This window comes from Oryzias latipes, chromosome 8 (genome assembly GCF_053564925.1).
Source record: "Oryzias latipes strain Hd-rR chromosome 8, Olatipes_Hd-rR_3.1".
NCBI classification, from domain to species: Eukaryota; Metazoa; Chordata; class Actinopteri; order Beloniformes; family Adrianichthyidae; genus Oryzias; species Oryzias latipes.
In genome coordinates, this window is record NC_136244.1 from 18,366,449 (window position 1) to 18,610,241 (window position 243,793).

The 243,793-nt window shown below is 39.7% G+C and overlaps 17 protein-coding genes, 3 long non-coding RNA genes and 1 other non-coding gene across 41 annotated transcripts; 10 read left to right on the forward strand and 11 right to left on the reverse strand.

The window, feature by feature from the left end:
* Positions 1-445: 445 nt before the first annotated feature.
* On the reverse strand, positions 446-2,058 carry LOC144994121 (uncharacterized). Its single transcript, XR_013657536.1, has 2 exons — positions 1,208-2,058; positions 446-696 (listed from the first exon to the last, which is right to left on the reverse strand). It is a non-coding gene; the product is annotated as an uncharacterized LOC144994121 (long non-coding RNA).
* A 25,697-nt stretch (positions 2,059-27,755) lies between these two features.
* gcgra (glucagon receptor a) lies at positions 27,756-64,455 on the reverse strand. 4 transcript variants are annotated; one of them, XM_023957502.2, is made up of 14 exons: positions 64,128-64,455; positions 40,102-40,249; positions 39,757-39,853; positions 37,866-37,982; positions 37,639-37,733; positions 37,431-37,525; positions 37,166-37,355; positions 36,415-36,574; positions 35,747-35,807; positions 35,363-35,432; positions 32,774-32,862; positions 32,542-32,686; positions 30,908-30,949; positions 27,756-30,821 (listed from the first exon to the last, which is right to left on the reverse strand). In XM_023957502.2, exons 2-14 carry the CDS (start codon positions 40,153-40,155, stop codon positions 30,468-30,470), a joined length of 1,569 nt encoding a protein of 522 aa, XP_023813270.1. In that variant the 5' UTR covers positions 40,156-40,249; positions 64,128-64,455; the 3' UTR covers positions 27,756-30,467. The 4 variants fall into 4 exon arrangements, with proteins under 4 accessions (XP_023813270.1, XP_023813272.1, XP_078807084.1 ...); XM_023957504.2 differs by having other exon boundaries at positions 37,875-37,982; positions 64,128-64,444; XM_078950958.1 differs by lacking the exon at positions 64,128-64,455 and adding an exon at positions 41,420-41,622 and having other exon boundaries at positions 37,875-37,982.
* Positions 64,456-75,603: 11,148 nt separating this feature from the next.
* On the forward strand, positions 75,604-77,321 carry LOC101167621 (G-protein coupled receptor 183-like). Its single transcript, XM_023957937.2, has one exon. The coding sequence runs from the start codon at positions 76,263-76,265 to the stop codon at positions 77,208-77,210; it is 948 nt and encodes a 315-aa protein (XP_023813705.1). The 5' UTR covers positions 75,604-76,262; the 3' UTR covers positions 77,211-77,321.
* Positions 77,322-77,475: 154 nt separating this feature from the next.
* Positions 77,476-80,582, reverse strand: LOC101167368 (zinc-binding protein A33). Its single transcript, XM_011478112.4, has 6 exons — positions 79,956-80,582; positions 79,723-79,818; positions 79,418-79,648; positions 79,308-79,330; positions 79,118-79,236; positions 77,476-79,039 (listed from the first exon to the last, which is right to left on the reverse strand). The coding sequence occupies exons 1-6, from the start codon at positions 80,337-80,339 to the stop codon at positions 78,501-78,503; spliced, it is 1,392 nt and encodes a 463-aa protein (XP_011476414.1). The 5' UTR covers positions 80,340-80,582; the 3' UTR covers positions 77,476-78,500.
* A 1,524-nt stretch (positions 80,583-82,106) lies between these two features.
* tubb4bl (tubulin, beta 4B class IVb-like) lies at positions 82,107-84,740 on the forward strand. The gene is made up of 4 exons (XM_004071385.3): positions 82,107-82,288; positions 83,022-83,130; positions 83,214-83,324; positions 83,408-84,740. Exons 1-4 carry the CDS (start codon positions 82,232-82,234, stop codon positions 84,463-84,465), a joined length of 1,335 nt encoding a protein of 444 aa, XP_004071433.1. The 5' UTR covers positions 82,107-82,231; the 3' UTR covers positions 84,466-84,740.
* Positions 84,741-85,366: 626 nt separating this feature from the next.
* On the reverse strand, positions 85,367-88,821 carry crb3a (crumbs homolog 3a; the record flags this gene model as incomplete). The annotated part of the gene is made up of 6 exons (XM_011478111.4): positions 85,367-86,245; positions 86,315-86,370; positions 87,804-87,975; positions 88,224-88,319; positions 88,464-88,549; positions 88,662-88,821. Coding segments are annotated over 6 exons (780 nt in total), but the record flags the coding sequence as incomplete, so codon positions are not given.
* A 1,355-nt stretch (positions 88,822-90,176) lies between these two features.
* On the forward strand, positions 90,177-94,382 carry asf1ba (anti-silencing function 1Ba histone chaperone). Its single transcript, XM_004071384.5, has 4 exons — positions 90,177-90,549; positions 91,455-91,570; positions 91,815-91,991; positions 93,637-94,382. Exons 1-4 carry the CDS (start codon positions 90,441-90,443, stop codon positions 93,826-93,828), a joined length of 594 nt encoding a protein of 197 aa, XP_004071432.1. The 5' UTR covers positions 90,177-90,440; the 3' UTR covers positions 93,829-94,382.
* A 270-nt stretch (positions 94,383-94,652) lies between these two features.
* On the forward strand, positions 94,653-111,370 carry prkacaa (protein kinase, cAMP-dependent, catalytic, alpha, genome duplicate a). Of its 3 annotated transcripts, none has more exons than XM_004071383.5 (10): positions 94,653-95,658; positions 105,066-105,127; positions 105,540-105,668; positions 105,991-106,089; positions 106,195-106,277; positions 106,347-106,473; positions 106,585-106,680; positions 106,808-106,930; positions 107,728-107,892; positions 108,450-111,370. In XM_004071383.5, the coding sequence occupies exons 1-10, from the start codon at positions 95,613-95,615 to the stop codon at positions 108,573-108,575; spliced, it is 1,056 nt and encodes a 351-aa protein (XP_004071431.1). In that variant the 5' UTR covers positions 94,653-95,612; the 3' UTR covers positions 108,576-111,370. The 3 variants fall into 3 exon arrangements, with proteins under 3 accessions (XP_004071431.1, XP_011476412.1, XP_011476411.1); XM_011478110.4 differs by lacking the exon at positions 94,653-95,658 and adding an exon at positions 97,897-98,404; XM_011478109.4 differs by lacking the exon at positions 94,653-95,658 and adding an exon at positions 101,745-102,164.
* A 4,798-nt stretch (positions 111,371-116,168) lies between these two features.
* Positions 116,169-128,420, forward strand: samd1a (sterile alpha motif domain containing 1a). 3 transcript variants are annotated; one of them, XM_004071630.5, is made up of 7 exons: positions 116,169-116,710; positions 122,126-122,474; positions 122,903-123,036; positions 123,146-123,206; positions 124,190-124,262; positions 124,648-124,762; positions 127,243-128,420. In XM_004071630.5, the coding sequence occupies exons 1-7, from the start codon at positions 116,348-116,350 to the stop codon at positions 127,387-127,389; spliced, it is 1,242 nt and encodes a 413-aa protein (XP_004071678.1). In that variant the 5' UTR covers positions 116,169-116,347; the 3' UTR covers positions 127,390-128,420. The 3 variants fall into 3 exon arrangements, with proteins under 3 accessions (XP_004071678.1, XP_011476410.1, XP_078807762.1); XM_011478108.4 differs by having other exon boundaries at positions 116,206-116,710; positions 122,906-123,036; XM_078951636.1 differs by lacking the exon at positions 116,169-116,710 and adding an exon at positions 116,753-116,987.
* On the reverse strand, positions 125,288-127,368 carry LOC144994303 (uncharacterized). The gene is made up of 2 exons (XR_013657771.1): positions 127,225-127,368; positions 125,288-127,131 (listed from the first exon to the last, which is right to left on the reverse strand). It is a non-coding gene; the product is annotated as an uncharacterized LOC144994303 (long non-coding RNA).
* Positions 128,417-133,062, reverse strand: tecra (trans-2,3-enoyl-CoA reductase a). The gene is made up of 11 exons (XM_004071382.5): positions 132,396-133,062; positions 131,829-131,880; positions 131,666-131,710; positions 131,483-131,586; positions 130,561-130,676; positions 130,344-130,449; positions 130,156-130,228; positions 130,033-130,076; positions 129,885-129,942; positions 129,712-129,800; positions 128,417-129,222 (listed from the first exon to the last, which is right to left on the reverse strand). Exons 1-11 carry the CDS (start codon positions 132,561-132,563, stop codon positions 129,049-129,051), a joined length of 1,029 nt encoding a protein of 342 aa, XP_004071430.1. The 5' UTR covers positions 132,564-133,062; the 3' UTR covers positions 128,417-129,048.
* Positions 133,063-135,140: 2,078 nt separating this feature from the next.
* LOC101163253 (dnaJ homolog subfamily B member 1-like) lies at positions 135,141-137,794 on the forward strand. The gene is made up of 3 exons (XM_004071381.4): positions 135,141-135,697; positions 136,188-136,753; positions 136,829-137,794. Exons 1-3 carry the CDS (start codon positions 135,487-135,489, stop codon positions 137,057-137,059), a joined length of 1,008 nt encoding a protein of 335 aa, XP_004071429.1. The 5' UTR covers positions 135,141-135,486; the 3' UTR covers positions 137,060-137,794.
* Positions 137,795-139,267: 1,473 nt separating this feature from the next.
* Positions 139,268-143,262, forward strand: gipc1 (GIPC PDZ domain containing family, member 1). Of its 5 annotated transcripts, none has more exons than XR_002873682.2 (8): positions 139,268-139,719; positions 140,461-140,961; positions 141,032-141,217; positions 141,294-141,474; positions 141,621-141,733; positions 141,817-141,898; positions 141,970-142,205; positions 142,288-143,262. XR_002873682.2 is itself a non-coding variant. In XM_023957500.2 (7 exons), exons 2-7 carry the CDS (start codon positions 140,662-140,664, stop codon positions 142,119-142,121), a joined length of 1,014 nt encoding a protein of 337 aa, XP_023813268.1. In that variant the 5' UTR covers positions 139,271-139,719; positions 140,461-140,661; the 3' UTR covers positions 142,122-143,262. The 5 variants fall into 5 exon arrangements, 2 of the variants coding, with proteins under 2 accessions (XP_023813268.1, XP_078807764.1); XR_013657769.1 differs by having other exon boundaries at positions 139,271-139,719; positions 142,279-143,262; XR_013657770.1 differs by having other exon boundaries at positions 139,717-139,965; positions 142,279-143,262.
* Positions 143,263-143,359: 97 nt separating this feature from the next.
* trim35-12 (tripartite motif containing 35-12) lies at positions 143,360-146,305 on the forward strand. Its single transcript, XM_004071629.4, has 6 exons — positions 143,360-144,368; positions 144,449-144,544; positions 144,793-145,023; positions 145,103-145,125; positions 145,201-145,319; positions 145,393-146,305. Exons 1-6 carry the CDS (start codon positions 143,838-143,840, stop codon positions 145,950-145,952), a joined length of 1,560 nt encoding a protein of 519 aa, XP_004071677.1. The 5' UTR covers positions 143,360-143,837; the 3' UTR covers positions 145,953-146,305.
* A 2,378-nt stretch (positions 146,306-148,683) lies between these two features.
* On the reverse strand, positions 148,684-193,275 carry kcnt2b (potassium sodium-activated channel subfamily T member 2b). Its single transcript, XM_011478102.4, has 30 exons — positions 192,832-193,275; positions 179,393-179,472; positions 178,129-178,231; positions 176,996-177,058; positions 176,164-176,212; positions 174,609-174,668; positions 173,919-173,993; positions 173,638-173,721; positions 172,498-172,592; positions 170,834-171,014; positions 167,563-167,727; positions 166,924-167,060; positions 166,639-166,702; positions 165,279-165,387; positions 157,689-157,797; positions 157,489-157,545; positions 155,436-155,585; positions 155,096-155,349; positions 154,535-154,859; positions 154,355-154,460; positions 154,107-154,279; positions 153,442-153,513; positions 153,181-153,315; positions 152,974-153,085; positions 152,481-152,582; positions 152,314-152,397; positions 152,095-152,223; positions 151,558-151,903; positions 151,310-151,394; positions 148,684-151,206 (listed from the first exon to the last, which is right to left on the reverse strand). The coding sequence occupies exons 1-30, from the start codon at positions 192,918-192,920 to the stop codon at positions 151,089-151,091; spliced, it is 3,711 nt and encodes a 1,236-aa protein (XP_011476404.1). The 5' UTR covers positions 192,921-193,275; the 3' UTR covers positions 148,684-151,088.
* Positions 193,276-194,583: 1,308 nt separating this feature from the next.
* qtrt1 (queuine tRNA-ribosyltransferase 1) lies at positions 194,584-198,339 on the reverse strand. The gene is made up of 9 exons (XM_004071627.5): positions 198,033-198,339; positions 197,888-197,956; positions 197,667-197,805; positions 197,393-197,587; positions 196,488-196,626; positions 196,322-196,397; positions 196,126-196,235; positions 195,713-195,797; positions 194,584-194,963 (listed from the first exon to the last, which is right to left on the reverse strand). The coding sequence occupies exons 1-9, from the start codon at positions 198,318-198,320 to the stop codon at positions 194,811-194,813; spliced, it is 1,254 nt and encodes a 417-aa protein (XP_004071675.1). The 5' UTR covers positions 198,321-198,339; the 3' UTR covers positions 194,584-194,810.
* Positions 198,340-198,454: 115 nt separating this feature from the next.
* Positions 198,455-227,091, forward strand: dnm2a (dynamin 2a). 10 transcript variants are annotated; one of them, XM_078951633.1, is made up of 21 exons: positions 198,455-199,009; positions 205,515-205,588; positions 205,812-205,961; positions 207,510-207,713; positions 207,997-208,095; positions 208,193-208,353; positions 208,441-208,583; positions 209,073-209,208; positions 209,323-209,390; positions 209,931-210,069; positions 211,867-211,953; positions 213,057-213,127; positions 215,311-215,362; positions 216,255-216,266; positions 218,637-218,747; positions 221,010-221,119; positions 221,267-221,378; positions 221,478-221,642; positions 222,718-222,941; positions 223,069-223,335; positions 226,429-227,091. In XM_078951633.1, exons 1-21 carry the CDS (start codon positions 198,849-198,851, stop codon positions 226,457-226,459), a joined length of 2,577 nt encoding a protein of 858 aa, XP_078807759.1. In that variant the 5' UTR covers positions 198,455-198,848; the 3' UTR covers positions 226,460-227,091. The 10 variants fall into 10 exon arrangements, with proteins under 10 accessions (XP_078807759.1, XP_078807757.1, XP_004071424.1 ...); XM_078951631.1 differs by lacking the exon at positions 216,255-216,266 and adding an exon at positions 216,449-216,481; XM_004071376.5 differs by lacking the exon at positions 226,429-227,091 and adding an exon at positions 223,650-225,849.
* On the reverse strand, positions 218,850-218,953 carry mir199a-2 (microRNA mir-199a-2). Its single transcript, NR_107119.1, has one exon. It is a non-coding gene; the product is annotated as a microRNA mir-199a-2 (primary transcript).
* Positions 227,052-229,049, reverse strand: tmed1a (transmembrane p24 trafficking protein 1a). Its single transcript, XM_004071374.5, has 4 exons — positions 228,629-229,049; positions 227,835-227,932; positions 227,570-227,756; positions 227,052-227,457 (listed from the first exon to the last, which is right to left on the reverse strand). The coding sequence occupies exons 1-4, from the start codon at positions 228,803-228,805 to the stop codon at positions 227,242-227,244; spliced, it is 678 nt and encodes a 225-aa protein (XP_004071422.1). The 5' UTR covers positions 228,806-229,049; the 3' UTR covers positions 227,052-227,241.
* A 5,599-nt stretch (positions 229,050-234,648) lies between these two features.
* On the forward strand, positions 234,649-237,009 carry tnfsf14a (TNF superfamily member 14a). Its single transcript, XM_011478097.4, has 4 exons — positions 234,649-234,955; positions 235,809-235,842; positions 236,047-236,118; positions 236,198-237,009. The coding sequence occupies exons 1-4, from the start codon at positions 234,755-234,757 to the stop codon at positions 236,605-236,607; spliced, it is 717 nt and encodes a 238-aa protein (XP_011476399.1). The 5' UTR covers positions 234,649-234,754; the 3' UTR covers positions 236,608-237,009.
* Positions 237,010-240,400: 3,391 nt separating this feature from the next.
* LOC144994304 (uncharacterized) lies at positions 240,401-243,578 on the reverse strand. The gene is made up of 4 exons (XR_013657772.1): positions 243,229-243,578; positions 242,606-242,665; positions 242,074-242,155; positions 240,401-241,971 (listed from the first exon to the last, which is right to left on the reverse strand). It is a non-coding gene; the product is annotated as an uncharacterized LOC144994304 (long non-coding RNA).
* Between the last annotated feature and the right edge of the window lie 215 nt (positions 243,579-243,793).

The window sequence follows — 243,793 nt, forward strand, 5'->3', positions numbered from 1 at the left end:
ACTATTCTCTATGTATTGTTTGGATTTATTAGTTTGACTATATATCAATGTGTACTTGATTTCTTGAGCATGTGGATGAGTTCACTGGACTCAAATGGCCTCCACAGTCACCAGATCTCAACCCAATGGAGCATCTTTGGGATGTTCCATTGGGTTGAGATTGGCATCATGGATGTGCAGCCGACAAATCTGCTAGAAACTGCGTGACACTATCATGTCAATATGGACAGAACTGTCTGAGGAATATTTCAGACACCTTGTTGAATCTATGTCACCGACGATTACGACAGTTTTGAAGGTAAAAGGGGTTCCGACCCGGTACTAGCAAGGTGTACCTAATAAAGTGGCTGGTTAGTGTAGATTTCTGAAAATAAAAGACAACCTGTCATGACCGGATCACGTGACAAACCCAGATGCTGTAACCCGGAAGGAGGAGGCAGGTAAGTGAAAGGGAAAGTAACTGGTTTTATTTTGTAGGAGCCAGCGGATCTTGAGGCGTGGAGCGTCGTGGGACTAGATGGAGCAGATCGTCAGCAGGATGGAGGATATGTAAGATGAAGGCAGCTCTGGATCTTAGCTTTGACGTGGCAGGAGTTCTTTGGTGGTGGCATGGCTGGATTTCTTGGGAGGCGTAGAGGAGTTCAGCTTCAGCTCGGGTGGTAGAAAGACTCGGGTGTCACTCGTGGAAGGCAAGACCTGAAGCACAGCAAAACAAGATGAGCAAGGAACAAGGCAAGGGGGCCAGACGTAGCTCAAAGCAGAGTTAAGCACCATCAGTGTTAACTAACTGGCGAAGAATGCTTGAGGTGAGTCTCCTTATGAAGCAGGTGAGGGGATGAGATGAGTGGACACAGCTGTGAGTCTGGAGCAGAGCTGGGAGGGGGAGGAGTCTGCCAGGCCACCATGACACAACCCTCCTATTGATTTCCCTGTTTCTAACTGTAGGTAACCAAAATACTTTCACGGTAGACATTTTTTTAAACGATTCAGCACTTTAATGATTATCACTCTCTCCATGATTCTTATCTTGAGCAACAGGATGAAGCCCATCTACTTGCTACTAATCATTCCACTCATTCCCCTACCACTGTTTTCATTGTCGTCTTTGGCATGCTCCTGTTGTTAACATGCACTGGGCACAGCCAGTCACCCTGACGACCACAGCACGACAGAAAGATTAATGGTGCTGTTGCAGCTACTCACTCACCTCTGCATTCCCCCAGAGCCAGTTTGCAAGCGTGGCGCTGAATGAAATGGGAGTGAACACATGCATAATCAGGTGGAGGCCTTTAGCTGACAGGGCAATCATGCTGTCAGGGATCATTCTGGCGCCACGGCACGCCCGGCACTCCAGCACACCAGTGAAAATTGCCCAGAGCAATCACAGCTTCAGTGTCTTTTTGAACATGGAAAGAAGGGGGTGGAGTCTTGGACAGGGATTCCAGTTTAAATGGTACTTTAAATGGACCATCCTGCATGGGGCTCCATCAAACAAGTTAAGTTAAAAAAATGTTCCTAGGAAAAACTTCATTTTATTTGGAGAAAACAAAATATCACAAAAACACTTTATTTCCTCAGAAAACAAACAAAAATGACCAAATGAGGACAGTCCCTTATCTGGTCTCTGTGAAAACAAGCTGTGTCCGAATTCTGTTCAGAGAAAACCAAAATGGAGAACTAAAATTTCCTAAAATAAAAAAAATTGCTTGAGATTTTGTGTGTTCTACACATGAAATGGACATGGTACAATAACTAAAACGTCAAGAAGCGGAAACAGATTAAATGTTCTTGATTCTGATCTGTTTCTGCCAAAATGAGCAAATCTAGCAACACCTGCTATGAGAAACTGGATGGTCCCTTATCTTGACTCCAAAATAACTTCAAACTCCAAAAACTTTCCTCTGAAATGCAGTATAATCAATTTCACCATTATCAATTGAAATACTTTTCTTCTTCTTTGTGTTTTACAGACAAAAATAAACGTATTGCTCATTTAAATACAACAATGTTGTTTTCCACAAGTATTAAGCTTTCAGGTTTACTTAAAGACTCGCTCCGATGAAAATAGTGTTTTTGGTGTTTTTGACATGTTCTTGTGACAGAAAACAAACATGTTTTATTTTATTTTTCAATTTTGGCTAAAAACAGCACAATCATAAATAAAAGACCTCTGGGAACGCTTTTAAAATAGATCAATAATGATCTGAGTGGAACTTTAAGATTCAATTTAATGAAGTCAGGTCCTGTTCAAATAAGGACATTCACAGAGACCTTTATTTTCATGACCAAAATGAAGGTTTACCATAACAATATTGCAGTATCTACTAGAATAGGTTATGTAATGTAATTAGACAGGAAAATATACATCTTTGCTCCATAAATAATACCAGTTGAAGTTAGTTGCACAGCACTTCACATCATTTTTGTTTCTTTACCTGAACTGGTTGCCTGATGGTTTAACCCAGTGAACTAAAGAAATCACATGCCCCCCCCCTGGGTCTTTAATCCCTCAAGCTTTGCTTACCAACAGCAGCTCGTGTCTTTTCCCTTTTTATAATCTCATTGAAAAACAAAAAACAAAGCTTCAGCTGTGGTTGTATAATACATAAGCAAGAAATGCATTCAAACAATGCCAAAAACATACGATCCCAATGACTGAGCCGACAACACGGACCAGTTCTGAATAAATCTGGAATTGGAATGCATCTAGGTGCACTGCAGGCCAGGTAACTTGATTAAGTTGATCTACAAGGTGACATTTGAAGAAACAATTGAAATGATCAGGGCTATTGCGATAGTGCATGAATTATGATTTTGTTTTTTTACATTACTCCATATGCTGTCTCTGGTGAGATACTGTCCTGGGAGATTGGCTACAATGCCTTGACCTTAATATAAGCCAGACGAGTTTAGAGATCGTCTCTGAAATGAAAATGAAGTCGCTGATGTTGAGTGGGCAGCTTAACATTTCAGAGAGATGCTGTAGGTGGTAAGTGACAGCGCGTCTTCCCCACATTATGCTGGATTTGGGGTCTTATCTAATCAAGTAATGTATTTTAAATTAAAACAACAAACATTTGGGTTTTACATGTTTGTAGTTGGAGAACTTGCTTTAAACTTAAAGCCCACTTTTTAGGAGCAAAGCAAAACAGTTTCAAATTGTATGAACAATTTTTGATGAGTTTTTTTTTAACAAGGTCATTGCCAGTTCATTTTGCTGTCACGTTTCTTTGTTATTTCCTCTCAAGGCAACAAAGGAGTTCAGTTCAGAATGTTTTTCTTTATTGTGGCTCCCAATTAGACAGAGCTCTGTTATCACAGTCTGATTCAAAGTGACAAAGAGCTGATCGTGCCTCTGAGGTTAACAGACACCAATGTGAATCATCTGCACCATGTTTGCTGTTTCTCCCCTTATTTACAGCTTTTGTGACACTACACCCACTTCATCTTAAACATTAATAAACACATTTAAGATGAGGAAAAAAAACAGAAAGTCTAATTTTCAGAATGTAATAAATATACCAAGCTTTATAAAAATATTAAAGGAGACTCATTACACGATGAAACAAGCAAATTTCCATCCCAATGGTATTATTGACCTATACAACATTTTTTACTTTGATCGTGCACTGCACATCTGAAAAGATATGACGCCTTCATTCAGATAAAGTTAAAAAGCAGGAGGTGGGAGCTGGGACAATCTCTGTCAAGATGAGGTTTTTTAATGTTTGTTTTTACTTCCAAAGGTACCAGATGCATCTCAGTCCTTGACGGTTCATAAATTTCCTGGATTAAAAGCCTTTCTGCACAAACAGAAGACAGATAGGGAATTTTTTAAAGTCTGAAGTTAGCTTCTGGATTTGGACTCTCAGCATTCAGAACATGAAATGAATGCATACTCCTTCAAAGTAAAGGTTTTTGTCATGGTTTGGATGTTATTGATGATAAGATACTTTTTTACTTCCTTTTTTCACCACCTTATCTCAATTTGATCTGTATCTTCGCCTTTTTCTTTTGTTGGCTTGTTTTCTCTTTGGGTTAGTTATAAAAGGGTTCTTGCTCAACTCCTGCTTTCAATGAATCACCTGTTGTTCATTAGCTTTCAGGCCCGAGAGTCTTTTAAAATGTTTTCGTTTGTTTTGTTTTCACCTGATCCTTGCTTGTTTCCTCCCGTTCATCAGTTCCCTGTTGCTTATCAGCTTGTTTATTCTGGATATCCTTCCTCTTGTTTGGTTTATTTATTTAGTTTATTCCTTCAGTTGCCTGTTTTCTGCTGTTTTTCTCTCTTTTCTGGTGTTTTCTTCCCTCCAAAACCCAAATACGTGATGTACATTTACATCAGAACCTAATAAAAAACTATATGTTCTTGGTAAATGTGAAAACCCCCCAAAACACAGAAGTCCTATTATCTTGCAGAATTCATTAAAGAAACAAATAGTGCTTTTGTTGTATTTTTCTAATGATGGAGGTCAAATAAAAAGAAACATTCATCTTCTAAACTCGCTTTGTCTCTTTGGGGGTCACGGGGCTGCCGGAGCCTATCCCGGCCACTTCTGGTCGAAGGCAGGGGACATCACGGACAGGTCGCCAGTCTGTCGCAGGACCACAAATCCCACACCCAAGCACACTCTCATTCACACCTAGGGACAATTTAGAGCAACCAATGCACCAATTTATGTTCGTGGACGATGGGAGGTAGCTGGAGACCCCAGAAAAAATCCACACAAGCACGGGGAGGACATGCAAACTCCACACATAAAGGTCCCCCATTGGTGTTCTGTTTCCGGTTCCCCAGCCGGGAATTGAACCGGGGGCCTTCCATATATAAAAAAAAACTTGATCTTAAAATTGCATTTCTGAGTATTTCTTTATTCAAATTGTTGTGAATCAGGAGCAGTCAAAAAATGCAGTTTGAGAAATTGCTTATTTGTGCTGGAGAAAATACACCACAAACTCCCAGGAATTTGTGATGAACTCCTGCCGCTCTGCAGAAACTATGTCCTCAGAAATAAAACAGTTTTTAAAACATTTTTTGGCTAAAAACAGCATGATCATAATTTAATGTACCACTAAGAATGCTTTTAAAATAGATCAAAAAATGATCAGAGTGGGACTTTATGTTTGGCACAAAAAATCTCCACACTTTTCAAAGCTGTTCTTGCAAAATATTTTTTTTCGAAAGATGGTTTCTCTTTCCTCCTGCATTTAGATCATCCACCCCACATTTTGTTACACAGACGTCCCTCTCGAGAAAAAGGTAAAAAGTTAATCTGCTCAGCCCTGCAGGGTTAAATTTGACATATTGCCTTTCTCTCTTTTTTTCAGTTTCTCCAGGCAGTGCCTTCAGGTGATGGAGGAAGCTGCCAGATGCCTTCTCCTTCAATGCTTGTGACCCAAAAATTACCAAAATGGCAGCTTTTATAAAGGTGGTTGGTTATAAACTGTATTTACCTGGGAGCCCAAAGCTGCTGCCTGGCTTTGTAACTTATTTTTTATAAGCTAGTGGAAATGCTACCTTTATATTTCTGAATTTTGGATTGGCTTTTCTTAAATCCTAATATCAAAAAAATATTTTTTGTTTTCATAAAAAGGCAGTCTGTTCTTGATTTGGCATTGAACCTATTGTTCTGTAACCCAAAGTAGTGAAGTCTGCAGGATCTGATTGATACTGGAAATTTCTACACCGTATTCTGAAGTTCCACCTTTTGTTGTTGGTTGATGTCTATAAATGTTTTTTTAAACAGTTTTGCATATGAAACACCCCTTATGTTTGCAAGAACATTCTTTAAGATCTTAAAACCATAAAATGATTCTTTTGGTTTTTCGAAAGCCTCTAAACTGATTCTGCTGGATAATTGGTGTGAATGGAATCGCTGTTGTATGAAGAAATTTTCTTGTTCAAGGATTTATGCAAATGTAAAAAGATACTTGAACAGCTCTGCACTCTTTTTTCACAACTGACAAGGACGCAGGGCTTCAGTCATAAAGATAGAATAATCTTTAGGGATTGTGCTAAGCCCCGGTGATGTGTGTGAGTATGTGTCGGGGGGTTGAGTACTCTCTTGATAGAGATTACGAGAAGAGAAAGAGTTCACTTTATGACCCTGTGGTACTCATTATCTCAGCTTTAAAACTTCTTATAACTCTTTTGGACGTCCTCATTCTGAATAGTTTTGACTTTTTGACCAGAAAAAAAAAAATAACATACTCACCTTTCTATTTTCTTTTTCTTTTATATTTTTATTTCTTATTTCTGGTCATTCTGGAGTTGCAGTCAGAGATACTTTATAATTATCACCGGCAGTTGTGGTTCATGATGGATTTCGACTATGTTTACGTTTGAAAAAAGTAAATGTTCCTTAGGGCTGAGCAGGAACACATTCAGGAATTCCCTTCTCTGAATTTTAACCAAAATCTAATTGCAAGTAATTTCATTATTGATGTTTTTGCTCCTGTAATTTCCTCATGTTCTATTACGCCCCTGTTATTTGTGTTTTTAAATTTCATGGGAGAGAGTTGGGTCGTCAACCACCTGCCTTCAACCTCCACCCAAACCAAATCGCACTAGCCTCTCAAGAGCAGTGATCTGGGGGAGATTATCACATTTTTGCAGTTGTTGGCTCATACGGGGGTTTTGCACTGCTTAACGTTTGACTTTTCTGCCATGGATGATCTTACGATGGGTATCAGCTCCGAATAGCTTGGCTCATAGGATCACTTGAGCTCCACATTGAGGTGCTGGTTCAGGGAGTCAGAAAGCAGAGCTCTCAATTCACCGGCCAATCTTTGTCACAATGCTCACATGTGGTCATGAGTTCTGGGTCATGACTTAAAGAAAGAGGTCCCAGAGACACCGAAATGAGTTTCTTCTGCTAGGTGGTTGGGTGATCCCTCAGAGATTGGTGAAGGAGTTCAGTCACCCAGAGGATGTGGAGCTGCTGCTGCTTGGACTGGTGCCTCTGTGACCGAGCCCCAGATAAATGGAAGAAAATTGATGGATAGATGGAATGACGTTGTTTATGAAAACAAAATATTTCAAAAGCCTAATAAGGCTGGTTAATCTCAGACCAAAAATCGGACAAAAATGTTTTTACTTTTTTTATTTTTACTTTTACTTTTTTCTTTTACAGTTGATGATAAAATAGTGTTCAGTTTGGATAAAGTGAGCTTGGTTGAACACCAACTGTCACCTTTTTTCCTAATTTTACAACAAATCTGGGTTATTGTGCAGTTCTTGTAACTAGCTGGAGTTACATGAATGATGTTTGTGCTTCTTTTTCAATAAATCAAATTGAACCTTGCTGGCACAAAATGATGTTATTAAAAAACCCAAACAACCTATTAGCAATCAAATGAAGCCCCCAAAACACAATTGTTTTTCATGCGATGTCTCTCTCTTTTTATTTTTAGGAAAGCATCAAAGATTTACTCACTTTCCTGTGTTTTTCTTCTACCAGGGAAGAACCAAAATCTACAATTAGAGGCTGTCAATGTTGGTCAGAAATATTTTCAAGAAGAATCATGTCATGTCTTTGTCAGCTTTGAGGGGCAAGGCACTTTTTTTCAACATTTTTCAAAGTTTATGCAAATGACTAAGATATTTCATATTTCATTTCATATTTTTGGGCATATTTGCAGATTTCAGTAGAGTGTGTGTAGAGAGAAGAATTGCCAGGGAGTTTAATTAGCTGGATTTTGTTTAAAATAATTAATGATGCTTGAGTTTTATATTCAGCTGAAATGATTTTGTTATTTGTACTATGAGCACCTAATGATGCAAATGATCTCGGACCCCCCCCCCCCCCCCCCCCCCCCCCCCCACAAAAAAAAGCACCACCACCACCACCACTATTACTACCTTCAGTGCTGCATTGGACAAAGTACGTAGGGAGCGAGGAGCGTCAGCTCATGTCAGAGTAACTTAATGTCACTATGTCTTTGTTTAGAAATATTTTGTTTTTTATGACAATATCCAATAAACTTGTGCTTAAAAAAGGTTTTTAAGTTTTAAAACTATTTTTGTTTCAGGAATTGAAAGGCAGGAATCACTTACTGCAGCTTCAAAATTATTTCTTCTTTATGTTTTGGCTGCTCTCTTTCGGGGTCACCAAAGCAAACCATATTCCTCCCTCACGCCTCATATTCTCCTTTTCTCCATCCATTAACCTCCTTTTTCGTTTTCCTCAAGGGCCTCTTTCCTGGGAGGTCCAACCTCAGCATCCTTTTGTCAACAGAATCAATTTCCCTCCTCTAAACATCTCCAAACTATCTCAATCTGCCCTCCCAACTATTTTTTTCCAAAGCATCTAGCATGACCTGTTTCTTTGATATGTTCCTGATCTTAGTCCATCTTCATTACTCCCAAGGAGAACCTCAACATCTTATGCTCTGCTACCTCCAGCTGAAACATTCCGCCACCAATTTAACCGTGCTTGCACAGGCCTCTTGTCATCTTTTTGCACAGATACTCTGTCTTGCTTAATTCCTCTCCTTTCTATAACCAATTCCACCTCTTTAGATGTTTCTCCACCTGCTCTCACTACTTACTAGCCTGCCACTTTATTAGGTGCATCATGCTAGTACCGGGTTCTTAGTTGACAGGAGTATCACCCGCTGTGGTTTTGGACCATTCTCTGTAAACCCTAGAGATTGTTGTGGGTGAAAATCCCAGTAGATCAGCAGTTTCTGAAATCTTTAGACCAGCCCGTCTGGCACCAACAACCATGCCATGTTCAAAGTCACTTCTTCCCCATTCTGATGCTCATAGTGAACTGCAGCAGATTGTCTTGACTATGTCTACATGCCTAAATGCACTGCTGCCATGTGATTGGCATTGTTTATTCAAACAAAATTTTTCAAAAGCCTAGTAAGGCTGGTTGATCTCATTAAGACCAAAAATCTGACATTAGTTATTTGAGGAAACGTAGAAATCAATCCTGAAATTCAGTGAAAACGGAAAGAAAAACAAAAATGTTTTTACTTTTGTTATTTTCACTTTTACTTTTTACTTTTACAGTTGATACTTAAATATTGTTCAGTTTGGATGAAGTGAGCTGGTTTGATTGTCACCTTTCTTCCTAATTTTACAACAAATCTGGGTTATTGTGGAGTTCTTGTAATTGGCTAAATAATGACTAAATAATTTGTGCTAATGAGCAGTTGGTTGGGAGTACCTTATAAAGTGATCAGTGAGTGTAGATCACAATGTCGTCTGCAAACGCTATGGTCCACAGAGATTCCTGTCTAACATCATTCATCAGTCGGTCCATCACCACAGAAAACAATAAGTGGTCTCTGGTGTAGTCCCACCTCTACCTTGAACTCTTCTGTCACACCTATAGCAACATTGTACAGTCTTCCAGCTCTTTTACATGTTCTGAGAAACTCCAATGTGCTTCTCTGCCACTGCAGACTTTCCTTTGCAAACCCCAGCTCCTCTCTGTACCTTGTCATAGATTTTCTACAAGACCTTTTCTGTTCTTCGGGGTCTATTCTTTTGCATGAGACCATGCTCACCAATGTTCATTTCTGACCTCAGTCTAGCTTCCATTATTTCTTCCCGTGACTTTATTGTGTATCTCATCTGCCTGATTCCTTTGTAGTATCCACAACTCTGCACATCTAAATTCTTCCTTGAAAATAGGCACCAAAATGCTTTTTTTTTTACCCCATTAATCAGGCATTCTCTTATTCCAAGATATTTTTAACAGCCCAGGCAGAAACTTTACTACCTGTCCAAAACACTCCTATATCTCAAAAGGTTTGTTGTCAGGATCAACTGCTTTTCAACTCCTTATACTCTTCCTTACTTCATTCTTAGTCACCTTTTTTTTTTCACATCAGGCACATTTCTTTTTAAGAAGCATAACCAATATTTTACCCCCAAATATCATCCAAAAATACATATTTACTTACTACTGAGTTTTTTCAAAAGCTATCACATAAATGATAAAAAAAAGGGAAAGGGGAGGCTGCTGCTACTGTATATAATTGTTCCCTGAGACCAGTAAGGCTTCATCTAAAGAAAAAATTCAATTATCAAGTCCTCAAAGTGACACTGAATTAAATCATGGAGAAATTCTATTACAGTTGCTTCAGCCAAGAAAAAGTTTTTTTTGGACTCAAGCCCATTAAAACATACTTAAGGTCATCGATGTGAAAAGAGCATCAGCTGATGTGATGAAGCTCAAGATAAGCTATTTTGAGGCCAGAAAATAAAGACGTGACATATTAGGTGGGTCAGTCCGTGTCTGTTTATTTGATATTTTGTCTGCACTGAATAAACTTTTTTCCTGTTATTAAAGAACTGTTAAAAATGTTAAAGTTTAATTTGGTAACTACTTATATTCTCTTTAAACCAGACTTTGGGTGGAAAGTGAGGGTGTAGCACAAAGACATTCTGTCTAAGACATCCAAATGAGGAGCAGCAGCACCACGAACCACCAAACAGACACAGAGGAGACATACGTTAGGTGGATTCAACCTCCTTTCTGCAAGAGACGTGCCTCCAGAATGAGCCAATCCCTTCAATTCCACCAGTTTGATCCAAATCACTACGGTAATCTGGGCAGGTGTTTCTCCCAAAATATGTACAACTGTGCTAGACACATTTGATGGTTTTAAAAGGGATTCTACAAATATTTTTTTTTTTTTTTTTTTATCTATGAAGCGCTTTAGCACAAAAAACTTTCAGGCAAGCTGAATCAGAGGCTTGGTGGCATTCATGACAGAAAATGTTTCACTCCCCCTTCTTACTGTCAGTGTTTGATCAGCTGCTGGACATTATCATGCTCTCCTTTTTCCACTTCACACATCTTGGACACCTAAACTAAATCTTCCTCGTCTGCAGTCTGGCATGAATGAGATTATTCAGCCAACACTGAATTATTATAACCTGCTTTTTAGAGATAACAATATGCTCTCTTTCTCTTCCCATAGCTGTAAGTCACCACCAAAATATCTCCTATGCCTTCCAGTCAACTGTCACCACAGGGCAGGTACAGAGTCAGCTGTCTTGTAAAGATCAGACTTTGAGGCAGCTGGGTCTGCCAGTTGAAGAATGATATGTAAGGAAGCGTACAGAATCTTGAGTGAAAAATAAACATTATGCATAAGTGAGCATGGAGAGACAATTTGAATCTAAACATGCATGTATACATACCAATTTTTGGGTTATTCATGTTGGGATATATTTGTGGGTTACTTTTGGAGCAATACTAATTTTTCGGATCATGGTGGTTCCATCCATCCATCCATCCATCCATCCATCCATCCATCCATCCATCCATCCATCCATCCATCCATCCATCCATCCATCCATCCATCCATCCATCCATCCATCCATCCATCCATCCATCCATCCATCCATACATACATACATACATCCATACATCCATACATACATACATCCATCCATACATCCATTTTTTAATCTGCTGTATCCCTTTAGGGGTCACAGGGTCAACGGAGCCTGCCCCGGCTGCTGTTGGGCAAAGGTTGGGTGGTACATCCTGGACAGGTCGCCAGTATGTCACAGGGTTATGGTGATTTCATTTTAAACCAATTTAGGTTACCTTTTGATATTTTTTACATTTAAAACCTTTGCAAACATTTTAATTATTATAGATTACTTTCAGCTGATGAACATCATAATGATATTAATTCTTCAATAATTTAATCTGCCATTCAGCACAACCATAAAGGAATGGATTATAATTATAATATTAAGGGAAACACATTGAAAACCTGCTTTTGATGCAAGTTTGTTACCCATTAGAATTCCACTAAAACATTTGATCATTGTTACTGATCATTTTATAGTCTTGACTGCATTTTTAACTTGATATTTTCCAAAGAAAAGAGTGGAAGTGAGTAAGACAGATGCTGGTGCAGCCCTAACAGGGTATTTTACATTTTTCTTACTATACCTTCACACAAAATACACAATGATTGAAGAAAAAACAACAGCATCAGATTTAGTAGCAAAACCCATCAGTGTGACAAAAACATTCAGTGACATGAAATCTGCTGTCTGTATTTCCGGATTTTCAACCAAACTGTTGTGTTCAGCAAGCTGATAAAGTGTCAGAAGAGTAATCAGAAAAAAATGTTTGTTAAAACAATAGATGAGCCTGATGCACAGATGCAGTCACCTTAGTGTTGAAACAAAGGCTTTCCTTTCATTTTTTTCTTAAATGATACAGAAAAAGGATAAAAAGATTTTTTTTTCTGATACTTGGCTCTTATTCCTTGTTTTAAAAAATGCATCCTGTCTACGCTTTTGTCACATTGGTGGAGTTTGTATCTATAGCTCTTAATCCATCGACTGGATGCAGGTGGTTTAATTAACATCTATCTCTGGCTGCCAATAACAAGCAGGGACTGATGGTGACAACTGCTGCTGGCTAGAGATTTATTTTAGTTACTTTGGAGGATTTAGCTGCTTGTTCTGAGAAAAAAACACTGGATTTTCATTCAAACCAGTTGGCTTGGGCATTTTTTTGAGAAATGCGAATTCCTTCAGTCACTGAAGTAGATTCATTTAACAAAAAAAAAAAAGATTTGGAATTGTATTTTAATACAAATGCATTAGCACATACTGCATATATCCGCAGTGATGCCCAAATATTTTTTATTATAAGGTAATTATCTTCAAACTCAGTGTTGGAAATGTTGGGATTTTTTTGTGATGTTGTATTTGTATAGTTAGTGTTTGTATTTTGTTTTTTTATTTTATATGTATTTGTGTTTTTTTACATCATGGGCAGGGGACTACAGGTGTAAAGGAGCTTTTGGCTAATTCATGCTTTTTAAACTATTGTTATTATTATTATTATTATTATTATTACTGCTTATTCTTAATAGGAATAAGGGTTGTGAAACTGCGGACTGTTGATTGAAACTTTTCAAACAATGTTTTTTTCCACAACATTGTCTACCAATCATCATAATAAAAATTTATATAATTTACATAAACAGCTTTTTTTAGTGTAAGGTGTAAATGGTTTAGTGAGGATTGATTTTGAAGTTCTCTTAATGGTTTACAAATGTTTTAATGGTCTTGGGCCTTCTTGTTTCACCAATCTGCTTTTAAGATATGAACCCTCGGGGACCCTGAGGTCCTCCGGCACTGGCCTCTTAGTGGTTCCTAAAATGAGGAACAAAATACATGGTGAGGCCTCGTTCCACCATTACAGTCCTCGCCTGTGGAACCGCCTGCCGGAGAGACTCAGGGCCACAGAGACTGTATAGAGACTGTTCTTTTAGAAGAGGCTCAAGACCCACCTTTTTAGTCTGGCTTTAACATGACTTTTGAAATTCCTCAAGCTTTTAGTCTTTTTTATTTTCCCAGTTCAATACATCTCTTACTTATATAAGGACTATTATTTTAATATGCTACCCTTTTTATTATTATCATTATATTCGTGACATCAATGTTACCTTCCCACCTGATTTCCTCGGCTCAACCATTGCCGTTGAGACTCTGACACTGGTTGTACTCGACAACAACCAGTTGCGCCCTCAGATCTTTATTGCCACCAACACCCTCGATGTCACCTTTTCCAAGCACTCAAAGACAAGACAGTTTTCTCAACCAACTTCACCTGGTTATGCTGATATTCGCAAGATCTTACGGTTGGAGTCTCATGAGTCCTATGAAACTCCTAACAGGTGAAAACGTCTTTGGGGAACGTTACACAAAATTTCAATAAAAAAGTTTTCTCTAAAATGATACATTTCTTGCCACAAATCTTTTCTTTGTGACTTTTTACTTTTTTATGAATTTGCAAGCACTGAAAGTAAAAAAAAATGCTCTCTGTTTGGTCAGGTTTAGAAGATTAAGAAACTACATTTGGTTATGGGTCAGTCAATTAGTTAAGGTATACAAATAAATATATAAATCAGACTGTCTTTTACTAAAATCTATGTCCCAGCAGGATGAGATGGAACATCAGGCCTATCCCACAGATGAAAGCCTGAAGACTTGGTGGACAAAAAGTTTATATAAACTTGGTTGTCATGAATTATTTATCCATACAGGTGTACAGATAGCAAGTTTTGCTTTTTCATGACTGATTTCCATTGTCAATTTTGCTGCAAGCAATAGGTCTCAAGGCACAAAACACAAATGTATTCAATTTTAAATTAGTGATTGATTATAGAAACAGAAAAAAATATGAATTCCAAAGTTTAAAAAAAAATGTACATGAAGCTCTCTTAATTTGAGAACATTTTCTTTAAAAGCAATGAAACAAAATCCAGCATTGGGGTTAGACAAGACAGACCATAACTGCTTCATCAGCTATGCATGATTATATTTCTTATCACATTATTAAGATACACAGAATGACAGAACAGACGGAGCACTTTAATAACCTCAGAGGATAGGACTTGCTGCTCAATCTTCATAAATTGTATTTTCCGTTTTAGGAAAAGAGTACAGGAGTTTTTTTATGTGTATCTTGGTTGGCTGTACTCCCACACACTGTTAGACAGCAAGGAGACCAAGTTGTCAACTCAAAAAGGCAGAAAGAGACGATTATTCCCCTTGGTGAGTGGTTGCACACAAGCACTCACAAAGGGGAATAACAATGACTGAGAATTTTTAGGAACTTTGGTCACTAATTGCTTGGACGTTCTTTCAATAAAAGCTGAGATAGTCGGTTAAAAAATCGCGGTCATAATAGAACAACATAAAAAGGAAATTGATGTGTTTGAAAAAACTACCAACCAAGTCTAAACCTCGGGGATGCAAAGAATTGCAAAAACATATATACTTTGGCAGAATGAAAGTGGTGAATGCCCACCCAGACATGCCTCTCAAGCCCACATCACATCGGCATCAATGCAGAAGCACCACAAGACGGCACTTTCATTCCAAGGATATAGACGAGCAGAGCTCTGACCAGGAATGACCTCTTTCACAAAAAGTTAATGGGATTGTTAGCATTCCAAGAGATTTTTCTTTTCTTTTTCCTCGGTGGTTTGCAAAGTAATGCATCACTAAAACAAAACGGTGTTTCATGTTCCAGAAATCACTGGGTTTGCAGATAGTCTGATGTTGTTCTGTGAAGAAATGTGCTAAATTATCGCCGGAGATGCTGCCTTGCCAAGTTCCTTGAGCATTACTTGTTGATGATGGAAGAATCGACCCCCCCATAGCCATTACAACAACTGGATGCCAATGTAAGAGCTCCTGCCAAATGAATAAATGAATGCACGTTCAGGATGGATGGGGCAGTCAACAACATTCTTATGTAAGCAGAAACTTGATGTTCCTTTCTTCTCTGGGTAACAACCGATAAAAAAAACAGCAACAGACAGCACAACTTCTGTTCTGTTAAAATTTTCTCTTTTGAGTTTTGTTGCACTTAAGGATGTTTTGCTTTTCAACCTCACATGAATTAAATATCACTTTAGTCTGGATGCAGGTCAAGAACAAACATTTCAGAGCTTGGATAAGTTGTTAGTGGAGAGTTGCAGCTGTTTGGGTTTTACATATTTCACTGACTTCTTCACTTAAAAGTGTGTTCACGTCCTCCATCAGCAGTTCTGCCGTCAAAGGGGTTACTATGAAAAAAAGGCTGTTTTCAGCTTTGTTTTGGACTTCTACTCTTTCGTAGAAACATGCTACGATTGAATTAGAAAACTGCATTACATGTAACGGATATTCAAGGGCAATACGAAATGCAAACACTTCTGTTTTTTTTCCCCAAACAGACCACACCAGTTGCAAATTCTACATCCAAGAAATACAGGACAAAACTTTAAAACCTTTATCTCGTTGTGGCCCATCCATCCTTCTCAAGGTTTAGAATTGATCTATTCTTTTAAGGTGGGGGCACAGCATAGATGGCTGATTCTCAACACTCCTAATCACACTGGCGCTCATCCTTAGGCCTTAGTCCCATGCACCCATAGGGTGCTGTGGGTTTTTGGACTCTCCAGGCTGGTAAAAAGGATGTCATTATTATGTCATCAGGATGCCTTAAAGGATGTCATCTTCATGCACGTGGTAAGTGTATGGTAAAGTGTTTGTAAGGATAATGTAAGTTGCACGCACTTGATATACGAGTGATGCTGTTGGACGGGGAACTGGTAAGATGCACCTACTGGCTCCTTATTGATGCGTGCAAATGTTACATGCATGGGGTGTGCAGGTAAGTGTCTGTCAGACACCAAAACAAACTATGTTCGGATTTTCTGAATTTCCACCAGTCAGTTGCACTCAAGGGGCACCCACAGGGTGCTCAAGGGCCACACAAGGGCCTTTCACAGCACTACCGTTCCCTTTACGCAGTGTGCAGGGTGTGGGAGGTTGATAAAATGTACCATGTGCCTGCGTCTCACCTACGTTACCTTTACCTACCCTTTTGTGTTCTATAAGTGTTCACTAAGACCTGTCGCCTGCAGCGCGCCCGTTGAAAAGACGTGTATGAACATTTTTACCTCACATGCTCAACGAGCAAGCTTCTGTCCATTTATTGCAGCCCATGTTCAGACATAAGGTGGTGACTGAGGTCTTAGTGTTCAACTTCTCCTACAGGGAATGCAGGTGGAATAGAAGCACATGTCCCATTCGAGCATATTGATATTATTCGTTTGATTAATGCTTACAGACACTCACTAGATTGTGGCCACAGAGAGGACAGTCTGTGGTCAGGAGACTTGGATTTGTGGCCTGTTTTGTAACAAGGCCTTTAATACTCAGTGGATTACACTAAAAATGAAATGAATGGTCCTGAGATGATTTGTTTTTCTATTTTCACAGAAGAGGATCTCACAACCTCCAAGCTGGATAAGCCATTTGAAGCTGCGCATAAGCCAAACGCAGTCCAGGAATGTACATTTTGTAAGAAGCAAATCAGATTTGTGCTACTGTTTAAAGTGGTGCAAAATTAACCAATTTTTCTTTCTGAAGCAAATAATTTCCCTGAAAATGATTTTCTCTCATAACTCTGTCTCTTTTGTTCCTTCCCATGCTGTTTCTAAAATACTTCCCTGTGGCTGGAAGAGCTGTGGATAAATCATGTGTGGCCCTAAACAAAGCAGATGACCTCTCTGTGGAGCATAACGGACTTTCTGTGACGGCAACACTCCTCTGCCAATTCAGAGCCACTGGCAGACAGTACATACACTGAGGATTAATAAGCAGATGTTTGTTCAAAGTAGAAAAAACTGCATCTTTCAGGCACAGTATGGAGCCTCTTGGACCTGATCCCCCATCTAAGGGATGCAGCAGGTAGATGTGACGTTGCTTTTGAAAGTGTCACCAAGTGCAACAAGACCAGATGGAAACAACATGCTAACCTCCTGCTTTTGCCATCGATTTAAGCATGAAACCCGGAGCAGGATGTTATATTTGGTTCCTCGGGCGAAGTATTGGGTAAGGAGGTCATTGTCTGGTCAGTGAGTTCCATTAGGAAGGTTGCACAAATGTCAAGCTGTCTGCTTTTAGTCACGAGGATTATTGATCTTGGAAGTCAGCAAAATCGGCTTGAACTAAAGTGTTGCTGATCAGATTGTGATTTTTATCTCATACTAACATGTCCTGCAGTGTCCACTTCAGAGCTATTAGTGAGGTGACCCCATTAACCTGTCTTTACTTTATATGCTTCTCATCAACATTTGGTTGAGCAGGGTCCTACAATCCACAGATTTTAAATAATTAATAGTGCTTAAAATCTGTGCACTTTAAAAAACTCCACAGATATTTAAGGTGGTAAATTTTCACTTACACGCTTCAAAGGCTGATGAACGTCATCCAAGTTTTACTTTTAAAAGATCCCTTCAAACATGCTGCAATGGTTCCTTCCAAAAGGTGTTTTTTTTCTTTTTTTCTGCAGCTTTGTTGTTTCACTGTGCCTCTGTGAGCAGCGAGCATCTGTTTTAAAGTGGTACCGTGTGTCTGCAGATACTCTGAGGAGTCTGAGAGGATTTATAGGTGTAATTTAGGTGTATCAGTGTTTGCATTGCATGACTTATATCTGCATTCCTTGTACAGTTTTGTTCCACTAGTCTCTATTCCAGGTTCATAATTTATTTTACATTAGTGTTTTCCAGCACTATACACATGCAAACACATTTTTAAAGTTATCAAAACAAATTTCAAACAGATCTTGTTTTTTTTATTTTCTCCTAATAATGACATTTGAAAACTCTCTTTAGTTATCTACATTTACATTTAGCATTTTTATTCTAAATATGAGTCAAGTAAAGGGGAATATTCAATTGATGTGCTTTTATGCCAGCTGAAGTCTTTTTTTGTCAAACCAAAGAGAAAAGGTAATCCAAAAATGATTTTTTTATTGTTATTTTGATTGATCTCTCATGGGATTAAGCTTTCTTTCACTCCTCTGTCCTTTGCAGATAATTTATTTCCCTTTTTTGGACCATTGACTATTTCAAACACTAATATGACAGATTTCTTCAAAAGCACATAAAAGCAGACACAACAGAGCAAGCCTAGCCTCAGTCATAAACAAAATGACGATCTTCTGTCTTTACTTTAGTTTGTTAGTATTTACTAAAGAAGGCAAAAGAAACAAAAAGACTTAAACAATGGGACAGAAAGTACCCTATAGAAACAAAAAGAATTTTAAATGACCATTTTTTGCACCTCCCTTTGCCTTTCTTCTCCTTTTCTGTCCTTCTTCTCATTCATGACTTTCTTTTATCTTTTTTGTGAGTTCCTTTGATTCTGCTTATTTCCTATGTAGTACAGAGTGATATTTTTGCCATTATTGTAAGAGCCAAACTCACTGTTTTGAGCATAAAACTTTTAAAAATGATTGTGCTCAATACTTGAATCACAAAAATGCACTTAAAAAATAAAAAAATATGAGCAATCAAAACAATTTTACTCTTGAAACAGAGAAATACGTGTTGTCAAAACCGTTTTAACTCGAGAGAAATTCTCTCTCCTCAGCGTTCAACACAGAGCAGGACAGTGTCACAATTGTGCCACAAAAGCCAGCCAATGACAGAGATGGATTTGAAGGTTGATGCACACCCCTGATCCAGTCTACAAGCTAATTTGAAGAAAATCTGATCAATTGATTTGATTGCAAATATTTTGATTAAAATTGTTTTTTTGCACATAATTTTGGGTCTCAAGGGAATTTTTCTGTTTTAAGTGCAAAATGAATACTTAATTTTACCAATTTTTTTTAATTTTTTTAATTTCTTCAGAGTTTTTCTGCTCGCTAACTTGCTGATGATGATAACAAATAAGTCCACTGCCACAAAGTTGTGAGCTTTGTACCTTTTTGGAAACCCACCCTAAAAATGAAAACCACCTAAAATAATTAGCCTCTTCCGAAGTTCTTAAAATGTACACATTTTCCTGCTTTTCTTTGTTAAGAAAAACAGTATAGAATACTGCTTACCTAAAAAAATCTTTTTAAAAATCGATTTTTTTGGCGCAAAGTTCAAAACAATGTTTCTTATTGTTAATTAAAATGTTAGACTGGAATCTGCTGTCTTGATTGTTATCATCATTCATGCGTCTTTATTTTCTTCAAAACCCTTTTTAATTGATGAGAATTGTACCACACAGATAAACTTGTCTGGTCCTGCTTTTCCTAAAGATCAGGGAAAATTATATTCCTGATTAAAAGCAGGTGTCAACAACTGCTTTTGACTGGGAATCATGCAGCATCTCATAAAACAAAAGGAACAATAAGGGAATAAACTGTGATCCAAATACAGGTAAAAGTGTAATTTAATCACAAAACTTTAAGGGATACTAAGGAGAAGGTCCTGCTATCGCCTACCCAAGACCCATTTCTCAACGGGAATGAGGATTTGTAAGCTCAAGGTTAATGTTGGTGCTCACAGACCATGCAATGTGGTTAGGCTGTAACAATTTATCATGGATGAACAGCAGCAATCCCTCGAGACGCAAGTGCCAACTTAGGAACAATCATGAAAGGTGGTTGTCAGTAAAGGGTATTCTACAGGTGATTCATGACTCAGCATTTCATTTGTAATTGTGTCCACAAAAAGTCATAATATGGAGAGTTTGCCTAAGTAATTCTCATTACATTGTTGTTGTTTTTTCTAGTTTGATTTTGTAAAGATTTGAACTTTAACTCTTCAGAATAAAATTTCTATCCATGTAGACAAACTGAGGTCAGACATGAGGGAAATAATTCACAAAGAGTGACTTTAAGGTTGAGAAAATAGAGTGAGAAGGTGCCTTTATTGCTGTTTCAGTGTCATTATGATTACAGCTCCCTGGTGTAACCCTAGGGAGGATAGGAATCATACAAGTCAGAGGAGATCAGATGAAATGCTTGAAAGCAGCTGCGTAAAGAGCTGCATGGCCTTAGGAGAGGCAGTTTAAGCCTTTCCAAGAAATGAGCAGTTGCCCAGCTGATTACTGCTGCTGTCACTCGCTAGTGAAAACATGAAAAACAGCAGCATCGGTTTGGCTTTCAGATCTCTTTGGGAGGTTTGCCACATGCCATAATTGCTAAACTCCTTCCAGAGAAGCTCTGTGATTCATACTAAATCATGTTACAATAAGTGCCCGAGGTTTTGCCTCAGAGAAATTCAATGAAAGTCAAGGTCGCATTTGTTCGCGAAAGGAACAGCGATCATTCTCTGGAATGAAAAGAGGTATTCAGTTTAAGTTTTAGTCAAATAAGTGACTTTTTTCACCCATCTATTGGGTCAACAGGATACACCTCAATGTAATTATACTGTCCATCTTCTAACCTTGTTTGGTCCTGTGTGCATTGCTGCAGCCAGGCAGTTTTCACCACGGACAGCTCGCCAGCCCATCGCAGGGCCACAAACAACTACAGTCACAAATTAAAAATCAAACTATGAGGCATGTTATTGGACTGTGGGAGAAAGCCCATGCACATGGGGAGAACATCCAAATGCCACCCATAAAGGACCCAGCTGGGATTTGAACCCACCACCAATTCCTGATGCAAGAGAACAGTGTTGACCATCACACAACTTTGTTTGGCCCAAATTAATACCACGTATTTGTTAATTTTTGTGCTTTTAGACAAAAGCAGAAGCTCAAGGCGAACCCCACCTGTCACCATAAAGCCTTGACATTATTCGTTCAATGGATTTTAGAAATTAGTTTTTAGAAAAATACGATTCTTGATTCTTTTGCTTTCCTTGAGTAGGAGTAAGGTTTGAAAAAAAAGATTCCACAAACAGAGTGACAGCATGCATTCAAGGTGTCATGACAAAAAACATGCTTTGGTAGTTCTGAAGAAATTCCTTGTTTGCTCCCTCACGACCAAACCTCCTCTAAGACTCAGGATGGACAAATGAAGAAACCTTGTTGCAGTTCAAGATGACTTCAGTCCAAGGTGCTCCTGTGGTGTCGGAAAGCTTTAACGGTTCAAATTTACAGCCTTTTATTTATTTTTATCAAAAGCAACTCTTCCTTGGTGAGTCAGTGTTTTCCTATACCTGTCTGCACTCATTTTTGCTGTTGTCTTTTCCCTGGTCAAAACATGCACTCAGGGTGTTTGTTGAATGCCAGCATTTCCATTCAGCTGCAAAGATCTCTCTTAATCTAAAAAAATTATTTCAGGGAGCTCCTCAGGCCGATACCAATAAACTCGCTGCTTCTGCAGCTTGTCAGTTTCTGTTTGCCTTCACCAAAACACGTATGCTGAAGATGCTGCAAGGCGTGCAGCAAATGCCAACAAAAATGCACTAAAATGGAATCAAATCCCCACATTATTATCTGCTAGGTCACCGTCTAATTAATTTAATCATATATTAATACCCACTTTTGTTGCTCTATCTCCTCCATCAAAGCAAACAATTCACCGAAGGTTTTGAAAACAGCAGTTATTCACACATAATCAATTATTAGATGCACTTGAGCGACTGTAACAGTCATGAACTGTCTGCAGATTTTCAGGACATGATAGAAGCAGATGAATTTATTTTTTTAAAAAGTGCAGGCTGAAAATAGTTCAAGGAACCAATTTAAGCTTGTACAAAATTGCCAATCTCTTGATGTTATTGGTTTTATAGGCTATTAGAACATCTTGTATGACTTATAGAAATTGCATGAATGTGCCCGGATGTCGCTTCAAGCTAATCTCCAGATAAAAGCTTGCCAAAGTGCGGAATAAAAGCAAATAAGTAATAAATGTTATTAACTAAATGATTCAGCTAAGGTGTATTTGTGAAATTGGACATCCTCAATCTTAATGTAATGAGTGTCAGAATAAAATCCTTTAACGCAAAAACGGAGTAAACATTGTGGAAAAATCTTGGCTGTTTGTTTATCTGTGTCATTGATTGACCACAGTTCAAATGTTGTGGGGCCAAGGTTTTTGTCATGCATGTGATTTCCGAGTTCACCGTAAACATATCCCGCTGAATTATTGATTTCAGCTGGATGTGTACTGTGGTTTTCTTTTTCTTTTACCTGTTTAAAGTGTAAATCCTTTCATGTTTTTGTTGCTTTTCTTTTTTTAGAAAAGGTCATATTTGCTTCATATTTTGATGTACTACTTGTAATATTAATTGATACAGATGTTTGCTAAACTTATGTATCTGTCTGCTGCTACAGATCAGTAGTCTTCAACCAGTGTGCCGTGGAAGATGGTCAGGTGTTCCATGGGAAATTGTTCATTTGTTTAATTGTTGATCTAAAAACCTTTATCATCACCAGGATATCAGCTTGGTGTTCATCCAAAAACGCCCTGATAAAACACTGAGTGTTAGGATATGAAAGATCATAGAATACTTTTTAAATTTGTTTTTTTGATTCATGAAATCTTTGACAAAACGTACATTCACTGAACGAACATTGAAGGTTCAACTTTGACCAATCAAAGACTGGGATTTAGTAGAGATGTATGAGTAGCATCCCTTTAATTCACACTAGCGCCAACCTTTTAAAAATTAATCATGAAGGACGATAATAATTGGGGTTTGTGCCTGGCTCAATTTATGACACCAAGCGTTTTTACATATCAGCTATGGCTGTGGTGCAGCGTTAGGGTGGTCGACCTCTGATCGGAATATTGCAGGTTCAGGTTTCGTATTTTACACCAAGCCTGTTTCAACTGTAAGTACATGCAAAAGTATCAGGTAGGGACAGTTTAGTGTGAAGACCTCATGCTAAAAGGTGATTACAGTCATTCCCAACCTTGCTGGGAACTAGGTAAAAAAGACATCGCCACGTTATTTGCTTTAGCATATTTGAAATAACACCTAACCAAACATTTGACAGAGCGCTGTGTGCTGCTCAAAACTGCTTCAGCATCAGTAAATATAACCAGCATCAGTCCATAAATAAGGTGTTTTTTGAAAACTAAAGTGTTCCTGATACTGTGAAAAATAAAAATAAAAATAAAAACTGCAGGTGTAGTAAGACCATGGTCTTCTGCTCACGCAGCTTTTGGAAGTGAATCTGGCTGCAAGTGACAAGGGCAGAAAGTTTATCATTTGCTCCAAAGTATCAAGCTGTTTCAACCTCCTTGCCCGGGCTTCTTTTTAGACCCAGACCAGTAACTTCCTGCCTTTTCCGTTGGTTTCTAAAAAGAAATCCAACAGATAAACATACATGCATTGCAATGAGGTATGTCAGTTTCCCATCCTTAACATTAAGTGAATAAGTGAACTTCCAGACGTGTAAAATGATCCTTTGAAAACCCAAGCGGAGCTGACATTCCCCTGCATCAGCATTTTCATGTTTCAATCCTTTTGGCTGTTTTGAGATCAGCTGCAGAGAGGCTGCTAACAGGTTCAGAAATCTCTTCTTTTAAATAGGAAACAAGCTTCGAAACATCAGACTTCCATCCAATGGATTCACCCACAGCCACGTCAGTCACTCTGCCTCAGAGCTTCCCTGTGAACCGCCATGCTGTGTGTCAGATGACATTCGTGCAGCTTTTTTCGTGTTTCATTGCGGCAATCTGATTGCACATTCAGTTGATTTAATTTGGTATGCCGGTGACCAGACTGGAAAGGGTGTTGACAGACTATCAGGCCTTTGGTGAGGAAGATCTCAGATGCGTCTGAGCGTGCATGTAACCGGAGAGAGTCTTCTTCATATTACATGGGGACATAGTGGCTTTTTCTAAATTTGGTTGCTGACCTGTCCTGACTCTGAGGACTCTTGGGACTCTGCTGTGTTTTAGCGACATGATAAGAGAGTATTTCAAAGGAAGCTAATGAGCTCAAGCAACCGTGCCAAAGAATATGATCCCTTTCCCCTTTCCTTTCTCTGTAGATGAGCGATGTTAATTTGTCTGGAATCATGCCAGACCCAGAACATTAGGAAAATTGATTTTCTTAAACTGGCTATTCTTTTTCATCAGTCACACACTTACAAGACAGGTCAGGACAGTTCAACCTTTTTGTCCGCTAAAATAGCTGTAATATAAAATTATTATAACTAAGAACTAACCAGTCCCCAAAAAAAGTGTTCTAGTTAAAACTACATAGCAAAAAAAATATGCCAGCCTAAAAATGTAAAAGGTTTCTGTTTTGGATGAACACAAAAAAGGTGATAACAATTGTTTTATCAGCTATTGTCTTACCTTTACCTATGAATTCTTTCAATCCTTCATCCATCCATCTTCAGAACCCACTGAGTCCCTTTCGGGGTCATGGGGCATCAAATAGATAATCTCCCCATCAAATTCTTTCTCAGCTGAACATCTGTGAAAAAACTCAAAGGTTTTTGTTACCTCTTCATATTGAAAACTTGACAACAGTATAAAGAAAATTGGCAGGCCTCCATTGTGCATAATGCTAGACTGGTCTCATCTTAAAAATACCAACAGGTCAAATCAAATTGCCACTTTCTTAGCACATGTTTTAAGTGTCTTAAAAAATTGATCTTGTTGATCTGAAGCAAAAAGTGGATTTTCAGTCTAATTGTTGTTTTATTTCTAAACCTGCAAAACTTTAAAAAAATTTATATTGTTACTGACCGAACTTTTTTTTAAGCATTCTTAAATTCATATCTGCAAACTAAAAACCATCATAGATATACTCAAATCATATATCATATATAAGTAAAACTGAATTGAATTGAATACACCGGAACAGAACTGTGAAAGAAAAAGCCTGCAGGAAGACCTGGGAAATTCGTACCACTTTGACAATTTTGAACCAAGCCTCTTCCAGCTGCGCGGCGGACATGCACTGGTTTACAGTAGAAAAAGGAAAAAGAAGAAGAAGAAGCCCTTCCCTGCGTGTCCTGTGTGAACACTGTAGCTAAAGGCATGTTTAAGAACCTGACCATTGTGAACATTACATGAGGCGCGAGTTCTTCTGTCCTCCATTTACAGGCAAAAGCAGCTCAAACATGTAATGCTTTTAAATGCACACTTATTTATTTATATTTTTGACATTCCCTCAAAAAAAGGAAACAAAATCTTTTAGTGAAGATTTCTCTAGTCTTGCTACAGGCAAGGTGTGTGTGTTCTTATTTTGGGCTGAGTGGGTGTGTAGGCGTCACACTCAGCAATTATTGATTTTTCACAAATTTAATATCATGAAAGCATGTGTCACTAATTAGTCCTAATGGCTATGATTGCTACTTGCATCTCTTTTATGTCATCTTAGTAACTGTGATGGGTTCTTTTTTCATTATGAGGCTGTTCCTTTTTAATATCAATAGATGCATTAAATCTCTGTTTTTGCAAACACGGCACCATAACAGAATGATGAATGTCAACAAGTCAGTTAAAAGGCAGAATTTTCTTAAAAAACAACCTCTTTATTCGTTTCCTTCTCTATACTTTGAAGAGCTGTTTTGATCAATTATCAAGGTATTTTAGACAACTGCATCTGAACTGTTTTTATCCCCTGTTGGATGTAAACATTCTGGACCAAAAACAAGAAGAAGAAAAAAAGATGGATCAAAACTTTTTTTTTTTCTTTCTTCAACGTAACCCCTGTATTACCTGTCAGTTTCTCATGTTTCTGCTCCGGGTTGTCTCAAGTTAAACTGCAAAATGAAGGTTTGGCTTGAAAAGCTTTCCTGTTGTAATTCTACTTTTTCACTTCCTATACAGTTCTTAAATCAAATTATATTGTGCCATGATTTTCTAACCCACTCTTTTACCAATGAAAACACCTAGAACACAGAAGTGCTTGGCACAAGACTCACAAAAGTGTAAATACCCAGCACAACCGCTGTTGGTTTCAGCTGTGATGGATTCATTTTTTCCAAAGACCCGTGTCTGTCGAATGGCGACCTGGGGAGATTGTTGAATATTAATTCACTACACCTTCCCCTCCAGCTGAGACGAAAATCCTGAAGATCCTGGGGAAGAGACAATTGCATGAGAACCACTCAACACCTGCCAGAGAACCAAGGCTGGAAAATAATTCACCTGCTTTATGGCCCAATCAGACATAATCTGTTTACCCACAAAGAAAACACAAGTGCTTTCTCCAAGCCTCAGAGAGGATGTATGCATCCATTGACCTTTCCCCTCAATTCATTTACTTCTTGTGTATATTGTGAGGAAGAAAAGAGGCTGTGTACAACACCTTTTCTACCCTTTATTTTTATTATGACTCGATTAAACACTGTCATTTACTGCGAGACAGAAAATCAATTAAACATATGAATTAGCAGTTCATTAAACCAATTGGATTTCTTTGTTTGTTTTCGACTGACACTAAGGTTCAAAAATAATTTCTTTTTATATCCCAGTGAGAAATAAGAGAGGCTGGAAAAACACAAACTGTCACTAAATAAATTTGAGATATTTCGGAGGAAGTTTTAAGAAAATTTTTTTAAAAAGCTGATTGAATTTTATTTTGCAGTGAGTTCAAAGGAAAAATCCACACTATGAGCCTTTTATTTTTTTAAATCACATATAAGTCGCTTTTAAGTATAAGTCTCACCCCTGGCCAAACTATGCAAAAACAGGACTTAAAGTTTAAAAATGTGGTAGTTACTCTTCTGTTTCATATTAAGCTTAAGATTTGTTTGTTTATTGAGTGCGCAGAAATCTTTCTTTAGGTAAAAAGAATTGACCCAAACGAGTTGTCTGGTAAGAAGAATCTGAAATCTGACACTGGTGAGTTGTTGTTTTTTTTGCTTTCTGCCGGAATGCATTTCTTTGCCAAACAAAAAGACCTAATTTTGGCTAAAATGCTGGCTTTCTGCTGATGACCCTCTGATGCAATCGGTGTTGATAATTTTACCGTGCCGTTTGAAGCAACACAGTCAGGCTGCTCTCTAATTACATGATTTTCTCATTTTCAGAGAAAATGTCCAGACCTCGTCTCCAGTTATGGCCTCGGACTTTTCCACCTTCACACATAATGGGCTCGCTAGAAAACAGGTCGGCCTGCATGCTGACCAACTTCATCAACAGAACAGACATTTGGAAAACCAAACAGAATGGGAAATGAAATATGAATTTAAAATAACAAGGACTGTAGTTTTTATTCTCCTTGGCTTTACATAGCTAAATGATGCAGAAGGTGCTTTAAGTCAGATCCATCAAAGTTCTGGGAGGGAAAGCAGCCTTTCAACTTCATTTCAGCACTTTTCAATAAAGAAAGATAGCTCCAAGAGAACAAAGAAGTTTTATAAATCACAATAGGATGAAGAATGCAGTAGTTTGGCATACTGAACAGCTCTAGCCCAAGATGAAATCAATACTGGGCATTCAGCCAGCAACCCAGCTCGATTACAACAGCAGTTAATGTCACTGTCCAGAGCATCCATCCTTTTGTTTTTAATTATACTTTTGTGTTATGTGTAAATGAAAAGCTCAAACAAGTAATTCCTTTACATACACTGAAATTTATTACTTTCTTTTTTGCACAAAGAAGACACAAGATATTTTACACCTGACGGCAGTCAACTTTCACCAACGATTTCTTTACACCAAAAAGCTGTACAAAAACCACCTTGAAGAGAATATCAAAAGGAAAATGTGCACCTTTCAATGAATACATTCTGACAGAACCAGTTTGGTCCAGAAAGGGGAGTAACCAAAGCAAATGGGTGTCACCAGATCCGCCACATGATGATACAGCTCATAAATGATTTCAAAACAAAGCTTAATTTGCCTCCACTCCACGTGCATTACACTTCTACTTTTTGGAGGTCTACCTGCAGTTACAAATAGATGTTGGTGGAAAACAGCTACTCTAATGCAGAAACTGGTTAAAGCACCGAGCTGTGATTCAACATGGCAAAAATGTCAATGTTTAATTTAGATTTGTTCTGTAGTTTGTCAGAAGCCAGATGCATAAAAACAGGTAAACCGATGAAACCGCAGCTACAACATTTACCACCAAAAAGTTGTATTTCTAAAGTTACATTGGGTACGTGCAAACCATAAAAGCAACTTCAATAAAACGTGGCTGAATATTAACTGAATATTTCCTTTGTCAACACTGCAGATGTGTTAGATTGCCACAGTTGTGTAGAATGCAGGACTGTTGCAGGACTGGAAGACCTTTCTACAGCAATTATGAGAGGACTTTTGGATCCTATGTGGTAATCAAACCACTGCAAGTACTAAAAAAAGGCAAAACAAGTTTCCTATCTGTATTTCTGTATCTCTAAGCAAGAATATTAAAAGCACAAACTATGTATATTTTAATGTTTTTTGTAATTATTCAAAGTCCAAAAATGTTGATGTGTGCTTCTTTTATCTTATTCTAAAAGTTTCGATCCTTTTGTGATTCCAGCACCAAGGCACCCAAGAAAAATGTACGTGTTTTATCTTTTTGATGCACAGATAGGTGTGTCATTTTCACTTTTTTTTTTTAATGCTTTTGTTCCTATGCATATTCTGTTCTGGCTCCGCAGAAGTTTTTATGAACAAACCTCGAAGAAATGATGAAGCAAACAAAAGGAGTGAGAGTCGCTCCTCAAACAGGTGCATCCAATTCAATAATGATTCCTATTTAGATTTTCAAATCAGAACCATGCACGGCATCAGATTCTGTGCAGTGTAAGTTACAAAACTAAACACACTTTTATGCATCTGGCCCCACAACTTTGAGAAATCCAATCCTTTTGATAAAATACATTTTTCCTTGTGCAGCCAGAAGCTCATGCATGGCCGGCGGTGCCACACAGCGTGTGCTGGATCAAACGTGATCTCTGATGGCCTCTGACCTCAAGGTCTTGAATAGAGTCAGCTCCACTGGTTTGTTTGACACCCTCGCTTTCTGACTCCTAATGCTAATCCATCCTATTGCAACACAAAGCTGGAATGCTTTAACCATATGCGTTCATACCCTGAACGTTTGTGCACCCGCATTCACCCACACAAACACGCTAACTAGCATGTATGAAATATATTTACTGCAATCAAATAGAATCATCTGTATAAACACACATATGTACACCATTTTATCAGTTATAAATTAACACTGTGCAAATAGCCATAAACACAAACTCAAGTTCAGTTGGTTCTGGAAAATCTTTTAGGGAATTCAAAGATTGATGAACACTTTGCAGGCAGCTCCTTTTTCAGTAAATGTACCACCATTTAGCACATTAAGTTTTGTTCTACTGCTAGGCTGCAGAGTTTTCTTCTATGTCTGCATCTTGTACGACATCTGCGGACCGACTGAGTTCAAGTGCTAGATTTTTAAACATTTGCTCTAAGAAGGGATGGTGATGTGATGACAGTCTATGGCACGCAACCTGGGCAAATGATTCACCCGGTTTGAAGATACAGCTCATTAAATCACCATTTTAACAGAAAACTGAGCTTAATTTCTGGTTGACTGACATGGTTGATTCACAGGCCATGTCAGCTGTGGATTTTTAACCTCAAAAATGCACTTTGTGTGCCTTGCATTTACAGCTTGGTTTGTAGTCAAAGCAGAAACTAAAGCAGTGATCATTTTAGCTTAATACAAACCATGAGGTGAGCAGCTGCCTGTTTCCTATTAATAATGACACGTTACTGTATGAGGCCAACACCTTCATTTAAGTCCGTATAGACAAGAAAACTATTTACAGAGACCAGAACGACATAAAAAAGCTTCCTTTCTGTTCATACAATCTTCTTTTGGTCATGTCTTTAAGTGTCAGTACCATAAAATAAAATAAAGGCATAAGCCAGAACCCTGTTTCTCTTGCTATTTGTTGCTTTATCGTTTGAATTTTTAATTCTTTTTTTTTTTTTTTTCATAATAGTTTCAATGGCTTATCTGGCTTAAATTGCTGTTGACTACTTGTTCAACAAGAAGCAGCTTTACATACTTTAACAGCAAGCATCAATCCATTGAGGAGACTCACGGCACATCGGGCATCTGGGCGCAGATGTCTGACGTTGTTGTCCTTTTACGGGGTTTGGGTGCTGCTCTGTATACCAGCGATGCTGACCGCTAAGGTCTGCTCTGTCGGGTGATTCAGTCAACACTGTTCTTTTCAGGACATCCTGGGCATTTAGCCAAAGCTGGACGAAAGCTCAAACGAAAGGAAAGCCATCCAAGCCTTTTATCAAGTTCTCCGTCCCTTTTGTCTTTTAAAGGAGGCTCTCCACATTCTCTCGATGGCTTTCGTTACACTGCGCCTTTTCTGTGAGGCTAATATCCTCCACCAGGGTGCAGTTGCTGATGGTTCCTTCACGCGTATGGGAGGCACACTTGGAGTTTACCACACCGTTTTGCAAGCCAGGCACCAGCATGCACCTTTCTTCAGGGTTGCAAACTGGAGCAGAGGATTTGGTGATGTCTGGCAGCTGAGGGAGCCGAGAGACGTGGTTCAGCAGGCTGCCAGACTTTGTATTGGGGGTATTGCTGTAGGTGTGCCGATATTCCTCCTCAATGTTCCTCCCCAACTTCCAACGCTTCCACTTCTTAAGGATCTCAGACTGGACCTTTTGAAAATTAAACCAGAAGTAAAAATGTCAACATGACAGGGAAATTCAGATGGGATAAATGCCTCGCAATCCAGGAGACTCACTTCTTTGTTGACAAAGCAGTATAAAATGGCCACTAGAAGACCCTGAGGAGACAAACAATACTGTATAAGTCCTTGTTAAAGCAGTACAACTAGACTTACATCTTTGATGTTTTTAGACAGAGATATCACTGATTCATCCTGTCTGACACCAACCCCAAACTTTATGTGAACTTAAAGGTTCCAGAACTAGAGTGTGAATTTGCGAGTTCACAGCAGATCAGTGTTAGCAGGTTTGAACATGACTCCAAACTCTGGTACAAACCACAAAAGCCAGCAAAACTCCATCTAAAAAACAACAGTTTCAACTTACTTGCAAGTGCTACCTGGTGCGATTTACTACAGTGAAAACTCAGAAAGACCACTCAGTCTAAAAAAACAAACAAACAGTTAGGCTACATTTGTGATTCAAGCAGTAAATTTATGTCCATCATATTTCTTTTGATGCCTGTCAAATTCACAGCTGGATACTTTTGAAAAAATGTGTTCTTAAACTTGATGCTCCATGTTTTTTTGCTTGCTCAAACACGTTTTAAAGGTACAGTTTTTTGAGGGGGATACATACCATAAATAACCTCGACAGATGAAATCCGTAAAGTGGGATTACAGATGTTTAAAGGCTGTAAAACCTCTTACTAGACCCTAGACGTTATGATCTTCACACTGATTGTTTAAACTGTCAGAGTTCAAACCTGCATAGAAAAATAAGAATGACAACCAAGATCTGCTCGCGATAGAAGAATTATGTAACTCTATCAAGATGCACATACAGCTGTCTCATTACAGGAGCGACGGCATGGAAGAGATTTATTGACAAGATCAACAGCTAATCAAGGATGCAGAACACAGTACACTGTTTAAAAAAAAAGCTAAACAAAATCTCTTAGAACAGCGAGACTGCAAAAGGTGGACCATGATGTAGCGAGTGTTGCTTGTGTCAAAATGACTCATTCTGCTTTGTGTTCTTATTTGCCCTTTGACACATGCAGGGAAAATACACCCCGTTCCAGAATTTCCGGGACACGTTTTCACTGCATGTGTCAAGAGAGGCGTACTAGGAGGCGAGGTCAACCGGAGGAGACACAAACCGGGCAGTGAAGAACTCTAGAGAAACAGACAAGGACTGGAAAGACACCTGCAGACACTTGAGGAATGGATGCATCAAAACTATTTAAAATTCTTGCTCATTCTTTTCTTCTTCTTAAGTCTTCATTCTCAACCTAAATAAACAAGTTATTTGTTGGCGTTCAAATGTATGATATCAGTGTAACACTGCAGCTCCAAGAGGGACTTCCCCACTTTAATTGTTGATTCTTTTACTTTCAGTCATTAATCCTCATATTCATAAACACAAAAAGGAAATCTTTAAATAGCCTGAATGGAACCATAACTGAGTTAAATCTATCTTTGGACTGAAACTTCAGCACTGCATTTGTAATCCACCTTGCCTCCCCATAATCATCATCTTCATCACCCTGTGGCACATCTGTCATGTGGTTCCCCAGAACATAAAGGTTCTTGTCATTTTGTCACAACATGACAGTCGTCCTGTCTGTATATTCTCTTCAGCTTACTTAGATAAGTCCTATTATGGTGAGAAACATGTTTTTTTTAAAATTATTTTCTTTTATTCTAACCTGAAAGGAGGAGAAGAAGAGGTCGGTGAAAAGCTTGGTGAGACGCAAGCTGATGGTGCCTTTAGTGGACTCGTCTGTGACAAAGATGAAGATCACCTGATGGATTCCCAGCAATGGAATCAGGGTCAAAGTTGACTTGGCCAACCTTTGAATTTCCAGGAAAACGTATAATGATTAAGAAACAACAAATAAAACACAAATGTCATAAACAAATTGAACCATTTAAACGCACCTGAATTTATAGTCCGTGTATCTCATTTGGTGTGCTCGAAGTTTGGACACAAGAATTTTGATTATGTGTATAAAGATTAGAAAGTTGATCTGGAAACACAAAAGATGGTGTTTTTAGGACTTAAAAAAAATTATGATCCACTGACATTGTGATTATGTTGGGAAGCACAATGAAACACCTGAAGTACAAAAGTATAAGTTTGTTCTGCCTCCCAAAACAAACTGCTGAATTTAACACAACAAAGTGCATACAAAAAATGTTCTTGACCCAATAGTCAGGAAAACATCTTTAATTTAATTTTGAACAATAGTCTTCAACCTTAACTGATTCTTTCGTGTTTGTATAATTTAAACCCAGGCTACTTAATGAATGTTTGGATTTAAAACAAATGTACTTTCCCATTGCAGATGTCTTTCAAAGTGTGGGTTCTTTGGTAATACATCAGAACAATATATACTCAAAGAGTCCAAAAAAGATATTTGGAAACAACTTTCTGGTGGTTAAATAAGGCTTTCAAAATGTACCAGGTCCGATTCATCTTTATGATTCATTAGGATTCACGACAGATGACGAAGGGCAGGCTATTTGAGCCGGGGGATCTGTAGACGATTACTGCTTCTGATATTTTTAGATGACCAGGAAGTAAAGAGAATTAAGTCAAGATAAGACTTGAACAAAACATTAAAGTGCAGGACTTGCAGCTGTTTGTTTTCTGGAGTAAATGGGATGAAACATAGTAATGAAAAACCTAAGACTCAGTAGAGGTTTGGCTCCATCACAGCTCAATGCTTGAACAGTGTTCGGCACTGAATGATGGCAGGAATCTGCTGGGAGAGGGGGCACGGATGTACACTTACAACCACATTTGGATACTAAAAGTCAATACCTTTTTAAGTTTTAAGCCTTTCCACTGTTTAATATAAGGATATTATTTAGTAATTATCAAAATAATGTTGCTAATGTTGTTATAAAGCCCTCAGAAATGATCACAAAATGTGGTTAAAAACTATAAAAATATTAGTATTATTTAATGAACACCAGTAAGTTGTTACATTATAATACATAAAAAAGCATAAAATCAACCTGAATGAACTACTGACAGAAATAAAAGAACAGAGTATGTGCAGAAAGCTATTAAGTGAAACCATAGTTTATCATGTCTTAGCATTAGCACGCATGGTTTCTAGTGACTCTGTATCGCTCGTTTTTTGACAAAAAAATCGGAATAAATTTGGGTTCAGATTCTCCCTCGTGGGTTAAGGTTTCTTGCACAACTCTTCGAAGCAATAAAGCGCAAAGAACCAAAGTTTGCTGCAGGATCAAGCAAGAAAGATGATAGAGAGATGATAATCAATTAAAAATTGAATTATTTGTCTTATCTTAATCCGATCAGACATATCCTTACTGTCTGAATACAAAACATGTGGCAAAACGTCTGAAAATCCAGTAAAATTCTGTAAATTCTCATAGTGGAAAATCCATTATCCAGCAGCAAGCAGAGCTTCTTGTTTAGATTACTTTATCTTTATTAATCCACAACATAAAGAAGCTTTTGTGTCTCCAAGATCTTAATGTTTTTTTTTAAATACCAAAAACTGAGACGTTTTGAGGAACCTTTAGGATCAAACTGCAGCCACTAAAAAATTTTGATAAGAGTACAGATAAGATATTTATTTTTTTATGGTGGAAGGAAGATATGAAAGTACAACAACATATTTTAATCAAGTAAATGGAGATGGCCTTTTAAGAAACAGCAGGCCTTCTTCTGATGAAATTTTCCCGCGTTGTAACCTTTTCTCTTTTAATTTCAAATTAAGACCTACTTTGTAGACAACTGTCCAGTTTGTGAACATTTGTGTTGAATTATTTATTCACTAAATGTTTAAAACTCTAAATCAGTTATATGTATGTGGAAAAGTTTTCCGTGACCAGAATTCAAATAGAACCTCACTCAAATGAAAAAAATTGAATACATGCAACAAGTACACGAGCTGCCCCTACTTGACGGTCCGTTTTGATAAAATGCTTGTAATTGCCATTTTGTTGCTGAATTTTTTGCATTTACATCACAGTTTTGTGAGATTCTGTGCAGCCCTGTGCATGGTGGGATCCAGATAAGGGAGGCAACATTAGAATAAGAACCAGGCCTCAAGTTTTGCAAACAACTTAAACACAGGAATTCCTGCGGGATACATGCCACTTAGCAGGACGATTAATGCATGGAAAAACGCCAGGAAGTCTGGCTTTACGTAGGGGCGGTGACAAATCGGAGTTATATAAATATTCTAAAATGACCTTTTGCAGACATGAACAGTATGTTGTAATCAAAATGCACGGTAATCATATTTATTTAACTCGAAAAACCTCCAGAGAAAAATACACTTCCCAAACATTGAATCTGAAGCAGCTTCAGCGCTTTACGCTTCATGAATAAATGAGTCATGTTGAATATTATAGAGTATAACTGGCAGAAAGTATCCTGTCTTTGAGCACAGGTTGCAACTTGCTTATGTGAAATTTCTAAATAAAATATATTTTTAGTGTTGAATTATTAAAAAAAAGGAAATTCGAACATGGAAAACAAATTACCACAACTGCAAGAAGTATCGGGGCTCGAATGATCCACCAGTAATTCATACTTATGTTTTGTTCCCAGCACCTAAAGAGAAAAAAAAGCATTCAAGGAAATATCCACAAGGGAACAGCAGAACCATTTCCTGTACTTTACACACACAAAAAAACTCCTCCCATGCATTTGGACACAATTTACACTGTTTTGTAACCTGTGCTGAAATAAAAGGATTTCCTCATCTTGGCCAAGCAGCCCTGAAAGGCTCCTTAAGATTTAAGAACATAACATCCCAGCAGTAGTAAAGTGTGACTTTAACTGAGTTGAAGTTCATGTCTTTTTTTAAATATACTTTTACTCTATGATTTGAAAAAAATGACCTTAGTGTCAGTTTATTTACTTACTCTTGATTTTCATTTAAATATTTCAAGATCACCCATGGAACCAGGAAAATTAATGGTGTCCCTGTGAAAAGGAAAAAAGTACATGTAATTATGATCACACCGTTGAGATTGTTTCTTTTGTTTATCTAAATCAAAATCTCAGCTGCATTTTCTTTAGTCATATTTTTCACTGCTAAGTCACTTTAAATAGTTGCATCTGTCAAGCTCTATAAAAGCCAACTCTTATAAAAATCGTGTTTTTGACATGTTCTAGTGGCATTTTTATGATAATGGGAGGACATATTTGAGAAAATTAAGCTTAAAATTGTATTTCTGAGTATTTCTTTATTCAAATTGTTGCGAATCAGGAGCAGATGAAAGAATGTAATTTGGAAAAGAGCTTCCTGCTTCGAACTCTCAGCAACAGGGTGAGGGAAAGGGGGGCGGTGTTGCTCCGTGCCAAATGTCCACTCCACAAGTCTGAGGCAAAATCTAAGAAACTACAGCTCCGCTCTGCAGAAACTATGTCCTAGAAAACAACACAGGTGTTTTGATTTAGGCTAAAAACTGCATAATCATACTAAAAAGACCACTGGGAACACTTTTACAATAGATCAAACATTCGGAGTGGGACTTTAATATAATAAAAGGTTTTTTACAACATTCACAGACGAAGCGAACCAGCTCACCCCAGCCGATGCAAAGGTAGATTTTAAAGTAGTTTCTCTCTGTAAACACAGTGATGACCAGAAGGTTGTGAAGATAGATGCCTTCCACCAGCAGCCAGTAGCTGTTGGCCATAATGCTGTACTGCATCATCACCACGGCGATTCGACAGCTGACAGATGTCTGTAAAAGGACCAGAGACTCGTTTTCTATAAATCCCACAAGCAGCAATGTTCATTTTTATTTTCTTTTTTTTATGCTGTCAGTCATACTTTTTGTAATATTAGCTACAACATCAACTTATTTGTGGCTTTGCCAAAGAGAAGCAAGGATAGGCTCCAAGGGATTAGCCATGGATGGAAGATGAATGGAGGCACTTTTCTGTATTTTTTTTTGTATCACATATAGGTTCCACATGTCCACATAGGCCTTGCAGACATGCTGAAGATAGACCGTTTTGTGCTTCACTGAACATCACACAGATTTTCTGTGAACCTTATGTCATTTCAGATCAAAAGAGCAGCTGTTATAGCCCAGACTGCGAGGTTTTACATAAATTCGCTTCAAAAAAACATGATACCTAGCTATGTAATTGAGCACAAGCTGCCAATTTGCTTCTGTAAATGAATACATTATATAAAAACATTAAAAAAAAGGATTAAAATTCATACGTTTTAACAACTTGGAGTTCATGGCATTTTTTTCTTTGTTATAAGTTTGAATGGTTCTGTGATGGTTATTCTAGCATAAAGTTGACTGCAGATCGGTACTGACCATATTGCTGACCAGCAGCTCCATGGGAGGCATAGAGGCACTGGGAAAGCCCTGGTCCTGGTCTCTGCTGAGGTCCTGCGCTGTGTGGTTGGCCTCCAACAGGGCGTCTTTTATGAGTATGGACAGGGCTCGGAGGATGAAGGAGGCAAAAAGGTTCATATGGATGTTATTCCTCATGCAGTGCAGTTTCCTAAAAAAAAAAAAAAATAAATTATCTAAAAACTCATTCTAAATTAGAGAAAATACTTTAAAAAAACAATTTTACCTGAAAAATATGAGAATACCAAGAGCCAACACTAAAGCCACCAGGGATAAGGAATAGCCTACAGTGTACATGATCCGAATGTGGCCATAGTACAGCTGCAAATCCAAATAAAAAATGTAAATATAATACATTTTGAGATCTTAACTTCTGCATTTAATACTTGTATAATGTCTTTTTTTATATGACAGAATCAACTTTTAGTTCTCACCGGGGTTGAATCAAGTGGGTCGCACTCGCTGGTGTTCTCCATGGTTACCCACTTACCATTGGCATCACATTCCTGATACACCATGCCATGCTGAACTGCACACACACACACATGCATACATGTATATTTTAATAGAAAGTGCGGCCAACATGGATCCCTGTGGTAAACCACATGGTGCTGGTTACACTTCTCCACTGTGACACCATGAAATGTGTTTTTAAACTCACTTCTATTACCTTTATGGTACCACGGCAAATACCACGGGCATGGCACGCTGACAGTAGTGTTGGGGAGTCCATCAGGCCAACAGACGTATTTGTCGAACATTCTATTGCACACGAGCTCTGAAGTTAAAAAAAAAAAAAAAAAAAAAGGGCAAACATAAATAGTAATACGATGTCTAAAAAATATTTATCTATGTAAAGTTCAGCACAGATTGAGACAGCGCTCAGGTGTATTAAGTGATGTCAACCATAACCTCCATCTTTTCCAGACTGCCCCCACTCTGACAGACCAACATGCGAGCACTGCAGGGCTGCAGAAGTGCAATTTTATCCATAGTGTGAGAAATGACTTTTTGGAAGTCAGACTGATACCGCTCCTGTCCGTGAAACCGTGAAAATAACTGTAATGTCTCTGAAGAGCAGAGAAAAACCATGGAGTCAAACACTTTGCTGATAGAGCAAACAGGAGCTGCTTTCCACTTAATGCATAAACAGAAACTCACTGTTGCACAGCAACTAAACTGCAAGCTACGGCTGCATGTGAAGTGTATGTGGGAAAGTTTAAGCCAGAAGACGGTTTCTGCACAAGATCGTAGTAAATAAAAGTCATCCTACAAATGCTAATGAGAGTTATACTTACAAAAAATGCAGTTTAAAATGTTATCTGATATGGTCCAGGAATCTTATCTTTTACTTTCATTAGTTTTTTTCTCATTAGATAAAAATAAAATGTAAAAAATATACCTTATAAGTGCGGTCAATCCTTTTTTTAAGGTATTTAAATAAAAAACATTTTATTTTCTTAAATATATTTTCTTTTTTACAGGTGCCTCACTGTTTACACCTGACAGCAGTTGGTCCTAAAGATGGGAATAAAGAAATCTCCCACCAAATGTTTTGTGTCCCAGCCCTTTAGTAGCCGTCACACCACATTGCCAGGTAGAGACACATAATGTGGTGAAGTGATGTGTCTCCACTGCAGAGAGTGATGAACTCCTCTTTCATTGTCTTGGATACACGGGTGATGGCTCCCGCCCCGGGATATCGTGGTAAATCCATGAAAAGGTCAGAGAGTTTGCACAATCATAGCAAACCATCTCAAGTTGGATTTTTTTTTCCTTTTTTGATAAGCTCAACAAAACTAAACAACATGACAGCTACAAAGAATAATAACAGAAAAGTTATCTGTTTGAAGACCGACTCAGATGAAATTGTGTTTTGAACATGTTCTTATGGAATTTTTCTGTTGATGGAGGACATACTTTAAAAATATTAAGCTCAAAATGGCAATTCTGAGTATTTTTTAATCAAGTCTTTGTGAATCAGGAGCAGACAAAGGAATGCCGTTGGAAAAATCTTGTGATGTAGAAGCTACAATTGGTGGGCCACAAGCTCCCGGCTGCGCTCCATTCTGAGTCATCCAATTGCAAAAAAATAGATCCATGTACGTCTTTGTTTTCCTCATCCGAGCTGGCATCTAAATCAAAACTGTGCTGCTGATTAGTTCCATTTTTGCTCGCCATTTTTGTTACACCAGTAATGTTAGATTGGGGATGTGAGAGGCTGTAAACTAGTAGGAGATTGTGAGAATAGATGGATGATGGGAAATGGGGCAGGCTCAACCCAAAACTCAGATATGAATTTCCAATGAACTACTTATGCTCTCCAGGAATTATGTCCTAGAAAATGACACAAGGATTCAGATATTGGCTAAAAAATGGCATACTAAAATAAAAGTAGTCATAATTAAAAGACCCCTGATAACGGTTAGAAAATAGCCCAAAATATGATCAGAACAGGAATTTAAAGTTACTCTCTGCACTACCAAGGTCAGAAATTAACCCATTGTATTGAAAATCATTTGAAATGTATAAAGAGATCCAGATTTAATCACCAGTGCTGGGTGGATCTTGACTGTTGTTCCGTTTGCACTCTTCCATATAGAGCCTCCAGCTTTCCTTAAGCTTATCCATGGTAGCAGCAGAAGACATCTAAAGAGGTGGTGACAGTTCAATCAAACGCCTGATTAAGAAGACATGCTAATCCAGGTTTATTTACAGTAAAACAGAAGCATAAAATATCTGAAATCCTATTCCTATTCATTGGAAGTTATGTATATTTTTGCAGCTAAAGAAATAACCGTTGCTTCTAAAGGCTTCAGATACTACTTTACGTGTGTACTTCAGCTACAAAACAACAAAAACAAAGGATATTTCTTGCATTAAGGTGCATGACCTACCTGGATGCTGCAGGACACTATGAGCACTTTCAAGAAGAGTAACGGCTCGGACATCCCTTGTTCCTGCTTTTGGTGCTGGAAAGGAACACTGCAGGTTGGGGAGGAGTTTTCACCTCATTAGGGGTCTTATCTACACTCGCCACACCGCCTGGATGACACAGAGACACAAAACCCGTCAACGGCAAACACATTAACTCAGTTAAGCTCAACCATTCAAAATGATATGACCACATGAGGAGAAGTGTGGTCACATCTCCATTGGAGTGAATATACATTCAAACTAATTTCATATTGTATCTACTACTTTGAAAAATGAAAATTTTAAGCAGTTTGAATACAAAACTATCCAGATGAAGGCTGTTAGAATAATCAAGTAAAAGGTCAAAAGCCTCCGGGAAAGACTGTTTCTTCCATCAGATAGACAGCTGCAACTCAGAGGACCCATGCTCACTCAGTGACTCACAGCCTGCTGCACTTTCATGTTAGAATTAACCCGTGTTTGTGTCAGAGTGTGCCAGAGGTCACTCACCTGTGCACTGATTGCCGCACATTCCTAACAGATTTGTTTGAAGCCGGAGAACCAAACGAAATCTGAAACGTTTCTGCAAAAAACACCTTGACAATGGAAACATTTTTGGCTGAAACGTTTCAAATTCCATTCTGTTCAAAGTCTGGCGGCAGTTAAGAGGACGGGGTCATGTTGATGTGTTTTGGTTACTCAGGGGGTGGACATTTACCCAAAGGATAAGACATTAAAGTGTCATAGCAGATGGACAGTGTGTGGTTTGTGTTTTTTTTTAAAAGGTCCGTCCAAAACGTTTTGTGAACTAAATGTGTCGATGAGAACCAGAGTTTGAAAAAACACAGCAGAAGTCTCAATTGAAATACTCGCCCAATTGATTACAAGGCTCTCCTGGAAGTCACATTTGATTATATCTAAACTAAAGAACCCTGCTTCCTAAATCACCACAGTAATAACCACTGGATGGAATTAGCATTATCAGCAGCAAAGACTGACTCATTACAGTGGGTGCCTGAAGGGTCAGTGCTGCTTTTCTCTGGAACGCCACAGGGTTAAAACCGGTTAAACCGAGATAACAGCTCTAAGTGTTGCACACGCAGTCAGACAAGTTGCAGATTTTCACAGCACCGTGAAAGAAGTTGAGGTTTTTGTGCAGAAACCCTTTTCAAGGTCATTAGAAATCAGTGTGCAGGCCCCTGAGACCCAACAAAACCTGTCAGTATCAGCCACAGGAGGGACATGAAAGCACAGCTGGAACAAACATCTGCAGTGGAAAAGTCCCCCGTTAGTTCTTACCACAGAGAAGAGTGAGGCATCACTGTTGAGCGAACATTTTTTCACCAAAGAAGCACTGACATTTCCATCTTTTCTACAGCTGTCACTCCATATGTGACAGTTTTTCGAAGGTGTCCCTTTCTCACTTTTTAACCTTTAAGGACTATTCCTCAAACGCCAGCGCGCCATGCACCTCATTTTGCAACGAAGCACTGAGGAGAAACAATGATTAACCGAACTTATCCCAGCAGGTGGGCTTACATGAGGGGGGGAGCACAGATAGGGTTTACAAAAGTGTGGGAGCTAAGCAGAAAGAAAAAATAAACTTTCCTGACAAGTCTTCTGACCTGATTTTTCATGTACCAATAATTCAAAAACAAACAACTTTTGCTTACAACAGAAACTGACATGCTGCAGTTCGGACTGAACGAATCAGGGCAAATACAAACTGCGTATCAGGATGTAAAATAAGAGACGACACGTGACATTTTAGACATTAGACTAGACTGTATTTGTTTAAGGAAAAGATCAGCCAGAATAATAGAAGCTGTACCTAATTTCCATTCTGTTTTGATAAGAATCATGCAGCAGACCTATTTGGCTAATCTCTAATCATCCGAATTTCAAGCAAAACGCTGTTGTGGAGCGCACAAATGTTTATTGAAATAATATCAGCAACAAAAGCAGCCGCTGCTACTTTGCAATCTGGAAAAATGTAAGATGTCTGTCAGTTTTGATTAAAGAATTGATGATTAAATCTCAAAATTTCAGAGATTGAGCAAAAAAAATGGGAAAACTATATTTCCAAGAAATGCTATGTTCTAGCCTCTATAAATCATTTTACATATCAGGTCACAACTGAAAAAGGCAAAAATTAAAATATCAAAACAAACATCTTCAATGTTTGTATAGAAATGTCTTTTTTTTTGTTCAGACCGGCAGTTGAGACAGAAAAGAGCTGAGTGGCTCCTACAAGTTGCGCAAATGTTACTGTGATGCTACATACATACAATAAAAAACTTGGTTTTTTTTTAACTTGCTTTAGGCATACAATGTTCACACTGGACTGTCACCACCACAGTTACCACAGATACTAGCGCATCACACCAACAGGAGGCTTGGTGAGAAATGTTGAAGTGGTGCAAATCTCGTGAAACTTTAAGAAGTGTTTGATAATGGACGTCTGAGCAAAACAAATACAGCAATAAATAGAGGAGTAAACTAAAATTTCAAGAAATCCATGGTGCCTGGAATTCTGCACTAAAGTCGGTAGTGACCCTGATTTTTAACAGAGTTCTGGAAAACAACTTGAGCTCAACTTATACAGCTACAGCAATAACAGCTCGCAAAAAGACAAGGACCGCGATAAACATTGTCTGCAAATATTACAGCACAGAGAACCTCAAAAAAATCTGTTAAAACCAAAGAGATGAAGAAAAAATGGGAGAAAAAATTATGGAAGAAAAAATACCAACCTTGGAGCAACCATGGACAATTTACAGAATATGGACCTTCTCATTTAACTTCAGTTTCTATAACTTGATTCAGCTGGGACACGAACAGTGACTTTGACTAAATAAAAACAAAAAAAATCTTTAAAAAAAAGCCAAAAACTAAAGTAAACATAGGCATGGAGTAGATTATATACACTAAAATTCTCAAGGTTTATTACTTTAACTTTCACTTATTAATGTTTACCAAAATGGCTGGGCCGGTCCACAGATACACACACAAATGCTCAAAAAAAATACCTATTAATTTCATTTTATTGGTATGTTATTATAGCAAAGGTAGGGTAGACCCCAGCAGGTAACCATTCCAGTACAGGGTCTCACACTGGAACAGACACACAAACACTTGTGAACCTTGTAAACAATTAACACATAAAACGTCTTTTTGGACTTTGGGATGAAACTGGGCAAGATTCCGCTATCAAACTAGGAACCTTTCATGCTGAAAAACGATATGCCTTAAAACAGCCCTATTGGCATTATAATATTTGAGATAAATGATAAAATCCTGTAAATAAAAACTCCAGCACAAATTATTTCAGTATGGAAAGTTGAGGAAAGTTTGCAGATTTACATTTTCTACATCATATTCATAGTTTTTTCTGCATTAATCATAGATCAAAGATCAGAAAATCTTCTTTTGCATTAAAGCATATGATAGGTTTTTCTTTAAAACAAGCATTTATTCATGTTTATTTTTCTTAAAGCATGTCTGCTCTGCAGGTCATTTATTAGGTGTTGTGAGTTATGGGTATGTTATGATTTTTAAAAATATATACTAATGGGGGTCCACTCCCATTCGTTTGGCTTAATGATGCTTCAGATTATTTGAGGCCTGTTGATGCAAGTGTTGTATTGCCTAACTGAGCCTTTCTTGCAGGAAATATCTTGTACTGCTACTGTTGCACATCTGACTTTAGGTGTAGCGACAGCTGAGAGTCGCACAGGCAGAGCCAAGGCTGACCTCTTGGTTTGTTCCTGTCTTTATTTTTTACCTAGGGATACGGCTTCCTAAAATAGATTCACCAAATCTTTCATTCCTGCTTTGCTCAGTTCAGATTAAAAGATATTTTATTTTACGTTTAAAGGATGCTCATTTTTTAGCATTTGTGTTAGAAATAAAAGTTAGAACAGAAGAGACTGACGCAAATGTCCAAAACAACACAAAAAACTGCTCATGCTCAAGTGCATGCAGGATGGCTCAGTACAATGGCCACTAGGAATTACTGTTGTTTGTTGAAGAGTACTTATGTTTCCTTTTATTAGGCTGTACAGGAAATAAAATTACAGAAGCGTTATGTGCATGGATGAATGCGGACAGAGAGGAAGGACAAAAACAACAAACAAAACCCACTGACAAAAACAATAGCAGCTCCGGAAAAGTCTGCGCAGGAGCAGCAATCTATCAACTTTCTGAAAGCGAGGCACAACCTGCAACATGACATATTTCCTGTCCTTTAGATCACAAGATTGTAATTTACCTTTATTTTAGGTAAAAGCATTTTACCAAAAGATGTTAAAAAATTGCCGCTCAAAAAAAAAAGGGAAAAAAATGGAGGCAGAGCGATCAAAAGGATGGCATGACTGTGCACTCAAAAAAATTAGATATTGCTTTTGAATCCCAGAAGCAAAATTAAATTGCTCCATTTTATATTGATCACAAAAAGCAACTAAAACACTAAATTACATCAAAAAACATTGGGGTGGAAAGACCATCTTTACTAAAAGCCAGTTTTCTTCATTAGTTTGTTTGAGTTCCTTGAGCTCTGAAGCTATATAAGGACATATAATTGATCCCAAAGCAGAGCATAAGCTCAGTTTGTTCCCCAGGTAAACATAAAGGTATTTTGAAAGCCTCCTCAATGTTAAGCTCCTCTCTAAAAATAGAAATGTGTTCTTCTTATCTCCTCAAAACAAGAAATCTCCTTTGTTTTTATTGGTTTATTCATGAACGTAATTTCCCACACAAATCCACAAAGTGGTTATCTGGTTTATGTTTTTATCTTATTCAGGAGCAATGTCCTGGATCAAAATTTTACATGCATCACAATGAAAATGTTTTTAGCTCTCAGGCTCTGGGAGCATCGGCTTATACCTGACTGCTGAAACAGGAGGCAGACGGGTCTCTGTGTATATATATACACCATACATTCTCTTTGCTTCCCATGCTACGACTAAATTAGACATGGCAAAGCATGCAAGTGCATGTCGGATATGCAGATTCAAAGATCCGATAAGCAGCTCTCTGATCCAGCATGATTTACAACTTGATAATAGCAATGGCGAAAGAATAATATTACACTCGGCTTCAGTAACTCAAGTCTTGTTTAGAACTTTTTTTTTTTGGCATGCTAATCCATCAATCTTTAATCTAAGAGAACTAAAGACAAATGAAACTTTTGCAACATCTATAAATGAGGGAATTAATCTATTCCAATAGAGATGTTTCCAGCACAGCACTAATGCAGGATCTAGCAACTTTATCAACCAATTAGAGTGATGAAACAATGAACAGCACTGCAGAGACAGAAATCAGCTACAATTACGAATCAGCTTTATTGGACCAGCAGCCACAGGTCACACTGTAATGGCTCTACAGTGTGCAGCTGCTGCCCATCGCCGTCTATCTTCTCTCAAGTGCAATGGTGTGCTTGATCAAACGGAGAATAAAATAATATTTTGCATTTTAGGTTCAAGAAGAGAAGCATTTTTGAACTCATCTACCAACCTGGGATGCAAATAGACCACAAAGAGATAAACAAAATTGTGAGAATTTTCTTATATATACTGTATCAAAGAGGCTGCTGAAGGGAGAACAGGATTTAAATGGGATTAACTGATCCCTACTGTGCCCACTAAAACTATTAAAAAAAACTATTAACTATTATTATTTTCCTGCTATAACTATAAGAAACCAGGAGCACTAAAAACAAAACAAAAAAAGAAACAGCAGTCCTGACATTAGCAGCTATGGGATGTGCTTGTCAAGTGTTTGTTGCTGACCCTGGTCTGGCGTGGGAGAGAGGTTCTGACTGTGACTCACGTTTGAGATAAGGATGCGAGCCCCTTTTGTGTCCCAGTTTACAACGTATTCCAACAAATGCTTTTTATCGTGAGGTCACATCTGGTGATTGTGGGCAGGAAACAATGAAAAACAATGATGGAACATTTTGAGATTTACCTGTGCTTTGTGAGCGTGAGTGTTCGGTGTGGATGAGCCTTTGCCCTGTTCTCTACGAGCATGTGTGGGAAGCGTTTAGGTGCTGGCTGGATGCTGCTTCACACAGCTCTTTCATCAAGTGAAGAAGATCTACAAACTACAGCTGCTGCAAGGCAACAACAACTGTGAGCTGAGCCTTTTATGTCCATGTGGGTTGTTTCTGTCATACTTTCGTTGTTACCAACTGGTTCTGAATCAAAATTTGTCAAAAAATATTTCTTAAGATTTGATAAGATCCATTTCCTACAACTGCTTTAATTGTTTGATCCAATGTTAATCAGGACAAACAGAATCTGGAAATAATTCTTAAAGGTATCTGAAAGATAAAAGCATTTCCTGTAGCGCACAAAAATGAAGTCTTTTTGGTATTTATATAAAATATTGAGTTGACTGCCTTTAAATGTGTGTTAAATAGAATTGCTGCTGACTGTTAAGAAGACAATTGACGGAAAAAGCTCATTTTCTAGTCCTGAAATGAGAGTGTCTCTTCTCTCGATTTGTATTAATTTCAGTTGTTCGCACATTTTCCACACCAGCTTAATCTTCTACAGGGTCACACGGGGGCTGGAGGCCATTTCAGCACATGGGAAGCAGGATACTAAAATATTGTTAATTCATTCATTTAAAAATGACAAAATAAACCTGTCATACCTGCATTTCTGTGGAAAATTGTATTTGATTGCTGATTTCATACAAATCTTTTTTCAAGTTTTGCTTACATACTAAAAATTTTATCAAAAATTGCTGTAGTTGCTAAAAAAAGTGTAACAAAGTATCAACCACTGTTCAAGATGCATATATTATATTCTAAATGTCTCAATTAGCTAAATAAACAATGGCAGGGTCAAAACTTGTAAGGATTGTGACTTTTTTTTTGTTTGATTTCAGATGTGTTTTCCTGTTTTTTTTTCTGTTCAGGTTCAAGTTGTCAATCAACTGGTCAGATCATCTGCTTCGTCACTTTTTTCACTTCTCCTTTGTTTCACACGTTGTTCACGATTATGTTTAGTTATTAAACAATAAAGGTCGTAAGAGCTGGTCACCAGGGTCGTACACCACTGGTTTCTGACAAAATTTGCTTCAATATTGTTGTTAATGTGAAGGCAACAGGCTAAAAAAGATGTTTAAAATAAAGACTAAATCACTTCTTTAATAAAATACTTTACTGTAATGTGCAGTAATCCTAATATTTAGGTTGCTGTGTTCGTGTATCAAAGTTATTTATGTCTACGTTGGGTGGTCTTGGTTCCCATATAACTGCTGACAGAAAAATAATTGGGTTTGAGTGTTTTTTCTCTCTCTACTTCTCATTTGCATCTCTTCAGGCTTACTATCTATTATGCTGTCCTTCCTTGAGCATTAATAAAAAGTGGCATAAAATACAGTACACAGACACTGCTAGAACAAAAAAAAGCCCTAAGAAAAATGACACAGCAGACTATACCTTGCAGCATGGTGCCTCACTACACGTTCCAAACCTTCAAACACATTTCAGAGTTGTCTCCCGAGAGTAAATGGGGCTTGCCACTGTAATAACTCACTCTATGGCATTTGCACTATCGGAATTCAGCCTTTCTTTTAAACAAGTGAGCATAGAGCAGCAATGCACAGCAGCATTTTCTTTAAAGTTGGTCGGAAAAGTCCAACTTTGGAAAGGAAAAGGTTCTTAACAAAAGGCATCATCTTTGTCATGACTAGAACTTTTCTTTATGCAAAGTTAACACTTTTTTATAGAGTCTAGATAATTTGCTGATGCCACTTTAGTTGAAATTAGAAGATAAATAGAGGTATTAAAGTCTTGTTCCAGTGCTGTAAGGCTTATTTTATTAGCCTTAGAGGAGCAGTACAGTAAGTAATTTCATTTGGGGGTTAGACTCTAGGGAAAGCTGTTTAATGAATGCTGTCTTTTGAAACAAGCCTGCATAACATGTTGGGCCTAAAAAGTAGGGTTTGAATTTGTGAAGCTAAACAAACTACGAAAATGGATAAAACATGGGAGGAAAGAGGAGTTTTCCAAGCACACTACAAGGATCCCTCTCTCCTAAAATCTTCTGAGGTGCTCTTGAAGTCATCGTGATGGCTGCATGTCTTCTTTTCATCGTGTTTTGCTTAATGTTTATGAGGTTCTTCCAAACAGGCTTGATGAATTGTGAAAGCATCAAGCTGAAGACCTGTCTCCTCTTCTCTGTGCACTCACTGCTCTGTTTTACATTCATCTCGTATGGATGCTGGTAGGCAGTGTTTATGGTTGGTAATCCTCCCAGTTCTGCAGCACTGCTTCAGCTCCGTACCATCAGTCTGGATTTCATCACACGCTTCGCCAAGAGCAGCTATGCCAGTAAAGGTGGCAGCACAGCAAAGCATTCTGGAGTTTGTGTGGAAATGACTTTAGCCTCATTTAGTCAGACTATTCAGCTCAAACAAGGTATAGAACATTCATTTGTGGGTTAAAGCCGCAAGCAGCATTGTATGGCCTCCAGGCGCTACCCGGCCACACTCTTGCCCTTGCCACCCCACCAATGCCCCCTTTCTACCTGATCACTGGCTGACCAGATGCTTCAGGCCGTTCTCTCTCCCCCTCTCCTCTGCCACCCAAGACTGATCATCAGATGACAAATTCATGAAAAAACACTTTTTTCTGTATGGCAGCTTGTCTGACGGCTTTATCTCCTTAACAACCATTTTATGATTCAATAAATGTCATTGTGTCTATAAGTACTCAAACATTTTATGTTTCGGTTGCCAGGGGTCGACAAACAAGTTGAAGTAATTTTTTAAGAAGTATCTACAAAAGTAAACTTTATAATTTCCTTGGCAACAGAGGTCTTTTGTTAACTATGTGTTCATATATGTTATATTGTTTTGTTCAGCTTAAGCCAGCCATTCATGTTTTACATTTTACGTAACGGTTTCAGCCTTATTTTCTGTCCCCATTTTTTGGGGGGTGTTTGTTCACTATGCCCAAAATTCATTTTCACCGGGTTTCCGTGCACATTTCGTTGAGTTTATTCCGACATTTTTGCTCAAAAGGCGCATTAAGAAAAAACAAATGAGAAAACAATACGCAGGACTGCTGCGGGACAGGGGATGCAGAGGGTTTTTTTTAGAGGACGTGACGAGTCGCATTGAAGCGAGTGGAGATTGAAAACAGAAAAACAAAACAGGATGAAGCAAGCAGCAAAAAAACAGACATTGCAGATAATGACTTCATATGTTTCTGGTGACCTTTCCTTTTTATCTCAATCTAGTTGTGGTTTTTACTTTTGTAAACATGCTAAACAGCTCCTGCAGCGCAGCAGGAGAAATGGAAATTACACTTCAGGGACTCTGCCAATTCCCCACAGAATATTTGAACAGTCTTTTACAAACCATGTTAACTAAATGGCTACAGTGATAACGTGGATAAGACTGGCATTGTTTATGCTACAAATGCCCCACAGACACTGAAGCAGCATTGAATTTATCCAGCTAACGAGAACTGTTTGTACACAAAGTGCTTTAGGCCGGGTTTTGGGAGACAAAAAACCTTAAATGATGTCCTCATCTTTGTAGTTCAAAAGTTGTTTAAGGAGACATCTGCAGTAAAAATGTTTGTGGAGTATCTTAAAGCACAGGATATTACTTGTATGCAGACCTAATAAAATCTAGTTTTTGGATTTGATTAAGCCTCCAAGTCTTTTAATTTTTTTCTGTTACCAAAATTAACTCTAATTCTGCGTACACACTGGGCATGTGATGCACATTCAAGAACACACTAAACGTTTTAGCAAATGGTGTTCACACAGGACCTAATACTAGCGTCTGTACTCACAGTTGAAAGAGGCTCGGTGCGAAATGTTTAAGCGGAGAAACCTCACACATCTCAGCGTTTTCTCTCACTGCTCCATTGCAATATTTGAAAGACTTGGTGTCATATAATGGCACAAACTGCACTGATTGATTTCTCCTTCGTGATCACTTTTCAAGGGGTTGGTAATTCTGTGAAATAAAAAAGGACACCACCCATGTGTCACTACCAAATCCGAGTCCCTGATTGGTCAAAGTTCAACTTTACCTTTTAACACGGCCACGTGTTTTTGTACGTCGTAGACCCTGAAGATGGATTTGAAAGTTATTAAAAGACTATTAAAAGGGGAAGCCCCAAACGCACATACATCCCATTTCCATAGGCTTTTCATTGGAAGTGGTGGCTTGATTGCGCTATGGCCTGTGTGAACGTAGCGTTACAGCTTGTAAAAATTTTAGCAGATTAGAAAAAAATTGGAGCTGCAGTGTGAAGATTGTTCAGCCAGATCTCTGCAAAAATCTACACATAAAAAAAAACCTTGCAGGAATGCTTGTACTGAACTAAATGGACAATGTTGCAAGGGAAACTTATTATTCATTACAGTTTCATTGTGCCTGGTAATAAAATTTAAAATAACAGTCTTTCTTCACTTTTCTTTTCCAGGAAACAACTGCAAGTTATTCTTTCACTCAGCAGAATTTTTCCAGCTGGATCTTCTTTTTTTCATATAACATGGCGTTCCAGTGTTTCCATAGACCTCAGAGTAACCTTATCCCTGATGGCAAAAGGAATAAATTATTGCAAGCTTGGAAACATTCCCTGTCACTGTCAAAAGCACAGAGCGAGATTCTTGACATTAAATTATTAATTATCTAAAAAATAAAAAAAGCGGTCCACCGTCGACAGCAATGAGGCAGGGTTTCTAGACGAGGTTTGCTCAAGTTATTTATCTAATTTTTTGCTCCCACAGCTCATTCTGTTCTTCATGACTCATTTGTGTCATCTCCCCACTTTTAGCCTCCATATCATCCTTAATCTAACACAACAGAATTCTTCGCTGCCAGTTGGCAGGAGAAGAGAAATAGTTTATCCGCTGCTCCATCATGTTAGGCATGCACATATCACGCTCTGCATATCTCTCACCTCTCACGCAGTAAAATGTGACACCGCCCCACGTAAATACACTTACATTTGATCCAAAACAAGTCTTTAAATATGCTTTTGCTTCAGGTCTTCTGTGAATCTCCCTGGAGAAGTTCGGATTTTCTGTCTGGCCAAGTTGTTGATTTGTTGCTCTCTGTCTCTGTTCGTGAAAAACTAAATAGAATAGAAAATTGCCTCCATTTCTGTGCAAAACGTGTGACACCGTGTGTGTTGAAGTTGCAGATGTTGGTGTTCTTGCTTTAGCTTCGGAGATACTTTCAGTATAAGTGAGTGTTGATGAAGAGGTGTGAGCTTGCTCCTCCCCATCAATCATGAATATGATAAAAGTTTGCAGATAGAAATGATTTAACAATAACAAAAACAACAAAATTAACTGACTGTGAATGTTTAATTTTTTTAATCATGGAAATTAACACACTTTTCAATTGTATTTTAATTTTTTGGAAAGGGTCAAGACTACTTTTTCTTACTAAACAGATGCAAAGTAAAGAAGATAGCAAAGTATCATGCTCCATCAAGCAGCAAAAGGAAAGCAGTTTGGTAGCAGCTGCAGTTATGTGGGTCAAAAGTGTTACTAATACAATAAATCCAGTCAATTTCCCCTCCAAGTTATCATGATGTGTATTTTCATCCTCCAGGCCAGATGACATTTCACTGTGGTTGTCATTAAAAATGAGCTGCATTCCAAGAATGTGTGAGTTTTTCCTCACAAGAGCTGAACCTGTGGGTCTGACCCATCGGGGAACCAGTTTTTACCCGGCAACAAAAAACAACCACCTGACCACTAATATTATCTTTCTCTTAGAATTCCATGAGACGCTGCAATGACTCCAAAACAAGCCAGAGTTTCACCTGTTTGGACGATGTCACTGCTGCATTCCTTAACCCTGAGAGCTGCAGATTGATGTTTGTGTATAGGTTACATTTGTTTTACTTTATTTTTCAAAACGTCCTAAAAAATCCACAAAGCTTAACTGCATAATTAGTTCATGAAAATATTTGCAAATAGACAATACAACATCACATTTCAGTCACCTTAAGCCACGTACACACCGGGCCTTTGACGTGCTAAACGCACACACTTGAACGCAGGGAGGGGCTTCTTTTTCTACTGTTTACAGGCATATGTCGCCCAGAACTTAGTGCAAATCTCACAATTTGAGCGCAAAAACAGAAACAGTTCAGTTCATTGTTAGCATCATTGCGATGACGGATTACCATCATGTCAGGAGAGTCACCATAGTTTATCATTTTCTAGAAAGCTAACGCAGACTCTGGGTCAGGCTCGTTACCGTGTCTGGGTTCACCAGATAAACCAAAGACATATGTCCCTACCAAACCCGACCTGGTTTGACTGGCAAAGCGCTTTCAATGGCCACATGTTTGGTACGTAGAGCCCAGAAACAGTCGTAAAAACTTGCATAGCTACATGAGAATATGAGAGTTTTGAAGGCGCAAGCTTTAAACCAATATTTCCGCTTGAACACACGTTGTCGAGGGCAATGTAAATGTAAGAGTTTAAAAAAACACCCAATCTCTCGCTCTCTTGAACCTTTAGATCAGGAAATCATGGTTGTAGTTGCTAAATATATGTAGATTAATGTGAACTACATATCTATGGTTAGGATTGTTTCAGTAGCTCTCTGTTCCCCCAGCACCTGACACAGACCTTTCTGGCCTGGCACGTATGTCGGCATGACTTGTAATTCATTGTCTCTCGTGTGTTACGAGGTAGGCAGTCGCGTTAAAGGCCTTGCCCCAGGGCCCTCACTGGGTTATGTTAATTGCTTGCCAATGATATGGTAATTGCCCCATTATCAATGATTGTTCATTTCCCCACTGGGAATCGAACTGTGGTTTGCTGCCTTACCAACTGAGCTACATACCAGTTTTGGTCTTCACCTGGAAATGCCTCAGACCTCTCAGTCCAGAGGAGCGCAGTGCTAGGAACAGCTAAGATACTGCGCAGGACCCTCAAACTCCCAGGCCTCTGGAAGAGGACCTGAGCTTGGAGGAGAAATTACCCGCGGAAGGGTGGGAGGGGTGTTTTTTTGTTTATATACATGTGTATTTCTAAATGTGTGATTAGTTTGTTGTATAACAATTTGATGATTTTCTTTTATTTTTTTAAGATTTTGTTATTGGTTATGCGTGAACAAAATCTTGTTATAATATGTTGCAAGAGCTGGACAACACAACTCATGACTAACTCAATTAAGGCAATATGTTCAAAATACTTACACAGATTGTTATTTTTATAAAACAACAGCAGACAGAACTGCAAACCTAAAATATCGGCTATTTCCATTAATTTTACAACCCTTTATTTGTATTTCTTCTTTTTGTTATGCCATACATTATGCATTATGCAAGTGTGCTTTCAAAACAACCAGCAGACTGTAACTGTACTCGTCCCCTGAAATACTCATGACTGCACAAGCGTTTTTGCACACACTTTAAAATAAATGAAATGTGGCTCTTATAGAATGTCAGCACTGCCAAAAATAACTTATTCTTACATATATCAAAATCTAAATTTCAGACAGATGTGACTTAATTCAACAATTGGACAAAACCCCATAAAAATGTAAAACTAATATTTATCTATCTTGTTTTACTTAAAGAAAGCCACCTTTTCATAGTGTGGGGACATAAATGCATGGATGGAAGTGTGTGTATGAGTGTGTGTGTCACTGAGCTGCTGCCCCGACTCGTACGCGAGCCTTCAGGGAGCATAAGCAGTCCTCTGTGAAGCCAGAACGTTAGCATGTTATGAATACTTGATGTGTTTAGTCTAACACAACTTGACTCGGAGAAGACAGGTGAGCAAAATTAATGGCAATACTTTAAAGAAGATGACGTGTGACGGGGGGGGGGGGGGGGGGGGGGGGGGAGTTGGAGAGGCACAAATGACGGCACTCGTGGCAGAAAGCAAATGCCGGAAAAAAACTAAAGTTTTAGGACTGTAGCTTCTTTTATCATATTTTTTTCTAATGTTTGTTTTTTATGTTGAATTATATAAATACCTAAGGGAAAAATATGCAACCTGCTCTCATGCAAACACAACAGAAAACATTAAGCATGTCACAATAAATCCCCCTTTATCTGCCAAAATAAATGCATAATAATTCCCAATATGGCTTCCAACTTATAGCAAATTATAAAAACAAGCAAAGTTGCTTTTTCGTCGAAGACCTGACCTGTTCTGTAATTTTAATAATTATTAAATCCAACCAACAAGTGACAGCCAGGTTTGTCCATTCCATATCTTTGGGTGTTCTAACATTCATCTGTATTATCATAAAAAAGCACCAAAGAGGACAAAATACACCTTCCAAAAATACCAAGTTACTCTCCAGCTCACTGAACTAATTATCACCAGAAGAATAACAGATGGAGGTCCAAAGTTGAGAGCCTTTCTGTAAAGTTTGCTGCTGAAATAAATTGTTGTCATCTGTCTTCATTTCTTACTTTTTCCTTTAAGGCTCATTTGTGTTACCTCCTTCCTTATTATCCCCTTCTACTTTATAACCCTGAATCAGAGGTAAGCTGAAGCTAAAGATTTATTTCGTTCCAGGGCTAAATCGAAAACAGAAGGTAGCACATAAGGATAAGGATCCCATTTTGGGCTGGAATGCGGTCAACATGTTTTTCTTTCATAAGTTTTATTGGTCATGATCACATACTATTTAACGGTCCCATTCCAATCATCTTTTGATCTATTTTAGAAAGAGGGTCAGTGGTCATCTAATTATTAATGTGTTCTTTTTTTAGCCAAAATTCAAAGAACCTGTGTTGTTTTCTAGGACATAGTTTCTGCAGATTGGCAGGAGTTCATCGGATATTCACCACTGAGTTGTGTGCAGGACTTTTGGCGAGAGGCAACTCTGTCCCAGTTCCCTTCCCTGTTGCTGAGAGCTCTTTGTTTACAGGCTTTTCTGATAACTTACAGCTCCTCTCACACCCCCAACCTAACATTAGCGGTGCAAAAAAAACTGGCGAGCACTATTGGAGCTATCCAGCGGTACAGTTCTGAGCCAGATGCCAGCTCAAACGAGGAAAACAAAGACGTACATGGATCTATTTGTCTGCTAGTGGATGCATCAGAATGGAGCAGGGAGCTTGTGGCCTATCCAGCGTAGTATCTACGTCACAAATTAGCTCTTTTTTCATCTGCTACATAATCCAAATGATTTGAATAAAAAAAATCTCAGAAATGCGAGCTTAATTTTCTTTGTGTATGACCTCCATCATCAGAAAAATGCCCCACAAACATGTTAAAAATACCAAAAACACAATTTTCATTGAGTGGGTTCTTAAAACAAAGGAAAACCGTTAGTGTGCTGGCAGTATGTGCCCTGTCTTTTATTTTTATAATCATATTACTGATCTGAGAGAAGCTTTACAAAATGGTTATGATTTAGTAAAAAACAGTTTTATGTTCAAATGTTTACAGATCTATGCATCTCCCCTCATATTTTATGCATAAATAGCTGTTTACAAAATGGACAGACTGTTATTCGATAGCAGGCCAGAACAATAGCTGAAAGGGAAAAAATTCTGATGCAGTAATGTATCATCCTGCTGTGCATCACACACCATTTGCATGACAAGGTCAAGAAAGTGTGCATTTCGAGCCTGGAGGGTAGTTCCAAAGCACAATATTCATACCTGCTTTTCCTTTCAATTTGAGTGGTTATGATTTCTTGTTTGTCATCAAAACATGACAGTTTATATTTTGTTATAATATAATCTTACTAATTCTTCAGTTTGGTAAAACGCAACACTGCAGATTTATTTCAGAGTCCACCTGCATTCTTAAGCTTTTTTGTTCATTTTCAAATGAATTGATAAATAGGAAGGCACACTAGATGATGTACATTTCATGTACTTTTACATAGACTGATATATACATGAAATCTACATATAAAGCTTAAGCGATTTTTACATTTTAAGCCAGAGCAGATATGTCCACATGGTATATTTATCTAAATAATCATTAAAATTTGAAGGAAAAAGTTTCTCAAAGGAAAATAAGAAGACACGAGGCTTTATGCTTGTGGCACACACTTTGTTTAGATACACTAGATGAAAAAAATATAACTTAAAATTAATATTTGTGGACACTTCCTGTGCTCTTGGTAAACCCTCAGCTGAGGTCAATGTCTTCTGCTGTGTACACAGTGAGTGGAGGCCTGTGTCCAACCTCCTCGGTCACTAACATATTGACATCTAGTCTCTTCTGACGCAGGAGGGCATGTTGTTTTTCAGCTCCTGCTGACAATTTCTGCAACCCCAGAGAATGGCTTCATTCATGTAAAGATAATATGGACACACACTCACACACACACAGAAGACGAGAAAAAAACAAACTCCTGGAAGATAGAATCTGCAACTCAAGCTTCTTATTTTGCAGCCAGTCTTCATTGCAAACCATGTACTCAAAACAACACAAACATCAGCACTGCAGCTGTTGTGAATGCGTCAATCAATCGAAGACATTTGGCTTCAATACTGCTCACAGCTTCAACAATGCGGTCTCAGATAAAGTTCTGATCAACAATGACAAAACAAGCAGAAGAACTGCAGCTCTGGAATGGACTGCTTCTGCAAAGGAGCTGGGCCAGCAAAACAAACCTGCAAGAAGAAGAGTTAATACATTTGTTGCTTAACTGTGGGATTATATGAGGAAAATGCTTGAAGATCTAATGAGTTCTTTGATTTTAATTGGCTATCGTCACAATTTTTTGTTGAAACTATTGCAAATATTTTCAAAATCTTGCTCGAGCAGAACAACTGTTATTCTAAATTGTAACAATTTGCACTCCATTTCTGAGACCCAAGCTTTACAAAAAAGGCTAATAGTAAAAGAACATGCAGCATGAGGGCAGAGAGTTTCTGGTGTACACAGATGTAGATTTCTTTATTTCTTTCCTGCGTTTTGTGTCTTGTCAGCTCTATGTCTCAGTGTTGCTTCACCATTTCTGCATCCTGCGCCTTTTTATGCTGTGTGTTTTAAATAATGTGTTTTTCACAGCAAGGATTCCCACATCATATTGCAGCCACCCCATACCTTCACAAGAACATATTTTTAAAAAAAATACGTTTAAACTCCCATTAAACAGCAAAGTTTAAACTTTCTGACTGTATACACAGTTTCTCATTTTTCACCTAACCCAAGAGATTCTTGAAAATAGGTTTTTTGGTTTTAGTCTTTTGGTTGTTTTTAGTTTTTGTTTTTTTTTTACTTTTTTATTCCAGGTCTGCTTTAAATCCTGATCCCACCAGATTACGTGGTTAACAAAACTAATTGCAGTTTGTTGATAACTTTTGTGTATTCAAGTCCATAATTTTTGTTATTTTTTTTATCACATTTTCCCCAAACATTTTGTTTCTTCTGGTCAACTCATGTTGAATGTTAATTCAGTTATTATTATTTAATTCAACTTATTCCATAAATCATTTAAGTTTCCTCCATTTTCCTTTCAGGTCTCTTACATTTGATTCTTCCAACACCACCTGTCATGATTGTTTTGACAATATTGTCACAAGTTAAAAAAAACTAGGACATAGTCTACGTTATTTTGAATTAATTCTATTTTAGATACTATGTTTGCACATTAAAAAGAATGAACATTATCAGATCTTAAAGACATACAATGTATCTTAGTGTGAAATTTTTATCTTCATGTCATTCTTCACAAATGCTGCTGTCGTGGAACTTGATTAAAAATGTGTATAACTCCTAAAAAAAGCCAAAATAAAAGTCTAAAAACGTGTGCAATGGCCATTAGGAGGTACAAGAGTTGTCATCGGTCAACAGCCTGAAGGGAAAGAATCACTCAGTTTGTCATGTGGGAGGCATGCAACCTCATGCCCAAGACAAAAGTGCGATTGCAACAGTTTCCAGCTGAGCAGCCACAGAGATAAAGTGATTGTTGCTTGTGCTCTGCCCTGTGGTAATAGGCTGTTTTTGGGAGCATAAAGGCTCCACACTTGACCTTAGACCCACTCAGATTGCAAAGAAACGGGGGTATTTTTAGAGCCTCACCAATGAAGATCTAAGCAAACAGAAAATGGCCTAATAGTTCTTCCCCCTCCTAGGTTGCCAAAGCAAACTGAAGACTTTTTGTCTTCTTTGACCTCTCAAAAATCTATTGCTCCGCCTTTTTTTAGTATTGAGTCTTCTTCACGGAAAACTGTTTTTTGTCCCAGACTGCAAGTTGCATGTGAATGTGTTAGTGTGCAATAGAAGTGTTGCAAAAAAACCTGCTAGCCAAAACTCAAAACTGTAACCTCACAGGTCTGCCCCACAGGGCCATCATGGTGACCCCTGAGGTGCCATTAGCACACGGTCCCTGGTCTATCAGCCCTGGAACGTGTAGGCCGGTCATTAGTGGGTAATCGTTTAAACCACAAAGAGCCTGATTTTGTGATTTATCCCAGAACAAACTGCATGCGTGATGCGTTTCAGTCATCACAGCCCAGTGACTTAACCCAGTCCTCAGATATTCCAGTTATGGCCTCCATACAATGAGGCCAGACATCACAGTCCATCTATAAGCTCTTATTGAATTTAATGGGCATGTTACTTTTCCACTGAATTGTATTTCCCAGAGACCCTAAGAAGTTTAAGTAATAACATATGTAAGACAGAACTGAAATGGTATGCTCTCTAAGGCAGTTGACGTCTCCCTTAGATAAACCTCTATACACTCTCGTCCTACTTATATAATCAAGGTTGTTGACAGTTTGATGAATGTAATTTCCAAACACTTCTTTTTTTGGATAAAATTGATCTCTTTGAGAAATCTCGCATAGAAAATGACGGCACATTATTTTTCACTTAGGTCTTAGATGTAGCCTGACTTTAAAGTCAACGCTTTGTTTGATCTTAAGGACCATTTAAAACAAATTAAAGAAGCCTGTAGGCTGCAAAGAGATAAAGCCCTGATGGCAAAAAGCACTGAAAATATGTCTTGTTCAACATTTCTCAGAGAACTCATGCAGGCATAAAGATTAATTTTTCTACTCTCAGGTAAAATCTTAAATAAATATTTGACAGCTGCCAGGAAATGTGAGTCTTTAAAATGTCGACAAAGGGGGGAAGAAATTTGTAGAGAATCTTTGCTTTTGTAAATTAACTCGTACTTACTGGTTTTTAGACAAACTCTGGTGAATATGGTGTATTTTTTGCTTTTAACATGTTCATGTATTTTTCTGGCATAAAAAAAATGAAAATTAAGCTTAAAATTGCATTTTTGAGTATTTATTTATTAAAATCGCTGGGAATCAGGAATGAAAATAACCCTCAAAATGTTATTTGAAAAATAGCTCATTTGTCACATAAAAAAATTATATTGGGTGGGCCACAAACACACCGCTCCACTGTACGCTAGTGGCTCTCAGAAATATAGAGGGGATGGGGGGCGGGGTTGCTCTGTGTCAACAATACCCACAACTCAAAGGCAAAATTTTTTAATGTTTTTTTATTTTTCCACTTTTTCCCCCGTAATCAGTTTTTAAAAACTGCATAATCAAAACTAAAAGACCAATGGGAACGCTTTTACAAAAGATCATGAGGATACCAGAGGGGAACTTTAAAAATACCTTTATTCTTGTTTTTTCCTGTAACTTTTTGCAACCAGTTGTTAAAAACTTGTAGGCATAACTTTCACATGTGAAACATTTCCATGTTTTTTGCAAAAGTTTCCGTCCAGGGTCTGACAGATTGTGGAATCGATTGCACAGTTGGGACATGAAGAATGCTTTCCTGCTGATCAGTCAGGACCAAGGGTTGGAGTGGAAGAGGGGTAAATAATCAGAATGTCCTAAGTCCCCTCATTCAAAAGATATGTCAAATGTGAAGAACACATTTTAAACACTAAAGTAAGTGACAACTACAGATGTTTTAAGAGCCGTACAAAAAGGAATTTGGTTCAGTTTGTGATTAAAGTATTGAAAATAAATAAAGGATTCTTCACTTGACCTCTCTCAGAAGTGTGAGCAGCAGACACCATAATCCCTCACCGTTCACTTATGGAACTGAGCTGAGTGAGCGAATGCAGAATGATTTACGTGTTTAAGGGTCTGGATCACATCCAAAAGGAATGTGGTGAATCTTTGTGAAGTGAAACTGAAATGCCAAGTCCCAACAGACCCAATGATGCAAGTAAATGCCATTAATAGGTTTCTTATGTTCTAATGTGTGTGAGCGCGGAAAAACGCATGACTACTACAATTCTGACAACAGCCAGTGAGCAAAACATCCAAATTTGGGAAAAATTAGGGAAAATTACTGTTTAACTTTTTTGTGTTGGAAACAAATGAAGTCCTCCTCATGTGTGGATGTCAATGCAAAAATATATATATGAGCGTGTCTGCCTGAGGCTGTGTCCTGACAGATTGATTATTCCTTCTTTCTCTCATCAAAAAACTGTCTTGATTTGTTCACCAGAGCAGAAAGATAAAACGTTGGCAGTCACCCAGCTCAGAGTAGTGGTGGAATGTGCTGCTCTGAATATCTGATCCTGGTTTTGGTTCTGAACATTGAATTCAGAGGAAACAGCTGCAGACAGTACCCAAACATCCATCAGCAGAAAATGGGCAGAGAGTGAAGTGATTTCTAGCCAAGTTAGCCGGTCTGAACAGAAACAGGAACAGAGCTCTGTCTACAAGAAAACAACTTGTTTCTCTGCTATTTGAACTCTTATCTGGATGTTGTTTAATTCCAAAAACAGATTACACTTTGTTCCCAAGATAAGGCCTAAAAATTAATAGGATTAAGTGAAAGAAAGCTCTGTCATTTTTCCGTTGGCTCCCGAGTTTGCTTTCATACATATAATAAACTCATCAATTTAACTGAAGGTATGGCGCTAAATAGCATTGTGGCTTGAAGAAATGTGGGATTCGATGTATAATTGATAAGCAGTGGCTGTTTCCTGCTTCTGACAGAAATAAATTGCTTCTAAATGCTCCTTTAGAATTGTGCAAACAATAAATTAGAACATGTAGGGGTTTGTGGTACTGAAGTCAAAGGTGTATAACTCAAGAAGTGTACAACTTTAAGCTGAACAGTTGTTTTCCTGTTTTTCTATGTGACAATGTTGAGTATTTTAAAGTCCAATCCACTTTTAATCTATTTTGTTGATGAAGAGGAAGCCTGCCTCACTTCCCATCATCCATCTGTTTACGCTCTCTCACACTGGCTTTCACAAATCCAACCTAACATTACCACTGCAACAAAATGGCGAGCAATATTGGAGCTATCCAGCCGTACAGTTTTGAGACAGATGCCACCTCAGACGAGGAAAATTAAGGCGTACATGGATCTATTAATCAACAAGTGAATGAAACAACACCCTTTTGAAAATATTTCAGACCAACACCAAACCAGGAAATGTCAGTCTTGTGGTTAAGAGATTTGTCCCTAATTTTGTCCTTTCCCATTTTCAACTTCCTAATGGAGATTTTTGTAAGGAAACACATTTGGTCCTTTGTGGAAATGAGTCATCTTGGAAAAGAGCTCAGTTTATACTTCTGCAATAATAAATAAGCTGATCTGCATTTATACAGCTGACTTTTTGCTGCTATTTACGCCTCCACTCAAGCCTTTGACTTTCAACTGAAGCTTGGTCAAAACCAATTGCGACTGGAAGGAGGTCAGTTCACCAAAAAAAAAAACACTGGGGGATTGTTACACAAGCTGTGCAGCCTCTGCATAATCCACAGAATGGTCTATTGTTGTAAATATTAAAAGAATAAGTGAAATACAATTTGTTTTTAACAAGTTACAAACTTCTTACAGGGTGTATTCATGTCAAAGGATGGAGCAAAAAGGACAAATGAAAAAACTTCAGATTAGTGATACCATGGTTACCCTCTGACTGACAGGGATGTGTTTGAAGAATCAATCTAATATTAGGAGATGACAAGAATTGCTGAATTCCCAGAATGTAGCATTAAAGCGGAGCCTTTAGAAATTGCGAAAATTCCCCGTGGGAAGGAGGCTATAAAAAGCTGAGTTCGTCTATGAGAATAGGAATGTGTGCGCACGCTTTGTTTGCGCGGTTGGGACGAGGTGTTATGAGCAGAGGGCCACACTGGAGCCAGGCAGAAGCCTCTAGACACAACCTTTTGACTTCTCAGTTACAGTCAAGAGTGACATCTCTTTGTTGAAGAGGTTATTATTGGCTGTAAGCTGTTCTTTCCAGAGGAACTGTCGGGTTCTGATTGGAGTTTAGCGTGTCTAGACCAGACTAGTGATGCTCTCCTCTCTTAGCAACTCATTGAAGATTTCCATGTCATCTTTGTGTTTTAATCTCACTAATTCCTGTTTATTTTCTATTCAGGTTCACAGGAGCACTAATTCCTGTCCCAGCTGTCATTACTAAGTGTCAAAGTGCTCCATTGACAGGCTGCTACTGAGCTGCTCACAGATAAAACACTAAAGATACTTCTAGAGTGCGTGAGATGGACTAAGCAGCCTATAGTGCATGTCCATTGGCCTGTGGGAGAAGGTCCTCACATGCACAAGGACAGAAAAGCCCCAACCGGGATTTAATCTTTTAACGAATATACACTCATCCACTGATTTATTTTACTATTCAAGCTCACGTCAATGCTGAACTTGTTTCCACGTCGTTTTTCTGTTTTCAAGGTTAGATTGTCTGCCACAAGTTTGCAGTGTGAGCCAACCAAATTCCATTTCACCGCTTTAAACTTTCCTTCCTTTCATCTCAGATTACAAAAATATGAAATCTTACTCTAGAAAACGTCAACTCTGAAGCAATAAGGTCTCCTGTTTGGAAAACAAATGTTCATAGTACTGGTCAAACCTGAATGTGCAGAGCCCGCTGTCAGGTTCAGTGCATCTTTTTTGCACCTTTCTTTTTCCAATAACAAACCTGACGGGTCTGAATTTTTCAGGGAAATCAGTCATGAATTACATTCTAGTCTAAAAGTGTAACAGTTGTTTGGTTAAATGTTTAGTAGTTGCATACTTTTCTAACATGTTTCCTTTTATGTGTTTAAACCTTTGTTTTTCAATTTGATCCAAAAAGAGTTTGATAAAGACAGTTCAACATTTGAACTTTTATTATTTTATGTCTTAAAGTAGAACACATGGCAGACAGGTACTTTTATTAATTTGCCTTAAAATGATCAAAATATGTTTGACAGGTATAACAAAAAGCTTGAAGAAATCAGTCACAATCTCCAACCTGATCAAAGAAAATCCCAGACAATTCCATAAATCCTCTAGATCAGATCACAGTTCATCCGCTGCATGTCTAAGTTGATCATTAAGTGTTTTTGATCAGAATGGAACCGTGCGGAGCTGATTCCACCAAATCCTGTAGAGCAGAGGCTCCGTTTGTGCATTTAATGTCTTACTAATGTGTTTTTGTAAGCATCAAATCACATGCACCACCCACCTTACAAATAAGCCCCAAACACATTATACAGCAAGACATCGCTCATTGATGGAGCTCACCTGTAAGGATGCAGCCGATTCATTAATCTGCAACATTTCCACTAATTTTCTGACTTGCCGGATGGTGTTAAAATGACTCAGCATCAGTGAAAGCCAATTAACTCCATGACTAATCACATTTGTATTATTGGGTGCAAACTACAATTAGAAAATCATTATTTGTGTGTTTTCTTTTCGTTGTGAATTTACTATAGCAAATTAAAGTTAACTGCAACCCAAAGTAGGCATGGAGTTCCTAAAACGTGAGTTAATTGGTCATATTCTTCATTTTTTACCCTCAGATGAAACAATAATAAGACATATTCCTGAGTAGATAAAATGATGGTTTAAAAATAAAACAATTTGAACTCTATTAAAATCCTTCACTGTGACACGTGCAAAACTCACACAACAACAGAAATGTCATAATAGAGCAAAAAAGCGCTAAATGCTACAGGAAATTTAAAAAAAAAACGGTGTTCAAAAATAGTTAAACCAAAACTTTGTGTTTTTATCATTAAAACGTTTAAGTATTTCCTGTGAGATTTGAAGGAAATAATAATAATAATATTTACCGTTGACAGTAGGGATTTTCGCAGTTCTCCAGAATTTGTCCGCAAGCGCTGCTCATCATCTGAGCAGATTATAAACCGCTTCCCTGTTCCAACTTTCATCAGAAATGACGGCTCCCTTCAGCAACTCGCCGACTAAGCTGTCAGCAAACAAAAACAACAGCTCCTGCTTTGAAATAAAACTCCATTCAAAGGGAATTAAAGTAAAAAATGTTTAAAAAAGGAAAACACTCCGTAGTGTGGTTGGATCTGGGCGCGCGTGTAGTTGGCATTTGTGGGCGCGAGCCGCTTTGCTCACGCTCCTTGTACCCGAGTGACGTAAAAGGACAGTGGAGGGGGGGTCAGGAGACGGAGCGTCCGTCCTCTGTGAATGGTTTCTGTGAGGATGCTCAAAGCTTTAATGACTTCTGAGTCGTCTCAAATCCGGACAGATTAAGTTCATTTCTGTTTTTGCTCGAGGCATTAGCAGATCCAGGTTCCTACCTGATATGCTGAGATAAACTAACTGAATAATTCAGGAGCGTTCATTGCAACATATTCTTTTGAAATGGCAAAGCGGTAAAATGATCAGCTGCAACAACAGCTGAAGACCAGGAGCTGCAAGCAAAGATGCTGTTCACAGTCGGAAGTTTGGTATAACTCCTGGACATGGCATTTAAAAAAAAATCATAATTAGTGGCCACAAATTAGTAGTTTAAGCGCTCAAATTCGAATTTTGTGGACAAAAATTAGCAATTTCTGCACACATTTTAACATTTTTTCCACACAAATTAAAATTTTGTGGGGACACATTAGCATTCTGTGAAGACACGTTGTTATTCTGTGTGCAAAAATTGTCATTTTGTGCACACATATTGGCATTATTTCACATGAATCAGCATTTTGTGCACACAAGTTATCATTTTGTGGACACAAATTAGTATTTTGTGGGCACAACCTAGCAATGTGTGGGCACAAATTAATATATTGTTCCCACAAATTGGTATTTTGTTTGCATATTTCAGTATTTTGTGCACAAATATTAGCTTTTTCTATCGCAAAATGGTATTTTGTGGGCACAACTTAACAATATGTGGGCACAAATTAATATATTGGGCACACAAATTAGTTTTCTGTGAAAAAGTTTTGTGGTCACAAACAACCCCAAATTAATGCTTTGTGGCCACAACATAATGGCAGGAATTGAAGATACTAAACTTTTTGTATTTATGTCTGCAAAATGTTCATTTGTGTGCACAAAATACTTTGACTCAAATAGTAAGTCAGGAGCACAAATGGTTAATTTGCGGGAACTGTTTATTTATGTATTTATTTATTTTAATGTCATGTCCATGGCTCTGTGTTTTGGAGATCACATTGAATCAAATCGGTCTCAAATCACAGAACACATAAAAACTGTCAAAATGCATCAAACATCTCTGTGACTGAGCATTTTTCCTCATATGGGAATCGGTCCAGACCTTGAAACCCAAAACAAAACAAAAGAAGATTTACTGTTCATAGAAATCGGATGGACACACTGAAACTAAACAAACATTAAAATATAATTTAGAACAAAAAAACTTTGTCTGTATAATAAGAATATGTTACTTTATCACTTAAAAAATGGAAAAAAATGAATTTGTTTATTTAGAAAGTTTGGGAACTGATCTTCCTGTTTTTGTAAAAATAAAATGGACTAAAAAATTTTAAAAGCACGGAATTATACAGAATTACTTATAATAAAATACTGGTTGGATTTATTATTTTTCCTTTATGAAAGTCTTAAAAGAGTACTTTCATTCATGAAAATTCTCTTTTTTGTTGTTATTTCAGAACAATATTTGACCTCTTCGAGCTCATTCAAATCTATGAATCATTTTTCTTCTGAATTTGGTTGATCTTCCAGAGTTTTCCAAACTAACATTTGTACGTGAGGCATTTCATTTACAGCACCGATCCACATGCAGGCTTCTTTTTCTTAGGGTGAAGAACGGAGTTCAAACGAAGCTGAAATTCCATGTGACGACCACTAAAATGCCAAGCTCTAATAAGAACTGCTTACTTCCAGGACATCCAAGCCAAGCTGGCACTGTGTTTATGTTTTCTGTAACCAAATCGATGAGATTGAGGACAGTTTTGTCGTGGAAAAAGATAAATATTTCCACAAAGGATCTGGGCTGGTATGAAGAATGTCAGTTCTGTAGAATCCAATTTGACAGAGCGAGGGATTTATCTTTCATTTAACCAGCTAATCAATCATCTCACCTTGTAGGCAGCTTGATTGCAGGCCTTTTCATGAACAATAAATGGATTCTGTTACAGTGAAAATGTGGTTGAAACTTAATGTTTCTTCTTGCCAAAACTCAAGAAAAGAAGTTCCCGAATAACTTTGCCCAGTCAAGGACTTTTTGTAAATAAGCATTGAAAGAAAAGTAGATTTAACCTTGCAGAACACATTTGGCTGTTTTTTGAATGAATCTTTCTTCACAGATGTCCTTGAATTCTCAGTTCCCTTTAAATACTGAGTCACCATTAATATTAAGAGTTACTTTAAAACTCTTGACTCATCATTTTCTCTTTGGTAAATATCCTTTCCTCGTTTAGTTTACTTTTACTGTACTGATAGAAGCCCTTAGTCGGGGACAGTGTCAGCAGGTCAAATAGCTCCACGTACACACGCTTTTATCAGACGCACACTTCAACAGCTGTTGTTGAAGATGCCGAGCTTTGAGCCGGGGAAGAACTGGTGAGCAATAGCTCCAGTGACTTTTGTCCTCTTGATGTGAAACACAAGATAGACGCGAACAACCCATGACTGTGTGATGGTGCAATCACTGCCTGCAGCGCCTTTGTGTTGTGTTACACAAAATACAAGAATCTGAACACACAAACCCTCATCATAACCCCCACCGTCATGCAGCATGGTCTCACCCCCCCATCCTCAGAGAGAGTTTATCTGACATCATCATCAGCAACAGCTTGGATCACTTACAGGATCTGTCCTGACTTGCATCAAAACCTCCAGTGAATGTAATCAGGCCGCTATCTTCCTAATATCCAGTTCCACCGACACGTTCCCTTCCATGCAAGAAGGGAACGCGGGATGTCTGTCTCAAAAATTTGAAAAAGCACGTTGGAAAAAGAAAGGCACACACTGCTGATGGAGTATTACCTAAATGTCAGAGAAATGTGTGCCTCTCATGAATTACTTACATTGTAGGGACCTTTTATTCTAATGGGACAAAAATCAAATCTCCAAAGTGAGCAGATTAAGGATGGAAACCTACTTTTAGACCTATAGTATACTTGTGTTTAAGATTTAAAAAAAAAGAAGGTAGAGTTGAGATTTTTGCAACTTCTTACAATTTAAGCTATTATAGTGAAGCTTTGTGAGTTTGTGTGTGTGTAGGTGTGTGTGTGTAGGGGTGTGTGTGTGATCAGTATTCAAACCATCCAACAGAGGGAGTCGTCGGAGTGAGCAAGCCACTTCACTTTGAAACAAGAATTACAAAAAATAAAGTAATTTCTTTGGTGTCTTCTTTCAAAACCTTTAGTTTTCTTCTGCCAATTTCCCTCATCCTTCTATCCCTCGGTTTGTTTCACAGCCTTCTCAGAATCGGATCCAAAGGATATGAAGTGAATTTTGTTTTGAAGGGAATAAAAAGGATTAAAGGCTCAATCCAAATAAATGTATGAACTTTGAGTTTTGTCCCAGTACTCCACTTTACAACACCCGTTCTAACTAAAATTGATTTCTCACTGTTGCAAAGATATTTGTACTCTGCAAATTAAAATGTGTCCTGTGGGACACTGCAGAATTGACAAATGTGTTCTGGAAAAACCTTGGAGGGGGCAATGGACTAGACTTTCAGTTTGCACATTTATTGAAAAAAAAAACATATGAAATAAAAATAATTTATTTTTTAAAACAAGTGTGCTGGAGTTACCGTTGTCCTTCCATAACCCTGATTGTGTAGAGTTAGATTTCACAGAATTTTATTTTGTACTGGCATGAGGTCAGCACACTATTATATGTAAAAAACCTTAGTTTTGAACCTGCTAAAACATTTTAAAGTCACGTCTTCTTTTCTTAATTATTAGTCAGAAGCATACATTTACATTCTCATCTGTTTTTTGATTCTTTGCTGCAAGGACAAGACCTCACTTTCCATTAGCATGGATGGCAGATTCAAAGGCCTTCTGGCTGCGCTTCTCAAGTTCATCAGATGATAAGCATTATAAAAACTCTGCTTGTAAAGACCCACGCTAATGATGTTTGTATTTTTGTTTTTCACATTACTCTTGTGGCATCTTTCTCATGACGGAGGACATATATAAAGAAAATTAAGCTTAAAATTGCAGCTGTCTTGTGTTTTTTTATTCAAATAGATAAAAAGGCAGTTGGAAAAAGTTTGTAGCAGTGACAGACGCTACAGTCGGCACACCAAAAGCTCCTTGCTCCACTCATTTCTGATGCATCCACTTGCAGACAAATAAATCCATGTCCGTCTTTGTTTTTCTCATTTGAGCTGGAATGTGGCTCAAAACTGTACAGTTGGATAGCTCCAATAGTGCTCGCCATTTTTTTTGCAAGCTAGCAGGAGAGAGTGTAAACAGAGGGACAATGGGAAGTGGGGGCGGGCTTATTCTGCAACAAAAGTCCAGCCGCTCTGCTGAAACTATGTCGTAGAAAATGACAGGTTCTTTGATTTAGCAAAAAAAAGGTATAATCAGTAGTTGAAAGACCACTGGGAATGCTTTTATAAAAGATCAAGAGGTGATTGGAGTGGGACTTCAAAGACAAAAAACTGTCTTTAACAAATTGTAGTTTAATTATTCAAATAAACTATATTCATTTCTTTATACTTCATCAAGAATTCTTTCATCCTGAGTCTTTACTTTGCAGTGTTTAAAGATTTCTCTTTCTTCCCCATTTCTTGTTTTTGTTTTACAAAGAAATGGGTTATTAAAGAAGCCACATATGGTTTCTTTGTACAATAAACAGTTATGTTTTTGTTTTCTTTGTAATTCAGATTTTATGTAACAAAAAATTATAGACTCTTTGATCATGGAACAGAAGGGAGACTTTGATGATAATTACTCAAGTCCGGAAAAAAAATAGTGGAGCAAGCCTGAAACAGAATATTCTACATTTCCAGACAAGGCATTTTAATATCAAACACTATAGTGGTTTCCATTTAAGCATTTCTGGGCTCCCCGGTGAGGCCCAGGGTGTTTTTCCGCCAAAGCTCCATCAGCAGCTCTGTCAGGGCTACGAGAGAGGAGCTGACGGATGCTCGGTTGTGATGCCAGCCTACCATGCTTTCACTGACAAGCATCAGACAAGAGTCTCTCTGATACCTTTTTATTAGAAATCACATCTGTCAATGTGTTCAGGTGGAAATGCTGCTCTTCAGAAACAAGGAGGGGCTTTAAACATGATGGAGACTCAAATCAACTTCATCTTTATCCACAACAACCTTCTAAATCACACTGAGCTGCACACAAACACAATGTGACAAGAGTTTCTGCATCCCTCTTCCTAGCAGCAGAAGGCATTTTGTGTTTGTACCGTGGCTCTACACACAAAAATGTAATCTTAAAAACATGAAGAGTCAATACGGTTCATTTCTTAGGGACCAAAACCCAGTAGGAGCCACAAAGGCTTATTTCACCCTTAAAAAAATAAGACACTAATTTTTATTTATGGTATTGGTATTATCTTGTTGAATATAACAAACAATTTATTTTGGCATAAAAAAATTTTAAAAGAGAAAAAAGTATTTTTTTTAAATAATGAATGGTTTGTAAAATTTCACAGTGGTTCACATGACTTCCTTTCAAAATAAAAGACACCCTGTGCCACATAGGATCATGTTTATCCAGCAAATGTCATGTAATGTCAGCAGTAATATTTTTTAAAAAAACTCAGTTTATGTAACCATTTTTGATGCATCTCAGCCAGAAATTCATAAATCTATCGATCTGAAACTAAATCCGAGCTAATTCAGTGACCCTTACAGTATTTTTTGTAATTGTTCAAAAATGGAAAATATAATCCCTTATAATCCCGGCTCATAATTCTGGTTGTGCTCTGTGATACACAGAGTCCAAAATTGAGTGAAAGTGTTTTGGTACGACTTTAGTCATCTACAAAGGATTCATGGATTATTGTAGAATAACAGCGACATTGTCAGGAACCTTATGGAGTAATTTGTACTGTCCTTCAACTTGGCTTTACTACTCATTTTTTTAGTTTACAGTTACTTTTTAAAATAAAAAAAACTTTCACTTTTCTTTAACCAGAGAGCCACAATGGAGGGGTAAAATAGCGGAATGTGGCTTCAGAGCCACAGGTTGCAGACCCCCATTTTAGATGCTCAAAGGTTTGTTGTTACTTGTCTTTTTCTCCTCCAGATAAACACAAGCTCACTCGTGGTAAGCCAGTGTAGTGTGTCCTTGCTTTCTGTCAAAATTTATTGTCACTGTTGTAGAGCAAAAGCTCGTTTGTCCTTCTTGAACAAACTCACACTTCTGATGAAAATCTGTTTCTTTGTTGATATCATAGATTTCCTTAAATGTAACACTTGCTGCCTCAGTATCTTCATGAGTCAGCCGTGCAGCTCAGAACTCGTCTTATCACAAAACTGTCAGCTGCAAATGTTGATGGGTTTCATGGACACAAAGTGTGTTCCTGTGTTTCAGTTTAATGCAACATCTCCACCAGTCTGGCTTTTCATGTTTAGTCTTATTGTGGATGGAAATAAGAAAGATTTTTAAATTATATATTACAAAATACTACTGAAACATTGCTCCAGGCTTGGAGCTCTGCATTCTATAGCTTCAACAGTGTCTGCAATTATTCTGAGAACAGCAGCAGGTGTTTGTTCCTGTGAACCCATGAGGCACAATATAGCCCCATAGCTCGCGTCGCAGGAGCTGGACCATGTCCCAGCATGTAAAAATAACTATGTGACCCATAGTGTTATCTCCCTATTCCCACAACTACTGATATTCTCCTTTACTCCCACTTAAACCTGAAGCCTGGCCAATTCTCGTGATCATTCAGCAGAGTTCAGATGAAGGGACAGTGCTGCAGGGGCGGTGTGGTAAGGAGCCCGCAAAGCAAATGCTATAACATATCTAAAATCAGCATAAGTCCAGCTGGTGCTTTTTCACATATTTCACTTTTTTCTGCAACTCTTTGTTAAGATTTTCATTTAATTAGAAAAGAATGCCTGCTGTTTTAAGGATAAGGGTTAATGTGGACTTCTAAATACAAATAGATGTGTTTTGCACTCATAAAGCCAGGTTAATTCCACATCACATTTAGAAAAAAAATCACATTAAGAAGTGGGGGGGCAGATGTTTTCAGAGATGTTGTCACCAGGAACCAAAAATAAGCCTGATATTTTATGATTTATCCTGTTTTTCCCCAAGTAACCTCAACCTTTTCTCCTTTAGGGCTGTAATTTTATAAAATGGTCAACTCTATTACCTGAAATTGAGTTGTAAGAAAACAAAAATAATATACTACATAAAAATATATTTTAGCTTGTAAGAGATTTCCGTTTGTGTTGTTGTGATTTCATGAAAAATTGAATGACGTGTAGAGACTGCTCCCAACACAAATCTGTCACGCTAAGCATTTGGTGTGGTCTGAGCATTTTCCAAAGCAATTTAATGCTTCTAGCTGCAAAATGCAAATCACTGTGGGTTTCATCACCTCGAACATTATTTTAAAAAAAGCTTTGTAACCATTTAAGAGAGAAAAATGGTTCATTTAGGCCTGCTGTTTTCGCGTCAATGAGCAAATGCTAAATGAAACTCTAAGCTTCGTGTTTACTCCCTTTGCCTGCAAACAACACCCCCCCTCAGCTGCCCTAATTAAAATGATTACTTTATTGCACACATACTAATTTACACTTAAAGTTACACCACACCATTGTAATCAGAGCAAAGTGACCCATTTTTCCCGGGAGAATCACCCCATTCCTGCACTTTCAAGTTGGTTTGAATGCTGCTCACATTCAAACCAGCATCCATGGCTATGAAGCTATGAACAGCATCTTTTTTCCATTCACAATGAAAAAGTCATGAATTAATTTCCCACTGTCCTTCATCTGTTTCTCATTTTTGCCTTCTCATATAAGCAGCATTTTTAATCATCGATGGTTTATCCAGATGATCTGAAAAGCTTCTGTCCTGTCTCTAATTCCAACAGTCTTTCTCCCGGTCATCAGTTCCACTTGTTCAGGAAAACAAGTCAGTAAACACACCAGAAAATGATTATCTGGGCTTTATTTTGGATAATTGATCTCCAATTTCCAGTTATTCCCTCTCATAATATGATTGGTCTCCACAGCACATGATTCCAGTAAACACATGACAACAAAAAGTAGTTCAAGATGGACAAGAAAGCAATACGTGTCATGTTTGCTAGGGGGATTTAATCCTGCAGTGTTACATAACTAAGAATCAAAATCAGAACAAGCGTTTTCCTTATGTGTGTCACGATAAAACAAATATTATAAAGCTCCTCCACTTTGCTTTCATGGAGCCAGAAGTGTTTTTTCTTTTCTCCTGCCAAGAATGGGGACTCATCTGTGCTGCTGAACTGTGGCTTTCTTTTCTGTGTACACTTTATTCAGGTATTGCCGACTGGCTCTTAAAACCATCATGTATTGCAGTAAATTGTATTTATTAACATAATTTGGGATAGTATATTTGTATTCCTTGTTTTTTTTTTTAACTTTGACATGAACTGCATGTCTTTAGGCTCATAAATGCAACTTTTGTATTTATTCCCCGCAGAGGAATGAATGCAAATGACTGATCCTCATTACTGCCACCCGCTGCCCCCTGCTATATTAATGAAACATTAGTAAACATATGCATAATTCAAAATGGGAGAGAAGCCCAACATAATGAGTTTTCAAAGTATGCAGACACAACATTATTAAATATATATATTCAACCTAAAGAAACCTATGACATTTTTCTGGAACATCACAATACAAACAGATGCCTCTGCAGAAATGATTTTTCCATAACTTTTCTTGGACTAATTTGTTAGTTTGTGCAATGACACAGTCAGCTTTGAAGACACTATTTCAGCACAGTTCCATTTTAGAGGGAATAATAGCTGTACCTGCATGTTGTTACTGTGTTTTCCTCCATGCCCTAGCAACATTAAAACTGTTACCAACTCCTGAAGGCTGTTGGGTAAATGTTTTCGTTTAAGGGAGGCAGACAGACATAAATATGTTCGCCACAAGGAACCTGGGGCATAAATGATTAGATAAAATGTATTTAAAACAGAGCAAAATGAAAATAATCTGACAAGACAGGATTATTATACATTGAACAACAGCTGCTACAAGGGAACACAAATAACTTGAAGGTCATTGTTCAGAAACATACTTTGTGAGCTTGTTAGTGTTCAATATCAAGCTTCACCTCTGAGTTTTATTTCTTGCAGTTCTTCATGCATACATGGTTTAAAGTCTTCTACTGCCCACCAAGCAAATGCAATCAAGAGCAAATCCCCCTCTTTATTCCTCTTTTTTCAGCCGCACTCTCTTTGTGCAGAAAGCTTCTTGGGTTTCGCCCTGTCCCTGCCCACAGGAACAGAACATTGCTTTCCTACGCACAGCCTCAAATGTAATTAAACAGTCATTAAAACAATCGCTTTACTGCTCAGTGACACTGAGAGGGTCACCACACCTGTTATGTGTTTCTTTTTCCTGTTTTTTATTTTATTTCACCTCCTGAACTGATGTTCTCAAACACTCCCAATGTGCACTTACAGGTATGTCTTTCTTGAGGCGCAAGAGTGACACAAAGTTGTGAGCTTAAGCTAAGTAATACTAGCAAAACGCCACTGTATGCTCTCATTGGTTCATTTTATTCCTTTGTGGCTACATTAAAAAAAAAAACATCAAAGAGCAAGATTCACATGCAGTAGTTCACATATATTCACATAATCTCTTTCATTTTATTGGTCTACTTAAAAACTATGCAATTTCAAATGTTTTCATAAGTTTTTTATGAAAGGTGCTAGTTTTGAATTTAAGGAGGGCTAAGGCACCCCTAAAAGTGGCCTAAAGTCATCCCAGCATCAAATCAACCAGAAGAGCTTTGTCTTCCATTTCTAACCCCTCCGTCTGCAGAGAAGCGGCTTGATATTACCTGAACTAAAGAAGCCATCATGCACTCACGTCGTCAAACTGTTCCTCCCTTTCTCATCTGCATCACTTCCTGGTCAACCACACTTTTCAGAACTTATAAATGAGTGCTCCTAATGAAACAGCCCAGCCGCTACATGCTTCTGGAGAACCAGCCCGGCTGGTGAGTATACAGCTTGAACTTTGTAAACCATATTGGCTTATGTATTGGTTTTTGTTTTCCCCCCATAACGTCTCATTTAAATATATACAAAATTGGCAGTGTGAAGACATTAAGCTGTCAGTTAAGACATTGCTTTTTGATGCAATTCAGTCATGTCTGAGTAATTCCTTTTAACAATTTCAATCTAAATGTTGCTAATTTAGCTGTTTTGACAAATTTTTGCAGAAAATAAAATAATGGAGTTTGTCAGTTTGTGTATCTTTCCCTTTTTGACTGAAAAAAAAGTTGAAACTTTAGGGGCACAACACAGTTTTAGCCCAAAAAAATTGGAGACTAACAAAATGAACATTGTTTAGATATCTTTTTTACACAAGCTCCAAAGACAGAAAGAAACACTGAATCAATTAGATCAAACAAAATAATAAAGACCAAGAATTTCCTCATGACGGTAAACAATTGTTCATCCTCATATCTTGTAACAGAAATCCAGTTAAAGGTAAGCAACGACGATCACAAAAAGCAGAAATGTTATAGATATTGAACCTAAAATTGCTGCTGAAAATGTGAAATGTTTCTTGCTTTAATATGCTTACATCAAATAAATGTAACATAAACTGGCTTTATTTCCTTAAAGCTTAAGGTAATATTGTTTTGCAGCACAATTAATTGTTGCCTAATAGAGTTATCATTTATATTTTGAACTAAATACATTATATACATTACATACAAATTATATTTTGACACAGACCTAATCAGATTTAGGATTGCAGGTGTGTTTAGCTCGATGTGTTATTTGTAAAGTTTCTCCTCTGCCTGGTTTGTTGATTACATTTCAAACTGCCCGAGGAAATGCACAACTGATTGAACCTGCGATCACGAGGGACTTCCGTCTTTTTGAAGAAGTTATCTTGTCTTCATCGGAGTGATTAATCCCACAGGAGTGTGGGGCTGGGTGAGGCAGAGACACCCTCTTAGGGACTGTCTTCACGGAGAGAAGCAGTCACAGCCCCCAACAGTAGTCCATCAAATTAGACAGTTCAGGCATACAAACATTCAGTCTTGATTCCCAAAAAGATCAGGCAAATTCTTTCCAAAAACAAGCCTTTATGGGGGGGGGGGGGGGGGGGGGGGGCTAGGAGCAAAGAATTAAGGCTCAGTGGACAAGTAATCTCTTCCTTGATGCCTGACGTTATCATTCCATCAATTCAGCTTTATACAATCCATGTCCTAGTTTATCATCAGTTTTTCTCAGAAGTATGATTACACGATGCAAATGGATTTTCAGGAGCTCCATGAATTAAGCAAGTTTCAACACAAACAAGCAATGGGCTTTGTGCAGGATGTCACCTTTTTTTGGGGAGCCACTGTCCCTTTTTATCCTGCTGTGAACGGGGTGGTGCTTTCGCCAGGAGTCCCTTAAGTGAGTTTGATGTCCCTGCTTTCACAGAGTCACGTTTCCCAGAGGAGAGTTCACACAGACACAATAACAAGATAACAGCCGGAGGAGAGGCCCTGATGGTGTTTGTAACATGTTTTTACTCTCTGGTAACTGCCTGTGCAGCCACTTTATTCCTACTGAGACCAAAACTTCATGCCAGATTAGACACTGAAGATCCAACAAACAACATGACACTCGATTTGCACAGCTGGACAATGTTCCCAAATATCAGGACGCTATTCCGTAAAGTTGTATGGTTTTGTGCTTGATGCATAAATGAAGAGTGTTTGTGATTGTTCATCTGTAAATGCAGGACAATGTGAAACAGTAATCTCTTTGGCTGCTCTTCTCTCATCAGACAGAGAAACATGGACATGCATGTCCCGCCACTCAACACAACCTCCACGCCAGCTCACAACGCCACGGATCACGGCAATGCCACGCATAAGTCCTTCAGCGTGTTCGATGGCTGTGAGATGCATGTAGAGGCCATTTTATTTGACCTTGCCGTACAGTCTGTCAATGTCATCGTGGGAATTCCTGCTAACTTGCTTGTTATTGCTGTTCTTATCCACAACCGCAAAGAACCCTCCACTTCTGACATATTTATAGGCTGCTTAGCGTTCATGGATTTATACTTTGGTACCATGACCCCCCTTGGCTTCTTGAATCTCTTTTTGTTGAACAGCAAAGCAGTGTGGGCATCTCGTAAGTTTTCCTATGGGGTCAAAGACACCAGCGGGCCCTTGTTTTTGTCGTGCATCTGCCTGGATCGCTTTGTGGCCGTGCTCTTCCCAATCCAGTTTGGCCAGCTGAAGCACATCAAGTACAGGCTCATCCTCACAATCCTGGTGTTCTGCCTAACCCTCGCCTACTCAACAGCAAAAATGATGGGAGGCTTCCCCAACTTTGAGAAGGTGTTCACAGGTGAGGTCCTTGCGACGTTTACTTGGATGGTGGCGTGTAACACAAGCATCCTTTGGGCCCTGAAGAAGTCCCGTGGGGCTGGAAAAGATGAAATGCACCCCATGAAGAAAAAAGCCTTTAAGATGGTGCTTTCCATCCTTTATATCATTGTGTTTAACTACTTGCCACTTGTTGCACTATTTCCTTTTGAAGACCATTATTTGCCTCATGTTTTTCGCTGCTATGTGCAGCCTGTGGGCTTCGCCTTCCTGAATATAAGCAGCACCATCCAGCCTCTTGTCTATTTGCTACGCCTTGAAAAGGTCCCATTCCTTCCAGATGCTTGCATCAAGAAGTTTTCCTCCCTGTCGAAAAGTAAAGTTGCCCCTGCTCAAAGCGCACCTGCCTAAACAGAAGAGAACTCTGATGATATTTGTAAAAATGAAGTGGAACATTTAATGTTCTGAAAGTAGGGGAATTTGGAAAAATACAAATAAAAAGCACTGTGACAAGTGGGTTAACTTATTTGTTTAATTTAAACCCATTTTAAGTTCTCTCGTGGAGAGCAGGATTTGTAACCACAGACAATTGTTTTGAGTTTGGCGCCACCTTGTGGAAAAATGGGAGAATACCTTCTTAGCCGTGAACAGATGTCAGCAAAAACACCATAAAAACTTACACTTCAAGTTTTTTATGTTTGGTTTGGTTCAACCTATACATTCACATTCATATAGTTGATATGAACACCTAATGTTGTGGAGGTTGTTTAAAACTATTTTATAAAGAAATGAAAACACAAACGCTCAACATAAGTTCAAAACAACTAAAATGTTTGACTAACTGCTACTCAAAGATACCAAAAACTAAATTAATAAAAAAATAATTATAAAAAAGTTAAAGATGAAAGGAATGGAAGAGCCACAATCTTACAGGAATATAGAATTATTTTTAGAAAATACAATTTAAACAATAAAAAAGATGAAGCAGAAAGACAAAAAGAGATGTTAAAGTATTTTATGAAAGACTGGAATTTTATCAAAAAAAAGCATCAGAGAAACATAAAATAATGCAAATTACGATAATAATTCAAAGAATCTAAATCAGGTCGGTACAACCCTTAACCCTAAAAGAACCATTTAGTTCAGTTTCTTCCTGACTAAAACCCTGCAAGAGCTGCAATATAGCACCTAACGGTTTAGAAAACTACACTTGATTTATGTTTGTGTGGCTATTCACTTAATCATTTTTCAATGTAGCTTTCAAATATTTACAATAACAGAATTATACCAATGTTACATCTTTCTATATGTGATAATAGTAGATTATTTAATTTCTGACAGCAGCAGAAAAAAGTTCCTTTCAAAATAAAATGCACTCTGCAGGTGCAGGGGCCGTGTGGTTCTCTTGAACCCTACGTCACAGAACCCTGATCTAAACATTTCTGACACAAAAACATCAAAATGGCTACATCTATTCAGACATCCAACTAAAATTGAAGACATAAGGGACATTTCACGATTCACTAAAACAGTTTACAAACCATATTTCACAAAAACACAGTTATTTTGAATTTCTGTCTGCTCCTGTATATGTCTTTATAGTGTTTATCTTCCATTTTGTTGTGCGGTGTTCCTAAATCAATATTTATTCTTTTACATTAATTGGTAACATCTGTTCTCGGATTTCTTACTCATTTCTACTTATTGCCGCAACACTGTCATAAGCAGTTTCTCTGGCATAATTTTTAATGGATGGCAACTTTGTGTATAAAAATATGGAAACAACGGCTCTGTGAATATTTCAGTAAAGTCATAAATGAGCGTGTCATCCGTAGAGTCATAAAAGCACACCCTCCCCTTGTTGTAGTCCAGCTGGACTTTGACCTGTGTTGGTATTTTCGAAAGTGTCAGTGAAGTAGGCGGGGAGGTCAGGGCCCTGAGCTCTCCATCCCGGAAACACAAAGTCCAGAGGCCGTTTTCAGGCCGAGCGGCCACCTCCGCGCTTCTCTGCACGGACAGTGCAGCCACACCCAGGAACCAGTCGGAATTGCTTCCTGTTTCCACCACCCAGTGGTGGCTTCCTGAGCCCAACGCGGTCATGCCCACCACCTCAGCGCTCATGTGGAAGCGCTCAGGGTTGTCAGGGCAACAGCTGGGCTCCTTTGAGTAACTGAGGGATGTGAGGTCCCCAGATATCCTGAGGCATGGGTGTGCTGTGATTGGGTCTAACACCACAGGAGCTTAAAAAAAAAACAGGTCAAAGGGCAAATTTCTTTCTACAATTTCTGACGTTTACTAAAAGTAAATAATGTACTCACTGTAGTCCACATGGTCCACTATGTTCTCCCAGACTCTGTATTTGAGATTGGATAGATGTTTGGCCACATCAATCAGTAACCCAGCTGTGTTTTGTGAATTCAACCAAATGTCTTTGCTTCTGTGATGACAGCAGATGTCTCATCAGTGAATGCATCATTCCCAGTGTAACACGTAAAAAAGGGACCCTACCTGTCCTGAGTGGCTACAAATGTCTGCAATAAAAAGAAAAGTGTAAAGTCAACGATGGACTTTAATTTGAAACAAACACAAAAAAAAACTTTGGCTTCATTAACACAAACCTTCAACAATACCATATCGTCCAGCACGAGCTGTTTCTGAATAGAAGAGATGTTCTCTGTGATTGAGAGCATCTCTGCTGACACTTCTTGCATCTGTTCCGTCACCACTGCGACCTTCTCCTCTTCCTCCTTTTTCACCGCCTCTAACCTCCAGGACTCTTCTTGGTAGAGAACTTGATGCAGCTCCTCAAACTGACTCTTGATCTCTTTTTGGGTTTCAAGAGTCTGACTCTGAAGGAAAGAGAAACAAAATGTCAGTTGGATTGCGTTGTAATAAATCCTTCAGCTGTCTTATAAGGTGTTACCTTAATGTAGGTCAGCGTTTCAGTGGATCTCCTGTGAATGTGATTGAGAATTTTCAGTTTCTCCTCCAAGTTTTGAAGGGAAGCAAGGAGTTCGTCCTGTGAGACAAGCAGGTGAAACACACATTTTGGATGTTTTAAATGCTTTAGGCTGACAGTTTTACCAGGGCTAACTCATAAAAATGCTGACACTTGTCACTTGAAATAGAGTTTGGGCAACCGTTTGTTTTTCCTACCTTGCAGTCCACCAGTGCTTCCTCAGTAGGCAAACAGTTGTGGTTTTTATGCTGCTTGGAGGATTGACACACAACACAGATAGGCTGTTTGTCAGCCAGACAGAAGAGTTTTAGCTTCTCTCCATGTAGATCACAGTTGTCGCCCCGCTCTGAGTTCTGCCTCTTGACCTGCTGAAGAGCCTCACAGACATTTCTTAGTGCCAGATTGGATGGGGGGTCGGCCTTGGGTCCTCTTTTCCTGCAAACTGGACACCCTCGCAACCTTGAGTCCCAGCAGCGCTTCAAACAGTTCCTGCAAAAGCTGTGGCTACACGGCAGCAGAATCGGGTCCTTGAAGATGTCACAGCACACCGGACACGTTAGATCCTCTTCTGGGAAAATCATGATCGTCAGCTTGAGCGTTTTTTGTCAAAGCAAATCCACTTCTGCTGGTCCTCACGTGTTGGCTTTGGTGTGGAGCAGTTACAGCATGACTTCAGCGCTCTTGACCGCACCAACTGCCCGTCTATTGTTCTTGACAAGAAGTAGCAAATGCTCATGGGTTTCCTGTACTTTTTGGGTGTAACATCAGTCCTGCTGCAGTGAGAAAAACACTGTGTCTGGTAAAGCTGGGAAGCAGGAAATAAAACTGGTTGGTACATGGCTACAAGTAAGGAATGCAATCTTTCAGGATGTGAAATGACATGCGAATGCCCAAGGCTACTGCCTGCTTAACATTTTCTGAGCACTTCTAAGATACTAAGTTACTCTTAAGTGGATCCATTTAGCTGAGTATAAAATTTCATTGACATGTATTGTTGTCCAACTCCCACACATTGTCTTTACAGGCTCAGCCTGTGTTGAGAACATAAGTGATCAGAAACTTTAGGCAAAGATAAATACTCATGCAAGCAATGAATTAAGAGTTGAATGTGTTGTAGTTTTTGTTTGACTGTAAAAAGAATTGATCTGATGAAATAAAAAGTCTAAGGCCCAGTTGTAAAATGTTCAAAAAAGAGCCCAAATGATTAAATTCATGTGCAACTTCCCATCACTTTCAGAGCAGGAAGTCAGTAGATGAGATGTACCCTTACAGTTCACAAAGAGGGCTTGCAAATTTAGATTAACATTTTACACTGGTTCCAACACAGCAAGAGGAGTCTGAAATGCAAATATGAAAATAACCAAAGACTATTTATAGCATAAAAGCAAAGCACATTGTTTGCATGTCACATTTATTTTATTTCTTGCAACAGACGGGCAACCTGTCCAGGGTGTATGGACACCACAATCCTGTGACCCCAAAAGATATTTAGTTTGTAAAATGAGTGGAAAGATGAATGGCAGGCCCATGTGACATTGAAGTGTATTTCTTTCGTATTTGATTTTGTTAACTTTGATGACACTGGCTATTGAAAATCTGTTTTAAATTTACCAGAACGCCTCCATGGATGCAGTTGGAGTAAAATATGTGGGTCATTCCAGAATTGGAGGACATTTGAGCATCAAAATTCATGAAAAGTAAAGCTTCCCTTTGCTCTAGCCATCCTGGTTAATGATGTCAAGTCCAGTTTATCATGTGATTCTCTGCTATAGGTTGTGTGCATGTTGTGGGACACAATAATAAGTATTTCAAATATTTTCTTTATTAAAATAAATGTTCCCGCAGTTACAAGAGACACAAATGAAACAAATAATACCAGAAATTTCATTTTTAGATTCCATTTTAACTGTTTTATTGGAGATTTAGACATGGGGAGTGGGGGCATTTTAGAGGTGGGCCTACTCCAGACTTATTTTGTACTTTGAAAACTATTTTCAATCTATTTTACCGATTAGTTTTTGTTTATTTTGGTCTCAGGAGCAGCAAATATACTGGGGATTTGCTTCTTTTTTTATTTTATTTTTTTATTCTGGAACGAACCGTGTCATATTTGCACCTGTACCGGTGCGTGATCGTGGGTGATTTACAGATTTGGGGTCACTCGGTCCGTGAGAAAATGAGCCTCTTTGATGAATGATGCAGCAGCTCGCATCCTATCAGCCATTTCCACGAGTAAGGGTCCCCCCCCCCTCCCCTTTTTTTTCTCTCCATTTTTTTCACCCCGCCGCTCTCCTCCGTTCTATGGTTGCCATGGCGATGACGTCACGTTGCACCACCATTTCAGGCCAGTAGAAGGTCTTAAAAAGCGATTCGCCGAATCCTCATCCGCCAGACTTCAGGAGCCATCTTCAGAGACTCTGCTGCCCAGATTCCCCATCTTCTTGTCGACAGCGTCCCCATCCATCGGTCCGAAATGCGTGAAATTGTGCACCTGCAGGCCGGCCAGTGCGGAAACCAGATCGGAGCCAAGGTAAGTTGACGAATATGCTTTTTTCCCGGCGCTACTGGTAAGATTCACGCAGACACGCCTCGGTCGGTGACCATGGAAGAGCCTCCGCCTAATCTATCCATCGGGAACTTTCTAGAAAGCAGCGCGATGCTTGCAGATGAAACAAGTCAAGAAATGCAAAAATGATTCTAGCTTTGATATTTTCTTTTGTATTTCGGTTTGCATTTTCACTCCAGCAGGTCATAAAAATTATGGCGATGCATTCATTTACTAATTAAAGAAAAAAACATTTAAAAGACATGCATTAAAAAAAGAAATACGGAAATTGCAAATGGTGAGAAAAAAAAACTTAAAATTCGATAATTGCCTTTTTTTTCCTGCTTTTGTGTAAAAGTAGAAGCAATTATCAAGCTTCGTTGTGAAAGGAGCCTCCCCTCCCCCTCATTTACTTTGACCGTATTTTTCTCCTTATCTGCCATTTAAAAATCCGTTTCTACTGAATATTTGCTTTCAACCCAATTAAAAAATAGAAGTTTAATTTGAGTATTTAAGGATTCCTTCAAAGCCTTTTCATAATCCACATCAGTCATTTGTCGGACTCCTCCTGAGGAAACTCCTTCTCTGGGAACATTTGACCTCCTTTCCACTAGAGGCTTCTCCCTAACCCCCCAAAATGATCTCTACAGATCTCTACATTTCTGTTCCATGAACGTTCGTGAGCTGAATGACCCTTTCTGTATCTTTTTTTTCTCAGTTCTGGGAGGTGATAAGCGATGAGCATGGTATTGATCCCACTGGTACCTACCATGGAGACAGCGATCTGCAGCTAGACAGGATCAGCGTCTACTACAATGAAGCCACAGGTACCCAGATCTGCTCCACACCCTCTTTTTAACTGACGTCTATATATTGTATTTAACCTGAAAGTCATTTGACGTGTCTTTAGGTGGAAAGTATGTGCCTCGTGCCATCCTGGTGGATTTGGAACCCGGCACAATGGATTCCGTCAGGTCTGGTCCTTTTGGCCAGATCTTCAGGCCTGACAACTTCGTCTTTGGTGAGCTTTATATTTTATGAAGGCTCCACCTGTCTTTGTTCAGAAAAAAAAAATTTTTGTTCTCAAATCTTTTTTTTTCCCAGGCCAGAGTGGAGCTGGGAACAACTGGGCTAAGGGCCACTACACTGAAGGGGCTGAGCTGGTGGACTCCGTCTTGGATGTCGTGAGGAAAGAGGCTGAGAGCTGCGATTGCCTGCAGGGCTTCCAGCTCACTCACTCTCTGGGCGGAGGCACCGGCTCTGGGATGGGCACCCTGCTCATCAGCAAGATCCGCGAAGAGTACCCGGACCGCATCATGAACACCTTCAGCGTGGTGCCTTCCCCCAAAGTGTCCGACACCGTGGTTGAGCCCTACAACGCCACGCTCTCCGTCCACCAGCTGGTTGAGAACACCGATGAGACATATTGCATCGATAACGAAGCACTCTATGACATCTGCTTCCGCACACTTAAACTTACCACCCCCACCTATGGAGACCTCAACCATTTGGTGTCCGCCACCATGAGCGGCGTGACCACCTGCCTGCGCTTCCCCGGCCAGCTCAACGCAGATCTGCGTAAGCTAGCTGTGAACATGGTGCCCTTCCCCCGTCTGCACTTCTTCATGCCAGGCTTTGCACCCCTCACCAGCAGGGGGAGCCAGCAGTATCGCTCCCTTTCTGTTCCAGAGCTCACCCAACAGATGTTTGATGCCAAGAACATGATGGCGGCGTGCGACCCACGCCATGGCCGGTACCTCACCGTGGCTGCAGTCTTCAGGGGACGCATGTCCATGAAGGAGGTGGACGAGCAGATGTTGAACGTCCAGAACAAGAACAGCAGCTACTTTGTAGAATGGATCCCGAACAACGTGAAGACCGCCGTCTGCGACATCCCGCCACGGGGCCTGAAAATGGCAGCCACCTTCATCGGCAACAGCACCGCCATCCAGGAGCTGTTCAAGCGGATCTCTGAGCAGTTCACCGCCATGTTCCGCCGTAAGGCCTTCCTCCATTGGTACACGGGCGAGGGGATGGACGAGATGGAGTTCACGGAAGCCGAGAGCAACATGAATGACCTCGTGTCAGAGTACCAGCAGTACCAGGATGCCACCGCTGAGGAGGGCGAGTTTGAGGAGGAGGGCGAGGAAGAAGTCGCATAAAGCCTGAAACGCAGCTAGCACACCCACATTTCATCCCCCCATCCATCCTAAATTGAACGTTTCACTGAACACCTACTTAGCTCACTGTTGTTACTTCTAGTGCTCTAGTGTTAGACATTAAAACTTGCTGTCATTGGTAAAGTTTTGTTGAAACTGTATGTTGTTACTGCACTGGATTGTTTATCCTGTCATTGCCTTTTCATCCACAGAAGCAAATGACTTTGACTGTGAAGCTCTGAAAGATGAGGAAGATTAAAATTATGTTTGAAAGCCTCCTTCATGCCTCTGACTTCCTGCTTTACTTTGTCACCTTTCCTTTTAGTGGACCATAAAGATGGACAGTTAGAATGTTATAAATTATTTAAAAAAAAAAAAAAACAGTTTTTAAGAACAGGACAAGCCAATTCTAGTTACTTAATATTTTAAGGAACAAAACAGTTTCTAACTAAAAATAAGTTTAAATCAAACGATGTATTTTGCACATCAAGCATTCATTCCAATAAATATTCCATTAACTAGGTTGGAGGATGTCTTATAAATTGCTAAAAAAAAAAAATTCTAAGATGTAATGTAATTTAAAGTTGGCCTAAAAAAGCAGTATAAAGGACTGCAATTATTACTAATTAGTGCAGCCAGAACAAGATTTTCTTTTTCTGATCCTGTATAACATTGCTTTTATTTTGAAGGGTGCATTTTTTTAAATCAAATTTGTTCCTTTTTCTACCTAATCATAAATGATTCTGGTACTTTTTTTAAACTACAAATTTAAACCTCATATTTGTTTCTTTATTGTTTTGTTGGAGAGGCAATTTATATTTCTGAAATCCTTTTAACTTTTTTTGATGATAAACGATAATACATGTGAAAAACAATAAACATGCTGAACCACAGTAAAACGTGCTTGAATATAACAAATATTTTAATGTAACGTTCCTGCAATGTGACTTAAAAAATACCTAAAGGTGAAAACATTTGATTGCATATTGCTTTGTGTAATTTCCGTGTGAAATTTCATTTTTATTACAGCAGGTCACTCCAAATCAGCACTACCTGTATTGATTGTGGGGTTTTTTTTTCTGGTGCATTAGTAAAGAAAGAAAAAAAAAACAATAATAATAACTGTGCATTTATGTCCTTTGTTAAATAAAAAAGACTGAAATTAAAGGGAAAAAATGAGGTAAATATTTCAAACAGATTTCTTCAGTAAAAATCTACATTTTTATCAGCTATAGTTTATGTGGTGAATTGTATTTTAATAAAAATCTACACTACTCCTCTTAGTGGTTTTAAAATACTGGAGCTCCTGTTTCCGCATAGCACAGATGACATTCAGGCCTTCTCCACAAAAGATCCATCCAGTACCAGGCAGGAACAATTCAGTGCTTGTTGAAATGGAGTGGCAGGAAAACGCATCATAGTTCGCTCCTTGTTTGTCCATCGACGCATTGTCAGTTTTTTACGCCTCACTGCATGGAGCGCTGGATGAAGTAGAATCATCAAATGATCAGAAGTCACCAGTCCAAGCAAACAAACTCAACCACAATGGCCGTTTGATGATTTAGCACAAAGCTTAAATGAGTCTTTCCTCTTTTGGTAACTTGAGAGCATCTGGTGCGGCCACACTGCAGGCACCGGACTGCTCCTCAGCACTGGGTCTGTACGTCCCCTCAGTCTGTCTCTTCTTTTTCACCACGAAGAATAACCAACCCAAAACACCCAGAACTATGGCCAGAACGCCCAGAGTGACTGTCGGGGCCACAATAGCTGCAATATTGGGTCCCTAAATGAAACAAATCAGACAGTTTTTATTGAATTCCATAAAACCATTATGACAAACTTTTTCACTTACCGCAGTGCTATTAGATCTATTTTCTTCTGCCCTTGGTTTGATTGTGGTTAAAGTCCCTAAAAAAGAAGAAACATCAAAGTATTTTTAGAAAATCACATTATTGGTGTGTTCCTTGTAGAGTAGGCCCACTCCGATCGTCTTTTTATCTATTTTAAAAGCATTGCACTGTTCTTATGGTTATGATTATGCCACATTTTCTTTGGAGTGGGAGTGTAGTTCACCAGAAATTTGCCTCAGACTATTGGGCGGGACTATTGGCACGGAGTAAGCCCGCCTCCGCATCCCATCCCATCATCCAACTGGTTACACTCTCCCCCGTTAGCTTACAGGCCCTTACACCCCCATCCTAACATAAGTGGTGTGACAAAAAGGGGGGGGGGGGGGTGCTGTAAGCTAGCAGGAGAGAGTATGAACAAAGGGATGATGGGAAGTCATGGAAGGCTTACTCCACACCAACAGTCGGATTTCTGATGAATTACTGCCGCTCTGCATAGTCTGTGTTCTAGAAAATGACTTTTTATTATCATTATTTACCCTAAAAACAGCATAATCATAGTTAAATGACCACTGGGAATGCTTTTATAATAGATCAAAAGATGATTGGAGTGGGACTTTAAATACTAATATTAATATAATCTGAAAAACAAGAAAAAGAATAGTACAGAAAGAACAGAGAAGCCCGATTCAGTCGACCACCTTGCTTCATGCAGACAGGTCCAGTAGAAGTGACTGACTAGAAACCTGCAAGCATCAACTCTTGAGTGTCTCCGTCTATAGCTTTCATTTTCCCTGTTGTGTCCATTAAGGACCCATTAAAGCTTATTTCTCTTTGGTCCATTCCTTATGGTCTGTTGTTGCACACACAGACCATAATGAGGGAAGCTAAATGTACTGTACAGCACAGAAGACTTTTTCCTCTGAGCATGGTTACTTTGTGGCCACTCCGGGGTACTCCTCCAGTCAAGCACTGGGTCCAGCTATTTGATCCTTGAGCAGCCATGTGATCATTGGGCTACACCAAGTTGCTTTGCTGTAACTTTTTAATCAGCAGAGCAAATAACAAAAACTCAGGAATGCTGAGTCAAAAAAAGCACTTTACTTCCAACAATAGGAGGGGAAAAAAATACACACTTTGTGTTTGGTATTTAAATAACGGGGCTAAATAGAGACTTCTGTTTTGAAAACTGACACTCACCCCTCACTTCCTCTGAGTCAATCATTCACTAAAGATTACACTTTCCAAGGACAAAGGTACAACTTGATAACACACACAGGGGGATTAAATGGGTCAAATATGGTCACTATAAAGGAAGAGTCTTTTATTCATAATACATTTATTAAAATGCTGGCAAGTCAGAGCAGGCTTCAGGCTGTTTATCCAGTGAATCTCTCCCAGTCCCAGAAAGATTTGGTGGCGTAATGTGTGCTCAGGTGTGGTCAGGAGGGAGGCTCATTTGTATGGGAGTGTTGGGATCGGCGGTGAACTCACCCCATACGCGGCTGATGCCAATACCGAGCAGCAAAACGCTCCCAAAAACGACTCCAGGTGGGGCCACCACATCCCGGGGGGCTGCCATGTCTGCGGGGGCATCAGCTCGGATCCATTTGAGGCCAACTTCCTCTGAGAGAGAGCGTGGATCGTCTCCACTAAGCACCTGCTGCTGGAACAACAGTACAGTGCGCAAAAATACGCGTTTACCATTCTGACAATGAATGATTCAGCCGCGCGTTGAATCACCATCAAATTTGCTGGGACCGCATGAAAATAATAACCTATTCACGGAAACGCGCATCATCCCTAAAAATAAAGCTCTGAATCAGCCGCAGTTCGGCCACACTGTCACTGTGTGACCTTCAGAAAAAGTGCTAAGAAAGAGTTGTCTTTTACGGGAAGACAATAAAAACAAACCAACTGTGGATTCAGCTGCTTCCAGGTGGTCGAAGCAAAGTGGGAAGCATCGATCGAGCAGGTGGATTCCTGTTGTGGGAAAAGCTTCCTCCCCACCTTTAAGCAAATTTTAAAAAGAAATAAATGGCCTACAATAACAAGAAATTGTAAAATCATTCATTTCGCGACGTTTTTAGAGGTGAAGTAGTTTTGGACTAATTTTTTCCTTAGATCACGTGGTTCAGTTTCGTGTTACATTACCTGCGCACAGTTATCTACCTGCAGACAGACCCTCCTTTGTACAAAGTCGAGGAAAAGAGTTGACTCAAGCGGAGCGCATTCCTCTCCTGTTTCCATTCAATGAAATCAAATCAAATTAACAGGAATCCAAACATCCTCTTAATATCCAAAAGTCTATAATTTTGATGTGATGTGATGGAAACTCCGTTTGGTTCTGACCTGCGGTCGCCTCCCGCGCGCAAGCTTCCTTTCTTCCTTCTTTCCACCTGCTCTGACCTGGCTGCCGCTTTTGCCCTGCGCGTTTACCTAGCAACCTGTCTGATGGTGGTGGCTCCACTAGAACAGCGCCCTCACCAGGTTTCACGTTCACGCAGGCATATCAACATTCCTAAGATATTTGGAGGATGAATTTTGAGGCCAGCTGGCCCACCGGACCCTAATCCTCACCTAATCTCCCCGTTTCAGACTGAGAAAGGCAGAGAAAATGTCAGAGCTAATCTGTCCTGTGTGGGACAGAGCACATTTAGGCTTTTGGAAGGAGCAGGATGCTTTAGCAGTTTTCAGTATACTTCACTGAATCCTAGGGGTAACAATAATGTATGGAACCGCCTAGTTTGAGAGACTTGCATGAAAATGAGCTGTGACTTTTGAAAATAAAAGCTAGAAAACCATTTATGAATGCTCAGACCTAAGTTATCTGTGTCTGTTGGGGGTGTGACGATTAATCAACTTAATCAATGAATCGATTTCTATTCCAACGATCCAATGAGGTCAATCTGCCCGAGGGAAGTTGTTAATCGAATCGACCTATGCCCATATGAAATCGTTTTAAAATGAAATAAATGGATTATAATCGATATTGGGAAATACCATTTGGATTGAGGCATGGTATATTTATTTTCAACATAAAAACAACAAAGTGCCATCACAACGGACAGCACACAGGGTGCCAGCAAAAATGGAAGAGCCATCATCAGTCCAATTAGTGGGAACCATCTAGTGTGGTACAGTGTTCTAATACTGCTCCTTTTGGATTATTTTGATGTGGAAAAACAACATGAACTTTATGAAACTAAAATGTGAATGGATTTGACATGAACTCTTGTTTAATTGCTTCTTTGTACAAATAAGTAATTTACACTTGATTATCTTACAAGAATAAGGAATCTGGAAAACTTTACCTGCACTGTTCAGTACCCAGGTATTTATCTCTGAGTCACACTGGTTGAGTTTTTGGCTAAACATCAATTTTAGGTCAGCAAATCAGATTGAATCAGATGATTTCAAATGTACCAATAACAAATATGAATTATATCAGCAACCAGAAATTATTAATCAAATTGTTAAAATAGACTTGAATTTAAGTTGTACAAATATGGACAACACTTTTATGAAGGAAAAATGAGAAAATATTTGATTCAGCATCAGAGATCAAAATAACATAAATTGGGTGTTAGAGACAGTCAACAAGAATAAATTGTATGAAAAAAGAGGGTTCCTTCAAAAATTAATGCTTAATTGTATTAAGTAAAAGCGTCACTATTAACTAAATTGTGAAAACACTTTTTTATCAATACATTTGAGGATATCAGAATAACTAATCTTTTTTATTTAAATTCGTCACATCCGTTTTTTTTAAAAACAATCCTAACCGGGCGCTTTTTGAAAACTCTGAGTTTTTGTCGCTAGAGGGCAGAAGAGATAAGTTGTGAAAATGCAACGCTTTGCGTTACTTGCAGCTTGCCGTAGTCGCAGTGAAAGCTGGGTAGAACAGTCAAGCGGCGGGAGAGCGGCAAAAAATAATCTGTAAATTGTATTTAACATTTACCGATTTACTTTAGAATGACAACGTGTCAAGCGTAAAACCAAGCGTCTGAAAAAAGTCTGCGTGGGTCAAAGCTATAGTTGTGAATTTGTTAACATTTGGTGTTCGGACTGGGAGCTCCTTGGGGACACTTGTGTCTTGATTGGATCACACCGTTTAGCGCCCTAGCAACAATGGCAAAGGTACAGGTGTTGAATGTGGCTGTTCTAGATAACCCCAGTCCCTTTGGAAACCCGTTTCAGTTTGAAATAACGTTTGAATGCATGGAAGACCTCCCCGAGGGTGAGTGACTTTTTTTTGTTGTTGCTTTTGTTTGTCGCTAGTGAGGCTAAACCCAAACTCTCGTTTTTATAAACTAGCCTAACGGCTAACAAAGTGGCATCGGTACGTTATAACTTCAGTTTTTAACTTCTTAAAAGCCAACTGAGAAAGGTGCTAGACAGCTAAAGAGGTTGTTTTTGGCGCTGCCCCAAGATAAAGTATCACCTAAATACGTAATATGTCATCGCACGCAGCTCGCAACGTAAATTAGACACAGGCCTAGTGACCCCCTGGTACACAGTAGAACATGCCCACTGGGCCGTTGTTACAAGTTTTAAAAGAAAATGTCTATTGTCAAATTTTCAAGTAAAAAAAACACTTTCATCTGAAAGTTGAGTTACTGTGGAGTTTTTTTTCAATAAACAAAGTGAAGAATTGCAATTATCACGTTTAAAAAGGCAATGCAAACTTCTGGATAGTGTTCATAGCAAATTTTTTCTTAACTTTTTCAATTGGACTTTAAATTATTTTATTTTTTAATCAGTGGATTTAGTTTTTTTTGTCTGTTTTGTTGTATTCGCACACTAGTTTCACCATCCTGCCTGTTTCCACTTCATTCAGCAGATTACCTGGATCAGGTGTGTTCAGTTAATCAGAATGAGGAGACACCTGAGTCAACTAATTAGCAGAAATAAAAACGGGCAGGGCCAGCCCTACTGTACCCTACACACATTTTCACGTTAATAAATACTAATGTTATTTGAATTTTTAACATTCGAATATATAAAACTTGTTTTAAACTCTAATGGTTACCTATTTTGAGACATTTCTGAAGCTAGCTATTATCTTAGATATGGCCTTAAGAAAAAATAAGGATTTCACTACAAGTATTGTGATTTTTTTTTTTTTAATTTGTTTATTTTTAGACCTGGAATGGAAAATTATATATGTTGGCTCAGCGGAGAGTGAAGAGTACGATCAAATCCTGGATTCGGTTCTGGTTGGTCCAGTCCCGGCTGGAAGACATATGTTTGTGTTTCAGGTGGGTTTTATTTTCAAAAAATCTCTAATGGTCATTTCATTTGTAATTAATTTTTTTTTTTTGGTTGGAAAAAGCATCAAATGTCAATACAACTTATTTAAAAAGATAATATTTTTTACGTGTCGTTTATGCATTTTTTTTTTATGTGTGTATAACTTTTTAGAGTCAATTATAAAAGTGTAGTACCACACGTTATATGCTAGGATTCAAGAGAAATTAAACAAAAATCCTTTTATTTTTGCAGGCTGATGCTCCGAACACGGCACTGATTCCTGAAAGTGATGCTGTTGGAGTAACAGTAGTGCTAATTACCTGCACCTATCGAGGCCAAGAGTTTATTCGCATTGGTTACTATGTGAACAATGAGTACACAGGTCCAGAGCTGCGTGAAAATCCACCCATCAAGCCAGACTATGCACAGGTAATTCCAATAATAGTATCTGATTTATTTTTTTATGTGAATTATGAGGCCTTTGTATACTTGAATACAACTGCATCTTGTCTCTCATTCATATACCTGGAAATTTGCCCATTCACGTATTTTAGAATAGATCAGTGTCAGATGTTGTCTCCCCATTAGTGATTGGATTTTTTTAGATTTTTTTTTATTAGCGCTGTATATTTCAAGTTGATCATTTCAAATAAATCCCCTAGCAGAAGTCTGCATATCATGAGCGGATTACAACATTTGATTGCCGTAAAGCACAGCAGAATATGGCAGCAGCTTGAGCTGGAGGCACACACAAACATCTCTGTCAAGTTTGCAAGATATTCACAGACTTGGACTTTGGAGGTCAAAAAGTCTTTTAATAAATGTTTGAAATTCACAGCAACTCTTGCTTTTTGTCTTAACGACCTACAAATGTAGAAAAAGTATTGGGTTTGTGTTTCTATTTATTGAGAACGTGCTCTCCCGCTGCTGACAGTCAGCAGTGAGACGGCTGCAAAATGCAGGGAAAAGGGATTTTTGGAGAAAATCACTTCAATTTGAAATAATTTTTAATGTAAACATGGATCATAATTAATAAATAAAAAGACTTTAAAGGAACTAATGCTACAGATTTCAAACTTTCTCACATTACTTTTACCTATCTTTTCTAGTTGATAACTACCGGTAGTTTTCTAGTTGATAGTTGAACTATTTTTACTTGACTGTTCAAGGTACTTCACAGAAGGGTTTTCTGAGTGTTAATTGGTAAAAAAAAGTAAATAAAATAAACACAGTGACCTACCTGGATCTGTTTATTACACTGTTTTTCTTCTTTTATAAAAGTATCACATCAGGACTCGTTATCAGGAGACACTCAAAATGAAATGACTCTGAATCTGATCAAGGCCAAACAATTCTGATGGGAATATCCCAAATGGTTACCATACCAGTTTATTTTCTTAAATCTTAACCTATCACTCAGGTTAGACCAGAAAGCTGCATATATTTACAGCACTTGTAAGCAAAACTTGTCTGAAATATTTGTGGTTTAAAAATGTCGGGGTTATTTTGTTTTTGACTTGCATCAGTTTTAACAAAAGAAGAATACGTTTTGGTCCCCCCCATATTCCATTTTAATGTGTTATCTGAACAGGTTTGATTGAAATAAAACACAAATCCACCATCTCCATCCTCTACAATGTCAGAAGGTTACATGATCCTCAAACTTTCTCTTCAATTCAGATTTTAATGCCATCAAACTTGGGATTTTAAACTGATGGTTTGGTTCCCAATTCCTACTTTATTTCCATTGTCAAGTTTGATGTTTCAAGCTGCCAAATCTGTCGTGGAGGTGGCACTTTCAATAGTAAGCCTCTGGGAACTTTGCCCTAATGACATACAGTTTAGATTGTAGGCGTCACATTTTTTAGGGGTCTGATACCCAAAGAAACTTTTCACACCGTCTGTAACGGATACATTAATGAGTAAAAACAGATACAGATATTTATGGGTAATAGTTTTTGTGGTTTTATATTTGATTGGTCTTTACATTTTACTTTTTTTTTCAGTCACAGAATGATTACTTTAGAAAATACTAATATAAATTCCATTGTTTTTTGTTATCTTCCCTATTTAGCTCCAGAGAAACATTCTAGCATCGAACCCACGTGTAACCAGGTTCCACATAAACTGGGAAGGCTGTACTGAGAAAATGGAAGATTCTGAAAATGTTGATCCTACGCCAAACTCCATGCTCCCTCCATCCTGTCTGCCAGGCAAAGTCCCTCCTTTGGGACACCTACCAGATAACTCCATGGATTGCTTATAAAGTTGCTGCCTCCTCAGAAGGTGGCCAATTCAAGCACAAGACCTTATGGTGGAATGCCCTTGGACATTTTTAGCATAGATGAAAGGATTTATTCCCAGCCTTTCCTCTTCCTGTACTTGTAAAAAAAACAAAAAACAAATAGCTCACCGGGGCTTTAGTTAAACTTATTTTCTGAGGACATGGTGAACATGATTGTGTATTAAAAGGTAGTTCTTGCCATGAGTTTGAAAGCAATATTAATGTGTGGAAATGAAACTGCATGATATTTCAACTGAACCAAAACAACGTCAGATGTTATTAATAGATTTTCTTGTTCTGTTAAAGAAGACGTGTAAATTTAAGAGGAATTTGGCACTGGTGTTGCAATACATTGCTGAACAAAAATATAATTTGTCACTATATTTGTTAAAATTGCACTTAATTGTGTTGATGTAAAATTATGGAGTTTCGGGTGGACTTTATGCTATTATCTTTTCCAAACAATTGCTCATGCCTTCCCCTGGTTGCAGTTTAATTTTTTAAATAAAGTTACAGCATTTTGTATCTATGAAAAATCCTCTTTTTGGGGGGGATGGGTTGCAACTAATTGATTTGTTTTCCATATCCAGCGGGTGGTAAGAAACTCAGTTTTTCCTTTTCATGGTTTTATTCACAAGAGCACCACCTGTGCAACAGAAATATCTGCGATCCTTTCATAATTTCACACCTTTCTAAAAATAGCTCGTGCTAACGTCACGTCCAATCACAGCAAAGTTCGTAAAGGGTTAAACAGCTAAACTAGATGAATGGATGAAAAAAAAGAACGATTTAAGGATTGTCGATTTGAATCTTCGCGACATTTCAGGCACCCTGTCAATATAAACAAGACTAGTTTTTTTTTGGGCGTATTGTCTACTGATAACTGAGAGGCGGTGTTGAAGCGTTTTAACGGACGAATCGCATCAATGTGATATTTGGTTGTGTTGACGTTTGTCCAATCAGATTAGAGAACGCGACATCTGTCACGTAGGTGGTCGTTGAAGTAGCCAATCATGTTTGAGCAAAGGTGGGATCAAGGGGATGGATGACTGGAGTTTCCCTTGCGGACTGAAGATTAATGGAAGGGGTCTGTTGATTAGGATACTCGCCTATTTGCCTGTCGTCCAAGGAAACAGTTGCATTTGACGACTGGCTTTGAAACGAATGGAGGTCTCTTGTTTTCGGTAACCGGCGGAGGGAAAACAAAGTTACGCTGATATCCATCTGGCTGTCCATTTCTCAGCTTGACAAGGCCTACCCACACAGAAATAGCACCTGGTTAGCTAAGGCCAGGATTCGACAGAAAAGACGCTAAAAGCTAATGTTAGCTTGTCACTTGGAAATACGGGGCCATCTTTTGTCGACTTGGATTTTTTGAGAGAAATGTATCATTTTTGAAAAGGACAGTCAAGTGACTTTGGAGTTTGCCTGCTCTTGTTTGGAGCTCGGGAGCTACAGTTATTTAAGGAATACCGCTTGCTATCAGTGCTAGCTAACGTGCCAACCTTGTTAACCCGAAACGCCCGATTTCGCTGCAGACTTGGACTTCAGTCGCTTGACCAGAGTGCTTTGCATATTTGGGACTTAGTGTGGTAAATAAATTAATACTCGTTTAAGAATAATGACAGCTGTTAGCTAGTAGCTGCTCGTTTGGCTGTAGTACTGTGTGTCAAGCGGCTGCGTTAGCACAGTGTAGCACAACTCAATCAACGACTTCAGAAGTAAACTCATTCCTAGTCCAGGGACATCACCGACGGCCTGCCACCATGGGCAACACGCCCACCGCAAAGAAGGGCAATGAAGTGGAGAGTGGTGAGTATCCTGCACCCGTATCATCATGCAGAGCAAGAATTAGTTTTGCAATATGCATAATCGTTCATAAGCTGTTATTTCCTGTTCCCAATTGTGGAAGCAAGTTTAGGCTCAACGGAACACGTCCTCAGTGTTCCAAGAGTGAATAAACTGCTTAAAGCATTTACATGTTCTAATCTGTTCTACAAAAACAAAAACAAAAGTAGCTAGAAACTAGAAATTGCACGTGAAGAATTTCATGGAAGCTACTCAAAAACTTGGGCTGAATTGTCAAACCGTCCGTCAGCCAGACCGTTGAACTTGAAGATGCTATTCTTTTCCTTTTGTGGGAAAGCTCGTGATTGAAAGCCTTAGGTTGTATTCAGAGATACCAGTGGAGATGACGATAGCTAGTCTTAGTTATACAACAGTCATAGGTTTTCTCGTGGTTTCTTTCTTGGAGATGTTCTCGACTTTAACAAGGTTATGAAAGGTTGCAATGTTGTTGGATGGTTGTGTGGAATTGTTTTCTTGTCTCCTTTTGTCAAATGACTTTATTACTAAAGGACAAAACTTTCTTTTTGTACATAGTGTTATTTAAGGTTTAGATGATATACAAATGAGTGTTTTTTGTTAGTTTTTTTTTTTTAAGTAATGATCTGAATCTTAGTGGAATTCAGCACTGAGCTTCACATTAAACGGAGATGAACTGGTTATTATCTTTGAAAGAGGCATCATATGACAGACCAGGGTGATCTTCTCCGGGCTAAAACTTCGAGTAGAAGTCTCTTGAGCAACATGTGATGAGCAACTTTCGGCACAAGGGCACATGCATGTACAAGGCTTTGAAGAAGCGTTTGCTTCCAAAAACCTGCCTGACTTTTTCATAAAAAGTAATTACCCTTTGGTCCGGGCATGTTTGGGAGAAACGACAGCGTTGAAGCCAGGGGCAAATCCAACTGAATCTTCCACATAGCTGTGCAGGAGTTTTAGAATTTGTATGAAGGAGTTTGGTAGAATTAGTTTACTGAAACACATAGTGAAGCGGCTCCTTGTTATCACTTTACCCCCACTATGCTCAACTTTTGCTCTGCTATTCTTGCTTTTTAGGAAGTGTTGTGAGATGCATGCCTTCCAGAGAGTTCACTTTTTCTTTGTACCCACACTATCTTTTGGGAAAAATAGGTTTTTGCAAATATGTGAGAAGTCCTTGTGTTTGATCTATTTTGCTCAAAGACTGTATTGTCCTGAAACCCCTCCGATGGATGTCTTATTAGTTCAATCATATTGTTGAATTATAAAAGCATCTTTAAGGTAGGTGAGGTCTAATGTCCTTGGATGATTTTAGTTTATTCTTTTATGACTGACTGAACAAATCCTCATTGTGGTCTTAAATATTGCTTAAAGGTCAGCCATTCCTGGAAAGAGTCAGAACTACTCAGTTTTCTCCCAAAGCCTCAGAAATCACTTTTTTTTTAAAAATATGACTGCGTGTCAATTACTTTCTCATGTCTTCTTGAATTTCTTTGGATTGTGGTATGATGTTTTGGTTTCTGCGTTATTTTGGCGCGCTTTCTAATCACACAAATTCTTTTATAGATTTCATGTCTCAACAGGTCTGACGGTTACTTGGTGGTAGAACTTGAACTTATCTCTCCTTTTCTGTTCCTCAAAGTCTTTTTTTTTTCTTTTTTGTGTCGCTAGCTTCAAAAAACACTGAATGACAGTGGTTTATGCCTTTATTTGTACCCTTTTTCCCCTCTCCTTTTTTGTGTGCAGAGTTTGAGCAGGTATCTGTGAAATGAACATCAGCTTCTTGTTACTGGTGGAGAGTAGGTGTGAAAGAATGGCCTCCAGTCTCTGAAGATGAACTCATTGGTGGCTTAAGAAATGAACATGGGGGGGGGATCAATTTTAAACAAGCTTTTTTGTATTACTTAAAAAGAATAATTTTATACATGTAACCTTTACAAAGTGGTAGCAGCACAAAAAGATGATAGTTTTTTTATTCAAACTAGTTTCTCCCAAGAAAACTGTGTACCATTGTATCATTAGGAAGTAGTACTTGGTTATTATACCTTCTGTATGTTTTGATCTAGATTTTTTTTTCTTTTTGAAAAGCTTCATGTGATTGAATGAAGGAAAAGGTCAAGCGCGGCAAGGCGTGTATAAAGAACAAATAATATGATTAAATGGTTGCATTGTGATGATTATTAATGATTACAGGCAGCTACTGTATCTGGGGCTTTTTTGTTTTTGTTTTTTGCATATGGCACATTGAGAAAGACAACACAGGCATTTTCTGTTTGTTAGTAAAATGTACATGGATGGACTGAACAATTTTCAGGAGACAAACTGTAGTGCTAGTGTGGCCCACAGGAAAAAGAAGGCTGTACAGAAAGTCTGAGCTGCAGCAGGAAGTGAAGGAGCGAGGAAGGTCCAGCCCAGGCTCTGCACAGTCAGCCATTTCCTTTGCTACTTCAACAAAGCATATTCAGCCAGTTGGGAGTTGAAGCTCAACAACAACAATTTTATATTTTAATTTTTTTTTGCATGTGTGCTTAAATTGGTTAAAATACTTGGATGTCGGGGAGTCCTGAAGTGTTCTAAGGAGTTTTTGCTGGCTTCTTTCAGCCTTGTAGGATGTCTGTTATTCACAAACTGGCTGGAAAGTTGTTTCACCGAACTGGACCCTGCCTTGGGGACTTAAGCAGTGGAGAGGGAAAACATTATCAACCGCAGGAGGAGCTAGTGGCTTTCAGCTTGAGTGAGTTTTCTCTCCAGTGTTGGAGACATTGGTATAGGTGAAGCTGTAGTGCATTTTGTTTATCACTTAGACTGACTAAGATGAATTTATTATTTCTTTCTTTGTTGGCATGGGTAAAATTGTCCTATTAAAGGCCAGGTATGCAGACGTATACAAGTAGATTAACTTCATGTGATATTTTATACTGTTGCACATTGTGCTAATTTTTAGAAAAAAAAAGCAAAGGAATGTCTCACTGCTGAAGTAAGTGACTCCCATCGGTTGACCTCACAGAAAAGCTCAGTATGTATTGTTATACATATTTATGTGGCCTTGTAATATGGTGCCATTTGATGAAAATGAAGATAAATGAAAAGGCAGACATGCCCAAGAAAGGAAGTCAAGATGAACTAAACTCTCTTAAACTGGTTTAGCCTTTTTGGCAAATCAGATTCAAAAACTTATAAAGTTTCAAAACTTGCACGCACCAAACCCTGCAGAAAAGCAAAAAGCAACCAACATTAACACACATTTCATGTTTTCATTTCATATACTATGCTCCTTTCCTTTTTTATCTTGCAAAAACTCACTAAAAGTCAGCAATAGGGTCAGGCATTTTGATCATTGCTGGTTTTGGACTCCTCCCATCATCCTATTCTTTTGTATCCAACACTGAATTGGTTTTTCTTTTCTTTTTTCCCCCATTTATACTGAGTTCTCCAAGGTAACTGAGCTTTGTGAATATGTGTTCTAACTCCGACCATAACATAGAACACTATCTGGTTTTTAATGTACTGCTACTTGCAATAATGGACTAAAATGACTGATGTTAACTTACTTAAAAAAATGGACCAAAAAGTGACTTTCTAAACAAGCGTAACATTTTTCTATGAATATCTGAGTGTTTCCTGTTCTCTGTCTGCTCTCAGCTGGTTTATTTAGTAACTAGTTTACTGCTGATAGTTAAACAAGCTTTTGTTACAAATTTGCTGAGATTATGAATGATCTGAGGTGTCTACCCATTCAGCCAAATCTGAGAAGCCTAAAAAACTTTATTTATACCTTGGGAAACAGAAGAAATCTTATGAAAGACGATTCACATTAAAAATTCTCTTCTATGCATTTTACCTTAAAGAATAGAGGAAAATAGAAGCAAACCATTATCACAATGTCAAAAGGGTTTAGTTATACTGCAGATCAAAAATCTGACAGTCTGCTGTTTTAAAGCATTTCTAGCCTTATAATTTAAAGAAAAAAATGTTAAAATTGGACATTTTTAAACAAATGTGTTTACATAAATTCTATTTTTCTAAAAAATGGTGCTCCAGTTGTCTCTAGATATTTTATTTTATTTACTGTGAGCAGTCACCAAACAGTTGACAGTTTGTCCTTTTTAATAATTGACCATATAAATTAAATGCCTAATGCTGACGTCTCCTCTGTTCATTATTTTTGCTATTTTATGTCTGTGATAGTTTTTAGAATCTGTTTTTTATCCTTCTGCTTATACAAAAAGTGTTTTAGTTTATTGTAGGTCTCCTTGGTTACTGTTTTTGGGGTTTGTTTGACATGTAAGAGAGTAAACAGATGTTGATTATGGACACATAGGAATAAATATCGATGCCACAATTATTGGTTTAAAACCAAACCGTATCTTACAGTTTAACCAAATCTTAGAGAAAGTTTATTGTTACATGTACACTGCATACCAGTAAGTTTACCTTGAAAGTGTCTAACACGTATTGGGCTTAATTTAAGAAAGATTTGTTTTATTACATTACACCAGGCTTACTGTGGGCCAAATGAAAGTTTTTTTCTCCTTTTTTTATTTGCGTGGCTGCAAATTCTAAAAACTATTTTACAGAATTTTATTTTTTTATTTTTTGTACCCATGACCCAGAAATTGAGGTATGAACCAAATTGAATAGAGACAGTGCCTAGGGATTGATCAGGATGATTTATTAGGTACGTTATGAAAGATTTTTCTTTAATTTTAAGTATTTTTTTAAATGCTTGTGCTTTTAGTATGTGCAGTATGAACACGGCGTGTAGAGCTGGTGAATGAGAGTGGAGAATTAAATAGAACCATTGCAAATGTGCGGACTTACCTTTGTTCCAATTCTTTAACGCATTCGTTTATTTGATACAAGACTTTTCTAGTTTGATGGATGTATTTCTCTTCCAGTCCCCTTAACTGGATAATCAAAAGGTTCATTTCACGTCCTGCTGATTACAACTAAGGGAATGCTTTCTTATCGATCTGACTCTCGGTCACAGTGGTTTTACGTAATGCCATTAAAAGGAGTAGCTAATCCCCACCTGCAGTAAAATCTTGCTCTCTACATTTAGAAATATAGCGGAAAAATCCTGCAGTCCAATCAGCATGGAGCTGATCGGTGTGTATGATAAGACTTCACTTTGGGGATAATTGGGGAAATGAATCTTCCTCATATCTAACCAGTGAAAGTAATGGATTCTAGGGAAGTAGCCCTGCAAAAGAAAAAAAAAAAAAAGTGTTTGAGAATGTAAAATGAATGTAAAGCTTGTCTGTGTCCTGCTGCTAAGCTTCAGCCTCGTAGATTATAAAACAGTTTTCCATTGGTGGATTTGCAAGTACATGTCCTCTGGCTGTATTCAAGTGCTGATGAAAATTGATTCTGCTTTTCAGATTTCCAAATAAATGTTTAAGTTGCATACGTTTCTGCGTTACTGGTTTTTTTATGTGTTTAATTGGTCTTTATTCGTTTCGGAACAAGGCCCAGTTTCGACGGAGACCTGATTTGCCGCGCTTTGTGATTTAATGTCGGTCAGCTCACCCTAATATAACCTCTCTGTTTTTCTGCGTCAGAGTAGGGCAGTGTGGCCTAGGGGAGGGAGAAAGGATTGATTTTTTTTTTTTTTTGATTTTTTTTTTTTTTTTCTATTTATATTTTTTAAATTTTTTTTAGATCAATTCTGCTCTGGCTCCACACAGACTGTAGTGCATTTGGGTGGGAAGGGGAAAAAGTTTCACTGTGGCTGTTCCTGTTTCGCTCGTGTCTCCAGAGTTTGCCGCTTTAATGTTTTTGAAAGCACCCAGATCATTTGTAGAAGTTTCTCCTCTAAGATCTGACATCTGATTGGTTCTGCTAATTACGGAACGTTGCATCTAGATCTGTGTGGTTCATCTCGGGGGTCTTCACTCAGGCCTAGTTTTCCATAGGACTTTGTCTCTGGGTTGGTTAAATATACCAACTGGTTTTTGCCCCTCCCCTGGCTGCGTATGCCCCTGTTTGGATCAATATATAGCCTGTGTGTGTGCGCATACGTTTCTGTGTGTGTGTTTGACATGAGAGGGAACGGCAGAGAGCACTTTTTGTTCAGAATAAATATTGATACAAACCAAGCGAGGGTCCAGTTGATCGGTGCGAGCTGTCCTGCACTCGGCGCTTTGGCTGCACGCTGGGGAAGGCTTCTGCTTTTTCTGCTGGGTTTCTAACAAAAGCCACAGTTACCAGGATAACTCCACACCTCCTGGCAGCCAAGACACTTGACTGCTTTTTGTAGATGTGTGTGCAGCACTGATTTATTCAAGGTGCTTCACAGAAGGATAGGTCATGAGTAAGTGGCTGTGAAGAGGAGGCAAAGGAAGAAGTACAGGGAGACCTTTCAAGGCTGATGTGTGACAGAAAGAGCTCCAGAAGGCATGCAGGGAAGAGGGAGTCATCCTCGCGCTCAAGTGAATCAGGGTCACGCTCAGCAGATGCAGCAACGCCAGAGATGCCCATAGTCCTCCCAGATGGTAAGGAATTGAAACTGAAAGGATTGTCTGTTGAAGTGACGGTCATTTGAGAATTCTAAAGCAGCAAGGATCTACGATTTTCCTTAACACAGCTGCATGTCTTTCTATTTTTGTCTCTCTGCTTGGAACTGGAAGTCTAGTAACTTCCACGGAAAAAGGATTTTTCCTTTGTGGCTACCCAGCTTTCATAGCTTTCTGTGGGAGCAGGAGTGCTGCGGCGATGTTTATGTGAACTTTGGTCTGTGCCGCTTTTGCTGGCTTTCTCCCATCCTATTGTTGGAGCTGCAAGTCTGCAGAGAGTTTGCAGGAAATTAGATCAGCTAAATAAGGATTAGGCTTATGTACAGTTTCTAGAGTGTGAGCTGCAGACCGACTGCATGAGACCTTCATGTTTGGTTTGTTTGTTCTGCCGGTGATAACATTACTTGAGTTTTCAAATTTAAACATCCAAGTGTCTGTGTCGTGTAAATATTTATACCATTGAACTGATAAATAATTCGCTGTGCACTTTAGCTATTGACATCTGAGGGGTTTTATCTAAACTCGGCTCTAGGCTGTGGGTTGGCATTGATTATTTGTGACAAACAAAATCCAAATTCATTAACTTATAAAGTCTTTGTGTTTTTTTTTTTTTTACAGCACATCACTTCATGATCATCAACTATCTGAACCTTTAACGAAGTAACTCAGTTGAAGAAATGTATATTAAACTTTATCAGTGTTCTGTCAAACTAACTAACAGACTAAACTGCTTTCTGTCAGCTCCACTGCACTGCATATTTGGTAAAGAGGTATGAGGAAGGGCTGGCAATCTGCATGTTCCCACAGCGATGTGATTAGCTTCTATAAAGATAAGGGGTCAAATGAACTTCTCCATTTGGCTGAATGTACTCACTTCTAAATAATCTGTCAGTTTGTCTATTGGCATTTATTGCAAATATTTTGTGTGTGTTTGGCACTTCCAGCAAAGTAATTTTTCCTGTTAATTACGTGTAAATTTTTTAATCACCCTAGGGCATTCATCTGTCTTTAACTTAAAGTCCCACTCCGATCATCTTTTGATCTTTTATAAAAGCGTTCTCAGTGGTCATTTAATTATGACTTTACCTTTTTTAGACAAAATAGGAAAAAAAACTGTCATTTTCTAGGACATGGTTTCTTCAGAGCAGCAAGAGTTCATTAGAAATTTGCATCTTGGTAGTGGGCGAGACCATTGGCTCAGTGTAAGCCTGCCTCTACTTCCCAACATCCATCTGTTTAACATGATCTCTCGCTAGCTTACAGCCCCTCACAACCCAACCCTAACATTGAACAAAAATGGCGAGCAATATTCTTGCTACCCAACCGTACATTCTCAGCAAGATTTCAGCTCAGATGAGGAAAATGGAGATGTATATGACCGAATCGACTACAAGTGGATGCATAAAGCAGAGCAGTGATGTAGTGGCTTGCCGTAGTACCTTCCACGTCACACCTACAAGTTTTTCTAACAGCATCGTTTTGTCTGCTCCTGAGATAGAACGATTTGAATAAGGAAATACTCAGAAACACAGTTTTAAGGCCCGTACACACCGGGACGAATATTCGCCAGGCGTTATTCGCCAGCGTTTTTCGCCACTTTTTTTGTGTTCACACCCAGGCGATTTTCGCTGACGATGAGCCGAGTGAACGTGCAATTTCATTCCCTGACATTAGATGGCGCTTAATTTAAACAGAAATACTCCTGTACACAAGGTGGCGCTGCGCAACTTTACGCTTCTCAAAGTCGCTTTTCACTCAGAAGAAGAGAGCAAGTATTTACACGCTTGTCAGAATCAAACAAAGAAAACATGAATATTTCAAGCACCAGTAGCTCCAACTGGTGCTTGGTTCGGGGATATTTTAGAATGTCCGTCATTATTTCTTCGCGGCAGTGTAGACGCTACTTGGCGTCTATCTTCTTCGCTGGTAAGTGTGCTCAGCAAGGCAGTTTTGTGTTTGAGCGCCCCCAAGTTGTGTTTTACTGTAACTTCAGAAGCTCCAGACACGTGTGCAAAAGCGCCGTTCTCATTGGTCGAATAAAAAAAAAAACGAACCCGAGGCGTTTTTTGTTTTTTTTGACGCTTTGATGCGTGGCGTTTTTTCGCGTCGGTGTGCACACTCACATTGGTGCCCTTTGTTTAGTCACGAGGCATTAAACGTCGCCGAAAATCGCCGGCGAAATTCGTCCCGGTGTGAACGGGCCTTTAAGCTTCATTTTTTGTTTCTATTTGCCACTGATCCATAGCAATTTTGAGCTTTTTTTTCTAAATATATGCCTTCATCATAATAAAAAATGCCACAACAACATGTCAAAAACACAATTTTCCCCGGAGTGGGTCTTTAGGCCTGTTTCCTATGTTGTGGTTAGTCAGAGGGCACAGACTGTTGGTTCTTTTAATGCTGATTTCCTGATTGAAAGTAAAGATATTTCAAAGTGGAACATCGACTGTCCCCAATTTCCGCTTCGGTATGATTTTGGGCCCAAACCTGTTTGACAGACATGTTGGGAATGTCTTTGCAAAGAGGCTCATTTTGGAATGGAGTTCTGTGTTGGATTTTCTAAAATGTCCAGGGACCTTCAAAGACATTCTTTGTGCCTTTTTAAGTTTTCTGACCACATCCTCACTGTTTTACTTGTGAACTTTAGTAGCCACTAATAGAATAGTGTTGCATTCGTTTTTCCAGCATTACTGTTTTTATGTAGTCTGATGTTACTTGAAAAAAATTTCTGATTGTTTTCATGCCGAAGTGAACCGATCTAAAGTCATCTGATTGCTGGACTTCCAATAGGTTTTTCCGTAACTCAAATTGCCGGGCACATTTATAAAGGGATTTCAATTTAAGCGGCCATTTTTACACACAATATGTTTCTGTTTGCAGTGAAGGAGTTTCTTGCCAAAGCCAAAGAAGATTTCCTGAAAAAATGGGAGAATCCAGCACAGGTGGGAGAGTGGCCTCTTCTGTTCACTGGGTTTTGTCATTCTCTTGATGTTTTTGTAGCACTTTCTAATTTAATTGTATTGATGTGGAAATGGTAGTTGTATTAAATGTTTTTTATGATCTTTTTTTCCCCTTCATTTTGGCATGTTCTTGCACTGTGACGCACAAAAATAGAGACCGTGCTTAAATGGAGTAAAAGAGGTTATCAGTAGCAGAGTGCCCTCTGCTGGTCAGTTGTAAAACTGAACATAAGTGCAGGGGAGCATCTCTAAAAAATACTTTATCAATGTATTAATGTTTTACCGAAATTAGGATAAAACATCAATTTATTGATGATAATTTTGGATAAAACCATTAAGATGAAGTGGCTACAGTGGGTCTACAAACATCTGACAAATACATTTGTTCCTACAGCAAACTGCAGCATTGGATCATTTTGAGCGTTTGAAGACTTTGGGCACCGGTTCTTTTGGCCGAGTCATGTTGGTGAAACACAAAGAAACGGGCCAGCATTTTGCTATGAAAATTCTTGACAAACAGAAGGTACAGTATTAACAATATATGCATTTTTTTCAATAAATGTGACTGTTTGGTGTGGAGGATTTACTACAACTTGTCACAGTTGAATGTTGTCTGAATAACACATAGTCTATTTGCATTGCAAGTTGGGGGATAAATATGGCAATAAACGTAAATCAAAATATCCTACAGCGTTTACAAGTTGTGGTTTAACTTATAAGGCCAATAAAAGGCTTAAATACCAGTTTGTCTTTTTAATTCGATTTCCTGTCGTCTTTTTTTTAACCTCTTGTTCTGAAACTTTGGTAACACGTTTTGATGAAGCGTGCCTGTTCTGTCCTCATAGGTAGTGAAGCTGAAGCAGATAGAACACACATTGAATGAGAAACGTATCCTGCAAGCAGTCAGCTTTCCTTTTCTGGTGCAGCTGGAACACTCTTTTAAGGTTTGTTTCTTTGTTTTTTTTTAATCCATCACAATACATTCATCTTGTTTTTTATGGATGTGATTATTAATGTGCCATAGTGCGGTCTGTCTTGTGCCCCTGCAGGATACCAGTAATCTGTATATGGTGATGGAGTATGTGCCTGGGGGAGAGATGTTTTCCCACCTGAGGAGGATCGGTAGATTCAGGTATTTGCCTTTGCTCATTGTTTTTCTGTAGCGCCAACTGGCTGTAAACGTTGATCTTGTGTGTTACAGTGAACCACACGCCCGCTTCTACGCTGCCCAGATTGTACTGACCTTTGAATACCTGCACTCACTGGACCTAATCTACAGAGATCTAAAGCCAGAGAACCTGCTCATTGACCAGCAGGGTTACATACAGGTAAAGATTACAGCACGCTTTATTTAGACACCATAAACGACTTCTTTGCAAATGTTTTATGGAGTGTGCCGTTAGTTTTCCCGAGCTAAAAAAAAAGTTTACATTCCTTAGGTCACAGATTTTGGATTTGCAAAAAGGGTGAAAGGCCGAACCTGGACACTCTGTGGCACTCCAGAGTACCTGGCGCCAGAGATCATCCTCAGTAAAGTAGGTGTTGAGCTCAAATCACGGGAAGCAGTCTGCTTTATAAATAACTTATAAAGTATACCCCCCCCCCCACACACACACACACACACACACATACACAGATTTTTATTATATTATTTTTTTCCAGGGCTACAATAAAGCAGTGGACTGGTGGGCTCTGGGAGTTCTGATATACGAGATGGCTGCTGGGTACCCTCCCTTCTTCGCAGACCAACCCATCCAGATTTATGAAAAGATTGTATCGGGGAAGGTGAGCCCCACAGAACGTTATTTCAAGGGTTCCTGTGGATGCACTCTGTAGGATCTTGAACATTATCAACAGTTCATATTTATGCAAAAAATAATTCAATTGCATTAGAGCTGTGGATCGTTACATATGTGGAGATCCGAATTGACCCACGAGTCAGGATCAGCGATAACTGTTTGATATAAAAAATAGGCATGAATGGTTGCTATATGCATGTAGTTGATGGATGAAAGTGAAAATATGTATTTTTAAAAATCTTGAAAGGAAAAAAAATAGGATATTTGTCTCTTTAAATAATCAAAAGTCAGCATTAAACGAAACATAAACATCTCTGTCGCTATGGACCAAGTAACAACAAATCCTGAAAATGTTCTCCGGTGGTTTTCCATCCTCTGCTGTCTCCAGTTCTAGTAGATGGATGACAAGAAGATGGTAAATGAAGACACCGCATTACCTATACAAATGTAACAGCATAAAAACTCAGATTGACACTTTTAATGAACATTTTCCAGACGTGATCCGATGCGGCTTCTCCCACATCAATCAGCTATGTAACGTAAATAAATAAAAAATGCTGTATAAATAGAAAATGTTGAAATGTTGCGAATGAATATTGAAACATATTCTTTTTCCCTTACTTCTGCACGCTAATTCAAGTATTGATGGTGCCTACATATCTGCACACTACAGGACACAATGCAGTAATATCTTCGGCTGCAGAACGGGGCTCTGCACTCCAAGCAGTGATCATATCAAAGGAAAACCAGCCACTCAGATCGATTTCAATGTTTTTTTTGTAGGTCCGCTTTCCCTCACACTTCAGCTCAGACCTGAAGGATCTCTTGAGAAATTTGCTGCAAGTGGACCTGACGAAGCGTTTTGGCAACCTCAGGAATGGAGTCAATGATATCAAGGGTCACAAATGGTTTGCCACTACTGATTGGATTGCCATCTACCAGAGGAAGGTGAGGCCAACACTTACAAGTAGTGATCTGTACAAATGGAGATCTCCTGCAAGGACACAGGAAAGGTGATTCTGGTCAAAACAAAGATGTAATGCTGCCGTTGTTGGCGTGTGGAGGTACATGGCTGCAGCTGTCAATGTACCTGTAAACATGTCAAGATAGAAACGTAGCTGCTAGAAAGGGAGTCATGTAAAGATGACTGAAGTGCACCCAGATGTGTTACTGAAACTGACAGAAATCTAAAGGAAAAGATCTCCTTGAACCACTTTCTCAGGTAAAATAGATTCAAGTGAATGCAGACACTTCAATTTGGCTTTTGACTGATGATCAAATTCACTCTGTGAAATGAAATGCCTATATTACCAGCTGGTTTTAAAATTTATGAGCTGGTTTCCAAAAAATAAATGATTCCACAGAATCATCGAAGAGGGTTTTGCTCCTTGAAATTTTAGCTTTGATTTCCAAATACACTCAACTTTTTTTTTTTTTATGCATTTGGTTTTTGGGAACTCGTTTCATGAACACCACAGAGAATTGTTACCGTCTGTATGTTCCAGGTGGAAGCTCCCTTTATTCCCAAGTGCAAAGGCCCCGGAGACACAAGCAACTTTGATGACTACGAGGAAGAGGAAATCCGAGTCTCCTTCTCAGAGAAGTGTGCAAAGGAGTTTGCAGAGTTCTAAATTCGAACCACGAGTAGCACACAGAGGGAGCGACCGCGATTTAGATACTATAGGGGATCTGACTTCATGAAGCACTAGGGTGGACTTAAAACGTGCTCTTTTGTGATGAGGAAAACAATGTAAAATTCCCCCCACTCCCAAATGAAAAGGTAGGCAAAGTGACAAAAGGTCCACAGCACCAGCAGTGTTGCCTTCTATGATTGTTTCTCAAAGGTTTCCTGTTCTTTTTTTTCTTTAACCCCTCTTGTGCTTCTGACAGGGGCTCAACAAACAGCCACATGTTGTGGCTGTTCAGCTAGAATTCTGACGACTTCATGACACATTTTTAGTTTCTGAAGGTTGAGTCCAGGTTTATTTCTGCAAAGGTACTTAATCTGTTCGGCGCATTTTTATTTTTATCTTTATTTTTGGCTGGGTTCACTCGACGAGCTTTTTCTGGTGATTGTGGAGTGCTTGCTGTATCCCGTCCGCCTAGTAACCCGTTCATCTCCACCCCAAATCTGTCCAAGCAATACCAAGTCCAACAGATGTGCCTATCACAATGCCAACTGGTTGGAAAAAGGTGTCAAACGCGTCGAGTTTTTGGCTGTCGTGGCATCGGCTCATGTGGCCGCTTGGTTGAGAACAGTCTGCCTTTGTCTGCTTATCAGGGTGCAGTCGTCGGGTGGCCGATGCCCTCTGCTGGCTGAGTCCCAAGCAGTGGCGACGAAAACGATTTATCATCTTTGTCTTGCTCCTCTGGGGACCTATGGGACGTTAACAGGCGGTCTGCATTGAAAAACTTTCTCTTAGCTGAATTTATTAGAGCATTTTAAAAATCCTGTTGGTGATCATTTTGTCCTTTTTTATGTCAATCTCTGTGCTTGTATGTTATTTAGTGGTCATGGGTGGGTTTATAAGCTGTGGTTTTGCAGCTGCTAACATAGTGGTCACACTCCGGACTTCTTTATTTAATTCATAGTACATTTATACATGTGTGTATATATATATATATACATGTGTGTGTATATATATATATATATATGTGTGTGTATATATATATATATATGTGTATATATATATATATATATATATAGAGGACATGAATTTTCCATCTTTTTCAAGATTCTCATAGCTGTGAAATTGACTTAATATTTCATAAACTGATAAACAAATTCTGCCAAATTTGCAGGCTGAAAACACTGCAGTTGTTTGTATGTGATTAAGATGGAGGGGGCTTTTAATACACGAAGCAGTAGCAAAACACGTGCATGTTATTTTTGTACTTTAATCACCATTGAGGACCGATGGCAGAGCATTGTGCCTGACCTGAGCTGAGGTACTTGAGGATGAGGCCAAAATCCTCAAGTGAACACGGAAGGAGGCCCAATTATGGTTGATCCAGATTTGTCCATTCTTCACCTTGTTGGGCAAAAAAACAAAAAAAATGAAATGGTTCTAGAAGTTTTCTGACCTTGACAGTGTTCTCCCTGTTTTTTAATTTTTGCTTATTTCAAGTGAAAGCAAATTCTGGGAGTTTGGGGGGGGGGGGTCCATTTTTTCTGCTTTTTGTGCAACATACTTTAAAAAAAAAAAAAAAAAAAAAAAAGTCTAAAATTGTGGTCTATTTCTCCAACTGATTTTCTGTGGGCACAAGACAATCGCAGACCAGGTCTTATTGCTGGTTTGCTGACAAAAACGTATTGGTCTGGTTTAAAGAATAAAAGCTTTCACCTTCCAACCTTCAAACGGCCCTAGGTGCTAGACTTTGTCCACCTCACTGAAAAGCTTTTGTGAATTGTTTGATGTGCATCGATCTTTTTGTCGGCGTCTCGTAACATTACATTTGAAGAATGTTTTTGACTCAAAGATTTCAGTTGGCTCCAGTAATTATTTTTTGGCAGTGTCTTAACGTAGTTCTGATCAAACACGAGATAGATTTTTGAATGTCTTGAAATGCAGATGTGTTTCCTTTGTGTTACAAATGTTTCTTTAGTGGGTTTGGTTTTCCTCGCATGTTAAAGCAGAGCAGTGGCTCCCGTTTGACCCGAGACCGCTTCCAGACGTTTGCAGATCCGACGGCGTCTCTGCTGTTTACCAACTTGAATCGATATGAGCTTCACACTGGAACGGTGCAGCGGATCACCAACCAACTCATGGTGTCTGAGATAATGAAGCACATGTCACACCTTTAGGGTATGGACTCTTTCATTCATGTGTGAGGATTCTTTCAAAGGTAACCTACTTTGCAAAAGAGCACATGTGACAACTTTTCACGTTTGTTCTCACATAAATCACTGGGTGGGTAGAAGGCAGCCCCGCTTGATCCACTGAAACATCCCGCCGCTCTCTGTTTCTCTGATTCACGTACAAACCCGACGTCGGTCTGATAAAAGTTTGTTTCCATCATCGTTTACAGTATGAACCGCTTTCTGCAACAGAGTTTGTCTCCTGTCTGCCTTCTACGGCATTTCCACACACTTTATTCAATCATAACACTTTTTACATCTCGAGATGTTTTGCGTTCATGTTTTCTATTTGTATTTTCAAAAAATAAAAATAAAAAATAGAAAAAGGCAAAAACAGAACATTAACCTTTTTTTTCCCCTCATGACCTGGGTACAGTGCTTGTGTAGTCTATTGTACCTTTTGGGAAACAATATTGTAAATCCTTGCCTTCAACAGTCTTAACTATCTTACCCACTGGAGAACTTGACAGATACCCTTAGAACACAATGATTATGTATAAAAAATATAAACAAAATAATATTTTGCAAAATGTATCATTCCAATAAAGTTTTACTTGTTAAGACTGACATGTCTGTGCTGTGTTTAGTCCGTTAGGTTGTTGCAGGCTAAATGCTGCTCATGGCTGGACGAGAGGGAGCGGCAGGTGCTGCTCTGTGGCGTTCTCGCCGTCCCGCCGACCATCCCTGTGAATGTTTCCAGTGGCTGGCTGCCTCATTTGAATATTGCAGTGCTGTGTTTATCCCGGCACAGCACAAGAGCAGGTCCAGCCAGACAGCGACACCCCCCCCTAAATGCACCCACATTCATGCACTGTGTACTCAACGGTACACCTGTACGCAAAATCCTGCATGTAGTTTTCATTTCAGATTAAAAACTTTAGCAAACTTTCTTGATTGAGTCAAACATTAAGAGAAGTAAACAGTCTTTTGTTTGGTTGACAGTATTTTTGTGTTTATTCATGATAATACTTTAACATTGGAAGCAAGTCTGTTATTTTATTGACGTCTAAGACAGAGAGAGCCTAAGGCTCATACTTCAGTTCATCAAAAAAAATTAATGTGATTTGTGGTTTAAAAAACTGGCAATAAAAACTTTTGAGAAAACAGTTGTATTTTAGAAAACTGTGAACTCTTATGAAGAAATATCAGCATTAATCATCACTGTACATAGTTTACAGATAATATTGATAACAAATGAGCCAAAAGACTTGATATGATGTGTGGATAGCAGGACATGCCAGACCCGTGTTGAATGTCTGTGCTTTCCTACAGTACTTTGGCGTTCCACTCTTGTTTTGAGCACAACTGTGTCCAGATGTTTAGGAGGATTTTTGTGGCCAATCAGAATTTGTCAAAAACTCGATCTTGTTAGCAAGAGGTTTGGTGCTTAGACCAAAATTGTGTTCACATTTCCAAACCCTTTAGCATCGTTCAGTCATTGCATTTGGACTTGAAGTCTTTTTTTTTTGTGTGAAACATTTAGCCATTTATACAAGTATCTTCTCAGTCTTGGTTGGATGAATGGTGAAATATTAAAAAAAAAAAAAATTATTCAACCTCAATACGTCACCTGCAGGAATCTTCATCGACATACCCTTACCTGACCCGTCTTCTTCTGCAAGGTCAATGACAAGTCTATGGAACAGGACAAATTCAAGGAATAACCAAAGTTTATAAACAATAGCTCAACTACTTTATTTTTGTCCTATAAGCCAGTGGAAAAAGTGAGACCAGACGTCTAATTGTTAAACAACATATTTTCAATGTTTAGGCAAAACAATTCCATTTGCAATGGTGATGGACATGCTGACAGATGAGGTTAGAAAGGAATCCCCATGGACTATGATGTTTGCAGACGATATTGTGATTTGTAGTGAGAGTAGAGAAGCTGGAGAGGTGGAGGTTTGAAGTATTTGGGGTCAACAGTCCAGAGTAATGGAGAGTGTGGAAAAGAAGTGAAGAAGCGAGTGCAGGCAGGTTGGAATAGGCGGTTTTGATGAGAAGACCAGCCATGTAGTTTGGCCTAGAGACAGTGGCACTGAGGAAAAGACGGGAAGCAGAGCTGGAGGTAGTAGAGATGAAGATGCTGAGGTTCTCTTTGGGAGTGACCAGGATGGATGGGATCAGGAATGAATACATCAGAGGGACAGCACATGTTAGAGGTTTTGGGGATAAAGTCAGAGAGGCCAGACTGACCTGGTTCTGACATGTCCAGAGGAGAGACGGGAAATATTTTGGTAGAAGGATGCTGAGACGAGACCTGCCAGGCAAGAGCTCTAGAGGAAGGAAGACCAAAGAGGAGGTTTATGGATGCAGAGAATGAAGACATTAAGGGTAGCTGATGTTAGAGGAGGAAGAAGACAGAGTTAGATGGAGGAAGCTGATTCGCTGCGGCAACCCCTGAATGGAGAAGACGTAAAGAAAAGAAGAGGCAGAACAATTTCATGCCGTCTGAGGTCCACACCAATTTTCTAACTTAAACAATGGAGGATTCATGGAGTCCAAACCATTCCTGTTTAACCCGGCCTTCCAACAGCCTGTCCTCTCTGCTGCTCTCTGGAAATCGCTTCCGCAAGATTGTCATTTCATTTTTGGGACATCCATACAAATTAATAAAAATAGAACAAAAGTACTAAAACTTATTCACAACTGTCCTTTACTCTTTTATTTATTTTTTTCTGATCCAGCCTCACACCACCTCTACACACAAACTCCACCTACTTTCCCATTTTGACCAAACTTTTTGAAAATATTTCAGTTTTTCATAGTGTTGAACAGTTTTTCAAATCCATCACCAAAAGGGGCTAGAAAAATATAAAATTCCCTAGATTTTTTAATTGTATAGGTGAAAATACAAAATCTGAGCTTATCTTTTGAAAATGGAAGATTATAAGGTTTACAGTTAAAACTGACTTGAGTTTTCTGACACACAAAACCATCAAATGTTGGTGTGTTATTTTTATTTTTTTTACAACTTTTTACACTTATCAAAAAGCACCACTTGTTCTTCATAAATGCTGATAATATTCCACCTTTTCAATAATGTTCCCACATTCATCAGTCAGTGCAACACCACAAAAGACTGTGCAGTCCCTGGGCATGGTAAAATCCTGCTGAGTGGAAATGTGATCCAAGGAATGCCGAATCTCCCCTTTCTATTTGGCTCTTGGTCAGACAGGTAAGTTTGGGTTTCATGGATCCTGGAGGAATGTAACCAAGACCTGACTACCCTCCACCCTGCGCCAGTGAAGTATGGTGGAGGAAGGACCTTGGTTTGGGACCGTCTCTCACAGTTTGGACATTTATTACTATTTATTCTATCAAAGAGCAGTTTTGATGCTGTTACAAAAGGCTGAATGTTGTGCTTTTAACTTGCATTTAAGATGGCCTTCATATCACACTGAAGTGTTTCCTGGGGCACAGAGTGATTAAACTCTGTGGAAAAATTTGCCTTCACACCCCCATCCCCTCCCCCTAACACATTTTGATTGAACCCAACATTCTTGATTAGTGTCTGACTTCAAATACGGGATAATTAGGACCAAATTCACCCAGATACGCTTCCAAGAGCTCTAAATCCCACCGAAGCTGCAAATTCAGTGGTGCTGGGTGGGGGTCTTCTAACTAAGGTCTTCAGAGTCTGCATTGATGATATAGTCAAACATCTGTGCTTTAGATTTTCATTTTTAAACAAGGAAGAATAGCTGCAGCTAACATCGTTTTGGAAAGCTGAACCTGCAATCCCACACAAATACCGGTTAAAAAAAAGGCCAAGACATACTTTGTGTAATTGCTGCACCTGACAGGTGTGAACCCTCCAAAGGGGAAGAATTCACAGTTAAGTTTCTACAAAACCACCACAAATTTGCTCCCGTGTTTTTTCTTTACCAAGAGACAGTGGCACTGAGGAAAAGACAGGAAGCAGAGCTGGAGGTAGTAGAGATGAAGATGCTGAGGTTCTCTTTGGGAATGACCAGGATGGATGGGATCAGGAATGAATATATTAGAGGGACAGCACATGTTAGAGGTTTTGGGGATAAAGTCAGAGAGGCCAGACTGACCTGGTTCCGACATGTCCAGAGGAGAGACAGGAAATATTTTGGTAGAAGGATGCTGAGACGAGACCTGCCAGGCAAGAGCTCTAGAGGAAGGAAGACCAAAGAGGAGGTTTATGGATGCAGAGAACAAAGTCATTAAGGGTAGCTGATGTTAGAGGAGAGGATGAAGAAGACACGGTTAGATGGAGGAAGCTGATTCGCTGTGTGAACCCTCCAAAGGGGAAGAATTCACAGTTAAGTCTCTACGAAAGCACCACAAATTTGCTCCTGTGTTTTTTTTTTTGTGGAGTGAGATCCAAATACCTAAAGGACAATAAATCAACTGTCTTAATTACTCAGCTCAATGTTTGGAAATCCTATAACATATTCATGAACTTTTTCTGATTTTTTTAAATCAAAAAAAACTTTTTTCTCAACTCTAGTTTGCATGTGTGCGACACTTTTGAGTTCTTGACTCTGTCCTTCAAATTAAGACTCTGTTTTGAAAGGGACTGTGCTGACCAAACGTTCCAGTCCTTTTTGGTTTTCAGTTTTGGTATAACCAAGACTTGAGTTTGTAGCTGCAGGATGAACCTCTGACCAGCTGGTGGAGTGTGTTGTATTTAATGCTGTGGTGTCAGTTTTAGTTCAGAAAGCCTCTGCTCCTGTATTTGTCCCTCTGTGCGGTCACCGGTTCTGAACCCAACTAAAACATAACAAAATTTTAAAGTTTTGAGCCAGATGCCAGCTTGGATTCGGAAAATGAAGACGAACATGGATCTATTTGTCTGCAAGTGGATGCATCAGAATGGAGCAGAGCAGGGAGCTTGTGACGTTCCTTTGCATCTTCTATGTCACACCTACAAGCTTTTTGCAGCAGCATTTTTGTGTCTGCCCCAGATTCACAACGATATGAATAGAAACACTCAAAAATGCAATTCAAAGGTTCATTTTCTTTATAACTTTCTTCCATAGTGAGAAAATGCCACGTGAACATGTTAAAAACACAAAAAACACAATTTTCATATGGCCGAAACAATGATTAAAAATGAACATAATGTGGCCTATTATTCAGTTTTGTCTTAAATCTGATGATGTTAGAATATTTTTTTCCCCATTTAGTGTGCTTTATTACATGGTTAAATGAGTTACTAAATTGTTCATTTAATAACTGAATAAAAAGCTAAATAAAATGGCTAAATATTAACACCTCTTATTTATTTTATATATTTTTTCTCCGTTTATGGCGCACATGGAACCGAGTGGCGCTTTCGTTCCAGTCCAGGACTGCAAATTCCACCTTAACAAATCTCCCGCGAACGAAACTTTTCGCAGAAACCCCGTCGGTCCACCTTAAGCGCACACGCAAACGCAGGAGGCGTACAGCGAGGTTTCCGCTTCTCTGGAGCTCGGACCGCGGCTCGCGAAAGCCTCCGTGTGTAACGTTCAAGCCTGACGCACCGAAGCACGAGAACGAGGCGAGCAGCGAACGCAGGAGGGGGAAAAAATGTCGGAACCCAAGTACCGCGAGTGGATTCTGGACACTATCGACTCGCTGCGGTCTCGAAAAGCCCGGCCGGACTTGGAAAGGATTTGCCGAATGGTCCGGAGGCGACACGGGTCTGAGCCTGACCGAACCTGTGCAGAACTAGAAAAACTAATTCAGGAACAAACCGTGCTGAAAGTTAACTACAAAGGCTCTATTTCCTATCGAAACGCCGCCAAGGTCCAGCGGAGGAGCAGAAAAAAGGACGATGCTTCGTTAACAACGGCTGCGAGGAGGAGCGCGGTGGAAGAAGCCAGTCATTCGGACTTGAGCAACGGGGACAGCGCTTTCGGTGCTGTGGACCAGGACGACGAGGATTTGGAGGTGTGTGGAGATTTCTGCGCGGGGGTCACGTTTGACGTGCTTTCGTGTTATTGTCATGTCACAGCGCAGCACATTCACAGGTGCAGGAAAACGTGCGCATTTGGCAAAAAAGAAAGAAAGAAAGAAAGAAAAAAAGGCGAGAGAAGGTGAAATGTTTTCATCTTGTTTGGACTCGGGGAGTGGTGAGGCGAGTGATTTGCAAGTGCACCCAAAACTGCCGCAGACGGGGAGCGGCGGTTGGACCTCGCTCGAGCGCTGCCGACGAGAAGAAAGGAAGGTGCGCGTGCGGTACAACTGTGCCTCATTTCACTCGTTTGTCGCAAAGCACGGGACAAAAACATTTCCAGCACTAAAGAGGCAAAGTTGCTTTGTTCTGCCCGGCCGCAACAAGCACAGTATCCATATTAGCGGCAGAAAGCGCTTTTCAATCCCCAAACTCGGCGTTTAGCAAAGCGGAGACGAAAAGAGTTAGCCCGGAAGTGGAGCGAATCTTCTTTCTCTTTCGGCTTTTCCCATCAGGGGTCGCCACAGCGAATCATCCTTTTCCACCTCACTCTATCATGAACATCTTCTACCCTAACGTTAGCCAACTTCATGTCCTCTGTTAAGACATCCATATATCTCCTCTTTGGCCGTCCTCTTGCCCTCCGGCCAGGCAGCTCCATCTCCAACATCCTTCTACCAATATATCCACTATCCCTCCTCTGAACATGTCCAAACCATCTCAGTCTGGCTTCTCTGACTTTGTCGCTAACACAGGCAACATGAGCCGTCCCTCTGATGTACTCGTTCCTTATCCTGTCTAACCTGGTCACTCCTAAGGAGAACCTCAACATCTTCATCTCTGCTACCTCCATCTCAGCCTCTTGTCTCTGTCTCACTGCTACCGTCTCTAACCCATAGAGCAGAGCTGGTCTCACCACTGTCTTGTACACCTTTCCTTTGAGTCTTGCTGGCACTCTTCTGTCACACAACACTCCTGACACTTTCCTCCAACCGCTCCAACCTGCCTGCACTCGCCTCTTCACCTCTTTTCCACACTCCCCATCACACTGAACTGTTGACCCCAAGTACTTAAACTCCTGCACCTTCTTCACCTCAGCCCCCTGTAACCTAACGCTTCTACCTTGATCCCTCTCGTTCAGACACATGTATTCTGTCTTACTACGACTGACCTTCATACCTCTTCTTTCCAGAGCAAACCTCCACCTCTCTAGCTGTTCCTCCACCTGCTCTCTACTCTCACTGCAAATTACAATGTCATCCGCAAACATCATTGTCCAGGGAGATTCCTGTCTTACCTCGTCTGTCAGCCTGTCCATCAGCATAGCAAACAAAAAAGGACTCAAAGCTGATCCTTGGTGTAGTCCCACCTCCACCTTGAACTCCTCTGTCTGACCTACAGCACATCTCACCACCGTCATACTTCTCTCATACATGTCCTGAACTACTCTGACATACTTCTCTGCCACTCCAGACGACCTCATACAGTACCACAGCTCCTCCCTTGGCACCCTGTCATACGCCTTCTCTAAATCTACGAACACACAATGCAGCTCCTTCTGACCTTCTCTGTACTTTTCCATCAACATTCTCAAAGCAAAAATGGCATCAGTGGTGCTCTTACGGGGCATGAAACCATACTGCTGCTCACAAATCTCCACCTTCTTCCTAAGCCTGGCTTCCACTACTCTTTCCCACAGCTTCATTGTGTGGCTCATCAACTTTATTCCTCTATAGTTGCTGCAGTTCTGCATGTCACCCTTGTTTTTAAAGATCGGAACCAGAACGCTTCTCCTCCATTCCTCAGGCATCTTCTCACTCTCTAAAATCCTATTGAACAACCTCGTTAGAAATTCCACTGCTGTCTCTCCTAGGCACTTCCATACCTCCACAGGTACGTCATCAGGACCAACGGCCTTTCCGCTCTTCATCCTTTTCAGAGCCTTCCTAACCTCATCCTTTCCAATCTCTGCTACTTCCTGCTCCACAACAACCACATCTTCCTCCCTTCTTTCCCTGTCATTTTCCTCGTTCATCAGCTCCTCAAAATACTCCTTCCATCTTTTCTGTACACTCTCTTGGGTTGTTAGCACCTTTCCATCTCTGTCCTTAATCACCCTTATCTGTTGCACGTCCTTCCCATCTCTGTCTCTCTGTCTGGCTAGCCTGTACAAGTCCTTTTCTCCTTCCTTTGTGTCTAACCTGTCATATAGCTCATCGTAAGCTTTCTGTTTGGCCTTTGCCACCTCTCTCTTCACTCTACGCTGCGCTTCCTTGTACTCCTGTCTACCTTCCTCAGTCCTTTCTACATCCCACTTCCTTTTAGCCAACCTCTTCCTCTGGACGCATTCCTGTACTTCCTCATTCCACCACCAAGTCTCTTTACCGTCTTTCCTCTTTCCAGATGACACACCTAGCACCTTCCTACCTGTTTCCCTGATAATCTCTGCTGTAGTTTCCCAGTCATCTGGAAGTTCATCCTGACCACCCAGGACCTGCCTCAACTTCTGCCTAAATTCCTCACAAGTTTCTTCATTCTGTAGCTTCCACCACTTGGTCTACTTTTCTGTTTTCCCTATCTTCTTCTTCCTGACCTCCAGAGTCATCTTACACACCACCATGCGGTGCTGTCTGGCTACACTCTCTCCTACCACCACTTTGCAGTCATTAACCTCTCTCAAATGACCTCGTCTACATAGGATGTAGTCCACCTGAGTACTCCTACCTCCACTTCTGTATGTCACTCTATGTTCCTCTCTCTTCTGGAAGTAAGTGTTGACTACAGCCATTTCCATCCTCTTCGCAAAGTCCACCACCATCTGTCCCTCCAGATTCCTTTCCTTCACACCAAACCTGCCCATCACCTCCTCATCACCTCTGTTGCCCTCACCAACATGCCCATTAAAGTCTGCTCCAATAACAACTCTCTCTCCTCTGGGAAAACTCTCTATGACCTCATCCAACTCACTCCAGAATCTCTCCTTCACTTCTAACTCACAGCCAACCTGTGGCGCATACCCACTGACTACATTCACCATCACCCCTTCAATTTCTAACTTTAGGCTCATCATCCTGTCTGAGACTCTTTTCACCTCTAGAACACTGTTTACAAACTCCCCCTTCAGAATCACTCCTACCCCGTTTCTCTTCCTATCAACACCATGATAGAAAAGTTTGTATCCTCCTCCAATACTACGTGCCTTGCTGCCCTTCCACCTTGTCTCCTGCACACACAGTACATCTACCTTCCTTCTCTCCATCATGTCTGCCAGCTCTCTGCCTTTCCCTGTCATTGTGCCAACGTTAAGAGTCCCTATTCTCAAACCTATGTTCCTGCCTTTTCCCTTCTCTCTCTGGCAACGGACCCTTCTGCCTCCCCTCTTTCTTCGACCAACAGTAGTCAAATTTCCACCGACACCCTGTAGGTTAACAGCATCGGTGGCGGTCGTTGTTAACCCGGGCCTCGACCGATCCGGTATGTCTAAAGTGTTGTGGATGATTCGCATGGTTATTTTGGCAATTTTTACGCCGGATGCCCTTCCTGACGCAACCCTCTCTATTTATCCGGGCTTGGGACCGGCACAGAAGTTACTGGCTTGCAACCCCTGTGGCTAGATTCCGGAAGTGGAGCGAATGGCCTTTCAAAATAAGGGCGTCCATAATGACTTAAAATAACACCGCCTTTTATTTTGCAAAGATGTGTCTGGAAATGCCTATTTTTTATCGCAGCTGACTTATCAACGTGGGAGTGGGTGAGGGGGAAAAAGTCTCGAACACCGCGGATGTAGGAGAATGGTGGGGGGACGATGGGACATTTTGGTTTTTCGTGGTGTTATCCCTGGAAAGCGAGTTCAGCTGCACGCGCGGTGTCGCCGAGTCACGTGAACACGCACATTTTTCAGCGACGCCTGGATTTCAACGCGCTGTGTAGATGTACTTCCAAATATGCCCTTGTCTGTCCCACAAACAACTGTCAACTGTACCGCAATCGCCCTCAAAGTGCCGATAGTCCCGGTTGGTTCTGTTAGTTTGGGTCCGAACCGTCAGTCTTTGGGGCGATGGGGGATTGTCGACGCAGTGCATAAAGTCGAACCTGTGGTTCCATTGTCGGACACCCCGCCAAAGCCGGTCACGTCCAACGCGTTCAGTGGCGTTGTTGCGTTTCTGCGTCCGGCACAGCACGTCCATCTCTGTTCGATGTCTCTTAAATGTTTGCGGCAGTGACATAAAACACACGCAACGCAAGAAATACACGAAAACCGGCGGCAGGGAACTAAAGATAAAAGCGATCGCAAAACTGTTCGCTCGGCGCTAGATGGCGGATGCGCCTGTCCGATTTGGGTTAAGCTGAGATCAAATTGAATTTGTGCTCCGCAAGGCGTGTGACGCTACCGAATGAACGCACTCGGTTACTTTACACAAAGACTTTGTTTGGATAACCTTGCGGGTTTACTGGTTTTACAAATCGACGTGTCCGATGATAGTCATTTTGCGGTCCTCATGATCTGGGGGGGTCGCTTTCACTGGGAACCGCTGATCCGTTACAGAGTCAAAAGTAGACGGAGCATCGCGGCGGCCGGGCGGGTTGCCGCGTTGCGCCTCTTGTCGACTTCCCGCACGGCTTTTGTCGGCTCTGCCGCGCCGCTGCTCGGCCCAGGGAAGCGCTCTGCTAAAGCGCCACAGACACAATGGCGAGCTCTTCGCCGCGAGTCGCAACTCTATGCGCACTTTGAAGGAAATTTGAGGGAGAGAAAGAAAGCAGAAACACCTCCCGTCGGCCCCCCTCATGTGCCTTTCAGTGTCAATAAATCAACTGATCAACAAGGCCGCTGAGAACGGGCACGCTGCGAGTGGATCGGCAGATTTATCGTGAGGCAAAACATGACAAATAAAGCCATGTCGGATCAGATGGCGCTGTGTTTTGTGACCGTGTCAGAGGGAAAGTTGTGCTTTCCCCGTCAGTCAATTCCACAGAAGCGGCGCTTTTGTCGGGCGCGGGGCGGGCTTTGGTGCGCTCTTCTTGTGCTCGGCTGCTGGGTCCTGAGCACGCAGCCGCACACAAGGTAATTTTTCACCCAGGGGCGCCGTCGACTGAACCTCCGCCCATGCTGAAAGGAACCAGTGCATTCGGTGAAACTAGTTACGTTCAACCAGGCGACGTTGCGTTCGCGTGAAACTGCGCGGAGGCGCGTTTGTGGCGTCTATTCCACCAGTTTCCCCCCCTTTCTTTCTGCTGCGTAAACACGCGGAAAGGCAACAATTCACCACCGCGGCGCTCAAATTGCGACATGTGTTTTCACCATGAGGTTAATGCTGCTCACTTATGACAGCATCTTGAAGGGTTTTTCCAGTTTGGCCCCTCAACAAACAAACAAATAAACAAACAAAACGTCATGCGCTTGTGTTCGACAGGCTGACACTTCCATGGCTATGGACACAGACAGTAATCCAGATGAGGAGGGGGCTGAGGAGAGCCAGGACGGCCAAGACAAATCCTCCCCCAGCCGCACTCCTGAGGAGCCCCCCATGCACCGCGCGCCCGTCCAGGCGGCCTCTGCCCCCTGCTCCCCCTCTGGCACCCGCCCCGGCCCCGGCCCGGCATGCAGTTCGGGTCAGGACTATGCCTCTCTCCAGAAAGCTAGTCAGAAGCCCAACTCCTTGCCCCCCTCCAGCCCCAGGGCCCTCCCTCACAATGACTGGGCTTATGATCCTGCAGCGTGCCCAGTGGAGCGCCAGCACCCAGGAATGCAGAGAGACAAAGGTATTCACACTGCTAAACACAGGATTACATGCACACTGTGTATTATGGATCTCTAATATTGTTTCATGAGCAAGTCTATACTTAGCTTTGCAGTGACTATGAGGAAGCATGGGGCTTTCAACCAACTACATGATTAATAGCTGGTTTTGACTTGACAGTGGAAGTGGAGTTAATGTATCCTAGATACAGAGCTGCAGGAGAAAATGATGCATTTACCAAACCTGTCCATGTTAGCAATGCTCTTGGTAATTGCTTCCTTTAAACTAGTTATATTGGTTTAATGAACAGCTCGCTTGTAGGAGCATCATTTTCATATTATTATACTAATGTTGTCCATGTAGAACCATAATTGGGCAGGACTGTAGAGCGAGCAGCCAGTAAGGATGATAATGTGTCATTTGCTGGTAAATGTTTGACTCTATTTGCAGCAGAAATAAAGCCAACCGTCCACACCGTAACTACCATCCCCTGTGATTTAAACAACGCAAAGAAAATCGACGGAGAGAAGTTAGACGGCAGCCTGTCGTCCGACCAGCTGGTACCAGACTCTGCAGCAAGACCGGTAACCGTCCTGCAAATCCCTTTTTGTACCTGCAGTTCCTTTGTTCTCTTCCTTCTGTAATGCATTCCCATGTTTGATTTGTTTCATTCTTCTTTTTTGCGGCCGGTAGGATGAGATTAGAACTGTCTCCGATGGAAGATCGCAAACAATATCTCCACCATCAGAGAACTGTAAGTATGTCTGAAGATTCATCCAGATCCCCATTGCAGGATCCTGTTCATTTAAAGGGTTGATCTAGAATTTGCTGCTAATTGGAGAAGCTTCTACATGGGTTAGCAGTGAAACATCTTTAAGACCCATTATGTCCAAGAAATCAACACAGGTTTTTAGATTTTGGCCCAAAACAACATAATCTTATTTAAAAAAACAACTAGTAATACTTTTACAATAGACCTAAAGATGATGGGAGTGGGACTTTAAAGTGGTTCCACTCTTTAATACTATCCTGTTTTTTACTTTACAAACTGGAGGCCCCCTCCCAAAACGGTTTAAAGCCTTTATTACTTTACTACTTTTGTAGTACTACTACTGCAGTTCAAAACTTACAACGTACAAACGATAAGCAACAATTATGGACACTAGGGCTGGATAAAAAAAAAATCAATTAATCAATTTAGATTGATCACTACTTAAAAGATTCATGGAATTATTTTCTTTTAAAATAATTCACTTTATATTTCAGGGAAAACCAATTTTCTGTTCATTTTTTGTCCTATAATTCTTTTTGTCAGTTTAAAACACTAGTTATGTGACAACTTGTCACCTTCATGAGGCAAAATACAATTTTTGATGGAAATTTAAAAAAATAGATATTTGACTGAATTGAGTCAAACTATAAATAATTTCAGGAACTTTAGTATCTTTATGGAATTGATTCAGGATTTGACAGTGCTGCTTTGCTCTAGCAGGAGTGGTCATTTAACAAATAAGCTACCTTTTTGAATAAAACTCTGAAACATCTGCCTCCTTAATACAGAAAACCACAAAAAAACATGATATTTTACATTTAAATACAACTCATCTATTCATCTTTTGAAGAAAACTCATTTTAGAATCTAGATAACATTTCAATCCTGAGAATCTGTCACATTAATAAGAAACAGAACGACCAGAACATCTTTTTTGGACTCAACCATCTTTGTTTCCCCCAAAGGCACATTTAAGAAGATAGACATATCCCTCAAACCAGCTGAAGAGGCTCTTCTAAACGGTACAGGCGAGGAAATGTAAGTATCCTGGAACAAACCTCCAGCTCCACATGTATTTTAGTCTGTCTCCAGTCTTCTGCAAACACCTGTTAGCTTTATTTTCAGAAAATGCTGCTGTAGTTTGTTTTGAATTAACTGCGTTACTTGATGAGAAAACTGTGAACTGTAATAATTGACGAAAGCTGGATTTTGAAACACAATTAAGTCCCAGCCAGCTTGTCCGTTCGGCTCTGAACGTGTTTGGCCACGCCTCTGTGCTTTGGCAGATGGTTTTCATCTTTGTTCATGAGACAATCACACAGGGCACGAGAGGACTAGGAAATACCACTCCGTGGCACATTTACCTCAGACGTCGAGCTGAGATTGCTGCTTCTGATCCCTGTTTTATTTGATCTTCCTCCAGCTCATTGAAAAAGGAGAAGATGAGCCAGAACTTGTTGCAGTGGACTGTGGCAGATGTGGCCAGTTACTTCTCGGCCGCAGGATTTCCAGAGCAGGCTGTGGCCTTTCGAACGCAGGTAAACACCTCCGCAAGGCTGTGAGACAAGACCTCCACAGATAATGCCTCACTAAGGGTTTTTTTAGCCAGTTTAAAGTTCTAGATGAAAGAAAATACACTTATTTATAAGATTTCACATAAAAAAACAAAAAACTTTAAATTCTTATCACATCGTAAAGTCTTGTCAGAAAATAATTTCAAAACAATTTCATAATTTTCACAGAAAAGAGCTGCTAGTCCAGTATAATCCTGTATTATGTATTTGTTTTTTCACCTCAGTAAAAGCAGATGTTTTAGCCGTTTAAAGCTCCAAGGCACTGAAGTGTGTGTTAACACAAAGTCAGCGAGAAGAGGCATCATCTGCCATCCGAAAAGAGGCAATAACGGTTGCTCATTGATTAGCCAAGAGTTTAAATGCCATTTAGAAACAATTTGAAGTCCATCAGTCTACACTGATGGCTGCCAAATTTCCCAGCAGCACAGGTCAGGCTAAAACTTGGATTATTTCCCTTTCAAGTTTAACAAAGAATAATTACACAAAGACTGGAAAAATGTTTTCGCTTTTATGGAAGGTTTTAGAAATGAAACACACTGAAGACATCTCTGGGACTCGTTTAACAGAGAAAGAGGAGATGTTTCACCTTAATGCAGAAAACAAACGCCTAATCAAAAATATCATATCAACTGTTAAGCCATGAAGCTGTGATGAACTGACACACAGTGGGAAAAATATGTAATTTGTCAGTCACTGATTCTGCAAGTTGTCCCACTTAAAAAGACGGGAGAGGTCTGTAATGTTGATCATAGATACATTTCAACTCTGAGAGACGGGGCCTCCAAATTCTCGAGAATGTGGGATGCTCGGTGGTGGAGTGGTTAGCGCTCTGGGCTCACAGGGAGAAGGCCCTCGACCGCATCCCAGCTGGGACCTTTCTAGCTGGAGTTAGCATGTTCTCCTCGTACATGTGTGGGTTATGTCCAGGCACTCCGGCTTCCTCCCACAGTCCAAAAACATGCTTCATTGGTTAACTGGTGACTTTAAATTGCTCCCAGGTGAGTGTGTGGCCCTGCCACAGACTGGCCACCTGTTCAGGGTGTACCCCGCCTTTACTCAACTGTGGCTGGATCTGCACCAGCAGCCCGGTGGCCCCAAAAGGATTCAACTGAAGATGAATACATGGATGGATGGAGACAGAATGTAAAATAGAATCACAATGTATAATTATTACTGATATATGGTATATGGTTCACGAAAAAAAAAAACATCCTATCTCCTCAATATTTTGTTATGTAATCCTGGTTGACAATGACAGGTCATTGCAGTCAACTGGACTTGGTTTATCATCTGTTTGAAAATATCTTCTCCAAGAGACTTTCTCAATTTTGACTCTCCTGCAGGTTTTCAGCACGTTTGCCTTGTAGCTGCTATTTTCTGGTCCATTCTTTCATGTAGATCTTCTCGAGAGCTGCCATATTTTGAGGTTGTTGTTTGAAAACATACATTTTCAAGTCTGGACACTGGTTAGGCAACTCCAGAACCCAAGGTTCTAATTACTTGTTCTCTGCACCATTATATATGTAACTTTTTTAAATCATACAAGGGGATTCTTTTTTAATATTCTATCTCTTTTAGTTGAAGTGTTTCTATGATGAACCTTACAGACCTCTCCTCCGTTTAAAAGGGGAAAGCTTGGAGATTCTTTGACTGTCAAATCGTTTTTTACCCCACAGGTTGTGGTAAATGGACATGTTGTATTCACATAGTTGACCATGAAGACCTCTGCAGGCCAAAGTGTTTAAGCATCAAATGGGAGATTATCTGTTTAAAAACAGCTTTTTTAGAGTGAATCGTGCAAGTCACTGATCCCAAACACATCCACAGCATAAGCTTAAAAACAGACTCCAATGAAAATTGTGTTTTTGGTGTTATTAACGTGTTTATGTGGCATTTTTCTGGTCATGGAGGACATTTTAAAAAAAAGTTTAAAATACCACTTCTGAGTTTTTCCTTTTTCAAATCGTGAATCAGATGAATAAATGCAGTTTGAAAAAGATCATATTTGTTACATAGAAAATACTGGCGAGGCCACAAGCTCCCTGCCCTTCTTTTTATTCTGATACATCCATCTTTGTTTTCCTTGTCTGACCTGACATCTGGCTTAAGACTGTACATCTGGATAACTCCAGTATTGTTCGCCATTTTTGTTGCACTGCTAGTGTTGTTTTGGGGGTGTGAGAGGCTGTAAGCTAGCTGAAGAGAGTGTAAACAAAGAGCTCTCATTATCGGGGGGGGGGGGGGGGGGGGGTGTCGGTCTACACCAGTGGTCCTGCCCACAACTCGGAGGCAAACTTCTGTTGAACTCCTGCCGCCCCGCAGAAACTATGTCCCTGAAAACAACACAGTTTTTTTTTCCTATTTAAAAGACCACTGGGAAAATGGTTCTAATGATGATTGGAGTAAAGTTACTTTACTTAAAGTACCCTTTGTCTCCTTAACAGGAAATCGATGGGAAGTCCCTCCTCCTAATGCAGCGCAGTGACGTGCTGACCGGCTTGTCCATCCGACTCGGCCCCGCCCTCAAAATCTATGAGCGGCATGTGAAGGTGTTGCAGAGGACCCACTTTCTGGAATGTGAGAACATCTAGAGATGATTGGTGGCGGCAGACAGTGCTGCGCTGACTCAAACTCTGATGCAGTCCCTTTTCCTGTCGGGATTCCACCACCCACATGCATTCATGTGTTGGAGCGGGTGTGGAGGGAGGGGGTGGGTGGGCAGGCTGCGGTGGAATTCACCTTCACTGTGAGAATGACCAGAAACTATAAGACAGTCATCCTACCTCTCATTGTGGTCTTTGCTTTTTCAAATGGTTGTTACGTTGACTTTTGTTCGCTGGAGAAGAAGCTGCTGCAGGTGAAGCATGGCGCAGCAGTGGCTTTCCTGCAATATCTAAACCATCCAATGCACCTAATGAAGCGATGAGCTGCAGGGCTGAGTTGTCTCGCATTGGGATGTTCTCCATGTGTTCACTTTCTAAAACTTTAAGTCATGCAAAAATGCAAAGCACATCAGTTGTGTGTTTAGCTTTTTTCTTTTTTTTTTTAGAAGTGGATTCAAATGTTTCCAAACTAAGTTAGGCTGTAAATGTGTAAAGAGTTTGATTCCTCACCTGTCATTCCTTCAGTAGCTGCTGCTGTGGATGCAGTCTTTGGTGGATAAAACCCGGATGAAACACCAAGACTTCACACACACACACACACACACACGCACCCCCGATGCTGTCTTAAGTCAAAGATTGTGGTCCAACATCATCACATTTTGGGAAATGATTCCAGAAACTTGTGACCTGAAAATATGCAGCTTGGTAAAATATGCTTTTATACACGAGCAAATTAACTTACGAAAAACCCCTTATTGTCCAAACTAAGTGTACCCTTGTAAATTCTGTATAGCTGCTCAGCATCCGTTAATGAAGCAGACACATCTATGAATTCAATATTGTATCTTTACCTCTGTTTACAACTGTCTGGTCTCACTTTGAGTTTTGATCCAAGCCATCCACTTGAATTGTAACATTCCACATTGTGTTGTCTTCATCTTCAGTGTATTTCCTGACCTTTTTATCTGTAGTTCAGAGACTTCTTCCAGATCTGCAAATAAAACTTGCGTCTCTGTTTACTTGTTTTATCATTTATTGATCCTGAATTATCTGTAAACCAACAACATTTGTATACAGCTCCAGTTTTATCTGATGGTAAAACCTCACATCTGATTAGACTGTTGCTTTTACACCCAATGTTTTCCTCGCAGAAGGATTTTCAATTACCGCCACATTTTTCTGGCTTAATCCACAGGTTTAATCAGCACTGCTCTCTGTGTGAAACCTACATTCACAAAACAACATTTTCACAGTTATAAGGTCACCTGGGGATCCTATTGCATGAAATGTGCGACCTGGAGCATCGTCTGCTCCTGGCCAGGAACCAGTTTGGCTCTGCAGACTCCTGCTGGTAATCTCAGTGACTGCCAAAGCTATGAAAATGATCAAACAAGAAGCTCTGCTCTGAACATCTGACAATTCAAGAAAGAAAGTAGCAAAATATAAACTCCGTATTTCACATTCATATTTTTTTGTCTAGACTGCGTTCAGCAATAAAGTAAGACTTTGTTTATTTCACCGCCCTCGTTTGACAGTCCTACAGTCATTCCAATACTCAGAAATCATTTCCGCAGGGGATAGAGAAGCCCCTTATCAACCTCAGTAAGTGCTGGGTTCCAGGGTGTGGGATTGCTCCACCCCCCCTCCCTATACGATGAAGGGCAGTATGGAGGAGCGGAGTGTGGGATAATCTCTGAACTCCTTCAAGTAGCTGCGGTGCTTCCCTTTAGCCCACACAGTCATTTGGATGAAGGCCACGAGGGTGAAAAGAGCCACAGGCACACACTGGGTCATCACTGTGAAGCCAATCCAGGAGCCTAGCTGTGAGCAAAAGGTTTAACACACAGACACACACACGCGTTATAGGACATTACCTGCTTTTGGCCAGTAGGTGGCAGCAAAAGTAAAGGTTTTGCATGAGAAATGCACTCCAATGTCAGTGACCCTTGTCCTGTGCACAGAATTATACCCCCCTGACATGAAAATAAATAAAAAAGAAAATGTCCAGTTACAATTCTTTTAAATCCACCAAAAGTCCCAGCCCTTCACATTTGGTTTCAATGAAAAGCTCAAAATGTCCTTTGTAAATACCAAAATTAGATATTTCAGGAGGTTGCAGGTTTGTGAGATATTTAGGTTTAGAATGTCCTCTACAGAGGACACATTTGCATTGCTGGTAGTCAGGAAGGTACAGTTGGTTTCAGCAAATAAACACACTGTATAGTAAATTACGTACAAACAACAAATGATTTCTTACTTTAATAAAAAAGGTCAAATTAAACGATAAAAACCTTAAAATGAGCTACTTACTTCATATGTGTAATTGGGACATGAAACCAGCCAAAAAATCCAGGTGAAGGGATTTCTTGTTGGATAAGGAATCTTTTTGACCTTTGAACCTAAAAAAAACAACAAAACCTTAGATTAAGCAAAGCTTTATTTTCTTAAATTAAATGACAAGAATTAGTCCACAAAAGACATACCTGGTTGTTTCAGGTTACGCAGCACAACATGGATAGAAAAATTCCCCACTTGACAAAACTGCAGGAATAAAAGTGTCCAAAAATGAACCATCCCCACTCCAGCAAGGTGTTGGTTTTATATCAGAAATTGTGATCTTACTGAACTTACCAAGAAAATGTAAAGACCTGCGTTCACCTGCTGCTGTCCGTATACTGTTGTCGTAAAGGAAAGACTTAAGATATCAACTTCCAGTGATGAGCTAAAGCGAGTACAGTGGGGGTCAGCACTTACAGGGAGTGGTGTAAAGCGGATGGTTGATGTAATACGCCATCCAAGCTGCAGAGCACCAGTAATAGCCGCAGTTCTGGAACAGAAAGTGGGACCATAATAAGTCAAAGTGCCTGGATGAGGCCCTGTGGAGATGTGGCTCAGCTTTAAGAGGTTGGAAGCCAAATCAGTTCAAAACTGCAAATGTGGACCTTAAAAATGTTTCTGAGGGGCATGGTCCCGTGGGATATACGGTGGACAAACAGAGTTTCCAGAATCCTTTTGATGTAGTGGAAGGAGTGACACATGCAGGCCAAGCTGCAGAGGAAGAAACAATAACCAGAATGATAAGGTGTAATATACATCTCTCTGATATAGTCAGCTGAGCATTTGCATGTTTGCAGATCCAAGAAATCAAACCACACTCACTGCACCACCCAGTGCTTGCTGCTGGTGAAGTCGTATTTTGGAGAGTATATGAAGGGAAGGCGGAAGTAAAACATTAAGTAGAGGACTAGTGGACCAACACTTTCGGCGAGGAAAACCTGAAGAAAAACACAAAAAACAGTCCTTTCTTTTTTCATAAAGCGAAACTATCAGACTCATTTTGTGTCAAAAGGTTGTTTTTTTTTTTTTATCAAACAACAGAACATGAAGATGACACTGGTAACTGACACCAGTGGCTCCTCTAGCAGCTCATTTTACCAATCCTGGTCAGCCCCTGTGCCACTGTGGCATTCAAAGTGACAGTAATACTGTTCAACACCAGCCAGCTTGTAAGACCTTTTTACAAATGATAGGATCCAAAGAAGCAGCTCAGCTGGTGGTGACACAGATTCCTGAATCAGCAGTTCACCGCCTCATGCGTCTCCACCCACACCAGTATTGCCCCGAATCCCCGGGAGAGTGCTGGGGCTTGTATTGGGGTTAGAAACGACAGGGAATGAAGAGATCAAGTATGTAAGGGTGAATAAAGACGCACAAGTGAGAGGTCAGAGGGATAAACACCTGTGGGGGAAATGGGGCCATGAGATTATATGTCCCGGCCCAGAGGACAGGCGGTAGAGGAGGAGCGGAAAAGTGAACCACTGCGAGTCACTCCTGTGTCACTGCAGGCAGATATTTATATGCAAGAGTTGTTGAGTGTTTATATTTAAAGCACAGAAATGTCAGAGATGCTGGCGATGTGCAAAAAATTAAGTGCAATTGATGAAAAACATGCAAAGTGTGCAAAAAGCAGACCGTTGAGAGGCAATAAAGTTAGGACAATTGAAAGAGCAAAGAGTAATGGAATCATTTCTGACTTCACATTCGGTGCCACCGTGTGTAAACACAGCGTGGGCTGGCTCACCGTTCCCCATGTGAGCTGGGGTCCGAGGTCACTGAAATAAAAGCTGGCAGTGGTTCCCACAGGAAGTGTTTGGAGGACTTCCTCATCCCTGAGACTCTTGGTCTCTGAGGAACAACACAGCATGGCGTTACAACACCAGCATCACATTGAGATTTGCAAATGAGAAGAATCATGCAAACATACTTGGATCCAAACGTAGAGACTGCCTGGCGGGATACCACTTTGGATCTGTCAATGAAACATCCAGGAGTCTCACTTTTGACTAAATTTACTTAGACATTTACTTAGAATTTTTCAAAATAAAACAGTATTGTTCAGTTGTAGACTAAACAGATGATAAACTCACATGATTTGTGAAACAAAGCTTTAATATCCAACACAGTTGCAGTTGGCTCCACCTATAATCAAATTGCAAAGAGCAAATGCAATCAAGAAAAGCTGATTCTGTGAATTAGCAGGAAGTATCACCTCTGACACTCTTGTCTTGGATTATGGAGGTCTTGCAATTGACCACATTTCCAGTTGTAACCTGAGCCTGAATGTTTGGAGCACAACACTGAACATTTTATGAGCTGCTAATCAAGCCTGCTTGTCTCTGTGATGGCTGCAGGTGGCATCAGCATGTGGCTTTTGCTGCATCAGAAAATTCCAGTCAGATCAGAAGATAATTCTCACCTCCCAACTTCAAACCTAACCGAACAGTTGTAGAACTGATAATGGCTGCACTTAGACAGGGAACCTCTAAAGTCTTACATGCAATGCGTGGTTTATAGTTGAGGTGGAGCTAAAATAAAGTTGTTCTCTACCTCGATATAAATACTGTAAACCTAAATAAAGAGTGATTAGGATATTAGTCTCCTAAAACATTAAATACCAGCGTTATTCCAACTTTCTCTTTTACTCTGACACCCACCTTGTCCAGCAGCAGCAGTTTCTCTTTAGTCTTCAGGTCCAAAATTTCCACCTCGAAATAAACAATCCTCTTAGCCTTTTTGGGCTGTTTTGCTTTTGGCTTTGGTGTAGGCTTCTTCTCGGCATCGGCTACATTTGCATTCTTTGCCTCTAAGGCCAGTATATCCATGATACAGCTTGATCCCAAACCTCAGCAGACCTGGCGAAACAGTCTTTGATAGTGCAGCTCGGCTGCTTGCCTTTGGCTGGTATGTGCAGTAGCTCCCTGTTCTCTCTCAGTCCAGCTCGGATGTCATGTGCTGTGTCTTTAGGCCCCCCTTGATATCGCTCCGACTGAATAAGAAATGGGATCGCCTTCTTTCCCAGACAGAAGAAAAACTCATAAGATTGCAGAGGTGAAGAAAAAGGAAAGAGGAGAGTCAAAGGAGAGCCGGTCTGAGTTCATGAAGCGGAGTGAGAACCAGCTCCTCGCCTGACAAACACCCTCTAGGAGGTCCACAATCCCCCCACCCATGCAACAAAACGCACTGAAGACGAAACTGGAGAGCTCCAAGACATAATCCATAGTGCACCATTTGCAAGGCTAAATTTAAATCGCCTGATTTGCTCGGCTCTGGCTTGGTAACCTTGAGAAGACGAATGCAACTCTAACCACCAACAAATGCCCAAACACTCTTTATTAGATTTAACAAACATAAATCCTGCCTACTTAGTGTCCATTTGGAGGCATTCATAGCTACACTCCAACTCCTCCCCCAGACCTTGTGGTCAAGCTGGTGTTCTTCTCTCAATCGGAGTTGAAGATAAAAAAAACTGCTGGGTCTGCTTTATTCAGAGTTATTTGTGATTTGGACATTTTAAATTACTATAAGGTAGAAAGTTTGTGGCAGAAGGAGCTAGAGGCTAAATCTGACTGGGAGAAGATCAGAGATACCTGTCATCGCACTGGGTCATCGTGCAGAACCAACTGTATATCTATATCCTGGGATCTATTTATAACAAGGAGTACAAGCAGGCTGTAAAACAAACAAGTTAAATTTGACCTTTTGTTTTTTTTTTTTAGGTAAAATTAAATCCAAATCGTTCTCCATGCTTCTACTGAATGATTTAACTTCATTTTTATTTCCTGAAGCTTTATCGTCACATTAAATAATTTAAATGTATTACTATATAATAAATATATAATAAAACATCAAAAAATACATAGAAAATAACCTGTACTTTAAATACCATAATAATGTCTATATAACCCCTTTTATAATCTTCACCACATCATAGCAGCAGATTATTGCTTCGCTGAGAATAATTTAAAATAATTTTAGAAAGAAGATTAAAAAAAAAGGAAATATAAAATACACAACAAAAATGAAGTTTTATTCAGGTAAACAGTGGGACAAAAAGGTATTTAGTCAGCCACTAATTGTGTAAGTTTTCCCACCCAAAAAGATGATAAATGCCTTTAATTTTCATCATAGATGTGAGAGAGAATGAGAGACAAAGTGCGAAAAAAATACAGAAAATCACATTGTCTGATTTTTTAAGAATTTATTTGCAAGTCATAGTGGAAAATAAGTATTTGGTCACCAACAAACAAGCAAGATTTCTGGCTTTCACAGACCTGTACACTCGTTACCTGTATTAATGGCACCTGTTTGAACTAGTTATCTATATAATCGACACCTGTCCACAACCTAACCTCAAACAGTCACACTCCAAACTCCACAATGGCCAAGACCAAAGAGCTGTCTAAGGACACCAGAAACCAAATTGTTGACCTGCACCAGGCTAAGAAGACTGAGTCTGCAATACGTAAGCAGCTTGGTGTGAAGAAATCAACTGTGGGAGCAATTAAATGGAAGACATACAAGACCACTGATGATCTCCCTCCATCTGGGGCTCCCCGCAAGATCTCACCCAATTGGGTCAAAATGATCACAAGAGCCAGGACCAAAGTAACAAAGGCTACCATCAGTAACACACTACACTGCCAGGGACTCAAATCGTGCAGTACCAAACGAGTCCCCCTTGCTAAAGCCAGTACATGTGCAGGCCCGTCTAAAGTTTGCTAGAGAGCATTTGGATGATCCAGAAAAGAATTGGGAGAATGTCCTATGGTCAGATGAAACCAAAACAGAACTTTTTGGTAAGAACTCTACTTGTCGTGTTTGGAGGAGAAAGAATGCTGGGTTGCATCCGACAACGATCCCAAACACACTGCTCATGTAAAATAGGAGAGGCTTCCTAAGAAGCATTTCAAGGTCCTGGAATGGCCTAGCGAGTCTCCAGATCTCAACCCCATAGAAAATCTTTGGAGGGATGTGTTACCCATCCCTCTAAAGATTTACCCAGACGAAATAACACTGCTGTAAAGGAGATCTGCATGGAGGAATGGGCCAAAATACCAGCAACAGCTTGTGAAAACCTTGTGTCAAAGGTGTTTGCCAATTCGTTTAAAACGTTCACATGACCAGAGAATGATATTTTAACTTTTTTTAGACAAAACAAAAGTAGTGTTTGCTTATGTATTCAGAGAACTAAGTGCTTTAGCTAAAATGTATATTAAGGTTTCCAGTTAAAATTATATAAACTAGCCCACTAGAAAAAACGTAATTTCTTAAGTATTTATAAAAATATTTATTATCTGAAAACAATATTTTGAATTAGGTATGTGAGGACAAAAACAGCGTTTATGCATCTTTTTTCTCAATGTACTCTTCACTTCCGCCTACTCGGCACGAAACCGGAAGTTGTTGGGAGTGAATCATCTCGACTCAGCAGTGATGCTACACTTCATGAAGCCGCTTTTTCCAGAAGTTTCTTCGCCCGGCTTCTGTCCAGCGCGGCGCCGGCGCACAGTCGCGTCTTTTGGAACAAGTTGTTCTGTGTCGGTCGTTTGCCGTTAACTGACATTTTCTCTTTGCTTTGGGATTTTCACCAACACCTCGAGAGCTGTTGTTGTTGCTCGAAGTGACACTGACAGCAGCCGCGGCGGAGAAAGAAACAACTTGACGAAAACACATGACCGGCTGGAGGTGGCGTCGACACCGGCGATGTTTTTCATGAAGTGTTAGCAGAGAAGACCGAGCATTGTGATGGGCAAAGACTACTATAATGTGCTAGGGATAGCTAAAGATGTGTCCGAAGACGAGATAAAGAAGGCGTACAGAAAGCAGGCTCTGCGCTTCCATCCGGACAAGAACAAATCCCCCGGAGCTGAAGACAAATTCAAAGAGATCGCTGAAGCTTACGACGTCCTCAGTGATGCGAAGAAAAGGGAGATCTACGACCGCTACGGAGAAGAAGGTACCTGAACGCATCGCCTGTCTTGCTAGCTTTGCACGCCGTATCGCGGTGTTGTGTAACCCTCAGTAAACGAGTGCATTTGCGTAACTATGCCCCCACCACCTCCACCACCCCCAGCAGCAGCTATCGTAGAAAAGCGTGGGCTCCAACCCCACGGAGCCCAAGAAGCGTACCCCCCCCCCCCCCCCCCCCCCCGGTAGTCGTATGATAACTGCGGGTTATCCTCAATAATAATCGGATTCGTGCTCTTCCGTGTTTCATCGTTAAAACAGATGTTGTGTTTGGCGGGAAAACAGCTGTTTCTGCTTTTTCAATGTGGAAATTGCAAATTTTATAATTAGTGATCATTTTTACTGTTAGCAGATGCTGATTTGTTATAAACTTTAGAGCATTATTTTCCACATTTTCATTTCAGAAATGTTGAAAATGTTTCTATCCATCATGCACACATTTTACTTTCTTGCTTCACCCTCACTGTTTATCCCATCAGGACTGAAGGGCCCGGACAATGCTGCAGGACACAGCGGACCAAATTTCAGCTACACCTTCAATGGAGACCCCCACGCCATTTTTGCAGAGTTCTTCGGAGGTCGGAGTCCGTTCGAGCACTTCTTCTCCCAAAATGGAGAGGAGGACATGGACATCAACGATCCCTTTTCTGCGTTCGGCGTTGGGGGGATCGGCGGCTTTCACAGATCCTATAAATTCCCCCAAGGGAACCTTCACACACAGGGAAAGAAGAAGGACCCGCCGGTGCTCCATGAGCTGAACCTGAGCCTCGAGGAGGTTTTCTCGGGCTGCACCAAGAAGATGAAGATTTCTCGGAAGAGACTGAGTCCCGACGGCTGCACCATGCGCACCGAAGACAAGATTTTAACGGTGGATATAAAGCGTGGCTGGAAGGAAGGCACCAAAATAACGTTTCCCAGGGAAGGCGATCAAACTCCCACCAACATTCCTGCAGATGTGGTGTTTGTGGTCAAAGACAAGCCTCATCCTGTGTTCAAAAGAGAAGGCTCGGATATAGTTTATCCTGCAAAAATAACCCTCAAAGAGGTAAGTTTGCCCTCATGAAAGCATTGTTTTGGCTAACACCCCGGAGTTGCTAACCTTTTTCCTCGTCGTCTCCAGGCGTTATGTGGCTGCACGATCAAAGCCCCTACTCTGGATGGAAGGACCATCACCGTAACCTCCAAAGACGTCGTCAAACCTGGAATGAAGAAGCGAATTGTCGGAGAAGGGCTTCCACTGTCCAAGTGTCCGACCAAGAGAGGGGACATGATCCTGGACTTCAGTGTTAGGTTTCCAGATAAACTGGGCCAGAGCACGCGTGACGCGCTGGAACAGATTCTCCCAGTGTGACGGACGTTTGCCTCCACCGGGAAATTCGATGACATTTCCAGGGATGCTGTTGGCATCGCAACTCTGACCCAGATCAACAAGGCTCAGGGCAAATTTTATCCCCCAAACCGTAGATGTGATTTGTGTGAGGGGCGAACGTTTTTAAAAAGTCTTTTTAAGAGGGTCATCAACTTGCACTGTTGTTTTTGTGTGTCACTGAGGATTTGGTGCTACTGCAGATTTTCTTTTTTTTTTTTCTTTTTTGTGGGAGTGCTTTAAGGTAACATGCAACAAGCGACTTATCAAAATACCTCAGGTGCTCGGACGTCTGCTTGAGTGTAGCTGTAGAAGAACAGCCTCAGTTGGAGTGCTTTTTCACTTCAGCCTTTCACTTGTTGTTACCCCTCAATGTCAGACAGAAAAAAACGGCGCCCAAACGCATCGCATTAATCAATACATTCACACAAATGTCTCCTGAGCGACCTGAATGAGTATTTCAACAGTTTTATTGTGAAAAAAATTCCTTGCAGCTAAAGCTTAAGTGAGGGACGGGTTCCTCCTGCACACGAGTCCTGTCAGTCACTATTGTAGATATTTTAAAATGACTGAACTTTTTCCTGATCCATACCTGTTTTGGCAGAAAAAATACAAATCTAAAGTAGTTTACATGGATGTAAAAATATTTGGAAAAGTTGTTGTGCCAAACACTAGCCCCCATGTGAATGTCATGTAATTAAAATGTGTGAATGTCTAAAAGTATCACGAGTCTTTCTCTCTCTGCTGCCTTTCAATCATGTGGAAAAATATTATTTCAAATATTAAATATTTATGGTTTTCATTAGTTTCTCTGATAAAAGCCAAAGCGATAAATTGATGCTTCATAAGTAAAGCAAGCTTCTGCTACAAATCTATGCAAGATCAGTAAAACATAATATTCTTTTTCTGACTTCTTAACAGAAATGTTTACTTATTTGAAGTAAAATATGTAAGCATTGTTTAATTCTTTCAAAATCACACTGGGATGCTTTGGAATTTAACACTTTAAAGTGTTGATAATAAAACTGAGAGAATATTCTTTATAAACCTGTTCACATGTCTTTGCATCTGAGTTAAAAACAAAAGCACTGATTTTTCTGGAATTTACCAAACTGAATTTTATAATGAAATAGGGAAAATTGCACCACAGCATCATACTCCTCCCACCATGTTGGTGTGATTGTTCCACCAGGCAAGGAACAATCTTATTTTCAGACGTCTTGCCATATAACTTGTTTTCTTTTGAGGTGTAGGCACATTTTTCAGCCACACCTATTTTTTCTTTGTCCTAATTGTTTTTTTTTCATCTCGTCATGCGTCATGCAACTTTTTAAGAGACAGCAAACGTTAAGATCTTACAAATAGGATATGTTTTATTACTTTGTGATACCAATATAACAAATACTTTAATATATTATCTTTAAGGAATATGGAAAAAGATGTTATTAGGTAACTGGGTGAAGCTTCAAATGAATTAATCAAAACATAAAAACACAAGGACTGTGAATTTTGATCATTTTAAGTTTTACAACATGAATTAATGCTGTGATCTTGAGCGCGTCCAGAAGCATGCTAAATGATTTTTAGTCAACGACGTTAAAACAAAGATGTTTGGAAATGTTTTTTTTTAATCCGGAAACAACAGACCATGGCTTTTATTTTGGTGAAGTTTACAGTTGCAGAGTCTGAAATTCACCGCTAGGGGGCAGAAGACGTCCAATCATTTCTTAACACTACGGAAGCAAAAGACAAAAGACGGAACAGTAACACACACACACACACACACACACACACACACGCGCACACACACAGACACACACACACACACACACACACACACATATCTCAAGAGGAACAAAAATTATCAAAATGATTGCAAATCCACATGTATTAATACGTAATTTTGGATAAAGTGTTTTTAATCAAATAACTTAGTGAATTAGATGAATAACGGCTTTGTGGTTAGTTTCATTTATTAGATTTTCATTTATTTCATATATCATAGATTTTTTTTAAACCATAACACTATGGGTTTTGAAACTTGAAGAAATATGTTGCAATTCCTTCTTTATTTGAAAAATAAAGTAGTTATTTTAATCGTCCTTCGGAGATTATGTAAAAAATTCGTGAAGTGTTTGAGAAACGTCGATTATAAAGTTACCGGTAGTTACAAACCATACATTTCCGGGAAAAACTTTCAAAATAAAACAAGGCGATGGGAAGGTTCATGACGATTTATGCGTGGGATTTTAAAAGTTTAGTTCAAGTTCCTAAACTCAACCAAGCTAAATCAACGAGTTTAGGATGAGTAAAATTAACGAGTCAATTATACACAGACAACATTAACAGAATAATGTAAAAGTGTTATTAAACACCAACTGAAACTTTACTTTTACGAGGTTACGTGAATGGGTCATCGTTCCACCCTGTAGGCTGGTAAAAGCCTCTTTTTACAATAGCATACCGATACACGCACAACTGAAGAAATGCACTGAAATTACCCGTAATGTTCATAGTGTCTGCTCACCAAAAGCAAATAATTACAGATACCGCTCTTACGTTGCAGGAAAACTTTGTCCGGTAACTAAATAGGCTTCGTTGGCAAGCTAAGCTAACAGGAAGAGCTAACGACACTTGAAACTCCGGTAAGATGAAGAATCATTGGCCTGTCGTGTTTCCCTGTTTGCGCTCATGTTTATTGACCATGCTAATTGACTCAGTCACTGTAGAAACGGTGACTTAAAACACAAGCAAAATTATCACTCAGTGTGGATTTAAATGCTTGTTAGCGCTGTTAGATCAGATGAGAGCCGTGGGTGTTTGTGATGCTTCACGTTACTAACAGCTGAGCTAACGGCTAATAATAGTAGCTTTGTGTGATACATATTCGTGTAAGGTTCCATATATGTAACTGATACATATTTCTATTATGACATTTCTACAAAATTACTTTTGTTATAGTGAAGTAAATACTGTTCAGATATAGGATTTTGTTTTAGTGGCTTTGCTAATGTTTCGAAATTTTGTTTTTGTTGCTTGCTAATATTTTTAAAGCTTTTATTTTGGTTGCTTCGCTAATAATAGTCTCGCGCTTTTGGGTTTGTTTTTTGCTAGTATTTTTGTTCTGGTAATATTTTTGAGCTTTTGTTTTGGTTGCTTTGCTAAGAGTCTCTCTTTATTTCTGTTGATTTGCTAATATTTTCGAGCTTTTATTATGGTTGCTTTGCTATTAGTCTCTCTTTATTTCTGCTGTTCTGCTAAAATGTTTGAGCTTTTATTTTGGTTGCTTCGCTAATATTTTTGAGCTGTTATTTTGCTTGCTTTGCTAATAATTTTGAGCTTTTATTTTGCTTGCTTTGCTAATAGTCTGCTCTTTTGTTTTGCAGCTTGATATCCTCTCCAGCAGCCTGCTGGACCTGACAGATCCAGCGATGTGAGCAGCTCTGATGAGCATCTTCTTGAGTCTCATCTGCGTCTGTTTGAGACGGCTTTTAATCTGCACCAGAGGAGCACCGAGTAACAAACGCCACAGCCGGATTAGCCGAATAGGTGTATGTTGTTGAGAGTTGGAGGGTAACTCCACAACGATGCCTCTGGGATTGGGAAGAAGGAAGAAGGCATCCCCGCTGGTGGAGAATGAGGAAGGGGAGCCCATCCGCGCCGGCCTCAATGTGGCAGGGATGGATGGGCTGGATGGAGGTGTGGTTGGACTTGGAGAAGGTGCTGCCTCTGAGGGTCTTCCTCCTCCGCTGAACAGCATGAGACCACGGCTCATCTTCCACACGCAGCTCGCTCACGGAAGCCCCACAGGCCGCATCGAGGGCTTCAGCAATGTCCGGGAGCTTTACGCTAAGATAGGAGAGGCCTTTGGGATACCTGCATCTGAGGTGAGAGGACAACATATATTGCTCTTGGTTCATAGTTTCTATTGTGTTAACTGCATATTTCCTTGCACAGGTTATGTTTTGCACACTGAACACACACAAGGTGGATATGGATAAGCTGCTGGGAGGTCAGATCGGGCTGGAGGACTTCATTTTTGCTCACGTTAAAGGACAAAAGAAGGAAATCGAAGTGTTTAAAGGAGAAGACGCTCTGGGTCTGACAATCACTGATAACGGAGCAGGCTATGCTTTTATCAAGGTGAGGAAGGCTTTCTTTTAATGGCCACTGCTTGGTGGTCTGCTGCATCAGTCTCCCAACTTTTGCCGCCTTTCAGAGAATCCGTGAGGGGAGCATCATCCACCAAATCCAGGTCATCAACGTCGGGGACATGATTGAGTCCATCAACGGCCATCGCCTCATTGGCTGTCGACACTACGAAGTTGCCAAAATGTTGAAGGAGCTTCCGAGGGGGAAGATGTTCACCATCAAGCTGGTGGAACCTCTCAAAGCTTTTGGTGGGTGTGAAAGAAACACACTGTGTTTCTCCGACTTGTCAATAAAGATTCTTTTTCTGATTTGATCTTAAATGGTTCGAGATGTGCATGTTTTACAACCCCACCACATACATGTTTTAAGTGTAATGAGCGGTTTTGTTGTGCAGATATGATCAGCCAGAGGTCTGGAGGCTCCAGATCAGCATCAGGGGTTCAGCTTGGGACGGGCAGAGGAACCCTTCGGCTGCGCTCCAAAGGTCCCGCTACAGTGGAGGAGCTGGTGAGCGTGCCTGAACTGGACTGGATTGTCAGGTGGGGGCGTTTGTGGCGTTTGGTCTGAGCGTGTACTTTGGATTTTCTCAGCCTTCTGCGTTTGAAGAAAAGGCCATCGAGAAAGTGGACGACCTGCTGGAGAGTTACATGGGCATCAGGGACAGCGAGTTGGGTGCGTCTGCTTGTGTTTGTCGGGTCTGTGTCGTCTTCAACGTCTTCCTAACTCGTGTTTCCTCTGTGCAGCTGCCACCATGGTGGAGCTGGGAAAAGACAAGAAGAACCCAGACGAGTTCGCCGAAGCTCTGGATGAAACTTTGGGAGATTTCGCCTTCCCGGATGAATTTGTGTTTGACGTGTGGGGCGCCATCGGAGACGCCAAGGTCGGACGGGTGTAACATCAGAAACTAATGAGGCTTCATGACGTGTGTGTGTAGGTTTTACATGCACAACATTCAGCACTACTAGAACACACCACCACCGTGAGTTTTTTTTTTTTTTTTCTTTTTAACTCCAGTACACTCGTCTAACTTTTGTGCTTCATGTTTTTGGGAGATGATCCAGACACTGGGAGAGGAAGGCAGCGCTTTTCGTCTTCCTGCTTTTTCCAGAAGCCACTAGCACGCCGGGGAGCATTTCCCCCCAAACGCATCAAAATGACCTTGCATGTCGCAGATGCTCAGCGTGGAACAAAACAGAACTGACCTCTGAAACGGGAGAAAAAAAGCGATCTGTGATGTTTTCCAGCTTGCTTTGCGCCGCGCAGGAATGGAGACAAACATGGGGTTGCACGGCACCTGTACCAGTGTTTTTGTACTCGTACGGCGTCGTTCTGAGCATGTGCTGTTACCTTTTATCTCTTCCCACTATGAAATCATGTTGTCATAGGTCCAAACATAAAATAGACGCTTTCAGATGAGATTGTAGAAAAGTTGTAGCTGTTAACTGAAAAGATGAGATGTTGTTTTTTTCCCACATCTTGCTGTAGTGAAAATGGCTTCACCTTCCTGCTTTTCATTGATTTTGTTTTTCCACATTTCTAAAAAAAAAAAAAAACAGTGTTAACCAGAAGCAGGCAGGTTTCCAGGTTTGTGGATTTATTTTTTTATAGTTAGTGTTTTTTTATATATATATAAAAATATATATGAAGTGATGTGTTGATTATTTTAAAAGAGGAGATGTGTAACAGGAGAATTTGTGTTGCGACTTTATAACACAGCAGTATTAAGTACAGACAAAAAAAGTTCTAATTTCCGACGTTTTTTTGTGAGTTCTGTTTCAAAAACCTGAAGCCCGACGAGAAACCTTCGTTGTGTTGATGACGGGATGACGTTGCACTAACCTCAGTTTAAGTTAAATAGGATAAAGTCAGTGTATCCACACGGGAGAAGCTGTTTTTCCTTCATTCCTCAGAGTTAATGAATTCCCAAATGGGTGATGTAATGAAACTGATGCTCAAACACTGTAACACTAAGAACATTATTTTGTTGGCTTTGTTTACACTGTTGTCAATGTCCAAAATATATTGCAATAACAACATTCATACGGGTTGTTTTAGTTTTTTTCTGCCCTAAAGGATTCATTTAGGTCAGATGTTTTAACAGGGTTTCTCCAGATGTAATAAACTGAAATGTTTGACTGAATTCAAAGAAAATCCCTCCCTTGGAGGGCGGATTTCTTCTCACCTCTGTGTGCTCCTGAAAAATATATGACATCTAACTAAACGGGTGCTGAAAAGGTAATAAGATCTGTTTTGGTTAACTTGATAGTCGCACTGGCCGGGGTCACTTACAGGCCTTGATCGTGGAAATGGTAAACTGAGAAGGCAGCCAAGTCGAACAAAATGTTTCAACTATAAACGTGGGTTTATTGTAATCAGCAATAACATTCGAGGCACTTTTCTTTTTCTACGAATTGCTAGTTAACCTGGGTGTTTAATGGGGCGGTCGGTGTGGCCTTTGTTTATAAGGCATGGAGTAAACCGGTTCCACGAGTTGATCTATAACTCTGGCTGCTTATAAGGCAGGCCCACATCACTCTCTGGACTCTCTGGGGTGAGAAGCTGAGGGAAACTGCCATTACGGGAGCAGCTTCACGCTACAGAGACCGGACCAATGGCGCTGCGCCCCCGAGCTTCCTCCCAACCTGGAAAACTTTCCCTCCTCCAGGTTCCCAAGGCCATCCCATCTCTTCGACCGCGGGCCGTCTCTTCGCGGTCGGGTTCCATGCTGGAAGAGGAGCTGTCTTGTCCCGTCTGTTGTGAGATCTTCAAAGAACCCGTGGTCCTCAAGTGCAGTCACAGCTTCTGCCGGGCCTGCCTGCAGGAGTTCTGGAACAAGAAGAAGGCCCGGCGCGAATGTCCCATCTGCAGGAGGAAGTGCTCTCTGACGGAGCCGACCGTCAGTCTGGCCCTGAAGAATGTGGCGGACACCTTTCTGAGGGAGCAGGAGCGGAGGACAGCCACGTCTAGAGACGGCACAGGAGCGGAGGGGAAGGGGCTGGAGGTGAAGTGCGCCTCTCATGGGGAGGCTGTCAAACTTTTCTGCATGGATGACTTTGAAGTCCTGTGCTTTGTGTGTCACACTTCCAAGAAGCACCAGGGGCACCGAGTTTGTCCCGTGGAGGAGGGAGCCCAGGATCTCAGGGTGAAGTACTCGCTTATCAACTGTTTTCAAAAAATACTTTTCGGGACATTTTGGGAGTTTGAGTTGTTTGTTTTTTGTAGGTAGGGTTAAAAGAAGAGCTGACCCCCCTAAAGAAACATCTGCGACGCCTGTATGAAGCCAAGCAGGAGTGTGATGACACAACTGTGCACATCAAGGTATAAACAAACATTCATAAAGGCTTCATGACCGCTGACGTGACCACAATCACAGCTGAACTATGATCTGTTAGCAAACAGGCATGTAACATTACAGACGTGCTGATATTTGACCTGATTGGGTAAAAGCATTTGGTGTCAGAAGTTGGCTCCAATTGTAAAATCCAGCAGTAAGAAACCTTATTTTACAACATTTGTGGAGGTTTGGAAAAGGTGATGTTCATGATTATGTGCATCTTGTGTGGCAGAACCAGACTCAGGCCACGGAAAAGCAGATCCGAGCGGAGTTTGAGCAGCTTCGGCAGTTCCTCCAGCGTGAGGAGGAGGCGCGGTTAGCTGCTCTGCAACAGGAGGATGAGGAGAAGAGAGAGCTGGTGAGGAAGAAGTCTGAGAGCATCACCAGAGATATCCTGACATTTTCTCACGCCGTCATCGCCCTAGAGAACGAGATCGCATCGGATGATGTGCTCTTCTTGCAGGTGACGGGTTTTTCCAAAAAAGCACGACCTTCAGATCTGTCACTAACAATGAATGTAACTGTGTGTCTCATCCTTTCAGAGTTACTCCAGCACAAAGAAAAGGTACATTTCTGGTGTCAAACTGGATTTCATTTGGCTGCTTTCTTGCCATTGATGGATTGATTTGTTTTCCCACAGATTAGAGCTCCCACAGAGAGATCCAGAGAAGCTGTCAGGTGTTCTTATAAATGTGGCCAAGCACGTCAGTTCCCTTAAGTACTATGTTTGGGAGAAGATGGTGGATCTTGTTCACTACAGTACGCCCCCCCCCCCCATACACCTTTATCACTTATGTTTATTTTGGCTCTAATATGACCTCATTCCTTTCAGCCCCCATCACCCTGGACCCCAACACCGCGTACCCCTGGCTGTCCCTCTCCTCAGACCTGACCATGGTGGCCAACACTGGCTTCCTCCAGCAGCTCCCAGACAACCCCGAGCGCTTTGGCCACTTTGTCTTCGTGCTGGGATCAGAGGGTTTTGTGTCCGGCTGCCACGCCTGGGAGGTGGAGGTTGGCGACAAGATAGACTGGATGCTGGGGGTGGTCAAGGAGTCCATCGACAGAAAGGGTCGCATCTCTGGCTGCCCCGAGGGCGGCTTCTGGATGATCTCGCACTACGAGGGCGAGTACTTGGCCATGACGAGGCCAAGCACGCCACTGTGCTTAGAGGGGCAGCTGACTCGAGTCAGGGTGCAGATGGACTATGACGCGGGCAAGGTGGCTTTCACTGATCCTGTGAGCATGAAACCCATCTACACTTTCACTGACTTCTTCACTGAAAAGATGTACCCCTTTTTCTGCCCCGGATCTAACATCAAGGGCAGCAACCCCAAACCTCTGAAAATCTGTCCCGTTAAGGTGGCTGTGTGGAACAGTGCAGCATGGTAATCAGTCCTGTAAAAATGAATTCAGTTTGGCTGAAATCAGTCTGTGACCCACAAAGTTGTTGTTGAAATCTGCCATTTTTATCAAGGAAAGCTCCATTAAGCCTCTTCAGCTTAACTCCCCCTGGTGGTCAAAAACTCACACAAAAGAACAAGTTTCCTCCAATTTAAGGCTAAACTAAAATACTTGCTGATTGACATGTAATTTGTAGCCAAGGAATCAGGTTGTTGTTTGATGCTTTTGTTAATCTACGCTCAAAATTTGGAGCCAAACTGCAGTTTTTGAGGTTCAGTTGTAATCCGACACCAAAATCCTTTCAAACCGAATAAAAACGTGTTTTTTTTTCAGCCATGAAACCTGTGTGCTCTCGTCTTTACTGTGAGAGAATTACGGCTTCTGTTTCATTGTGGTTTGGAGAAACCATGCAGCGCCAGCAGAAACACTCCAAAATGTGAAGTTAAGCATCATGAAACGGATCTTGACTAATAAACTGTCTTCAATCGCAGACTCAGCTTCCTCTGCATTGTTCCAGCGGAGGATCTGTGGAGGGCGGCGGAAAGTTGCTGACTAACCTCCTCCACCCGTGTCAGCATGCAGCCGGCCTGCGTGCTGCAGGAAAACGCAGGATCATAATATATAGCCTGACTGTGGGGAGGAATGGTAGAAAGAGGAAGAGCTGGATGAGAAAAGCTGAGGTTTTTTTTTGAAGCTTTAAAATGACTTTTTCAAAGTTTAATGCTAAACTTTTGAATTCTGTACACGTTTGCACAAAACACCTCAAAATTACCCAGCAGGCTGAGACCTGCTGTCCTCACTGAAGACTTCAGGACCCACTTATATGTGCTGCAAAGGTCAGAGCTGTCTGTCAAGAGAAGAGCTTCTGGAACACAACAGTGCAAGTCATCAAACCATTCTGCTACTTATTCAGTGAAGTGTGATCGCCACAGGAGAACTGAAATAATCTGTCCCTGTAGTTTTCCAAGGATTGGACTTGTTGGTACTTTAATGCAAAGAGAATGTCATGTTAACCTGGTGTCCCTGAAGCAGTCTTCTTGGTGGGTGGGGGCCCCCACTCTGCTAACTGCGGGGGTTTGTTCACAGTGGCGATAAGAAAATCCTCTGCTGCAGTCAGAGCTCATACACTCACCGGCCACTTTATTAGGTAGTCCTTGCTAGTACCGGGTTGGACCCCCGTTTACCTTCAGAACTGCCTTAATCCTTGGTGGCATAGATTCAATAAGGTACTGGATACGTTTCTGAGAGTTTGGTCCATATTGACATGATAGCGTCACAAAGTTGCTGCAGATTTGTGACATCCATGATGCCAATCTCCTGTTCCACCACATCCAAAAGGTGCTCTATTGGGTTTAGATCTGGTGACTGTGGAGAACATTTGAACTTATTGCCATGTTCAAGAAATCACTCTGAGATTATTCCAGCGTTATGACATGGAGCATTGTCCTGCTGAAAGTAACCATCAGAAGGTGGTACACTGTGGTCATAAAGAGATAGACATGGTCAGCAACAATACTCAGGTAGGCTGTGGTGTTATAACCATGCTCAGTTTGTACTAAGGGGCTCAAAGTGTGCCGAGAAAATATCCCCCACACCTTGACACCAACAGCCTGAACCGTTGATACAAGGCAGATTGGATCCATGTTTTCGATGCCAAATTCTGACCCTATACCCGATTTGGTCTTCTGCTGCTGTAGTCCATCTGTCTCAAGGTAGGAAGTGTTGTGCGTTTAGAGATGCTCTTCTGCAGACCTGGGTTGGAACCAGTGGTTATTTCAGCTACTGCTGCCTATCAGCTGAAACTAGTCTGACCATTCTCTTCTGACCTCTGGCACCAACAAGGCATTTCCGCCCACTGAACTGCTGCTCACTGAATATTTTCTCTTTTTCTGACCATTCTCTGTAAATCCTAGAGATGGTTGTGGGTGAAAATCCCACTAGATCAGCAGTTACTGAAATCTTCAGACCAGCTCGTCTGCCACCAACAACCATGTCACACGTTCAAAGTCCCTTCAATCTCCTTTCTTCTCCATTTTAATGCTCAGTTTGAACCGCACCAGATTGTCTTGACCATGTCTAAATGCATTGAGTTGCTGCCATGTGATTGGCTGATTATTAATTTGTGTTAACGAGCAGCTGGACAGGTGTGCCTAATAAAGTGAGTGTGTATTAACCCGAATTTTACTGTGAGTTCTCTTCAGGTCAGAGTTATTGGAGACCTTGTCGATTCAGAAATAACTGCCCCAAAAGGAGAGAACAGTACCTAATTGAAAAAGCAGAGCTTGACCGGAAAAGTCATGTGACTTTTATCAACACAGCCTGGAGCCACTTAGTGAAAATCTCACACAGCTTATTGTTCCTCATTGAAACATAGAGGCAACAGGTTTGTTAACTACACACGATTATGTCATTTCATTAAAAAAAAATTCTGCCTAAATTGGCAGAAATCCAAAACAGGAAGAAGACGATGGTGGGTTCACCGCAGTGACTTTAATATTTACAGAATAATTTTCTGATGTAACAGCGCTGAAACAAGAGCGGTGATGTCAGCCTGAATGGCGTTTGGACACCCACCACATGGCTGCGCTCTTTCAGTGTTAAACGGCGCCTTGTGAAAGAGCCTTAAAGAGTCTTGATAAACAGAATGAATGCGCACGGTTCATATTGATGTTTCAGCTGGAATGTACTGAGCATGTGCAGAATAACAAAAAAGAAAGAATGTGATGCATCTTTTCTGTTTTATTCTTTTTTTAAGAGAAATAAAAATTTGTGGACTTAAAGCTTTTATTATATATCAACTCTGAATTGGCAAAAAAAAAGAGCTTGTTGAAGTTTTTGTATTTAATGTGCAATGAATTCAGGAAATATTTACTTGCAAAGCTCATAACTCAGCACTGAAATGGATGAAACCCCCTCTTCTGCTTCACAGAGGTTGTCCTACATGATATTATAATACAGTTTGCTGTTTGTTCTTGGTATTTTGTTCAATCCCAGGACTTCCAACATGCACAACAGCAAACGCAAGCCGGTGGAGAGATGGCTCACTGATGAGCAAAAGCAGAGAAGTTCATAAAATCAGGCACTCAATCAACACCTTCATACAACGACACAGCAAAGCTCCATCTTCATAACAGAGACTGGTGCTCTTTGGATTCTTCCACTGCTGGTGAGCATAAAAACTGGGAGCAACACGCTTTTAAAAAATGGCTTCATGACAAAAAGAAAAAAAGGAAAATAGTGGTTTGGAGAATGTTTTCACTTTTGAAAACCCCAAAGAACATGGACTTTGACGGAACATTTTGACAAACACAAAGGGAACCAACATCCAGAACTTTAGTCCCTTAGCTGTCCGGGTAAATTAGGCAGCGTCTTAGTTCGGATGAAAAAAAAAAACATGTTTATTTTAATCCACACACAAACACCACAGTGTACACAGCGGTGTGCAACATTCAGGCCAATTCTGATTAAAACACACACTTCTGCGAGGTGTAAAACAAAAAAAAGTTAAAGAACCACACAGATGAAAATGATGTTTTAACATGTTTTTGTGGCATTTTTCTGATGATGGAGGACCTTTAGCCTATAAAGAAAATTAAGCTTAGCATTTCTGAGGATTTCTTTATGGAAATTGTGTGAATCAAATTCCAAATTCCAAGAGCTTCTTTGTGAAATTGAAAATGCAGACAAATAGATCTATCTACGTCTTTGTTTTCCTCGTCTGAGCTGGCATCTGGTTCAAACTGTACGGCTTTATAGCTCCAAGATTGCTCCCCATTTTGTTGCACCGCTATGTTAAGTTGGAGTTGTGAGGGGCTGTAAGCCAGTGGGAGAGGATGTAAACGGAGAGCTCTCTGCAGCTCCAGGGAGGGGAAGAGGGGGGACGCGTTTGCTCCACGCCAATGATGCCGCTCTGCAGAAACTATGACCTAGAAATTTGGATTTTTGGCTATAAATAGCATAATTATGGTTAAAAGACTACTGTGAACACTGAAAAAAAATCAAATGATGTGGGACTTTAAAGGCTTTTTAAATGCAGGGGATAGTTTGTAAAAGGGTTATTTTATGTATTTATTTATTTTTTTTAACTAAAACCTTAACTATCACCCCATAGCCTCAGGTTTTCCCAAACTTCAGCTTAATTTTTCATCATATTTACTTTCTCTTACTTACATTTTTAGTTGATAGTAAATAGTCATAGCTTATTCCATTTCCAGAGTTTCTTTAAATAAGCAATAAAATCTGCGAATGGGCAAAGAAAAAAATGGGCTTACTAAGAATTCTTATTTTATCTCATTACCAAGACATATGCCTCAAACTTTTTCTTGAAACACAGGCCTTTTTACTTTTTAAGATTCAGTTTTTCCAGTGAACAGAGCTTTAAAATTTAAATTTGCTTTAAAAATAAATCCAATTTTAATCCTGTTTTAAGTGTGAAAAACATCTTTGGTGGTCAGTTGATTCACTGGGTCACTGGAGATAACCCATCTAGTGTTGGGCAAAGGCAGAGTTCACCCTGGACAGTCTGTGACACAATCACACATTTTACCCAAAGGGACAATTTTAATCATTAGTTAACCTATTAAGCATGTTTTTGGTTTGTGGGAGGAAGCCAGAGTGCCCAGAGAAAACCCACACATGATGGAGAGAACATGCAAATTCCACACAGAGAAGAAACCTGCTGAGATTCCAGCCAGAGCTTTCTTGTTTTGAGGCGAGAGCGCTAATCACTGCACCACCGTGCAGCCCCAAATCAGTTGATGATGTAAAATTTCTCAGCAGAAGGCATCCTTTGCACACCGCTGTATCCACTCTGCAGACATTGCATGTGATATCTCAGGTAACATGCACTATGTGCAATATGTGACACTTCATTAAATGCACTTTTGGGTTGCAGGTCTCCGATGTGAAAATAGGAAGGTGCATAAATAAAAACATTCCAATTTCTATAGAAAAAGTCCATGCAGTCTGTGCCGCAACTTCTGCAAGACCGAGAATGAGGGCCGTGAGCCATCTGGCAGTCTCCTTTTCTGCCTGTGAGGATTTTGCTTCTCCATCTTGTTGGTTTTGTGAGCCCCCTCCTCTCTCTGTCGTTGGTGTGAGAGTACTTTTAGTCCTTTTTGCCTCTCACAGATGAGTGCTGTCCTGCGTGTTAAACCTGTGGCTCTCTGATAGTCCGGCGCTGCACTTCCTGCTGCTCCCCTGATTGGGCACTAGGGAGAGGGGGTCCGGTCTGATCAGGTACCTGCAAATTGGGCACAGACAGGGGCAGAAATTGAATTCTCTAATAACTGCAATGACGTGCTGTGCTCCTTTCATATCGCTTTTATATGGTGTTATTTGCTCACACGACGTCGTGCAGCTCCAGTCTGGTGTCTGGGGAGGGGTTGATGAGGATGTACGACAGTCTGTTTCCTTGGTCTGTCATCCCATCTGACACAGGAAGAGAAGGGGTTGGTGAGCCAGGAAATGAAACAGGCAGAGGATGTAGAGGTTGTGTGACATCTGTTTACATGACAGGTTCATTTTTAGTGAAATAAGAAATAATTGAATTGTCAAGTTTTGTTTCAGATGTGGAGGAGAGCTTGAAGCTTACTGAATCCAGTTGGAGAAAGACCCAAGTGTTTCATCCTCGTTCGCACCAAAGCGTTCAGCTCCTGCCGCTCCGAACGTCGGAACAGGGTCAGTCTCTGCTGAGTGATCCTCTCCGCTGCACTGCCTGGACCCCCTTTGGCCCCACTGGACCCTCGGCCCCCTTTCCGGCTCAGGCGCCGAGCCCACTGCATGCTCTTCCTCCTAAGCAGCGGGTGGTCGGAGGAGTGGGAGGAGGTGGAGATGGGTTCTGAGGAAGTGGAGTTACGGTGAGCGCCTGTGCGGGACAGAAGGGGCTCTCTGGGTTCTCTGGTGTCCTCGTAGTCTTCAACCGTGATGGATACCTGAGACTAAGATGCACAAAAAACCCACTTTCACATCGTCATGTGGAATGAACCTAGCCTTTTCTTCTTTAGATCCTTAAAAAATGCTAGAAAAAATTTTTGTGTATTACTTTGTGGGTTTTCCAAACATTTTCCTTATATTTAAACTGCTTAGAAGAAGTTTAATAGTGTAAAATTTTAACAGAAAAACGTCTGACTTCAGACACTGGAAGCTTGTGTGCCTCTGTTCGGTAGATGCCTATAGGGATGTCTCCAGTGGAGGAGCACAGCTTCTGGTAGAGTCGGCCGTAGGTTCGGATCCACAGATCGTCTTCTGTGATTTTCATCTGCAAAACAAACAAAAGAACAGTTCGAATCTGAAGGAACCAAACTGAATCCACTGGGTTTGGAGTTTGTTTGTTTTTTGGACCACTCACAGCACAAAGGAAACCTGAGCCAGGCATGGAGTCCAAACCAAGCAGCAGTCTGGAGATGGAGATCATGTAGTCCTTCACAAACGACTAAAGAGTGAAGAAAACAGAAATTGTGAGTTTACAGCAAAACAGAGAAAGATCTTTGTATTTGGTGAGTGTGATGGAGAAACCTGGTAGAGGAGAGTGTCCAGCATGCTAACACTGAACACTTTCCCAGCGGCAAAAGGAAGACGAAACATGAAGACCAGGTTGGATCCTTTCTCTCTTTCTTTCTGCAGAAAAAACAATCAGTTTAATATCACATAGAATCCTCAAATGAAAAAACACACACCTTTTAAAATTCTTAGTATTTCTAGAGAAGTTTGAGCAAACTTGGGTTTCTTTTCATGCACTAATTTGTTTTAGCTGCATCTAAAGCAGACATGCATTACATTTGAACCAGACTGAGAATAAAAAACAAACAAACTTAAAGCTATTTTTTCATCCTTTGACTCATGGAATTAGTATTCTGTTATTTAAAAGCTTCCAAATTCTAGGTTTGAAAAATAATAAGAGGGGATTTAACAATGCAGAAACAGGGCTTTGTGCTTTTCCCTGTAAAAATACAGTCTAAGTGAAATGTGAAATAAAAAAAAAAGATAATTGAAGTTATAATGCCTTCACCTTTTCTAGTTTGGACAGGGCCAAGGAGTAGTGGTCTTTGACTTTGAATTGCATAAAGCGCATGTTGGCTGGATGAGTGAGCTCTGTGATGATACTGAGCGCCGGGAACAGTCTGGGAGACAAAAAGAAAGAACAGGGAGTAATCGAAAAAAAAAAAAAGACGTGCTTCAATCTATTGTGCAGCATTGTATAACAGTTATGGCAGACCTGAATAGGGTTTGTACATTGACAATGGTTTTTGCATCAGCCATGTAGTCCTCCTCTGCAATCATGGAGCTCTCTTTGTCAACCACCACCATGGTGTCGGCAAACGTGACTCCACAACGAAGCAAACTGTCCAGACTGGAGAGGGAGTAAAAGAGTATAAATACATTTAAATTATAAAAAAAAGATAGGTCGTGGGGGAAAAGTAAAAAGAAAAAAAGGTTTAATTATTTTAAATTTAATTAGGAGACGTGGCTGTCTTACTTGTCAATGGAACCCACTGTGTAGAACACCATGGGAAACCAGCAGATTGCTTCTAGGAAATCTGCTTCAGGTCTAAACAGATCAGAACATAAACACACTTACGATCCCCTCCAGCAGAGAGTCAAACAGTACATTACCAAAACGGAGCTTTTATCCACAACAATGGACCTGTGAGGAACACCTGAAGGGTTCAGAATCTCAGCCAAAGAGGGTACAGCCTGTGAACAGGCAAGCTGGGAATCAAACCGACTCTACTCAAAGGAAAAAGAATCCCCTTCAATCAAGCGCTAACGTTTCCAAAGTGAAAAGCTGCTCTCAATCTGGAACAAAACAGCCAAAAGGCCTTCTGAGAAAGCTGAAAATAACAGCTCCGATCTGGAGTGACTCAGCATTTTATTGCCTTTTTATTGGATTCCACTCTCATTCGCACAAAAAAAACACACACTCACCGCACTGTCGCTTGCACCCTCCTGAAAGCATTTAGCTTTTCACAAATCATGTTTACCGTCACCTCAAATAGCTCAGATTTTCTCCTCCACTTGCTTTTTAAGCAAGAACCAATTTCACCTTGTGCAGCCTCGATTTGCCGTGCTTCCCACCGCTGCTGTTTTGGTGCCAAGTTTACATCGGTGGGCACCAGATCAGAAGAATAAAAGGGTTCTCACATGCTCTCCAACAGCAGCACAATAGGGTTGAGCTCCTTCCTGGGTCGGTAGTAAGCCCGTAGAGGCACAATGAAGTTGTAAAGCCCGTTTCCTGCACTCTCCGCTGACACAATGATCAATTTAGTTTTGAAGCCATAGGAACGTGCATCCTCAAACGGGATGTGGTGGCAAGCCTAAGAGAGGAGTGAAGACATGTCATCAGGTTTGATAAACCTTTAGACATCTAGAAGGTCGTTCCAGCGGCGGACCTTGTCCATGCGCAGACAGCAGAAGGGCATCTTTTCTTGTAGGAGATGGCACAACGTAGGGGAACTACCGATGTAGGGGGAGTTTAGTGGGTATCCCTTCACCCACCTGGAGCACAGGCCAAAATTAGCCACAGGATCTTTCAGCACCTAAATGTGAATGAACTTATCCCCTCCACTCACTCGCAGTGTCGGCCCCACCAGTTGGCGCTCTCATCCCTGTCACTGTCATCCTTGCTCTCCTCTGCTCCTTCGTCCTCTGACTGGTCTCCCAGAAGGTCAAAGGTGGGATTGTTGACGCCGTCCACCAGCTCCAGGACGGGGGCGATGCTGTGCCGCCTTTCCTCAGCTGAATCCCCCATGGCCGGCAAAGCCAAAGTGTTGACGCCGGCCATTTCAGCCCTGGAGCTGCTTCTGCTTGCTCTTCCACTCCCTAGCCCCGGGCCTCCTGGGTCCTGGCTTTCTGGGCTGCTGTCACTGGAGTCCTGCAGGTCGATGGCCACAGTGCCTGAAGGAATAAAAGCATAAAAACAGATAATCAGGCAGAAAAAGTTACAAGTTTAAATGATGTCCACTGGGTGGTGCATTTGCCCAACAACAAAACATTTGGCTACAGTGAAATGTTATTTACATGCTTAAACATATATTTCCTGTTTCTAATTATCCAGAGAGGGTTGGTGTTTAGAAATGTAGCTGTCAAATGAAATTGTAGCATTTTTTGGAGGTTGCACAACCCTGACTGACCCATGCTGGCAATGATACTATGGACTGGCAGGCGTGTGAGTCCATGGTAGATACTCTGCTGCACTCCTCTGGTATTTCCCCCTGTGCCTCCCCATGACGGTTCCCTCTGACCCCTGACAAACGCAGAGTTCTCTTCCTTGGAGATGTTGATGTAGAAGCAGGTGTCCGAGGCCCCCATGATGTGACAAGGCCCAGGATTTAACAAGATGTTGGTGGTGTCCAGTCTGCGCACGCCGATTAAGCAGACTCCATACCTGCAGACGTCCACACAGACAAGGTCAGCTCTCTACCACACAGCTCGACATGTTTTCATATCCAGGTTCATGGCATTGTCACTTACTTTTTGTGTGCATGAAAAGATGCAAAAGTGAAACTCTTGCCCTGGTATTCCCCAAAGAATTTGCTTTCTTCCAGGCGAATGTGATGCACCTCGTTGGCAGAGCATCGTCTGTAGGTCCGGTGCCACTGGTCTGAGGAACTTCCGCCTTCTCTGAAAGAAAACACACAAAAAGACTGTTCTGTGAGGCATTCAGCTCAGTCCACATCGCATTATTATCCATTAAAGCCTATAGATGCTGCATCTGTCATCTCTGTCAGAACAACCAATGAATAGTACAGTGAGGGCATGGATGTACATGAGGGCAGTCAGCTTTCCTGGAGCTACAGATACTAGCTTTACGCACTCGAACAACTAGGAAGACGGGAGCTTCTCCTGGGGGGATAAAGCTCTAGACGCGGAGTCTAAAGAGGTGATAAGCAAAGGGTTGTGGGGGCAGTGTGAATGTGGGTGTCCTGCCACAAAGACCGCTTTGTATAAAAATTTGTTATAGCAAATGTTCAGTTAACAGGAACTACATGGAACTTAGACAAGAAGCAGGAATAACTCAGGTGTTTTGGCATGTATGGATAATAAACATTTGTAACCTCGCCCACCTAAATGTATAAAAACATAATCAGGAAATTTTAATGTTGGCAAAGACAAATTAAAAAAAACAGGCTTATGTATTCCCTGATTGTTGATTTAACAAACCAGAGAATTGAATTTTTCATTAACTAGGGCTTCATAACTGCTTTTGCCAGATGTATTACACTGTGGGAAGTGTTTGTTTTAAAATGCAAATCATCTCATCACATTTGTAATCATTTTAGAAGATTCATCCATCATTTGCCTAATAACGTGAGTCATTTTATATCTTATTTTCACAGCAGCAATAAAAATGCTGTAGTGCTTGATAAAAAAAAACCCTGCTTTTTCTTATTTATGTAAGACTTTTATCTTTGTCCTGGGAATAATGCTATCAAGCTAACGAAGGCACATTACAGCGGAGAAGAACTAGATGGGCTTCTGCCATAAAAGCTTGCTATTTTATGGCAGAATTAAGCAAAACCCATCATATTTTTTAGTATGTTGTCTGTCTTGATTGCGTTGTTTTTTTTGTTTTTTTTTAATGAGGGAAAATGAATTTCCAGATAACACGAGTGACTCAAACATCCAGCATTGGTCAATTTTATTTATTGTGATGTCTCCTGTTTTTTCACTTTATGGTAATTTGTTCTGTGTTTTTAAAGGTTCTAACCCCACAATTTAAAACAGTTGAAGTTCCCGTAAGCAAGGCAGCTGCACTGCATTTCAGTATAGTCTCAAAACAAAACCCCAGTTTGGTTAAACTAATGCTTTTTTATCGGAATTTAAATTCACTGACAGTAAAAAAAAAAAAAAAAGGACGGACGTGTGACACCCCCCCCCGCCCCCCATTAAAAACAGGAAGTTCCTGCTGGTTCCAAGACGCTAAAATCCCATAAACTTTGTACAGCTATTACTCAGTCAGTCTATTTGTCAGAATAAACATTCTTGCTCTGATACCCTTTTTTAAAAACATTTTCTTCTTAATCCAAATTTTTTTTGTTGATTTTTTTCTGTGGTGCCAGTTATATTTGAGTTATAAACTGGCCAATCAGATGCCTGCTGGCCCCATGTCAAAAGTATAGGTCTGGAGTTCCAACAAGCTTAGTCCTGAGTGGTGAGAGGGGTTGCCATAGAAACATTGACTCAGACACTGCTTACTGATGCCATCTGGCTCCAACATGGCAAAATCCGTATTGGGGAAAAATGGTGACTGAATAGACTTCAATTGGTTGGAGCCAGAAGTAAGCCCTTTTCTATTGGTGGTGTCGCACTCTCTCTGTCCAGCTCTCATAAACAGGCAACGGTTAAAACACGTATGGAAGAGTTTTTGCTCTCCCCTTGCAGAATTTTGTTTTTAGTGCCTCACCCAGCTTTTTACTTTAAAAACTACTTTTTTTTTTTTTTTTTTTGCAAAGCTGGACCTCCAGCTGAGGCAGCCATGATCTCTCACTTCAAAATGCATTTGCTTGTTTCAATTGCATTCTACCTGTTGAGGACTTGAAAGGCTCCCGCACGTTGCTTAAAGGCCTCTTGATGTGCGGTCCTAATAAATAAAACATACAGAGATGAGGGACAGTTAGGAGGCTAAAGCAGCTGTGCCCTACAGGTTATGTTGGTCTGCTGTATATCTGAAAGTCTGGGTGGTGAGGTCATTATATAGAGAGCAACACAACCAAGTCAACTCACTGTCCTCTGGAGGAGTGGATCAGCAGAGTGATGAGAGTTGAGGTACCAGGGCACACGCAGTTTAAAGCCAGCATTGCGTACTTAAACTCCTCTTCGCACACAACATGATCTGCACAGAAAGACAGAAGAGACAAAAACAAAGTCATTATTCTTTCTTAATTGACTTAGAATTGATTTATGCTGAAATTATAAACACGAGACTAAAGAAAGTCAATCCAAAGACGAGCAAAAATAGAAAATACATCATTCATTTCTACATTTTTTTCAAAGTCAGAACTCAAGGCTTTCCCCAAGGTGTTATTCATTTAAACACTGTCTTCTAGGAGTTTGTGTACAATCTGAAAATGTCACTGTGGAAACCAAAGCATATGATTTACCACTTATCTATTTCTGGCCTCTTTTGTTGACTATAGTTTTGCTGATAAAATTATTTAAGGAATTATTTAATACATATAGTGTCTAAAAACATTTTAACACCCTCTAAGTAGGACAATTTTTATGATCATGGCAGAACCTCTCATCTACATGCATTATGACTAAAATTAAATCTAACTCGTGATGTTCTGAAATTAAAATACAACAACGAAGTGATCACACTATGTTTGCACCCTGGATCTGTCCTGTGGCATATGAAATCAATGAGTGATCTGTTACAATGAACACATTCACTTGTCCAAAAATATCTGACATCCCTCAAAAAATTCTAAAAAGTGAAAATAAAGCCTAAACTGGGTTCAGCCATTTTGACGGGAGTTTATTCCGCCCAACTCAATTTCCTAAAAATGGGTGATTTGGTGGACCAAACTAAACTGAGTTTGTTTTTTAGTTCACTTATGTGGCAATCATAAAAATAGAACAAAAAATGGAAAAAAAGGGGGAAAAAAACATGCCCCTTAATATTGCATGAGTTTGCAGAACTTGAAGAAAAATCAAAACTGAATTTCATCCACTACGACCAAGTATTATGGCCACCAAAACAAAAAAAATAATATTAAGAGATTAAAAGTCGTAAATTTGACTTTTTTCTCATAAATGTATGACTTTAAATTTCATACATTTATTAGATTATTGTTGGAGCGAGCATACAGAGCAGCAAGTGAACACTGCAGCACAGCAGACCGACTAAACTCAATTGAACAGGTGAGCTGAATGTTTATTGATAATGTTACGAATGTTTGGAAGCTCATATGTTTGATTTACGGTTTATTAATGTTTTATTTATTGATTGGTGGTTTGCAGGATCTCTGCAGCATGTCGATGACGCCATCGGTATCCCTACAGCTGTCCACTTCAATCCTTTCTTCCTCCACAAAAGACAAGATCTCCTCCAAGTCGCTTCTGTCTAAAGAGTCCCAGCTTTTGGCATTTTCAACGTTCTTATGCTAATGTAACGGAGTATTTTCAGTCCTCTTAGATCTTTTGTGTTGAAATGAGAAGTTTTCTGTTGAGAAGGGGACATATGTAACGCTATTTTGATTCCCCTTTGGTGTTCCTTGTGTGCATAACAGTTACACGACGTAAGGTGACAAATGGACTTCTGGGTATGTAAATGATAAGCAAGAGGACCTGGTTGCAGACAACATGACAACCTGACATCATTGGCCAAAACCGATAGTTCAGAACCAGAAGTCTACGTTCCCCCTTCCAATTTCAGTTGGAAAATACTCTTTTTTTTTGTTACAAAACACAAATTTAACTGGCGACACTAAGAGTTACGTTTTTCCCCCCAGCTTTAAGCGTTAAAATTTTAACACCATAGATGTCTCTGTCAAATCCTGCTTTACTCTGACCGAAACTCCATATGCAATCAACGTGAATCAACTGATCAGCAGAGAAAAGCGACTCTGCGGAGGCAAGCAACAACTCAAAGTGGCTTTTCCCCGATATGTATAACAAGTGTTACATCCCATCGCAAAGCTGCTTTTTTCTGCAACTTTGATTCACGTTGATCGTGTTGTATTGTGTTGTATTCACAGTACCCCTTGTGCTATCCTAGGCACTTTAACGTTGGGTCATCTAGACCCACTAGACAGTGTGCTGAACCTTTTTTCTTCAATGATTTGTGATCTTCACTGGTGTCCATGGATTACATGAAATCTTTCCACCTTTATCCACCTTTGTCATGGTAGGGAGAACACGTCAATGTAAGGGTGGGGTCATCTAAGATAGCACAAGGGTTAAAAAGTTGCCACAGTTCTGTAAGATTGTGGAATTTCCGTTTCCAGCTAATGATGTTCTGCCACCATCTTGTCTGTGACCAGGTCCCCTCACAATAAGGGCAGAATAAAGTTGCGGTCCTCTACACCCAAACGTGTCTCAATAATTTGGTTTTGAGTCACCAAAAGGTTCAGAATTTCTTTGTTTTTAAAAAACGTATCAGGAAATAAAAATTCACAAAACGCTTTACATCTTTCAGTTTTCAGCTCCCACAAACAGACAGTGTTCTTTCTCGTTATTTTATAACTTTTCTTTGTTACTATATGACTTTTTTTTTCCTTATAAATGTACGCGTTTTAAAGTCGTAAAATTACCATTTTTTGTTTACAAATTCGTTTTTTTGTTTGTAAACTGGCCCTAATACTTTGTCATACACACACCCCTAACTCACATATTTAAAGAAAATCAAACAATAATAGGTAAACACATTTTTGTAAATGAACTGCACACACGTTTATATTGGTAATGGGTTACTCTAAAATTGTCCATAGGTGTGCATGTGTGATTGCGTGTCGGAGTGATTGTGTGCCCTGCGACAGACTGCCAATCTGTCCAGGGTGAACCCTACGGCCTGCCTTCACCCAACTGTAGCCAGATCAGGCTATGGCAACCCTACGACTTCGAAAGGGACATACTGTAGTTGGTTGAGAAAAATGGACACTAAGACTTTTAAACCCTGCATCACTGTATATGTAGCCCAAGCTCATGAAATACAGAAACTCTTATGACCGTCTACGCAGTCAATGCAGACTAGCTGATTCTGGTGCAGAGAAAAGCAGCTTTTCATATCATATCGACACATTACTAGTGTAAAGTTTTGCATAATGGTGCAAAGCTTCTTTTATCTGCAACAGAATCAACTGATTTATGTTGATTCTGTAACCCCCTCAGAATCCACTAGAATTACGTTAATAGCATCACTGGAGCTAAAGTTTCAGCCTCCAGTGGTCATTTGAGGAACTGCAACTCTTGGTACTTCCTGATTGTCTTTAAACTCAGTAATACACTTTTGTGGCTTACTTTGTTAATAAGAAAAGTCAGTTTAGGTTCTATTCAACAGTAATCGTGTTTCATATTTATGTTATAAAGTAGACAAATACATGTCAGAGCTTTTGTTTTTATATTTTCACGTTCTAACAGGCTGCGACTCATCTTTCTAACACAATAATGCCAGTAAAGACAGTCCCCGCTGTGAACGGTTTCCTCTAAAGTTTAACTTTATGGCTGAGCAGATGCTGATGCGACCCTCCACATTACCATATTCCATTTCTCAAAGACAGGCATTTTCATCAATCTTCTTTCTCCTAAAACACAAACTATCAACAGTGACATTTCATGCCACTGTTGAGATCTGGGAGGGGGAATGGGCAGACTTAGAAACAGGCCAGTGATTCAGTATGATCCTTATTGAACCATCTATCACTCGCCCACTGTGGCCCTGTCTGTAGGCCAACCAAACCAAACTGAGCAAACACAGATGACACTTGTTTACCTGTTGCCTCACAGCTTCCTCTTTGTGAGGAAATCCAATAGAGTGATTAATGTTTGTAGTAAGCCAATCAGGGGGAAAAAAAGCCAAGGGAGCATCTCTTTCCTGCTCTGTGTAATTCTTGATTGAATTGTCTTCAGTTCAGTGCACAAGCATACTGTGTCTATTTAGCAAAAACAGGTCTTAAAAGTATAGTATGTGCTCTGTATTGATTGGAAATAACATTGGAGTCTAGGAATCAAACTCAGACAGCCGTCAGTTAAAGCAGCAAAAGGCCAACGAAAATATAAATATAGTTGTTATTAACTTAATGAGGCATCAGTGTGCTTGAGGGTGTGCAGGTTATAAATGTGACAATGAAAGATGCTGATGGTAAACCTTCCGCTTAAGTGCTAATGTCTTCCTTTTTCAGCTTAGAGCAGGGCATCACGATGCAGCTCACATAAACACTCAGTTTTCCTTTGCTACTCAGTCTGTCAGTTCATTTTGAAGCTCATCTCGAGTAAAGGGCATCTGAAGTCTGCAAAGACAATGTTATAAATGCTGAAGCAATGTCTCCGCTTTATGGTGGCCAGGATAGAATTGTTTCTATTTCTGATCCTTCTATTTTGATTTTGTACTTATATTAAAAATATCAAAAAATAACAAATGTCTGTCATTGTAGACCCTAAAGACCATCTCCAATCATTTTGTGATCTAAAACAATTATGCTGATTTGAGCCAAAATCAAAAAAGTTCCAGCAAAGCAGCAGGAGTTCATTGGAAATTCACCTCTGAGTTGAGGGCGGGACAGTTCCTGCAGAGTAAGTCTGACCTAACTTCCCAGCATCCCTTTGTTTACACTCTCTCCCTCACAAGCCCCTCACAACCCAGACCTAACATTAGTGGTGCAGCAAAAATGGTTAGCAATATAGGAGCTATCCACCCATTCAGTTTTGACTGGAATAGAGTGGAGCAGGGAATATATGGCCCTCTGACTGCTACCGACTGTAGCACCTACGTCACTGCTACAGGTTTTTTCAAACTGCATTGTTTGTATGCTACTGATTCACAATGATTTAAATAAAGAAATACTCACAAATGCAATTGTAATCCTAACTTTCCTTATAAATGTCCTCCATCATGACTAAAATAACACAAGAACATGTTAAAAATACCAAAAATACGATTTTTTTTTCTTTCAATAATTTCCTTGTAATTTCCACAGGCTGGTATCACAGGTGCACACCTGTGTCTGCAGTTGCGTCTATACTGTGTAAATGTGATTATTTGCACTGTGTGCTGGCGTGGCATTACAATCTGACCACGGGCCCACCGGTTCAGCTAATTAAATCAGTAAACTGCTATTGTATGCAAAAGAGAGCTGTCATCACTGTGCAGCTACAACAAAGTCAGACTGTTTTCTCTTGCTGCATATAACCTGGATACATAATCAGTGGACCCGGTTCTGTTTTGGTTAGTCTAATGCCTTCCTTGCTCTGCTTCAGCTTCACTCTGACAGATTTTTTTTCTTCTAATTAACTTTCAGCTCATAATAGGCCACATTTGAGGATCAAATTAAATCGTGTACCCCGGGCTCATTAATGCTACCCACACACACTTCCTAATGAGTGCATTCTAATAGTAGTGTCAAAATATGTCATCCGTGCTTGCAGAGGTACTCGTGTGACTAAGTCTGTACTGTGACCTGAGTGTACAGGGGGACACGAGTTATTTCTCAACTTTGCTCTGCTAAAAGCACTTAAGATTTCATAGAATGCTGCCTTGTATTTAAGTTCCTTTCTGAGTGGCATCAATCAGGGAACACCTCGTGGCTTTGTAATAAGAAACAGTCTCCACATTGTCCCACATTCATCTTCTGAAATGAATGAAGAGGGGATTTCAGCATGTCAAACATGGTGTTTAAACGAGATAAAACATCAAAGCCAGTCCCATGTGGGCTACAGTTGTCAAATCCATGGCAGAAGCACAGGAGATTCATCCTGCAGAGCTCACTGCTAATCATTTACGGCAGAAGGGGTTTGATAATGAGTGAACATGAAATTCTCTTTTTGACTAACAATTCCTGCCTTGCTTTAAGAGCACTGGGGGAGGATTGGACAGAGTGAGAGCTCATCGGTAGCTGCAGAACCCATCAAAAGAAGGGATTTGGTCCTCTGAGGTAGCAAAGTCAAATGTTAATCATTGATAGAGACGGCTGGGATAAGGCTGGCGGGCCACAGTTGAGTCTGACATTCTCCAGGGCTGTGGGCCAAGAGATGTGTGAGGATACAGGAAAGGCTGAGCGAGAGCCCATCACCCACAGCTGACTGACTGGCATCTTCTGCTGAGCAGGAATAGAATAGAGTATCTCCAAAAGGCAAAGCACATAACACACAAGGAATCCACCAGAAGGCTTATAGGCAAGCTGTGCCAATCTGTCCTGCACTCTCTCAGAGCTGGGAGGGCAGAGAGTCCTCTAATAAACAAGTCACATTTACAACTAAGAAACCAGGCATTGAAGCTCAGATAAGCAAAAGGAGACAGTGATCAAACCTGGATTTATTGTGCCGATAGGGATGCTTCTACTGGGCAACTCCCCACAAGCAAATTTACTTTGTGGCTATGTCTGCATTCCTTTACTACTCCATAACCCCCTAAAGACTAGAAAGGGTGGGACTATCTGGTGCTCTAGATTTTACTGCTATTTGGACACCGTGTTATCAACTTTTTTGTGTGTGTGTGTGTGCCAAACACAAGGGCTCCCATTTGCCAAATGGAAAACCTAATAAATATGAACATTTTATGAAGACTATTTATAAATCATCTGTGTACTGATTTTGAAAACTGGAATGATTTATAAAAAATAAAATAAATTTTTTTTTAAATGACACATTGCATTTAAATACCAGTCTTTTAAACGCAAGGCATTGTGGTCTTTTTTAGACAATCCAGTGAGCATCAAGACACACTTCTGGGAAATTTCCAGGGTACTGGATTTTAGAATGATAGATTTTGACTCCCTTAAAAAATGGCGAACACGCCATAAAGTGCACTGAGTAGTGAGGTAATTAGGACACAACCAATGTTTGATGTTGATATGTTGGAAACGTTGACTGTAAATGAAAACTGGAGTGAGTGAGTGTTACATCATCCGTAGACATTTGTTTACTTCTGGCTCCAACCAGTTGAAGTCGATTCAGTCGGCATTAATTCACAGTACGGTTGTCGCCATGTTGGAGCCAGAAATCATCAGTAGGCAGTGATTGATCCAAGTCAGTCTGAGTTAGGGTTTCTATGGCAACCACTCCCACCATTTAGGTCACACTGCATCCTTTGAAAGTAGGCTAGGGAGAATCTGTCAATTAAACATTTTGAACATTTGATGTGATACCACATACTTTTACTTAGGCCTCTGATTTGTCAGTTTATAAATTAAAAAACTTGCGCTACACTAAAAATATGTTTGAAAAAGTGAGGATTATCAAGAACAAAAGGTACAGAGCAAGAAGGGTTATTCTGACAAATATAATGACTAATTAAAAGCTGTTTATTTCTCAATTGAAGCAAATGGGATTCTTGGAACCAGCAGGTACTTCCTGTTTGGAATGCGAGGTGGAAGGGGTCTCTTCAGTTCTCATATACAGTCAATGGTTGGAAGGTCGTAAAAATCAGATGGCCTGTTTTTACGGATGAGCTTTATTCTGAAGTCTTTGGACAGTCACATGTCAACAGGACAGTTACTACTCTTCTTCTCTTCCTGTATGTCCTACATCGACACAAAGTGGTTACATCAGAACAGATGTGCAGCTCGACTAATAGCGGCACAATTCTGTTTTCCAATGAGCACTGGCACATTAAGGTGACATCCTAAATCCACATCTGACTCCACTCTCAGTGCTCACCTGCAAACTTGACGTGGAACTTGTTTTCCGGCTTGAGGATCTGGACGTACAGGGGGCAGTTTGGAGCAAAGTCTTTGACAGCCCAGGCACGCAGGATTGTCTGATGATCCTGACACGTTTCAGGAAAGATGGAAGTGAGATTGAGGGAGGACCAGCACAAGGAGAAAAAAGGGAGAAAATGAAGCAGAGAGCTTTCATTAGATGCATCAGACTACAGCTCCTTTATAACAATCCCCCTTAAATTATTGATTGCATAGATAAATTTGAATGATCTCAAACCCTCAGAGTAATACAGATCTCACAATTCTTGGCAGGCTTTGTCATAGCCATCGTGACTTAATCATGTAAGGCAGGCTGAGTTGAAAATCCAGATGAAGATGAAACAAATTTGAGGACAGACGCTGTGCTTGCATGGTTTCAAGGCTCCATCGTGGTTTGGGTTAAAAATAAAACATTTTATTTTTTGCAGAGTTTAGGGGTGCAACTTAGACATACATGTGGCTTTTTAAAAACAAATAGGAGTAACCACTAGAGGGCACTGCAGGTGTGTGTATCAGTTAAAAAAATGAAACACTATAAGAAACCGGCAAAGGTAGATACAAAAGGACACCGCTGATTGGACGATGACTTTAGATTTTTGACATTTGAGCTTTTTCGATTGCGTCTTCAATGCCCTCATATTAATAAAAGTTGGATGATTGGTACGGAGCATATCCACTTTCCCTTCATGCCAAAATACTTCCAGCTGAAAGGATGGACAAACGTCATCATCCAATCAGCGATGTCCCATATTACCTGTACGACTTCTGTTAAAAGGAAAAAAAAAACAAAGTTTCGCAAGTCAAATTCAGAAATCAAAATTAAATGTTAAAAAATGAAACAATAGAAGAAATCGGAAAAGATAAACACTATGGGCTGATTGGATGATGACTTTTGTCCAGCATAGTTGTTTGAATATCATCACCCAATCAGCTATCCCATTGTTCCTAATTCCTATTGTGTTTATGTTTTAACATTTCTTTTTGATTTTTGGAAATTACTTTTGTTTTCCTAAACGTTTCATTTTTATGCCTTTTCATTTTTTTGGAATTGTGTTTTGGTTTCTTGAATTGTGTTTTGATTTCTCAAATCTAATTTGTTATACTTTTTTAATTCTCGTTGTGATCTTTAAGATGTTTTTGCGTTGACCGCTTTGTTAAAGTGACTTGCACTCCAAGACAAACATACCGGAACAAGTCCAAAAAAATACAGTGTGTTAGCCGGTTTCCAACGTCAGGGAACAAAAGGGTTAATTTCAATGCAATTCACATCAGTAGGATTCAATGGGAAAAGTTAAACTGGGAAATGTTAAGGAACATACAGCAGCAATGCGGTCCACTTCAAATCGGTTGCTGAGAATAAAGCAGGCCTCAGCATCGTCCATTCTGCAGGTTGTTAGTGGAGCATGTAGCCACAGGACCGAGAGTGGCATTAAGCGTGAGAGAGAGAGAGAGAAAGAGAGAACGGGGGAAGACAGGAAAGAGGGCATTTGCATGTTATTGTGTGACAGAGAAGAAAGGAAAAAAATGAAGCTAAAAGCACCAGAAGGGATCTTACAATCCATATTGATACGTTTTTTTTGATGAAGAAAAGCAGTCAGACTCACTTGGCCCTCATCAGGTCCTGGTCTTTGAGGGCAGACCCCTGCAAGTAAATGACTCTCTGGGCCCAAAGAGGGACATGAAGGACCCGTCTGACTTGAACATCCATCTCAGCTGGACAAAGGATAACCACGTAGTAGTCCTTCACAAAAGCGCACACAAAAGAACACAATATTACAAGTTAAATAACGACCCAAAAAATATTCAGACGCCCCGCTTCAAGTTTGCATTATTATGCAGTGCGTGTGCTAATCATGTTGGCAGCAGCCCAGCGGTGTAATTAATTGTATTTATTTATATATTTATCAAACGACTGGCAGCAAATTTTCCTCACCAAACTGAAAAAAAAAAAAACAGTCAAAAAAAAATCATGGAAATAAATGAGGACGCAATTACACCCTGCTGGCAGAGGGGAACAGTAAGATGATCCCCAGGAAAACAAATACATATTCACTTCTTCGGGCAGCCACACACATCGATGCTCCAGCATCAAAAGGACAGAGGTTTGATCCCCGCTGTTACAGAATTAATCCTCTGCTTTAACCTCAGTCAGTTGGGCTCCTGGTGAGGATTATTACAGACAACAAACACCCACACATAGCAACCCCCCAACACTTGGCTGTCCTACTTAAACCAGATCAGACCTGCAGCCGAGGATGCGCGAAGAACTCGTTGAGGAAGTCCATGAGGAGGTCAATCTTGAGACAGCTGACGCACAGCACCACATGTTTCTCCGTCTGTGCCCGGTAGCGGCTGTAGTTGCCTCCGGATTTCTGCCGCTCCATCCACAGGAAGGCCAGCTGCTCAAACTGCGTTTAGGGCGACATCAATCACATTCAACAGATGGAAACTGGATTAAGTTAGCCGGAATACAGAGAGGAACCAGGTGGTTAAGAAATCGACGCCTCGTGTATAGTGTTTCCTTTTGATTAGGGAGAGTGTTTTGGGTGGAATTAAGATCAAGAGAGATTTCAGAATTGTGTTGAGTGGAACATGATAGCTGATCCTAACATTGGACATTTGGGTGGTTGGGAGAGCAGGAAGGATTTAACAAGCTAAAAAATATGTTTCTTTATTATAGACAATGCCTATCACACAATTCACTCACTCCAAGGTTTAATGTTATTTTGAATAAAGGGGAAGAACTAAACAAGTTAATAAGTTAATAATTGACAATTTTGGGTGCTTTAAATTTTGATCGAGCCATAATAATTTCATACTATACAAATATCAATGTTCTTTGAAGGTTACATTGACTAATTCAAATTCAAAAAGCTCATCAGGCTATGTAGATCTGTAAAATATTGATGTGTTTCTGAGCTCATCTATGCCTCCAGCTGTAGATTAGTTACGCAACAATGCAGCCAAACAATCAAGACGGTCATGGTGGGGAGGTTAAGAACCAGCAGAAAAGGTAAAGAAAAAGAAAAAATAGGATAAGGGCAGCTGGAACTTTGTTTAAAGCAAAACTTGGGGTCAGAGATACAAAGCCACACACACACGCCACACAATCATACAAACAGGTGTGCGAGTGTGTCAGAGGGGGCTAATGGCTAGCAGTTTCTAAATGTCAAGAGGTATTTATGGATGAAAGATGGAGCGAAAAAGGGGAAGAGAGTGATTATGTCAAAGCTGAACAGAGCACAGCTCCTCTTAGTTTGTTCTTGCAAACAAAATATATCGTTTATGTTTTACAGATTTTTGTTGTTTTTGGGGGGAATTATGAGGATGAGGACTTTAATAATTCTATTTTGATGCGGTTGTTCCAAATCCATGCAGGATTTAAAAAAAAGTAACTTTCATAGGTTTCTTGTTTAGAATAGTAAATAAACTCCCAGACAGTCATAAAAATGTGCAACTTTTATTTTAATCACCAAAATTCTACTTAACTTTTTAAATATATATATTTTAAATTCATGAGCAATTATATTGTGGTTCATATAAAAAAAACTTGTCCTCTATTGACTTGTCTATTATTTGCAGAATGTTAGCATGCAAACGGTTTGGAATAGCTTGCATGCGTTGCCATGGTGAAACTAATCATTTTGTCCATTTTGGATGGCTGACGTTTAAAAAATTGATTGGAAAACAAAATCTTCATCAAAAGAATGCTTACTTTAATTTTCTCGTCAGATTTATTTATGTTTTTACAATAAAACTTCCCTAGTAGAGACTTTTTAATTTTTGTTTTTTTGTTTTAACCTCTTCAAACCTGTCGTCCACATACAGTGACATCACATTGTGGGTTTTATTTTCACTGTAGTTAATTCTGATTATTTATGCCCCTGTGAATATGAAAAAAGCATATAAGGGCTGAAGAGGTTAATCAAAGAAAAAATCCTTGTTAAAACTATTTTATGGCTTGTGATATGTATGTTTGTTATTTTCTATATGAGATACCCACTGCAATGAAACCTTTGTTGTTGGTGTTTTTAACATGTTCTTGTGGCATTTTTCTCATGATGGAGGGCATATATAAATAAAATTAAGCTTAAAATTGCTTTTCATGGTTTATCTTTCTTCAAATCATTGTGAGTCAGGAGCAGACAAAATCATGCTGTGAAAAAGCTTGTAGTTGTGATATAAATAATACAACGGGCAGGTCACAAGCGCAGTGCTCTGCTCCATTCTAATGCATCTACTTGAAGACAATAGATCCGTGTGCGTCTTGGTTTTCCTCATCTGAACTGACATTTTTGCTCAAATCTGTTCGGCTGGATAGCTGTACATTAGGTTGGGGGTTGTGAGCTGTAAGGTAGCAATAAACAGATAGATGACAGGAAGTGGGGGCGGTCTTGCTCCATGCCTACTTAGAGGCAGGTCTCTAAACAGACCCCTGCTGCTCTGTAAATTGAAACTGTGGCCTAGAAAATGTCTTTTTTTTTTATTTTGCCAAAAAACTGCATTATAAGAATTAAAAACCAATCCTTCCCAAACAAAAAGTCCCTTTTTTAACTTTACAGATTTTCAAATGAAGAAAAGTTGTGTATCTGCAGGTATCCACAAACACATTAAGGATATCTGGTGATGTGGGTGGTTTTATGAAGTGCAAATAAATGTGAAAGTAGTTTATAGGATTTGACATAAAAAAAGAAAAGAGTTCACACCCACTTTTAGCATCATCACTTGTGAAATTTCACTTGTTTGCAAGAGTTAGAGTCCTTATGCCCAGAGAGAGCTCGCACAATTGCAGGTAGGACACATGCACAGATGAAATGAAGCGTGTTAACACTCTCGCATGTTTTGGAAGAAAAAGGGTGAGACGGGTACCAGAGGGATTAGAGCAGGAGAAACCGTTGGGATGCTCTCAAACTGCTGCATTTGTCAAGGTGTTTTGTCAGTTCCTCTGTATTATGTGTGTAAACAGATCTTCCAGCTTCCTGTCATATTTTTTTCCCCTCTGTGGCTCAGCTAAAAGACAGTGGAGAGGTTTGGGGAATTGAGTGAGTAAGAAAGACTCTATGGCTGCTCTTGAAATAAAAATAGTGTTATAAATCTACATAGGATGTAGTGAGTCATCACCGCGTCGTGTGAAGATGAAAAAAGAAGTTGGAAAAAGCTAGCGCTCCTGATCATAAAAAAAAATTATTAATCTTTTACAGGTGACAAAGAAATCCCCTTTTATTGACCTTAAAGAGTTTCTTTTCTTTTCTCTAGTCACTATAAATGCACCCCTATGGCTAGTTTGTATAAGATCTCCATCTAGACAGGAGGGCAGCTTGGTGGAGCACTTCCTGACAAGTGAAAGGTTTAATAAAACATAAGAGGGGGGATATTGCTCTCTGGGCTCCAGCTGTCAAGCCAAAACAGCTTCTGGGATCAACATTTAAAGCTCACTTTAAAGATTTCTTATGTGAAAGGATGGATTTTTTGGTTTAAATGTTCTTGAATCGTCTGTTAATGACCGTGTCTCACCTGGATGGGAAGCACAATGAGCGCCACAAAAATCATGATGACGACCAGGAGCTGTGAAGGCCAGATCTGGGGGGTGACGTCCCCAAAGCCCACGGTGGAGAAGGTGACGACGCAGAAGTAAAGCGAGTCGAACAGGGTCAGGTTGTTTCCCGCGCGCTCGAGGTGCTGGATGCCACAGATGCTGATGGAGGTCATAGCGGGGGGAGAGATGGAGACAGTCAGACAACTAAGCAAGCACTTTAAAGATTTACCAGCTGTTAAGGGAATCTGTGCACTGCAGACTGTTTGATACGTGCAATGATTTGAAACCTTGTTTTTTGACAGCCCAGATGTTTTACCGGGTTTGAATTGTTTTAACGTGTTGTTGCTTTTCACCAGGCTTTTCTCAAAATCTGCACAATTAAGAATTTTTTTGCCTCACTAAAAACTAGGATCTAGAAATAGGAAAAATATTATTAAAATGTGTCAAAATCCTTTTGCTCTGAACTCTTGTCAAAAAAAAAACTTGATTTCAGACTCATAAAAATGCTTGATTTAATAAATGTTCATAAGTGCATTTATTAAACAGAATTACTTGATAACATGCTTAAGCCTCATTAAATTTCTCAGTCAGCTTTTTAACAATGAAAACAGTTGCTTTGAAGACTACGACAAGAATTTTGTAGTCAAATGTAAGATCTCCACAGAAAACAGTAATGAACAGGCATCTTAAAGGTCAATTTTAAGTGATGTGGCAAAAAAAAAACTCATTGAAACAAAAGAATTAGCACTTTGGAACTAATTTTTGGTCTTTTTTAGATTTATGTTCTAAAAAATAAGTGCTCATTTACGATTTTATGAGAATTTTTAAGATGGGTCAACTTGTGCTAAGATCATATTCACATTTTGTTCAAGCTTTAATTCATTTCTACTTATTACTTATTCTACTTATTACACTAGATTTTGTCACTACGCTACAATATCACCATTTGCTTAGAAATAGCAAAAAAAAACTTAATATTGGGCTGTATAATATCCAATTTAAAGTAATTATATCTAACAGTTAGCTTTTTGGATAATTGTTGCCTTATTGAAAGCTTGTGTGGAACTCATTGTTTCTAGAGTTTAATAACGTATTACCAGATTTCTAGTAACACTAAAATTACAACTTTCTAGGGATTTTGTACTTAAATTGTTGTAATTTTCCTAGTTTTAGGCTACCTCATTTTGCAGTTTGGTCATAGGAGCCATTATTCACTATTTTTGACACTTGTACTGCCTTAGCTTTTAAGCACAGAGATTATTTTTTTTTAATATCCAGGTTACAGATTCTGTCAGTTTTTTCCAGATAGATGAGTCAACAAGTAAACATCAACCAAAGGGCTTAATAAGTCAAGTTGGTTTTGTGATCTGTATGATTTGAAGCAACATGCCTGACTAGACTGAAGAAATCAGCTGGTTTCATTTAAGAGCACCATCACTCCTCCCCTGAAAACCACTCACCTCTCAGCTCTCTGTATCTCATATCTCCAGAGCCAGCATTTCTCATCTCTCACATGACTTTTATTTTGTGTGTATTGGACTCTTTCTTTCCCCCTACTATAAATTTTCTTCCTATTCAGTCTTGATTTGGGTGCTGCTTGTCTTTCGCCTCTGTGTTTAGTGCCAGTTGTGAGGGAACTCACCATGTAAACATTAGACAAACCAGAGTGCTGATTAGTATCACCACCTGGTTAAACATGGCTGAGTGTGTCCTCTGGATGGCTCTGTGCAGGTCATTCTGCAAAGAAATGCATGGAAGATCATTTGTAAAAGAGAAAACATTTGAAATGAAGGTAACAAAACACTGCAAAAACTGGCCCCTTAGAAATAAGTATAAAATTATTTCTAGATTTTATTTAATAAGGGGAAATAAAACTGCACAATGGGATAAGAAAAATGGTCTTACCAAGAATTATTCTTTTAAGAAAAAAAATTTCTAGTTGCTAAGACATGTTTTCTTAAAATAAGATTATTTTGCTATTGAAACATTTTTTTAATAAGATGTTTTTAATAAAATGTTTTACAGAAAACAAGGGTCTTTTTACTTTCTTAAGATTCAGTTTTTGCAGTGAAAATGGAGGAAAGCTGCGAAAGATAATAAAAAACACAATAAAAACTACGTTTTTGCAGGTTACAAAACAAAAAACTGAACATCATGAGGTAAAAATAAATATCTTTTTTGAACTTGACCTGTCCAGCAGCAGAAATGTGTTTTTATTGTTAAACTAGGGGGTTATACATTTTTAGACACATAAGGGGTATACTTGTTTTTGAGGCTAAACTTTATTTATATTAATTATTTTGTAGACATTGTTTTTGATCAAACGCAAAAGAGAAAAGAGAGGAATATTATAGTTCCTACTTTCTCTGGTTTCCTATTGTGTTTCATGTTTTAACATTTCGATTTGATTTGTGGAAATGACGTTTGTTTTCTGAAACATTTTTTTTGTTTTTATTTTGTTTTGGCTTGATTTCTAATATGTAAAGTCATTTTTATAAATTTGTTTTGCTTTTTTAATAGTAGTTGTGATCTTTAAAATCTTTTGCATCCAGTGATTTGCTGATGTGATTTGCACTTCAGGGCCACCGTAGAAGGGTTGGGCCTGTCCACAAACTCATCCACATTTTTTAAAGCTACCTGTGTCATGTGAAATACCTTAAAAAAATCTTGAACAATGTTCAGCTGTTAAATGCTTTGCGACAGTTTTATTCTATCAGTAGAGCATCAGATCAAAGAAAACAAGCGATGGAAAGACTTGAAGGAGACTTATTGCTTCACTTACAATCATGTTCTCCAAGGCGTGTTTGGCTAACCAGCAGTTGAGAAATACAGGGATGAAGAGATTTCTGAAGGAGGGCAAAATCACCTGTCGAGAGGAAAGATCCACTTAGCTCTCTGCTGGATTCTTTTTGTTGTTGTCATGGTAGGCCACAGTGAGGAAATGGATTGTGAGAATGTGTGTTTCTGGAGATCGTCCTTCTGTTTTTCCACAGCAGTGGATGAATTGTGTTCTTCTGCTGGATGGTGTTATCTGTGCTCAGTAATGCTTATCTCTCCACTCACAGTGATCATGAAGGGGACGGTGCTGATCATCTCCAGAATGAACGGGACACGCAACACTTGTTCCCAGACGTTGCCCTGGAAACACAGACCACACGGTGAGGTCAGGAAAGTCCGTCGTCTTTGGATCGTCTCCATCAACCATCACCACCACCATCTGGATCAACAACAGATTACAGAACGGGATCCGAACTGGTCTCAGAGGAGAAGCAGCATGGCAGATCCCGCTGGTGTTTGGTTTAAGGTGTCACCCGTGGCTGTTTTCATGTGTCTGCTGACTGAACGGAGCTGACCCGCGTCTGACTGGTGTGGGTGGACAGGCACAGTCCGTGTCCACAGGAATCAGTCAGCTCCAAATGCTAAGGTCTCTAACCTTCAGGGTTATCTGTGGAGTGAGCGCTTCACAGGCTTTCAGCATGGGGGAGATCAAAAGCAGGACAACCCGTAGATGGACTGGGCCTCCCGCTGCGTCAACAGAGGGGCCTCCCCCCTACAGTATTTTTGATCTGCAGCCAAACAATGTGAGGAAGCCTTATGGCTCCTCCCCTTGACTGCAAAATAGATGCAATGATGGACGACATCTTTTTGGAGGAGTGCAAACCCTCCGCGCTCACGCCACACATGTGGACTTCACAGCCACAGACATCACAAAGGGTTTCAGAGGGAAGGTTGGGGGGCAGCGGGGGGTCTCACCTTGTAGCTGAGATAGACGAGCAACATAGTTTCTGAAAAGCTGATGAAAGCCACAAGCACCTGCGAAGAGAGTAAGACGGAGAGAGCAGACACAGTTGAGATTGTCAGAGACCGAGCAGAGCATAGAGAAATTAGGAGTCGCAGAGCTGGGAGAGTGTGGGTGGAATCAGTGGGCGTGCTGTGATGTTTGCGTTTCAGAGGGAACAGGTTTCACTGAAGCAAGAGACAGCCCGCTGTCTAGTTTCATGTAATTATATGCATATGTGTGCAGTCATTTTGCAAGTGTAAATGGATGTCAAGTGCAATCCTTTCAGGTCAGTGTATGAAGACATGAAATCAGCTTTTACAATATATTTTTGAAAATTCTGCAAAGATCTTTCGCATGCGTCTGCATGCTGGTAGGTCACATTTTTAGAAACCACTGATAAGTGAAGGAAAAAAAATCAAGATTTTGTCCTACAAAGTTCTGCTATTCCTGGCATGACTGATGAGGCTTCTTTGCCACAAACTGCCAACCTAAACATTTCAAACCAACCATACGCCATGGCAACAGCTCTTATCAATAAAACCAGCCTCCCCCAGCAGAGCAGTCACTGCCAAAGAATTCTTCAACTTGTGTCGACAGTGTTGACTTCAAACCGACCCAGACTTCTGCGTGATTTGCAGTAACAAGCTTAGTATCAGTATGCAAAACTCAGACAGCAGGTGGTTAAACCCCTAGTAGCTAGTGACCATGCCTGATAGAGCACCAATGTGGTGGAACAGGAGATCGGCGTCATGGATGTGCAGCCAACAAGTCTACAGCAACTGTGTGATGCTACCGTGTCCATATGGACCAATGAGGAATGTTTCCAGTACCTTGTTGAATTTATGCCACCAAGGATTAAGACAGTTTTGAAGGCAAAAGGGGCTCCAACCCGATACTAGCTTGGTGTACCTAATAAAGTGGTCAGGGAGTTTATGTGTAAACATTTATGGATATAAACTGAAATCATGCAGGGGAGGGGGGAATTGGATTTGTTGGGGAATAAGATTTAAATGCAACCAAATGACTGTTTATAAATGTCATTTTTCTTTTTAAAGTGTATGTTTGTAATAAAAAAAATGATCATCATATTTTTATTTTTTATTGCAAAAAGTGAAATCAAACAGTTTTTTTTTGCAACAATGTGTATGATTAAAATCAAAACAAGTCCAAAAACAAAGCAAAGATTAAGTCATAAAAATGTGAAAAATATATTTAAAAAAAAAGGTGAAACTCCACTAAACTATATATAATGTTCAAAGGATGAATTGCTTTTATGTCTAAACTCTTAAGTTTGTTTTCAAGCTAATAATCTTTTTAAACCCCTCATGATCGATTTTGAATGGAAACCATCAAACGGCAGGTCGGTATTATTCCTACATCCTTGTAAACAACCAGTTGGATTTGCAATGCCACCGGTGAGTGCAAAGACTACTGAGGGTTAATGTCATGGCTGTAGGTGTTCAATTAAGCAAAAATGGCTGAACAGACTGAGGCGTGTTTACACAGGGGTGTACTGATATGTCTGACCTGCAGGGCCCAGAGCGGCAGAGGTCTGTCAACCCAGATGATGAGTTTCCTGGAAAGAGACAAAAATGAGGCAAAAAAACCCAAAATATACAGATGCCATTAAAATGGAAAATGAAGTGTAAAACTCCCGTGCTGTACCACATAACAGGGACCATGAACACAACTCATGTCATCGCTTTAATTATGCGGCTTCCAGCTGAACCACAGCACCCTCATAATGTAGGAGGAAAGCAATATTCCCTGTCAAATTTACGTCCTCATTGTGAGAGAAAGTCTGTTTTTCCCTTTCTCTAGGACACCCTGGGGTTTATCATGGCTGCTTGCCATGAGCACCATCTCCACTGAAGCTATGAGGCGGTCTGCCCCTTTCCCGAGCTCACCCTGTCAGGCTCCTTATTCATTTGGAGACAGAGCTTAGCCAGTGTCATTTGCCATCAATTAGATCAATAGGTCCCTGAGCTGGAGACATGGCATAGCCTCAGGTCCGTGAACGCTCTGGTTTTCTTCTGCCTCTCTTGTTGTATATTACATACTTTATCTCCACTAGATCGCTGTTGATTAGCCTGCAAAGACACTATATACATATTACACTGACAGGTAATCCATACAGCTTGATTTTGACAAATGGACATGGATCTGTGTTGCTTAAAGTCAATGTTGCAGATGGCTTCAGATAGGTGGAGTTGCATTGATTGTTTTATATACAACATTTCCAACCAGTGAGCCGAGGTTAGGGGATGCCAGTCCTCCAAGGCGTGTGTCTTTGTGATTTTATTTATTTTTTTTGTCAGCACAGAAGTCATCACTCCTAATTAGAAATTTGCATGCTCACCAGTCAAACTCACTCCAGGGACGGGATGATGTGTTTTGCTTGGAGCAGTTAAGTCCTCCAATGCTACAGGGGGGGGGGGGGGGGGGGACAAATAAACACTATTTTGAATATTTTTTTTTTGTTCAGGGCCTCTTAAAAAAGAAATTACCTGCTGCTAAAAACAAAAATCACTTTGCAATCACATCTCTGTCTGATTCTCTTAATGGGATGTCTAAACTGTCCTCCCGTTTCATGATTTGGTACACTTGTGACCGCTAAAGAGTCATTGCTATCATAAAAAATCACAGCCTTTTTGCTGTCAAAAAAAAAATTACTGACACCTTCGTATAACTGAAGGAGAAAAAGTGACTAATCTTCACTCATCTGCACCAAATGACTGCAGCAGGTGTAGATATTTCTTCACTCCTGCTGCCCTGATGGGAGCACAACACTTCAGAGGAGGTGCTACTCTTCATTTAGGGTGCTGCTCTGGGGGCTACCATCTTCATTAACCATAATACTTTTCATTTCCAGTTAGCGTGTTTAATTTTGTGAACAGGGGCATCGATTAATCAATTCTACCTACAGCTGTCACCCTTTGGGTTGCTTCATGCTCAAATCTTTAAGTATCGTTTATGACTAGTTTCTTAATTTGTTCTGAAAGTATTCTCATTATTGTTTTCTATCAGATTCCTTTCACGCCCTTCTGCCACACCTGCTTCCACATCTTCTTTGTATTGCCAATTGCTTCTCAACTTTTTCATGGTTTCTCTTGTTAACGAGTTTCACTTTTTCAAGCTTAGTTTCAGGTCCTGCTTTGTGTTTTATATTCCATCTTGTGATTCCTTAAAGTTTCTGCACGCAGCCCTGTTTGTGTGCATTTGTTTCCTCCACCGCTAAATTAATCAGATGCATGATGTCTGTGTGGGCTCACCTCTGGGGTCAAAAATACCAAACTATTCAAATTATCTCTAGTAGTCAAGAAAATGAAGTTCTGAAATGCCTGCAGCACTTATTGCAGTACTTCTTTAGGTATGCCGCCTTTTAGATTTTGCTGAAAAGGTAAGATTAGCTGATGAAATTAATTCTAATCATACTATTTTTATGTGATAGGGTTTTTTTGTATAATCAGTTCTGCTCCTCATGTTCCTCACCAGTCCTGTCTCTCCTCTTGTGGGTTGTCAAGCAGGACTCGAACAATGTAGAGGAGGCAACTCAGCACTTTCAGGGCAAAATTAAACATTCGCACTCGCAGACCTGCAGTCAAAAAGGAAACAATCACCTTCTGAAAGTCTGATGTAAAACACACAAAAATTAATAAACTAAATACAAAATAAACCTGCACCAAAAATAACAGGGGTGGGACGATTCATTTTAGCTATTAAATTCGTATTATAATTTTTGGTTAGTGATCCGATTCATGGTTGATTTTGGTTCATTTTGAATTCGATTCACTGATTTAAAATTGATTCAGGACATCTTTAGCCAAAAACTCAACCAGTGTGACTCAGAGATAAATACCTGGAATCTGAACAGTGCTAAGTATTCCAGATTTCTTTGTAATTATTGCAAGATAATCAAGCGTAAATTAAATAATGTGTACAAACAAACAAGTAAACAACAATGAATGGCAGATTCATTCCGATTTTAGCTTCATTCAACCCATTGTTGTTGTTTTTCCACATCAAAATAATTCATAGGGACAATATTCTACCACACTGTGTTTCCACACACTGTAATAATGGCTTGATCATTTTTTGCTTCCATCACGTGTGCTGTCTGCTATGATTCACTTGGTCGTTTTTACGTTATGGTATAATAAACCAACCATGTCTAAATGGTATTTTCCAATTTTGATATTACCAATTCATTTCATGTTGAAACATGAATCAATCTGCCTCAAACAACTGATTTGTGTTTATCGTAGGAATATAAATCGATTCATCGATTAAGTTACTGAATCGTTACACCCCTAATAAATAACTTTTTTAGTGAGGAAAAGATTAACACAAGCAAAGCAAAAACTATTTTAATAAGTGTAGTTTTTTTGCAAACAAACAGCTGGAGCTGCACCTTTACAAAGTTTGTTTTTCCACTGTGTTTTGTTTAAACTGCCAGAAAAGATTATTATTCTACTTCAGGAAAACACAAGAAGTATTACTTTTTGACTCTACAATGCCAAGATTCCAACTTCACAATCATTCACAGCGGAGCAGCTGGATAGGTGTCCCATTAGTGTGGTCGGTAAGTGTATAAAGCAGCTTCAAGGGGAGAATCAGCTGAACAACATGATGAAATGCAAAGCAAGAATCCAGCAAATGACATATCAGTTTAGTCAAGACTTTGTTGTCAGCGCTTTGTCACGAGAATGTAACCAGTGTGAAGAAACAGGCAACAAAGAAGAACTTCACAACTCACTGGATCTTTGGTTTTTGATGAAGAAAAGCTTCAGGCGCTCCTTGAAAGTGTTCTCATTCACATAGAACTCTACCTGCACCCTAAGAGAGGGATGGAGAGATTGACAGGGTCAGCAAGAGAGTGAAAAGATTCATGAAGATTTTAGTTTAAAAAGAAGCAGGAAAGTGCAAAAGAGAAGCTTCGGGTGATTGAGAAGGTTTTCCTATAAATAAAGCAGTAATAAAGCAGCTGGAAGACAAACGAGAAGAGCATAACAGTGACGCAGACAAAGTATTCATGAGCAAAATGGAGATGGAAAAGGTGATAGTGATTATACAAACACAGAAAAATATGGAAATAAGACAGTGTTGCTGGTCACATTAAAGACTAATGGGCTTTGGAGGAAATGGTGCTCCTGCTTGCCCGCCTGCCCATAGGCCCAGACAGCTGCAGTCAGTCTCGTTTTCTCCACTGATTAAATATAGAGCAACAAATTACTTCCCTCTGATGTTTCTGCTGAACATGGGAGGCCATAATTACTGCTCTTTCTGCCTTTCCAGTCCGGCACCCTCCTGTTAGAGGAACGCACACACATACACACACCTTCTGTGCAAACCCAAGGCAAAAACAAAACAAAGATGCAAAAAACCCACCCTCCGCAGGTCATTAGTATTGTTAGCGCACTCTCAATCTCACCTGACAGGGATTCTTATGGAGATATGATGGAAGTGACAAGGAGACTCTCATCTGACAGTTGAGACACATTATCAGACAGACTGTAGGTGACTGGCCATCTTTAGGGGGATTGTCTGGCGCTCAAACAGAAGCGGAACAAAGAGAAGCAGAACAACTGGGGTCTATTCTTCTGTCTGCAGAGACAGAAAGAGGCGGCAGTGGGATGGGTGGGGTGGGGTGAGTCTTCTCAGGGATCTATCATAGCACTCGTCCAGCGGTCTTGCAGGCGCAGAGCAGTCCAAATCACTGCACCTTCCAAGTACATTTGGTGATGCAGGAAAGGGGGGTAACTTTCTTACTTGTTACCATGGCTACGCAGAATCCAGCTTTCCCCTCATCTTCTGGAAAGCAAATGTGTGCAAACACATTCTTGTGAATGCCTTTCAGCCATCAAATCTGTATGCCCCGCCGCAACTTGTTGACAGTTCTCTTCTCTTTGAGGGGATCACTGACAAGAGTGATTTTTGCACATGTTAAAAAGTGGGAGAGCGGGAATCGCTCTTGCTGAAATTGCATATGTTGATTAGGAAATGGATTCAAATTTTTCGGAGGATATGTTTGATATGTTTGTACTGATGTTTGAGATTTTATCAAACACTTTAACTATAACTTTTTAAGCGCTCGTTTTTAATCCTGGTGCTCGAGTCACCGACAGTGACTGATTGGGGAAAATGATATAAAGCATTTTACTTAACATTTTTCATAAGAAACATCCCCAGCTATCTGCCCAGTCATTCCTCATTCCGCCTCAAAAATTATTAAATTTTGGATGACTTATGCATGTATCATTGTTGCTAAATGGTTTTCATTTTGTATAAAATGCTGCGACGTGGCCACTCTGCGGTTATTACCCTCACAAAAAAAATCCAAATGGTGAAAACTGTCATCTTTTCTTCACCCTCAATTTTCTTCTTATACAACCAGATTTATCTGATATAGCCCCTGGCATTTGATGATGGCTGTACTTTCTGTTTCTCAGCATATATTCTATTTTGTTATCTGTTTATTGATATCTAAAGAAATCTCAGGGGCATGGCTTAATTCCATTGATGCACTTTTTTCAAAAATCCTTACAGCCTCTCATAACTATTAAAAAAAAAACTACCATTTTTCAGTGGAAGATGTTTCTGAGGTCATTTTGCCCTCAACCAGTTCTGTTGGAGGGAGTCTTTTCAAAGCTGCAAAGGATGGGTGCTGATTTAGAAACATAGACTGGTAATTAAAGACTTTCTCTGTAAGTTTCATTAAAGAAAAATGCCAAGCTTTACCAGGGAAAAGAATAACCCGAGGAACCTGAATGAGGAATAAATGTGCATTGAATGCACAAGAGTGAATGGCAGAGACTGAGAAAAAGGGAAAAAGTCGAAGACAGTAGAGTTAGATATGCAGACAGACAGAAAGAGACATGCGGAGGTGGATCTTTGAAAGAAAAAAGGGGAGAGAAAGGCTGAACCTTGTTCTCCTGTTGCTTCCACCCATGCCTGTGGTCCGTAACACTGGCCATGTAATGACACATCGGAAAAAAAAGTCCCACTATGCATGCAGAGCACAGCCTCACAACCTCCACGATTACAAAAAACTAATTATGGTCATTGCAATGAAACAACAAAAACAAGACTGTATTTGGGTTCTTGTTTTAATTCAACATTTCAAAGCAAAGAAAATAGTTTTTTGAAAAGTATTGGATCGTTGAAAAAAGTCTTTCGGGATTTAATAACAGCTTAGATGGAAAACTGCCAATAATTTCATTTTCATTTATTTATGTAAACTGCTAACCAGATATTATGATAATTAATAATAAGGACTCTGAGACATCCATGAGTCCTGCCTGGTTTGCTTTCCAGGTATTTAACTTTGTATTATTCACACATTTTGTACTGAACATATCTTATGTTTGTAGCTAACTTTACAGTCAGGTTTACTTGATTGGTTTTTGGTGTAATTACCTATAAATAAGATCAACTTGCCTTGCATTTTTAGGGGTTCCTCCACAGACTCGCATATTTGGCTAATTTCACCAGACAGAAGTGATGGAACTGAGTCAAGTTTATGTTCTTGGTTGCACATGTCTTTTCAATACTGCCAGCACATTTAGTTGAGTTCAAGGCTTTGTGACAATCACTCCAATGTCTTCACTTTGTTGTCATTAGGCCAATTTGCTGCTAATTTGGAGGTATGCTTGGGGTCCTTGGTCTTTTGTAACACCCATTTGTTCACAAACTGCTTATTGGTTTGTTTTTTAATGTTTTCTATTCTCAGAGGCTTCTATTCATGACTATTTTTTCTTTGTACAGCTGCAAACTAAGAATAAAAAGACCCACTCCTAAAAAAAAGAAAAGGGTTTTCAACATGTTCTTGTGGCGGTTTTCTAACAATGGAGGACAATTATAATTTAAATTAGAAATAAAATTGAATTTTTGAGTGTTTCTTTTTTCAAATCGTCGTGAATCAGGAGTAGATGAATAAAATGCTTGGAACAAGCTTGTAGAAGTGGCATAGATGGTACAAGCAGCAAGCCACAAGCTCCCTGCTCCGCATCATTGCGATGTACCCACTTGTAGACGACTAGATCCATGTACGTCTTTGTTTTCCCTATCCGAGCTAGCATCTGGCTCAAAACTGTACAACGGGAATGCTCCAGTGTTGTTGGCCATATTCGTTGCACGAGTGATATTAGGCTGGGGGTGAGAGGGGCTGTAAGCTAGCAGGAGAGAATGTAAACAAAGGGATGATGGGAAATGAGGATGGCTTACTCCGTGTCAATAGTCCCGCCTATTGACTGTATAAGAGAACTGGACTGAGCAACCTCTCCCCCCTCGGGTTCAAAACAGGAAGAACCTGCCGGCTCCCAGAATCCAAAATCCCATAGACTTCCATTGAGGACTGAACAGCTAAGTCATTGGGTTTGTCAGAATTAAATTTTTTAATTGATAAATGATTTAGTTTATTTTAACATGTTCTTGCTAATCCTATTTTTTTCATTATATCTTTTCTTTATTGCCATTTACTCAAGTTTTATACTGACCAATAAGATGCCTCAATAAAAGCATGTGGTGCCAGCTGGCCACCATCTTGAAATGTTTGATTGACAGATTCTCCCGAGGCGCTTTCAATGGAAGGGGTGTGGACTTCCAACAAGCTCACTCCTGATTGGCGATAGTAGTTGCCATAGAAATGTGGATTCAGACCTACTCGGACCAATCACTGCTTACCAACCTAGTCTGGCTCTAAATGGTGGCGTACATATCGCGTTGGAGCAGGAAGTATACTGTTTTCTATGATGACGTCACACTCACTGAGTTCGGTTCTGTTATACAGTCAATGGTACCAATACTGCCGCTCTGCAGAAACTATATCCTAAAAAACGACAGGTTTTTTTTTTGTGGCTAAAAATGACATAACTTTAAATAAAAGACCACTGAGTAATCTTTTAAAATAAATCAGAAGATGGTTGCAGTGGGACTTCAAGGTGATTTTGGAACAACATCTTCTCCCTTTTTGGAAAAAATTCTATGATAATTAAGTGCAAAGATAATCTCTTATATGTTGTAACTAAGAACTTTTTATTTTTCATTATAAAGGCAACAGATGGATTTATATTTGTTACAATAAGCTGAATGAAAAATGCTTTTATTTGGAAAAAAACAAACATTTGCGTTTTTAAAAACTAAACAAGAAAAGGAGGGCGGGAGATAATTTTGGGCAAAAGGACAAAAATCAAAGATTGGAAATAACTGGAAACACCCACAATGCACAGGTGCAGAAAAATACAGTGAGAAAGCAAAAAGGCAAATAAATTGCTCGCAGGGATGTTGATGGTCTGTCATCCTGAGAGAAGCAAAGTGTACTCTGCTTCATTCAACCAAGGGCAGGGAGGACGGCTTGTCCCTGACCCAGATACACAAACACAATACTCTAAAACATCTTTGATAGGGAGGAAAAAAAGATAGAGTTGGTGGTGCACATCCCCCCCTCAATAAAAATCATTCCCTTCTGCACAGTTTGCTTCAATTAAGGAGTCATAAGAAGTGAAAACGACTTAATGCTGCCAAGAAATTGATATTAACACTCTAATGAAGCAGAGCAAGCATTTTCATAATTACATAACTATGTAAGAGTCTCCAGATCTCTTCTTTTCTAAATCAGAGTGAGGCTAAGGGAAGAAAACAACCCACCTCCTCACCACTGTTCTTACCCTGTCACATACATATTTCTGGACTACATTTTGAAGGGTTTTTTTGGGAGCTCCCTTCAAATCCAAGAAATGTGTATTTTACTTTGTGATGCATTAGTCACAAGTACACAGCATCTCCAGAATAACCCTTCCGCAGACAAAAAGTTCCATTCCTCATGAGCTGAAGGGCCAGAGACATCTGAGGTAAGCAGCCTCGCCACAGCCTACGGTGATTAATCAGTCACTGCTTGTTCATCCTTACCTGAGGACTTCCTGACACGTTAATGCTGCCTTGATTGTTTGTCAAAAATTGGAAGATTCAGCAGGATACATATTTCAACTGTTCACACTGCAAACTGTTTGATACTTTCAAAGATTTAAAACCTTGTTTTTTAATGCTGACTCCTGCATTTTAAATCTTGACTTTTAACATACATCAAAGATTTGTGAAAATGTGAAGTTATGAGTTCCTCTGTTTTATTGTATCATATTTATATGTTTTATTATATTCATTTAGTAAATTTATATGATAAATCTGTGATTTGCAGCTGTACAAAGCCTATCAATGGGCTTATCATCGAGATGACTGTTGTTGTGAATTTCGGCTATACAAATAAAATTGAATTGAATTGAATCAAATCGTAAAAAATAATCTTTTTGAGCTTTTAAGTGTAATAATGCTCATTCCTCACTATAAACAACCCCAAAGCTGTAATTTGATCCATTCACGAATTTCTGAGTATTCCTCTATAAACCTGTGGTCTGAGCACCAGCCCCTCCCAACCAGGACGTTTGCATGGTTTCAGAGGGGAGGGGCTCCAAAGTCAGAAAAGGTCAGCAAAAACCCTTTTTTTTGTCCCTTTAACAATACAGAAATTCAATAAAATACCAACTAAGTTATGATACCTGTGTAGGCAAAAGTATTACAATTGTCATTTTTTTGTAAGCAAATTATTGTCAACATGAGTTTGTTCACTTTATCATAGACTGTGAAAACATCAAACCAATGAAACGCTGGAGGCTATTTATTTATGTGCTGCAGGCATGATCAACATGCATCAAGTTTAATCCGGATGGTAATATTTTAAACACAGACATCCTACAACTTTTATCCCTAGAATGTTGAACTTATATTTATTTAAATATTTATTGCTATTATCAGTTCAGTTTTTCAGTGGTGTTTCAGGTCATGTTCTGTCATCTGTCAGTCAGTAGAAGTGTATGATTTTAAGTTATACATAGTCAGGTCATCTGCTTTTTGTTTCTCCACAGAGTTTCTCCTGTTTAACTTTATTTATTTAATGTTTATCTTTCTGCCACCAAGCCCAGTTTCTTGCATTTTCGCTCCGGTTCCTGACGGTTGTATTCAATGTGACTCTTGTTTTATATTGGGATTCACAGCTAAATTCTCTTTTGCATCTCATCCTTTAAACACAAGTTTTTGTTGTGATTGGAAAAATTTTAATTCAAAAAGAAGGTGAAACTGATTGATACAAAGTTTAAAGAAGGCAAATTTAATCAGAAAAATATTACTGATTAAACAGATACATTTAGTGTCAGACCAGTAGTGAGGAATCTTTGAACTTGTCATAAATACTGTTTTTTATTTTGAAAATTTGAAAATAATTTATTTTGTACAAAGTACTGTACTACTCAGCTGCCTGTCGCTGCATGGTCTGTTCTGTGTTGTATTGATGCGCCGCTCAGATGTCTGGCTAAAATAGACTTCAGAACCTCCGGGTTACAACAAAATGGGTCCAATAGTAAGAATGTGGGGGGGTTGTGGCCACATTTTTTCTTGAATCTTTAACAGAAATATATAACTGTTATTTTCAAAAAAAGAAAAAGAAAAGAGGACACTTTTTAATATGAGGCAAAAAAGGGAAGGTGCTGAAACACCCCCAGGGCCCTAAGTGTGCACGTGCCTGCTCCCAACCCACGAAAACGAACGGGTTCTCATATTGTGACGTGGATAAGTGAGAACAGCCCCTTCCAGAAAAAGTCTGTGCTGTCAGCACCGCCCCCCCAGCTAACACACAAAAACCATTTCCCTTTCATATGCACATTATGCACATCCATCTTTGCAAAAGTTTGGATGCTTTATGCTTTCGTGGAAGGAACGCAGACACGCTGCCGAGGCTGACTATAGGTTGACGTCATTGAATGGGAGTCACCCACTAGGAGCGGAAGGCGGAGCCTCAGAGATCAAGTTGTCTTACTTCTGGATTGGAAAATGAGTTGAAAAAATAACTAATATTTCATTCAAAATTTGCTCTTTAGTGTACCAAAGTAAATAAGTTATCATATATATGGATATAGTTTACTCTGAAAGGCTTAAGAATAGCATGATATAGATAGACCCTCTAATGTTAATTAACCCCATGTGTTAGCAACCACTGCAGGAGGGTCTCAAAGTGTTGACGGCACCATCTAAAACTATAAGGATGGTTAGTGAATTCAATATGTGGCTTATTAAGGCCCGGTGGCAGCAAAGATTGCCCTAAAAATAAAAAGACAGTGAGCCTTCAAAGCCATCAGCAATGATCCCTGCACTGGCTCAGCTCCCTCAGCCTTAGGTGATGGCTCATCATGAAATTAAATAAGAAAGGGTGCAGCTCATATATGTCAAATAGGGTGTGTGCCCTTATCTTTTACCTCATACTGTATTTCTATTAGGCTATATTTATCTATAGGATGTTGAGGTCTAAAAGGATATAAATAATTACTAAACTCTGACCTTAGAAGCAGTTGCTGTCTCTGCCCTCAGGCAATTTAAAAGAGCAGCGGTTTATGTTCACTGTTTGAGCAAAGATCACATTAAGATTGAATATCACTATTCCCTTCTCCCAGAAGACTCTCAACTGTTCTCTAACAGATCCACATTTGTATTTTTTCATAGCAAGTTATGTTTGTTAACTGATGTGCAAGTTTCCTTGCATAGTAGAGGCTCTGAGCTTTATGTCGGCCATGCAGACCCATCAATTACCTTGTAAGCCAGATTCTGGGAGAATACTAAGATGTTGTTCTTAAATGTGAAATCCAATCGATTAAAATTAAACCTGCATGTAGGCTTTCATTCCATGTGTAGATTAAAGTTTTTTCATCACTCAGACAAGGCCGAACAAAACAACATTGGTAACTGATGAATAGTACAATCTTCCCAGCTGTGGAGGGATGCATGTGTGTGCGTTGAATATATATGACAGCACAAGAATGACGGAAAACCTTATTGTGTCATTACTAAGTGACACATTGTGCAGTACCGACCAACTCTGGTTAAAATCATGTTTTTGGTGTTTTTAAATTAATTTTTTGGTCATGGCGGAGGCCAAATATTGACGCAATTATGCAAAAACTTGAATTTCTGAGTATTTCTTGATTCAAATCAATATGAATTTGGAGCAAACGAAAAAAAGCCAATTGGAAAAAGTGACACAAAAGCTACTACAGCAAGCCACAAGCACCCTGCTCCATTCTAATGTATCCACTTGCAGACAAATAGATCCATGATCGTCTTTGTTTTCCTCGTCTGAGCTGGCAACTCCAATATTGCTCGCCATTTTCGTTGCACCAATATTGTTAAGTTGGAGGTGTGAGGGGCTTTAAACAAGCAGGAGAGCATGTAAAATTAATAAAATGATCAATAAATAATTGATTCTATAGGAATTAACAAAATAAAACCAATGTGACCAGCTAAAATCCTGACTTTTATACTTGAACATTGTTTTTGCATAAATATATGTTACAGCGTGTGTCTGCCAGCTGGTGGCAGCCTCAAAAACAGCTGAGGTGCAGCATCTCATCATGTGTTATGTATGAGCTTTTCCTTACTGTTCAAGAGAAGTCACGAAAATAACTAGAGTGTTGTCTAATAATTGGGCAATAAATCTGCAAATTGTGGAGTGCAACTGAAATGTTTTCTTACAGCCATGTTTTTTCATTTAGTCTATTAGCTTGAGTGTTGTTTGTTAAGGGCTCTAAACCTTTCTGCAATCTAATCTACCACAAATGAGCTCCTACATAAAATGCAAATTAAGGAAAAATGAGAGGGGAGGTCACAGATGCTTTCTTCTGTATTTTTTTTTTCTTTACAATTCCAATGTTTTTTCCCCGTTTGGTTTGCAAATAAAAGTAGTTGGCAAGATATTAGAAGAAAAATTAAGCTTGGAGACACACTGTGGTCAGACTAAAGCAATTAAACACATTTTATTGTGGAAAGCTTTGACATCATTTTCCACTTTACACCTTGGGGACACATCTCAAAACTGCTACCAGCCCAGAAAGCCCTGTAGAGTCCAGTGGTCACCCTTTAGGGGGAACCTCTTGTGTTTAAAACCCACGCAGCAGGTTCCTGACCTGGGCATCAGTAAGTGACAAAATGAGAGTGAGAACAGCGTGGAATATTGGCAATATTGATGCATCATGCTTAACGCTGCCCTCGGAAGATTAAGACTTAATAGGGAGAATTAAGAAGGAAGCAAGAGAAAAAGGAGAAACTGAGAAAAGATGATGCTGAGGAAGAAATTGAGGGTGAAAGGATGTGGAGGCGGTGCCCAATAAAAACAGTTTTAAGGACAAAAGCCTGTAATTTGTCTGGTAATCCTGGAACACTCTAACTACAGCTGTTTGTTGAGGACCTTTGAAGGCTCTGTGGTATTTTCAATTCACTTTAACAAATTATTCATACAAGTGGAACTGTGAAAGGGAGTCATGTGTTCAGTCGTGGGGGTTATGACCATACTATTAACACTGAGAATCACAATGTTCCACTCTTAAATACTGCAACCCAATAACTGCTGCACTACGTTCTGTAAATTGCTGGCATTTGACGAATTTCAAAATGCTTAAAAGGAGTTCATCTATCTACAGGTTGCACCAGGAAGGAGAGGTGATTCTGGGAATTTTTGTAAAGACTTAAATTCAATGATCAGCCATAAAGTTAGTCATTTCATGGCCTGAAAACAAATAATGTTTTGAAAATCCAAAACGCATATTTAACTGGTAAAATCCTCATCAGCCTAAAGAGGCAGCATGTTTAATTGTCTTGTTACTGGCAGTCCTTCAAAACAAAAGCCTCAGAATGACAGCTAAAAAAAAGAAGAAGCAATAAATGGAGTTTGAGCAGAACATGCTTCACTGCAGTTCTCAGTCCAGAAAGCACATCTCTGTTCTGACCAGTTATTGGATCACATCCTTGACTAAAAACAACGTTACTTAAAAAATAAAATATTTTAACCAAGGCACAGATCATTTAAACTGAAACTTAAAGACTTGAAACTTATGTGCCAAAAATCTGTTGATAACATAAAATAAAATGAAGTACAGTTGCGGAAAAAACATTGTTTCAGAGAAGCTAACAAAACAACTTTTGTCTCTTGAAATCTTGTTTGAGATGTTTTGGGCTCTTGAATAGCTCCAGCAGACATATCCACTGTGCTTGAGGACAGGTCTTGACGGGGGTAATGCACGTTTTGGAGGCACTTCAATCAGAAGTGAAACGCAGAAGAGAGAAGGCGAGATGGGATGAACATTAAATTAGAGTGACATATGACACATGCAGAAATATAAACCCAGATTTGCAATCAGAGAGAAGAGGAGGACAGATGGAAAACCCACGGAGGTTAAAGGAAAAGCTTTTAGAGTTCCGCAGTGATTCTTCTTTTTTCAGGGAGTAATCATGAATACAAAGCAGAAACATTCTGCAAAAAACTAGAGATTTCTGATATAGAATGTAGTGATTTTGCACAGCGTGATCTGAGCTCCAAATTGGGATGTTTGAACTAACTCAGAATTCTTTTGGACTGATGAAGCATGGCAGATACACTCTGATTCAGCTGTAATTAAGTCTCCATCACTATCGATCACTGCTCTTACTTTGTCTCTCATCAGTCCCTTTCATAGCCTCCATTTCTCCTTGAGCACTATATCAACATATGGAGCCTTCGCTCTTCCTGCTGCCACAAGTGTCTGAGCATCTATGGATGCGTCATTAACGCATATATGATCCCCAGATTCACACAACAAAGTATGGTTCAGAACTCTGAAGACAGATTTTTTTATCCATTCAGGTTTATTATTTTTGCCTGGTTTCAGACTTATATAAGAGTAGACATGGAAGCAGAGGCAAAGCTACAGGGAGGCAAAGGGGCCCAGCTGCCCTACCAGCATAAAGCTCTGTCCCCCAATTGCCCACCAATGATAAGTCAATATTAGTATTTTATTGACAAAGATGGATAAAACATCAATAAATGCTTCTTTAAGTAATACAAAAATAACAAAAGTAACATTTTAAAATAAAATCTTGAGCCCCCAAATGCTTTGCTTTGCCCCTGTATTGTATATGCCAGCCCATCTGGGCTTTACTTCTGCTTTAAATCACTAACAGCACCTCAGCTAAAATACATACTGTTTTAATATTAATAATAATAATAACAATAATAAATCCTTGTTCAATCATTTTATTTGTAACAGTATTCCACTCGGCTGTTCTCATTTGCCACCTTCCCCCCCACATCCAAAATGTTCCAGCTTAACCCCTGCATGGAAGTGTAACCTGTTCAAAGTCTCAGCAAGCAGAACTGTTGTCCTTTTGTCCACAAACATGACAAAACACTAAAGTAGAACAAAAAGAAAAGATTTGTCTAAAAAAAAGAAAGAAATTTACTCAGTAAAAGAAACTCATTTATTCATCATATTCTCACAGCATGTACGAACTGATCTTGTAAGGATCTTCCCCGAAAATGCTTTGATTCTCAAAGTTTTGTTGGTCTTCCTAAAGTACTGTTTCAAACGAAACCATTTACCCAAGTTCATAAATGAACTTTGATAGAAATATTCTGCTAGTCCCTAGTGTCTTCTTCCACAGTTAAGCTGCATCGTCTCCAAGAGAAACAGTGACTATTGGGAAAATTTCTCTTCTGGGGGTGTTTGAAACCTACACAAATGGTGTACAAATGTCCTTATTTGGTGGTGGACTATTTTTAATTGAATTGTGTAATAATTAATCCCATTCATATTCCCAAGCAGAGCTCTTGTTTAAGATCTTTCATTTAGCATATTTTTACTTAAATGACAAAATACGAAAGCGTTTTAATACTGCTGCTGGTTCCAAAACTGTTCAACTGCACAGAATGTTGAATGTAGAGCTGAGAGTTATTAGCAAAGGGCTTAGCTTCAAGAGAAATTATAAAACACGGTAAATATAAAGTTCACAGGATGTGCAACATTAATTACTATTTCTTCTTGAATGTGACAATGATTATTTCCTGGGAAGCCAGTAAAAGTGATCATGAATTTACAAAAAGACATGTGTAGCCAATATAAATTGAATCCTGTCCCACTGTTGCAGCATTATCTAAATTGATGAGTCTTGATTTAAATATCACTAAATGTCATAAAAATGTCCTAAAAATGGGAAATTAACCGTACCACCATTCCCTGTTTTATTTTAGATGATGCAGCTTTACTGTAGAATGTTTGTCCATATCTCACTGGCTTCCAAGAAAGAAGCAAGCGGCAATCAGGTGACTGGGGTCACGCTGCACTGGAACATGAGTCCTTGGGCAATAGCTGACAAATTACAGAAGGCCAGAGGAGCATGGCCAGTGAGAGAAGACCTGTTTAAGCTTCAGATGAGCAGCCTGAAACTCCTCTGCAGGTCAGGGATTAGATAGAAACCATGTCAGAATGGTTTTTATCACTTAACAGGGTGGATTACTAAAAAAAAAAAGTACAGAGATAAGAGGCTTCTTACTGTGTCTGTGCTGTAAAAGCTGGCAAATTTTAGCATGGATTTTTCTTTCAAGCTTTTTCCCTAATCACCGACTTTGAAGCGCCCACTCAGGTCCAGCAGTGAGTGTTTTGGAGCTCACTTCCATCCAGCAACAAGAGACATCAAGCATGAAATGGAGGTTAAGTTTTTTCAGTTGACAGCATGATGAAAGGACCAAATCAAGCAATAGATGTCACAAAGCACATCTAATGTACAGCTTCACAAATGGAGTGTGAACAGATGTTAATGATCAGTGAGAGTAAATGTTTAAAATGGCTCGTGAAGATGGCAGAGGTTTCAGTCTGGATGTCAGGAAATGAATATAGGAGAAAAAAACTGAAGCCATCCCTTATCCATCACCCCCTGTCAAACCACTTTGTTGTTCAGAAAAAAAAAAAAAGTTTATTTCGTTTTATCATACTGATATTAGGCCCATTTATTCTTGACAACGTGCTTTGTCATGACCTACTTTGTGAATTGCAACTGGCGTGACTGACGTTTACATTTCCAGGTTGCAACAGTCGTATGGTTCCTGCACGCACATGGATTGAGAAACCTGTTGCCTTGAAGCACAGCTTCAATGCTGAACAGATAACTGACTCTATCTAATAATTATGCACCTTACGATTACACAGTGAATCAAATACTATGTCAGAGTTCAAATTTGTTTGTCTTTTTTTTTCTATTTCAAGGCGATGAGATACGTCGGAGCTTCACAGATGCGTAACGCCGGACTTACAGTGCGCCGTGCGTAAGCGCAACAAGCAGCTGTATCCTTACCTGTCGTCAGACTGCCAGTCCCCGAGCAACAAGTCTCGGAACCGGTACCGAGGCGGCAACGGGAGCACCTCCTTTTCGAGTTCGACCATTGTCCTCTTCAAAACACACAGATGGAGATAGATACTGCCGAAAGGGGCTTCTCCGCAGCAAAGAACAGGTGGTCCAGTCCGGCAGCGACTCCGCTCCTCTCTCCTTTGCTATTCAAAACGTGAAATAATAAAGAACACATCGATGCGTCTCATGGCACAAGCTCGACTTCCTCTGAGAGAGCAGAACAAAAGGAACTTCTTCAGCGATTTTAGCGCAGGCGAAAACGCAGCACTACTTTTCTCTTCACTGACTGAGTCAACAGGTCGAGGATGCTCATCTGTCGGTGCGTACAGGGGAGGCTCCACTTTCACTAAGCTGGGGAGCAAGTGTAGATCTGGCAGCAGCTTCCTCACTACCTGCTCTCCACAAAACCACAGACGGCAGCGCAGCGTTTGGGAAAAGGGGATTCCATTCATGGAGTCATTTGGAAAATAAATAAATAAATAGTTACACAACAAAAAAATGTGTTGCCTTATCGAGGATGGAACAGTTGTGCAATCAAGCTCACTCATTCATCCCTGTTGGAGATGAAGTCTGTTTGCGACTTGAAATAGTTACACAAGCTCCTACTTCTCGTTTATGTAGTTTAAACTTTTATTTGTGGATTTGTGTTCATCCAATGCAAGATCCGTGCTGAAAATAAGCGCAAGGGAACGCGTGATTGGATCGTGCGTAATTATGTCTACGCAGGTTGCCAACTAAGCACTGCTGCGCTCTCACTCACACGAGGGCCTGATTGGGATCCCAAATGAAAATGAAGCAAACAAGCTTTTATTGGAAACGAAAACAAATGAAAACAACAATTAAGTAAAAATCTTTTAGCACATTTGAAATCATTCCAACATCAATTCGAGTTATTTTTGACGCACTTGGAAGTGAGTTCTGACTGTACCGAACAGTCCTGTCATACAGCACAAACTGTTTCGTTTAGCTGTACGTCTGCGCTGCATTTGAGTCTGTCTGCAGCTCACAACATGAAACAGGATTAATCTTGCAGAGCCTCTGGACATGGAGTAATGAAATACAAATGTGGTGCTTAGGGTAACTGCTGACTGGGGACCCTTGACAACAGGTGTTATTCAAATTACCTTCCATTAAATAATATTAATCGTCAGCCTTGACGACCACTCTTTTCTGTGATCCCAACAATAAATATTGGCTTTGAAAATTGGAAAGGTTAATTGCCCATTGATCCATTAGGCAGTGTTAAATTTAAAGAAGCATTTGTTCGTAAGATTGTTTTTTTTGATGGACTAGACTTCAGGAAAGTTGCTTTGGTGTAGATTTGCTTTCTGTGTGTAGATTTAAAAGCTCTACTTTTATGAAGATTTACTTTAAAACTAGTTTAAGACACTTAATAGTAAAAGCGACTTTTTTTTCAAGATGTGTCGCCCCCTGGTGGTCACATTTAAACAAGTTGACAACTAGTAGGAATTTTGATTCCAACATCAGTTGAAGATGCGTGCTGACAAATACCCAGATGTGGACTGAAAAACCAGAACTGATATGCAGAAACCCAAATTGAGCTTTGGCTAAAATTCTAATATGCTGATATGTATTCAGGAACACAAATTAAAGAGGCTGACAGGGAGGCAAAAACATTTCAATTGGATGGGCAAAGCTGTGTAACCATAGTAACGAGGAAAAAAGTGTCAGAGCATATCAGAGGACATGTTTCATGTATTTCAAATCTCATTTAAACATACATTAGAAAAACATGAATTGTGATAACAGTTTGCAGAGGCTGAGAGAAGCAAGATTTTACAAAAACAGACAACCAAAAAAAAAAAAAAACTCATTAGTACAAAAAGGATTCTTAAAAATATATAAAATATATTCTTTTTTGTCTTTTTTTTTCATTAAGAAAACAAACAAATGCTTTCGAGGTTCTAGTCCAAAGTGACGTTTACAGAAGCCAAAGCGTCCACAGCCCAGCCGGGGTAATCATCCCGAGAAGGAAACATCCGCTTCATGAAGGTCCTTATAAACTCAGGAAAACGGCCTTCTACAATACTCTGTCTTACAGAGCGCATCAGGGAGAGCTGCAAAGACAGATGTTTGAGAGTTTAGGGCAGCAAACAGAAACAAAAGTCAGCTTGTGACATGTCAGTGTTTTTAACCTGGAGCCGAGGTACATTTTTTCTTTGATGATATTAACAAGGCACACCACCAACCAAACAAAAAAGTAGAAATTAAAAAGAGATTTGGTCTCTCTTAAGGTGTCTTGAATAAGAATCAAATAAACACAATCTTTAATATTTCTACCTACTCAGTGTGAAACCTGGGCGGTTTGGATAAACACAGAGCTGCTATCCTGGTAATAGTAAACCCTTTTAGGCCAATTAAGGGAAAATGGAATAATTTCCCACAGCACACCTGACGATCTCTCCCAGCACACTAATGTACATTGAAACTTAAGGTTTTATGTAACACTTTTATATTGGAAAAACACTAAAGCAATGTAATGGCAGACAAAGGCACATCATAACATGTAAAGGTGGGGCTTTTTATGGATTTTTTTAAACGTCAAAACAGCACGTTAACTGTTCAGAGAAAGCAATGTTTAATTAGAGCAGAACTCTACATTTATGTAACCAATAAAACACAAAGTTAAGTTTGTGTTTGAATAGAACTTAGACTCTGTTGTTAAACTTTTAACACAGAAATTAAACTTTGAAACATAAAAAAGTGGCTATGGTGGATTTCCAAAGAGTGAAAAATACTGAAATGATCAAACTAAACAAAACTTGAATAATTTTGCAAGTTTTATTAGATGTTTGCCATCACTTACCTGGTAGGCGATGTTGTGGACGGTGACGTGATGCATGGCTGCAGTGTCACTCTTAAATAAAGCATGCAGGTAAGCCCGGCTATGCCTGCAACGAAAAAAGAAAAGGTTTTCTTCCCATTTAGCATGAAACATGCCGCTTCTATCGGTTTACTGAACAATAATAGTGTAATGATTACTTATGAAAGATTGCAATACACTGTAACCTTGCATACTGCAAGGTATGTGAAAACGGACAAAGTAAAGCTGTACATTTGCTTTGTTGGTTTGCAAATACTTTTACCACAATTTCCAATCCTGAAATTTAATTTTATGCCACAAAACAATTGCATTAGTTCAAAACGAGTTTAATCTATGAACCTGAGGAGCTGAGGGAACAAACAACTCTTTAAAGTAAAGATGACTTCCTCCTTTACCTCTTGCATGTGGGACAGTGGCAGTCTGGGTCTATAGGCAGGAAGTCTTTAGCATACTGCTTTTGTTTCACTTGAAGAGATCCCCATGGCACTAAAGCAGAGCCAAACCTCTGATAGAAACAGGCAAGGAATATATAAATATACAAATATATATATTTTTTAATTTGTCTTTTAGCACAGGAGGCAGAGCACTTACTGCAGTGCGGGTCGGAAACACGCAGTCAAACATATCACACCCCAAAGCCACACATACAACCAGGTCTACAGCATACCTGCAACACATGCAGACATCACAAACTGTGATTTAATGGCACCAAAGCCACTCATTTGTAATAAATGTTAGTTTGTACAAAGAAACGTACCCAACGCCCATGAGGTAGCGAGGCTTCTCTTGTGGGAGGTGGTCAGTGCTCAGAGTAACCATTCGCCAGAAGTCGTTCTTCTCCTCTCCTCCACTTAAACCTCCAATAGCAAAACCCGAAACGTCCCGCTGAGTCATTTCTAGAAAGAAGTAAGAAAGAGAAACTTCACATCAGCAGAAAAACACCTCAGACACAACTAAACCCACAATTATAGAAAAAAACAAGTATCGCTGCTCAATATGTAAATATTGACATATCTAAATATTATTAATGCTATTCACATTACAATTTTACTGTCTTAGAACTACAATGTGCTACATACACATCTGCATTATAAGTTACTTTCTCTGTAGTAATCCCAGGTATGAACATAAAATCTGGAATATCAAATCGAGCATTTTAGATTTAGATGAAAGGCATTATGGGTTAAATATGATTAATTATATTAAAATATTTTTTGAGTTAAGTGAAAGCACAGGAAGAAGGACAGACCCTTAGCTTTAGCCAGTTTAGCCCATATAAATGACACATTTAGGCTTTTATTAAAAAAAAAGTAGCAAACAGAGACCAAATAGAGAACCTTAAGGTGTATGTTTCTAAAAATAAATAAATACATAAAAAACTAAAAGAAATACAATCTAAGTTAAAGTTACAACACTTGATAGCCAACAACAAAACAGACAGAAGTTCAGTCTGTAAATAAATAAAAGAAATTGTTGGTCATATTAAATGTTAATGCCTTCTGCTAATTTGGTACAACAACCAAAACATTTATAAGGAATTCACAAGTAGATATGTTTATTTTTGGAGAATTTGTGCATTAATTGACCCAAATTTCATAAGCTGTAACGGAGTTTCTCCTCCTACCAAGTTGTCCTAATTAAAGCTGAAGGCTTGGTTGTTACCTTTTAGACAGGCTTTCCGCAGCTCTGCATCCAGTCCGCCCTGGATGATTGCAAAGAGGTTTTGTTTGTCAGGGTTTTTGTTGGCTGCAATGCAGCGATCCAGCCATCGTATGGATCTGTGCATGGCCTCTTCCACCCGGGGCCCCTTCACGGTACTGCTGACCACGTCATCCAGCTGCATCATGATGTCAGAGCCTGGGAAAAGACACAAAAACAAACATCAATAAGCAACACGGAGGAATACTTTAAAATACTTTTGAGGTAATTTACTGACCTAGACTGTTCTGTATGCTGATGGATTTTTCAGGACTTAGTAAAATTTCTTTGCCATCATAAGGAGATTTAAAATTGACCCCCTCCTCTGTGACTTCAGAGAGCTCAACAAGAGATACCATCTGAAACCCTCCACTATCCTACAAGAAGAGCACAAACATTATAAAAAAAAGTGTCCATAAATAATTTGCAATCTATTCAGGGAAGTAAATAAACACTCACGGTTAAAAGATTCCTCTTCCAGTTCATAAAACCATGCAAACCCTTGGCTTTTACGATCAAATCAGGCCCCTGTCAAGAGAAAACATGAATTATCATTCTCCTCCATAGCGAGTTAAAGCCTAGTCAATTTAACTGGGTTACCTACAGGTCGCATACCAAGGTGGTATGTGTTTCCCAGACAAATCTGACATCCAAGGCTCTCCAGCTGATCCACAGTGATCCCCTTCAGGGTCCCCTGTGTTCCGACCGGCATGAAAACCGGAGTATTGACGGTGCAGTGCGGCAGGGTCAGATCACAAGCTCTGGCTTTAGTCACCGGACATTCCGCGACAATTCGCAGAGTGAGGGGAGAAGCTGCAGACAACGCTTTCTGCAAAGACATGCTGTTTTCTGGATTGCTTGAAACTATTACACGTTCCACCGTGGCAGCCATCTTTCATTGAACATGTGACCTGGAGCAAAAACAAGTGACACACAAATTGACCAATCACAGATCGGGACTACATTATTGGGAGGACCCACACCCCCGCCACACCTGAAAGCTTCAAAAGCAGCCAATAGGCGACCGAGTTTAACAGGAGGAAAAAAAGAAAAGAAAAAAGAGGCGTGGCTTTAGTTACCGGTTTCGATCGGATGTCGTCTATGCTGACCGGATGGCGTTTGGGGAGAGGAAGTTTTGTTTTGCGAGTTCTCTGTGCGCTTTGATTGACTAAGATTTTATTTAATGCACGTCAAGAGCACGGCATTATGTTGGCGTGAACGACATTAAAGGCAGACGACCCGAGTTTGAACGACGAAAATTAGCGGCTGAACCATTTGAACAAGCGGAACTCAACATTTGAGAGCAGCAACCCGACAGATAGTAGCTTCTGCTAAGCTAACGTTACCTAGCTAGTTAGCGTGGTTATCGTTAGCCTCCGGTTTACGTTGAATTGAAGGCGCTCTCAGAGCTAACGAAGCCATGGGGAACCGGGGAATGGAAGATTTAATTCCCCTCATCAACAAGCTTCAAGACGCCTTTAGTTCGATTGGTCAGAGTTGTAATTTAGATCTTCCTCAGATTGCTGTTGTTGGTGGACAGAGCGCTGGAAAAAGCTCCGTCTTGGAGAATTTTGTTGGCAGGTAGGCAAGAGTACACTTGTATTTTTCCCTATCAATAAGAACTACTTTTTGATGGATTTTTACCAGATATAAATGTATATTTGAATACGTTTGACGTATGTGGACACGCCTTTTTTATGCCGAAACTAAATTGCCCCAGCAGTAAAGTCAACATTAAGTCACGTACATAGTACACGTCGTCGATTTTACTGATAGTCCAAAAACCCTCAACTTTGCGACAAGTTTTAGGTGACAGGCTAGTACAATCAGTTTAACCCCTTGAGGCTTGGGTTCAAAGCCACCTGGGCGCTGGCATTGCTTGCTGAGGCAAACTGATAGGACAACCTAAAAGTTCAAAATTATATTTCCCTCCCTTGTAACCACTAAAACTTACAGCACTCGATGTGTATTGGTTGAATGCTCCTGTTTGTACTACAAAACCTGACCTCAAAGTGCTGCTACTGCAAAGAAAAACCAGTACCTTACATCCTTTTGGTGGAGTTTAGTTTCTTCATTTTTTTTTTCATTATTGGGGATGTTGGTCTTAGGTAAATCTTGGTTAAATAGACACTAGTCTGTTGATTTTTTTGTTATAGAATTAGATGAACAATAATGGGGACATTATTGAAACAGTAGTGATCTCATAGATATCAAGGTTGAAATCTACACTAATCTTGATTCATTCACTGATCCTCACAACTGATAACTGACTTAAGTCTAATCACACAATCTGATATTTCCAGTTTTATATGTGGACTTTCAAACTAAGTACTAGGCGGGGGTGGGCAATTCCAGGCCTCGAGGGCCGGTGTGTCTGCATGATTTCCAGATACTCTTGCCCTACTCATGGCTGATTACCTGGTTCAGGTGTGTCCAGCCAATTAGAACATGCCAGAGCAGGGTATGCTGGAAAACATGCAGGACTGCGGCCCTCAGTGCCCACCTCTGTAACTAGCGTATAGGGAAAGGACACAGTGATGAGTATTTTGAGTTGAACTATTGACCTACTTAGATGTTTATGGTCAGTCATTTTTAGTGAATAATTTAAAAATGTACAATAAAAACATTTGCACACCTTGAAACACAAATGGCAATCGGACTAAACAAGGAAAAGAAATTAAGACTAAAGTTTTGCACTGATTATTCAACTCCAGAATGGTGGATTATACAGGTTTGGTGATTTTTTTTTTTTTGTCCTCCCGTTGGGTGTGTATTTTTGCATTTTAAACTATTTCTTCTTTCATTTACAGCACAGTGTTTCTTTAAAAAAATGATTAGAATTTCTTCCTGATTTTGGGGCTGTGCCAGTAAGAAGTTCCTATATTATCTTCCTCTTTTTTTTTTTTTTTTTGTTGTCTAGTTTAGAATTTTAAGGAAATTGGTTTTGGCATCCCCCTGGTCATTCCCTAAAGTTTGGCATCTTGATGTTTCAGAGCTTTTAACAGTTCAGCTTTATCATACCCCACAAGTCAGTCTTTTGTGTCCTCTCCCACATCACTCTGTGTGTAGATAAAGAAACAAAAACAAGCTCGCACCAAAAATTCTTGTTTAGCAGGTTTTTAACCCATTGAACCACCTCCACAGTTTAACCCAACCCACATGGCAATCTTGCAATTGGAATCATATAAACAGACAGGCCGGCGGCGGGTAGGAAACGGGTTTGCTTTTAAATAGCACCCATTTTTGGCTGTAAATGTACTATAGAGCTAGAGTTTTAACTGGTTCTAGATAAGTCCATTCTTGCACTTGGGACATTTACTTAATTGTTATTTAGTCAGAGGAGTGTGATTTTGTATTTTGAGGGTATTTGTCTCACATAATCGGCTGTTATTCAGATCTATTCTAGTGGCTTCAATTTTACACATTTTTTGGTCTGATTTTACAAACAAAATTGCGTCAATTTATATAAATCTTCCTTAGTTCTCATAATCAGACTTGTTTACTTGAAAGTGTATGTCAAAGGCTTCCTTGCCTTTGTGTTGGTTGCAGGTGTCGGTAAGCACAGACAAGGTTGAATTGTGAAAGTCAGCATTGCGAGGTGGAGTTTGGCCTAGACCTGGGAGCACAATATCACCATAACAACAGGCATTTTCATGATTCATTGTTGGCCGAAGGGTGTGTTTGCGCCAGGGAGGGGCCAGTGCCTATACCCTTTCAGTGTATTCTGCCATGTTAATGCAAACTCTTTATTGTTTTAGAGTTGTTGGATAATATTTATACAGAATTTCTGTTTGGAAGATTGTATATCACTTACCCGCTTCAGTTTACCTGTTACACATCATTTTTCTCAGATATTTTCCTGTAGTTTGGCTCAAGTTATTTATTTTTGACAAAAAAAACAAACAAAAAAACAACAAAAGGCCTCAGATTGATGGATCTGGTTGGATCATAAGTCGATTCATTGAATAAGTCAATTAACTGTGACATCCCTAGCTTTGTGCATTCTACTCTATTAAAATGTTAATTGATTCTTTAAACGGGAATGGATGAAAGAAATAACAAGTGGAAAGAGCATTAAATGTTAGTTTTTTGGTAGTAATGCTTGTACCTTTTTGTTTTTCATTTGGAAAAGCTTTGTGGGAAAGTGGTTAGCGGAAAGCACAATTTTATGTTCAACCAAGTACTTGTGTAAGAAAAGCCTTGATGCCTCTGAAGCCTCCAAAGGAAGGGGGTATCTGCCTATCGGCCCATCCGACTTCTCTGCCTGTTTGGAAGATGATGGGCCAGGCGTCCGGGGGGTGGGGGACTGGCTGGCATCTCCTGCCTGCCCTAGTCTCTTGATTTTGCTTTCTTGGAGGGAGGCAGGCACACTGACTGATGCTCTTTGCTTGACCATTCATAATGCATGAAATGATACACAATCTGCTGAGCCTCGTTTATCATTTACTACACATCAATAATGGAGGACTGGCCTCTTGCTTCTGTTCAATATGCTATTGCTGTTTATCCAACACTGTCTATTAAAGGTGTGCAGTTCAGTTTTACCTCTTATTTATATTTTTTAATGGAAAAAATCTTTGGTTGTTGCTTTGCTACGATGTTGTTGACGTATTTTACTTATGGCTGCTTCACCTTGGCTGCCTGTTGAGTTGATGGACTGTAGTTTGAGCACAGAAAAGTCAGAGGGACTTTCATCCACAGAGTTGCATGGGGCATCATGATGAAAGGCTGTTCAACAGTGGTACACATGCATCAGCTCGCAAAGGGAAAAAAAAGGCTGGAATGAGATGACTAGGTACAGCTGAATCAGAAAGTATAGTTTACAGACACTAACCATACGTTTGATGTCTTTTTAGCAACTTCTGCCATACCGTCTCAAATACTTTCCGGGGTTGTTTCCTTCTCTTTGATTGCTTCTTCTCTTTACCTTGAACCCCCCCTGTTTTCTGTCAAAGCTTGATCAAGGGTTTTCTGTACAATGTCCCATAGGGGAAAATACCTGCATACCTTATATTATATGTGTGAGGTGTTACTAGGACTGAAAATACAGTCTTGCAGATTTCTGTTTAAGGAGTTTGGCTTTCGGCATCATCCAGAAAAAATATCCATGGTTTGACCTTGGGACCCAAATAAAAAAAAGCAACTATTTTTCTGGGTTAGTTTGGTGACACGTATATCCAGACAGAAAAAACCCTTTAGGTGTTGTTGTATAAAAGAAAATGAAAGGAGTTTGTCAGTCGATAATGGAAAAAAGTATTCCATGTCTGCAAATGAAGATTAATACCAGATGTAATATTTTTCTTGAGCTACAGACTGGGAAGGGTAGACGAGTGTAAGCGACTGGGTGCAGGAGCCTCATTTGAAGGCTGACTAAGCAACATTAAGGCTGGTTAAACAGTTCTTTGCTACCTAGCCATTTGAAAAGGAGCGAAGGATACAGCAAAAAGTTCTTCTAGTTTGTTTCAAGTTTTTGCTTTTGAAAAGTTGAACTACCTCTCTAGCTTTTGTTTTCTGATCACTGTCATGTTTTGCGCCTCAAAAGGTTATGCAGCTGGTATTGTGCAAACAAGAGGCTAAGAAGATGCGTGGTAAGGCCGTGACACGGCAGCGTTAATATTGCTGCTGTATTGACAGCTTTTCGTTGCATAAAAGCTCCTGTTGATGGTCGCTGTCACTTCGTTTTTTGACAGATAGGCAAAAATCAATACGTAATTTCTTAAGTGTTTAGCATAAAACACCAGTTTCAGATTAGTGCAAAACCATTAGGTTTTAGCCTTTGTTCTACTTATACTTTTTCAGATAAACACACTTTTACAGCCACAATCTATGCATTTCATCAATAAATTAATTTGAAAAATGGAACAAATGAAATCATTGAAAGAAAACTACATATAGTTTGATGACAACCGCTTAATCACCAGCTCTACCACTTCAAAAATACAAACCGGTAATTAACTTGGACAGAAAGTTCTGTCCATCTTGATAGTGTGTGTTCTTTACATGTAACTGTATCTTCATATATAGGGAGAGATTGCTTTCCTTTTTTGGTTCAGATAGATGAATAGGAAGAAGCTCTTATATTCTTTTAGTCAACACAAAATCAGATAATGGTTAAATATGTGTCCTTGTGAAACAGGATTTTTAAAAATGTGGTTCTTTCATATTTATTCAGCTGTAGAGGTTTTTTTCCCCATTTCTTTAGGGCTCTTTGGAAGATTAGTCATGTTATCATTTGCCACTGGTTTTTCCTTTATGGCAGGGACTGCCCAACCCTTGAGATTTGCTTTATGATTTGATATTATCTTTCTTTTGCAGGTTGGTTTCATACACATTCATTTTTCCTGGTGTAATTTTAAATGCCAATTATATGTATATAAAGTCTAAAACTGTGTATGACTGAAAATAAAACAAAGGTAATAAGCTAGAATAGCTTTATTTCAATGAGATCAGTGTAAGTTTAGGTTTATGTTTGTCTTGTTGAAAAATAAATAAGGAATGAAGTAAGATAAGTGTCTACATGACAAAAAAGGATACTTTTATGTGTTTTTCTGCAAACGACAATTGAACTAGCATACACTGTAACCTGTGTTTTTAAATAAACCCTCTTTAGAGGCTGTTTTGGAACAGCTCTGTTTTTGACAGTAAAGGGCCTAATTAGAGAGAAAATTGGTTGTTTCCCTATATTTTTATGTTTTTACTTTACAAAGAAGTGAAAATAACTATTAAAGAAGTCTAGGCATGACTTGGATTGAGTTGGTGCTCCCTTTCCCACCTTTTAGCACACGTTTCCATCACACCAGTCTCTTTCTCTCCTATGTACACAAAAAGTATTAAATATGGTTGGTTCATGGGAGCGATGCTCAGTGGACTGTTGCTAAATGGGTTTTGTAATCTGCTTTTAACATATAGAAATGGGGGAAGAAAACAAAAAACTTAAATTGCCAAAAAACGAAATGTTCATTTCAACCTGAAAGCAGTCCGAGGCAAACACAGACAGGGACACATTGTATGGATGGCTTATCTTGAATGGCTCGGTGCATGTGGCCGCCGACAACCACAGTCTGTCAGCGACGAGCAGAACGCAAACAAGTAACAACACGCCAGTTAAAGGGGACATGAATGCGAGGGAAAAAGAGTAAGGCCAAAAGAATTCAGACTAGAACGTCAACCTCATCTCAAACTCACTATTTACATGATTGGGTTGGTACCTGTTGTCAACATTGAAAACAAATGAGTCAGAGTCATGTTTCTGAGAGTGCTGTGGATTGTGCGCGTTGTCAAACACACAAATGTATATTTTCTGAAACTAAGAGGATTCCATGAGAGATTTTTGGATCTTTGACAGAAAATCCAAAAACGATAGATTCAGTGAATCCAGCTTTAGCCTGGATTTTTCCTCTGGAAGATTGAGGAACATGCAGGAAATAATCTCCAAAACTGTAATTAGGAGAAGTGACAATAGTGGGCGTCATAGAGGCAGTGCTGTCTATTCATACAGGGTGAGCTGAAAGTGTCGGTGTCAGGTAAAAACGTCTTCTCGTCTATACAGTTTTGTGACCAATATCTCATTAGGTTGGATCCTGTGTCACTTTCAACACGGCACAGAAGGATCTACAAGCCTGATTACTCTAGTTTGCATGTACCGTGTACCATGAGGAACGATTCCTCTGAAGCTTTACCCAAATTTGGTTGAGATATTTGTCCTGTATGGCATTCAATATTCTTTATAATCTCCCGAATATCATAACATTTGTTTTAAATAACCTTTTATGTTGAAGAGCCATACAGGTTCCCTGTTTGAATGACAGAATTTAATTTTTTATGAAGCCTTATTTGTGAAAGGATATATCAGATTGATCTTTTGGGAAAGTCCTTTGTCTTCTAAATTTAGCAGAAGCTGCAGCGTCAGGAAATTCAAATTGTGTGTGATAAATATTTGAATACCATTCTTGTCTGGCTGTCTTTTTGTTGTTGCATTTTTGTATTGTTTGTTTGATGTGTTTTATCCTACATGTCCTAGTATTGTGTGGTTCTTGCCCCCTGGTGTTTACTTTCCTTCTGTTCTCGTTTTTTCCCCTTCACTTAGGGACTTTCTTCCCCGTGGGTCAGGCATTGTTACCCGCAGACCTCTCATTTTGCAGCTGGTCAACTGTAAAACAGGTGAGTATGTCCTATCCTGAATAAAGCCAACAGCCATACCCCAATTTCCTTTCATTACATCAAGCATATGGCTTCTCTAATGTCGGCCCTCAAGCTAGGTACGCCATGGCTCCTTCCATCTCATACATTTAAATTTCCTTTTGGCTTCTTTTCTTTCTGTTCTCTTTGTATTTCCATCTCTCCCTTTGCCTTTGCTTATAATAAAAACAACTCTGCCCCACAGAACATGCCGAGTTCCTGCACTGCAAAGGGAAGAAGTTTGTGAACTTCGATGAAGTGCGAGCGGAAATTGAAGCAGAGACCGACAGAGTAACGGGATCCAATAAGGGCATCTCTCCCATCCCAATTAATCTGAGAGTCTATTCTCCTCACGGTAACAGACACAGAACGCTTTAAGGACACACTTTTTCACAGATTTCCACAAGTCTTTGTTATTTCACACTTCTCACATGTGTATTTAACACGTTTAGATTAAATAAATACTAATGTAATGACATAAAACCAAGCTAAAACCTATTAATTTATTTCTTCTGTTTTATGGAGTTTGTGCCACTCTACAAACAGCACAATTGCATCCATCGATTTTGGGAAGATAAACCAGCAAAATGTAATTGTTTTTGCTTCAACTCCACCTCAGAGTCATCAATGATCAGAATGATCAATTAGTAATGACTTCATTACCTAATGGTATATGAGTTAGTTATTTAAAGGATATACTATAACTTATTTTTGCAAAAAAGTTTATTTTAACGTTACTACAGCACCCTTGCTGTCATATTTTTACTCCCTAAAAGCTGATGATTTGTAAATGTGCTTGAGGTCACGACTGTGATCCAGTGTTCGGCTGTCTGATGTTAGCAAACACGGATGTCATAATGACTCATCGATGGGAAGATTCCCAGCTCTCATAAACCTAACTTTTGTGACCTTTGTTACCAGTTGTGTACGCTGATGCACAGGTTTTTTTCTTTTGTTTCGCGAAGAAATGGCCTACTGGAATTAGATGCATGTAGCTGTTTTGTTTTTACTTCTTTTTTTTTTTACAGGGTTTTGTAAATGACTTCTGAGGTAAGAAGAAGAAAAAGTCTTCATGAAATTATTTAGTCCAGCCATGAAAACAACGTTTTCCCCACGAGACGTCATTAAAGATGCTGGGAAATATCTTTCTAGTCACGTATGTAGATTTTGCTCAAACGAGTTTAAAGATAAACACCAGAAGCCGATGTGTTGAGGACATTAACGATAGTCGGTTTTCAATATAAATCTCAAAAGAAGAAACAAAACAAAAAAAACAGGCCTTTGCAACAAGTCTTCTGTTAAAATATAAAAGCAAACCTGTACAACGTGTGAAATTACACTTTAACAGAACTTTTAATGCTCCAAGCTGTAAAAGTGCTGCTATATATTTTCAATAAAGAATTTAGCAGTTGCCTCTATGAACTTTTTTTATTTCTTTTTGAGTTGTAAAGCTTGACTTTATGTTCTGCTTTGGCTGCATTTTTACGTTTGTCCTGTTGTTGATCATTTTTGAGGTTTATTTTAAATGAAATGTGGTTGTACATTCCTTCCCCCCCCCCCCCCCCCCCCAAATGACACCAGGTAATAATTGTGGACCCTTTCACTCGGCTTTCCTGAATAAATGACTCTGAGCTGTACTCGCTCTTGTCATGTGGGCGATATTAGCGATGCTTTTAATAGCGTGTCAGCTTTTCTTCAACCAGATAATTGGCCTTTCGGCGCTTTTGCAGGCAATTTATGAAACATTTATTTTTCCTCTATCACTGCCAGGGTTGTGTCAAATGCTAAATTAAGGATCTGAAAGAATGAATGGAAATTAACCGCTTAATGGGGAAAAACTTTTTTTGTGTGTTTTGTTTCCTAGAAAGCCAATTTTCATTTAATGGTCTCTGTTTTTGGACAGTGTTGAACCTGACCCTGATCGACCTTCCGGGTATGACTAAGGTTGCGGTGGGAGATCAGCCGGTGGACATAGAGCATCAGATCAGGGAAATGCTGATGCAGTTCATCACCAAGGAGAGCTGTCTAATCCTGGCAGTGACCCCTGCTAACACCGATCTGGCTAACTCGGATGCTTTGAAGATCGCAAAGGAGGTGGACCCTCAAGGTGTGCACATTGCTTTTAAAGCAGCTTAGCAAAGAAATGCATTATTGTTGAAGAACTTCAAACAGCACCTTGTGTTACCTATTACCTTTTATTCCGGCAACTAGATGAATCGAGCAATTTCGTCAGCATTTGTGCTTCTTTCGAAACGTTGCAGTAGTTTTTAAAACATGCTTTTGCAAGCAAAATTCTAAGAATGTGTGAAACATATGTCTTCGTTTGTTTCCTATTTAGCCATTTCACATATTGTAGTAAAAAGAAAAGCGTTAACTTCCTCCCAATCTAGGTTTACGCACGATTGGTGTAATAACAAAACTGGACCTAATGGACGAAGGCACAGATGCACGAGACATCCTGGAAAATAAATTACTGCCGCTGCGGAGAGGTGAGACACACACCCGTCCACAAAACATTTTTTTAATCTTAAAAATAGGAATGAGAAGTGTAATTTTAATAACAATTGCTTGTCTCTGTATTTTTAGGTTACATTGGCGTTGTGAACCGAAGTCAGAAAGACATCGATGGGAAAAAAGACATTGGTGCTGCTATGGCTGCAGAGAGAAAGTTCTTCCTGTCCCATCCGGCGTACAGACACTTGGCCGAGCGCATGGGCACGCCACATCTACAAAAGACTCTGAACCAGGTTTGCTAGAAAAATAGTAAATTACAATTATGTCTCAGACATTCCATCCCTATGAGTGTCTAAAATGATTCAACTATCTGTCTTTAGCAACTGACCAATCACATCAGGGATACGCTGCCTGGTTTGCGCAGCAAACTGCAAAGTCAGCTCCTTTCATTGGAAAAGGAAGTTGAGGAGTACAAGAACTTTCGTCCAGATGACCCGACACGCAAAACAAAGGCTTTGCTGCAGTAAGTAGGAGTTGATAACTCTGTCAGGGGAAATAAAAGCAGCTAGCAACATGGCAACTTCTAATCACTGCCAAAATATGAATGGATTCAGTTCCAGGGTTAAGTTCAGAATTTAATTTCAAATCCATTTGATATTGATTTCCCTGAAAGTTTCACTAAAAATTTAAACTCTTACTTTAAAAAAAATTGAAAGATGTTTTACCCCCTAAGAAATACAAGAAACTACTTAAAAGGATGAGAGATTTATTGATTGGTCGAATCAAAATGTTTTTTTGTTGTTGAATTAATTCAGAATTAACTCATTATTTAAGCTCACAATTCAAAAAGCAGACTTTAGCATATACCCAAAAACTTTTCAAGATTTATGTACCAAGTTGTTAAAAAAAACTGAGTGAAACTAATTAAAATAAATAAGTATTTTTAAAAGTAAATTCCCTGAATCAGTCTTTGTCTCTCTTTTTCTTATTACTTTTTGGCTCTCCTGACCAGGATGGTGCAGCAGTTTGGTGTGGATTTTGAAAAATGCATTGAAGGCTCCGGAGACCAAGTGGACACCAACGAACTGTCAGGCGGTGCCAAGATAAACCGCATCTTCCACGAACGGTTCCCCTTCGAGTTGGTCAAGGTCAGCTCCGACATTCCCTGCTGCAGAGCTTCCTGTTCAGTCGTTGCCGTCTCGACAAGCATCGCTGCGCTGCAAATGTTGCTAATGTTTGCACTGTGATCGTTGTTTTTACAGATTGTGTTTGACGAGAAGGAACTACGCAGGGAAATCAGTCACGCTATCAAAAACGTTCATGGTGTCAGGCAAGTACAATTAAAAAAACATTTTTAAAAAACCCTGTCTTACAAAGAAGAAGCATCATTTATTAGACACCTGGGTTATGTTTTTGACATTAAACGCTGCTTTTCTCCTTTTGTTGGGGCTTTTGTTATTCAAGTTTGTATGATAAAGCCTTGACATCACAACTAACAAAGCTAATTTCGGTTGATGCATTCAAAAACTGTCATGTGTTCTATGTGAAATGTACATTTTTTTTATTCTACTGTCCCTCCCCCTTTTTTCTATCCTTCAGTCCTCCCACTGTAATACCACCCACTCCTTTTTTTATGTTTAACATATAATTTAGTCGTGATGTTTTGTAGCCTGCTGTGAAATCCTTCTATGTCATTTGTGTTATCTGATTTTTGTCTGTTCCTCTGCATTGTGTTCTTTTACGTTGATGGTGTTTAAGTCGCCTCTGTCTTTAGATCCAGTTCTCATTTGTCCCATTTTCCGTTTTATCCGTGTCTGTTAATTGTTCCATTTGTCGGCCTCGTGCCTCTTGTCTCTCTGTGCATTCTCAGAACTGGGCTGTTTACTCCAGACCTGGCGTTTGAGGTCATCGTGAAAAAGCAGATCGTTAAGCTGAAAACGCCCTGTCTCAAATGTATCGATCTGGTCATTCAGGAGCTCATCAGCACAGTCAGGCAGTGCACCAACAAGGTACTGCAGGTGTCCAGCATCTCCCGACCCAGCCGATGCACAGGGTGGGCTCCAAAGCGGGTGTGGCCAAGGGTACACTGCCGCCCAATTTTAGCTGCACACATTCCTATCACAAACGATCTCCTGATCTTTACAAAAGAATAGTAGTGCAGTTTGCCCTTGGCCCGGCCTGGCCTGGCCCAGCCCGTAAGCCCTGTGTGCAGGCAGCGCTGTCGTGTTGTGGAGTGTTGTGACGGGTGACGTGTTGTCGTGGAGGTGTTTCCGAGACTGAGCATCTCTGGTTTCTTCTGGACAAGCTGCAGGTCTCAAACTCAATAAAAGAGACAGCAAAACCTATAGAAAGCCTGTAAGCTGCAAGCTGGTTTACAATCTAGGCTGACCGACTGGATTGTCAAGAAAGCGAGGATGGAAAAACCTGCGGCTTGTCCTTTTCCACTGATATGTCTTAAAGCAGCTAGAAATGACTAACTAAACAAACTCTTTGTCTCTTCTTATTTCTTCTCCATTTTTCCCTCCTCTCTGTCCAATTTTCCTTTTTCTGAAACTTCTTCCCGTGTCTGTCTTCTTACCCCTGCAACGGTTTGCAATCTGACTCCCATGACTTTTCAGAACGGGGCTCTTTACCCCTGACCTGGCCTTCGAGGCGATTGTCAAAAAGCAGATCCTCAAACTCAAAGAGCCCAGCCTCAAATGTGTGGACCTTGTGGTTTCTGAACTCACCGCACTCGTCATGAAGTGTGCTGTTAAGGTAACCAGGGGTGTGTGTACAGAAATGAGTTATTAAGCAGGAAGGTGATTTTTTTTTTTTCTTTCTTTTTCCTTGTAAATGTGCAAACACACAAAATAATACAAAAAAATCCACCTCATCCCTCATTGCTTGCACCTACACTACTGAACCAATCACAATGAAGATGGAGTTTAAATTCACATTTCATATTTGAGGCACAGTTTAAATTTCTAGCTCCCTGTACCCTTAATGTTTGATCTCTAGCTTGTTAAAGTGTGTAGGCTATTTTTCCACACCTCCATACTGCTTCGTGTCTCCGTTTCTATCCAAAGATCCCCCTGATGTGTCTGAGTAGAGCTGACTGCTGCTCCTTCACTGACCCACATGGTACCATGACCAACACTCTATCAGCTGAACCCCGGGGGAAAGGGGATTGATTAGAGGGGAAGTGGGAATGATGCCCTGTGGGCACAGTGACAGCTGGGAGGAAGAGAGGAAAAAAAAGTGTTTCCATAGCAACAGTTCTCTACTGCCATCATGTGGATAGTGAAGGCCATTCCACAGCAAAACATGCATCACGTTATTTCCCCCAAATCTTTCTATTTGACTTTTTCTTTGGGTTTGGTCATCCTTCACTCTGTTCTCTTTTCATCCAGTCTTCACTAAGCTTTACTCTTCTTTTTAAAACCCTTTTTATCAGCCAGCGGTGAAAATCCAAACTAATCTTGTAAATACTGAATTCAGATGTGGTGGTTTTGTTTAAAAATCAGGCAATCCCTTCTTTACCAAAACAGCCGTTCAAACAATTCAACATTTTTACAGTCATCACTGGCTGGTAGTGAATGTCTCCCCTCCAAGAACTAAACCATTTATCTGTTTGTGTAGCACTGACGAGCACTTGCATGTGTGTTTGTATGATTCAAAAATGTCACATCACAATCAGTGGCTGTGTTCTGCTTGCCATTCAAGTGTTTCCTCTGATATGTTTTGTGAGTTTGCAAAGGTCAAGTTTCTTGTGTTATGTGTGAGTCTGTGCGGAGTCCTGCAGTTACTGTTGTGTTGCCTTTCAGCTCGGTTCTTATCCCAGACTGAGAGAAGAAACTGAGAGGATTGTCTCCACCCATGTCAGGGAAAGAGAAGGGAAAACCAAGGATCAGGTCTGTAGCTCATTACAGATTTCAATGATCAGTGACTGAAGGTGGAATGAGCTCTAAATTAGTTTTGATTGTTTTTAGAAAGTTTACAAATGTCAAAGACCCATTCGCATGAAAATTGGGTTTTTGGTGTTTTTAACGTCTTGTGGCTTTTTTCTGATGATGGACATGTAAAAAAATGAAGCTTAAAATTAGATTTTAAGTAAAATTGCATTTTAAGTATTTTTTTATTCAAATAATTGTGAATCAGGAGCAAATGCTGTATTGGCCACATGCTCTCTGCTCCGTTACATTCAGATGGATTCACTTGTAGATGACGATGTCTTCCCTTTCCACATCTGAGCTAGCATCTGCCTCAAAACTGTACGGCTGGATAGGTCCTATATTTGTCTCCATTTATGCTGCACCGGTAATGTAAGGTTGGGGGTGTGAGGGGCTGTAAACTAGCGGGAGAGCGTGTAAACGGAGCCCTCAGTTATGGGTGACAGAAGTGGGGGCGGACTTGCCCTGTGCCAGCAGTCCTGCCCTCAACTCACAGATGAACTCCTGCTACGCTGCAGAAACGGTCCTAGAAAACGATGGAGATTTTAACATTTTGGCTAAAAATAGCATAATCCAAACTAAAAGACCACTGGGAACGCTTTCACAGAAGATCAAAAAGAAGATTAGAGTGGACCTTTAAGAGTTTGAAACTGATTTTTAATAAGTGAGGACACATTTATGGCTTAAATGTTGAATTTGAAAAATTTTTATAAAAAGAATATGGTGCCTTTGATCTAAAATGACAAATTTTGAAAGAGCGATCCACTTATAAACGTTTTGCTTTTATTTTGGTAAGTTGACATGTGGCCTTACATTCATGCCATAAATGTTGCACTGAATGATGTTTCTGCACTCAGACATTCAAACAGCAAAGCCCAATTTGAATTTACAGCCTTTATGGATCCTAAAGATGGGCGTTTTGTCTGAATTTTCCCGCATTACTCTTCAGTTCAGAGATGTGTAATATCAGATGTGGTACTTTCCACCTTCTCATTTGTTCAGTGTGTTATAAGTTGAGCTTAATTGAGAAGTCTCCATCCTAATCACGATTTTCTACCACCTAGGTTCTGCTGCTGATTGACATTGAACTGTCCTACATTAACACCAACCATGAGGACTTCATAGGCTTTGCTAAGTATGTTCACCTCCTCCTCCTCCCCGCCTTTTAATTTCAATTTACAGCGCGACCCCTGTCTCTGCGCAGGAGCAGTGATGCCCATTAAATCTGAGCTGCCGCTCATTTGCTTTTGTGCATCCCCAGAGTTACAAAAGAACGTCTTATAATCATGTAACTCGTAGGGTCCAGTCTAACCCCTTTGCTGTCCAGTAAATCCTCAAATATTTCAGACTTTTGGTGTTTGTGTGGCCTAACGTGTTAAAAATAGATCTAGATAAATCAGAACAGTTGTCTGTGAAGAAAGGAGATTCAGAAAAACCATGATACAAATGTAGTTGATGAAATGAGAGATTCTGTTGCTAGTTAGAGATTTTTTGAGTCTGATAAGTATACCGTATTTTCCGGACTATAAGTCGCCCTTTTTTTCATAGTTTGGCAAGGGGTGCGACTTATACTCCGCAGCGACTTATATTAGAACTGAATTGAAATAAATACATTATTAACCCTCCTGTTATGTTCATTTGTGAGGAACAGAGATGATGTTCCTGGGTCAGTTTGATGGATCAGGTATGTTAAGTGTTAAGAGTATGTTAAGGTTTCTTCGTTTTTTCCGGAATCCGTTTTCTTTTGGAGTTTTTCCTTACCGCGAAGGGGGGTCTAAGGGCAGGGATGCCAGTATAGCATAGTCAGTTTGTTAGTTCATTTTAGTATTTTCCTATTGAACTCTTTGTATTCGTGATCCTTTTAAGTTCATGTTTTACTTCGAAGCCCATCGAGACGACTGTTGTTGTGATTTTGGGCTATACAAATAAAATTGAATTGAATTGAATTAAGTGACTCAGAAAATCAGTAAACCTTTTGTTACAATAAGATCTTGAATGCTAACAACATTCTATTCTATTTTCCAATGATTTCATTGATTCAGAAATGCAATAAAAATGACTACATTCTACAAATACAGGATGAAAACAGAGTATTAGTTGGCCAATGATGCTTCATGAAAGGAATAAATAAATAAGTATGAGAAAGAATTACTGTGAAATTATGAGATAAACAGTCTGCTATGATTGTGTCATATGAGTTTGTGGAACTTATTCGTTCTTGGTCTCAGATTTTGTCAAATAAATTTCCCGTCAAAATGCGACTTATAGTCCAGTGCGACTTATCTGTTTTTTTTTCTACTTTATAATGCATTTTTGGGCTGGTGCGACTTATACTCCGGAGCGACTTATAGTCCGGAAAATACAGTAGTTTGTGATCTTGGTCAGTTGTTAAATTATGAACTAAAAAAAGAGTTTGCCTACTGCAAATATACTGTTACATTTGACACAAAATAACAAGCACAGTCCAGATTTCAGTTGATCAGTAAGGACGATGAGCATTAGTAATGTTGAATTGTTATATGGAGCATGTTTTTATTTATTTATCACTGAAAAGTCACATAACCAGAGCTTGATCCTCAGTTTTTAATATCCCTCATGACAGAAAACAAGCGTCATAAGACAGAGTCAGTTCACCCATCAAGCATGTCTTGTTGCTCGGCAGGCAGATGGTCTCAGTTTTGCTCGCTTTTGCTTCAACGATGACACAATGCACCAACAAGCAAACAGTTCTAGTGTCTTCATTTGTGGCTGCTTTATTTTGAAAACCTCCAGAATGTTGGAGAGCTTTTATGATTTAATGGGGGATAAATCCTGTCAATGAATAGTTGCTACTCACTGGTGTTGCAGTTAGATTAACATGTAGTTGGATTGGAGTTCATCCGTGTGGCTTTTGTGATTTGACCAAGTAACAGAGTAAGCCCTGTGTGAGCATGTGAGGTTCCTGCCCTTCCTCTGCATGGCAAGTGGATTGAAGCAATGTTGTAGAGGTCAGCAAGGGCGTTTTAATGGTTGTCATGACATCACTTTCAGTCTTGACTACAGAAGGCTGGATGATGGTAGCCCTCCAGGGCACTGCAGCAACAGGTGGGCATACAGAGAAGAGTCCAGTGTGTCTGAGACTGTTTGAATCTTTAAAACCTCTATTTTAGCTTCGTGTCTCGTAGTTGCCGTTTTTGGTCTCACTTACTAAAAAGCTGAATTTTTCCAAACGATGAGTAAAATAGTTCTAAAAGCAAAGTGGTGCCTGACTGCTAAGTGTCCAATATTTTCCTCTGGTTGTGTTGTGTATGTCCTCATTGCTGTTTATGTGTTTATCAGTGCTCAGCAGAGGAACACTGCTGTAAACAAGAAGAGGGCCATCCCCAACCAGGTATGCTTTACCCCAACGTTCCATCACTGCCACGTCTCAGCTCAATGTCTCCCATTATTAGCATATTAATCAGTCTTGTGAACATGTCTTAACTATTCATCTGTGCCTATGTGTTTAATTTTTTAAGATTTATCCCACTTTATTTACCTTGATTGTCAGCTGTGCCCAGTTTATTGTCCTCAGGTAGATCTTATCCTTTTAGGCGGGTATTTATTTATGTTTCTCTCTACTGATGCTTTATTACATTTGAAAATGTTATTATGAAGGTCCTCAAGCATATTTTGCTTATTTCAGCACATGAAAATTGAGTAGGGGGCAGTGTAGTTAGTGGCTGGAAAAGACCCCCTTCCCTGTGTTTCTCTGACATTATTCATTTCTGTTTGCATGTCTGCTCAAAATCAGGCATGACGCTCTGATGCAAAACAACAAATAAAAGAATTTTGTTGATTGTTTTGCCAAGCCGTTAATTTAAGCAGCACTTTAAAAAAGAAATCCTAAAATTAGAGCATGCATGGACCTTGCACCGATCAACTGAACCAAAGATATGACATAACCGAAATGTGAAATACTTGAAGTAATTCTAATTGCATGTAACTCTCTTGCTCTGTCTCTCTTTTCCTCTCTCTGACTCTGTCTTTCCTCTGTTCCTCTTTCTTCTGGTTGTCCCATGGATTTCCTTTCATTCTCTATTTCTCAATCTTTCACTAAACTTTTCCATTTTATCCTTTCCTTCCGTATTTCTTCATCATTCCTGTTGCCCGCCTCTTCTCCTTTCTTCCTCTTGGCTCTTCGTCCTTCATCTTTTGGCTTATTGCTTTTTCATTTATTTCGGCTTTGATTTTACGCTGCACCTTTTGCTTTTACACTCCCCCTCCCCTTCCTGTTACTGCAGGGTGAGATTCTGGTAAGTACCCCATAGATTTAAACCACTGCCTGGCAGGGGCAGCAGGGGTAGGCCGTGCAGGGGAACTGAGGCCAGTTTGCAAAGGTCAGCCAGTTCGGTTGGAGCATTAAAAACGGAGTACACCTAAATGTCAGTGTTGCCTACTGTATATGTACAACATGAGATGTCCTACCCTCCTGCAGCTTGGCGATCTTGGAGAGGTCCGAGAGGAAAAGGTAGAGTCTCCAGATTTGCTTAAGCGAAGTGGGTTGTATTAATTGCACCAGAACAATGTAATTTGGACAGTCTTTGCAGTAATTCTTAGCACAGTAATTTTATCTCTCACGTTAATAAGGCAGCAATCGCCTGTAATTCCACTAACATTTTCTCCGCTGAACATTTTGAAGAAGAAGCTTATTTACGACGTGGCGCTTTGCTGTGCTCAAGACCAAATAAAGAGAGAATGAGGAACCCCCCTCTACTCTGGAGCCATCAGTTCTCTTGCCAGTCGGTCATCACCACTGCTGCCTCGTGCATGGACACTCAAAAGATTGCCTTGTAAGAATCATTCTAAATGTCATGGGGACAACAAAAAATTACCCGATTGAACTAAAAGGGTCAAAATCTTCTTTGTTATGTAAGAATTCAGGGCTGATGAGAAAGTTCTGTAAGATGGTGACAGGTCATGATTTTGGGATGCCCTTAAACTTCTTGTTTATTTCCTTTCATCTAGAAATGACAATTGGGATAATGAACTCTAATCAAATCAGTGCCTTTCCTGTTCTTAATCTCTGTAGCAATCTAACCATCAACCAACCAATGAATCATTGGTGCATGACCAGTATTGAATTATTCGGGTCTACTTGCAATAGAAAGACAAAAGCATCTCACGGCAGCTCCTTTCTCATCTCATAACCGGACTAGCTGAAGAGGAAACATTATTTCAAGCTACATTCAAAATATGTTTTTACTGTTTGAAGCTGAGCTAATTTCTATGTCAAGGCAAGCTAGCAGCTGAGCTCCTAACATCTTGCTTTCCTCACATTTAGGCTCAAATACCTTTTTCTTCTTAAAGACCCACTCCGATGAGAATCCTGTTCATGTGGCATTTTTCTAATGATGACAAATCCTTGAGCTTAAAATGAAATTTATGCTCAATTCTTTAATGGAACAATTGTGAATTAGGAGCAAACAAAACATGCAGTTTTTTTAAAAAAAAAGCTTGTTGCTGCAACATAGAAGTAATCTGCGGGCCACAAGCTCCCTGCTCCCCCCCATTCAGCCACATGCGTGTGTGGACGACTGCATCCATGTAGGTCTTTGTATGGCTGGATAGTTCCAATGTTGCTCGCCGTTTTCGTTGCTCTGGTAATATTAGGTTGGGGTTGTGAGGAACAGTAAGCTATCGTGAGAATGTGTAAACAGATGGATGATGGAAATTGGGGGCGGGCTTACTCCATGCCAACAGTCCGAATCACAACTCAGATTTACAACAGCCTTTAAAAGATGGTCGGAGTGGGTCTTTAATATTTGCTATATTTTAGTTTTGAACGGAGAAAAGTTATAGAGAGAAATCCAAAGGCTCTGAATTATCAACGTTTTGATCACTCAACTGTATCTTAATAAAGGTTTTTCCAGATTCTCTCAAACATCATGCATGAAGTTCATGGGAGTCTGTAAGAAACAATCACCTTAAGAAAAACAACAAGGCATGGACGCTGTAGTCTCTGGGCATGATTTGGCTTTTTCCACTTTTTGTTTGGGCCTCAAATGTATTAACTTAGTAGTTTAGCTTTTGTCTCAATAACCCTGACTGTTTGCTTGCTTCTCCTTTAAATCTCTTTCAATACAATCTGGGTGACCTTCTTTACCCCTCTCCTTTTGAAATCAAGCAATCACCTCCTGTGTGTTTGTGCAGTTAACGCTAGTAACCCGACGGTCTTTGAACCTCCAATAGAGGGGTTGGCTGCCACTGACCCGCTGACACTAACATACCGTTGTCGACCCTTTAGTCTTCAACTCTGAGCTGGCATAACAGCATCTGGTGCTGTATGTCTGTTTAATAGCGTTTGTGCTCTGTCTGAACCCCAGTTAAGTGCTTTTAACCTTTATTTGTAGTTTTCATTGTTTCAAAGAATGTATAAACTTCAACTGCGGCCTAAGTAATGGTAGGCTTGCAGACATATTTTTATTATTGAGACAATAAATTGCTGTGAGTTCACAGGTAAGTTTATTAGTTTATTATCAATCAGATCATCGAAAAAAGCAGCACTTAAAGGGGGCCCCACTTTTCAACCGAGTTTGACTTTTGTTAAATCAGTTTTCCTCCATCCTCCTGGTATCCCTCTCTCCCTGTGGCCCTTCTCTGTCCCACAAACTCTCATTATTTAGGTGATTAGGAAAGGCTGGCTAACCATCAACATCAGCATCATGAAAGGAGGCTCCAAGGAATACTGGTTTATCCTGACGGCGGAGTCCCTGTCCTGGTACAAAGATGAGGAGGTGAGAAGAACCTCTCTTTCAGCATCTCACTGCTGCAGGAGTAGATGAAGGTGAAGATGGTCATCTCTTGATGTCCTGCACTGTATTTTGCTGCACATGAGGTGTGTGGCTCCCAGTCTAGCCTAACCAATGTGCAGACTACTGTTCAGTTATAGCTGGAGGAACAGGTAGTCTGAACACTGGGCAGGCGGGGTGGGGGATAGAGAAGGAGAGGAAAGACCCAGAGGTCATTGTGTCTCCAGGTCGCTACCCTGGAACAGTAGGACAAAGGACACAGAGCGTAAACATTTAGGTCTAACAGTTAAAAGCATTGAAAAACTGACTTTAAGAGAACTGTTTCTTTTAAAGTCTGTGTTTTCAATAAATTCAATGTTAAAGTTACTAAATACAAATAAAAGAAAATCAAAAATTTACCTACAAATTATTTACCCCAAAACCTTTTATTGCTATTAAAAATCTTAACACTGTAAAAAGATGTGTTCTAACAGTCTGAGGGTCACTCAAACTAATAATCAAATCATGGTAAACTTGCCAAGAATGTGAAGGAAGACACGGCATAGTTTTAAAACCAGGTTTGAACACTAAATATTCATCACTTAAGTCACGTTACTCACCTTTTCTCCCACTCTGTTGCTCCCACTCATCTGCTGAGAAAGAATCCTAAAAGATGCTGTAAAGTTAAGAATCCAAATCAAAAACTGAAGTACGCCCCAACGAAAACTAAAACAAACAATGACAACAATGCCAACTTCTTGTGAAAAATGTAAAAAACAGTTTGAAAGCTGTAAGATGTTGAAGTCAGACTGACGTGGCAGGCAGGCTGAACTGTTCCAGCCGCGAATTGACTTTGGAATTTGCAGGAAATCGTACAGAGACTAAAGGGGAGGGGGGATTCTGTGTGCATGTGTGTCTCTTTCCCCAAATGAGTCCTGGATGACAGAAACACTATGGATGTTCATATGGATATCAAATTCCTCGCATCTGAAGACATTTGAAGTTAATTTTATGTTTATTTTTGCTGGATTATTTGTTGTTTTGCTGATGGTGAAGGATGAAGACTTTAGTGTGTGTGTGTGTGGGTGTGTGTGTGTGTGTGTGTGTGTGTGTGTGTGTGTGTGTGTGTGTGTGTGTGTGTGTGTGTGTGTGTGTGTGTGTGAGAAGAGGGCGGACGATTGTGTAGAACAAGAATGATGCAACTGTTGGGTCTGATGATAAATACTTCCAGATGTTTCTGCTCAACACCGAGAGCAGGCTGCCCACCCCTGGAACTCCCCCATGCCCCTCCTTTTCGTCCACTCCTCCTCCTCACAAAGAAATGCATCTTCATCCCCTGAGCCTGGTGGTCATCCTCAGAGGAAGTGCATTCCTCTGTTTGCTCATTGAAGGCGCTGACCCAGATTTTGTCTTGATTTCCCTGAATGATTAACACTCCTCTGTGATTTTAATACATAAACCAATATATTGGTTTACGGTTTATGTTATTTTGAGATCCTAGTCAAAATATGATTCACAGCTGTGGACCTCCATAATATCTGAACGGAAAGGTAGAATGTTTGTTTGTGTTTTTGCATCCTAAAGTCTTTTGGCTTTAAAGACAAATCCGATGAAAGTTGTGTTTTTGGTGTTTTAACATCTTGTGGTATTTTTCTGATGACGACGGACATTTATAAAGAAAATTAATCTGAACATCAAATTCTTAGTATTTCTTTATCCAAAATGTTGTGAATTAGCAGCAGACAAAAAGAATCCCATTGGAGCAAGAGCGTAGTTGTGATTTGGAAAACGCTGGGCGGGCCTTAAGCTACCTGCTCCGAGTTCTCGGCAACAGGAAGAGGAGGAGTTACCGGGTTGTTTCACGCCAACGGTCCCGCCCACAGCGGAGGGGAATTTCTATTGAACTACTGCTGCGCTGCAGAAACTATGTCCTAGAAACGCCACAGGTCTTTTGATTTGAAGTAAAAGCGGCATAGTCATAATTAAAATACCTCTGGGGATACTTTTAAAATTGGTCAAAAGATGATCAGAGTGGGACTAAAGTCATAATATTTGAAATTCCTGCAACATGAATAATATTCATTATTAAGAGACTTTTGTGGGTTTGGATCATAAACTCGTAATATATAAAAAAAACAAATCTTAGGAGTTTCTTGCAGGTTAAGGTGGATGATTGGGTTTGTGTGTCGCTGCTTCAGGAGTTATGTTTTAGTAGTTCTGTTCTGTGAATGTCATGTGAGCTTTTGTTTCTCTTCTGTTTCATTACAGGAAAAGGAAAAGAAGTACATGCTTCCCCTGGATAACCTGAAGATCAGAGATGTAGAGAAAGGCTTCATGTCCTCCAAGCACAGCTTTGCAATCTTCAACACAGAGCAGAGGTCAGAGCTGTGGCCTTGTGCGGACGTGGCTGTCCATCCCTGAGAATGTGTTCCAATCTTGACCCATTGATTCAGTGTATAATGGGTGCTGGGGGGATTCCAGAGAAAGTCAGTGATCCTACTTTTATTTCTTTTCAATTTCTACAGAAATGTGTACAAAGATCTTCGCCAAATCGAGCTGGCCTGTGATTCTCAAGAGGATGTCGACAGTTGGAAAGCCTCGTTCCTCAGGGCAGGAGTTTATCCTGAGAAAGACCAGGTGTGAAAAACAAACTTGCAGCCCTTCAAGAACAATCTGTCTGAGCCAAACGGCTCGATGGACCTTTTTGACCGTGTCTTTGTGTTGAATGCGGTTCAGACGGAGCAAGAAGATGCGGCTCCCACGGACACATTCTCTATGGACCCTCAGCTGGAGCGGCAGGTGGAGACCATTCGCAATCTGGTGGATTCCTACATCGGGATCATCAACAAATCCATCAGAGACCTTGTTCCCAAGACCATCATGCACCTCATGATCAACAGTGTGAGTTGAGCATTCGTCAACAGAAGCTTCTCAGAGGATTAACAGTCGAAAATGCTTTCATAGAGATCACATTTATTTATTTTAAGGAGGTCTACAAAGGTATTGGTAATCATGTCTCCACGTCTGGGTTTATGAGATCATTCAGTTTCTCCCAACACAATGACCTTTACCATCCACTGCAGAACCTGCATCTGAACGACGGCCTCTTTCAGTGCTACCTCAATCTTCCTGTCACCCAGTTTGAAAATAGAGGACTTTGTTTTTATTACTGTCTATAATTCTTTTTGCATACATTTATTAACTGTGAAACATGAGGTGACTGTACTTTTTTTTTTTTTAAGCACCTCTGAAAGGCAGGGGTTCACTAACATAACTTCATGCACGAATTGTTGCTTGAGGACTTACTACAACGGGTGCAGATAGAGCACAGTCTTTCCTTTTTATGTAAATCCTTTTGAAATCCCAAAGGTAAAGAGAATCGAAATATGGCACCTTTACAACCCTGGAGCACCTGGATCAGTTTAGAATTGATGTAGAACCGCTTGTATTAAATGCGCCTTTACATCTGGCCTTTCCCCCCCAATGCCACCTTATAAGCCTGGGTTCCTTTGTCCAGTTTGCTGCGCTGCGCCCCTGTGCTACGCCACTGCTTACATTAAATCCTCTTTTGAATGCTGCTGTTCCTGTCATCGGTTATTGCCTGTTGATCACTTGCAAATCCCCAACATATAACATATGCACATGGATTTTGGGACTCTTTTATTAGGAACCCAGTAAATCAGGTTCATAGCAGATAGCTGTCTGTAAAAACCCCTCATGTTAGGAGCAAACTCGGATTTAGGGTGGAAAAGGACTGTTAATGAGTTTGTTTCAATCTATTATCCACAGTTAGTTATTGCTGTGTGCCGTACATGTTTCTAAAATCACAAAGAATTATTTAAAATAAAATGGGTGGTTTAATTTTATAGCACAAATTTTGAGATCTGTTTTTCATATAAGTCTGTAAAAAGGCTCGTCTGCACAGCACTTTTGATTTGATTTTGTAGCTCTAATACTCACTAATTCTGCTCTACAGGCGAAGGACTTCATCCACGCAGAGCTGCTGGCCTATCTTTACTCATCTGGAGACCAGAACAGCCTCATGGAGGAGTCTGCTGACCAGGCCCAGCGCAGAGATGAGATGCTGCGCATGTACCATGCGCTCAAGGAGGCACTGCAGATCATCGGAGACATCAGCGTGACCACCATCTCCACCCCCGTACCTCCTCCTGTGAATGACTCCTGGATCCCAGAGACCAGGTGAGGAGGAATCATAAAAAAGCATTTTAACTTCCTGTAAAATATGATGAACCCAAATCATATTGTTATGTTTTAATGATGTCATTTAGTGGGTCATAACAATTCCAGTTTTAACTCCATCTTTCAGCCCAAATCCTCAGCGCCGGCCACCCGTTGCTGCAGCTCCGCCCCCCAGCCGTCCACCTGCCGTTCGGGGCCCTACACCGGGGCCACCAATGAACCCGTCCCCTCCTTTCGGAACCCCACTTAATCCCTCTCCAGCCTTCAATGCGCCCCCCATCCCGTCCCGCCCAGGACCACCAGTCAGTGCCTTCAATAACAGTTTGGATCCCTTTGGGGCTCCACCACCACAGATTCCCTCCCGGCCCGCCCGCGTTCCACCTGGTGTTCCCAGGTAAACACCCTTTTTTAATAACAGATCAGCAGCGGTTTCAATGTAGATTACTTTTTTTACATTGTTATTATTATGTTTTAATTACCCCAATCCTCTAAAAAGCTGCAGGTTGTCTTCAACGTTTCCCTCATTTCTAGTGACTTCACACATCTTCTCTGAAGGGCTCTTCTTCCTTTTTCTTTTCACTTTTTTTCTTTTTCGCTCTCTCCTGCTGGGCCTCCTGCCTTTCTTCTCTGCGGGGTTGTTTGGTTTCATGGCGGTCTCTCTGTGGGCACGTCTCACTCCTTGTCCTTTATGTTCTCTCCTCATTTCAGCCGAAGACCCCCTGGTGCTCCGTCTCACCGGCCCACCATTATCCGCCCTGCTGAGCCTTCTCTGCTAGATTAGAGCTGTGGCCGAGCCCACCTAGGCATGTGTGTTTGCGTGTGGACGTATGATTCTCCACACAGATGTAGCGGGTGATGATGTGGCGGGTTGTTGAGGGGAGAGGCAGACTTGGAGCGATGCATAACGCTCATCTTCCAGCCGCGTCTACATGATTAATTCATGCAATGTTAATGAGCTGCTAATGTCTGTCTGAGTGCACAGGATGGAAAAGAAGCCCTTTAACCACTTGAAAATGTTCTCACTGCTGTGGAACACAAAGTAAAACCCGATGATCTGATTGACGCATTCTCGTAGAAGATGCAATCAGTTTGGTCAAAATTTGAGTGTTTTTTTTTTTTTTTTTTACTTTTTGATTAGTTTCCTCCACCGTTATCTTCCCATTTCTTCTAGAAGTTCCCGGCATTATATATCTTACATGAAATAACTTATTAAACTTTACTGGCTGGCTCTCCTCTCCCCTCCCATCATTTTGAGATTGTCCCGGACAACCTTTGTGTAAAACACCTATAACCGATTGGTAATGTTTTACTGGAATTTCGTATCTAAAATGATTTCATACTGAAAAAGAAGACCCCAATAGCCTATTATCACTGTTATTTTTGGTGGTGTCAATGATATATATATATATATATTTTTTTTTCTTGTGTTATTTTATTTGAGTGACTGTTGTTTTTAATGATCGTTCTAAATGTAGCTTTAAATCAAATCTTAATCGCAGCAGAGACGAAGCATAAAAAGACACAGGGTAAGGGTTTTCAGGAGACGGAGAATATCTCCAGCTTCCCTCTCTGTGGTTTGTACTTCCGGGGGGAAAAAAATAAATAAAAAGATGTCAACTCGAGTGACCACAAAGCACTTCTAACCGTCTAGCCTTACAGGAAGCTCCTCATAACGGCGAAAATGTAGTCTGTAAAGCAGGACACTATGCACAAATGTCAGAGAGGGAAAGGACAAACGGTCTGTGGAAAGCTTTCTCCACTAATCCTAAGACGTTCTTTAATATCAGCTCAACCCCTTTTGGGTGGAATTAGTTAGTTTTTGGCAGAGCTGATTCAAAGTGATCAGAGCACAGCTGTAAAGTGTCATTTTGCTGATATGTAGATACAAATTTCCTCCTTATCTCTCTAGATTCTTCAGTTTTTATAGCTTCTGCTGAAATTGTGCTTCCATAATTGTACATAGCTGCTCTGAAGAGTTTGTCACAAAAAGCCCGCTTTTGCTATTCAAAGCCCAATACCTTAAAATCCTATCATAGTCTATTAACTAAACAAATAATGAACAATATCTTCACATGGATTAATTCTAGCAGAAAAATGACACATCATTTATAACCTGGGCATTTGTGTTTCTTTGTTCAACCAGCTCTTTAGCTTTTCCATGGTTCTGCTACAGGGATTTCCTGTCAGAATGTGTACTTAGGATTTGAAAAACATATTTAGCTGATAAATATTGGTTTCTTTATACAGTAACTTTTTTTTTGTTTGGATCATTTCACTTTTTTAAGGAGAAAGGGCTCACAGTGGCAGTGGGGTTGGGATACTTTGATGTTATGCTGTTTGGTTTGATCCGTAGCTGACATCCATGCACATTCTTTCCGGAGGAATTCTCTAATGAGGTCTAAAGGGTCACATTACCTGGCGATAAAATAGGGGGGGGGGGCATTGGGTCAAACCATTCAGACGTCCCGTCGCCTCTCGACAGAATGTGCTTTCCGTTTTTACCTTTTTCTCCAGGTCTTGCCTTCTGTGACAGTGCCAGAAAGAGTAGTTGAATCTTTGGGGAAAAAAGTTCAGAAAAAATTCAAATTTGATGCTCTTCAATCCAGAAAACCTTAAGGGTACCATAAATTTATAAGCCCAGGGTATTATTTTTATTTTTATACTCTTCAGTGCCTGTCACTTTAGCTTGCCTCCACTGTAGATGTATCTGCTAACGTAAGGCTGCGGGGTCTCCTTGTGCGCCTCCTGTTTCCCTCCCCTCTCTGAATATGGAAGACGGGGATGGAAACCAACTTGCAAAAGTCTCTTTGTTTTGCAAACCCTTGTCAAGTGCCTCTGCACCAATTATTGATTTGAATAAATATATGGAACTGATTTAGAAAAATAAAGAGGTGTTGTCTACAATAAAGGGAGCGGCTGTGGTGGTTGGTGTCTCTTTGTTGTCTGTGTGCACTTTCTTTCCTTTCTGTCCCCGAGGGTGTAGAGCGTTTTAGTTTTTTCCACTCTTTCTTTGTTCAAATATAAACCGACAAACTGCTGTTTCGGTTGAAGTTTGTGACTTTCAGTCACAACCAGAGTTTTCACTAAGACCAAGATATTTTAACCCCTTCATACCTTTAAAGACTGGACTCCCCTTTTTTTTTAGCATCACCTTGAATGAAAAAAGCCCTGAAAATATACATTTTTTTATATAATTAGAAATAAATTTGGGTATGAAGGGGTTAAATCATGCCAAGTTTTAGCTTCAATTTGCTTTCTAACAAGTTTTTTTAAATTATTAGAGAACAACTTGGTAAAGTTTGTTTTTACAAGTTGTAGATCGTCCACAAATTTCCACGACAGTCGACTTCATCACCTTCAGGTTTAATTTAATCCCATCTAATATTTTGTTTTTGCAGATAACTCAGCCCTGTAGGATTACAGGTCATAAACGCTTTGGACTAAATGGTAGTCGAGCGATTAACGTTGGTTGATTGTTTTCAAACAGGCGACCAGCTCCACGTCGAAACCAGTGGTGATCCCGACCGACACGCAGACCATCCGACTTCAGCCCACGGCAGCAATGAGCACAGAAGAGCAGCGTCAGAAAAAAACCCAAAACGTTTAATAATATTTTACTGTTACACGCACAAATTTGTTAAAAAGCAAAACAGAAAACACAAAGTAATTTGCTATTACTTTAAAATAGTTCTTTTTTTTTTTTTTAAAAACGAGTGAGCAAATGCATTATAGCAGCCTCTAAACAACTGCTGCTGATACTGGTGGGTCGGCAATAAAAAAAAAATACAGTAAAAATATGTAGCTTTAAACATGTATGCAATTTTTTCATAAAGGGATGATATCACTTCACATAAAAGGTAAATAAAGGGATGGAATTTTGTTTAAATGTGCAAAGATGTGCAATAACAATAGTTAAATCTTGTGAATGGAATTATCAGATGGCAAACATCTGACTTGTTTATTTTATACGGAAAAGGTGTGTAAATATGTCTGCTTTTTCACCAGAACATATTTTAGAAAGAGATTTAGATCAAAATGTCATAGAATTAGGGTTTCACCTGTGTTGTTTTGGCCGCTGATTAACACTATTTAAAAAAAATACCCATGAGCTCTGAACATTTAAGCTTTAATAAAGAACAAAGTATAAACAGTTTTTGCATTTTCAGTCTGTAGTGACATTTGCAAATACAGCTTCAAGTATTTTGTGTTTGAGTTCAGGTCGGAATCCATAAAAACTCACGTTTTTGTCTGCAAACATGTTCAGCTCTCAAATCATTCTAAAAACAAACAAACATGCGTGTTATGTACAGACCCGCTTGTTATCAAAGAGACGCTGCAGAGTGTAAATTTGAACGACAGCGACAGTAAGCAGGACTAAAAGGTTGATGCAGGACCAGAAGGACACTCGCCACAGGTTGTCCTCCAGAAGGTAACGGTCCCTGGACTCAAAGGCCCGCAGCACAGCCTGGACCTGCCTGCTCTTCTCCAGATGCCTGTGAACTGACTCCATTGATGACTGGGAAGAAGGAGACCGGACCGAGACACAAAATGAGACTTTTCTTTTTTTTTTTTTTTTTTTTTATGGAGAGGAGCACCTTAAAAACATGTTTTCAACCACTTCTCCTCACCCTGATGTCCTCCAGTCTGTAGTCCACTGTGCTCTCTGTCACTGTGAAGTCCTCCCAGTCTTCTCGGCCTCCAGCTGCGTTGTTCTGACTGTTGACAACAACCTCAAAAAACACCATTTTCTCTGATAGCTTGCTAAAGCTGTTGTCAAAACACAACCTGTAGTCTCCATCCACTGCTGGATCCACCCTGAAAGAAAGCAAGTCACATTTCAAAATAAAAAACTCAGCAAAAAAGTCAAAATTCTGAGGTCAAACTGTAGCCTACATGTGGATGCCATGAGAATTCCGAAAGTCAGAGATCAATCGGTGTCCGTTTGGTGAGATGAGGGCAAAGCCAACATCCAGACCTGACCCTGCTATCACCTGTGATGGAACCATCAGGAATTCAGATTATACAGGCTTTACAACACTGAAACGCTTTTATTTCCACTCCTGACATAAAGTTCACTGCCAAAGCTTATCAGTGCAACTGCTGCATGAAATTCAAATGACAGAGATAACGAAGAGAGCAACAGCCAAACTCTCATGGAGTTCACACAAGCTCATTGTCAGACAGAGCTGAGTTAAAAAAAAAAACAGCCTTTCTCAGGGGTTCCATTTTTGTTCCATGATGCTAAAGTGTGAATGGTTTGACTCCATTTGACATGCTGGGATGTTTCCTTTGCATCCCCCTCATAAGGACGGAACAGTTCTGTGTTGGTTCCTTTGGTGAGGAGCCGCTGGTGTCCAGTTAAAGTCAGGAGGGTGCAGCATGAACTTTGCACTGAGACAGGAATGCAGCTGCAAGAGGCTCCAGCAAAGTCCTGACTATGATGAAGTGATTAAAGGTGAAACAAGATAAATGCTATTCACAAATGTAAACTTTTAGGTTAAACTATGGATTTCAAATTAATCAGTTTTCCTCTTTTAGTTTTGGTATTTTCCACTATTATGTATCTTTTTTAATCACTAGTAAAATCAAAGTCCAAACAGTCTAGAAGTTCAATTTGGACCTATTTCAACAAACTATAAACAGTAAGTAAAAAAAAGAAAGTTTTGTTTATAATATAATTTATTTACCTGGTATTCTACTTCCATGCTGTCATTCCTTGTGGTCGACTGGAAAAAGCATTCTGTGCTGCCAGCAGGTAATATGAAAGTAAACTCCATATGTTGCTTTGCCTCAGAACCCAAAATCAGCCCCACAGTCAGAGTTAAGAGCATTTCCAAACAGATCTGAGCTGTGACAGCCATCATAGCTTATAGTCCATTCAGGAGGTTTCCCTTTACCCCCACCAGTTCCAAGCAGCTGTCCTCAGAATGGTTCATGCAGGAAGAAAACGTTTTCTTTGTGCATAAAAACCCTCTGCATTAGCTGTTCCTTGAAGAAAAACACGAGGTTTGTAGTTTTTTTAGTCTATCCTGATCGAGTGGAGCCACCAGGGTCAGATCAGCAGCGCTTTGCAGATGGACTTCACTCTCACATGAGGCTGTGAGCTCTGACGGTCTGAGGGCTGGACAGGAAGCACCAAGCTGATAATGTTCAACCTAATCTGTTCCTAAAGACATCTATATGTTATATGTCCAATAATGCACAATTGCACAAAAAATTATTTTTGTTGTATGTTTCTACAAATAAATAAAATTGTAATTCTCCTTACATCCTGCAAGGGGAGCTATAGTTAAAAGCAGATAAGTCAACATTTTCTATTTGTTACAAAATACACCGAATTCATTAAAATCCATTATTTTTACTGCAAAAGCATACAATGTACAGCCACCGTAGAAAAGACTTTGTACAAAATACAAAACATACAAGTGAATGCACCAGCAGTGGACCTAATAAAACAGAAATAAGAATAAAAATAAAGGAAAACCATTTTCTTAGAAGCCTACAAAACACTTGAAATTATCGCTAATCTTCCTGAACTCAAGGAAAACCATCAGGCTGCACACATACCGGAACGTCTATTGGGCCTTTCAACAAGAAGATCCATTCAGATTCTTAAGATTTTATACATGCAAGATGAAAAATGTGATTTGTGATGTAATGTGGATATCTGAGACGTTTGGGACATTTAGATTATAGCTGACATGGCCGAAGGACTCACCTTGGGAAAATGTTACATTAAATCTCAGACAACAATTGCAAGTTAACGCGTAATAAATAAAATGCAAATCAGTTTAACTGATTTTTTTCTAATTATTATGATTGTGACATTCATATCTACCACAGATATAGAGGGGAGTTTCTTTAGCCTTCATTTGTAAGCTGACATTAATAGTTTAGTTACAGTCTACTGAGTCAAAATTATTATTAATTAGTAATTATTAATAATTACTGAGTCAAAATATTTTAACAAAGTTAGGCAAAAATACAGATGTTTTAAAGTCCCACTCCAATCATTTTTTGATCCATTGCAAAGGTGTTCTCAGTGGTCTTTTAATTATGATGATGCTGTTTTCAGTCAAAATAAACCTGTGTTGTTTTCTAGGACATAGTTTCTGTAGAGCAGCAGGAGTTCATTAGAAATTCGCCTCTGAGTTGTGGGCTGGCCATCTACTATTTTAAGCTTTATTTTCTTTTTTATATGTCCTCCATCATCAGAAAACTGCCACAAGAACATGTTTAAAAACACCAAAAACACAATTTTCATCCGATTGGGTCTTTCACCTCAGCTGTCTGGACTGAAAAGTCTTGAGCCATTCAAGACTAAGAATTGATTTTGTTGCAGACTAAAAGTGATACTAGTCTTTAGTTGTGGCTTAAGCTCCGTCACACCAGGCGAAGACAGTGAGTGAGGATGAGTGCAGGGCTTTGAACAGACCTTACTCTTGTGCAGACATGTGAGGGAGAGAACCACAGATGAAGAGGTGTCATCTGGCTAGCAAAGGAAAGACAGTAAACTTATTTATCCTGAATGAGTACTTTACATGGGCAAATTCCTTTGTACCTGTGCTCTTACAGTGCATTTGAGAGCCTGGGCTGATGTAACTCAAGATTACTGTCCGAGTCTGCTTTTAGTCTGATTGCTAAAATGACCCCTAAATCGACCTGAATTTAAGGAAAACCATCAGGCTGCACACATACCGGTTCGTCTAATGGGCCTTTCAAAGAGAAGCACCATTCAGATTCTTAATTTTTAAAGATCTTACTTTATACACAAGATGAAAAATGTGATCTGTGATGTAATGTGGATATTTGTGTGCCCCCATCCCATTTTTGAGTAACATTAGTATTCTTAATGACAAAGATTAGGGATTAACAATACAAGCTTCTGTAAGCACAGCAAAAACAATAAAAGCAACATTTTTAAATAAAATAAAACCAACCATAATAACAATAATAAAACTGTTAGCTGTCACCCACCTAGATTTGTGAGATTTTTTTCTCTGCATTGGACTTTTCCTCAAGTGGAACGGTGAGCTGCAGACACAACCTCACGCAGAAACCATTTGATGGTTTAATGCTGGGACCAATGAGTGTTAATACTGCCTACATCCCTCTTCTACTTGTCTTGGACACTTTCTTTCTCCCTGTATCTTCCCATCTCATTCACTGGTCCAGTAACACCTGATCAACTGCTTTTGCAGCCTCAACTTGCGTTTTGGTTTAATCTATAACCGGCTTGCTTTTGTCAGCTGTAGATGCATTATGATTTATGAGATGCATTTAAACCAAGCCCACCATGTTCATGCAGCAACATTCCTCTCTAAGTGCTGCCTTCAGCCTGCAGCACTCCATCCTCCGGCTCCCAATTCCTTCCTGCAGAAACTTCAAGAGCTGAGCTCGACACATCTGGATCATTCTCACAAACTTCTCTACTTTTGCTATTTATGTATCATAGACTAATAAAAGTCACAGCAATTGTGGCAAAAGAACAAATTGCAAGCACCATCCTTTTAGTTGACCAGAAAGACCAGATGCTCTGATATGTATTGCATTGACACTGGTACCTTGGTTTAGCATCATGCCACCTCTACAGAGTTAGGACATGTTCCCCATTAATAAAGATTCCCAGATGTGACGTTGCACCATTTACTAATGAATACTTCTTGAATTTTTGGATGAACTTTCATCCGAAGCCAACATGATGCTTTGGTGGTAATTGTTCCATCATCTATGTCTGCTTCAATGGGTGGGAGTTGCTGCTCTAAAACCCAGAGGAGAAATTTTGCAGTCTGCCATTATCAGTACTTCTAACTTCTGCCAGTCTGTTGTAAATTCAGCTGTTCTTTCTTGGAAATATTCATTCACCAACCCACTCACTGTGCTTGGCATTCAACATTTTTTTTAAAGCTTCCTACAGTAAAATGTGTGACCCTGAGCCAAACTCATTTGCTAAATCAAGAACTACACGTCAGTCTTGCTTTTTCCATCTTTGCTGACAAGATCTGATACCAGATGATGCTTATTAGTTCAAAGCTTGGAATTCAAGCTTTTTGATTGTATCAATAACCTTGTTTTCCAGACAGACTCATAACCCCAAGCTTTTTTGCTAAAGAAATTGTCGGCTTTAACATTTTTTAATAGTTGGGGGTTTAGCATTCATGATAAGGTCTATAGAGGACATCTACTGGTAGCTCAAGCATCTTCTATCTCTTGTTAGCCACATGTGTCTGTTTTGAAGTGTATCCCTCCAATTTAACTCAGGACCCTCTCAATCTGTCCCATTTTTCCATGTTAAAGGGGGCCTCATGGATCCCCATACAACTGATGTTCTCCTTTTACGGTCTTTATTTTCTTTTAGTATTTCTTAAAGATTATAGTTTGATTCTGAGCTCAAACTGCATCACAATAAAGCTTTTTCGTCTCATCAGTAGCCCTTCTTTGTGGTTTTTAAGCTGTCTTTGTTGCCAAACTAGCCTTTCTGTCTCCCAGACTTTGTCATTTCTTCCCACCCTTTTCTCCATTTTTACAGAAGCTCTCCTTTCCTCTCACTGACTGTTTTGACGGTATTGATCAGAGTTTATCTGGAGATTTAATGACGTTGCCTAACTCTCATCATTACAAGCAAATCTAGGATGGACCCGACTGGAGTCTGTTCTCTCCTGCCAGCTGTCTTTCCAGGGTGTCACGTACGTTTCTGTGTGATTAATATGAAAAACATTTTCAAAGGGGAGGAGGAGAATTTATCTTATTTATCTTTAGTATCATTTAGGAAAGTGCAGATAAAAGAAACTCAGTTTTGGTAGAAACAGTTGGTGAAACTCAGTTTAAAACATTCATGTCTTGTAGAATTTGTGCAGATTTCTCCATAGTTTTCAATTTTTTTGAAATCCTGTCTTTGTGGGTTTTATGAGATGGAACCCCAATTTATGAAAAAATAAACAAATAAAAACTAGAAAGCAATTAAAAAGTGTGTTCTGAATCTAAATTCTATGAGAGTTGATTACTTTTATGGAATTATGGAAATAAATACATTTTTCCATGATGTTCTATTTCTTTAAAAAGGGTCTATTTATGTCCTCAGAGAACCAATTGTTGCTTACATTTCCCTAAATCTTTCCGTTTTCCCATCTCTCCAGATTTTCTAGGAGCAACGTACAGCTGAGTGACACACTAACATCCTGATGAACGATATTATTTGGTTGTTTCCTGTTTTTAAGAATGGTTATGATGTAGAAATGCTGTAACCATTGAGGTACCCGAGGTTGGTGGTTGCACCAGAAAGTGAACATCAGTCAGAAAACACTTGGTCTTTGCAGACACACGAGCAAGCAGTTCGAGCGGTGCAGGTGTGAAAAAGCTGTCTACTCCCCTCAGTCACTGAGAGAGAGAAAAAAAAACAGTCTCTGAAATAACCCTTAATTTATAAAACTAATCATAAAAATAATAAATCATCGATCAAAATCAAACAGTTTCGATTCTTGTTCAAAAGAATTAATTTTTTCTACAATTACTACTTTGAAACAATTCCTGTAGATAACAACACTTTTCAACACAAAAATTAATTTTTCAGTACCAATTTGTTCATGTGTTAACTTGACTTAACTGAGCAATAATAGTTTAGTTACAGCCCACTGTTTCAAAAATATTTTAATAAGGTTAGGCACAAATACAGATGTTTTAAAGTCCCACTCCAATCATTTTTTGATCCATTGCAAAGCCGTTCTCAGTGGTCTTTTAATTATGATGATGCTGTTTTCAGTCAACATCAAAAAACCTGTGTTGTTTTCTAGGACATAGTTTCTGCAGAGCAGCAGGAGTTCATTAGAAATTCGCCTCTGAGTTGAGGGCTGGCTGTTGGCGTGGAGTAAGTCTGCCTCTACTTCCAGACATCCATCTGTTTACACTTTCTCCCACTAGCTTACAGCCCCTCACACCCCCAACCTATCATTACAGACAACAAAAATGGCGAGCAATACTGGAGCTATCCAGACATACAGTTTTGGGCAGATGCCAGCTCAGAAGAGGAAAACAAGGAAGTACATGGATCTATTTGTCTACATGCATCAGAATGGAGCAGAGCAGGGAGCTTGTAGCTCGCTGTAGTGAGTTTTACATCACTTCTACAAGTTTTTTCCACCAGCATTGTTTCATCTGCTCCTGATTCACAACGATTTGTATAAAGAAATACTTTGAAATACTATTTTAAGCTTTATTTTCTTTGTATATGTCCTCCATCATCAGAAAACTGCCACAAGAACATGTTTAAAAACACCAAGAACACAATTTTCCTCCGAGTGGGTCTTTCACTTCAGCTGTCTGGACTGAAAAGTCTTGAGCCATTTAAGACTAAGAAATGATTTTGTTGCAGACTAGAAGTGATTCTGATCTTTAGTTGTGGCTTAAGCTCCGTCACACCAGGCGAAGACAGTGAGTGAGGATGAGTGCAGGGCTTTGAACAGACCTTACTCTTGTGCAGACATGTGAGGGAGAGAACCACAGATGAAGAGGTGTCATCTGGCTAGCAAAGGAAAGACAGTAAACCTATTTATCCTGAATGAGTACTTTACATGGGCAATTTCCTTTGTACCTGTGCTCTTACAGTGCATTTGAGGGCCTGGGCTGATGTAACTCAAGATCACGGTCTGAGTCTGCTTTTAGTCTGATTGCACCAGAGCCGTTTGCACTTTAACCAACCAGAGGTGAGCCCACCCATTTCGCACGTTTTCTCATTACTCAGAGTTTCCCTTTTCTGAAGGTCGCTAGAGCCCCTTTGAAGCAACATCTCTGGTCTTGGGGGACAGACAAGAGCAGAAATGTTTTCTAAAACATCATTGGGGAGGCCTCCGTATCTGGTGGACACTCAGGCCACTATGCCTCCATTGCCGCCCAGGATGAAACAACGGGGACAGCAAAGCAATTTTGGGCAGACCTTGTTGTTTGTGTTGATGAGCCTGGCTCTGAGCTGCATTGTCATTGAAGCCTGCTTTATCTATCGACTTTATCAATCTGAAGCTGTAAGTATCATCTGAAGAAAATCTGATTTCATATTTTTTTAACAGTATTAATGTTTTTGTTGTTGTCTTTTTACATTCTCGTGCTCCTAATCACCCTTTTAATTGAAGAACTGATTCAACTTAATTCTCAATTTATTTTTTTCTTTCCTACACAACGTTTTATTTTAATATGTTTAATAAAAAAGGCATTTATGTTAAAGATAATATTGACAATTTGTCACTATAAAATGTTCTAAAAGTCTGTCCTTGACCTAACCATCTCATGAAAATCTCAGAATTACTCTAAAATTTACCCTTTAAGTCTTCCCGGATTAAATTGGACTTTTATTATGAACTTTAGAAGAACTATCGCTTTTCAAATATCATTTGAAATTAAGCATGTAAACAGTTACAAAACACTGATGAAAAAAAAGATCTTTCAAGCTTTAAAAGTTTACTTTCGTGCTAGAAATAGTTTTAGAACTCAGTGTGACAAAAAAAAGAGAAAGTGCGACTACAGATGACACTTTGCTTTAACGAATGGTTAAAAAACAAAAACGTTTCTGATTTGTTATCCTGTCCAGCGCTAATGGCAGATGTACATGAGAGCAGCAATCATCTTTTTTTTTTTATTGAAGTAAAGACATATTTTTTCTGACATGCTGTGCAAAGAAGAAACAGAAAGGAAGTGGTCTAATTCTATTTCAAACTTGTGAGGTTGCCTACGTTTCACTAACAATGAAAGAGGCCACCTTGTTCTATTCAGAAACAAATTGTCCTGCAAGAACCAGCGGTGGTGTTCAGACATGAAGTGTAAAACTATTTTTAAAGACCACTTTCAAATAACACTTCTTTTATGCATACCTTTGGGCAGAAACATGAGATGTCATTCTCCAAGCAAGTTGGAGGTGAGTATACAAGCACTTATTTTCTCATATAGACCCATATAAAGAAATGTCTCATTGTAAATCATTGGAATATTTTGAAATGTAATTTCAACCCTATAAAAACAACAAAAAATAGATTTTTTTTGAAGGATATGTCTACTTGTTTTCTACTTTATTTTGCAAAACATGGTCAACAAAGCAACAATATATATTTCTCCCTCACAGGTGAAGTTACAACTCCCACTAAAACGTCCGTACACGATGTTCTTCCTTCCAAACCGGTTGCACATTTGACAGGTGAATTCAGCTTCTGTTTTCTCATTAAAGCCAACAGTAGGGGTTGACTACCACTAAAAAAATATTTCTGATTTTCCAGATGGACAAGACGTGGTTCATGGAAAGCATATCCTGTCTTGGAGCAGGATTGCAGATCCTCTTCTGTATGAAATGAGCTACAGGGAGGGCAACCTAATCATCCACCAAGAGGGCTATTATTATATCTACTCAAAAGTGTTCTACTTAGAAAAAGACAGTTTTTACCACTATGTCATGCGACACACTGAACGAATGGCTGGGGCAAATATCACCCTTCTTCTGGCCAGAAAGTACTCTCCGCGTTTGTGCTCAACAAAGTCCAATAGTCACGCAGCGACGAGGTCCAACAGTTACCTGGCTGGAGTGTTTCATCTCCTCCAAAACGATTCTCTTTATGTGAACGTCAGTGATTCAAGCCATGTCCTCCGACACAAATCCATGGAGAACTTCTTTGGAGCATTTATGATATAGATAGCACGTTTTTACTCCTCACTGATCTCTTCCTATAAGAGAATGTAATTCTGAAAAATTTCTCAGGGACTTTTGTTTGACATGAAAGACCACAAGCAGCAAAGGTGTAAAATGATTATGCTGCATGTTGGGGTGACTGTGATGGTGGCTTTATGTTGTGGGTGAAAGTTTTACTTGAACTTTTCAAACGTTTTTTTTTATACCAAATTGAAAGCCTTAAACTTTGATAGTCTATGTTTATTTTCTACTCAATTTATCATGCTCCTGCATAATGTAACTGTGAAATTTCTGCTTAAACACTTATTGCACACATTAATTTATTCCTGCGAGATTAATGTGCATTATTATGCTTTATTGGTGCACATTTATGTAATGAAATAAACAGAGAAAGGTCATGTTTCACTTGGTTTTTAGGGTCTCTTTGTTGCGCTTTGCAGCTGCAATGACTTCCTGCTTCATCAAAGGAGTTTGTGCAGAAGGCTGAGTGGTCTCAGTAGCAGCAAAATGTCGCCCACTCGCTTCAACCACACATCAGAAATGCATTTTTATGGTGCAGAAGTATACGGTTTACAGAAAAAAGAAAAAACTGGCACACTTTTGGGCACAGTCACACAAATCTGCAAGGTATCTTATAAACAAATGTGATCCAGAATAAAAATCAATGCAAGTTGAAAAATGCAAACTTAACAAAATAAGCCAAAACGCAGAAGAACCTAAAATTTTAAGAAAATGGACGCATTACTGAATTTCCTGTTGTAACACCAATGTGGAGTCAAATTGTGTTGTACACATACATTTAAATGCCACAATGACAACATTTCTTAAAGAAAAATGTTTCATCTTGCAAAACTTTCCTTTTGTTTGTGGTTAGTAGTTATAGGCTTGCAGGGAGTTATTGATATTCACCTCATTGTACCTGCAGGTTTTTAAGGACATTGACACGCCGAGCTACCCATGCGTCCATCCATTTCCTTAACTTGCTGAATCCTTTTTGGGGTCACAGTTGCTGCTGAGTGAAGTTGGGGTATTCATCGGATAGGTCATCAGTCTGTCACAGGGCTACACAGTCACACACACTCACATAGGGACATTTTAGAATCATTATTTACCCTTTGAAGCACGTTTTTGGGCTATGGGAGGAAGTCGGAGTGCCCGTAGAAAAAAATGAAGATGTACAGGGAAAGACCATGTAAACTAGTCACAGAAAGGACACAGCTAGGATTTGAACTAGTCCTTCTTTCTGTGAGGTGAGATTGCTATAACCATTACTCCAGAATGCAACCCTCAGCTGAGCTACATAAATAGTCTTAATCCAAACATTAAAAATTCTTGAAAGCCTAAAATCATTGCCAGCTGACTTATCATGGCTCCCAATGCTCTTCATCTGCTTGCATGGACTTTCAGTTATAATCTGCCAAAGAATGTTTTCTGAAGGCCATTGCAAGTTCTTCTGCCTGACAGCTGAAGCCTGTTTGGGAAATATTAAAAAGATGCCGACATTTTTGTTAAGTGCTGCAGAATGGACTTGGTTTCTGCATTTGACGTGGCTTTGGTTAAACGTGTGATAACCCAGTTTAGTGTGCTAGATGTCATTCATCTGAGTCACAGGTGTGAAACTCCAGGCACTGGGGACCAGTGTCCGACATATTTTTCTAAGTAACCGGCAATTGTAGCATCTTATTCGCAAAATACCTGATCCAGGTAATCAGCTGGGTTTCTAAAACATCAGGCCTGGAGTCCAACACCACTGAGCTCCAAGCCTGTATGTCCCTATTTCAGGGCCTTATAAGTTCCAATTAAATTTAATTTTCTGATTATATTGCAATTAGAAGATAATTCTTCTTTTAATTTGTATTTTAAGCTCTCACTAAAAATGTGTCATACTGACAATGTAGGCTTTAAACTTCAGAACTAATATTCAAACATTTTTTCCCCCATCTATTAGTGGTTGTGGGGTAAATTACCACATGCTTTCGTGCTACTGTCTTCCACAGTCTAACCTAAATCATTCTTACCAACACTTGCACTGAGATGGTCTCAACCAGAAAGACTTACTATTCGGAAGCTTTTTCTTCTTTTGAGTCTCCCACAGTCACTGTTGCACTTTCCCTTCATCTGTGACTGTTCGAAGAAGTTGCTCATGAAAACACCCACAGATTTGTATGTTCGTAAACCGAAACGGAAGTGGTATTAGGGGATGCTGGGGGAAGGGGGTGTCAGTGTAGCAAATTGCCTGACTCACTTTCCAACCCTGATGGCGATAGTGGAGAAAGCACAGTGTCATGGGTCTGCATGGCTATTTTGAGAGAGATCCTGTCTACAAATGTTTGTGAACCTCAAACTCCTTTGAAAGAAAACTTTGCCAACCACTGACACACTCCAGTTTTTTTTAAAAAACAGATCAGGTTTTTGTTTAAGTCAGAGTTTGTGTGAACTTTGCTCGGATGTTTCGATTTTCCTGATGTGCCTGTGACTCATTACCTTCCAGCGCTGGCAGACCCGTGAGGTGTGCAAAGACAACACACACAAAGAAGGGGGAGCAGTAAAAGCAGTGTGGTTACTTTGATGCATACCAAATCTTAATTAGAATCTAGACCAGATTGTCGTTACAGAGAATTTGTGTAGGATGAGATTGCCCTTTTAGGACTCATTTTCAGAAATGAACTTCCATAAAAAACACAGTTTTCCATTAATAGATCAGAATTGTGCTGTCACAGGTAGCTCAATTGTCACACTTCCCCACATTTAAAACCTATAAAAGATAAGAAAAACTCATGTTACACTTTAGTTTTTCATTCAATAGTCACACTATGTGTTAAGTCCTAAAGCTAGCTCTGCAAACATTGCAAAAGTAAAACAGAGGATCAAACATTTCACAGCTAAATACTGTCCCCTGGTGTTAGGCTCTTGTTCATGGAGAGAAAAACACAGGATTTTTTATCAACTTTTTGTGTAGAATTTATTGAACCAAACGCACACAATCACATATTTTTGCTTATTAATGATAGTAAAAACTAGATTGGCTGAAAAATCTTTTTTTTTTCTAGTCAGAGAAAAATCCCAGATAACATCTTTAAAACTTGAAAATCAAGACGGAGTCATTTATATTGGTGATTAATATCACAACTCAAAGAGCACGCCAAAGAAAAACATGACCTTTCTGTGCTAATCAAGCTTTCGGGAAAAGCTTGATTTACACAGAAAATGCTGCAAACCAGGATGTTTTTGCACAAAGGATTTCTTTGATGCTGTGGGATTGTATTATGGAAACCCATATAAGACATCTAATATATGAAGTAGAGTGGGTGGGGGGTACTTGTACACACTTTCTGCACTGGAATTTAGCATCTTGGACATCTGTTTGTTTCACAGAAAGCCGTGGTGGCAGCAACTGAATGAGTGGGCTGGAAAGTAGCTATGTGGCTGAGATCTGGAAAGTTTTCAGATAACATTTACACATAAGCTATGCTTTTTGACTTTCATTTGTGGCTTTATTTTCCATCATTTTTTTGGACTAGATTGTTTTCAGCAAAAGAGACAAAGGGTTAGTATGATTGCTGGTGGTCTTTTTTGTTGTTGTTGTGGCTTCTCAGGGATTTGTCAACTGATGTTGATAAGGAGGGTCCCATTATCGTTTCCTTTTATTGTGGTCTCCCACTGTTAACTCATGACCTCTCACTTTCACTTTAAATGTGGGGTCTCAAAAGTGACTCACAATGAGACGCACCTAATCATTTTTTGCAATTTCATTAGACCTGAATAGCCGCACATCAACCCTCCAAGTAATAGAAAGTGGTTAAAAAAATATTTTATTACAGAATTATTCCATTTTTTTCAAATCAAACCCCCAAAAACAAGAAAAAAACATCAGGGGGTTTCAAAAGCAATGTGACAATTTTAAGGCAAAAGTCCTGTCTTGATATAACAAAAAGGAACTGAAAAGAAGGAACATCTCATAACACAAAACTTTAAACCATAACCACAGAGCCAGAGATTTCCTGTATCAGAATTTATAACAGATGTTTACTCCCTGGCGGCTATTTCTATTAGGCTGCTTCATTTCAAAATGTCAGCAAAAAAAATATTTTACACAAACATTACGCATAAATGGAAAAACACAAAATTGCAAAGAAAAAAAAAAAACTCCAAAGATTTTGGACAAATTTAAAAAAGTTCAAAAACATTTTAAATACAATTATGTGAGGACATTGCATTGTGAATAAACTAATAGGAACTTTTAAATACATTTTTATATCTATAGAACACAAAAATGCCTCAAAATAAATAAATAAACTTAAATACAGGAACATACAGAAGACAACGTTTGAAAGCAAAAAACTTGAAGTAGATATAAAAGGAGTTGTGCAAATGATCTTGTTCAAATAAAGAAATTAGGTTTCCCACCAGTAAATGCGGCACATCATTTTTAAACATCTTACATTTTGCAATGTTATAATTCAGACCAATAAATAAACAATATTTCTCTCTGAATTTTTACTTTGATCACACTCAAAGCTAAGATAAAGTAAAAAAAGATTTACTTCTTTAGTTCTGGTCAATATAAATAAACAAAATAGCTTGTGATACAATCGTTTTGAAATACTGTTTCGATGAGTTTGACTTTTTTTGAGAAGTGTTTCTTGAGCATATCAGCTTAGAAACAGATATGTAGTGATGATGCAAAACCTCACAGCAGTTTGCATCTGATATATAGATGCAAAGGACATCAATGAAAATATTCCTTTTGTCATTGTTTTGTGACAGTTTTTACAAATTATTTTGCTCATTTTTGCTGTGTTTTTTTTTTCTTGTACAAAAATGTTCCCAAATCTATAATGTGTTCCAGCAGCTATGCAGTCAAGTGTTCTGCCGACCCATAAGTGGAATACCAAGACTGCTCTGTCTCAAACGAGTCTTTGGAGGGACCCAGTCTTGTCTGCATGACTGCGGATTTACAGGGAACGGAAGCTCCAGACATGGAGGGTTGCCCGGAACATGCCAGAGAAACCAGAAAATAAGAACCACATCAATGTTTGGTGATGAAGATGATACCCATGTGCGTCACAGATTCATTGGTGTTGATACATAGCTTTGGAGACGTAATGGTGACCTTCAGTATCCCTCCAGCAGACAGTTCCATCGCTCTGCTCAGCACCCCTGTGCTGTTTGTGTTTTGGTCAATCCAACCCTCCAGCTTAACCTCACCATTGATGGTCAACATCACTTTTTCCTTTTTCGGACTTTTTTCACACAGCGTCACCTGCAGAGTTAGGAAATAGTATCCATCCATCCGTATTTGACGATTTACGGTAGAATACAGCTTTTCGTTTGGATTTGCTGCGGTCCATGCAATCTCTGTCTGATCTGCGGAAACATGGAAACTTATTTTACTTGTTGACTTTATTATTCATCATTTCAGAATCCTGATTACTCATTTATAGAATGTTTGGAAAGCTAACTACATACCTTTGTTATTATTATTATGGCTCCCCTTGAAAGAGAGCATCATTCCTTTTCCTAAGAGAAGTGCATCATCAGAGGAGTTTTGCTGAAATGAAAGAATACCTTTTAATATCTACAAATGCCACCTTAAATTGCATTGTTTAAAGAGTTTCCACATAGTGACAACCATAGATATTATATTTCATGAAAAACTTTAGAATGCAGTTTGAAACTTTAACATAAACACAGCAGAAAACAAAAACTGCACATGTGAGAGAATTGAGGGAAGATAAACGAAGAGAGAAGTTTAGTTTGGTGGCATTTCCCCGAATGTGGCAGTGACGTCACTGCGCTTCCTTCAAGAGGTTAGGAGAGCGGTTTGACTGACATGACGAACTCAAACAAAGCAATGGAAGAGATTAAAGAGCAAGTCGGAAGGAGTTCCATTCCGTCACACAGGGATCTTTTGCAAACAAAAGTTAAAAATATGACATTTTGTCCCAACACTGAGACCAGTGAGGGTCAAGCATGAAAATCCTAACTGGGAGTGTCTTACGGGTGGCGTGGTTGGCTGTGGGAGTTGTACCCTTTTTTCTGGGGTGTTGCAGTCTGGACACTGTAAAAAAATCAAAAACAAACAGCCAACGTGAGCTCAAAAATTAGGCTGCTGCAAAGTTTTAAAAATGAATAATCAAACTGAAGGTGTAAAGAAAGACTGCTCCAAATAAAAACAATGTCAGAACACTGAAACCTGATTTAGTTTGAGAACCACATTCTTCTGCATTATTCTCTTTCTACACTAAAACACATTTGCCTCATGGATCCACCACACTGATTCATTACTTCACATAGGATTCTTAAACCCGATGACTTCTGCACTGCCTTGCATGATCTCAGCGAAACAGATTACTCTATAAAAGTTGGAATGATGAAAAGACTTTCACTAAATGGAAGTCATGGGAGCTGCAGACCACACGCACAAGCTGCTGACATGAGAACCAGATTCCTTCAGAGGCATTTTTTCTCTGCAGCTGCTCAGCTACCAAAGCCACATAAAAGAGCAGCTGCACTCCTCAGGTGTAGAGCAAAAAAATCATCAGAGTATTTCATTCAAATGTGAGCGACCCAGATGTATTTCAGCATTTGGAAATGTGATTGAATTAATCCTGAAAATCTTACCAAACCACGCTGTCCTGCTGTGAAGAAGAGGCTGAGCAACACAATCTGGATTATGGAAATGACGGTGGTCCACAACAGGAGGATGTTGAGAAGAACATGCTGGGTTTGTTGTGGCATCGTCCCTCCGGTAGCGGTATTCAGCGGCCTCAACTTGGTTGCAGGAAGACAGCTGAAGAAGTGACGAATCTACAGGTCTTTAGTTTCCTTTGCTGTGCACCCAAGCAGAGAGTGTTGACTTCCTGAGCTCACTGCGTGCATATGATGGGGATGTGTTAATGACTGCCGGTGTTTCTGCTGTGCTACCTACAGATTAAAAGGCCAATCCAAGTGGTACTTTCCCATGTATGTTCAAAAAGGCAGTGAGCAGGTCCAGATTGTACTCTGGGGGCTGGCCCTTTTGTCTGACTCACCACAACTACCAAAAAAACAAACAAAAGAAACAAAAAAAGAGGAAAAAGACTCGACCAAGGAGTGAAGAATGAAGTGAAGAAAGATCATCATTCAACAATCACAACTGAGCACGTAGATGAATCATACTTCCTTATTTATCATAAGACTCCCGAAA

What these genes read in the sequence shown, in the direction of transcription:
- gipc1 (XM_023957500.2), top strand. Translation starts at nt 140,662, where the DNA reads ATGCCTCTGGGATTGGGAAGAAGGAAGAAGGCATCCCCGCTGGTGGAG. An exon ending in TTGGGATACCTGCATCTGAG is followed by an intron (nt 140,962 to 141,031) that starts GTGAGAGGACAA and finishes TTCCTTGCACAG; the next exon opens with GTTATGTTTTGCACACTGAA. An exon ending in CCGCTACAGTGGAGGAGCTG is followed by an intron (nt 141,734 to 141,816) that starts GTGAGCGTGCCT and finishes GGATTTTCTCAG; the next exon opens with CCTTCTGCGTTTGAAGAAAA.
- trim35-12 (XM_004071629.4), top strand. Translation starts at nt 143,838, where the DNA reads ATGGCGCTGCGCCCCCGAGCTTCCTCCCAACCTGGAAAACTTTCCCTC. An exon ending in ATGATGTGCTCTTCTTGCAG is followed by an intron (nt 145,024 to 145,102) that starts GTGACGGGTTTT and finishes TCATCCTTTCAG; the next exon opens with AGTTACTCCAGCACAAAGAA. An exon ending in GGTGGATCTTGTTCACTACA is followed by an intron (nt 145,320 to 145,392) that starts GTACGCCCCCCC and finishes CATTCCTTTCAG; the next exon opens with CCCCCATCACCCTGGACCCC.
- tecra (XM_004071382.5), bottom strand. Translation starts at nt 132,563, where the DNA reads ATGGATATACTGGCCTTAGAGGCAAAGAATGCAAATGTAGCCGATGCC. An exon ending in CCCAGCTCACATGGGGAACG is followed by an intron (nt 130,677 to 131,482) that starts GTGAGCCAGCCC and finishes GTTTTTCTTCAG; the next exon opens with GTTTTCCTCGCCGAAAGTGT. An exon ending in CCCTCAGAAACATTTTTAAG is followed by an intron (nt 130,229 to 130,343) that starts GTCCACATTTGC and finishes TTTCTGTTCCAG; the next exon opens with AACTGCGGCTATTACTGGTG.
- LOC101167368 (XM_011478112.4), bottom strand. Translation starts at nt 80,339, where the DNA reads ATGATTTTCCCAGAAGAGGATCTAACGTGTCCGGTGTGCTGTGACATC. An exon ending in AAACGCTGACCTACATTAAG is followed by an intron (nt 79,649 to 79,722) that starts GTAACACCTTAT and finishes TCTTTCCTTCAG; the next exon opens with AGTCAGACTCTTGAAACCCA. An exon ending in ACGATATGGTATTGTTGAAG is followed by an intron (nt 79,331 to 79,417) that starts GTTTGTGTTAAT and finishes TTTTTATTGCAG; the next exon opens with ACATTTGTAGCCACTCAGGA.
- tnfsf14a (XM_011478097.4), top strand. Translation starts at nt 234,755, where the DNA reads ATGTTTTCTAAAACATCATTGGGGAGGCCTCCGTATCTGGTGGACACT. An exon ending in ATTCTCCAAGCAAGTTGGAG is followed by an intron (nt 235,843 to 236,046) that starts GTGAGTATACAA and finishes TCTCCCTCACAG; the next exon opens with GTGAAGTTACAACTCCCACT. An exon ending in ACCGGTTGCACATTTGACAG is followed by an intron (nt 236,119 to 236,197) that starts GTGAATTCAGCT and finishes CTGATTTTCCAG; the next exon opens with ATGGACAAGACGTGGTTCAT.
- tubb4bl (XM_004071385.3), top strand. Translation starts at nt 82,232, where the DNA reads ATGCGTGAAATTGTGCACCTGCAGGCCGGCCAGTGCGGAAACCAGATC. An exon ending in CTACTACAATGAAGCCACAG is followed by an intron (nt 83,131 to 83,213) that starts GTACCCAGATCT and finishes ACGTGTCTTTAG; the next exon opens with GTGGAAAGTATGTGCCTCGT. An exon ending in GCCTGACAACTTCGTCTTTG is followed by an intron (nt 83,325 to 83,407) that starts GTGAGCTTTATA and finishes TTTTTTTCCCAG; the next exon opens with GCCAGAGTGGAGCTGGGAAC.
- kcnt2b (XM_011478102.4), bottom strand. Translation starts at nt 192,920, where the DNA reads ATGGTCGAACTCGAAAAGGAGGTGCTCCCGTTGCCGCCTCGGTACCGG. An exon ending in CATCAAAAACCAAAGATCCA is followed by an intron (nt 178,232 to 179,392) that starts GTGAGTTGTGAA and finishes TTTTGACTGCAG; the next exon opens with GTCTGCGAGTGCGAATGTTT. An exon ending in GCTGTCTGCGCATGGACAAG is followed by an intron (nt 154,280 to 154,354) that starts GTCCGCCGCTGG and finishes CTCCTCTCTTAG; the next exon opens with GCTTGCCACCACATCCCGTT.
- tmed1a (XM_004071374.5), bottom strand. Translation starts at nt 228,805, where the DNA reads ATGATGGCTGTCACAGCTCAGATCTGTTTGGAAATGCTCTTAACTCTG. An exon ending in GCATGGAAGTAGAATACCAG is followed by an intron (nt 227,933 to 228,628) that starts GTAAATAAATTA and finishes GTTCCATCACAG; the next exon opens with GTGATAGCAGGGTCAGGTCT. An exon ending in AATTCTCATGGCATCCACAT is followed by an intron (nt 227,757 to 227,834) that starts GTAGGCTACAGT and finishes GCTTTCTTTCAG; the next exon opens with GGTGGATCCAGCAGTGGATG.
- LOC101167621 (XM_023957937.2), top strand. Translation starts at nt 76,263, where the DNA reads ATGGACATGCATGTCCCGCCACTCAACACAACCTCCACGCCAGCTCAC.
- qtrt1 (XM_004071627.5), bottom strand. Translation starts at nt 198,320, where the DNA reads ATGGCTGCCACGGTGGAACGTGTAATAGTTTCAAGCAATCCAGAAAAC. An exon ending in GCGGAAAGCCTGTCTAAAAG is followed by an intron (nt 196,627 to 197,392) that starts GTAACAACCAAG and finishes ACTTCTTTCTAG; the next exon opens with AAATGACTCAGCGGGACGTT. An exon ending in TGTTTCCGACCCGCACTGCA is followed by an intron (nt 196,236 to 196,321) that starts GTAAGTGCTCTG and finishes TGTTTCTATCAG; the next exon opens with AGGTTTGGCTCTGCTTTAGT.
- prkacaa (XM_011478110.4), top strand. Translation starts at nt 98,281, where the DNA reads ATGTCTGTTATTCACAAACTGGCTGGAAAGTTGTTTCACCGAACTGGA. An exon ending in AGGAGGATCGGTAGATTCAG is followed by an intron (nt 106,278 to 106,346) that starts GTATTTGCCTTT and finishes TGTGTGTTACAG; the next exon opens with TGAACCACACGCCCGCTTCT. An exon ending in CAGAGATCATCCTCAGTAAA is followed by an intron (nt 106,681 to 106,807) that starts GTAGGTGTTGAG and finishes ATTTTTTTCCAG; the next exon opens with GGCTACAATAAAGCAGTGGA.
- gcgra (XM_023957502.2), bottom strand. Translation starts at nt 40,155, where the DNA reads ATGTCCGAGCCGTTACTCTTCTTGAAAGTGCTCATAGTGTCCTGCAGC. An exon ending in CTACCTTTGCATCGGCTGGG is followed by an intron (nt 35,808 to 36,414) that starts GTGAGCTGGTTC and finishes TCCTTTTCACAG; the next exon opens with GGACACCATTAATTTTCCTG. An exon ending in TCTTCTTCTCCTCCTTTCAG is followed by an intron (nt 30,950 to 32,541) that starts GTTAGAATAAAA and finishes TTGTCTCCTCAG; the next exon opens with GGTCTTCTAGTGGCCATTTT.
- samd1a (XM_004071630.5), top strand. Translation starts at nt 116,348, where the DNA reads ATGTCGGAACCCAAGTACCGCGAGTGGATTCTGGACACTATCGACTCG. An exon ending in CAGACTCTGCAGCAAGACCG is followed by an intron (nt 123,037 to 123,145) that starts GTAACCGTCCTG and finishes TGCGGCCGGTAG; the next exon opens with GATGAGATTAGAACTGTCTC. An exon ending in ATCTCCACCATCAGAGAACT is followed by an intron (nt 123,207 to 124,189) that starts GTAAGTATGTCT and finishes TTTCCCCCAAAG; the next exon opens with GCACATTTAAGAAGATAGAC.
- LOC101163253 (XM_004071381.4), top strand. Translation starts at nt 135,487, where the DNA reads ATGGGCAAAGACTACTATAATGTGCTAGGGATAGCTAAAGATGTGTCC. An exon ending in CGACCGCTACGGAGAAGAAG is followed by an intron (nt 135,698 to 136,187) that starts GTACCTGAACGC and finishes TTATCCCATCAG; the next exon opens with GACTGAAGGGCCCGGACAAT. An exon ending in CAAAAATAACCCTCAAAGAG is followed by an intron (nt 136,754 to 136,828) that starts GTAAGTTTGCCC and finishes CGTCGTCTCCAG; the next exon opens with GCGTTATGTGGCTGCACGAT.
- dnm2a (XM_020705256.3), top strand. Translation starts at nt 198,849, where the DNA reads ATGGGGAACCGGGGAATGGAAGATTTAATTCCCCTCATCAACAAGCTT. An exon ending in AAAAACGTTCATGGTGTCAG is followed by an intron (nt 209,391 to 209,930) that starts GCAAGTACAATT and finishes GTGCATTCTCAG; the next exon opens with AACTGGGCTGTTTACTCCAG. An exon ending in GACTTCATAGGCTTTGCTAA is followed by an intron (nt 213,128 to 215,310) that starts GTATGTTCACCT and finishes TGTGTTTATCAG; the next exon opens with TGCTCAGCAGAGGAACACTG.
- asf1ba (XM_004071384.5), top strand. Translation starts at nt 90,441, where the DNA reads ATGGCAAAGGTACAGGTGTTGAATGTGGCTGTTCTAGATAACCCCAGT. An exon ending in CATGGAAGACCTCCCCGAGG is followed by an intron (nt 90,550 to 91,454) that starts GTGAGTGACTTT and finishes GTTTATTTTTAG; the next exon opens with ACCTGGAATGGAAAATTATA. An exon ending in TCAAGCCAGACTATGCACAG is followed by an intron (nt 91,992 to 93,636) that starts GTAATTCCAATA and finishes TTCCCTATTTAG; the next exon opens with CTCCAGAGAAACATTCTAGC.